Source organism: Falco biarmicus, chromosome 1 (genome assembly GCF_023638135.1).
Source record: "Falco biarmicus isolate bFalBia1 chromosome 1, bFalBia1.pri, whole genome shotgun sequence".
NCBI lineage: Eukaryota > Metazoa > Chordata > Aves > Falconiformes > Falconidae > Falco > Falco biarmicus.
In genome coordinates, this window is record NC_079288.1 from 4,880,104 (window position 1) to 5,167,599 (window position 287,496).

The 287,496-nt window shown below is 44.4% G+C and overlaps 7 protein-coding genes, 2 long non-coding RNA genes and 1 other non-coding gene across 19 annotated transcripts; 4 read left to right on the forward strand and 6 right to left on the reverse strand.

Moving 5' to 3' along the window:
- The first annotated feature begins 4,084 nt into the window (after window positions 1-4,084).
- On the forward strand, window positions 4,085-25,427 carry LOC130147351 (uncharacterized). Of its 2 annotated transcripts, XR_008821207.1 has the most exons (4): window positions 4,085-4,523; window positions 7,350-7,434; window positions 8,162-8,324; window positions 23,226-25,427. It is a non-coding gene; the product is annotated as an uncharacterized LOC130147351 (long non-coding RNA). The 2 variants fall into 2 exon arrangements; XR_008821208.1 differs by lacking the exons at window positions 8,162-8,324; window positions 23,226-25,427 and adding an exon at window positions 7,950-8,075.
- Window positions 7,036-23,311, reverse strand: LOC130147346 (uncharacterized). Its single transcript, XR_008821197.1, has 2 exons — window positions 13,598-23,311; window positions 7,036-10,234 (listed from the first exon to the last, which is right to left on the reverse strand). It is a non-coding gene; the product is annotated as an uncharacterized LOC130147346 (long non-coding RNA).
- Window positions 25,428-48,528: 23,101 nt separating the features above from the next.
- On the reverse strand, window positions 48,529-48,600 carry TRNAT-CGU (transfer RNA threonine (anticodon CGU)). The gene has a single exon. It is a non-coding gene; the product is annotated as a tRNA-Thr (tRNA).
- A 6,413-nt stretch (window positions 48,601-55,013) lies between these two features.
- Window positions 55,014-185,393, reverse strand: RAB11FIP4 (RAB11 family interacting protein 4). Of its 4 annotated transcripts, XM_056339492.1 has the most exons (15): window positions 185,069-185,393; window positions 141,698-141,785; window positions 131,906-131,994; window positions 74,811-75,034; window positions 70,947-71,138; window positions 69,304-69,438; window positions 67,779-67,814; window positions 66,769-66,868; window positions 66,250-66,353; window positions 65,598-65,738; window positions 64,968-65,049; window positions 64,563-64,700; window positions 63,891-64,049; window positions 63,406-63,549; window positions 55,014-61,660 (listed from the first exon to the last, which is right to left on the reverse strand). In XM_056339492.1, exons 1-15 carry the CDS (start codon window positions 185,210-185,212, stop codon window positions 61,544-61,546), a joined length of 1,893 nt encoding a protein of 630 aa, XP_056195467.1. In that variant the 5' UTR covers window positions 185,213-185,393; the 3' UTR covers window positions 55,014-61,543. The 4 variants fall into 4 exon arrangements, with proteins under 4 accessions (XP_056195467.1, XP_056195475.1, XP_056195482.1 ...); XM_056339500.1 differs by lacking the exon at window positions 70,947-71,138 and having other exon boundaries at window positions 185,069-185,392; XM_056339507.1 differs by lacking the exons at window positions 131,906-131,994; window positions 141,698-141,785; window positions 185,069-185,393 and adding an exon at window positions 86,433-86,528.
- A 9,403-nt stretch (window positions 185,394-194,796) lies between these two features.
- Window positions 194,797-206,700, reverse strand: SCPEP1 (serine carboxypeptidase 1). Its single transcript, XM_056349447.1, has 13 exons — window positions 206,580-206,700; window positions 205,392-205,537; window positions 204,372-204,461; window positions 203,320-203,475; window positions 202,779-202,853; window positions 202,498-202,570; window positions 201,409-201,446; window positions 201,094-201,222; window positions 199,524-199,608; window positions 198,610-198,720; window positions 197,834-197,971; window positions 196,328-196,491; window positions 194,797-196,213 (listed from the first exon to the last, which is right to left on the reverse strand). Exons 1-13 carry the CDS (start codon window positions 206,635-206,637, stop codon window positions 196,148-196,150), a joined length of 1,329 nt encoding a protein of 442 aa, XP_056205422.1. The 5' UTR covers window positions 206,638-206,700; the 3' UTR covers window positions 194,797-196,147.
- A 74-nt stretch (window positions 206,701-206,774) lies between these two features.
- On the forward strand, window positions 206,775-212,994 carry COIL (coilin). Of its 3 annotated transcripts, none has more exons than XM_056332580.1 (8): window positions 206,775-207,053; window positions 207,334-208,525; window positions 208,840-208,926; window positions 209,972-210,019; window positions 210,633-210,708; window positions 211,412-211,500; window positions 211,998-212,106; window positions 212,842-212,994. In XM_056332580.1, the coding sequence occupies exons 1-7, from the start codon at window positions 206,803-206,805 to the stop codon at window positions 212,082-212,084; spliced, it is 1,830 nt and encodes a 609-aa protein (XP_056188555.1). In that variant the 5' UTR covers window positions 206,775-206,802; the 3' UTR covers window positions 212,085-212,106; window positions 212,842-212,994. The 3 variants fall into 3 exon arrangements, with proteins under 3 accessions (XP_056188555.1, XP_056188560.1, XP_056188547.1); XM_056332585.1 differs by lacking the exon at window positions 212,842-212,994 and adding an exon at window positions 212,596-212,825; XM_056332572.1 differs by lacking the exon at window positions 212,842-212,994 and having other exon boundaries at window positions 211,998-212,228.
- Window positions 212,995-213,187: 193 nt separating this feature from the next.
- LOC130146460 (meteorin-like protein) lies at window positions 213,188-239,071 on the reverse strand. Of its 3 annotated transcripts, XM_056332604.1 has the most exons (5): window positions 238,971-239,071; window positions 236,955-237,364; window positions 235,268-235,327; window positions 219,548-219,639; window positions 213,188-214,760 (listed from the first exon to the last, which is right to left on the reverse strand). In XM_056332604.1, the coding sequence occupies exons 1-5, from the start codon at window positions 239,057-239,059 to the stop codon at window positions 214,623-214,625; spliced, it is 789 nt and encodes a 262-aa protein (XP_056188579.1). In that variant the 5' UTR covers window positions 239,060-239,071; the 3' UTR covers window positions 213,188-214,622. The 3 variants fall into 3 exon arrangements, with proteins under 3 accessions (XP_056188579.1, XP_056188571.1, XP_056188588.1); XM_056332596.1 differs by lacking the exons at window positions 213,188-214,760; window positions 219,548-219,639 and adding an exon at window positions 231,070-232,743; XM_056332613.1 differs by lacking the exons at window positions 213,188-214,760; window positions 219,548-219,639 and adding an exon at window positions 231,070-232,743 and having other exon boundaries at window positions 236,955-237,409; window positions 238,971-239,065.
- LOC130146431 (E3 ubiquitin/ISG15 ligase TRIM25-like) lies at window positions 214,985-225,751 on the forward strand. The gene is made up of 9 exons (XM_056332559.1): window positions 214,985-215,652; window positions 216,677-216,772; window positions 218,211-218,444; window positions 218,942-219,098; window positions 219,727-219,810; window positions 220,220-220,285; window positions 220,981-221,007; window positions 221,371-221,466; window positions 222,206-225,751. Exons 1-9 carry the CDS (start codon window positions 215,029-215,031, stop codon window positions 222,736-222,738), a joined length of 1,917 nt encoding a protein of 638 aa, XP_056188534.1. The 5' UTR covers window positions 214,985-215,028; the 3' UTR covers window positions 222,739-225,751.
- A 2,243-nt stretch (window positions 239,072-241,314) lies between the features above and the next one.
- Window positions 241,315-258,751, reverse strand: DGKE (diacylglycerol kinase epsilon). Of its 2 annotated transcripts, XM_056339029.1 has the most exons (11): window positions 257,742-258,750; window positions 255,906-256,065; window positions 255,315-255,434; window positions 254,278-254,421; window positions 252,191-252,348; window positions 251,846-251,897; window positions 251,583-251,696; window positions 251,030-251,101; window positions 250,341-250,468; window positions 249,309-249,420; window positions 241,315-249,000 (listed from the first exon to the last, which is right to left on the reverse strand). In XM_056339029.1, the coding sequence occupies exons 1-11, from the start codon at window positions 258,197-258,199 to the stop codon at window positions 248,809-248,811; spliced, it is 1,710 nt and encodes a 569-aa protein (XP_056195004.1). In that variant the 5' UTR covers window positions 258,200-258,750; the 3' UTR covers window positions 241,315-248,808. The 2 variants fall into 2 exon arrangements, with proteins under 2 accessions (XP_056195004.1, XP_056195012.1); XM_056339037.1 differs by lacking the exon at window positions 254,278-254,421 and having other exon boundaries at window positions 257,742-258,751.
- Window positions 258,752-260,281: 1,530 nt separating this feature from the next.
- On the forward strand, window positions 260,282-267,012 carry C1H17orf67 (chromosome 1 C17orf67 homolog). Its single transcript, XM_056348545.1, has 4 exons — window positions 260,282-260,416; window positions 261,099-261,199; window positions 264,801-264,940; window positions 266,475-267,012. Exons 1-3 carry the CDS (start codon window positions 260,362-260,364, stop codon window positions 264,915-264,917), a joined length of 273 nt encoding a protein of 90 aa, XP_056204520.1. The 5' UTR covers window positions 260,282-260,361; the 3' UTR covers window positions 264,918-264,940; window positions 266,475-267,012.
- Window positions 267,013-287,496: the final 20,484 nt, after the last annotated feature.

Below are 287,496 nucleotides of genomic sequence, written 5' to 3' on the forward strand. Positions count from 1 at the left end.
TGAGCTGGAGTTTGCCAACAGGAGCACAGAGAAGAGCTGATTCTTGCAGGAACCTCCAGATGCTATTGTAGTGTGTAGGGATGAAAATAATAATATAATGAATCGTCTCACTCCATGAAAAATGCCAGCACAGCCAGGACTCAGGCTGAGACACTAGCAAGTCAGTAGCCGGATTAGAATGTGCTGGTGTTCTGATTTCCAGAACCGCAGTTTATCCAGCTTGAAAACAGGCGTGATGTTTTCTGTTGTCATTAACCACTGAGACAGGAACCTGTGGCTCCTGCCCTGTCTGCTTCTCTGCTGCTTCGTGTCCTTCCCTCCATCACTGCAAGGCGTCTGCTCCAGAGTCCTCGCTGGAGTCTTTGCACAGCTGCACAAAATGTAGTGCACGATCTGATTCTCAATGTGGGCTTTACTCATATGTTCAATGCCAGCTGGAGGGCCCTGCCGAGTTTTTGCTGATGCATCAGAAATATATTTTTAGGAAGGTTTCTCTATAATTATTACATTATAGCTACTGCTGGATTGTTCAGAGTGTAGTAAACAATTGCTATACTTGTTAGAGGTCATGAATAGAGAAAAACATTCCTCTGTGTGAGGTCTGCTGTTAAATAATAACTTGTCATTTCATGGTGTAGGGGGAGTGAATGCCCTCAAAGGGACGTGCTGACATTGTTCAAGCCAGTGATCCAGTTCCTGTAATTAACACCACTTTCTTAAGGCTGCTTCTCCTAGCAGGAACAATGGCTGCGCTGAGGGACAGCTGTTGCCCCACTGCAGCTCTCGTCATCTTGTGTCTTGATCCTCTCGCCGTTTTCTCGGTTACCCGTTCTGCAGCGGCACTGAGGTACCCTTATCGCCACAGATCCAGGCCTCAGGGTGATGGGCAGGTGATGAGGAACGCTGTTCACTAACAGCTCTGTGGGGCCCGGCTCCAGGCAGGAGAAGGTGATCAGGCACGCCGAGGTTATTAATGAGTAATTTCATGATGTGCTGGTCTAATGAACAGTGTTCACCTTGTGGCATCTCTGCTGTCTGATGTGGAGGGAGCACTCACTGCTGCCTTTTCCTGGGGGGATACTAAAGGTGTCTGTATCCTCCATCTGTCATCTCCAGTGCACCTCTGGGAGCTTCAGAGCTTTGAGAAATCCTTTTCTCTGTCTCGCTGAAATTGTCTGGTATGTTCAAGAACTACTCTCTCTCTCGCTCTCACACACACACACTGTGATGACATGTAAAGCTTTGTTTGCTCAGGACATCTAGGCTTTGCAATAACCACCTTGCCATCCGCCCAGACCTAATGTGCAGTTGTGGTTTTCATGGTGCAGAAGAAATGCAAGGATACAGCTGTGGCTCAAATCAGTTAACAAAACGGGCAAAGGAATGATCCCACGGCCTCAGGAGTCCTATCTCAAGGCCAAAGCAGAAACCAAGAAATCTGTCTGAGCTGCAAAAAGCGAGGGTAGAGCAGCGAGCCAGGGCCTGGGCAGGTGACAGATGTGTCATTTCTGACATCTCTCAGTCCCTCCCTGTGGTGGTGGGGATCTGCCCATTATTACATGGTGAGAAGAAAATGATGTCTTGGCGAAAACATGGCAAGCGTAAGAATTCAGCCTGGAAGGAGCTCAGCAGGGACACGTAGGAGCTGATCGCACCGTTTCAGAGCCTTTCTAGAACCACTAGCTGGGGGGAAAGAGGAGCAGACATCTCCCACGTTTCTGCATGCAACAACTCAGCGGCTCTGGTGGTCTTTGGTAGACACCACTAAAAGCGTGGCCAGGCTGTATGTGGTCAGCCAAAGACAGTCAAAACTCTGCCCTGTCGTCTGACTTACGTGGGGAGGTATCTCGAGGCAACAAGTATTGCTCCCCAGCGGAGCTGGCCGCGAGGCCCCTGGGCACTGCCCCCAGAGCCATGTGGTGAACCCAGATGCTTTAAGACTGCGCAGTTGACGGGTGGGCAGCTGAGGCATGCAGCTGTTCGGGGTGAGACTGGCTGCAAGTTGAGGAAATTGTGTGAAGCGGGCCTCAAGGTTTGCAAAGAACTGCGGAGATGGAGGGCTGTCTTTTGCAGAAGAAGCCCTGAGTGAGCAGTGGAAGAGCCGAAAGGCATCTAATGAACTGTAGCAGTGTATGAAGCGTGGCTGAGGTGAATTAGGATTTGAAAATGACCAGTTAAGTTCAACATCTGTGACAGTCCAGTCAATATGTGCAGCCTGGGAGGCTGCCACAAGTCCCAGCTGCTGCCAGTGGAGTGGCAGAGCCTCTGTTGCTGGTGTTTGCTCCCTGTGCATGGCTCTGCGTCCTTCTCTGCAGCTGCTGCGACTCTTGGGGTTGGTGGCAGATGGCAGACGATCCGCCAGCCTGGAGAAGAAGAACACTTTGGGTGCACAGCGGAGCACAGACTTCTCTTTAATGACGGTTTATGTAGCTTGGAGGGAGACAGGCTGAGGATGGACACTTGTTGCCTGTGGGAAGATTGCACTGAAGCAAAACTGGGACAGAGCCTTTGGTTTTGAGAGCTCACTGCTTCTGAATTGTCAGCTTGCATCAGAGCTAAATATCTGCCCCTACTTCTGACTTCAGCAGCCACCCTGGCATTGGGGGAAGGAGCCAACCTCGGGTACAGGTCTGACACTTCCCAGACACGTGGTGACCACTCCAAACAGCCCTGTAACACTCCCCATATTCACATGGAAGAGGGTGACTGAAGGAGGGAATGGCAGTCTCCATACTCAGCCCTCTTGCTTTTTTTGGTCTGCATTGCATGCTCCATGTTGTTTTAATGTAGTTCCTAGTATTTAATGTGCTTTTATTGCTTTCTCTAATAACACCGACTGAGCACTAAGAGCCAAATTAAACAAGCCATGCCAATAAGCCAAACATTTAACTTCAACCAGCAAAGCGGATGCCTCTTACCCCTACTCACGCTTAGATATGTAAATCAGGGACCTCACTGCTCATCAGGGAAAGCGGAGCAAATGGCTGCTGTGGTGCAGGTAGGGTAGAGCTGGGGCACTGTCCCTGGCGTGGGTGCAGAGGCTGCTGTGTGCCCCCTCCCCACACGTGCTGGTCTTACCACCCTGGGTCTTGAGGTGGAAGTTGGACAAGGTGAAAGGCTGGTTGTTCTCCAGGTTGTAACGTGGCATCTTGTCTCATGGGCTTTATCAAGCTGGGTCTTGTTTTTCTGTGGCTGGAGGCACCTGTAAATCCCTTTGACTTCAGTGGAAGCTGGAGTTCATATTCTGCGTCGCTGAAAGCCTTTCCATGCAATTAAAAAACAACCCCAAACCTCCTCCCCTGGTGCTGATCAGTGGTGTGGTGTTGACGTAAGTGTACTGGAGTTTCGCTTGCAGCAGCTGGGTAGCTGGCACTTTTATAGGGCTTTTTTTTTTTATTCTCTCTCTCTGTCTTTTGCACAATATTCCTGAAGGTTTTTTTCTCTGTTTGCTTTTCCCCAACAAGCCCCAGCCTTCATCTCTGTCCTCTTAGCACTGCTTCCTGTTGTTCTCTGTGATCTCCCTTGTTCCATCTTTCTTCTCTTCTCTGGTTTCCTCCCTTTCATTTTAGCTCTTTTTTGTTGAGACTGGCTCAGCCCATCCTCCCAAAGGGGAAGCGTATGTTTCATCCCCCTGGCTCTGTTTCCCTCCCAGCCCCACAGCTGTTCCCTCTTTCCCGTTCCTACAGGCCCCTCTCCTGCTCACAGCACCATCCACTGCCTTCTCTTTTTCCTCTCCACGTCCAGCCCCTTTCCTCCATCACTGGAGGTCAACAACAGAGAAAATGAGCCAGGAGGGGGATGTTACAGCTAAGAACGATTGTGCCTGCGAGATGCTAAGTGTTGTCTCACCAGCATTGGTCTGGGCTGCTTTCATCTGGCTGGATGAGTCGAACCCGCCAGCTCAAGCACTGACATAGGTTTTGGTGTTTCATGCCACACAATCTGCCATTACACCTGAGAAATTTTAGCCTTTTGCTCTGCCCAAGCCTGACAGCCGTAAGCTCTGCGGCGGGGATGTGGTGGGGTGGGAAGGTACGCTTCACTTCTGACTTCCTTTCCCCCCGCCCCCCGCCGTGCGCTGCACTTTACCAGCTGAGCACCAGGCGTCTGTAGCTGCAGATCTCTGTGCTTTGGTCCATGCAATTATGTGTTTTCCAGTTGCACTCAGTTGAAAGTAATCATGGAGCTGCAATCTCAGCTGGGACAGAAAATCATCTAACAAGTTGGCTCCTGTGCGATTACAGAAGATACATTCTGCCACTAATTTGTTCTGCCACTGTTTCACCCTCCTAAGTGGAATGAACTGGGGAAGCAAATGCACACTTGAGTGCTGCTGGTCTGTGCCTGGGGTGAATTAGACATATTGCTTCAAGGTGCAAAGAACTTTCCACTCTAGAGGAGCTGGGCGGCAGTGTGTGCGTCTGCCTCAGAACCCATCTGACCCCTGCCTCGGGCAGCTTTTTACAGATTTAGGAAATGATCAGATCTGGAAGGAGAGCCTGCATGGGCTGATCTGTCAGCAGGTAAGCAAAAACCTAATACATCCCACAGCCACCCTGCGCGCAGCCCAGAAAGTGGACCGAGACCCCAGAGCTGCTGTTTCACTCGCTCCCCAGCTGCAATTGCATCTCCTGCCTCTTCCCCCTCGCCTCTCCCTGTAATCCCTGACTCGGGCTTTGCCCTCTGCAGCAACAAAGAAAATGTCATCAAAAGCCTCCTTGCACTGATGCAGCAGGAGGCTGTGACAGATACAGTCACGGCTGGGGAATGAGTGCGGAGCAGTGCCGAGCTGCCTGTGCCATTATTGTTCTCTGCTGCAAGCTGGAAGCAACCGAGAGGAGGAGGAGGAGGAGGAGGAGGACGCAGTCGGTCCTTCTGTAACAGCCCCCCCGGGACCTGAACGAACCTTCGGTGTTGCAGGGTATGCACAACAGTCGAGACTGGCAATTTGTTGCATGAAGGTAACAACAAAACCCCTCGTCTGGATTCAGTCCCCGTATCTGGTATTTTGGTAGTGATTACTCAACAGCGATCAACATTTAAACTGAGTTTCAGAAAAAACAAGTAATGAAAGAGGGGAATAAGTGAACTTCCAGGGCAAGTGCAGGGTGTGCTGAAAGGGAGAATGATGTGACGATTGCCCCAGGTCAGCCTTGGTAAGGCCGACCCTCGTGGGGGTAGTTCAGCAACTTCTTGTTGGGGTTTGTTACAGAGTGTTTCCCCTGCGAGCCGTGCTCTGCTCTCGCGGGTTCCCTCCCTGCGCCCTCGGCTCAGAGCAGCAGCCTGGTACCTCGGCACGCGGCACACGCTACAGGTGGCAGCTCCGAAATGGCCATCAGCATTTTCAGGGGCAAGTACATAAGATGAAGAATACTATATTAGCTTATATACTATATACTCGAAGAATACTATTAGCTTGCATCACCCCTTGCTAATGTAGATGATCGAATTAAAGAAAAAAGTTGAGTTATGCCACGCAAACAGTCCATTTCTGAGTATGTCATAATGGCCCCCTGGCAAGCTCCATAGGCCATAAAAATGCCCACTCTGCTTATCGTATTTAATTGTTTTAGCCTTTGATAAATTATCTGTTAAAGCCTGTTGAACATTTTAAAGCGTTTCTTGCTAATGGATTTTCACAATGTGGTTTAAGGGATGTTGTTATTAATAAATGTAACTGCACTGAATGGTAATTTGATAAAGATGAAAGAGGTATTTATGAATTCCGCTTCCCTTTTAGCTGTTGCTAGGAATTTTCACTCCTTCAGAATATACTGAATTTAGTCTTGATTTCTTTTTGTTGAAACTGGGCTATTACGTGCTGATTCTGTAAAGAGAATATTAGTGGAGTTGGACCAGTTGTGAAGTCCCCTGTGGTGGTAAAAACCCAGTTGTTCCCAGCACATCAGAGGGGTTTCCTGGCTATAAGAGGCAGCGAGACTGGCCCTGGGATCCCATACAGTACTGGTAGAAAAGTGTAAAGGCAGTTTGGGATTCGGGTAGGGTTTTTTCCCCCCAAGATGATTAATGGATCTTAATATTGATAGAAACATGAAAAGAAAATAATTTGTCCATGCTAGATAGCCAGGTTTTGCTAATGGGCTGCTCTCCATTACGTTATCATTGCAATGACTGAAGCACTTTGCTGTGTATAAATTAATTAGGAACTTGCATTTCAGTACTGAACAGTGTATGCCTGGCTCCAGTGAAACAGGAAATGTGGAATGTCTAAAGGCTGGTATCTACCACAAAAATGGCTCTGTAAACACTTGTGGCACACAATAATGGGAAGTACTGTGAGTTATGTTGGGACTGCATCATAAAATTATCATAGGGCTAAACAAGGGCAATTGTGAGGAGGAATGTTAGCAGAAAAAATGGAAAACATGTTATTTTCTAAGAAGAGAGCTTTGCTTTATTAGGATTTGATCCATGCAGAGACTGACGTCTTCAACACAGGAGACAGGTATTAATCACGGGAAAGAATCTGTTTGCACTACTAGCAGAAAGCTAGTTCTCTTGACAATAAGAAAAAAATATTTTCTTTTTCTGGACGGGGCTTGTCGTTAAAGATGCATCCATGTGCAGAAACACAAAGGATCAAAAGGCAGCGTGAAGCTGGGGAGGGCTGAAAGACAAGGGATTTGCTCCTGCCTCTCTCAGTTGCCTGCTATGTGGTGTTGTACAGCTACTTCTTTCTGTGGCTCTTCCTTACCTCCCACCCTCTGTGTATTTTCTTTGTTAGCTCTGTTCAAGAGCAGAGAATTTCTCATACCTTGTTTTAATACTGCATGTAACTTCGCCAGATGCTATGGTAATATCATCAAGACTAATAGCTACTCTGCCACCCAGCTCATTCTCTCAACCCATCCTTGTGAACAGGCGGCCAAGAGATTTATATATAAAGCAGAAATACGGATCTGCCTCTGATCTTAAGTATAAATCAGGGTTAAGTTCAATGGAATTCAGCAGGAATAAAATGGGTGTTTGTTACAGAGGAACTGAGACATTCTGTACAAAATACACAAACAGTACTTACAATAAAGTTTATAATTTAAGACAAGAAAATGGTGTGAGATCTTGGCTGCCTGCACCTTGCACTAGACTCCTCCCTTGGGATGACGCTCTTACATTATAATAATCAAGTTGTTCTGGACTACTTTCCTTGCATAGTAGGCTATAAATAATCATTATTGGTATTGCAACAAGGCTGTGGGTTCCTGAGCAACTATGACCAAATTCTTGATTTGTCAGTTACTGATACAATGCATCTGTTTTTCTGATTATTTTAATAATGTTTTATATGCAAAGGAAAGAATACAAAATTACGTCATTTTTTTTCTTTCTAGATTCATGGGCTAATTGGAGGACAGCCTACCTGTGGCTGTCCCTGTGCTTGTAAATCCTGGATCCAGACTAGCGTGATACTCAGGGGTAAGTGTTTTGTCTATACTGTTGAGCAATGGAAGACCCTAGCCCCTAGCTACTCTGTGCAGACAATACCAATGTTACCAGCATCCCATGGGGCACATCTTATTACTGGAGGAAGATTCTCAGCAATGAAAATGCAGTTTTATCCTTCTCAAAGTGCCCCTTGCCAAAATCAGCCAAGCATCTAGAAGCACTTACTCTATTAGAGTGACACATCGTTAATGTTCTGCTAACTTGCTAAGCGTGCAAGGCAGACACAGTCTTTCCTGAGGTTTCCATTTCTATCATGTCCAAGCGTTGCTGCCCCCATTTCCTTTGGCCTAGCCATGCCCTCACGGACGCGCAGGGCCCAACAGCTCTAATTTCGTAGAAGTCAATGGACTTGTAAGATAAGGTGCTGATGTAGGAGGGAGATGAATCAGGCCTGTGGCCAGAGTCCCACTGATTTCAGTGAACAGGGCTGCAGTCACTGTCACATAGGTCTTGAGAGCAGGGTGCTTTAATTAGTTTGTTCTCAGGTGCCAGCTCAGTCATCACGCTACAGGAGGGGAGCACAGCCACCCGATGTGGAATGCTGAGTGCCGACAGGTGCCCCAAAACATATAGCTGTTGCCAAAGTGAGCTGATTGCCTCTTGCGGGTCCAGCCCAAAGAGCTCCTGGTGCAGTCCTGCTCTCCTCTGCCTCTCCCCAAAGGCAGGCAGGTCTTGACCACACACACTGTCACGACAGGACCTTCGCCTTGAACTTTGTGCCTCGGACTTCAGCTTTGTGAGCCCTCAGATGGCCCTTCTGCAGCTGCATCAGGCCACACACAGTTGCAAGTCTCTGCTGGGAGGTGACAGGCATGGAGCTGGCACTGGGTCTGTGAATACTTCTCTGCAAAGTCAAACAGGTGAGTGTAATCCACTGGTAGCGTCAGCGCTTTTGTTTGGCTTAGCGCTAGCCTTGAGCGGGGAAGCAGCGTGCGTGCAGCTGGTACGGGTCTCAGGAGGCAGAGATCACCTGCAACCCCTCCTAAGCTCTTCCAGAAGTGTAAGAAGCCTTGTCGCGAAGCGCCGGCTCTCCAGTAGCCAGAAGGGCTGTGGAGTCAGTGCGGAAGCGGCACAAAAGGGTGTTTTGTTGATTTGGTATCCTTGATAGGTGATGTTGTAAAGTCTGGGATTGCCGAAGTGTTATCCCCACCACAGACAACATACGGCGTTGTGGAACATTGGTGTCTCACTCCCCTGAGCAATCCCAGCTGCAGAGGCTTTCCAGGACGAATGGAAATGTGGCCCCTGGACTTGTTACTACGATTACAAGAAAGCCTCAGGCATCCAGGCTCTGGCCTGTTTGACCAGCTGCTATGTGCTTCTGAGGATGCTCTTGCTGCCTTTTCACTAGAAAGCAAAAGCAGTTTTGTGCCCAGCAGCCGATAGATTTTTCTCTCTTTTTTCCCCCCCTATTGGTCTCCTCCACTGCCTTCCCTTGCAGGGGGGGAGCAAAGGGTGGTGCAGCCCGTGGGTTTAACAGTGCACCATCCCTTTAATGTGGAGTTGTGTTTTTCTTCCAAGGCCAAAAAGAAATGTTAGTGAAGGAATCAACAGATGTGAAAAGACGGCTAGGACACTTGGAAGACAAAAGTGCTTTGTGTTTCCTAAAGCAGAGAGCCTGTTCACAAGGAGGTTACTCTTTTAGAAAAACACGAGTCCTGTGACACTGCCAAGGCCAGTAGGTGCCCAGCGGAGCAGTGGGCATTCAAGGCAGACATGCTCTGGGAGAGGGGCACATCCTTCTCTCACTCCAAGGTATCTTCAAGTATATTAACAGAGAGAAGAGGAAAGGAGAGAAATCGGTTTTGCTCTGCCATTTCGTCCCTTTCTTTGGGTTTGAACACGCACCAGTTTGCCAGTGGAAGATCGCTTCCGTCTGTCTAGGATGGCAACATGGCCTTAGTGCTGTGGTCGTGTCAGTCTTACGCTGTTTTGGGGAGCGAGGGCCATGCTGCTGCCACTCTGCAGCTGAGAAAGCAGGTAAAGCGAGGACGTCTGTCATGGGCAGGATCCCAGGGTGGTTCCCAAGGGAGTGGGGAAGATCCGTCTGCGGGCTGGTGGCCCACTGCGGAGGTCCCAACCCCACCTTCAATACCGCTATGCTACGTGGCAGTAAGGCCCGGACGTGTAAAGGGGCTTAGGTGACTAGTATGGTTTTGCCAAGTGCTTTGGGGGCAGGGCTCCTCTGGTCCGCTGTCGGCTGTGACCTGTCCTGGCTGTGCGTCTGAGAGAAGTCCATCTGCAGCCTGGATGTGTTTGCTCTCTTCAAGAACTGGACAGAATTCAAAGCACAGACACCTAGTTTTCGAGTGAGCAAGGTCAGACTGCTGCAGTGATCTCAGTGGGGTCAGGAAGCTCTGCGGTTCACCTTAGGTGCTTAACTAATTCCTCATACAATGCCGTATCTTCTGAAATGTGATCTTTAGGCTCTTTACGTCTCAGTTGTCCATAAAATGAAAATGCCAGTTAATAGTGAGAAGTGTTTCGGTGATACTGAGCTCACACACACGGAAAGGCAAGTGCAGTTCTGGGAGTCATCCGGAGCCTCTGAAGGCTCTGGTTAAGAAACAGGAGCTTTGAAATGTACCTCATTAGGGTGAATCTCCAGCACTGTCTGTAGTCATACACCAAACACATTCATTTCAAAAAGGGCAAATGTTGAGAAATTAAGGGAACTAATTAGTGGAATCAAATGCACTGAAGAGCCGAGGAGTCGAATGTGGTGGAAACTGGATTCCAAAACTAGCTGGAACATGCAGGAGGACAAACCCTGTAGGGAAACATTCCAAAACGGGTGGGATAAATAACCAGTCCCAAACACATGTTGGGAGTTAACTGAGAGCAGGCAAGGAGTGGGCAGAGGGTCTGATCGGCAAGAGGGCGCTCAGTCCGCATGCGGCCAGGGACTGAAATCAGATGTCTGGAGGGGAACCACTGCAGGGGCGCGCACCTGCTCGGCTCTTTGCTGGAGCCCATCACCCCGACACAGGGGCTGAGTAAGCAGCTGACACAGCAGGTCCTGAGCAGCCGTCGTGCCAGTGATGTGTGCAGTCCAGCCGCTCTGCACCTGCTTCCTGAGCTACCCTGTCATCTTTGCCACAAGGGCGGCATCAGAGAACAGTGGTGGGGCAGATGACCGGAGGCAGGATTTGCCTTAGTCATCCGATTTTAATTTGCTGAGCTCAGGAAATGTAGGGGTAGAATGAGAAATGTCAGAAGTAAAGTTGTGAATCAGGCTTTGAAAAGGAAATTAAACAGATGGCAGAAGGTTTCAGCTAGATAAATAGAGGAGAAAAAGAGAATAAATGTGGTCATTATGGGGTGAGAATGGGGCTGACATTAGGCCAGTCTACATATGGTCTAAAAATGAGTCAAAACCACTTTGCCTACATTTTAAATAGAGATGATCTTGTTGAATAGTGGAGCAAAGATAGGATGTCTAGCAGGAACGTACATAAGGGAACGAAAATTATCACATATAAGACGGAAGGAAAGGCTTAAAGAATTCAGTGTGCTCAGATCAAGGTGCACTGGCAGATTTCCATCCCAGGATTTGGAAAGAACTGGCACATTAAAGGAGCTCAGCTTAACCTCGTATTTCTCTTTGATGACTGGTTGGTGGTTTTTTTTTTCCTAGACAAATGAAATACAGGTGATTTACTCTATCCAGACTTGAGTCAAGAATCTGATATTATAGCACATGGGAAATTACTAGTTGAAGTTGAGAAGATGGGGATTAGTGTGGATAGCAAATGCAGAACTGCTAAAGCAAATGACAGGGAGCTCTGTGGAAAGGAGAAATGCCGGACAGAGGCAGTTAATAACTGGAACTCCTCAAGGGTCAGTCCTGAGCCAGTCTTACTTGTTTTGTTAATGACTTTGGCACAGCTGTAGGAATGTAGTAAAGAAATTTGCTGAGGACCCAGGCTTTGGTAATACAGAGGAGGATCACGACATCAATCAGCAATAACTGAATGGCAGAATTTGTCTGAGATAGAATAGGCGAGGTATAAAAATGCAGTTAAAGTTAGTAACTGGAATATCACATTACTCACTTGAGAATGACAAAAGCAGGGTGGTGGAAAAAAAAACATATAGAGAATTACTTGCTTCGAGGGATAACTGTGAGCCACTGATCTGATACGGAAAGGCAAACACAATCCTAGAAGATACAGGTTCACTCATGTTCAAGGAAGATTAGCAGGTACAGAGAAGGCCATTGAGGAGGATCAGAGGGTTTAGAACAAGAGGAGACTAGAAGAGCTTCATTTGTTTAGTTTCTCAAAACAAAGACTAGAGGAGATAGGATTGTTTTCAGTAAATACATCTGATAGGTAAAGATCAGAGAAAAAAGAGAATTGTTTAAACTAAATTATGATGCTGGCACAAGAACAAATGATATTAAGGCTGGAAATTTAAAATGAAGTGCTGGAATAGCTTGCCAAGAAGTGTGATATGATGTAATTGACTGTAATAGTGGGAGACTGGATCGGTAATCCAGAGCCTTGTGTTCCTAGAGAACTCCACAGGTAGGGAGTCAGCCACGGTGGTGGTTACGTGCAGGGAATTGGAGGGAACGGCCTAGGTTAAGACCACAAATGCATTCCCAGCGATGAAGCAGCGCAGTAACTGAGACTCACACTGCCCCTACCACGTGCTGATCTCTTTCTTGCTGAGAAAGCTACGGCAAAGCGAGTGCTGTGAGGTCTGGTTGCATTACAGAAACAGTTCCTCTAAAACATTTTTCTGTGAGTTTGAGCTTTTGCTTTTTACCCAAAAATGTCATCATCTTTCTCTTCCCAAGCCTGAGTCTACATGATTGAAACCACGTCTTCAGGCAGCACTGTCCTGATGCTGGCAGCATCGCTGCCTTGCCTCCCTGCAGCCTCCCTGGCTCTCGGCTGGGAGCAGGGGACGCGCTCAGCTCCCAGCCCTTTCCTCTTCTGATGCTGGCAGCCAGAACACCCGGCCAAGGGGTAACGCTGTGCCCCCTCAGAGAGAAACGTGCAGCAGACAGGATGTTGGCAAAGCTGGCACTGGCCTCTAACGAGCACTTCGTTAATGAAGTTGGTAGACGGGTACACGACACAGTAATGCTCCTGCGGCGGCAGTTCCTCGGACCCTGGGGCACTGAACTGGGCAATCCCACAGGCCCCTGGGGAGGGCTGGGAGCGACAGCCAGTGCCCCCGGCCAGAGCACTGCTAGGGAGGAGCCCGGGGCTAGGAGCCCTGCGCTGCTTGGGCAAGCGCGAGAAAATACAGCTGGCCAGTCGTCAGGTTTGGAAATAGGGGGGGAGGAAGGCTGATACTAAAGCTTTTATCTCAACAGCTAAAGTGAGGTCCTTCCCTCCTTCTCCCCTTACGGGAACTGGCAAACTGGGCTCTTTAATGGTACAAGCTCATCTCAGCCTTGCCTATAAATAGATAAATGAGATTCCTCCTGTCCCAGTGAGTAATTCTGACATCCTCCTGTTGCCTCGCAGAGAGCTGAGTCACAGGCACTCTGCACTCCAGTCCCTGCATTACTTACATGGTCTCAAAGGAAATTTTAACACATCCAATGAATCATCAGGGATTGGATCATGTTTAAAGTTATTCCATTGGCATTTCCCTTCTATTGTAGCAAGTCTGCCAACACCTAAAACTTTAGCTAATCTGGACTCAAAATGCATTGAGGAAATAGCATGTTGACATATACAGCTACCAATAAAAATAATAAAAAAGGTGCTTTTAATTCTGCATCGGTAAACAAGTGACCCATAGTGGATTCCTTTAGCACTCTGGACCTGCTAATTTTGTCAGACTGCTTCCTTGTTTTGAAGCTGCTTATTTAAAGGAACACCAAGTTTGACATGTTTTAATATTCAGTCGTTAGGCCCCTAATTTAATCTCCTGCAGGTTTCCTGCCAAAATATTATTTGCACTGAGATGAAGCTTGCAGCCCCATGCTCATTCTCTCACAGAGACACACACATTCCTGCTCTTACCCATGATAAAAATAAAATGCCTGCAAAGCAGAGACACAACCAGAGCAGTGTTAAGTACAGAACCCAGGGCAGCGATATGCTGCTCTACAAGGTGCTGAGCTCCAGCCTGAAGCAGTATCTCCTGGTGGGGCATTTTCACTTGTTACCTTGCCTTCTCCCGGGTGGTGCAGTGTGGTCTGGTCAGCTTAGAAGCAACACAACGTTTGAAATCAGTGTGTGTGTCTCTCTCTCTCTGCATCTGCCTCAGAAAACATCTGGAAGAGTGGAAAATTCTCCAGTAGAATTTGGGAGCTGTGAAACAAATATAAAAATATTTCTCTCTGTTGGTTTTCTGGCTTGCCTTTCGTATCTTAGAACTGCTTGGGACATTTCACTCATTATTACCAGACTCTCAGTTTCAATGAGCGAGAAATGCTAATATTTGCTGCTTTGCTGCTGCGGTTTAGTATTCTTAGACCTAAACCCTGGCTTGTTCTTTTGCTAACCCTAGGAAATCTGTGTCTTATTTAAATAACATTTTCCTAGTACCTTTTCATCAGGCAATTTTCCGCCTGTGCATAGACTGTTAACAAGCGTTTGTTCAACACATTCCAGCATGAGCTGCAGTCACTCCATGAGATACTGTGTCTTCTGCTCCAAGGCTCACTGCGTTATTTATCAGCCCAGCCCAGCCCTGGTTGCCAGTTTTCTGCCAGCTGTTAACTATACAATAGCATTGGGGAAAAAATTAATTCTAGCTCTGCCAACAGAATTGGATATAATTCAGCTACCTGTTAACAAATGATGATTTCTTTAACAGCATAAACTATAATATTTTTATAGCTGACAGTTTTCACCCTCCTCTGCAGCTGGAAAAACCTGAGGAATTCCCAGAAGTTCCTCACTTGTGTCCTTTTCAAGTTTTCTTATAGTAATGCCTTGTACTGTTGTTTCTGTGCAGGAAAAGACACCCTTAATGGGCAAGGCTGACCCTTAATGTGTCAGGATGCTGGAATAGGGCAGCTGCATTAACTGGTGTCACTCAGCTCCTTAGCTGGCCTCCTTCCTGCAGCGGGAAACCCCACTGGACGGTCAGGCCCTAGAGATGCTCAAGCACAAGGCAGCGGCCTGAAAAGCAGCCAGTGTTTCTGTAAAGCATTAATCACCCTGTGCAGGGCTGGGGAGCGGGAACGGGGAGAGGGTACGCTCGCTCTCAGCCCGCACATGTTTTCTATCTAAGCTTTGTTTCAGCTGGATCTTTCCCACTAACGCAGCCTTCTTTACACCTTGTACTCATTTATTGCGAGGCTGTTCGGCAGCACAAATCAATTAAGTACTGCAGAAACCCACTGAGACAGACAGAGGTTCCTATCTCTGGTTCACCCAGGGTGGGAGGCACGCCGAGGTTAAGGCTGTAGTCTTTGCCACACAGCGCGTGAGGGTGGAGCGTGGGTTTCAGCCCCCTCCAGCTCACCTCCTGCGTGGGCTTCAGCCTTTCCCAGCGCCCTCGATGCAGCTCTGCCGTGCCGGGCCCTGCCCGCTCGCAGCCGCTGCTGGAGCAGCTGTTCCTCCAGGGCCTGGCTGAGCCGGCCCTGGGGTGCCCGGCTGTGTGTAACGGGGACAGGGGAGAGTCGGGGCCGCTCAAAACTCACCTGCATGCGTCCCGCAGGATTCTCCATCAGGAGATCACCTGCTGCTGCTGAGGAATGTCACTCCTCGGTGGTAGAGCTAGCCCCTGGCCAGAGGGACAGGCAGGGGTCTAGGAAGTAGCACTGTCACAAAATGTGAACAAGAACAGAGTCAGAAAAACTGAGTGGCTTTAACATACTTTTGGGCTGGTCTCAGTCCAACTGCAGCACCAGGCTTAGCGTGCAGGGGTGAGCGCTCACGGTACCATCTCCAGGCTGCCCACCCTCCGGGCAGGCTGGGGGTGGGGAAACACCACTGCTCTCTGGTTCGGGTTGGGTTAGAGCTACTTGTGTACATCACACACGTCAGAAATAGGATCTAATGATTCCAGCCACGTGACAGTTGATCCACAACACGAAGGAAGATAAAGCCTAGCCAACCAATTCCTGCTCATGCCTTTAAAATGGGCTCAGCCAAACTGTACTTCGGGAGTGTCTCTCAGGAGGGCCAGATTCTGTAGGACATGTCTTCAGCTCAGAGGAGACCATTAATCATTAGTGTGCCTCGGTCCCTGGCTATTTTAATCACTGTTGAAATCCCCATGCAGTTCCCACTCCTATAAATGGTATTTGACTCCAATGCACATGATTCCTTTGGCTTCCTTTCCCTAATTAAGAGCAAGCTGTAACTACTTGGAAGTCCACTGGAATCCATAGATTTGCTTGTCATCTATTGTGGAGCAAAAAATTTGGTACTACACGTAGAATAAGATCCGTGCTGCCAGACATAAGAATCAGAAGATACCGTAACCGGTAGTGTGGTATGAATGTGTAATGGCTGTTGTGCCTACAGGCTGGTGGCCAAAACCTGTCCTACATAATGGAGCACTGGAAATGTCATTGGGCTCTACCGTATCATTAGTCCTTGTCTCTTCCACTTTATTATGTAATGATTAAAAATGCCTCTTGTATATGCTGGCACTAATTAGGGGATGTCAGTCTGTTGTGGGAGAAGTAAATGAATCATCTGAAGTGGATGAACTAAGAGTGTATTTGTAAACTATAGGCTGTAGAACCAGTAAGTCTTTTTTTAATTTTTCCTTTAAAAATGCTGAACAAAAGTCACAGGCAGTTTGAGAAAACAAACTGCTCATCCACAGATTCAGGAGTGCAGTGAATTCTTGTACTTCTCAGCTTCTCTCATGAGGCAGATGAGCAGCCTGAGGAGACCGGGGGTGTGCAGAGGAAGCTTCATTGCCTTCCCTTAATTACAGACTAATAAATAAATGCATCATGGCCATCTCCGTGGGCTCACTGGTACCCCGATTTACAAAGAGGATTGCTACGACTCTATAAATTTCTCTGTTTGCATCCTTTGTCTATGAACATGCTGCTACTGAGCTTAAAGAACCAGTCTGAATTTACATGCAGAGAGTAAATGAAGTTTACAGGAATATGAACTTAAAAAGTGGGGAAAGTTTTGCAGGGACACTAGTTGACAAGGATCCCTTCAGTGTCTGTCACACTGTGTCAGGTCACGGGCACCATGACAAACAGTCAAAGAGGACTACTGACAGTTATAATGTGGGATTTAACCCATTACACCTGGCAGCGCTGTTTATCTGGAATACCACAGTCTTTTTTCTTGTATCCTTAACAGTCAGGAAAAAGCATGTACTTTCTTCTTCTTCTTCTTTTTTTTAAAAGCTGCATATAAAGCAGCATCTGCCTCAGTAACAAGCGGACTTTCTATCTGCTGGGCTTTGAGGTTAGGAAGACAAATCCTGCTCCAATGCCCTAACAGAGGTTTCAGACTTGGCGAGACGAAGGCATGCACACAAGTCACACTACCCTAAATCAGCTGATGAGTTTGTGTGCTTAACTTGAGACTTAGGGAAGTCTGTTCACTTTGCCAGGGGTTTGTTTTGGTTTTCCTCTTTAAAAAGTACCAAATATCAACCTTTGAACTCCAGGCAATACAAACTGGGCACCAGAACAGTGTCCAGCTCTTGTGAATGTCGGCCCAGTGATCCCACTGGAGAAGTTGCTACTTGTTTCCCACCAACTCCTACAAATGTTCTCTTAGTTAAACAGAGCTAATTCTGGACCAAAAAGACCAACCTTAACAACAACCTGCTAAATCTTAAAGGTTCCTTGAAAGCTTGGATTCCTTCAGTCTTGCTGAAAATTTAGTGTTTAAATTATGACAAAAGTTTGCCTAAATAACTGTATTTCCTTTGTGATGCAGCTGTTAATCAGAAACTACAGCAAAGTACCAAAGGGCTTCAGTAAAAGCAAGCAACAAATTTGCAGGCAAAATGTATTTCCTGCACTGTTTTTATTCTGTTTACGTGGCTGACATATAATTTCTGTTTGACTGAATGTACCACATCATACTGGACAGGAGTTGTGCACTAAAAGCAGCTGGTAACATTACAGGGCCGTTCAGAAAGTGTCCCCTGCAGTGAGAGACTCCTTGCAGCCTAGAACACTAGTGCTTGAAAGACATTAATAGAATTGCTTGTACTTGAAATTTGATTTTTTTTCTTTTCCCTATTGAGCTCTGACCCTGCACCCTTTGGTCTTTGCTGCTTCGGGTCTGTCTCTAACACAATTACCGATCTAGATGCTGTGCCCCTTCATGGATGTGCAAAGTAGCATGAATGGTGGCTCAAGTTTAGTTCATCTGCTGTTAATACATTTTTCAGGGAAAGAATTGTGTGCATGAGAATACCAGGGCGGTTTATTTCAGTAGCATCTACTTTGATGTTCATACTACTTAGCATACACTAGGGATGGCAGCCTGAAGGAAGTCTGGGGCTGTGCTTATCTGCAGTAGAAAACAAATGACATCACCTGAGACTGAGTCTGAAAAAAACCATGATTGCCTACATATACTTTTCAAAGCACCTTTATTTTAGCTATTTCTGTATTTTTCCAAGCCAAATTGGAGGTGCTAAATGACCCTGAACTTCAAAAAAAAAAACAAACAAACCCACAAAACCAAACCCAACAAAAAACCCAAACCCTAACCAAAACCAGCCAGATTTGTTCTTGAAATCTTAGTGGCTTAGCCTGGGCCCTGAGAAACAGACTCATGGGTCTGTTGAGAATGTCCTAAAGAGAGACCAGCAGAGCTGGATCCCACCTGCAAGATAGCCATGAGGGATCCTGCATATAAGCCCCGGCCACTTACCAAGTGTCCCTACAGACCTCTGCTCCACTTCCCTCCATGCCGACAGGCAGTATGGCAACTGGAGGGGATGTGTGTGACCTGCGTGACTGGGAAAGCTGTTTTGGGAACAGACAGAATAAAAATAACACCAAACCACCCTGCTCTCCTGTTCACCACATGCAGTCACATACATGAAGGGTTTCATCCACAGAGGCTGTACGAGATGCATAAGCAGGAACTTGCAGCTTGCCGTAAGGTACAAGACACAAGGTTATAAAGCACTGTAACAGCTTGTCAGACATTTATATAGGCAGAAATCCCACAGCACATAAGAAAAAGATCCGTTCATCAGGGCTCTGGCTTCAGGATGAATTGCAGGAGTGACTCTGTTTGAGGTTCAGGCTCATCCTTCCGACTCTAAAATCCATGAGTGGGTTCTCTTCATAGTGGCAGAGCTGAGAGAGGAAGAAGCTGGGGAGGTGTATTCCAGCGTTTCAGAGCAAAAATGTATTTATTTTAACATCTAAATATTCTTATTTTGAGTAAGGTGGTGGTGATAAAGATAAAAATTATAACACAGAAACACATTCCAAAAAAGTTACAAACCCTCATTCCTGATCTTCCTGTTTTCAGCACAAAGAATATTCCACTGTAGTAGGCCGTCGCTCTGCAGCCTGTTAGCAGTTGAGGTGACTGGGTCCAGTTGGCTTGGTAGGTACCAGAATCAGAACAGGTTAAAGTAATTCCATCCGCCCATCGTGCCAAGGAAGCACTCAAGCCCTTCCATCCCTCTTCAGTATCAAATGAAGACGGAGTTGCTAGAGGAAGAAATCCTCATGGAGAGGAGCAGAGTCTGGGGCTTCCCACGATGGGGCAGTCTCAGAAATCAAAGGTGTCAAGGCAGGAATCCCCGAAACAAACAGCTCCAGAAGTGGCCCGTTCTGGAATCCGCCTGCAGGGAAGGACACTCCGACAGTCCTGTGGGGCCTTGAGCGCCCCAGTTGCTTTGTTCCCAGCTGGCTGAACAGTGCCCCTCCTGAACTGATAGCAAGGTGCCTTCCTCCTGCCCATTGTCTCGTCTTATCTAGTCACACAGTCACTGGGACAAGGATTGTCTTTTAGGGCTTGCTTACACCGCAGAGCTGGCGATTCCGCAGTAGCTGTGCAGGATGACTCCACAGGAACATACTCATTCCACAGCAGCTGGTACAGCTCCCGTTCATACCATACCTTAACTGGCCTTGCGTCAGCACGGCAGCGTGCCTTACAGAGCTAAGCGAGGCCTGCGACTCGGTTCAGGGTTTCTGGTCATTTCTCGTTTACAAAGAATTCAGCTTTAAGAAAAGCAGTTGAAATGCTCCTGAGAATAACAAATAACAAATTAGTAAATCTTGCTCCAGAGCCATATAACCCAATTAAAGATAGGTAAGTGATGTGTAAAGCAAGTCTGTGTAGTCACTGTGAAAAAAAAAAGCATGCATTTCTAATCCATTGACATATGAAGCAGAATTAATTGATAAGCATATCAATTAATTGATAAACATAATAAAAGCTTTAAACAAAGCCTTTTAAAAAAGGTAATGAGTAAACCAACCAGACAGTGGAAAAGGGACTGTTTCTGTTGCGGGGCCAGATTAATTTGACTATCTGTACCCCAAGGTAGCGTTATTAAAGGATAAAAGCTTTGAACATTGTTGCAGAGTTCAATGAAAATACAAACTTTTGCTTAACATATAGAAGCTCTCAGAAATGCAAATGAAGCATTAGAATGCATAAAGATGGCAAGTAATTGAATATTACGGTTCTGTTTATCCAATTGCTTCTTTGCATGCAATTACTGCATCCTGGTCTGATCTGAAAAATGAGAGTAGAAATAAAGCGCAGAGAAAGGTGCTGCGGGTGAGCGGAGAGCTGCGCAGCGACAGCGCCGTCAGCTGAAGGAGGAGTACAGCAGGGCATCGCGGGGGTGAGGCCGAAGGGTTTGGGTACGGCTCCTTCTCTGGGGCGGGGCTGGGCGTCCCTGCGGGTGCAGTCCTCGCTGCTGGGGGGAAACGCCAGACACACACAGCAGGGAGGGGAAGCGCTTCGGTTTGTTTCGTTTCCCCCACTTGCCCTGAGCTTCACACAAGTACGTACTCGGTACGACTCACAGCACCACATCTCTTCAGCTCCACTCCAACAGAAACGCTTTCTGTTGGGGCCTGAAACACTGCCCCGACTTGCAAGCCAGCCTTCCCCAGGGCAGGCCTGCCCTTCCACGCTTGCCAAGCCCCGAGTGCTAGTGTTTTCCTTCCAGGCCTCCCCGTGCCGGAGGTCACAGTTGACCATTGCAAGAACAATAAGGATTTTTAGGGGCATTATGACTGGGTTAGTAAAACACAGCTGCCCCTGAAAGTCCCTCATTTTTCTTGCTGCCGCTCAGTCCATCCCTAGAAGGGCAGAGGTCTGACAGGGGCCTTTCTCTCCAGCATGGCTCTGCCGTCTTACGCTGGCACACCCGGCTGTGCTGACGTGCCCAGGAGCCGCCCCGAGCCCCGGTGCCCAGCCATGACACGGCCAGTGGAAGGTGTGGAACTGCTTTGTCATCCCTGCAGGCTCCCTCCTCAGCGCACGCCAGGCCAGGCTGCGTTTCAGTGTGACGCCAGATGGCTCGTCTGTTGCTCGGCAGAAACGCCTTCAAACAGAGCCTGGCCCAGCTGCAAGCAGCCCTGGACACCCCAAACCCCTGGGGCAAAAGGCAGGGACACCTTCTGCAAATACACGTGGTATTGGCTGTCAGGTGAGCACTGGCGCTTTGTCCAGGAGCAGAGACCCCAGGGCTGCCCAGCCGCAGCACCCAGCTCCCAGCAAGAACAAGTCACACCCGTCTGCCCAAATGCAGAAGCAGTTGCTTTTAATTTATTAATAAAGACGGGATTTTAATTAGGGAATTACTACTGATTTCTCAAAAACTTTCAGCTTAAGTAATATCTAAAAAAGATCTATAGGTTCCCTCCTAGAAAGGTGCCAAGTCGTTGGCCGGGAATTTTCAACTCTCATTCACAAGTCCTCCTGGAAATCCCAGCCCAGCCCAGCATGTCCTTAGGACAAGGAGCAACACTTTCCCTTTAATTCATCAGTAATTTGAATTTTGATGGAGGTGGACTCAAAAGAAACCATAGGCAGATTCCCACAATTCTGCCCTGTTGTTTCCCCATGACCTCTGTCTGTAGGGTGCTGGGATGGCCCCATCCCCATGGTGGGCTTGCAAGTGTCCCTGCAAGCTATCGCCCTTGAGAGGGACTCTGTGACATGCTCGAGGGCTTCCAGGGTGCTTGTGGCAGAGCAAGGAACCCCTGAGACTCTCAGGGACATTCTTTTTTTTTCTTTTTTCCTCCCCCCTTGCAGTAAAGACATTGTGTCCCTCAGCAAAGGCTCCTTTCCCCGCTTCCCACAGGCTAGGAAGACCACCAGTGGTTGAGCGTCTCTGAGGACCGGGGTGAGCTGTGAGTGGCAGCACAGCCATCTCCCAGGGCACAGCTCCCCTGCTCCCTGCCCAGGCCCGAGCACTCGCTGGCCCCAGCCCGGGTGTTGACATTCAGCTCCAAAATAAAGAGGCCGAGTCGCCACATTCAGCCACACAGAGCAGCATCTTGTTTGGAGCTGCTGCAGTTCAAACATGCCATCTCCAGGGACACGCACGGCAGGCTGGCGCGGCCGCTCTGCATGCAGTGGCAATGCCGAGGCTTGGGGCAGTCACCAGGATCCCAGCCATGTCCAACACAAGACAAAATATCCTCACCCATCCTGACAGAGGATGACACTCCACAGTAGCAGGCAGCCTGGCATCCAAAAAAACCCTGAGATCCTCGCATTACCGTACAAAGCTACACCTTATTTTCATTTAGCATTTCTTCTATGGCTTGCAAGTCAAACGAAAGCAAACCCCATGCCCTGATTTGGTAATAAAACATCAGCCATGATTCTGGTCCAAATATGAGTTGCACTTTTGAAAAAATTACAACAGCAGTATAATAATAATAATAACCAAAAAGAAGCAGCAGCCCTCTGAATGCTAATGACGCTGGTGTCCTAAATGAAGCATAAAAGCCAGAGCCTGCAAGAAGCAAAGCATGAGTCAGAGCGTCAGCAGTCCCACACTGAAAGCAGCACTCATGGCTGCTTCATTCATTTAAGGAATCAATTCCTTTGTAATGAGTATGAAGTAGTTTTTAGGACTAAGATTAAATGAGATGCATGCTGTTATTATTTTCAAAAGTTCTTCTTTTTTTTTTCCTCCCCCCCCTCTTTTTCTTGGATTGACAATAAACAACTCTTTGTAGTTGCAAGGAGCCCCAGGCAAGGACCAGGTCCCTGCGGCACTTGCTGTTGTACCAACACGGAAGAAAATCTGATGAGCCCCTGCCCCAGGGAGACCACAGCCTCCCAGCAGCCAGGATCCCACCACAAGCAGACAGAGCACACCCAGGGTACAGCAAAACAGGGAATCGGCACCATTGCAGATTTCAGCCTGGGTAGCTATCTCGCCCCCGATTTTATTTTACTTGCATCTGGTCGCTGGCAGATTCTAGCGAGGATGTATACGTGCTGTTCCAGGGACCCCCTTTGTGGAGGCTTTACGTGTTCTTTCTCAGACTGCAAAGCCAGTGCGGGACTGTGTGTGCTAGAAGAAAAGGGGAATACTGCCCAGGCTGCTCTCAGCTCCCTGCCGCCCCGGTTCCACTTCTAAATAAAGGACAATCAGATTTTAGTCATCAGAGCACAGATCTCTAGGTTACACTGATGTTATCAGGGTGATTTGGGACTGAAGTCTTTTTGGTGCATTGGATTTGAAACTCAGAAAATGCAAGAACAGCACAAAACCAAACCCAAGGTAGAAAATGATCGCAGTTTCTACAATTCTTCCAGCTTTAGTCATTGAGGGGGATTGTTAGAAAAGGACAAAGGGCTGTTTCCCTTAATTTTTTTTAAGTGTGAATTTTGTCTTGACAGTTTCCTTTCAGAAACAAAAATTGAAAACAAATTGTCCTATACACAAAACAAAGGGACAGATCCCTAGCTGGAATGGACTGGTACTACCAAATGAATAACACCCACTCACAGGAGAGACTCTGGCCCTTTTAACTCCAGCTGCTGATCCTGCTCTTCCCAGACAAGAGCTTGGGCCTGGGGTTTTAGATGGCAGCAGCGCTGGCTCGAGGTAGGTTGAAAAGGATGAAGGGCCGCCTTCAGAGCGGCTGAAAATGCACCAGGGCTCCAAGCACGCCGTGCGCTGTGCACTGCCTAAACCAGGAGCTGACTCCAGGTGAATGAGCCAACGGACATAACAAGAAAATTACTGATACCAACGTGGCTGTGAAATTAATGAGCTGCTTTGGAGAAATGCTGGCAAAGCAGGCTTCCAGAAACCACTTACGTGTGGGGTTTGCTTTCTGAAAAGAGGCTTGTCTTCAGATTTCTCTCTCAAAACCAAGATTGCCATCTTGAAAATGACATGAGAGGTCCCCAAGAAAATACTAACTGTGCAGTGCAGGAGAACGCATGCATGACTAACTGTGATCTATCCCAGCCAGCCCTGCACCCAAGACTGTGGCACAGCACAATTGCAGCCGGCGTTTGGGAAGTGCCGTCAGCCGTGAACAAGTTGCTAAGAGCAGCAGTTACTGGCTTTGGGCCCTGCCAGCACAAACTGTGGCTCTCATCAGGCTGTCCTTTGTGCAGGCCCAAGCGTGCTCCAGAAGTGCCAGTGTTAACTGCGTTCATTAGTTTCCCTCACCCACAAGAAAATAAAAATATACACATTAGGAAAATTCCAGAAGTCTTTCACTTTGCCAAGGAACAGACAGCATCCCCATTGCTGCTGACTCCAGCAGCGAGAGCTGCCCAACCTCTGTGCGGAGCACTGAGCTCCCTGTCCTTACGGCTCCAGCAGTGTCCCTGGGAAGATCCAACGCACAGGACGATGCACCGGGACCCGAAAGCGAAGGAACACTTGAGCACTAATGCAAGAGCACCCATCCTCCAGGACAGGGAAGGGGTGGGTTTGGCCACGTGCCTTTTACACTTCCACTTTCTTTGCAATCCTCAGTTTGGAGCGTCACTTCTCCTCCCTCCCACCCCCAGTATCAGCAGAGGAGCTGGAAAGCCGGAGTTATTTTTAGGAGAGGGTACATTTAGGCTCTGTTAATCTTGACTGGGTCCCTCTGAAAGTGACAGGGTTGGATAATCAAACACATTACGCAGACTTTCCATGGAGGCTGCTTTGAAAACGAGCCTCCCACCATTCAGATACGTAGGAGCCAATAGTTTGGATAGTACCGTTTGATGCTGCACCAACTTGCCTCACTGCAGTGACCTCACTAGCATTTATATGCAGAAGCCTTGGAGAACAAGGAAATTAAAGCAGCTAACTGACTTTAAGTATATAAAATAAAACAATTAGTCATCAAAAAGCCTCCTAGAGGCTGCCACATTACACCTACCCTGAGTGGCAAGAGACCCACTCTCTGGCTCAGGCTCGCAAAGAAGAGGATGGCAGCGCTGCCTGGTCAGATCACACAGCCAAACAAGCACGCTGGCAAAACACACCCAGAGCAGCTCGGAAGGGAGCTTGCTGGTGTGATGACTAACTCATTAAACTGGTTGGCACAAGGAAGGGGACAGGAAGGGAGAAAGCTCGGAGAAAACCACCAGGGAGGAGCTCTGGCTAGAAGAGGCTACAAGACTGCTAGTAAATTAACCAGGGCATGGCCAACCAGCCCAGTCTGGTCACAGCTGTCCTATTAAAGTCTATTAGCCATGAAAAGAAGGGGGGGGGGCGCATGCAGACAGCCTATTGATAACGGTCCCTTGCTCACGCTGACTCTCAGACCATATCCAGGACTGGCTGGAAGAGTCCCAGGCTGAAGTTCTGCCCAGGACCACACTCAGTAACACGGTTACCAGCTGTTGGGCTTACTAGGGCAGCTGTGAGCCCAGGGTACGGCCCCCAGCACAGGGCACGAGCAGGCTGGGGTGTGTATGGGTAGCGAGCAGCGCTGCAGAGCTGCCCGCCGCGTCCCGGAGCGGTGCATTACTGCAGGGCTGCGCCCGGACTGACCACTGCCAGGAAAAGCAGCTGTACTGGTGGCATCAACCTGCCAGCGCTGCCGCCAGTTCTGCATCTACCTAAACTGACCAGCAAGTTCAGAGGGAAGCTGCCAGCCACAGGCTGCCCGGCCTGGGCTTTGGTGAACAGAATCTGGTCTGGTCGGCATTAAGAGAAGCAAAGAGTTATAGGAGAGCAGCAGGAAATTACCAAGCAGAAGCGATTTTAAAATCATTTCACTTTAAACAAAACTAAAGCATTACCATAAAGTAAATGGCCATAGCTTGCTACTTGACGTGGTTCTGCTAACAAGACCAGCTTTTCCATAGCCATTCAAATATAATGAGTCCTGGGTGCCTAACTAACTCTTTTAAGCTCATTTCCAAATTCCAGCCAAAAATCACCTTCTGATTCACCACTTTCTCAGGCACACCAGTATTTAGAGAACGCCTGCAGGCTGCTTCTACACTGTACAAAGTACATAAGTACATGTTTAATTACTCTGTGGACCAGGGATGTGATTAATCATATGCTTAAAGTTAAGCATGCGCTTAAGCATGCTACTGACCTGGAGCTTTAAGTGGATCTATCAGGTACTCTGGTGCTCCCCATTTTCCAGTTCTTTGAGGCTCGATAAGTGGAAAGAATAGAAGAATATTCCCATGGTCATGCACTCCAAAAAATTCGCCCAAAGTCTGGTTTCTGACTTCTTTTTTTTAAATTACAACTTCTGTACCTGTTCTCCCCATGTTCTCATGAATACTGATTATGGGTATTACAATAGTATGTATATTATCAGAATGTATTAGCATTAAAACATGAGCTAATTACTGTGATTCACAAGCTTCTAAAAAGCTTTGGCCTTGGTTTTTACTTTACCTGAATAGGGCTTCAGGTAAGAACTTGCATTCATTTTATTTGCACACCTTCAGGATTAGTTCCCTTATGTCTGAGCAGTGTACATACTCCTAAAAATAAATATGAAGCATATCGTTAAAACTGTTGCCCCTGCTAGCAGTGGACTCATCACATGGAAGAACTCAAGCATAAAATGTGCATCAGCTATGGGTGGTCACGTAAATTCACATTTCATTAGCCACAGCGTACATGATCCTGGGTTTTTGATGGTGGTTGTTGTTTTTTTTTTTTCACTGCGCTTTTCCACCTTTTCAGCAAAGGCTTATTGCTAGTTCATAATAATTTCAGGAAGGTCAAGTTGTATCCATTCCCCAGGGAGAGCAAGCAGAGGAGACTGGGACCTGAAAGCTCCATTTATTTTTTTTAAGACACAACTGCCTCTTTTATGACTAAGGAAATACCCGCTTGGGGAGGCTGGATGGACCAGACAAGAGCTGCCTCTCGAGACAAGCGTGTGACCCATGTGCATTGCCAGCTGGAGCACCGCAAAGTCAGGGAACACCCATGCCCAAGTTCACCCAGTAAAATCATTTAATATTGGAAAGCCAACAGACTTCAATTAGAGCAAAGCATGTACAAATCAATTTTCAACAACCAACTGAGCACACAAGATTTGATTACCAGAGAGGGGGCACGTGTCTCTGAAGGAAACCTTCTTTGAGGAAGAAAACAGATACAATAATTGATAAACATTTTGGCAGCTCCTTCTAACTAATCCCATCACATGCTATTTATTGCCAGTATGTTCATGAAAAGTGCCTATTTTGGATACGAGGGCACAACAGGGAAGAGAAAAAAACCCCACGGTTCCCAGAGAGACAGCTGGCCCAGCCTGCGTGCCCTCACTCTTCTCACACCATTAATATGGTGACATCAAGCGGCTAAACTATGTTGCTTTCTGCTTAAAACGTTGGTCTTTTGTTGCAAGTTTGCAGATTTTTTTTTTGCACAGAACGCAGTAAAATCTTCCACAGAAAAATGAAGTCTGTATTAGTAGGGAACCTAGCCTTAATGCTGTAGGTTTGGGAGAAAAAATTACTTTTTCTCTCATTTCAGACTTACTTCACAGAAATGTTTTTCTAAAGAGATCAGATTGCCAGATAGAGGTTCAGTAGCCACTGGGAATGCCCACTGGTTTTGGATCCAACCCTGTATATCCAGAAATTCCTTACAGCAGTGAAAGTCACAGGACCCCTCCCCTCATTTGCTGAATGTCATTAATTAAACCAGACAGGATTTGGCAAGATGAAGTTGAGCTAGTGTCCTTAAAATTGCTGATAGTTTCAAGCCGTAAGAACAGGTTAGAGAAACCCAATTCACTTGCTGGATAGATTCAAATAAAGGCACAGCAGCATTCATAAAAGCTGACTGGTGTAGGCACGTACTGGTGCCCAGTGCCTGACCACCAGTGACTTGTTACCGCAGCAGCTTCATACCTGCAAGTTGCAGATCTCTGATACCAAAGCCATCGAGCACATCTAAGAGTTAAGCGAAATAGGCGGTTAAAAGCCTTGTCATTTGCCTAAGTGGCTTGGGAAGCCTTAAGTCTTAGCATCTGTGACTAAAAGTTGATTGTACAAACTTCCTGTAATTAGCGGATGAGCGCTGGACTTCAGAGGGTGCCACCTCCTACCCTCAAGTGGCCAACCAGCCCAGTGAGACACACTGACCCTGGAGCCATCACCCCCTTCCCTCTGCCTCAGGAGGGAGCCCAGACCAAGAACCCAGTTTTGAGAGTGATGAAGTTAACTGAATTCTGTCTTAGGTGAAATAGAAATCGTTTTGCTAGATACCTTTTATGAGATACTTCAATGAGAACGAGATGTTGTCAGTTAAAACACTACCAGTGTCCGGGTTCACGACTGCTGTTCACTACTGCATGGGGTGCAGAAGAAATGTTGGGAAAGGGGGAAAGTCTATCCCTTTAAAAATGCTATTCATGAACAAGATGCCTTGCTCCTACCCCTGCTGTGGTTAGTACCATTTTGGTTCATCAGAGCTGGGCTCAGACTACTTTCTGTGGGCATCTAACGGTATTTTTCCTTTGGCCCTAGCAGACTACTGACATTACAGCCTGCAAGCGGCAGGCATGAGGACTGGCTGGCAAGAATATGCTGAGTGTGGAAACCTGGTGCCTTTTCTGCCTGCTTCCTGCTGCCCTTCTCATTTGACACCAGGTCAGCCACCATAACATGTTTTGCTTTACCTGGCTGCCAGGTAATAGCTCAGCAGTGCATTCAAAGCCATGCCTGGAATAGCGAAGTTGTAGCAAATTTCATTTAACAAAACAAAAAAGCATTTGGCCATATCGTTAGTTGCTGTGGAAATCATTCTGGTGGGAGACTATTTCTGGAAGCTGTATTGGGATGTAGTACATAGCTTTCACCTGGACTGAAGTGTTTCCTTCCAGGCATAGATTTACTTAAGGAGGAAAGGAGAGAAGAGGGGAAGAGCTCAGTGACCATGTTGATGCTGTTCATCTCCTGCGCACCGCACAGGCCACACACAGGTAGCGCTCATGCAAGTCCTCCCCCCTGGGTGAGATCCTGGCTGCATGAGCTGGCTCTCTAAAAAACCCCAGCTCCTTATGTTTGTAGCCCATCAGGTCAGGGGGAATAAATCGGTGCGACTCCACTGCAGTCAGCACCCGTGCTCATTTACACCAACTTACAGCACTCGCAACAACCCCATTATATGTATTTTAAGCACTTAAACCTCTGCTTGCTGCCTGCAAGCAACTGACCATAATTCAGCATTAACGTATCACTGATAGCTAGCTAGTTATAAAACAGTTAATTTTGGAAAATGCACTTCGAAGTTAGAAAAGGTTTGAGAGTCACAGAATTTCCAAACATTTATTAACAATGCTGTAAAGTGACGGAAGTGCTCATGGCTGTTCATCCAAAAACATTACCAGTCACCAAAATCAGAGTATGGGACAAATCCTGAGCTGGTGCAGATGAGCAGATCTCCACTGCCTTAGAGGAGATGTTTTATTTAGCAGTGTGCACACTTGCTGTTACTTTGGAGAGCTGTAAATTCATTCTGTGATGTAAACAATATACAAGCCCAATTTATATTTTAAGATCAAACTCCTATCAGATGTTTAGAGATGAAATTACAGTTTATGTTCTTTTTGAAGGCAGTAATACCTTAAAAGTATAAAGACATCCAAAACTTTATGTAACTAGTATTACATAACACCATAAACTGGCTCATAAGCATTTTCCTTACTCTGGATTTATTACATTTTTATTTGGGGCATGTGAAACAACTCGCTATACAAGTGCAGTTACTCACATGGGGCTGGGCTGGGGAGGAAAGAGCTCACTCCAGTGGAAATTCTAAAGTGAGAAGCTTATTACTATGTTTGCAAAGATGTCTGCGAAGAAACACTGTCAGAAGAAAATGTTTCATTGTGTCTCACTGTCCTTAATGGCCATTGATACAGAAATTATATAAAGTCCTGGACGGAGGCTAGAGATAGTTTCAAAGGCGGAATGCATGCAGAACCTCCGACTGCATATAGCATTAATGTCATAAGTGTTTGTGAATGTTCTCATTCAGGCTGCAATTTATTCCCCAAGGAGATGCAGAACTAGCTCAAATATGCTACAAGTGAACCAAACTCTTCCAGTGAAGCGAGTGCAGTATGTGAATCCTACAGCTAAATTTAGGCTGGGACTTGGAGTAACATAATTCAAATCTCGGTGTAGCGCTTTGAGTTGCAGCTAACAAACATTGCAAAACGATTCAGTGAAGTTCTGCTCCTTTGTTATGATCTATTTTGGATGAAGTTTTGGAAGCTCTTTACTAACTCAGATTTAAGAAATTCAGCTTAAGTTACTCAGTTGAATTTTGTTGTTTAGTGCAATTGTTTAAAAAAATAATAAAAGCTGGTTTTAAAATGTAGATTCAAGCCAATTTGGGGGGGCATATGATAATCCATATGAAACAGACACTCAGTATTTGAAAGCTATACGTAAAATACCATTAACTGTACTGCTGAATAATCCACAGCACTAAAAAAATGGATACTGTAAATATCTGATTAAGTTTTTTCACAAATTACATTATTTGTTTGGTTTTACAGTCCAAGGTAAGTTAAAATGGGCAAGCTCCTTTGTGATTAAGCACCTTTCTGTTTGTTCTTTACAACTGTTGTATTTGCATGGGAATGTTCTCCTCCTCCAGAAATATTTCCTTCAAAATTAACAGATGAAGTCACAATTATACCAAATATCTTTGTAGTCAAAGCAGATTTTGTAATAAAAACCATTTAAAATGCAACTGAGGCTTCAAGTCTACTTTTATAGTATCCTTCAGGTGTAAAATACACCCATAGTGCTAGAATTGAGGAAACTTTTATCTTTTATAAAATATCAAAATAACACAGTTTTAAATCGGGCATATTTTAACTGAACTACATTCAAATTCTTCTTTATGAAACAATCTCTCTTTTCATGCAAGATTTTTCATGCATATTCTGGCTCCAAAGCTTCAAATCAGTTTGCCACAACTTGTTTCATTGGAATTCATCAAAAGACTAAAAAGCCAAGTGCCAAGGAGCCGAGCTCCTGGCCCCCACGTAAACTGTCCTACCAACCACCGCAGCCTGGAAAGTCCCAGCTCTCAGAATTACCTGATGTTTTAAACAAGAGATCATAATCAAAATCACAATCCCTGACAAAGTCTCAGTATTTTGCTCTATAAATTCTTAATTCATTTTCCAGCATTTGTAGGTTGCTGCTAGCTCCACCCTCTCAAATATCAGCAATTGCTGCTGCTCTTAAAGAAAATTCCGTTTTGGAGAAATGTGATATTATTCCAGATGTTTCAGCATACGGCAATTCTGTCTAACCCAACCTGATCATCGCTCTGTAACGAAGCTGAGCGTTAAACAGCTTCTGGAATTTATTCTTTAAACTACTGCACTTGCATGTTTGAATTTAACCCTATTGACAGTATCACATTCAAAAGACCTGTTTTTTTGTAAAATAACAGGGCCACTCCTGAAGAGTTTTCTTCCAAAAACATAAAACCATGACTAATTTTAGCAGGCCTTTGGGCCACTTGTAGATCAGTTCCTACAGGCTGCTGACTGAATTAAATGTAAGTGTTTCGAATTGTGTTCCTCACCGTATATTAAAAGTTATCATGCAGAGAGATCTTGCTAAATGAAATCTGCTTTCAAATTTTATAGTTTGAGGAAATTCCATACTTAAAAAAAAAGTAAAATGCATTTAGACATTTAAAGAGATTCAAAACAGCTGTAAAAACCAGTATGTCACTATTTCATTTATAGATGAATTTCACCAGGAAAAGGACAGGAAGGGTCCCTGCCCTACCTCCAGCTATACAGGACTGACCCTTTCACCAGATCGGACAGTTCAGGGTAACATTTGCTACTCAAAATAATGCCTGAAGCAGCGCGCATTCCTCTGTGGTCTGTCATCTGCACTGCAACTGTCTGAGTACTGTAACTGCCTGAGCACGACTCCAAAGCCTTGGTCAGATGGGACGCTTTGTAATTAAAATAGTAATAATGAATAACAACACTAGCAGGCACGATCTAGGAGTCGAGGCTCCAATCCTGGATCTAGAAATGGTGTCACTAACAAATCTGTATTGGGAAAATACTGAAATCCTGCATGATGCCGTGGAATGTGGGCACATCATCCACCCACGTAGACGTTCAGGACACCATGGAGGACTTTCTGCCAAAGGAGAGGAAGAACAAAGGCCTGTTGCTTGCTGCCACAGAAGGGGAAAAATCCTAACAGCCTAACCCTTCTAAACCAACAGGCCACTAAGATCCAAATGAAACCCACGAAGCCGATACAAAATCAAATCTACCAAGCAGCGTCTTGGAAATACTTTGATAATTCAGTGCTAAAGAAACATGCCATGAATCCGTAGTCCGTCAGTTACACAGGGAAGAGGAAGCCATCTCCCGACCAGCATCACCCCGGCTCATTTCCTTCAGTCTGCAGCCATATGATTTCTTTCCCACACTGTTGCTGGCTCACACTAAGGTTCACGCGAATGTGCAGGCTGGCAGTGGGATCCGAAAGGCCTGTTCTGCCCTCAGCAAGGAAGGGTTTCCCTACCGCAGCATCAGACACTCCCCCAGCAGTCGCAGTCCTGCCGTTGGTACCACCACATGCTTACACTCCCCTTCTCGCTCGCTCCCCCAAAGCGATCGAACCCAAGCAGAAAGCAGAAGCCCCTCTACCAAGCAAAGATCATACCCAGCAAAGGGACACAGCTGTGCCTTGTGAAAGTCACACAGATGCCACCACTCTTTCTCGTTTTACAGGGATGTCACTTGGACTACAGGAAGGGGCTGAAGCCTCACAGGGACGTCCTCACCTGCCGGCCAGTGCAAGCCACCCCACAGCCTCTTCTAAGCTCTCCTGCCCTCCTCCTCTCCCCTCTGGGGACCAGAAAGGGACAGATCCCAGGAAGGGAAGTGATGAAATCAGCGGGAGCTGGAAAGATTTTCTCAAGCAGGCCAGCAGCGGGAAGGGAAAAGCACATTCTCTTCCACGTCTGGTTTGCCTGTGTGTGCTTAAAAGCTGGCCTGCAGCGCGAGCTGGCACAGAGCACGCCCCGAGCTCGGGGTTTGCCATCTGTGGACGAGGCCAAGAGTGGAGGGGAAAGCGTCTGCAAGCTGGGTACATGCTGGATGCCTCATGCTTACAAAATTTAGTCCTCACTAAGGGTGCAAGATTCTAACACAAGCATGTCCATGCTTCTGCGAAAGGCCTGTGCGGAACAGAGCTGCTACCAGGCACCGTCTGAATCTAACCTGCCCCTGATTACATATATTTGTAACTCAAACACTGCAAACTCGCTATGCTCCATGCATACTTAAAATACAACCCTGGCTTGAAGGTCTCTTATTTGCAAACATAGAGGAACAGCGGTTCCTAAATTGCAGGCAAACATTTGACTTCACTCAGTGCAATTCAAAGAATATCCTGCATGAACCCCACCCTTCTGCCCAACAACTCAAGCCCTTAATGCCTAGATAGTTTTCTTTCAGACCTTATCACAGATAAAATATGGCCCTTTTTTTGTTGAAGGAGTAGAACCTGCCAAATATTTACCAAGTCTTTCAGAAGGCTGAAAATGTCACTCCTACAGTGTAATAAACTTCCCCAGAAAGGCGCTGATAAATAGAGCGCCTTGCTGTACTGCCCAGAACTAGTTTAGTGTGGCCTGAATATTGCCAAGTCTGACTGATGAAGAAAGCATATTTGTACACACAGAAAGATTAGCAAGAGAGGCATAAAGTTTAGAAGTGAAAATAAAACAAAGCCCCATTATTAACCGGGGAGGGGGGGAATAATTGAGTCTGCACCCCAGAGAGCAAAGGACATTATGAAAGCTTCAGAGCTAAAACAGTAATTTAAGAGCTTGTCCACAACTTGCAGCAGAAGCTTGAACCATCTTCTTTAGCATTTGTAAAGTGCTAAACCATGGCCTACCCCCAATCCAGCCTCAGAGCAATATTATTTAAGAATAAAATAAAATATTTTTACTTTGTAATTTGACCCGCAAAAAGTCATTTGGGGCATGAGGGAATGTTCCCTTTCGGCCTGAACTTTAATTCAGAGAGAATGTTTAAACTCAACAGTGTAAAACAGATGCTGAGAAATACATCTGCGTTGCACTGTATATTCTTTGGGGCACAAACAGAAGTTGGGATGTGCCTGTCAATGCAGTGTGTGCAGCTACGATCTAAATAATTGCTAATAATGTAGATGAATGAAGAAAAAAAAAATACATTCCTAGTACAGCAAGTCTGTCAACAGAGTTCTAGCAGCTATAAACAACTACATCCATGCTAGTTCAAACAGATGAATGTTGCTTGAAAAAATGTGTCCTTTCACCTTGGCAAATGCCATTAAGAAAAAAAAATATCTAAAAGTGACTGGGGAGTTGGAAGCTCGAATGTACACATTCAACAAGTCCCAATGACCATAAAACGCTGAGCACTCACTCCCTACAGAAGCCAAGTTTCGACTGAATCTTGTATGATGCACTCAAATCAGAAGATCATAACTCAAATTATGCTATGTAGTGCTCCAAAATAGGTTTGGGGGGGAAAAAAAACTTGCCAGAGTTAAAGGCAGGAAGAAACCAATTACTGCTGGAAAAAAAATTTCCAGATTATGTTAAACCTGACAAAAACTAAACCCAGCAGTTTACCCAGCTTTACAAAGCAAACCACAATTAAGAAAATCTCCTATGAAAGGGAAAACTTCAGTTTAGCCTAGCAGCTAGTCCAAGAGCCTGAACAGCAACACAAACAACCTCAACAAAAATCTCTGCTTGCCTACAAAGTTGCACAAAAAGTTGGAACATGCTAAAGAGGCACAGAAATCTACTCCCCTTTCCCCCCTTTCACACCATCAGGTTTTAATGTTAATGATACGGCTCCACGTGCTGAAAGCATTTTTTACATTATGCTCGTCATCTTGTAGCTCTGACTTGTTCCAGGGTGGATGATTAGAATCAGATTTCTGTGATTTCACTGCAGATTAATTTCGTTAAGAGCTACAGATCTGCAGGGAGAAAAGGGCTGCAAATAGGCCAGCAGAACGGTCTTTTTAACAGCGTTGTCTCCTAAAAGGGCAACAGTATTTTTTGCCTTTACTCCTTACTTTCACATACTTTTCCTTTTTGTGGCCACTAGACAGTTCCCTGGAAAAATGGGCCTATGGGGAAATGCAGTGTGAAAAAAAATTTGCTTTAAATTTTGGTTTCAGAGAAAGCTCCCAGCCAGTACTTACGAATAGGTTTATAAAGGGAACAGGCCCAAGGCAGGCCTGACCGCGCGTGCTGTCCCCCAAGTCAAACAGGCAACTGCGGGACTGCACACACAAAATAATTCTGATATATCAAGATCCATATGCCCCAAATGCATGTCAGAAGAACAGCTATTAATAAACATTTTAGACGCTGTGCACAAGTGTTTGGATATAGAAGGCTAAAGAAGAAAAAAAGCATGCAGACGTCTGCAACACCATTTGCAAATTCCTCTTAATTGTGAAAAACTAAATAAATATTGTTATTTTTATGGGCAAATGCTACAGAATATAGCACTGAAAACAGTGTTTGCAAAAGTCTCATGGGATCAGAGGATAAAAGTTGTGTGGCGTGTGTAAATGTCTGTGTACACACATGCAGCATGTAGACTCCTGTGATACTACATCAGAGAGAGAATTAAATTCTAAGTGGCTCAAAAAAACACGCAGGAAGATTTTAATTTTCCATTTGCTTTTATAAACCTTAACCATGAGAATACTGTTGCTGCTTGGCCTTTTTCCTTATTCTAGGTCAATTGACTTTACAAGAGAGAAGTAAAAACATACCTACATTTAAAAAAAAATAAAAAATGAGGACCCTCAAAATAATTCTAATTTAAGAATTTAAAATGTGATGTAACATAACACAGAAGGGCACAGGAGATATAAATACGATATAAGCAAAGAGTAACATACAAGAGTGGTATATATACTGTGCCCAAAGAAGGAGCACAAACCAGTGCCTCCAGAAGAACAGTGTACCGAACCCAAACCAAAGACAAATCATAAGGAACATCAGAAGGGGCAGGGGTGGTTAAAGCACTTGGGTGAATAAGAGAATTACCGGGAGCCAGGCCACTTGGTATGTATGGTGACTACATTTATTAAAAAAAAAAAAAAAAAAGAAGAGGGGAAAGAAAAAAGAAAACAGATGTGTTTTCTGAAAGTGAAAGCGGTGACAAGGATGCACATGGCCGTGCAGGAGCGAACCGGGACGCTCGCTGCCTGCCCGGGCACCGCGTTCTGCCAGCGCGGCCGCGCACGTCGGGGCCCGCGGGGATGGCCGCAGCGCCGGTGGACGCGCACGCTGCAGGCCCTTTCCGCGGGGGAAGAAAACAAAATGCACTTACGGTTCGCGGAGAACCAGCTCCGTCCTCTCCCCACAGCCCGCCCGCGGCGAGCCGGGGCCACCCGCCGGGCACAGCGCCGGGGAAGCGGCGGTCCGGGCACAGCGGCGAGGGCCGCCCCAGGGACCGCCGCCTCCCGGCGGGAGCGGCCCCGGCGCCGCCGCGCTCCGTCTTCGCCCGCTGCGAGCCCGGCAGGTCCTGGGAGCCGAGAACTGGGACTTTGTAGGCCAGTTGAAGACACAGAGCTCTCATCTCGCCCGCAAAGACCCAGCCCTCAGCTCGCCCATCAGGCGCGGGCTGCGATTCCTTACGCCTGTTTGTAAACCGCCCTCCTCTCCCCGGCCGGTGCCCACCGCCAGCGCTGAGCCTCGGCCCCCGCCCCGGGGCCACCGGGACCCCGCCGGAGCCGGGCCATCCCCTCGGCGGCAGCCACCGCCCCCGGCCGGGGCAGCCAGCGATCCGCGCCGCCCCCTACCCGAACTTCCGAGCTGGCCCGGCCCGCGGCGGGGCGAGTCGCCCGGCCCCCGGTCCCGGAGCCGCGGACGCCCGCGGGCCAGCTCCGCACCTCGGGCCGGGCCTGCAGCCCCCGGGCCCGCAGCTCCGACGCGCGTCGTGACTCGGCACCGCCGAGCCCGAGCCCGCTCCTGCGGGAACTTCGTACGCGAAGCGAAAACACCCCGTTATGGTTCAGACGGCCAAAAGAGCCCGAGCCCCCCCGTTACCCGCTCCGAGCAAGGAGGGAGCACGGGAACGGGGCTCGGGGATACCCTGCGGCCGCCTCCCCTCCCCGGCGCCGCAGGTCCCCGGGATTACGCACGGGAAGGGCTCGGGCTGAGCTGCAACCGAGCGGGGAGAAGTAGCGGGCGGCTGCGGTCCCCGCTCCTGCCTCCCGCAACCCAGCTGCTCGCAGATGGGTATTTAAACTGGTATCGATCACGTTGGGATTTTTTCCACGCTTCGTCTTTGCCCTTGCAAAAGGCAAAATAAAAAAAAAAAAAAATTCGTTGCCACAAGGGACATTGCAACATTTTTCTCGGCTTTTTCAAAGGCTGCGTTTGCCCCTGCGAGCTTAGGAAGCCCCGACCCAACAAGCAGCAGAGAAGTAGGAGAAAGAGCAAAAAAAAAAAAATCCCAAACACCCAAAAGCAGCAATAAAAAAAAAAAAAAAAAAGCCAAAAACCAACACCCAAAAACCACCAAACCAGAGAGAGGCGAGCTGCTCCGTGCACCCCTAAGGCGCAGTCCTGCTGCGGCGGCGTTTCTGTCCGGCGGCAGGCACACATCCCTCGAAAGTTTGCTCCACGTGTTGCGGCCGCGTCCCGGGAGGGTCGGCGCGGCCCGGCGCACCGGGGCGGTGCGGACCCGCTGCCCCGCTCCCCGCCGCTCCCGCGCCGTTTAAGGAAGCGGCCAGTCCCCACCCCTGCGCCGGGCAGCTCCCGCTGCAGCCCAGCTCGGCGGATCTGGAGGCACTCCCGGGCTGCCCTCCCCACCCCCGGCCCGCCCCGGCGCTCCGCTGGCCCATCCGGCCCCGCACAAGGCAGGGAGTGGGCGCCGAGGCTGCTGCCGGCCGGTGCCCGCCGCCGTCCCGCCGCCGCCGCGCAGCCGGTCGCCTCCCGCCCTTCCCCGCGCTCCTCCCGCCGGCGCCGCCGCCGGGGCAGCCCCGCCGCGCCGACCTGCGCGCCCCGCGGCCCACCGAGGGCGGACAGCGCCCCCTGGCGGTCGCTCGCTGCCGGCCGCGGGCCGCGCCGCGCCGGGGGCTGCCGGCCACCCCGACGAAGCTGCGGCCGCTGGGCTGCGCGGCGGGGCTGCCGGAGCCTCCCTTGCCCGGCGCCGGTACAGGCGCTGGGAGAGCCCCGGCCGCGCCGCGGGGCCCGGCCCCACCGCGGGCAGCGCCCCGGCCGCACCCCCCGCAGGTACGGCCTCTGCCCGCGGCCGGCAGCCCCCGCGCACCCCCCGGCCACGGCCCTGCACGGCCGGCCCTCTCCTGCGGGCCTGCAAGCAGCCACGTAGGCACCTCACCTCCTGCACCACCACCGGGATGTCAGCGGCATGCTGCACCCTCCTGCGTGTCCCGCGCCCCGTCGGTGCCATAGCCATAGGGCCGCGTGGCCGTGTCTGTACGGCCGAGAAAACCTGGGCACTGAGGACGGCCCTGCGATGTACAGTCTGTCAGGGCTTGGTAAAGACCCACGCATTTATACGTACATGCAGTTAAAAAAAGCACTTTAAGAAAATGCCACAAGGCCCTCAGTAATGTGAGGTCAAGTCAGAAGCGACAGCTGAAATGCCATGAAAAAGGGAACTTTCTTTCTTCCTGCTTTTTGCTCTCACATTACCTGCCTCACGTTTTTCAGCTCTCTAGACCTTTTGGAATGAAACTTTTGTGTGCTTTGGATACCAACCCAACGTGTGGGCCCTGCCCACAGGTCATAGGGGTTGGCCAGCTACTGCACCTCCCTTTAATCTTTGCTACAGATCCTTTCAACCGTGGAAAAGGGGACAAAACACACACACCCCACAGACAGCTTCAGTTCTTTGCATGATCATACCCCTGGACAGCTTACTCCAGCATCACAGCAAAGTAGTGACCAGTCCAGCAGCATGCTGAAGCCACCAGAAACATGAGGAATGGCTTGCAACATTTTGTCCTACAAAAAGAGAGGAGCTCACTCACTGTTCCTGCAAGATGTCAGCAACCAAGGTGATGTTCACAGAAAACCACAGCAGGAACACAGCTCCATTGAGCTGAGCAGCAGATCCACAAGAGATGCAGACTAGAATGAGCCTAGGCTATGGGACAAGATTACCAACACATGGAAATGTCTCCACCATATCTTCTGTACCTGGTAGGAAAAACTCTGCTAGCAAGAAGTTCCAAACTGGGCTTCACAAGCTAAAGCTAACAAAAATCAAAGCCAGCATCCAGAGGACTCATCTTTTCAATATTTGGGTTCAGCAGGATGCAAATGCACATCCCTGCTGTGTACACTGGGTATTTTTCCTGTGTCTATACAGAGGCCACATAAGACAGCCAGATGTAAGCAGGTTGCACTAGAAGGCTTTGTGTGCTCAGAGCTGTATGGTATCAGCATCATTGTGGATGCGGCAAGTGACTCTACCTGGTTTGTGCAGATAGAACATAACAGAGAGGACTTGATCTGTCATGTAACTGCTCTTGATCAACACTGCAAAGCCACTCTCTACACAGAAGAACGTGTTCCTTGGCTGGAAGCCTGATGAATATTTAGAGCCAAGGAACATGTCGTTTAAAAATGATAGTAGAACGCAAAGTGAATCACAGACCACGGGCAAAAAGGTTTGAAAGAAGGAAGAAGTTGTATGAGCATTTTGGAAATAAGATGTACTGGCAGAAGATACAGAAATGAAGAAATTCTTGATCATCTGGAATGGTGACACTCAATTTGTTCTGTAGTGACAATGCCCAGTGAGAACTGATAGAAATGAAGACTTCCAAAACCGGTGTAAAAGACACTAAACTTTTCTCTGGTGAAGGGCATGGATGCTGTAGAAATCACTTGCGTTGAACCAGAAAAGTCCTCAACAGCTTTTAGAAACTAAGAGATTTTTACTCTTACAGAGACTGCAAGTTACATCCAGCAACCTCTTATTCCTGGCGTGAGCCAGGGAATGGAGAAGTTTCTTCCAAATTAAGCTGATGGCATACTATTTAGCTGGTGTCCTGACCAACCGTTTAATTTGCTATTTTCAGCAGCCTCATACATGTTGCCTCTTGCTTTCATCTTGCCCCCACTGGTACTGATGTGAAGTGCTTCTTAATTTCCATGAGAGCAAGGCAAGACTTTCACACATTTTTGCCCAGCGGGAGGTCTTACGCAGGGAGCCTAGTCCCACGAGATGTGCTCAGTTGCTGGCAGCCCGCTCCCACACCCACTGACGGCACTGGCAGTCCTGCGGTGGTAACTGGATAAGGCCTGTTTCAGGCATGCCTTCCTGTGGCAGGAGGCACTTCCATACCTGAGAAGGTCAGGCCTCGGGACTTCATCTGCTCTCACAAATACCTGCCGGCTGCTCTCTGTGGTGTGCAGAACCCGTGTGCTGGGAATGCATGACTACAGCCCCTGTCTGGATAGGAGCTGGGCAGAGGATTAACTCTGCATTCAGTTCAGATGTAATCACAAGCATATCAAGTTGTAAAGCATCACAACTTTTACAATTCTAAAAATAAATATAAGCAGTTTGTTTCAAACCGTTTGGCAGCCAAAGGGCTAATATATTAATAACATTAGACCAACAATACCCCAGAACAATAACTATGGAACAATAGATTCTATCACTTCCGAAAATAGCCCTGTTTAGAAAAAAGAAACATTTTAACAAGAGCCATGAACCAGATGTAGTAGCTTCTTTATAGGCTTCACAAAGTGGAAGGCTGGTGTGATACCTCTGAAGTCAGAAGGGAGCTTCTATGGGTGGGAGACTGGACTGCACGTTGCTGACTGGGACATGCTTAGACCCTGCGGGCACAGTTTGGTCTAGTTGAATGCATGCATTATTCTGAGTTTTTCTTTCTTGATCCTGCCCGCGCTTATGCAATACCTTTCTCTGCAAGTAGAGCCATTGATTTGTTAACTTTCCAGTGTGTGGTACTAAGCAGCATGTAAGCAAGCATGGCTTGTAGCCAACAGCTTGGTATTTCAGCATCAGACCTTGTTGACAAAGAGACTGGATTGTCAACGAAGTTAAACTTGAACACAAAGTAGCGAGAGAAATAACTGAAACTCCACTGATGGCACAGGATGAACTTTTCTGGTCTTCACCTGAACATATGGATTCATGCCAGAGACAGTCTCAGATTTTTTTTAATATTTTTTTTTTATCAGAACCATAGGAATATCAAGCTTATGATTAAAAGTTCTGAAATGTGTAAATATGATGTACTGCAGGGAGGTGGCCTGACCCTGTGTACCTCTGCAGGAACACTGAGCAGCCAAGTCCATTAAGGATTTCTAGAAACTGCAGTCCTCCTGAGATCCTTACTACGACCTGGTTGTTCTGCTCTGAGCACCCACATAACACCAGTGAGCTCCAGCCTCCAGTCACAGCGTAGACGTGGTCCAGTGCTCTGCTCACTGGCCAAGGCTCTGCCCATCCAAAGAACCTCTGGCAAATTGTCAGTACAACACGAGTGCCCCACCATAAATAGGGCCTTCATATTTAAAGCAAATATGCTTGTGTGTGTATGGGGGAGAGGAGAAAATCACAGGACTGATGAGCTACGATTACACTCAGAAATAACAGTTTCCTGTTCAAACACAGAGCTATGTCTCTTCTTAGTACAACTACCTCATCCCCAATTGTGTCTATTAAAGACAATTACTGGGGGAGACAGATATGTGTAACCAGATGTGGAAACAACAGTCATGTTATGCACAGTGCCATATGCAGTTTAAATTCTTTGGGGTTGAACAAGTTACATATAAAAAAATAGTGTGTGTGTGTGTGTGTTTGTGCACAGAGGAGCAGCTGTCAATGGGGAAATCCCCTTAGCCCACTTTAATCCTATGTTCCACAATTCCCAGGGATTAAACAAATGCACTAACATTATTTACTGTAATGCTCCCTCCCTGGGGGGCTTCAGTCCATGAAATCCACTCCAGCATTTGCAAGCTCCAGTTGTGAAATAGGCTGCGCACATTCTATATTTGGTAGCTCACAAGCACTCTTTTGCTTGGGCCCAGAGTGATGAAAGGACAGGAGTCAGGAATTCAGCTCCAGCAGAGGCTCACAGGGAGCAGGATCAGGCTCAGAGTGGAAGCTCCTTTCTCACTGCACAGGTCTTACATGGGCACCAAGGCATTACAGTGACTGCTGAGAGGGACAGTGTTCCCAGGGCTATACAAGATGCTTTCTTAAAATCAAAGATGCTGCCACAGTATTATTCCTCCCATCTACACACTGGGAGTATGAAATGAGGCTTTAAACCCAGCTACACCAGTAAAGCCTCACATGCCTTCTGCTTTCCTTTTCCTATGATGAAATACGTTTGAACCTGGGTACAGTCCCTGTGAAATTAGTGACAAGGAATCCATCCACTCAGCTGCACAATCCTCACAGTCGCAATAAGGCTGTGAAGTGCAAACTGCACAATGCCATCAAACTCTTAGGACCATCTGGGTTCAATTGATGACCGCAGTGTCCAGCAGTAACATACAGAAGTTTCAGGCTGGTGTTCCCAAGAACCCTCCAACATATCTGCAATGCTAGCTGACTGCTCCATCTCTTGCTTGAGCTTCCTGTCTAAGTTTATTATAGCTTCTTCGAGGACAGTAAATATTAAATTCTATATTAGGTTGTCCTTGCCTTGAATTCATATACAGTTTAAATACTTTAACTTAGATGATTGCACCAGCTCAGCACTACAATTTGAATTACTGCTGCCACAAATGAGATGGCAAGCCACAGTCACAGGGAGCACACCCTGAAGAAGCCCCGCTGCTGTTAGTGCAGGGGCAGGTTTGACCCTGGGTCTTTCAGGCAGCAGCAAACAGTACTGAGTTCAAAGGCAAAGGAGTTTCAGAGAATCACAGAAAGGTTAAGGTTGGAGGGGACCTCTGGCGGTCACCTGGTCCACCCACTGCTCAAGCAGGGCCACCTAAAGAAGGCTGCTCAGGATTGTGTGCGGATGGCTTTTGAGTGTCTCCAAGGATGGAGACTCCACAGCCTCTGTGGGCAACTTGTTCCAGCTCAGTCACCCTCACTTGAAAAAGTGTTCCTGATGTTCAGTCGGAACCTCCTGTGTCTCACTTTGTGCCCTTTGTCTCTTGTTCTGTTTGTTGTTGATGCTTTTTGCATTGCTGACGTGATGTCTCGGGCTGGAATCTGAAGCCTAGCTTTGTCAACATAATCACCAGGCAGGCGGAGCTGTATTGTGCAGAATGCAAAGGAAATCATTCTCCATAATACGAGATTCATATAAGGACTAATAGTTCAGAAGCTATATAAATCCAATCTGACTCTGCTCCCACGGCACTGCATTTACAAACATATAATTTCATCAGCTCCAATATATTTGTTTTCCAATTTACATCAAGGTCATAACAAAAAGCTATACTCATGTTACTGCCCTTCATCCTGCAACAGCTTGCTTACTGCAGTAAACCACTCAGTGGTGAATGCAAGAGGGTATTCACACGGATAAGGAGAACCCCCATGCAAAACCTTCTAGGCCTGGGCTCTGAGCCTCTGCTTCTTTCACGCAGTTTACAGTCAGGAACATGAATAAGCACCTGAGAGAGAAAGAGGGAGAGGAGCAGGGTGTCTGTGACCAGTAGGCCCCGTGCTGCTGAGGTTAAACATACTGGAGGAGGTGAGATTAGAAATCTCCCATCCATCCATCCATCCCCCTTACTCCTCCTTCCCTGCATAACTGCAGTTCATTTCAGACACTCTGCCTGGAATGTCAGCTGGCATCTTCTGGGCTTCACAGAAGCACTCGCTGCCATTCAGCACCACTTTTTCCATTTAAATTCTGTTTTCACGGGTTCCCTTGGAAAAGCAAGGCACCGAAGACTGCTCTGCACTACAACAGCATGGCAATAAGGACTCCCACTCCCTCTCCTTGCTGCCCACATTGCTCATTCACAAAGTCCCACTGCCACCACTCGTGATGTTACACCTTGCTCTCAGAGGAGCAGCAGCATCAGCATGCTGCGCTGACCTCTTCATTAATCCTGGTCAGGGAGGCATACCTGGACCTTTTCTTTAGGATCTATAGTACCATCCTCAGGACTGGACCTCTACAGGTGTTGTACCAAAGCAAAAATACAACTGGGATCCTCACGGAGGAGCTTCACAACTGCTGCCCTCATCACGTTTCTAGAGAAGGGGACACCAGTAGCTTTGACCCTTGAACACAGAACGAGACAACTCTCTTTGCCTCTCCAACTGATGCCATAAACAGAGTTTTCAAGGGGGAAATTTTTTTATTTCCTGTCTTACTGTCATTTTTTAAATTGCTGAAAACGGCAGGGTTCAATGGATTACTATTCGCAAACACGTACCTGCTCCTCTGGCAGAACAAATCGAGTAATTTCTGTTTCTGCTTGAGCCTTCGGCATGCAGACAAAAACATTTTTTATTCATCAGTGGTAAAAGGCTACAGCCATTTGACTTTAAACACAGACATGCTTCTGGGCTCTCTTCCAGGAAGTCTGTGTCACCCAGGCTTTAGATCGATATGTTTGTCTGCAAAGTCACCCTTTTGATCTGTAATTTTTCATTTTGACACAAGAAATGCCTTTTGGTCAAACTTCAGCAGTCCATTACATTCCAGGCATAATGGAAATGGGAATCACATTGCTGTAGCCATGTGAAGATTTCCACAGTTGAGGTTTATTTACTCATGGGTTAATTTACTCAGCCATATATTTAGGATTCAGACAATACTGCCTATAGTGTTCTCCTGCCTCATCTAAGATCACTGTCTCCTCCTCAATTGTTTGTTGGTGGTCTCGTCAGCACCCGCACTGTTACAAAATATTTGTACACTTAGCTGTCTAATCTGCAGGAAACGTCACTGCAGTTTCGCGTTGCACGCCGAGCATCCTCCCAGCTTGGCCCTGCTATTTACCATGTACAAAGGCAGGGCCCAGCTGCCCCGACACCAGCCCCGCTGCAGAGAGCAAGGGCTCCGCCAGCACATGGCCCAGCTGGCTCAGGCAGCCTGCTCACCCCTGGCACACCACGATCTATTTGCACAACTCGGCACATGTCTTTTCTTTCGAAGTTCAAGGTTTCAGGGCTTGGGTTGTTGGGGTTTTTTTCTCTCTCTCTCTCTTTTTTTTTTTTTTTTTAAAAAAAAAAAGGTGTCAGCCATCCCATGGAGGGATACCCAAAGAGCAAGAGAGGCTGGAATACAATCTAACACGTTATTAATGGGAGAAGAGGGTCTGAAGAGCTTTTGCGGCAATCCCCCTGCCCAGCTCCATACAGCAAGATCTGCGCAAGGCTTTCGAATGATCTCACTACTATTTCTGCACCAGACACACAGCTCCTCCTATGTTGCTAACACACTGGTTTTCAGTTGCTGAAGTTTGACCCTGGGGAGGACGCAACAGACACTCAGGAGAGTTGCAAAGAACTGAAAATGTTATTATAATCCGAACAAAGAACATTATGCTTTTAGTCCCCATTCACATCTTACCTTTCAAAAGCAAGCATTTTCTGTCAGCCTTTCAAAAATACATATAATACACAATTCAGAAATACTGCTGTTAAAATTGAGTCATTTTAACACTTATTTTAAAGGGGTCATGAAGATGTCTGGATTCTGAATAACTGGTTTGTCAAACCAGAAACGTCAGGAAATTCTGTATCTAAATATGGCCAAGATTTCTAGCATTAACACATCTTTTAAGTACAGTCATTGTAATGTGTTTTTATTAGGTAATTAAAAGGGGCCTCATTTAATAACTCCTCATTTAATAGAGGTGTTATATTCAGAGGGAGGCTACTCAGTATTTTCTGGAATAAAATCAAAGATCTTAAAGCAACTCAAATGGGGCACCTAAAATTTTTTATGTTTTTGGTCAGGACTTGTATCCAAAATAAACAGCTCTCCCTCACCCACCAAAAAAACCCAAACCAAAACCATCTCCAGCACAGCTATGATCAGATCATAAGCATCTTGATTAAAGTTCATTGGCACTTCAGGACTTTAGCTATTAAATTAAAGCCAAAATCAAATTTATTGCCTGAATGAGTCAGAAGAGGGGGCCAGGAATCTGGGAGGTGAGAAAACACGTGATCTGCCTCAACACAACCTTGTCATGCTGGGAGCTCCCGCAAAAAGCAAAGGTGCGGAGACACCAAAGAGAGGGGAGAAAGGAGAACCAAAAGGCCCCATTGGTGCCCACACCAGCAACCCAGGAAGGGAGGGAGTAGCAGGACCAGCTCTGCCTAGGTGTGATGGGCAGAAAATTTTATACGGGTTTTATTTTCAGGCTGGATGTTGCTCACACACAGGGTCAGCTGACACAGTCTAATTACCTTGCGCAGCTCTCTGCTAACTCACATCAATTGAGGTCTAGCTGCTGATTTCCAGCTTTGTTAACAAACCATGCAGTGCTCCTGTCCCAAGGAGGCAGGTCATGCACAGCACGCGTGCCAGGTGACAGACACGCGTGGGGCCAGACTTTCACACCCTGAGCTCCTGCTGGAAGTATTCCCCCAGTTATCTTAAGTAACTCGCAGCCTCCACTCTTGCCTCAGCCAGGGCTGTTCATACTTTGTCTCCAGCAGGCTCAGCACAGCACCTTGCCCTGGTGTAAACTTTACATGTGAGCCCCGAAGCACAGCTGCATACCTTCTAACAAGCCAACCAGAACTTTTCAGAGGTGACAAACTCCTCCGAAAGCTTTACCTGTTGAAATGTGGTATTTATAGCAAGGTCCCCGCCCATTCTTTGCTGTACAGGAACACCTCCTTAGCTTTGTCTGGACTTTCTTGACTCCTACAACCAACACACCATTTTTCAGTCACACTTTGAGGGTGAGCAGGGGCCTGTATCGCAGACCAGGACTGTGCTGTGCTGAGCAAAACCAACAGCCAAAAAAAGATGGTCCTGAAGACTGGGAAAAAACACCTCTGCCCTGGGATTAGCTCTTCACAGACACACTGGGGAGCCTTGAAGGCAGAACTACATGTTACAGAACAGAAAGGATCTGGGCAGGTGAGCTTGTTCCAAGAGTGAAGATGTACATCAGTAGTCCTGGTACAGAGCTTTCCTGTGGGCTCCTCTCCAAGGAGCCATATACAGAGTCTGCAAAGGACCTTCCTGACAAGACACCCAGGAGCTAGGAGTGAATATTCCAGTTCTGCAGAGACTGAAGTTAAGCAACTGGTAAGCTGCCTGGATGTGTTATGGCCACAGGGAATGGCAGTGCCAGAGCTTTATTGAAATATCTGGTTCTTGGTCCTGGGTTTGTGGCACACGTTTGGGCAAGACTAAACTGCTCAGGTTTACGGGATGGCAAGCCTGTTTCAGGGAGGACCGTGGTTTCACAATTGGTTTCAACCAGAAACAAACCCACAGAATTCTGAAATTCTCTGCAAAAGCTGCAAGACGGCTTTTGAATCATTAGAAACATTTTGGCTTGACATTCTGATGTGAGATGCTGTAGAAAAATAATAATAATACAAAGTCAAAATAGGGTGTTTCAAAGCTAGAACTTTCGTCCTCAAAGGCCTCCAACAAAGTTGACAGGATTTTGACAGCACTGCATTTTCCAAGTAAAATGGTGTCTACATTTTTCTAAAAAAGTTCTAAACTGCATTTCCTGTTTTTATATCAAAATGTACTGTGGCTTTTTTTGCAGCTCGTTAATAACATACTGTAGAACCGTTTTCCACAAACCTCCCCAAACATCTTACACACACACACTTCCAATGCTTATTTAGAAAGACAAATAGCCTCCTACCCACCCAGTCCCAGGCTAAGTGTGGCACATAAAACAACAAAAGCCGGCTTTTTCTACGCATCGAAGGAAGCAGCTAGTTTTTTGGAACAGGGTCCTCAGCTCTTCCGAGATATCTGGCTATTGCAATTTTGCAATGAAATGACTCTATTCTTTACATATTTTAAGCTGTCTGAAAGCAGCTTAAGTGATGTTATACAGAGCCAGCAGAAATGCCCTTGCACATGTGTGAAACTTGTATTAAGAACCAAGCAATCCAGGCCAATTCTGGTGTAAACAGTACAACTGCACGAAGCTTTTCCTAGCCGTATTTGTTTACTCCAGGATTTGGCCTCCCTCTATCATTTAAGGACTCTCTATGTGAGAACTACACCAATCCTCACACCTACAAAGCAACAGCAAGAGGGATCCATCACTCCCCAGCTCACCCAACACTTCCCCCACAGCAAGGCAGCACAAACATCAGCTTTATTTTAACTATGATTCATTGCAGTGAAGACAACTGTCCTGGAACAAAGCGCGGCGAGATCCCTGCGGCGAGGCGGCGCTTTCCGTGCCCCTTCGCACAGGTGCGGTGCACGGCAGCGGGGCCGCACCGGGGCCGGAGCTCCCCCCCGCGGCCTCCGCCCCGTGGAGCCCCCCCCGCCCCCAGCTCTGTGGCAAAGATCCGCGGGGATCGCGGCCACGGTGGGAATCCACGGGGGCTGGCGACCACGCGGCGGGTCAGTTGCCCCGCTCCGCGGGACCCGCCGCGCCGAGCGCCCCGGCAGCAGAGCGCGGCCCCGGCCCGCAGCTCCCACACCCGCCACCGAAAGCAAAAAGGAGCCGCAAACGAGGCGGCGTCCGCGGCCCCCCCGCGGGGGGGCTGCCAGCGCACCGCGCTGCCTCGGCAGGCACGGACGGGGTTCGAACCCGCGATCTTCGGTTTACGAGACCGACGCCTTACCACTTGGCCACCGCGCCCGACGGGCTAGCAGCACCCCCGCGCCGCCAGTGGAAGCCGGCGAGCCACCCGCCCGCCGCCGGGCCCGGCCGCCCGCCCCGGGGAGCTACCTGCGGCGGGCCGGGCCGGCACCCCCCACCGACCGCCGCCCAGCCCGCGCCCCGCGGGGCAGGGGCCGCGGCACCGCAGCACGCCGCCGGGCCGCCCGCCCGGTTCGCGGCGCTTCCTGCAGCACGTGCGGCGCCGGGGCGGGGCACCGCGACCGGGCGGTGCCGGCCCCGCGGAACCGCCCAGCACGGCGGGGCGGGAGGGCGAGCGGGCCGTGCTGCGGCGCGGGCCCAGCCGGCCCGCGGCCCCCGTGCCCCGAGCGACGCCGCTCAGAAGCCCCCCAAATCCCGCCGGGTTCGGCCGGCAGCACCGGCGCGGGCAGCTCGGGAGAGACCAAGACATATCGGTGAACGTTGGTTTTCCTGCCTCCTAGCCAACAGTCGCTAGTGTTTGTCGCGACAGAGGGGAGCCGCGCATCGCTACGGACACGCCTTGCCGCCTGCGGCACGAACAGCGGCTGTTTGGTATGAAAAAAGCCCGCTGCGGGGCCCGCCTGCCGCCCGGCCGCTCCCGGGGCCCCGCACCCGCTGGGGAGGGCGCGGGGCGCGCCCCGCTTCGGGGGCGGCGAGGGGGCAGGGAGGCCCCCCCGGAGCGCGAGCCGCGGGAGGGCGCGAGCTCTGCGCGCTCCGCACCGCCCCGCACCCTCCGTGCGCCAAGCAACAGCGTTTCCACCCCGTCCCTTGGGACGGCATCGGGCGGCCTGACAGGGGGCTGTGTCGGGAAGTGTTCCCTATATTCAAACTGAATTTTCACGTTTTACTTCAACCCCCTTATTTTCTGTTTACACAGTAAAATCATAATAGCATCAATCATAAATACAATACTACATTATTAATATTTCCTCCTCCGGGTTTCCAGTTACCAAATATTTAGTCTTATGGCTAATGCTTGGTTAAAACCCAAGAAATGAATCAGCTCTCATTTTTATCACCACTAGCTGTAGGGCAGGAGGGAAGAATTTGAAGTTTGTGGTTTTGAACCACTGTTTAGCTTCACATTGAAACTTTTAATTCTGGTTTCTAGTTTTCAGGCATTGCTGGGCAGCAGAAAGTAATCTGGTATTTTTTGGCTCACATACTTCTCCTGAATAACACAAACCAAATTCAGCAAACAAAAAGAAAATTAAAAAATCCAGGCACACTTAGAACCCACTATCGAGCTGACATCTCATAATCCCTCTTTGCACCATATACCTATGAATTTGTAACCAGACATCATTGCCTGTCCCATCAGATCCAAGTTGCACAACCTTTATTGCAAGAACACATACTGCGTTTGCAGTGTGCTCCTTGCACAAATAAATAAAACATGTGAGGTCTGAACAGCTCATGCCAAAGAGGAACAGTTGCTTTCCTAAGGGTAAGTCCCCTTTTTAGGTGTTAACACAAATATTGTGCCAAATATTTCCAAGCTGGTCTCTGATGCTAAGGTTTGCTTTTTTGATGGTACAGTCGCTTGGGAAGCCAGCATCCCTGCGATACCCAGAGGCCAAGAACAGCAGGATGGCAGGAGCCATGGGGGTTGCAGAACTCATGGCTGGTTTTCAGCCACGTCCTGCACCCTCCATGGCTCTAGACTTTTGCGTTTCAGGTGTTTAACCACATCCCTCCACAGCCATCAGCCCTGGCAGCGGTGATGCGAAGAGCCTGGCCCTTCTCTGCTGCGGGGAAGCTCTGCTGTACCCGCTGTCCTGGCCAGCAGCTCACCTGGGGGCTGCTGGGGGGGGGGGGGGGGGGCAACAGAGCTGCATCTTAAATCCATGCTCATACAGTATTTCCACCAGTGAAAGCAAACTCCTCTGCTCCTGCTTTGCTTCAGTGCAACTCTGCAATTCATTGCTTTGCACAGCCAGAGCTCAGCTCCAAAGTCCACCCTTTGATCCGAGAGGCTAAAAGGACAGGTTTGGTCAGGGTTATTTCTCTGTCACACAGGAAAAGTGCTCTGGCAGACCAGAGGATTATTGAAGGGCTGACAGCAACCCTGCCAGGTGACTGTTTGTGTTTTAAATAAAAGCCTGAACACATTAAGAAAAGCCACACAGTGGCCAAGAGAGACAAGTGTTTCATAAACCACAACCTGCTATTTGTTTGCATTATGGTACAACAGGGAGAGCGTGAGTGCAGCCTTTCAGCAGCTAAATTCCATCTACCTCATTTGGTACCACAGCTCAGGTCTTCCTTCTTTTCAGAAACAGTCTTTACTATGAGTTGTAACCTTATGTTATATGCTATTGCATCAAAATATTAACTACCTTGTCTGTTAGCAAGATAAGGTACAAAGATCTCAGTGTGAGGGAATAAGGGTTTAAGCACTGTGCAGAAGACGTGCTGACACGTATCACTGCAAAGTTGCTTTAAAGTCACCACTAACCCAAATAGTTATAGTTCTACATCTGGGACAGTCTTCCATTTACTAGTCATATGCTCTAACCCCTCTATTGCATGCAAAAAGCAGCTGGGTCCAAGGACAAAACTTACCCTGAGTTATGCAAGCTAGGAGAGTCCCTGCTGCATTACATCCATCAAAAAACATTTAGAGTGAAGTGACACATCCCAGACCTCTGCCATCGGAAATCTAGGCAAACAGTGAAACATGGGCCATCAAGAGCAGCAAACAGAGCAAGGGAAAGCATCAAAGTCATGGCTTTGAGATTGCTATGTTCAACAAAATGTGTCTGCCAAGACAACATGAGGAGATCAGAGCCTGCTGCCAGACCAGAGGAGTTGGCTAGTGTACTCACTTGCGCTCACGCGAGGTGTATTTCCTCTTTGTAATGGCTCTCCTTGCCACCATCCAAGTTTTCAGGAGTCAGCTCCTGCCATCTATTTCCTACTTTGCTGCTGCCTTATTTAACCTGTCTGGCTTCAAACTTTTTCCCTTCCTCCCTTCCCCCTCAAAAGATAAGAGCAAGATAAGTCACCTCCCAGGGAGTTCTGAGCTTTAATTCCTGGTTGCAAAATGACCCAAGAGTCTCTGCTCTCCCCAGCCCAGGAGGAACAGCATAATTTGTTAGAAACTATTACAGACTTTGTGATACATGGTGTTGATGTATTCCTATCCCCCGAGTAACAGCTGATTTACTTTCCCAGTGTGTCTTTCTTGCGTACCAGTGAGTAATTGATCTGGAAGTAGGTCAGCAGTACAGCATGTTAGCCTGAGCTGCTGAGAGTTGGGAACAAAACTGCTCCGTGTCTCTCTGGTAAAGCGGTTTAGCATACACAGCAGGGAGCGTTCTTTGAGCCTGCTGTTATAAATCTGAATATCCAACATCTCATTGCCATGAGGAATCTGGGAATGGGGAAGCCTGAGAACATAACACACAGGTATGTTGCTCAAAAGATTATTCATACGCTGTCTTTGCTCTGATTCCCCAAATATCTGTACCGACTGGGAGAAAAGCTGCCCAGCAACCACATGGGATGATCCTGTAAAAGACATATACCGGGCTTAGAAATTACTGACAGCCAAATCAAAGGAGTCTGCAGGCTACGATCACTTGAAGATCATAAAAATGCTTTTTAAAGGAAAACATTTGCCCTGCAACTCTTGCACTGATCAGTGAAGTCTTTCAAAAATTCCCTTCCCCCATTCCTTGCTTTGAGCCCAGGTGGAGGCAGAGAGCATGTCATGTTAGCCTCCACCTCAGACCTTAAATAATACCCCACAGGCCTGGTTCTCTGGCTTTACATCCTTCAATGTCATTCCCATGGGTGCAAAACAGTCACATTCTTTTACATCAAGGGTGCAAATGACACCTGACAAAGAAGCAGGCTGGGGGTGGCAGCGGTAGCTTTTCAAGAGGCAAACTTTAAACCCACTGAAGCCTCCTGTGGGAGGACAGCCATGAGCCATCTGCACCCTGCGGCTACGTCAGCATGGACTTTGCTGGCATTTCCAGGCTAACCCTGATGGTTTCCCTCTGGCACGCTGCTGGGCAGGTAGGATGGGGCGGTGACCTGCACAGGGCTATTTGAAGAGACGCTTCACCCTGGGAGTCTTCCCACCACACCACAGAAAGGCGCCATTTTTCCCAGTCAGAAGCACCCAGCACCTCTGTAGGCTAGCTGCGGCTGCCCCTCTGTCAGCAGCATTTTCTCAGACTAACAGGTCCCTCTTTTCAGTAATGGCGCCCACAGACACCAGCCCCTGGGCCAGTGCCCCTGAGGTGACCACGCCATGGTGCCCTCCCCTCACTCCACCACACAGGCCTGCAAAAAGTAGCCTTGAACCTAAACAGCTAGCCACTGAGATTGGTTTTTTTTTCCACTCTAGCAGTTAAAATAAAGACCAGAGAAGAGGCCGGTAGGTCTGGCAGCTCAAACAGGAGAAGATTAAAAAAAAAATTACCTCAGTGCTGGTCAAGGCCTGCAGCCACTGGCATGTCCTCCGCCTTCCTGCCTCATGCACAGCTCGCCTCGCTGGGTATGGTGGCAGGGGTGTCCCAGCCTGAGCCCACACCAGAGCGAAGGTCTCTGCTTGTCCCCACCGGCTCCACACACCACACCACCAACAGGCCCCAGCTCCCACCACCACCATGGCCCCTCACGGCCATCTTTGCTTTCCCGCTCCCAGCAGGCCTCACCCAGGCACACCTGGGAGCGCAGCTGCCCCGGGGGCCTGGCAACGGGCAGAGCTCACCGTGGGGCCTCCCCCCAGCGCAGGTGAGAGCTGTTGCCATCAGTCTGGCCGTGACCCCCCCTCCCCAGTGCCCCGTGGGCCCGCCAGGGCGGGCAGCACCGGCCAGGCACAGGCCATCCCCACCCCAGGACATGGCTTCAGGCTGCACCCTCCTGCCGCTGCTCCCCAGGAAAGGAGTCAGAGCACATGCTCATTAGCCACATGGGTCAGTAAATAATTACATGTAAGTCAGATTAAAAAGCTGGCTCCGGACCCTGCCAACAGCTCACAGCTGGAGCTCCCATCAGCTGCGCAGGAGAGCACTGTGGGTGGAGAGATTAACAGGTCAGTCCCGGGAAGCTTCAGCACTGTGTGACCCACAAAGCTCACATTGTGGTGGCTGTCGGATAAGGCACGTACCGAGACAAACTCATTCCCTGGTGACATCCGTGTACCTCAGGCGAAGCTGGCCTTCGGGCAGGCAAGGGCAGAACCGCGCAGTCCTGCCTCCACCGAGCACAGGGGCAGAGGAGGGTGCCCGCCACGCCCAGGGATGCGGGGCGAGCAGGGATGGCCAGGCACCCACTCCAGACAAGGCTTTAGTCATGCAGGGAACGCAAATAATTTATTTACATGTCTGATTGTACATTACAGCTACCTGAAAGGATCCACACGAGCAAGGACCTCTTTATTGTCCCCAGAGAGTATTTCAAGAAAATACAGAGAATATAGTGTAATGGCACATTGCAACAGTACTAATGTCACTTCACTCGTGTCATAAATTACAGAACGAGATTAAAAATAGTTATATGACACTTTTGCTGCCTGCTTTTTTCAGTTTTTTTCAGTAACAATGGAGTGAGTAGACTTTGCTCATTTTCAACCAAGCAGTCTCTGAAGTAAAAAACAAACCCACCTCCTTGTTTCTAAGGCAGCTTTATAACCTGTCAAGCAGGTGCCAAATTCACTTTAAAGAATTCTGCTTCATGAGAATGGAACATATTATTTTACAGATTAAAACTTTGTGTTTTGGGAGATTTAGGGGATATTGATGATTTCTTTCTTGTGACTTACCACGGTTTATTGTCTCCCTGCATCCAGGGGCTGGTGCGTGGGGTATCCATAAACCACAAGGTGTGAGGGAGGGAACAATTCAAGCATCTCACCAGATGAGGGGGTCAACGCTCAAGAAACGAAAGCACCGGCTCAAGAAGGGGTTGGTGGGATGGAAGGACACTTGTAGGACCCGGTCCCCGATTGCCAGTTACAGATGGCCCATCATAACACATCTGTTTAGCTTCCCAAATGTTGCAGGAGAGTGCAGTGCTACAAACCCCAAGGGAAGGAGCTTATTCTACAGCTGCCAAGTTGTGAAAAGCCAGACACCCCATTTCTCACAGCCACAAGAGGAAGATCTCCAGTCATACAGGACTCCTGTCCTCAGGAAAAGCTGCCACAGAAGCCAGGGAGGTAACAGATGTAAAGCATTTTACCCTCTCCAAGGATAGTCTATGAACAGGTAATGCTATTTCTCTTTCCATTTCAATGGGTAAAGTAAATCACTTGCCTACTCCCACAAAAATAATCCCAGAACTGAAGTTAACCTGAAATGGGCAACGTGTTCAAATGAGATTTTGACCTGGTGTCCATTTCAAGTATAACACAAAACAAATTGGCTTTAGTGTGAATAAAAACTATAATCACCAAGTTAGGACTGTAACTTTTAGTTAGCTGTTTTATTGTTTTGAATTAAGCAAAACCAACAAGTGGATGGAAATCGTCTCATAACAACACTTGAACAAGAAATCTGGGGAGTGTGTGTGTGTGACATTCATTGCCTTACAAAAGAGACCAGCCATCTGACACAACATTTCTAAAAGAAGACAAAGAACTGCTAATTATGTAAAATTTCATTTGCTACGTAATTTAGACCATGACCTAGTGCTTCTAAAAAAACCTGTACAAAATGAGTATTTTTTACATCTCATAGGCACATGAATACAAATCTGATCTATTTTATATATACACATGTACATTACATGAAAACCAGAGATGAAGATCAAATGAAAAGGTGTATATAAAAAGTGCCCCAAACGGGAGATAAAATGTGAAAATAAAATGTATTCTTCACAACAGAGAAGTGAAAGGCACAAGTACTAAAATATGTAACCATGCAAAAAATATAAGTACAGCAACAAAGCAAAACAAATGGCTCCCACAACTGATTTTACAGTAATTCTCAAAATATCTCAGTATTTAAACATACATCAGTGCAAAATTTACTGCCCTGTAGCACACTAGTGTTCACATTGTATGATATTCTTTGTTCCCCTTCTGACTTCCTTTCTCCAAAGCCAGAATAATTCAGCTACAGATAAGGTATTTAATAAAACGGGGCCGATGCTGGGTAGTGTAAGAAGATCAGTGCTCTGTCTGGGTGGAAGAGTAACTGCAGCCCTCCTGCACCCCCTACCATCTGCATATTGAACGTGTGCCTGCCAGAACAATCACCTCTGTGCCCTTCACCAGGGCACAACGGGCTTTACGGAGGCTTGCCAGGGTGAGTATCACTGCTGAGAATGGTGATGCAAAAGCTGACAGCTCAGATATCACAGTTGTACCACTAAGAACACCTACATAAAAGAGAGATACAGGTTCTAGGGGTAGGTATCCAAACTATACCACAGAAGTCCATGTTTGTTAATATATGTTCTCATTAGGTTTAAAGTTTAAGTAAAAAGTAACCTCGCTCTCATTATATGTTTGGATAGGTACTACTCTCGCAGTTGAACAAAAGTTGGAGACTTAAGCCAGTAAGCTAAAAAAAAAAAAAAAAAGTTTAAGAACACAATGTAGCCTGTTAGCTGGCTCCACACTGTGGCAAACTATGGTACAGTGACCCTAGCTGCAGATGTTTCTGTCATTATCTGTAAGGTATGCTGACTAGGCTGAGCTAGTAGGGCTGTGCCTTGCAGTGTCCAAGCACAGCATGCAAGTGGATAGCTACAGAGAATCAAGGCAAAACTTATGGGGACATCCCAATGATCCCTTACCTGGATGGACTTCAGGATTATTCACCCCATGTGCTTCCACACAGTGAGATTCGGCTACAACATTTTGCCACATAGATGGGACACCAATTGTTTTCAGAACCACACAAAACGCACAGACAGAACTGGCCTGGTATAAAGACAGGGCTAAAATTCTTTGCTGCAGTAGCTAAAGCCAAACTTAAGCAAACTGATCCTCCCATCTGCTCAAAGTGGCTGCTCCAAGGTACACAGACACTCTGATAGTGGGCACAGTGGCTGGGGACAAGACCGAGGATGCAAATGTCAGCAAACATATACTGGGGAAGAATCCCACAAAGAAACAACTCTCTTGCACATGAGAGCAACTCCCAGTGCATTAGGCAGGATCACAGGATTCAGACCAAACACCTACAGCAATCCTTATCAAACTCTAAAGGTACATGCAGAATTTCATTAAATAAGAAACCCAGACATGCCACATGCTTCAACAGCAAACTGCTCCTAGGATCGATATTTTGAGTTGAAAAATAGTGAGAAAACAACTCAGAGGATGCTGCAAAGGAACCAAATGCCAGCAACTGTTGAACTATATGCTTTGAAATCAGCTGTGTTACATCACCTGTCATGCCTTTTTGACAATGTTCCTCGATAACAAATGACATAACGAGAATACAAGCATTGCTACTTATAACAGAACCAATTCAGGAACTACTCAGTTAAAGTTTAAGTCAAATTTTCACTTAAATCAATATAAGCCAAGCCACTGATTTGGCAAGTGTTTGATCAGCTGCTACTTCCTTCCTTCCTTGGAAAAAATCCCTCAGAGCACACCATACAGTATTTGTTTTAAGAGAAAACCACTGTATATTCACTGCCATTAAAGAAGAAAAAAAAAGTATTCATTTATTTGTAAATTCTAGTTCTTCGATTCATCACATGTCACTAGCACTATGATGCAGAGACCGCTGAACAATGACTGATGTAGCAGGCCACAATGTATGTTTATATATTAGCTTCCAAGCCCTCAATTGCTAACCAGATTAGGGAGCCTAAATACCATAGGCCAAAATCCTTTCTGGAGAGTAATGCAGTTCTACTGAAGTAAATGGAGCACTGCTGCCTTCAGACAGCAAAATATTTGTTGATACACGTATCTTTCAGAATTGATAACGCTGTGTTCAACTCCCTACAGAGCTGGCTGAGAAACATCTGAGTTTCTCCCAAGACTGTAACAGGAAAGTTGGCAGCAAAAGTGTATTGGATTATTTATTTTTAGACTTGCTACAAATTTGCATATTAAAACCTCTTTAAAAATAGATGGGATGGTTACAATTTGCATTTGCCACTGTTGCACTTCAAAACATGACAAAAAACTCAACAGCTTGAGTCTTTAATAGAAGTTATTAAAAAAATCTGAAAAGTACTCCTTGGATGTCAAGGTAGTTTTGAATCAGCATCACACTCCAAAACCAGAACTAGGCAGCAGCTGAAGGTTCATGTCTGGAGGGAAGCAGCCAACATTAGAAAAATCTTGAGACTACATTTCAGGTACTCTTAAGTGCAGGTTCTGAAAGAGGTATTTTTTCTGCAGCAGGTTGTATGTGGGATTAGCCTGATGGACAGCTTCTAGCCAGAAGCAAGTAATTTTTTTTTTCACTGTACAAAAATACCTGCAGTGGTTTGCAGCTGGTTTGACTGTAATACCACTTAGCTTTTCATAATCTACAGTAGAATGAACTAAGGAGCAGGTCAAGATACAGTACCTTGGATTGTGTTTGCACCCCTAAGGGTTAAATGAGAAGCACAGGTTTGACACAACAATGTTCACTGCGTTTGAGTATTGCTAGAATGCGATGATACCACATTTCTGTGTTTGATGTTATTTACCCAGAGAAGCGAAGCCATTGTTCCACCAACAGTAACAGACACAGCCTGCAGTTCCCCAGCTGGCTGTGAGCACAAAGGAAACCCACAGTAAAGTAGTAAGAAATTTACCAGAGGACACTAAAACTGGTGCCTCCCTATCTCCCACATCTCCTGTCCACTCTGCCAATGTGTCTGACACTTGATCAAAACATACACTCTCCGCAGCGTCGATATCAGATTACTCTTCTCTCTTCCCCAATGACCCATCAAGTGATCCCTTATTACTGAGTTACCTGGCATGTCATAAAACGTGACAACTCTTCTGGGATGGAAGGGTTCTCCAAGGCTTAGACTGCAAGACAAATTGGTCTAGTATTTGTAGTTACTCAGTCTAAGAATGCGATTGCTAATTAGTATTTTTAGTAGGTAGATATAGAGAGAAGAAAATGTATCTGCCAGTGAAATGCCTCTCTCACCTCCAACTCATAGCAAGTACCTGGATATGTATTTGAACAATAACAGAAAGCAGCACTACACCAAGGGCACCACAGGAGCAGAAGTATAACTCCTTTATGCAATAAAACAAAGCTACAAACACCACCAACATGGTGGTAAGGCAACTCTTCAAATGCAAACACTGGAGCAAGGAAGAGCTTCTAAATGCTAAAAGCGGATGGGTACACAGGTAAACAAGAAGTCCGGCAAGTCTTAGAAAATCCACTGCTGGATAACCTTGGCTAGAATACCGCTTTCAGCCAGATTTAATGACTATTTGTCACTATTTGTGACTGTTCACCTCTTACATATAATTACCTGCACAGAAACTTGGCTATCGCTACAGTCCTGTCTTCTGTTCATGTCCACGGGCTCTGTGGTCTCAGTGAAATAAGCCAGGCTCTCTGCTTCCCAAGTGCTCAGCATAACTCTCAGTGAAACAGTCCTCAACATTTGCTGATGTTCTACCTAATGGGAATGGGGCTTAGATTATTAACATTTTGAAGCCAAGTCCAGTTTACTTAAAAATATTTAGGGGAAAACATTCAGTTACCAGTCTGACCTGCAACAGCTTCACTCACATGCACCATGCAGAGGGACACGCCATCACTAAAGTGCAGGTGAAGAGTCCTGTAGGCAGCGTACTGTAAGTAGCACCACGCTGGCTTAACTGTTCCTCTCCTACCTTCTGGGCAGCACATCCAGAAGCAGCTACAGGTGGGAAAGGCGCATGCATGCGGTGTCCATGGTGTTCCACTGCTTCTCCACAAACAGAAGCTGCTGCAGTTTAGCACAGGACATTTTACACCAGCCCCAGGTGACAAAGGAGTAGTTTTTAAATCCCTTCCTCCAGATTATCCTAGAGCCTCAGGAAACCAGCCCCGAGACATCACTGTTTGAACAAGACTGTACCATCTCTCCCAGAGCACTTAAGTCTCAGAGACATCTTTGTGTGCTGGGGTGTTGTGTCCAATAATTATTCCTCTGGTCCTTTTCACTTTCCAGTTACTTCACACCGGCCTAATGCAGACCATAGAAACAAACTGGTTTTATTTTCTTGCCTTCAAGAAAGCCTGATTTCAGTACTTCTCCGCTTCCCATGACTCCAGTAACACATCACTGAAGGCAAGAGCACAGAGATTGCAGAAAAAAAAAATATATATTTACATTCATAATGAATACGTGTTTATGTATTCAAATTCAGGAAAAATGCATCACATGTACACACCAAGATACATCAAGAGAATACGAGGGGCAAAAGACAGCAAGAAACACACAGAAAAGCACAGTCATTCTACTGTAACGTTCTTCTGGGGAGTGTATTCAATAGAGGAAACATCTCTATGCACTGGGGAAAGCCAGATAATTGGGCCTATTTTTCTGTGCCAGTTGGTGTGAATTAAAAGTGTCAAATTTTTACTTTAAAAAAAGTGCATGGAATAAAAGGGTTTTTTTAGCATTCAACTAGCCAAACAATTCCATAAGCTCCTTATATAAGCTACATTATTAATTAAAAAGGTCCTAGCCCTACAGTACACAGATCCTACTCAGGAGAACACAGGACATGTTGAAGTCCACCCCTATTTAAGGCAGCATTTAAGCATTCACTCAACTTTAAAGCTTATGTCCTGTCCCACTGACTTCTATGAGCAGTCACAGTACACATTTAAAGTTAAGCACCTGCACAACTGCTCATCTAAATCAGGATGTTCCCTATTCAGAGTTTTAGGTATGCATGTGTGTACTCAGTCTAGACTGGCAACATCTGCAAGACTAAGCTCTTTTTCTTTTTACTGCCCTATAGGTAAAAGTCACTCCACATCAGACTTCTCTCCACCACTGTGTTAGGACCCAGCCAGTCCTCTCCATAGCTTGCCCATAAAATGTCTATCTCGGGTGGGAAAGCAACTCAAGACATAATTTCAAGGGCTGCTCGTCCCACTAAAGTGAGTTTTTTTTTTTTTTTTTTTTTTTTTTTGTAAGAACTGGAATGTCTTCCTTCAGTGAAATTGTTAAAACTAAGGGTGAGGGGAAGGGGAAGGATCTCAGAATTCACCTTAATGGCCCACAATAAACCCCTGAAAATAGGGGAACAGATTTGAAGAGCTTCTTAGCCTCATTGCTACAGGAACCCTGACGTAAGAAACACACATGCGCATACACGCTGAAGAGCGGGCTGGCTCAGAGCATCCCAAAGCAGGCCTCAAAGTGATCTCGCATAAAAAGCACTTTGTGCTGACAGTGGCAAACAAGTGGAGGGTGATTTTTCACAAACAGCAACAGTTCTACAATATCTTCCTCTTCTTCCCTTTTACTTGGTGTCCTTCCTTTTCCCCAAAGTTTGTTTTTATCATCTTATATGTGGTTTCAGTACTAAAACTAAATCAGATAGGAAATTACACAGTCAGCACCAGTCAGGAACTGAACCTGGGTATGCTAATTGGTTTGTGGTACCCAAATTCCTGGAAGAACGAAAGAACAATTCTTGCTCCTAAAGTTAGGGCCACATCCATATGTTTCCATTGTCTTTTTTACCTTTACAACTAGAGGTAGAGTCATTTTGTCCAGTATCTAAACCAGCATGATCCAGTTATATTGTTATTACATTAATATACAGTATCCATCTTATCACAAGTATTGAAAGTGCATGGAAAAAGTCTAACCAAGCCAATCCAATGACAAATAACAGTGTACCAAACATCATATAAACACACCCGCGCACCCACACTCACACGTAGTGTATATATATATTTATAGATTAATTTACAGTATCAGAGTGTTGTTTAGATCCAGTGGCATGTGCAGAAATATCAGGCAGTTGCTGCTTTTTCTTCTCACATTCTCTTCAGTTCTTTATTTCCAAGATAGATGGGTTGTGGTCCAGGATTGCCAAAATGATCTTGTCCATATACTGTCGCAATCTGTAGTTTATCTCTTCCTGTTCTTTAAGGGCTTCCATGAGCTGAAACGTAACATTTTGAAGTTACTCTTGAAATATTCTCACTAGTTTACATAATAGCATGAAATTCAGACAGGTGAGAGACCAGTGCCTGCTTGGGATCACCAAGTCCTTCTGTGATAGGTATTCTACCTCCAGCTCCTCCCTGTATCTGTATTGGAAACAATCTGTATGTTAAAGACCTTTACTGTTACAGAAGGATCTTTTTGGCAGGTTGTTTGAAATAAATTCCTCATCAACCTCCTGCATCCACACCGTGCGCTGAGATGAGGGAGCTCATTCAAGAGCTTCATGACAACTTTTTTTCCTATCTACTGAAATCTGAAGTACATTGCATGAAAGGCTGAACAGAACAAGGATTTCAGTATTTTGCACTGGAAACAATATGGGCTCCCTCTGTACCATGTGCATACTCTCTCAAAAAACTCCCAAACAACACAGCTACATACTCCTCAAGAACAACCCAGTGAATATTCTATGTTCTATATTAAATACATGTGTTTCACTAAACCTTTGAGCTGTGAAAGGCCCCTCAGACTCTCCAAAGACGAAGACTGCTTGCTTTTATACTCTGCATGCTTAATGCCAAACTGAAAAAACTGCCCAGGACTGCCAGAACCCCAGATTCTTCTAAAGCTGATGTGATTTAGGTGTCCATTTTCATTAGCCTTCATAGAAGTCCCACCCTGAATCTGCAGTTTCTTACCTTCATTTTGATTATACAGGACAAATGGCACAATAGGAAAAGTCTGTGCCGGTCTGTGAGGTTTACTATGCCTGGGCCACAGCTGTACAGCACTCCTTCAGAGGAGTGCTGAGCATTCCTTGCATGAGCCGGAGTCATGAGATTCAGAAGGAGAAATAAAGATTTTTCTTGACAATAGCAAAAGCCCAATTTGCTTTCACCCGATTAGAGTTCGACAATTAAACAGCCTTCCTTCACAGTGCTCTGGTTCAGGCAGAAACTCAAGCACACACTTCAGGTCAAGGGACTGCACAGGACCTAAGGCTAAAAGGGTCATTCAGGTACAGGCTGGGTAAAACAGTCTGGCTCAGGACCCCTCTTGAAGAAGAAATGGGAAGTTCTGTCCAGAAGTAGTAAAGCATAAAAGGCAAACAATTATTTTCATCTCCTTTATCACTAACCTGTCTTTTTCCCCTGGGAGCTCTTACATGGCCTGATCTCACGATCTGTCCTAGAGCTTAAAGGAAGCTATACCAGCTTGACTCAGCCCATATACAAATGGGTCTCTGATAATATCTTCCAAAGCATTATCAGACTATTATTTGCACACCACCTATTTTTGCCAAGAATTCAGCTCTGCTACAGGGAATATATAGGTCAAATTTAGATCTAAGTGCAAGTTTGTTACTGAAGGAACTTAGAACTAAATCTAGAACACAAAGTATAAACTTAAATGACTAGCTATGGTAATTTCTGTATGAAATTAATGTCATAATATCACAATACCCTGTAAGATAGAAGATGTTAAAATAAAACCATTATAAAGCACTTCACCAAGATTCTAATAATGCCAGTATTTTGAGACACACAAATGGAAGAGCTATATTAAAAGCAGCATCCAAAACCACTTAGATTTAAGGCAATCTTCTAACACACTTGATCTGCAAAGCAGATTTTTTCTGTTGTTCATTTGTCAGCTTCAGATAGTTCAACCTTGACAGTTAATTACACCGAAAAATGCATATTTTTGGATGCAGTACTTGATTTAAGAAAAGCGTATTACCTCATCTCTTGATGCAGAATCAATTTCAGCAGCCAGTGACTGGGCTTTTGTTTGCGTTGCAAAGAGATTTTTAGCTTCATAAAGACTAAGACTTAGGATCTGTCCATTAAGATCATCATTTTGGTCACGAAGTTTCTGATTCTCCTATTTAAGGATGAAGAGACATTGCTTTTAAGTTCTTCCTAGCAGGCTTCATTAAAAAAATAAATTTTTAAAATCACAGGTAGCTTGGATGGCATACGGTAAGGCTGCAAGTTTGCAAGCTAACAGCAACTCTCCTATCAGCACTGACCAGTCCTCCTTGCCTGAATCATAGATGTCTCCTATGTGCACAATTTACATCACCTGCAAAGAAGTCCTTGTCAGATGCAATGCAGGTCTTGTGCTTATGTGAGAATCTAAACACAGTGCGCTAGAGGTTGCAGGTATAGACATTTTTCAAAACAGTCCTGTATACATGGATCAAGAGGCCCTTCCCTGCTCACCTGCTTCAGCCGTTTTATTTCGTGCTCCATTTCCACCTCTCTGGTTTTGGCATTGAATTCGCTCACGCTGGATGAAGAGCTTCTCCCACGTCCAGGACGCTCACATTCCAGCTTGTACAGCTGCAAGTGCTCCAGTTCCTTCCGCAAGTCTTCAATGAGCTGTGGGCATGCAAGCAGGCCATGTCTCTCCAGCCCCTGCACAACCAGACCTCCCTGTACGCACCCATCTCTGTGCTGCACCTCTGTACTCTGACACAAGCTCTCTGTGAGCCTGGTTGAGGCCGGACAGTCCTACAATACAGCCACATGCTCTTCTACGGAAGCCCAGTTCACTTAAACCTCTTGAAAGCTGAAAGTGGCTCTGGTTTCTAAGCTTCATGTCTGAGCGGTATAATTCCCCTTGCAAACATAGTAAAGGAAATGCTAGGGCACACATTCAAGGCTGCAAGTTCTCAAAGAGCTGTAAACCCTTTGGGTCAGGGATTGCCATTTATCAGATATTCTTGCAGCATTCATTGCACTATGGGTACCCCTCCCATAGAAACACAATCCAGTAATACATTCGCTGGATATTGCATTTCCAGTGTTCATTCTGCCTGTCCATTCTTTTCAGATGGGCTTCCATGCAGATGAGATGCCATTGCCTGGTCTTACACCACTCCTGACACCTACCTCCTGTGTGGCTTCCCTCTCCTTGTTAAATTCCAGTCTGTTCTGCCGCAGCTTGTCCATCATTCTCTTGTACAAATCCATCTCATCCTTCAGTCGCAGACTAGTGTCTTCCAACCTATCTGACATGCGTTGCCTTTCCTAGAACAAATGGGGAACTTCATAGCTAGCTCGTAAGTGCATGAGCCATCTTCAGTTTTACAACACAAATCTACAGACACAGCTGGTCCTAAGGCTGGCATGTGTCTCAGGGCATTCCTGCCACTAAAGGTAACCAAAGTTCCAATTCCATTAGTCACCTCGTTTAGGGAAGGCAAACTAAAGAAGATGGGTCAACCACTATATGAGTTTGCTCTTACACAAATCAAGGTACTGTTAAATTGGTCAAGCACACAGGAGTTTTGTTACCTCATCTAATCTCTCAGTTTGCGATTTCAGTCGTGTGACAGTGCTTTTCAGCTCACCATTTTCTTCTTCCAGTTGCTGAACCCTGCGTCAACAACAAAAATCCTACAGCAAATGCCTCTTCAAGAATGCAGACACACAAAACAGCATGCTTTAAAAAGTCATTTCACTTGCACTTGATAAAGAGACCAGACAAGACAGTCCTTCTAATCTTAGTATTTTTTAATCACAAGCTACTGTGTGCTTTTTGTTTGTTTTTAGGGCCAAAAATGCTAGACTGACCCTCAGACTGTTATGCTTCTAACAACAGGTATCTAAAAAGAATTAAGTATGAAGAAACAATTGCAGACACAAGTGTTTGCTACAGCTGGTCACAATTCCCTCCTTGAATCCATGCCAAATACCCAGCTAAGCTGTCTCCATGGGCCACGTGGATTAAAGCATTAATGTAAAGCATCCTCCAAGCTTTTGGGCATTAGACATGCAACTGCACAGCTACTCTACCGAACTACTAACCTGTAACCATCTGTGCACTGTCTGGTTGTGAACAGCCTACATTTCCATGCAAAGTAAAATGAAGAAAAGAAGAATTTTTACTCTGTTCTGACTGGGTGGCACCAAGATGTTAGTTACCTTGTATTTAGCAGTTCAATTTCAGTGCCCTTCTCTTTTTCATACTTGCTATATGCTTCTCTATGTCTCTTTATCTCTTCTTCCAGGGTCTGTTCTGCTGATGTTTCTTGGTCTTTCAATAGTTCTTCCAGCTCATGAACTCTAAGGAAACCAGATCTCATTAACAGCTTTACAAGTACTTTAAAAAAACAAAAGCATGCAGCTTCACTGCTTCTCCCTTTCCTCCCCATTCCTTTATGTCATTCTACTTCACCACCTTTGCTAGCATTTAACCTCCTCTAATATCTCTCATTTAGAATTAAGTAGTATCAGTTCATCTATTATTCTTTCATTCTCTGTCTCAAGAAGCTGGGACTATGACCCAGCCTTCTGTCTTGCTATGTGCAAGAAAAACAAACCAGGGGCAACCTGTCTTGTAAGAGACAAGTTTCCTCTGTACAAGTCAGTAACATCTCTGTACTAAGAAACTTGCTTGTAAGGCCTCTGCTCGCTGAAAATAATCCACTTGGATTTCTCTGATAAAGCCTTCTTTTACCCGTCAGCACTGAGGCAGAAGAATTGGTCATAGTCTACAGGTACAGCTGCTCCTTCCCTACAACTCTGTTCTTGCTTTGCTCTGACATGGCAGAGACCTGGCTCCGTGCTTTATTACCTGTGAACTAGCTGTGTGTTCTCTTGTTTCAGCTTGCTCTTCAGGTCACCATTTGTCAGGCTATCATTCTCCAGTTCTGTCACCTTTTTTTCTAGGTATGTTACCTGGAAGGGGGCATGGAAAAGAATTGAGAGTTTGAATCTAACTTTAATACATCCTTTCACTGTTCCTAACTGGCATCTAGCTACGCTACCCTTTTTAAGGGGAGCATATTTCCCTGCAAATTCACCCAGTGATGAAATCAAGCTCCGAAACTTTGAGTTGCCCAGACCCTGCATTTTCCTTGAAGGCTATCAATGTAAATATACAGTAAAGAAGTAACACAATGCCTAGGTGTGTACTTGCACAGTTATTGCATTTTTGTGAAGCGAAGTCACAATATTAATGAAATATTAAGGATGTTTTCAATGAGCTACTTCAGATCACTGGCAACTGTGAGCAAGAGAGCTTTGTCAGTTGATGCATGTCTCCAGCAGGATTCTGCTGGGTACAGTAACCTTAGTGCACACAGCTCCTCACCTTTTCAGTGATATCGTTATCACAGGAGTCTATACTGTCTCTGAACAGGTCTTCTGTGCTGCCATTACTGCTGCTGAAGTTACTGTTGTGGAAGAGTTGTCTGAAAGATCAGAAGGGTAGTTATTTTACTTGATGAGGATGAAGGAGAAAGCCTGGGCACTGTCTTATAGCCTGGCTTTGCACTTTGAATGTCTGATGCTAAAATCTGTGTAATCATTTCAGTGACAATTACAATTGTTGAAGTCTTACAAGGGACTGGTAACTAAATGAAGTCATACTGAGCACAATAAATGACGTTAGTTCTAGGGTTCTTTGTTGCTTTTGATAGAATCTGCCACCAGCATTAACATAGTTTAAAAATTACTCAGCCTTATTCACACTGCGTAACTGAGTTGTATTTGCCTTATTAGAAACTTAAAATAAGGCCACCACTGCACACTGGTTGGTACAGTTAATCTAGAAGATTTCACACAGTAAAAACTTATTTAAGAAACAGAAAAAAGGAAGTATCAAGCAGTTACCACTATAGATTTGTGTCAAATACACAACACTGGAGTTCATCTAAAATATTCTTGAAACTTAAAGCCCTCCCCAGCCCAGGGCTGGTTCATGCAAAGGAAGATTACAGTTCTCTAAGTCCTTTTTAAAGGGATGCTCTTGCTTTCCTTTGCATTTTGGCAACAATAACAAAAAGGGCCACATTATGAGGGTGAAAGAAGCAATAGCTGGACTGGTGGAATAGCAGTATAAACGGAAGAAAGCTGGCAGACAAGAAAGCAACTATCTGTGTTCTGAACAGAGCTCTTTCCAGTTCAGGGGCCTGCTTCAAGACTAGCAGTGACTTCAGTACTCTGTAACATCTCTATCCAAATACAGGCCCCTTCCCTGAGAACTTGTCTTGGTATATTTTTGTTTTCTGAAACTTATTCCTCCTCTCCCTTCCCACCCCCACTTATGGAATTGTTACAGCTGATTCCACATGTATTCATAAAAAAGTTGAAGACTCTTACCTTCCAAAAGCTGTGCTTGATATTTTCCTGTTAGGGCTACATGGATACAGAGGGAATGATACAGGAATTAAACACTTATTTGAGTGTTGGATTCAATCTTAAACTTCGGCTGAATTGCACAATGAAACATAGTATTGACTTTTTTAGCAGAGTAAGAAAATGATTCCGTGAACAGTACTATTAGGCAACTTAATCAAAAGCTGCAGTTACCAACAACATTAAGATGAGTGGAGCCACAAATTACTGTGATCATTAATGAGTCAATTTGCAAATACTGTTATATTTAGCAGAGATTTGTCAGTGTAAATCAGAGTGAAACTAACATTAGAAACACCACAAAGGGACACTGAGTTAGTGATGGACATTTATTCTGGATGCCCAGGTTTTAGATTATTTTATAAACAGTTTATCCTTCCTCATAATGCTTCCCAGTTCAGCACAGGAACTGAGACGCTTCCTTTCCATTTTTACAGTTCCCTTTTGCAGCCACAGGCCGGTATTACCTAAATGAAGGACTAGACCTCAGACAAAAGCACTCAAACCAAATCAAAATATCCAGCTGCATATCTTGATAAGAGAATGTCTCATCTCTGTGTGCAGCACACAGACCCACAGCTCTTTGTCAGAGCATTGCTCTCTTTCAGCCAGGTACGTATAGCCTCACTCATAAAATTACCAATGCTCCAGCTGGTCACGGTCTGGGTGTTAGCAGACTCCTTGCTAGGGCAGGAACATTGTTCATATCAAATACTATGCTGCTGTGTCATCAAGAGAAGAAGCAGTGCAGTGCGCTCTGTGCCAAGGACTATGAAGACAGGCAGGATTTACATTCAGTTTCTAGGGGGAGCTAGAAGCCCACCAAAATAATTCCATCAAAAACCTTAGATGATTGTTGTAAGCACTGGATTCTTTCCAAGTGCTCAGTACAGTTTAGAAGTGGATGAAGTGGCAGAGATAGAAGTGTCAGGAAAAAGCTGAAATTGCACAGAACCCCAAAAGTAACTTCTGCCATAGGACTCATTGTTTTTCCAAGTTCCCTTGAGGACAAAAAAATTCCTACAGGAATGAAGTACCTCTGCTGACCAACAGCTTTAGGAGAGGCCTATGTAAGGTTGCATGCATTAGCTAAGGATCTGCCAGGTCACTCCTTCCCACCCGGAGAAGAGTAGCTAACTGTAGATCTGCACTAAGCTGCACAGCAGACCCCAATTCCTGAGAAAAAAATCCTGGAAATAGCACTCTCACTCTGCAATCAGGAGTCCATTGCTTAAAATATTTGAGTTTATTAATGCTATCTGCACCTTAAGTCGGAAAAATACTTACTAGGTAATGAATACCAGCATTTTGGTTCAGGCTAAATGTCAAGGTCTGAATTTCTTACTGTTTTGTAAGAACACCACATATGTAAGACAGAATGGGAGAATGGGACACAGGGAAGGAAAGGACTTTTGCTTCCTCTCCTCCTGCCACTAGCTAGTCCCATTTCAAGGAGGCATTGCTAAAAGCAGTGCAATAGGCTGCTTACCTGTTTGCTTTCAAGTTTTTCAGCCTGGCTTCCAAATCGTTGAGTAGATTTATCTTTTTGCAGCACTGTGAGCAGTAAACATCCAGTAACTCGCTGTTATAAACATGCCTCATTTTTCGGGGTGTTTGGCCAGCGCTGTTTGCAGGAAAGGAGAGATGTTACTGGCTATAGTAACCAACTCACAACAGGTTTTCCTCTTGACTGCATGTCTGTGTGTCAGAATTGCAGATGAAGGACTTGGGGAGCCACCTCTAACCACAGCTCATCTAACACAGAGCTGTTGATGGAGAATGCTAGTCTTAGGGCAAGTCTACCCGAGTTGAGGCTTTACAGGACATGTTCTGGGTGTCGGTGAAAAGAATCAGTTTGGGTGACTAGAAGAACAGCTAAAGGTATACAGAGTCCATGCGATGCATGTAGCAAAAGCAGCTACGTGAGTATGTCCCACCTCAGCAATGTTCCCCCCTAAATCTGTCCACCTTCTGACTAGAGCCTGGCATGCAACCTGAAGAATCTTTTCTCCAAGGGAAAGAGAGGAAGATGAAAAACAGAGTGGTCTGGTAAGAAGTAGTCACACAAACCCCCTCAGATGGTAGGACGGAAGGAACCCTAGAATGAGGGAGGGAGGGAGAAGTGCACATAGGTCTAAAGAGGAGATAGCAGTAGCTTTTGGCATGATAAAGAGAAAATAAACTCAAATAAAAAGACAGCAATCATGGCATGAAGTGCACAGAACCCCAGGAATGAGAATGGAAAGGGCTGCATAGACCTGAGGAAACAGGGGATGAAGGACACAAGCCATCATCATGAAGGGTCTCTGGAGAGGGGTGCTGGCTCTGCATGCACGACAGAGGTGGCAAGGCTGGATTGCAGAAGTGCTTGAAACAGAGGGTAGCACATGGGGGTTGCATGCGGAACACAGGGATGCGGTGAGCTTGTCCTGTGTTGGCAATGAAGCACAAGACCTTCACGGTTATCGATCCAAGCAGACAAATCCTAGAGCATCTTCACACTTGGCTCTTCCCCAACCCTATCCACCCATTCCCTTGCTTGGGAATCAGCCACTGACTTGGCCACAGGATGTAAAAGCTAACAGAGACTGAGGTCACATGCAGGAATCTGGTGGACTGTAGTGGCATTTCCAGCTCCTAATAGACAGCAGCTACTTGCTTATGTTTTCCAAGACATTCAAAGTCAATATGGATGCTTATTTCAAATAACCCCCTGTCCATACACAGCACTTCACCTTACAGGTTAGTGCAAGGGATCTGTAGTATCAGAACACTAAAGAGAAGCAGCTCTCTCACAGATCTTCCCTCCACTGTATCAGGGCTGGTGGATAGCATTCAGTTGGTTTCCAGTTTGCAGCAGATAACTGTGAAACCCACAGTTTGCAATAGAAAAATCTCTACAAGCAAAACAGCCCAGTTATTTCAACAGAATCCAACAGAGGTTACCAGAAACAACATATTTACTATATCTCTTATTAATAAATGTAGCCTGTCAGTTGGAGGGCAGAAAATGAATGGATAACATTTTGCTTTTAAGATGAGTCTATGTAACCAGTGTAAACTCTGGTATGGTCACCCATGCTCAGAGAAGGACAAAACTGAAAAACTGTTTGTTAATGAATAAGGAGCAACCTGGAAGATACAGATGAGCCAAGGTCAGAGTAGGCGTTGGTTCTGGTCTCATCATCAGGACATGGGCTACTGGGAGTAAAATCCACATCATCTCCTTCCCCATAGTCTTCAAACTGTTCTTCATTACTGATCAGAGAGGCGGTGGAATAAGTTGAGAGGTCAGATGCTGCAGAAGGGTTGTGAGGACTTGACCTGAAACAAGAGGTCAAAACGTCTCGAAGGCAGACTTTGATAGCATCTCACCTCACACGGAATCTTCCGCCTTTACAGCTTGTCTCCTCGTTTGAGGTTATAACCCACTTAGTGTTAAAAAACTATAGAGCCCTAAATACATCTGATGTGTATTTGACATTGCCTTGAAAGACAAGAGCATGAGAATCTATGAACAAACTACCTGTGAGACAGGTTTGGATCAACACAAACCATTTCACTTTAAAGAGCACACCTCAACAATCCTCAGTCACCATGTCCATGTCGTGGTGAAGATCGCTGCTTATGGGACTTCTGATCTGAATGCAGGAACTGTTCAGATAAGTCTGAAATGCACGGGGTAGCGAAAAGAACAGGTACAAGACAAAGGCTGTCACTCTATTCCACAATCAGAGTTTCCCAGTAATCCCCATAAACCCTCTCCCACACCCCATGAGTTCCAGCCACACTCTCTTTTGTGTGGTCAGAAACAAACTTCAGCTCACTGCATGCCAGAGTCACCTACTGATGTGACCTAACGGAGACTGGGTTCCCACCCTTCCTTCCATCATGACAAAACGTGTCTTTCAGAGGAGATACGGGCCACAGGAAAAGGCTGCTTTACTGTCAGAGAAGTACCTAAAATAATGCCAAACCCACAGGGAATGGCAGAACCCTGTGACCTCAGAGAGAGAGGGCATACAGGTATAGATCAGCAGAGCCAGGCACCATAGGAAAGCACCTGGCAGAGCAGTTTTGAGCACATCACATCTAATACAACAGAGTAAGTTTGCTGCAGAGGGTGCATGGTGATTCTCCTGCCCAGAGTCCAGACCACCCTGCAGTCATGCAGCATGCTATCTTGCAGAGGCAGATATTTTACACAGATTTGCTCAGCTCCCACCTCAGTAAGGCATTCCGACAGACAATCCAATAAATTTGCATACAAGTTCTTATAAACAAACTTCTCCCTACAGAAAATGCAAGTCTAAGACCTGAAACACACACTCCACTTCAGAAGCCCTGGAGCTGCCCAACACATTACTGTGCCCCTACTACAAAACAGAATCCAGTGCCTCAATACAGTACAGTCTGCCGACTCAGTCCGCTGACACTGTGCGGATTGGGTTAAATTTTTCACCCCCTCTGCTTCAGTGCACAGTGCCTGCATCTTCAACTCCACTAGCTGAGCCACAGGACAGTAGCTCCCAGCTGATGTTCTCCAGCAGCTCAACAGTATTGCCTCCTAGGTTTCTTCTGGATCTGCCTAGAGCCTCTTAACCATACCCTGCACTTCTGCAAACAGGGAGATTCCTCTTCCCGTAATACTACATTTGTGAACTGTAAACAAGAGATGCAACAGTGTTCCTCTGGCCTATGGTGCAAGCATTATTTGCATACCCCTTCCTCCAAAAGCAATTAGTAGAAGAGGAAGCCTGCCAACTTTTCAGATGTATGCTCTTTTGTTTCTCCTGTTTTGATGAGATCCATTTATAACCTGCAATTCATTTATCTAATTCACATTAACAGAAATTGGGGCAAGTCAAGCCTGGCACACTATTAAAGGATGAAGACAGGAATACTCATGCTAGAAATAGATCGAACTTACCAAGGCTTCTTGGCTGGGAGATATATTATTGAGAAGCTCAACACATCACACAAACATCTATTCTTAAAGAGCTGCTGTGCCACGGACATACTGTGTATTGCTAAGATCTGGGTAACTCCAACTGCTGTTTGCATCTCTCCATGTTGTTACGCCAACTCAGTTTAGGAAGAAGCTCCTCATAACACTTCCACCACAGACAGAGGTGAGTTACCATCCCAGCTGAGGCCTGATCACACATACTTGTCCATAAAATCCACTTTCCAGCATAACAGCCCTGGAACATCACCACTTGCCAACAGACTGGAACAGTAGCCCATTATCCCTCATGCATTGCCTGGCTAAATTTCTTTTACGGCAGCTACACAAACAGTCACCACTGCTGGATCCGCCTGGTAATGCTGCTTAGAACTTTTAATTTGTAGTTATTCCTAAACTTTGCCAAACTTTATATAAGTCCATGCTCACGGTAGATCCTGAACTCATAACCAGCCACAGGCTGAAATTGTCTAGGAATTGCACAGTCATTTTCAAGGGAGCTGCTAAAAGCAGCCAGTTTTCTCCATTTTAATACTTTCTGATTTTAGAAATGCTTTCAGGTTTGTTTTTTTCTAAAGCTGTTTTTCCCCATTCTAACACTGTCTGATTGCAAAAATGCTTTTCAGGTTTGTTTCTTTTAAAAGCTCTTTCCTGTTCTTCAGAGCAGGGCTTCACAGGGCTGACACACCTGATACACAGCCCACCTGCTTCTTCAACAAGCAGCTATCACAGTTTGGCCAAGGTAAAAATCTCTATTGTCTTTTAACATAAAAGCCTGAAGCTTCCCAAGCGTTTTCCCACAGATTTACCAAAGCTGAGGGGGCCTCAGAGGACAAACCAAGATCTATCAGTAGTAGCACAATAGCTCTTAGTAGTTCCTGCCCTCAGTAGAAGGAGAGTACAGGATGCACAATGCCTCCCCCACCCCCTTCACCAGAGCCTGAACAGCACAGCTGGGAGGAAAGATCCTAATTTCAAACACAGTATGGGTAAAAGTCAGTCACCGCAAGGATTGGTACTTTGAAGAACTGGGCACCACAAGGCAAGGAGACAGGATTGATAAAGAGCAGATGAAAACAGGAATTATCTTGATAAAGTCTCTGGGATTGCTTGGGCAAATGGGAGAAGGCCAGATCTCAGCTAGCTGGGAAATTTGGGAGGAGGGTAGGAATGAGGCTGCACAGAGAGCATCTGAGGAGTCCCAGGAGAAAGAAGGAGGACTGTCTTAGCAGTGAAAGAAGCTCAAGAGGCACAAATCAAGACAAGCAAAAATAGGGAAGACAGGGCAGAGGCTTACAAAGCAAGCCCAGCTGAGCTCCGTCCTGTGGTACTGCATTAACTCAGTTCAAAGCAGGATTAAATCAAGTTGGGTCCTTTCCCTGCCCCCAGTCAGCTTTCAGCAACAGCCCCAGGTACACACCTGGGAAGAGTCAAGTTAGGATTACAGAGACATCTTGTGTTAACAGCAAGCTATGGTTACACACACACATGCCAGGACACCCCGTGTTAAACACAATTTACTGTTGCACACTAAAGGTTATGGAAAATTAGAAACACAGAATTAACTTGGTACATAAAGCTGCAAAGCAAATCTGCAGAGCCCACGTTTTCGGATAACTAGATTACAAAAGACTAAAGTAGCACTGCCCATATTGCACTCCTTTGCAGGAAGTATTTGTTTTAATTCAGCATATAAAGGTTTTGGGAACACAGAAGATCCCAAGTTTTGGGGCATGCTAATGAAGCGATCCATTCTGGAGAGACCCAACACTTCCACTTCAACACACAACATGCAAGTCCCATGAGTGCTCGCAGAACATGCCAGAAGGAGCCAGGACTGAATTATCTAAGCCACTTAGGGGACCTAGACATCCATCTCCCTTACACTGTAAATTGATATTAAGTTTCTAAATCCTTCAGGCATCCTCAGCCTCCCACAGTATGGTTTAGTCACATGAAGATTCCTTCCTCCCTGGTCCTTTTGCACATGCCTCAAAACAGGGGTGCCATGAGGCAAAACCACCACTCACTTGTCACCAGGCAGAAACAGGCCACCAAGCACACTGTCCTTCTCCTCGCTCCGGCACACGTCGGAGGCCTCCGAGCTCTGGGCGCTCTCAATAGCGCTGTCCATGTCAGATTCATGGTGAACTTCTTGCTGTGCTAGAGTCATCGCGTCGTCATCAGGGAAGAGCTCCGACTCACTGTAGGCGCTTTCACTGTCCAAGTAGGTGCAGTCCTGGATTTCGCTACCCTGGCAAAAGAAGAATCGGGAGTCAATTCAGATCATCCTTCAAGGCAGTTAGACGGATACAGGAGAAGCAATAAACCACTCTGGATGCCCTGGTAAGCAAGAGTAACACTAGATAAAAGCCACAAACCAAAAAGGCTGACGTGCTTTACAAAGCCAGTTCTTTAAGCCCCTGAGGAACCTGGCACCTTCCAGAAAGGCTCAAATACCATCTCTGACTCTTCTATAGCAGAGGGACACAACACCCAGGTATAAAAGGCAGTCAGCTTTGCCCTATTTTACTACCAAAACGCACTTGAAATAATAAATATCCTCAAAGTTTGCTTTATAAAAGAGGCATCCTTTGAAAGAATACATAAAGTCACTAAGAGTTGTTCTGTGATTAATGTTATCAATTAAACAAAAGCAAGCCCGAAAAGTCTAACAGTTTACTCTGTCTTCGAGGATGGGCAAAAATATACAGTGAAAAAAAAGCTGGCAGGTGTTAAAACATTTATGGTAAGTCTTGGTGACAATCAAAGATATAAGAGAGCAGGGAAAAAAAACAAAGCCAAAGCCATCTGTTCCTGCTTCCTGGAGCTGCAAGTCTTGATTAAGTATCAACTAAAATAAGACATCATTCTCATTACTGCAACACTTTGCTCTAGCTGTTTGTCTCCTCCCTCCCCTTCTTGCCCCATGAACACTCACAATAGCCAAGATAAGCTGTTCTCTATTTGCTTCTCCCTGAGGGACAAATAAAAATTCTTAACTGAAAAAAATACAGTCTTAAGATTTTACTCTATCCTTCGATACATAACAACACAATACTGCTTTGACAATTCCCATTCAGCGTGACACAAATGACTCCAGAGTAAGTCCTGCAAATGCTCTGACTCAGAGCTCCGCTGCAAAGCTCACCTGTAAACTCCACAGGCAGCTATACCACTGAACTATTGCCAGCAAGTTAAGACAATCATGCAATTAAGGCTTAGTTAACTAGTGCAAGTAACGAAGCATTTCTTTCATGGATACACCTCATATTTAGGTCCAGCTGTCATCCTGTCCAGCTCCTTCCCCAGGAAGCCCACGGTGCTGGCAGCCTGGCACCACTGCAAACACCAGCTGCCCTTCTGGCAAGCACGTTCACTGGGACACGTTTACAGTGGCATTGCTTGCAGCAGAGTAGCTTCAAGTCAACCCCTGTAGCCTCTGGACGCTCCTATGCTAGAACCACGGTGGCTAAAATCCCCTTTTGCAGAACTAGCGATGTTCTATGCTGATGACACCAATTTTTCTCAGTGCCTTTTTCACCTCAACATGAGAGGAGTCAGCCAGACGGTGCAGGTTTTTAAGATTTGCAAAAACTGCTACTAGAAATGGTTGCTGCTAGAAGGTATCACTTTCCATTTTTCCTGAAATACCAATTTATGTGACTGTGAAAACTCCTAGCGTATGGAGGTTTAAGAAATTCAAAACCATCCCACCTGCTCAAACCTAGTTAACTAATGAACACCCAAGCAGTGAAAAGGTCAGCTTCACCTGCAGTGTGAATCTCTAGGTACATACTCAGAGCAGATACCTGGATGCTTTTCTAGGTGAGCTTTCAACAGGTCTTCCAGGTACACAAGTAATTCCAGTAAGTCACTTCAGCACCATACAATAATAAGCACACGTGTGTGCACATGCCTTCTCCCACTTTTCTGCATCAGCCTTACTAAACCTGAAACTTTCCCTAGGTACTGCTCCAAGAGGTGTCCAAAAGGATTTATTCTTGGTCTATGCCATGTAGTATTTATTGAAGCAATGCTGCCTCATGCAATCAAATTGATAGCTCTGAGCCGCTGCACCTTCAGCACGGCCACTATCCCTTGTCTGCAAGAAGCTGGTGGTTTGCCAGGTCCGACACCAGCCATGGAGTCTGCCCTGGCCCTGCTATAGCCCCAGGTTCTTCAGCACTGTCTTCTGACCTGCACCTCGCATCCTCACACGCAAGCAGGGATAATGACACCATTGCTCTTTGCAAAGTACCTTGGGATCCACAAATACACAGCACAAGCAATAAGACCTTTTCAGTAGGTGTCAAAAAAGTAGAGCTCATTAAGAGCAATTAAGAAGTTTCAGAAGTATCCACGAGTCTTTCTTTATCTAACATTTCCCCAAAGTTTTCTCCTGCACACTAAGCCCCACAGGCACAGAGCTCCTGTTTCTCTTAAAAAGTTTAATGCAATAAAGCCCTGGCTGCTGTTATGGAATTGCACCAGCTGGTAAAAGTCTGATCCAGGAGGGAAAGAGAGAGGCACAGAGCACACAGTGGAGCACTGAAGTAGGAGTATGCAAATCACGGGAGGAAAGGAAGAAACAGCTCTTGCTCAGCCCTACCTCGCCATTAGCATGCCTTCTTCAGAGGTCTTGGAGAACTCTCTGCTTAAGCAAGTTTTTACAGCAGGAAAAATCTCACTGGCATTAAACAAATTAACACAAGAAAGTAAAGGTCAAGAAAACCATGACAGACTCCCTTTTTGTTCCCTGCAGGTAACACCACACATTTGCTATTTCTAATAATAGGAGCCTAGATGCTCTTTAAAAGAAGTCCATTAGCAATTAAATGTGCAGTGTCATCTATAAAGGCTAAGGGCTCACTTTTCTTTCCTGTCACTTTCTGGTAACCTAACCTTCACATATTTACTTGTATTAGAGTGCTGATCTATAGGTACAGTGCAGACAGTACCCATGCTGGTCAGTACCATTTATTAATTTTAAAAAGCGTAATTACTCTGCTCCTAAACTTTCACTTCTAAGCCCCACAAAAAAAAAAAAAAAACCAAACAAAAAAAAGAAAGAAATGAGCTTTTGGAGGCAATGACCCATCATAAGCCTGAACACCTGCTTTACAGCTTCTGAAATGCCTCTCTGCAAGACTTGGAACTCCTCCTGGAAGCTGGTCCTCCCTTCTGCTGGTCCCATCGGCCTGTGGGGAGCTCAGGGACTGACAGGGACTGGATAAACGCAGAACATGGGTCAGCCAAGCTCCTTTGAGAAGCTCCCCCTCAGCTGCCCTCCGCTGCTCCCTCACAGCAAGGAAAGCAGACACCACGCAGCACACCACAGCAGCCCCCCTCTCCTCCACAGACCTGCACAAACCAAGTGGGTGTTTAGGAGGCACATCTCAGCTGCTCTTCTGAGTACCTGGCAGCCAAATCACACACTGAAGACCCCAGCTCTTTCAAAGCAAGCAGCTTGATGAGCAATCCTGCCAGGGAGGCTCAGCTCCAGCAGCTGCATCAGCTGCTTATTCATGCTTTTAAGTGCTGAAGGTCCACCTACAATCAGTGCTGAAGATCGCTGCTCCAGCAAGATGTACAGAAACTAGGACCAGTGACAGCCACCGTGCTGAAGCCTGCATGACAGCTTTCTGTGGGCAGGAATTATGTGCTTAGCTATTAAGTTTTAAGAGCTTAGGGGTGGGGAATCACTACACCCCTAATAATGCAGCATTTCTAGGCACAAAGAATAGCTCTGATGTGCAGCGCAGAAATCCTGTAAAGCATGGGTCTTGGATAACACCACCAAGGTGTCTCTTCAGCTCCCTTGATGAAATCAGCCTTCAGTTACACATTTAACAAAAAGTTTTCCTTCTCTCGCCTAAGTAACCAGTAGAAGGAAACAAAGCACTTTTAAAACAACTAATACAGGTTAAGAAAGCTCCTCCAAGAAGTCATAATTGGGGCACATTGCTAGTAAAGAATATAAAGGCATCCACACCTTACTGACTAAAGCTGTAAGATATTTGAAGCTGTAATTGTTCAGTGATCACAGTTTCGCACAGGACCATACTTTCAATGATGCCATCTAGCACAAGCTGCTTACAGACCACACCTAAGAAAACAAAACTTCTGAAAGAAAAAAAACCCCACAAAAAGAAAAGGCTGATTGCACATCTTAAACTCTCTAATTATTCCTTCAGTTTAGGCATCTACAGTACTTCATGTATCAAATTAGAGGTTAGCAAGAACAGGTGTTATTCAGGTAGCCTTGAAAGAGCTAACTTGAGTTTAAACAGTATGTTAAAGACTAGGCGACACTTCTGTCCTGAGTCATTTGTTTCCAGTGTACATGCCATTAGCTGAAACCAGTAAGACAATGAGGTTCTGACAACCTGAATATGAATCACGGTGTTTCTCATCCTGCTAGGCAGTTCCCTTCATTGTTGGCTGAGTCAAAAGAGGTAAGTTGCTGCTTATGATCTTGCAAGATTCACATAAAACCAAAACCAATCGTACATTAAAATATCACCAACACAACATAGCTGCAGGTAGCTTTAAAGCAGTAAGTACTTTGTGCTTTATCTAATCGGATGCTCAAGATAACTCCCAAGTGCTTCACAGGCAGTCGGCCAGACGCTTGTATAGCAACTGTTGAATATTCAGCAACAGTTTGCTCTATAGAAGCACCTGCTGCCCAAAGATCCAAGGCCACTTCACAGAAACTAATGAATTCCCTTCTTCGAAAGAGGCAATTGTGTGGCTGCATTGAAGCCAGATGAGTAAGCACAGCCTGCCTTTGCACAGCCACCCCAAACAGAAGCAGGAGCCAGAAGACAGGGATTCCCATAGATTCCTTCAGATCCTTGTGGGGCAGGAAAGCGGCGTCAGCATTAGGTGGGTATGGGAAAACAGCTCTGCCTTGCCCTGCGGTGACCTAGTTGGGCTTTCCCAGGTTGGAAGCAATCCCTAAAATATGCACATAAAGCAGCTGAATCCTAGTAACTTGGCTGACAGACAGGCTACATGACATGCCTACATCAATACATTCATGCTGAAGAGCAAGACTAGTTAAAATTCACTCCCATCGCAGCCAAATCACCAGCACCCCTGACATTTAGACAGCCTCCCAGTATTCCAGAGAAGACAGGGAAGAAAAGCAGATCCAAGTCTCCCATCACTGGGCAATCTGATTAGCGAGAGCTGGAACCCTCACGTGCAACCAGAAACAAGAAATGCCACATGCACGTCAGCCATGGCATGTCCCTCACCAGGATCACACCCCTGACCTGCACCCATCCGACAAGCTGAATCTGCTCGCTGTGGGGGAGATGCAAGTCTGAGTCTCTGCACCCCCACCATCCAGGTTTTTTCCCCAGCAAGAGTGCAGGAAAAGTCTCCTCACTGCAACTGGAAGAGGTGCCACGTGGAGGTGTGCCAGGCTTGGTGGTCTCAGATGAAATGTTAGTTACTGCTGCACATCCATCACAGAGAAAATCCAGGCTCTCTCACCTTTATTTAAGCAGCCACTGCATCGGAAGGCAAGCATTCTCTTAATTCCTGGGTAACAAAGAAGGGCGTGAAGCATTTCTCACCAGTGTGTGTTTAGAAATGCCACTCCTCTACAAACATTTGCATATTTACACCAAGTGGGCTATGAACTTCTTTTAAAGCACAGATTCTCCCCCAACATATTTCCTTTCCTCTTCAGTTGTCAGGCAGGTGGGAAGATGCTGATCTACCCTTTGATCTGACTGGGAGCAGGAGAAACTTACGTAAGTGGAAAATGCAGAAGCACTAAGTAAGACCACACTTGTGCATCTGCGCCCATGAGGAAGCCGAGCAAACCACTGCCGGCTCTCACCCACACAGCTGCAGCCAAGCACAAGGCGCAGCAGTGGCTGCCATGCGCAGCGGCGTGGCTTGCAGGTAGGCTGACGGGGGAGGGAGGAAGTCATAGAAACTGCTTCCATCTCCTGCTGCAGCATGGAAGAGCACCCAGTCTCCCCACAGAGCTGGGAGTTCAAAATCTCTCAAGAGTTCCTATCAGCGTGCAGATCATGGTTATTTCACTAAGCTGCTCAAATAAGCAGCTATTCTAGGGCTACAAGTCAGTTTGCTCAACAGAACATCTTCCTCTGACTGACTGGTTACCCAAATCTATTATTTGAAGCTCAGTTTAAGGCAAAGGTTCACACACAAAGCTGCTGTGGGTATTGGAAAGGACTTCTAGGAGGAAGTTTATTTCTAAAATCCAAATATAGGATCGAGTGCTGGACAGCATGCTGGAAAGCTGGCAGAGTCCCCAGATGAGAGCAAGCCATGCCTGTGCTGCAGCGCACTGCCAGCCTCCTGCTTCCTTTGCAAGATAACATCTGTATCTCATACAATCGTGCAAGTCAAGGACAACAGGTTTTGACTGAAAGACCAAGCCTCAGCTTCTGGGCTGTTGATGCTGAACCACACGAGTGGAGGGCACAGAGGTTTTGAAAGACTGCTTTGTGCTCTGGATAGGAAGTTCAAACTGACATGCCTTTTCCAAGGCAGAGGAGAAAGGCAGTGTGCAGCCTGGAGCCAGCCAGGGAACGGCAGGAGTCAGGAGTGTTTACACTGCTACCTGTCACTTTAATTGGCCATAATAGAGACGCCAGACCTCATCACGCACAGGGTCTAGATCCAAGCACTCCTTTTCACAGGTCATTGTTCATGCTCTGAAAGTTTTAACATTAAAAGACTTTAGCAGGCTGCTAATTTGATTCTCTAAAGAGAAGAGGGGGCAGGGGGGAAGGCTCTTTCCCATTACTTTGAAGTTGCTCCCCATCACTCCCTGGGCTGCTTCCCACTACTAGACAGCCATACACTCATCAGCCATCACCAGGGGCTCAAAGCAAGGAGCATCCCTTTGCAAAAGAAAAAACATCCTAGACTGCTGTGTTAGGAAGAAAAGTGCATCCCCTTCACCTTCAGCACGGCCAGGGCCAGCACATCAACCACAGTTCAGAATAAAACCCACCAGACTGTTTGGCATCTTGTTCCAACATTGATTAGGGCACTTTCAGCTCTGAGCTGCAAGACAGTTTCCATTCTCTCTCACATACCTAGAAAAAGAGGTGCGAAGTGGCACAATGCTGGTATACCATGAGGATGTCACTCAGGAATCCCTAAGGTGCTGTGCAAGCTGCCAGACTTCGGCAGACTGGTGGCACAGCCCTTCCCATGCAGGGAACTGCTAGGACATACCACAGCAGATACCTGCCTGCCACCCCCTCCTCCAGAGCACGGCACCAAAGTTCAGCAACCGCCGCTGAAGTGAGCCATGGTCAACATTGCATCGCATGCGTAGGGGTGCTGCAGCCCTTGGTTTAAAAAAGCTGGTATACAACTAAACTAAGAAATAATTATTCACGATACTTGCCTAAAAAGATCTACGCAGCAGATAATAAACATGACATGATTAACCCTCTTGAGAAGCCTTTGCCTTGAGATGAGACAATCTCTTTCTATTTTTAAAGTCAGAACAGCACTAACAGGGAGGGAAGACAGAAAATATCAAACTCTTACCAAGGCCCGTTTCCTAGGACTGACGCGCAGGCCTGCCCCTGTTAAACCTGCCCCTGGGGGCAGTGGGGCCAGCCAAGGTGGCACATCTCAGGCAGCAGTGGTCACCATTATGTTGACACGTACAGTGTGTGACAAAACTACGCAGACCATGTCTGGGGTCCATGGAGCCAACCGCAGGCAGGACGTCACAGCGCTGCCCGTGCACAGGAAGCGCAGAGCTGCAGTTCACAGCAAAAGGCACGCGAAAAACATCCCAGCGTAGACCAGCCTTCAAAACCAAGGGCCAGAGGTAAAGGTCAGCTTATGGTATTTTGAAGCAATACTACAAATGAACACCTCTACCATGTCGAAGAGAGCTGGAGGCTGCTTGCAAAGAAATGTCTTTATTTTAAGCCTGAAGCACAGTCCAGTGCTTGCTTCTCAGTTCAGTTCCTTAATTAACCGAGTCTGTAAGTTACAAGATGCTCTTTGCAAATGGTGTTTGCTGCTCAGGAGACAGCTGAGCTCACACGCTAACTTGTTTTCCTTGACAAGCCTCAAGGTCACCCAGTCGGGCACTCAGTAAATAGCAAAAAAAACCCTTGCATCATACTCGCCCACAGGTGCTGCAGGCACATGGGTGAAGAGCTCTTTGAGCAGACTTAGCGCTGCTCCACACCTGGGCGAGGAGGAGGGTACTCCGAGTGTCCCCAAGAGTACTGCTAGGTACAAACAGTGTGAAGAACAGGCAGACGCTGTCCCAGGCAGGCACAATTCTGCCTATGTCTAAGCTAATTATTTACAGGAGCCCTGATCAAATTCCCTTCCCCCAAAGAAACTGGAAACTATAATATTTGCATTTCTTTTGTATAATACTGCAGAAGTTTGGCCTCCAGCAAACACAAGGAAATAAAGGCATTTAAAGAAAAACAAAGAAAACAGGACTTTTTGCCTCACAAATCGTATTTCTGTCTTCCCACCCACCCGGGCTAGATTACACTGCAGTCTCCAGAGGGGAGGAATGACTGGGGAATGGGAGAAACTTCAGACCCCAAGAGGTAGAGAAACATCTCGAGTTTCCCCAGCGCCATAAGAAATCCAGCCATGCTTGATGATGAATAGTTTACGTTGGCAAGCAGAGGGAAATCATTAAGGATGTGGCTTTGCTCTAGTTTATAGAGAAACACTTCCCAGAGCTCATTGGTCAGTGTGAATGCAGACAAGCCTAAAAACTAATTTACTTCATGTTTAAGAAATACTGAAGTAGCTCTGAAGAGCTCTTCATTAGGAGGAGGAAGGAGCTCCAGGACCTTGGCTGCTCTTCAGCTGGTGGCTGGGCAAACCGCAGGTTAAGGCGTCTCTGCTGCAGGAATAACTGGAATTGCAGCCTTTATCCAGCAAAGTTTGCAAGCACTGCTTTTTTTTAAAAAAATCAGTTTCCCCATCTATTTATAAAAGTAATTTTATTTATTTTTAAAGAAAGGCTCTCACGTACCTGCTTTTTTAGTTTCTTACAGTGAAGTGAAAGCACTGAATTGTATTGTAGAAGGGCTGCCAAGCACATCATACCACTCGACAAATGACAAACACAAATGAAGAACCCAGTGATCATAAACTCTGGCACAGTCAACAAACTGTTTTTTCACTTATATGGTAAAATACAAAACATGGCTTATTTTAGAGTTTACAGCTATGTGTAGGCAGGAGGTAGTTCTACCCTTGAACCTGCACAGACAAAACAGATGGCAATCAAGTAAAAAACATTTGTAGCAACATTAGTTTACACACTGAAAACAGGGTTCAAAGCAGAGCCATACCCAGAGACCCCTACTACTAACCAGTGGTGTTAGCTGCAACACAGTGCCCAAAGCATGGTTTTGTGTTCAGTACAGCTATCAACCTAAATGACTATAGTAAGATCAAAAGGAATTACGTTGTGCTGCAATTCAGAATTTAAGGGCTCAGCTAACCAAATATGGGAAGCATTTGAGAATATTAATGTTTGAATAACGGTTAATTCAACAGCAACACATGATTAGTTTTATAACCATTTAAAATCTTTCACTAGGACGCTGTATTCAAAAGACTGAAAGAATTAAGCTCAAGGTGTGCTTAACATGTGACAGGACTGGTTAATCAATAACTGAAGCAAAGCTATTTCATTCCCCTTCCCATCTTGGCATGGAAAGTGTTCTGTTTTGCAGCCTTTGCACATGGCTAAGATCCCCCAACCACCATGGTGGCAAGAGCCGTGACAAGGCAACCACAGCTGAGAAACATCTGTATGTCAGGTGGCTTCTGGGAGACTTGCTGCTGTTTGCAGTAATTCTTCAAACAACAAGTTAAAAGAAGCCCAAATAAAAGAAGTTTTAAAGCTGCTTGAAGGTTACCACATCGAGCATCGGGAACAGCTCAAGCTCCTTTCGGTTGGGGCAGATGTTGCCAAACAACCAGAAGAAAATCCACTGTCCCCTTCTGTACCCAGTTGTGTGAATAATATTCCACACTACTGAACTCACCCGGTGGGGACACCATGTTATTCCCCTCTCCTCAAAAGTCAGAAGGGCCACAGGCAGAAAAATCTCTCGCATCACCAACACCACCGCTTCACTTCTTACTGAGAACCAAGAAATGATTAGGGACAGCAGTCTAGTCCCATCACTGGGGTGCAACCCCACATTCAGCACACCACCTGACTGGAGTAAGATCATTTTGAATGGGAACAGCTGTGACAGCATATCAAAAGGGATTGAAAGAGTCACAAATTATACTGGTATAAGGGCTTGAATACAGGTGCCATGAAGTCCACGTTCAGGGAACGTATTTTGAACCTATTTCAGTAGTGTTCTCTCAACTGTCCCTCCTCCTTAACATAAGTAGTTAAATCAGCCAAATAACATGAGGATAAATTATCTGTGCCCCCAAAGCCACTAACTATAGATCTGCCAAAACGAAAGAAGAATATTGCTACTAGCAAAGCAGTAACATTAGACTGCCACCCAAAAATCAGCACTAGCATGGCACAGAGCAGGGATGGCATTTGCCTGCCCCGGCATCTCTGCCACATGCCACTTCTGCATAACAGAAAAGCACAACTGCCCGCCTGCGTTTCAGAGAGACACAAGCAACTCCACACCAAGATACCTCCTATGCTCCCACCGCTGAAAGCATCAGAGGAAGAGCTCTGCCGTGAACCGCTCGCTGATGCTGCCGAGCACATACACAGGCCTGACCCCACTCAGTTCAGCAGGGGCAGGACCACCTCACCCACCACGTTAGGGTAATGCGGGTCCCGCATGAGGGCTATTTACGAGACCCCGTAGTTACAGACCAGACTGTGTGACAGCCACATACTAACCGTGCATCATTTTTTCCCGACTATGTCACCAGCATCCCAGAGCCAGCAAATGCATTCAGAACCACAGTTGGGTGTTAAAAAATATTTAACAATAAGTAACGGCAATCCAAACACATCACCAGTGCCACAGAAAACAATTACACAACAAGCCCCTTGCTTGCGTTTACCCTTAAAAAGTACTCGTTTCTTCTCTTTTTTAAAGATTTTAAAGCCCAGATACTGGGTGATCTCCAGGTGAGAGCCCCGAGCAGCGCGTGAGGCTCAGCTACGCAGGAAGAGCCCCCCTTCTTCCCCGACACCCCGTTTCACCACGCACGGCTGGCCAAGACATGGGTTTGCATTTCTCCCCAGCGTTAAGAGTACTGCCAGAGCTCTCCCGGACCTGCTCACTTCTCCCACTGCCCGCCCAACCTTTCTTTCAGCAGACGTGGCCCTGGAGGGACAAACCCCTCCCTAGGCAAACAGGAGAAAAAAAACAACAAACCCCAAACACAACCCGGCACGGTTGCGCTGTACCTGCCCGCTTCCCCGCTTGCAAAACGCTCCGGGCAACCACAAACCCGCCGGTACTGCAGGCAGAGCTCGCCGAGATGCTCTTCCCCCTCCTGCCCACAGCAAACCCCGCGGGTCCGGGGGAATTCCGCAACCCGCGTCCAGCCGCGACCACCGGCGGGTGCCGCCGCACGGGTCTCCCCCCGCATCCCTCGCGCCGGTGCCACGGCGTGGAAACCCCCAGCACCACCGCGAAGCTGCCCCTCACCCCGCGCCGAAGACACCGGCCGCCTCCCGCCTTGCGCCGCCGGGCTGCCCGCGCCTGGCCCGGCGCCGGGAGGTCGGTGCCGTCCCCACGGCCCGGCCCCGCCCCGCTGAGGGGGCGGAGCGACCCGCCCCGCGGTTGCTAGGCAACGCGGGGGGCGGGGGGGGGCGGTGTGTGTATCCCTGGTGTAGGCGCGGTACCGGGGCGCCGTGACGCCGCTGCGCGGGGGGTTTGGCCTTCAGCCGCAACAATCGGGCGGGCAGTGACAAGCCCATCGGTTCATGCTTCATGCAAATCCATCTACCAGCTTAATGTCGCACGTCCCAGGTGCTGCCTGAGCCCGCGCTCATCATCATCGCAGCCAGCGACTCCTAAGTGCAAACCAACAATCCCCAACGGGTTGGTTTGCGGATGGTTTGCGGGGGGCTGCGCCTGGGAGGCCGGGTTCGTGGCGGGAGTCGCCCGCACCCTGCTGGGGGTGGTGGTGCCGTAATTCTTCAGTTTGGCTCAAAATTATCCGTGATCATGGTTAGAAAAGGAAGCTGCCTTCCCTAGAAATGAAATGTGGCTTAAAACCCGCCTAATTCTAAATATATATATATATACATACATATATATATGTGTGTGTGTGTATGTATTATGTATATATATGCATATCCCTGTGCTCAAACCTCGGGCAGCAGAGACCTGTTTGGCCCGGCGCAGTGGGAAGGGGTCCCAGGGCTGCCCTAGGTGAGGGTGGGTGATGCATCGCCTGCGCCCCGGGCTGCTGCACCCACCGGCTTCTCCTCCCCGGCGTCGGGGGCCAGCAGCCCGCCAACGGAGGAATTTTTACTGACCGATTTTCAGGTAAAGTGAAGGGGCTGCCCTGGAGGGCAGAGCCCCCAAGGGCAGTGGGGATGCCAGGTCCCCAGAGGGGGACAGCCTCAGGGAACACTGGGGTTCACTGCAGATGACCTCGCCTGCCTGGTGTGACACAACACAGGTACAGCCTCCCCGTGATGGTGGTGCCAACGTAAAACACCCTCAGTGTGCTACTAAGCAAAACAGATCCTAGTAGGAAGTGATGTCTGTTCTGTCCCTGATTTTAATCCTTTTAGCTACAAGATAAAGAAAAGCAAAACAAAAGGCTGAGAACATGCACACTGACTTGGTTATTTTAAATTCACTTCTTAGAAGTTGTGTAACTTCCTTTTTAGCAACACCTCCTAAGAATTGTCCTGCCTGTGCTGTCTGTGCTAATAAAGAAAAAATTAAAGAAATAAAATCTGTTTCAGTGGCTTTGCAGTAGAGGACTCAAAGGCAGTGGGGTGGTATTCCAACAACCATTTTCTGCAATACTGCTGTCCTGGAGCCAAACCCCACCCTTACCCCCTGTCACCGTTTTCACCAGAGTATTACACACGGAAGGAAACACAGTCCTGAAGGTTGAGCACAGTGAGCACCTCCCTGCCAGCCTAATGGCACTGAAAGACTCTGAAAAGCAAAGAATCCCCAGTCGTTACCCTCCCACTGGATCCTGCCACATTCCAAATCCTATTTTTAAAGGTAGCTTTGAGTATTTCAAAAGAGTTACACAAAGCTGTTTGCGCTGTACTTTAGTAACAGTGCTCATATACAGAGTTACAGAGATGCTGTAGATGTAAATGATTGAAAGGTCATTTAAATACTTTATACTTCTATACTCAAATCTTTTGGACTTCATAGTGTTCAAAGACAGGGCATTTTCTGGGGAGGAGAAAGGCGCAGGAGTCACTTGGAGCAGAAGATAAGGAAATTGTAAGAAAACAGACCAAAGCGGGCAGTGACAAGCCCATCGGTTCATGCTTCATTCAAATCCATCTACCAGCTTAATGTCGCATGTCCCAGGTGTTGCCTGAGCCCGCGCTCATCATCATCGCAGCCAGCGACTTCTAAGTGCAAAATATTGTCGTTAAAAAAGCAAAAGCAAAAGAAATTCATTAGCCTCTATTCTTACACATAAAGCTTAAAGCAATTCACTGAACTTGACCCTTTATCCAGTTCATCAAAAGAAAATGAATTCTGTCTCTGCTGAACAGAGAAGCTTTGGAAGGGCAGGGGACGCCTTAGGTTTAGTGTAATAAAGTGTAACAGCAACAGCTGAAAGCAAAGTGCACCTCCAGCCAACACACACGGCCACCCTCACGTGTCCGAGGAGGTCCCTCGGCCTCAGCAAGGTCCCCGCACACCAGGGCCAGCAGACCCTGGGCTCCCTGCAGCGGCAGCAGGCTCCGGAGCCCTCCTGTTTGGGAGCTCTCCAGGGAAGCTGAGCAAAAGCTGATAATGAACAGTGTACCAGGGATCAAAAACACCTCCCAGACATCCTTCTATTCATTAATCTAAATTAACAGGAAAGCAATTTTTACAAGACAGATCTGGGGACAGACAACTTCACTGCTTACTAAATAGGACACTTCTAAAATCTGCTTTTCCTTTCATTTTGAAAGACAGTTGTATGTCAGGGGTTCATTGCCGAATAAATAACAATCATAAATAAAATAATTACTTGCACAGTATGTTTTTTAATGGTTTCCTGAAAGACGCAAATAAGAAGTGTTTCTATTGTTACACTGCTCAGGCAGTACTATGACACATCGTGAAACAGTTCCTGATACTTACAGAATGATTTCCCAATACAGCTATCCTTTCAATAGCTTGTGAGGAGGAAAACGTAAAATAAATCTTCAACAGGTCAAGCAGCTACTGTTAAAACCAGTATTCTAATAGAGATGTTAAGAACATACGCACAACTGTTTGGTACACCTGCTGGATGTATTACTCAGTATGCTACCCAGGGCTTTGCCATTTATTACATAGTAAAAATTGAGAAGGCATAAATGTCTCATTGATAGAAGTGCTCCTCAGTAAAATCCCAGAAAACGTACACATTTTAGACAACCAGCTCTTATTAAGGAATGACTGTATAAAGACTTTATTAATAACCATAGCTATAATATAGGTCCATTTCTCATTTCACTAAAGCTAAGCCTGATTAAGCAGAGATTGTTATAGGCTGGCTTTGATCTCCATTGAGACAAACCCCTTACTCTTTACATATTTCATGGTAAAGTGATAGTTTTCTGTTTACGAACGCTTATGATTTGTTTCCTACAAAGGGAAAACCAGAGCACATTGTCACGGCTGAGGGAGGGAAGGTGGCTATCACTGCCTTTCTTGGAGGAATGAGAACTACATCGGGAGTGACACAGACCTTGAACTGCTTCCTGCCTGAGAGCAGCCAGGGTGAGGAGGAAGGGCTGCACGGCTGCACGAAATGCCCAGGATAGCAGCTTCTGCTTAGTAAGACTGGCAGCTGCAACTCAATGAGTCAGTGCCAGAGAAGGAGATGTTGCATGATACGTTTTTCCCATCTGAGACTCTGGAGGTCTATTCCCTTGCTGTGATTTCAGGCAGCTGAAGAATCTGTGCACGTTAGTAACAGCTCAGATGACCACAGACATTGAAAGATACCCCAGGCTTCGTGAGCAGTTCACATGAATAGGATCTGCCCACTGAGACCCTCATGAACATGGTATTTTCTGACTCCATCAATGGCAGCCTTTCCACTTTTCAAAGGAAAGCTGTACAATGGCAGACATGCTCCTCCAGTACATAACAGCTGGCCCCTGGAAATGGTAGGGCATATCTTCACACTCAGTTTCCATCTTAATTCATCTTAGTTAATTCATCTTAGTTTTTCCTAAATCTCATCTGCCGTATGCCTACTTGTACATGGTGGCATTGGCAAAGTATGAGTACTCTTCATTCCTGTCCAGGGTTGAGGTTAGGATGGTGACAACCACCTTTCTGTTAGTGGAGAGTAGACTTTTATCCCCATTACCACAGAAAAGAAGAAGAGAGATGGTTACACTGGCAAAAGGATGCTTGGTACTGCCAGATTAATAATGCTAAGTATCCTGGAAAAAAGGCGCTTGCAGAAGCATGCCAGAGGAAATTTGGGCAAAATACTCATATTTGAGTGCTTAGAGGAAGATTACTAAATACAGAGCTGAGTGCCTAAATCACAATCACTACTCACTCTTCCCTGTGAGGGTGCTGAGGCTCTGGCATGGGTTGCCCAGAGCAGCTGTGGGTGCCCCATCCCTGGCAATGTCCAAGGCCAGGCTGGACGGGGCTTGGAGCACCCAGGGCAGGGAGGTTGGAACTAGATGATCTTTAAGGTCCCTTCCGACCCAAACCATTTTATGATTTCCAGTAGAGGCAGCCAGAGTGCCTGCTGAAACCAGGGGCTCCTGGCCAGGAAATGCCAGGCAAGGGGCGTTGTTGAAAGTGTTTACGGCAGGGACACCTCCTGATCTTGTACAAAGCCCTGCAATTTCTTCTGGAGCAGTTCTGAACAAAGGCTGGCACCTCCTCTACTGTTCCAGAGGCAAAAATCCTTCCTCTGAATCTACTAACGCATTGCTTATAGGCTAGTCACCCTAATGACAAGAAACTGGAGCTGAAATGTGAAGAACAGAGACTAATTAATAATGAAGATAATGAGATCACCAGAATGTATATACCAAACCCGCATCTTAATTATCTCATGAAAACTGGCAACTCCAATCATGCTTCAAGGGCCTTTAATCATGCTCTCTCTGATGAATATTTGTGGCTATTTCACACAGATACTTATGTAAAAATACCTTTTGTGTGGGTTTTTCCCCTACAATAATAGCCGGCCAAGTTACTACTGCACGTAACTGCTCTGCTTCAAAATGAGATATCGCAGACTAGTAATTACAGCTGGTCTGATCTCCATCTCATCTACTCTCATCTTATTTTGGAGCGTCTCCTTTGAAGCAAACGCAATGAGACTGGTGTGAATTACTGCAGTGTTACTATGAATCCCTTTTATTATGACAGAACAAACCAAGAATGATCCCTAATTAAGCTCGTTTCTGCAGAAACACAGGGAGCGTACAGTCCCTGCCGCAAAGATCTTACAATCAGAAAAGGCAAAGACAGACTTTCAGGTAGGGAAGAGGGGACAGAGGGAGTGCAGAGTGAACTCTCTCCCAACTACAGTTTGTTCCCATGACTTCTCTGAAGGGGAAGCCAGGAGGAGGCTAAGATAGCATGAAAGCAGGAAAAGCATGGAGCTGCTGAGCTGCAGACTGTAGAGAGAGCAGCAGCAGGCTACATTTACAGCAGCTAGAGCCTCTTCAGAGCATTCTGCAGTATCCCCTTTGCCCTCCCCATCCCTGCACCCCAGGACAGGGTGAGGAGGTCAGCTCCAAACTACAGCTGCATGGGAACATTGCTCCGGGTGGGAGCAGGCTCAGCTCAACCCCTGCTCCCACTCCCAAAAAACAAGACCCCTCTGCAGAGAGGCTTATTTTAGCAAGCAGGGAAGCAGGTCTCCAGACTCCACGCCATGGGACGGGCCATGGGGGTCTGCTCTCCCTATGATCCCGTTAAACATTAACAAAAGCAGAGTGTGTGCTTGTATACTATCCTCAGGAATAGGGCAGGCAGCCTGGCAGATCAAACAGCATGGGTCAAACGAAGGGCTCGCAAATGAAGGTCTCTGCACAGACAAGAGCAATGTAGTTGGACCTACTTCTGTGGCATGCAATTACAGCACAAAGACGTTTCAGGAGACTTACCCATTGCTCTCTAGAGATGAGCTACTTGCAACCTCTTTGCCCTCAGTAGGTTACACTTTGGTGGCATAATGAGGCTGCATTTGGAAAAAATTTCTGTGTTCCTCTCCAAAGCCTGAGGGACAGTAAGTCAAGAACTGCAAATCCAAAGGCCTGACAGTGAAACAGGATATGCACCCCCTTCTTTAAAGCAGTTTATTTTTTGCTCATCACTGCAACTGTATAATTTTTTCATAACAGGCTCTGAAGGTATCTCCTAATAGTAGCTGTGAATTCACAATTAAAGTGCCTTTGTCAAAAGCATTACAAAAACATGCCCGGCACAAAACCTGTTCTACTTAGCCTTCGTCAAAATGCCCAATAATACAAGATTAAAATAAAACAACAGGTTTCATGAGCAAATCTAAATGAAAAATATGTAGCCTGTCCTTTAGGAATGGGCTGGGAGGACTGTGCAGGCTGAGGGCATAGACACATTCAATTCGCAGACAAGAGAACAGAAGACGGCAAGGGAAGTGTGAGCATCCCTCAACCAACTTAAAGCTTAAGCCAAGGTGGTGCCAAGCAGCTCCACGTTGCACCAAAAATACACACACACATATACTCAGCTGTCTCTACTGTGGCAAATAAACTCCTCTGTTTAATAAATAATTTTATTTATTATTTTTCTATAATATTTTTATAATTTTATAATAAATAATTTAAAAATAAACTCTGTGGCTGCAGTGACAGTAGGCTTTATTGGCTGATTTTCCCGAGCAAGCAACTGGCCAGGAGTTAGGTGAGCCTGGAGATGTGGACAGAGCAGAGGGTTCTGACAGCCCCTCTGACGGATGTGTAGCTCTGCTGGATTCTGCTTTGCATGGTCTGTAAAAAACAGGCTGCTGGCTGAAGAACAGACCTTTTGGTAGTTTCAGCTCTGTGCATGTTTTCATTACATGGTTTTAAACTTTTAGCTCCTACTCTGTATAATATAACTGGTTAGCAGAGGAAAGGAAAAGAAAAAGAATAAGCTGTCCTGGCCAGGACAAGAATAATTCATGCTCACCAGGGGCTAATATTTCTCACATGACACGTGGCTGCAGAACAGAGCATCCTGAAGGAATGAAAACCCTGTACTGAACTCACAATTGCAACTTTACTTTAGTCTTATTGCTTGCTTGCATTAACATATCTCTTTCATCACACAATCACCCACTATTTTCCACTGGTCTGTATTTGTTTAGGACATAGGCTGGATGGTGCTCAGTTTATCAGCAACTGTTCAATATCTGCTTTAGTCTCCTTGATCAAAGTGTTGCTTCATGTCTTATTTACGGCTACTACTAACAGCCTGCTCCATAGACAGAACTATTTATTTTCCCCCAAGCTTTTCTGTGGTGTTCATCACTCTGACATCTGAGTGCTTTGCAAAGATTAATTTATCTTCATAAAGCCTCTTCAAAATGAGAGAAGATGGTATTCCCATTTTATAGATCAGGAGCTGTTGCATAGACAGATTGAGGTCAAACATTTCCTTTCATGATAGGTACTAATAGGAAATGTCTCAGATCTAAATTATTTTAGATATCTTCAAATATAATGCCAAAACAAAAATCTTCTGGTTTGCTCTGGTAGAGCTGTACCTGGCTCCTTACAAAGTCAGGTATTACAAGAACAGGAGAGGATTAAGAACTGTAAATGCCAGTTACCAGAAATAAGAACGAAAGCTTTCCAACTGCCACTCTCAGGAATATGAAAACCAATATAGGTAACCCATGTGAATATAAAACACATCATGAGCCTTCAATGAAGCAGCAAAATATAGCTTGAAAAACTATACACATAAGAATTTTTCTCTGCAGTTTACAACACAGGACCAAATCCTGAGAGCACAGTTTAAGGTAGGAGGAATTGCAGGTTCTCTCCACTTCTTGGGGTCTGGCCCATTAAGCATGGACAAAACCAGAGAGCTTTGTAGTGTAGAAGACCACCCTGGGAAGGAAAGCTTTTGTTTTATTAGTATGTTAAAAGCATCTGTGGATCAAATGTGCCAGTATCACTTTACAGCATGAAAATGCCGCCCAGGGGACTCTCAAGACTCATCTTTTCAAACGCTGATACCTCTTTGTCAGTTTTAATAAAAGGCAGCTACAAAAACAAAGTGGGCCATGTGGTCTCAATAAAGCAGAGACCATGGCAATCAATAACAGAAACAAGCTGCACTTACTTGCTGGGAGAATTTGCTTTTAGCAGCAACATCTATATAACAAGACATCACTCAAGACCTCCCTTCGATTTTTCTTGGGACAATGAGCCCACTGTGCCCAAAGCACATCTATGCTTATGGAGACTTGCAAATCCAGGACAGTGTTTAGATTGATAATGTGACCACATGTAACGTATGATGATGGATCAGAGCTTGCAGGATGTTTGATCCTCCCTCTTCTGTCCTAAAATGGACTCTTTTCTATCTCAAAAGAAAACTTATCTGATAAAAATGTTGATTTTTTAATGCAACATAGACATTCTTTTCTGCTACAGTTCACGATCTCTTTCACAGAAAGCCATCGCTTAGCACACGGGTTTGCCTAATACAAGCTCCTGCCTCCAACCCTGGCTTTTAGCAATAAATGAGGTAGGCATACAGTTAGGAAAGGCAATGAAACTTGGAGAGAAAGGGACACGGAAACTAAAAGAAAGCCTTTTTCACTTGTTATCCCTGAAAGACACCAAACAGTGCCACTGCAAATGCTTTTCAATTGAGAGTCCTGATTCTTACACCAAACTGTACATGATGTAGATAATTTAAATTACAACTCACATTAGTTTTATTTGTTTGGAAAATTGCCGCTGAGGCCATTAACCTTCTCTGCCTTATCAATCCAGTGCCATCTCCAGTGAGTGGGGCTCCTTAAATAGAGCTGGTCATCTAGACAAATGCCACCAACACCACGAACTGGCTGCCACCAGGGAAGACACACCCATCAGGAATAAGGTGGCCTTGACTCACTCCATCAAGGCTAAGTAGGGAGCTGCTTGACAGAGGGATGAGAAGGTTATAAAGTGCAGGAGCTGAACTGTTTGCTGTGTTTGACTGTTTTCACAAGATTAATTTGGTGCGGATCTGCCTGCATCAGGGGCTCTGGGACTCTGCTGCCTTACAGTGATCTGCAAGCTCTCACAGCACTGGCGCTTAGTCCCATCTTCCACTGTCACCTGTGGCTGCATGGTGACAGCACTGCTGACAGACCCCAACATCCCAGCCTCTTACAGTCCCTAGGTCACCATGGATACAAGAGAGACAGGAACTGGCCCATTCCCGTGACTCTGCACACTGGTGATGCCGTGGCACTCAGCTGCTGTGCTCCTTATCTTTCACTTTTTGGCAGACTCCTGGCTCTTTCCTTCACCAAAGGAGGAACCAGATGTTTTCAGTTCCTTCTGACTGAGAGACACTGCAACATTTTTGAGCAGAGGAGCTGACTTGTCAGGTTAAGTATGTTTCGGTAACTGATATTAAGAAAATCATTTCAGTCTAAATTGCAGCTGCTGCAAATTTGCATATGCCTGGTTCAGGACTACTTTTGGGTTTAGAATCTTGGGTCTGTCCCGGTTTCGGCTGGGATGGAGTTAACTTTCTTCTTAGTAGCTAGTACAGTGTTGTGTTTTGGCTGTGATGTGAGAACAATCACCCCAGGTTGGTAGCCAAAAAGGACTGTTGGGGGTTTAACTCCGGCTGGCAACCAAGCACCACACAGCCGCTTGCTCGCTTCCCCCCACCTGGAGGGGTGGGGAGGAGAACTGGAAAGGAATGTAAAACTCGAGGGTCGAGGTAAGAACAATGTAATAATTTAAACAGAATAAAAAGGTAGAAACAACAACAACAACAATAATAACAATAATGATGTTATAATGGAAAGGTGGGAAAAGTATAAAATCCAAAGGAAAAGGGAGAAAGGAAGACAAGTGACGCACAGTACAGCTGCTCACCACCCTCTGACCGATGCCCAGCCAGTCCCCGAACAATGATCCCCCCCGCCCCAGCTAACCCCCCAAGTTTCTATACATGCCGTCCTATGGTATGGAATACCTCTTTGGCTAGTTTGGGTCACCTGTCCTGGCTGTGTCCCCTTCCAATTTCCCGTGTCCCTCCAGCCCTCTGGCTGGCAGGGCCCAAGGAACCAAAAAGTCCTTGACTTTGTATAAACATTGCCCAGCAACAACTAAAACCACCAGTGCCTTATCAACATTGTTCTCACATCAGAGCCAAAACACAGCACTGTACTAGCTACTAAGAAGAAAGTTAACTCCATCCCAGCTGAAACCAGGACAGGTCATACAGAAAGTCAGGAATGGGCTCAACCATTAGTTCTATTCAGAAACAGGATTTTCATTCTTGACTATGGCTAAAAAATAGCAACCACCAAAATATTAACATATGGATGGAAAACCACCACTACTTACTGTAAGTAATGCCTACAAAGCATTTCAGAGGCATGGTTGAGTATCACAGAGGGAAGTCCAATCTCAGTAAGAAACACACAGATTTTAATTGAAAAGCCACAAATGGATGGTCTTACCAGCTGACACATGAATCGCATTCTAGCGTTTATGACTCATTATAGATATGAAGCAGATACAATTTCCAACCTGGACCATCCCTAGCACATTCCTTTGCCTCTGTGATTCATGGTTCCTACTCACCATGCTTTTGCATTCATATTGAAACCTAGCAAGTCAGGTACTTCCATCAGCTCTGCACCGCAGCAGGAACATACAGCAAGTCAATTTTCTGTAGCACCTGAGAATGACAGCTCAATACTTTCCACGACATTTCATCTTGGTGGACTTGAATCTTGTCCCTAAGAGACAGGAACTGCCACCCACTGCTGGTCTGGGTTTTTTTGCAACTCACAGATGCAGAATATGGAGAGGATCAGTAGAAATAAATACATACATACATACATACATACATACATACAAGATTTTTACATAGTGGAAGTGGTGCTTTGGAAAGCAACCTTTCAAACCTCTAGCAAGACAAAAACAGAGAATAAAAGAGAAAAGATATAAGCAGAAAACTTTTTCGCGGAACCTTGCAATCAGAATTCCACCTTCCTCCTCCACGGCACCCTTGCCCAGTCATCAGATCCCTTTCTCAGTATTTTGTTCTGGTATAGGCCAAGACCCAAATTCAAGGCTTTCCAGGGCCGTAGCTCCGTACTGCAGTAAGTCAGCTGCATGAAAACCAGCTCAGTCAACAGAGTTCAATGAACATCAACAGAGTGAGCAGCAAGGGAGATTTACTTAGTAATGGAGAATCTATGAACAACCAGTTGTTCATAAGGTCTAATGGACTTGCCTTGCTCCCCAGGTATTTCCACTCCAAAGGTATATAAAAAGGCTTAGAAAACTCTGTCTTGATACTACAGCAAACAGCTCTACAAGGGCTATGGCAAACTAACCACGAAATGCAGAGATGAAAAAGCAACAGGGATTTTTCTCATACAGTCATTTCATGTTCTGCCCTTTGCTCTGGCCCAGCCAACTAGAGACAGAGCCTCTCAGGACACAAAAAGCCCAAGATCCCAGACCACAAGACATAAAAACATTTCAGTGCACCGATTGCCTCCTCACAATAACCTCATTATCACAGCTGTCAATCAACAGGACAAACCAGTCGCTAGCATGGGAACTACTGATAAGAGATGCTCACCCTCAAATGCATTCGCTGCCTGGAACAACACAAGTGATGGCAGCTTTAATACCGCAACAGGCTCCTCAAAGCCAGAGTGGCAGTCTGTGTCTTGTCTCTTTACTGCAAGAGCCTGGATGGGTCACACGAAGAGATTCCCTTTGGCTCTGTGTCACGCTACCAGAGCTGCAGCGTACAGCCCCTTCAATTCCGCACCAAACTATCACTCGTATGGAGATAATTGTTTAACAACCAGATGCACACACTGTCATTTAGATTTATGTCCCACAACAGTGATGTCTTGTGATCAGGTGGAAAATCTAAGGGCCTTTTTCCTTATAGATCTCCCAGCACATAAATCCACTTGCTATCCCCTATCATAAGTGGCTATCCAAAACCTGATAATCTCACTGTTTTATGCACATTCTTTGTTTACTGGTAAAAGGGTGGCTGTATTCCTAACCATACTAATATAAGGTTGGATTCACCACTTGTGTCCAGCTCTGATCACAGGACTCCTCAGACACTGTTCAAGACAGTGGGTAACAGTGAGAATTTGGTCCTGATTTATTGACCTGAACAAGTGAAGTGTTCTTAACAGATTTCGGAAAAATTCTGTCATCATTTAAAAGCAGCTAAAAAAAATCTTTCCCAAGGCGGAGATGTTTAAAACCTGCCAAATACCCTGAATATTCAGCGCCTGAATCTGAAACTGTAACAGATGGACTCAGAGGACTTTTTTAATATTGGCTATTAATAAGTGCAAATGTTCATAATGACAAATGGAATGTATTTTTAGTCTGTACTGGGATATTAGCCTGGCCTTCATCAGCACTTTTTCTCAAACTTCCCACTTTGATATAAAACCACTATACTCCAGCTATGAGGCTAGTGTCTTTCTAAATACGCAGACATGCACATCACAAGCTCTTTCCAGCCTCACGTTCCTGTTTCAGAGTAAGGTCTGTAAGCATTTGTGCTGGTCTGACTACCTGCAAAGTGTGTTTGTCCGTACACCTTGCCTGATTTCTCTCTCAGCACCCAAGGATATTCTTGTAACTGGGATTGTTCAATGATTGCAGCTTAGTTAACCTGGGATTACTCTCATGTAAACTCAGAATCAGGCTTTGCTCTTGAAATGAATGGATTAACTCATGATACAGTTAAGTAGCAAGACCTGGCTCTGACCTATAAACATTACAAATGCAAGTGTCTTTAGTGAAGTCAAGTCTCTCCTGCCAAAGTAACAAGCAATAGGTGAAGAGCAAATGGCCTCAGATTGTGCCAGGGGAGCTTTAGGTTGGATAATAGGAAAATTTTCTTCATCACAAGGGTTGTCAAACATTAGAACAGGCTGCCCAGGGAAGTGGGTGAGTCACCTTCCCTGCGGGTATTTAGAAGAGTGTAGATGTGGCACTTGGGGACATGGTTTAGTGCTGGACTTGGCAGTGCTGGGTTAACAGTTGAACTTGATAATCTTAAAGGTCTTTTCCACCTAAGTGATTCTATGATTCTGTGTCTTTGTGGTTATTTTTCAGAGAGTAAAAACTGGGCAGCAAGGAGGGAAGATGGGGCTGTGTGCAACCCAGCCTCAGCAGCACGGATCAGAACGTGCACGGCATCCCAGCCACCGTCTGTCTCTGCCGTGTCTTTACGTCCCAGCTCAATACGTCTAGCACAGCTACTCCAGCACCTCTAAAAGCCCAACACAGTGAAATGACCTTGTCATGCTGTGAACCTTGGCTGTAAGCAATGCAAATATTTTGAATCTGATTCTTGTGGCCATTTCCCTAAGTTACACATGCAATCTTCATGGTTCCCAAAAGAACACTGTGATAAACATAAACTGTGATAACAGCTTGACAAATGCTAGCTGACAAAAAATGGACCTATTGTTTGTGTTTAACTGGAAGCAGTCAAGATTTCACTTCTATAGTTTGTGGTTTCTTCTGGGATTGTTGGAATTGTTTCTACGTATCACAAGTTTATTCCAATAGCAGCTCATTTTTAGATGGAGAGCATGAGAAAGGACATGGGGAAACCTGGGGTTATTGCCCAAGGAGCCTGCACAGGTGGCTCTGTGCTGCTCACCTGCAACGCTGCTGTTTTGTGAACAAACATCTGCACTGATATCCCCAAATTGCCCCAGGAGAAGCTTTGCTCAGTAGCTGGCCCTTTGGAGGTGCTGTCTGGAGCTACAGGGCAAACACAGGAGAACAAAGGAGGAGTTCGAGGGCAACACAGCTCAGATACTATCAATGTAATTTCATAATACTTGCATGAAAAGAAAGAGTGGCTACTGCCATTTCACTGGAAAGTAATCTGACAGAGACAGGCTGTGGCTTTTAAAGGTGTTCAGACACCTACTTCCTAACCTTTAATTGCTTCTGTTCCATATTTGTACAATAAAAGCTCAAAGAAACACTTAAAGGCTTTGCTAAACAGCAGGAATACAGCCCAGATGGTCTCTAGCCCTAAAACTACTTTCGAGTGACTTCTCCAAGCTCAGACAGAAAAACCATGAAAAAATTAGGACTTGGATGCTCATTCCCCCATTCTTGCAATGCCACCCCCAGGACTCTGATGAAGTACCTTGCTAGAATGGATGCTGCACAGGTCTAAAATTATCCTCATCTGGAAAATATTTTCCTCACAAATTTGGCTTCACTCCTTCCCTCCTCCCTGAGCAACGGGCAGCTACAGGGGGAGAATATTTCACACAATTTATTTTCTGCTATGGCAGAGAGGATGCGTTTCCTTCTACATCTGTGTTTTTGTTCACTAGTGCTCAGACAAATGACTAAGCCGTGGGCAGCGATCTGGAGTGACAGCAGCGCTCTGGCTCCCGAGCACACAGCACAGCAGTTATTTGTGAGGGTGGCTGGCTGGACCAATTGTCTTTCCTTCCCAAGTGATATTAGCATTTTATCATTAAATCACAGTTAACATCAAAACTGGAAGTCTCCCCAAGGCCTGAGTAAAGTACATCAGAGAGCTCCTCAGCTGAAACTAATTTTTCATCTGCTGCTCCTGGGAAAAGAAATGATTTTTTGACATCCGAGTATGTTAAAGCAAGTTGGCTACCAGATACAGGCAGCCCACAATGAACCAGTGAGTACCAGCACTTCTGCCAAAACCTGGTCTAAAAGTTACTGACATCAGTAGCAATGTTCCTTTCATTAAAGACACATTTTGCATTAGCCTCAAGGCTCTCATTCTCTTATCTTTGCACGTGTTGAGCCCCAGCATAAGTCCCTTCATGAACGTTTCCATTGGTTTGAACTGGTTTCCCTGTTAGGTGCTGTTGCTGCCTCCCTGGGGACAGTGCTGACCATGTGAGCGATGGCTCCTTCAGCCAGGCTGAATGTCTCCCCAAGGCTGGGAGATGGGGTTGGAAACTTCTGGTACCTTCCCTTCCACCAAGCTTAAAGGGGAATGGAAAGTGTGTCCTACAGACCACTTTGCTGCTACAACTCTCTGAAAGCCACTAGCCCCGTCTTGCCAGGAATAATTTTTTACCTTTTAAGCTCACAGAGGGCAAGTGCTCTTTCTGTCTTTTGGCAGCTTTTTGCAGTTGTGAATAGCAACAGATACAGAGCAAATGCTTCAGATAGATGGCTGAGTGGCAGCTCTGCCAGAAGAGTTTGCATTGGTACCTGTCCTGCAGACACAACTGCTCTGCCTGGAAACAACATGGGAACTGCAAGTCTGGTGTAAGGCCTGATGGATGCCCTTCACTCCAGAAAGAAACCCGCCCTCCCTCTCTTCCACGCTCTTTGCAGACCTGGCTCTGAGGATGCTCAGACCAGCCTTACTTACATGTCTGTCTTCCACACCTTTTCACCTCTCCCATGTTTTAATTGCTTCTATTTTACATTTGGGTGACCAAACCTCAGGATAAACAAGTTCAAAGGCTTTCTCAAATTGTAGCGTAACAGTAGGTGGTCCCCGTCCCCCCATGGCAATCATGCATCTTACAATCAGACAAAAGGAAAATGAAGGAAATAATTGCAGTGTCCCCATAGGGCCCCTGCTGTCAATTATCCCTGATGTGGGGTGTCTGCTCTGCTTCCTTCCTGGTGGCTCAGCCCCAGGCAGGCACAGGCAGCACTGACAACCCAAGGACGGATCAGCATCATCAGTTACCTATCTGATGGCCAGCATGACTGGACTGGCTTCAGCTACCTGGATGCAGACACCTAATGCCACTCTAAAGCTCTAAGCGAGGCATTCACACAGATGTGGCACAGCCCCTGCAGGAGACCACGTCCACACAGCAGCACCACACTATTGGCACAGGCGCCCAGGAGACAAGAGGCTACAGGTGAGAAGAGGCACAGCCTCCACGGGTGCTGCAGCACAGGGCCCCTCTTGGCAACTGGCTCCACAGGCTCAGGTCAAGATGTGAACACCAATTCACTACCCAGCTGGGCTTGTTAGGATGCTTGTGTAGCTGGAGCTAAAGGTGCCCAGTCAGAGCTGTCACCCTTTTAAATAACCTGAGCATGCTCTGAGCTGTGTAATCCATTCTTCCCTCAGCCCTTCTGGGAAGTGCAATTTAAGTGAAACAGCAACAACTAAGTTCCTCCACCTGAAACCCAGAGGAATGCACAAGACCCAGGGGACGCTTCTTTAAGGCTGCAGACACTGCCGTCACCTGGGAATTCTCCCCATGGCTACACAGGCTCCTCTTAAGACAGTTATTGGATTACTACTTCGGGCTCAGTGCTTTAGGCTCTGTCAGACCTGTTTAATCAGCTGGTAATGTGACACTTCCTTCTATAGAGACCTGAGATCTACTTCCCTGGCAGCATGCCTTTCCCTCCAGGAGGTCAGCCTGGATCCCTGATTTCTGATGTGCGGCTGGCAGCAGGGACATGAAGCAATGAAAAAAAAAAAATCAGGACAGTTGTTATTTCCATGTAAACCTGACAAGATGTCCTGCTCGAAAAGGATATCTCAATGAGCTCCTGCAGCCTGACAGCAGGAGAGAGCGAGCTCAAAACTCTTGACTTCCTCCAAATCCCCACTGAGTTTAAGTGCTTGAGGTGATTAAGGAATGAGAAATGCATCTCTAAAAAAATCAGAGGTGGCACAACAAACCCCAAATGGAAATTTGAGAAAAAATGCACCACAAAAGAAATGTCATCTAGTAGTCCAGAAAGTTTACTGGGTGACCTACCTAAGATTTCTTGAGACAGGAATGGTGCTCAGATCTGGGACATCCTAACTGCACTGAAAAACTGCCCCCCGTTCTTATTTCCCTTACATGTAGCTTTCTTGTCTCCCTCATTCATTTCTCATCTTCCAGTATCTTTCCATTCTTTTACTAAGTCACATTTAGTAAGCAATGTAAAAAACTATCACATGAAAACAGCCAGCCAAGGTAGTCCCTCCATAGCCATGTGTTATCTTCACTTTGAAAAGTGTTACAAAACATCCCAGGTAAAATATTTACTAAGGCTAAGAACTTAGATACAACCATCTCACCTGGATGGACTGGTACCTTCCTTGGTGAAGAACCTGGAAGCACCTCCTGCCCCTCTTTTATACAGCAGACTCCAGGATGAAAATTTCTGGACAGTCTCTTATGCAGCATGTGACCAGGCAAAGCCAGTCTTGTTATTTCCAGCATGCAAACCCTGTTGCCACTGATTGAAATAGCAGCTTTAGTTGGGCACGAATGAAAGGCAATGACTAAAACGTTGTATGAAATTGATTTAATAAGGTTCAATGATTGAAACAGGAAAGATTTCCCTTAACAATTTGTTACAGGCCAGATTCAGCCACTGTGACCAGCTCTCTCCTGGTCAGCCTAATTGAAATTTGTGCAGTGAGTGGGTGTAACAGTCTTTGCTCTCAATTAACTCTGAAGAAAAGTTGAAATCTTTTCAACTGTTCTGAATTATCAGCCCTTCTTTCAACTGATTTTTTAAAAGGTCTAGATATTTATACAGTTATTAAGAATATTCAGAGGTACCATAATTCACAACCATAATTTGGGACCATGTATTAAACTGCATGTTTCAAAGCTAGGATTAGAGAACAGGAGACAATTTGTATTTTGTTCCAAGGGGAGCAGGTAGGAGTCTCCCACAAATACCCACTGCAAGGTCTGCATTTAGTCCAAGCCCATCCTGTCACAGACTTCTGGCTGCTGATTGAATCTGATGTATCTGGCCTTTCCTAGATTTTGATTACAGATACAAAACCCCCCATTCTACCATTCTTGCTTATACTGACCAGCACCTCCTTTGGAATTATTCCTTATGGCTTAATTGAACTTGTTTGTAGGGAAAAATAATACCTTATGGTGGCTAAGTGAGACCTTTGAGTCAGTAAAATTTGGAGCCAACCAGACCTGCTATTAAGTCTGCTTCATGTGATCTAAAGGCCATATTCCCAGGTCTGGACACGTGCTGCTGACCCCTCACTTGGCTGGTCTCGCCCTGAAAGCAGCAATGTGTGTGTTGTTACCCAGATGTGGTTCCCAACAGCCTGTGCAAGCAAGAGGCAGCGATGGGGCTCCAGGGAGGAGCCGCAGCTGGAACTGCAGAAGGCTTCATGTAAGAGTCTTCTTCTCATGAAAATATCCCTATTAATAAAACAGTAGGGAATGCAGAAAAGCAGATTAATCTGAGTGAAATGTTTCTCTGGGAGCTCCCTGAGGAGTCAGTAGCAGCTTGTTATGGAGCTAACATGTCTTTTACTGCTGCAGCCGTATGAATAAGAAATATTTCAGTGTTGGGAGCAGTTAAGAGAGGCACAAAGCAGGAAGGCTGGGCAAGCAGAACAAGTGGCTTTGAGTAACAACCCACAGCTACTGGAAAACCTCCTGAAAGGTTTTGAGTTTGAAACAATCCATGACCTAATTAGGTGGCACTGTTATACTGGAGAATAGGAGAAGGAACAGAAAGAAAGGAAGGGGAAGATAAAGGCGGGTGAGACAGAGAGGCCTAAATACTCAGCAGATGAGTCCAAGCTAAAGCTGACCAATGCTGACGCTTTATTTAACATGCATGAGCACACTCAGTGAGGGATGAGGGAGGCAGAGATGAAAGGGGACTTGCTCCATGCTTGTAGACAGTCTCCTCGTGGAGCATGTTTTACACACTGAGATGAATGAGGGAAACAGACGTGAAACATCGCATTTTGTGGGGATCTGGAGTGAACAAGTAATATCCATGCTGGTTGCTGTTACTGAAATACCACGTTTTTCTCTAAGGGGAAAAAACAGGTTAGGAATCCCTAAGCAGCCTTGTAGGAAACAAGTATTACAGTGACTTGGGGCAAGGCATGATAAAGATGTGATCTATTCTGCATCTTTCCCAGAATGATCCCCCATCAGTCACGGCAGAAGCACAGTTCAGAGGCAACTGGCACCTCTGAGCACAGGTTACTTGGGTGATGACACACAGCAGTGCTCTGTGGCAACAGGCCCAGTGACTCAACACCAAGCAATAGTATACTCCTGAGGTCATCACAAGAGGCTGCAAGGGAGTCAGCAGGAATATCCACAGGGGTACTGCCATGGAATGCCCAGTGTTTCTCCAAGGCAGGAGACCCAGGAAAGCCCAAACCATCTAATCAGTAACACACTACACACAAGGAGTTCTGCATACACCACCTGAACCACCCTCTGCCCGAGGGAGCAAAGGGACACACCTCTAACCCGCCATGGCTGTTACATTCTTTCTTGAACAAGGACAAGCTAGACTCTGAACTACCTTGTATCACCCCAGCTCTGACTTCAGTGAACTCTGCTGATTTAAACGGCAAGATTCTGGTCTGACATCTCCCAAATGATACTGCATGTGGAGAAGAGCTGGGCCAGCCAAATCCTTGTTACTTTTCTGCCAGCAAGGTCACAGACTGAGCCACAGCTGGCTTCCCGCAGACGCTCTGCTGTGAGCAGTTCTGGACAGCAGGAGAGCTGATGAGGTGCAGCAGTCTCATCTGGCCACCATTCAAGTACGACAGCCTTTACTTGAACTACACATTCATTCAAACAAGCAACCAAAGCTGCAGGGATCTGGCCCGACCGTCAGATGTGTGAAGCCTTTGAACTAAGTTTCTTTAAACTCAGAGTCCTCCCCAACAAAAAGCATTTGTACGATTGCCCGATCAAAGAGCATCGATAAATCGAGTCCTGACTTCTCTTCCTCCCACGGCAGCGTTCACTATTCCCAAAGGAGCCGATCTGAATTCTTCACTCACTGTACCCTGTGACTAATCTCCTTCATCCCTACAAAAGGAGCTGCTGAGAAGTGCTGCCATTTCAGGATGGGTGGCACAGAGCGGTCCCTGCCCCTCACTGAATGACAAGCAGATACACTTATCTCGCAGGCAGCTGCATGAGTCATCGCCCCGCACCGAAGCTGCACCGGCTCTCCTCTCCGCAATGCTGCAAGCTGTCTTCCTGGGGGTACAGTTTTAGGGAACTGAGCTGTGAAAGAAGCGCAGATGAGGGAGCCATGCCGCTGCCCTGGCCTTTCCCTAGAGGACCACAAGTAGCCCCGGCAGGCAGCGCAGCCAGCCCAGAACTCTGCTGTGCCTGTGAGTCCCTCAGCTCTACACTAACATGTACTTCATACAAACATGCTTCTTCACAGGATGTGCCACTGCCTGTGCACGGCTCTGCCCTGAAACGTCCTGAAACCCAGGAGCGCAGCCATACCTGCAGTGATCGCTGTTTGCATCCAAGGCAGGGGAGGAGTTGCCATGAGCACCGAACCAGCCAGTCATGCCCACCCACCCCACCTCCAACCCACGCAGGCACGACACATGCCAGGGAGAGAAGGCTGTGTGTGGGCCCGCTTCAACAGCGGCAGCTACAGCGCACAGGGAGATTAGCTCTTTCCCTGAGGTCACACTGAAAAGCTGTGACAGGCTGGAGATGAGTTCAGACACTCCTGTCCTAAACCAGTCACACAACCACAACTGCGCCCTCTCCTCTGGTTTGGGATACCTCCCCAGGGCCTGTATTTCTACCATCACTTTTTACTCCATTAAAAGCAAACACAATTCAGAAAGCGGAAAGGGAACAAGGAGTTCAACGTGCATTCTAGTTCTGCATAAGAAAACAGACAGAAAATACAGTCCAACCCAGCTGAAGTTCTCATCTTCAAAACGACACCGCTTTATCACAGTGTCTGTCTTTGGTGCCTAAGGAGTGGAAATGGCTTGCTGTCCCCTGCACGGCCAGGCTACCCTGTTGCGTCAGCAGTGCAGGACAAGATCTGCAGAGCCCACAAAAGGCATGCAGGACTCCGGGGAGGCTGTCCCGGTTCCCTCAGCTCAGGCAGACAGCTTTGCTGTAGGTAGCACTGCACACACAATGCAACGAGCTCACTCCTGAAAAGAAAAAGCTGACAAAAGGGGGAAGGGTCAGGCTCTGCTTTCCCAATCTGTAAGGTTTTTCTAAGACTCATCTCCTTCAAATGCATACCATTCAGTTAATGGCTAGTTAGAGCAGTTTCACACTAATTGGAAGCAGACTTCTGGATATTTTAACTGTGGCTTTTAGCCTGATTTACATCCCCGATCTATGGCACACTTAACAAAAGATGACTTCTGGGGGAAGAAAATTTATCGTTTCTTAATTTGAAATTATACTTACTAAGAATAGCTGTGGATGCCTCTATAGGGAACTGCAGGGTCTCTAAGCCGTCTTAGTAGCAGCTACGTTTTCTCTCTTGCCTTCGCACAAGTGGGATGTGAAGCCAGACCTGGGACACACTCTGTCTGTGCTGATGAGGGCTCTCAACTGTGTATCGTTGCCAAGACACGCGGGGCAGACTCCAAAGCCTCCAGATCTCGCCCTGGCTAAGGCATTCCTAATCAAATGCTCCTTTCAACTGGAGCTTCCAGCATGGCCACGGGCACGACACAGAGCTGCACACAGCATCATTTTCTTTTGATTCAGGTAAAGCTAAACTTCCATGCAGTGCTTTCACCAATTTGAAATATTGCTTATTAACAAAACATTTTCTACCTGGAATTGTAACAAGTTCTCTACATTAGTCTTGCTTTGGTCACCCCTCTGCTTTGAGCTGCTCAGAGGAGATCACAGAAACGATGGCAGGATGAAAGTCTGCCTTCAGGTTTGATGCTGAAGCCTGCAGTGGAATCAGTTATTTCTAAACAGCTATAAGAATCTGGTATGCCAATATTTTACGACCTGCATTTGCAAGATTCTTGACACCTGGAAACACAGGGAACTCATAAAATCAGCTGCTGCAGTAACACACATGACTAAACTTTTGCTTTATGGCAACAGATCCTAGACAGTCAGGTCTCATGATACCAGATGCCAGTACAAATTCACAAGGTCTATCCCAAAGATCTCACAGTCCAAATACAAGATGTACAAAGCTGCAGAGAGCAAAAAATCACCAGATAAAAGGAAAACATAAGTCTGAAGGGCAGAGTAAATCAAACTGCCTATCTGAAAAAATACCACCTACCTGCTACCTCTCAAACTAGTATAATAGGTGACATTTTGGGCTCTTACCCTTTTCAATTTGTTGCCCCTTTCATAACAGGTTAATTTTGTTAATGGCTATTCTATTTTAAGATGGAAAAGGTTCACAGAGCTCATGGAAGCCTGTGTAAAGCCAGAGATGAATAGGCATTTAAGAATCGCATTTTCCATTGGTCCTGTGTTACAGTCGATCCTGAATGCTTCCTCATTCAACATTCATCTTTGTTTCTACAGGTAGCTTGATTACAATGAAAGGACTTACATTTTGGAAGTCACATGAAAGCATTTAAAAATTATCAGTATGACTGATCTGACAGATTGTTTTTATATTTTTTTTTCTATATGGATCGCAAACAGTTCTGAAAATGACTTCTTTTCTTAATACAGGCAACATTATTCAGTATCTTTCAATCTTTAATGGTATAGAAAAAACATTTCCTGCCTTTTCCTATTAGTTAATCATAAACTAGATGAACATTCAGATTTCTGCAACAACTGAAATTTATGAACCCTTAATTTTGCTAATGAGGGTTGCTCAAAGTGGGAAGAGTCAAACACATAAAAGATTAGAGTTTTCAGGGAGGATATACTTTAATCCTCTTCTTTCCTTCTACAGTTACCATTACGTGTGTGTAAGTAACTTAAAATGAACTCCTTGTACAAGACCACGTGTAGCGTTGCTGAACTAAACCAGTTAAATATACCTTCCCAGTACACCCTCAGTTCCTGATTTCAAATAACAGTGTTGTAAAGGAGGGTGTGAAGCAAAAGCAGGCAATAAGGTCAAGGAAGTACAGAGGGAAGATAACTCTGGTTTTGCATATGATTTTTCACACTTTATACTTCCAGAGGCAGTACATTTTGGAATTGCTCTTCTGCCTGCTCCTGGCACTACATTCGCATTGAGCCCTGGGTGTGCAGCCTTCAACTAGCTTCATCATTCAGCCCCAAAGAGATTAAGTGTGAATAGTTTTGCAAAAAAGATGATTGTCTGTTAATAACACTAGTTATGGACACCCCAGGGAGTGAGACACCTGAGACAATTCATGTTCTTTACATACAGATGCTGAAGGCACATCACTCTCAAGCAGCCAAGGCTCAGCTTTCTAGGTCAAATCACTGCATAGTTGGGCCTGATGTAGCATCCTCTCCATAAAATTTAGGACTATAGTAAGTGTCTATAGCTTCTTAATTCGGTGGCTCTCCATTTGGAGTTTGCCTGGAAATATCCCACCATAAACAAATTTTACTCCTTATTTGCCAGCCCCACTGCAGGCTGAGCTTGCTCGGCTCTGCAGCAAGGCTGCCATCAGAGCGTCCCTGCAGCCCAGACCAGGAGCAGCGATGGAGCTCGTTGCAGCTCAGGGCCCTTCTCCTAAGAGCCAGGGGCTACAGGGCAGGGGATGAAGCCAGTTCTCCCACAGCATTAGGATGTGCCTGGGGTGCACAGTGCAAACAGGGAAGAGCTCCACACTCCACAGCAGACTGGCAAAGATTACAATTAAATAAGCTGAGGACGATTAAAAATGTATCTCTCTCATTCACAATTTCCGTTAATCTTCCAGAAGGTCTAAATCTGAGAAGGTAAATTAACTCCTTATCTGTTCACACTTCAGGCTTTTTAAAAAGCAGGCCTGAAGTCTGGAATAAATTCAGCAGGCAGCAATCTTTTAGCCTTACATGGGAAAATTTGCCTAATAAAACACTATGATTTTATCAGACTCTTTCCTTCTGTTTCCTTTCTGGTGGGTAATGGCAGTTACACCCACTACTTAGTTTTGACATGTGTAACCCAGAAAAGCCTCAGTTCACTGTAAAAATGCCAAGTGATACGTTTCTTTGTTAGAAGACGTCTTGCGGCTCTTGTCGCATTCTTCTAAACACGTCAGGAAAAAATAAATGCATTGTTAACAGCTAGTAGAAAAGCACTGCGCATTAGCCATTCTTCTTCTGAATGGAAAAGAACAATTTCTGATGAAATATGGTTCCTGTTATATTCCTAGATTGCTTTACTGGATAGCTGCCCTGTCTTTCACCAGCCTCAGGCTGAAAATAGGAATTCTGAAAGAGAAATTCTGATACTCTCAAAAAGAATTAAAGGACAATGTGGAAGTTCTCACTAAAATAATTTTTTAAAGAACTGGGGTCAATCAGTTTCTTAAAATGTTTCTTAAATGTTTATGTGATTAAACAGATTTGTTAAAAATCTAGTCAAAATGAAACTGAAACTCTCCATTCTGAAAGTTGTCAAAATTAGATACTCTGAAATGTAGACATAATTGCTTTCTCTTAAGCCAAAACGTTGTCAAAATCAGTATTTTATGAACGTTTTGACTTTGACAGAAAACAGCTTTACCATTGGACTTGGCACTCTATCCAGTGTCTCAGCTAGAAATGCCATCACAAGAAAGAGAAGCTGAAAGATACCCAGAAAAAAAAACCACAAAACACACCAAGCTGGACTGCAGAGGCGCGGGACTGGTGGCAGCAGGGTCTGAAGGTCCAGGCTTCCTCCCGCAGACGTGAGACAGGTCAGGACCTGCTCCTGGCACAGCAGCGCAGCTGTGGAACCACATCTCCTCCCATCACTTCTTGGGGCAGCTGTGCATGACGTGTGCTGCTCTGGAAAGCCAACGCTGCCCCGCATGCTATGGGATGCATCTGCGATCAGCTACTCCCGCCTAGCAAGGGCTGCTGGCCCTAATGCTGCTTTTGTAGCCCAGCATTGTATAGCAGAAAGGCTTCAATCTGCCTCCTCAATGCCTGTCAGAACGCACTAAAGCTGTACTATAGCTGAAGTTTCTCCTTGTGCTAAAGCAAAACTACAGCTATTTATAAGCTATCTTATTTCCAGATCGCACTTCTTCCTAGTAGGAGGCACAAAGACATGTATAAATGGCAATTAAATAAACCGCAATAGATTGTGTTAACCACTGGTAACTAAGAAGCCACCTTGATCCCATTCTGCATCTAAGATATTCACCGCATGACACTGAGGCCTCAGCTCACAAAGACTTTTCAATTTCGGATTAAACATGTTGCATTGGAAATAGCTCTGGTAACCCACAGCAGCAGATTATAGCAGGCAAAAAGGGAAGAATGAATGGCAAAAAGGGAAGACAGGAGTGGATAAGCATTTGCACTGGGAGAAGGGGTGCAAAGGAAAACCACCGTTTTTAAAAAGGTTTTACCACCTTGCCGTGTTTCTGGGACCTGGGAGCTGCCTGACCATCGAGGAAAAGAAAAATTACATGGACTTGTTATTCTTGCAAAGCCTGATTCCACTCGCTGGAGCTCCAGTTCTTGCAACAATCAAAATCTGGAAAAAAAAATCCTATTCTGAGAAAGACTTGATTGAAAACTGCACTAGTACGAATGAGACTGAGCCCCAGCGTAACTGCAGAAGGTAGACCTGGGGAAGGGTATGAAGCCTCCCCAACAGCACATGTTGGAGGTGGCAGTTTTTCATAGGAAGACTTTATTTGCTTCCAGCTTGCACCATTGCTTCTGAAAACATGGCTTTCTCCTTTCAGGATTTTTTTGCAGAAACTTTTGCTAGTTACTCTCCAGATGATTTACATTTTGCCTTACAGACTATTTTTAGCTGCTTTTATTTCAGCACATGTTCTTGGAGAGTTCCTGCTATTTATGTAGTCCCCATTTCCCTCCTCTTGGCTTCTCTGGGGAGAAGCTCCATGATGCCAGCTATTGAGAGCAGAGCTTGCACATCATTCCTCCCTTTATGTCTTCCACACAGCAAACCTGTCACAGCACTTCTGAGGTCAACAGCAGAAGTCTTTATCACCATGAAGATAGATAACGGAAAGAAAACAAGCCAAGGAAAATCAAACACACACCAGTTTCTCAGAGTGTTTGCAAGGCCATCCTGAGGCTGGGTTGGCCAAAGGTCTGATGATCTGGACACATGAATAGAAATTCAAAACTGAAGGCGTAATCATGCAGCAAATACATACAGAAGCAGATGGATGCAACTGAGCACTAAAAAGCATGAGAAAATTACTGCAATTCGTCTGGGGTAAATTTGACCTGACATGAAATTACCTCTTTGTTAGGGTCACACAGCTTTAAAAAATAGGAGATTAACTCATTGGCATGTCCATGACCAACATCATGGTAGGTGTATGTATGCTGTTTGAGCTGGACTCTGTCTTAAGGATTAATTTTATAACTTTGACACAGATAGTGTGGGACATAGCTAACAACAACCCCAATCACATGCACCTAATAATGTTACCAGTCCAAGAGGTGGCTCTGCAAGTGGGAAAGTGCCTTGTATCAGCCTATATTGATTTATTTCACATATAGGAATAGCGTCAATGTATTAAATCATTTTTACACTAGTAAAGTCACATGAATGCAGACCTGTCTTGCTTTAACTATACCCATACAAAAGCCTATTTTTATGAAACATAAGAGTTTAATACTGTTGAGGTTCCTGCCTCTCTTCCAAATGTGGCTAAAATTTTGGAAGGAGTCTACACTTTTTGATGGAAAGAAGTGGGACTCATGCATGCATACACACACACACACTCAAGACATCACAAACATTGGGAAGCCTAACTAAACCAGACGTGAATCATCTGGAGGTAGGGACAAAAACACTCTCAAGGTATGAATGTTAATTAAGCTTTGACTGTAGATCACAATTTTTATCTTTGTGGTCTTCCCTGGCTTACAAGTAAATCTCTCCTCTACCACAGAGGCATTCAGCATGCTCTAATATATGACCTCACCTTTTAAGAGCATCTTGTATATTGATCCCAAAAGTATGGCTCAAGCTCATTAGCTTATAATCTGCTAGGTTAGCAAGAGCTCATATGGAGCCAACATATGGATGTAATTCTGAGCACATTAACAGCTGTAGTATAGCAGCTAAGCCCATTACACTGAGCAATGGAGTTGGTCATACTCTTTTCTTGTTGCCAATATGGCAATAATTAGGGTTGCTGGGTGGTTCAGTAGGCTAAAGGAACTGGTGGATCAAATCAATCCCAGAAGTAATTCAAGGAAGACAGAGGAGTTACACCAGGAGTCATGGCCCACTGTGTTCCTCTCCTTTAAACCTTTGCTTGAAAGTGTTAGTTATTTGCAGGCTGAAGTCTGGGCTACTAAATGGTAATCAGACAGCAACATGGGAAATAATTACCTGATTATGAGATGATTAATTGGTATGCTGTCAAGATACGATTATCCTGACATCTAGGGAATACACTGCATTTCTTCTTTGCTCCTTACAAGATGATGATGGCAGTTAAAGCACTTCTGCCCTAAGTCCCTACAGAAATGAACAGCAAAAGAGCACAGACAGTAGCACTCAGTACCCAGGGACTTAACAAAGCCAGAAATATGCAGGGCAGATTGACCCAGCCCAGTCCTGTCACAGCAGGACAAAAGTAGAAAAGGAAATAGCTTCACAGAGTCCAAGAACCAAGTAAGATCCTACCTGCACCATCCCTCAAATACAGTGAATGCACCACTCCTGACGACAAGCACGCAGCCTTACAGTGGGATAGAAGCAATTTTGTGCCACTTGTGTACGCCAGCGTGGGCACCACACTTCACGACCATCAGCTCCGAATCAAGCCTTGCAAATTTTTATAGATGCCTTCAGGGATTGGAGAGTAACAGCACACACACCTCTGGCCCGAGACACCAGGAAAAGGCAGGAAGGCTGATATGATAGGGAGAGGCAAGATTTCCCACACTAGCTCCTTCCAGCAGAATACCTAATTACTGACCTAATTACTTAGAACATGCTTGTTTGTACAAGGGTGCAGCAAACTTATAATGCCACCCTTGACTATTTTTATAAAGCAGATTTGACAATACTAATCTTGCTAGGCTAGTAGCTTCATAACTAGTGCAGGTAAGCAAGAAAGGCATATGCCTTAAGCACCATCACACCAGAGCTTTGATCTTCTCCCTGGCTGAGTCAAGGGAGCCCTGCTTTGCACTCCACCTTTCATTTGGGCAGGCTCTGCAGACAGAGGAACAAGGAAAAACATTCTGGAAAATTATTAACCCATGAAATTCAGTATCCAATTCCACCTACATGTGCAGAAGTACTGTTGAATGTTATACATGCTCCGATCTAAAAGCTGGGCTAGCAGACAGGGCACCAGCTGAGACGTAGGCACAGGCTCCCACTTGGTGATGGAGATCTGTGACCTCAGTGGTATGTAGTTGCCTGGCTCTTCTAGAAACCAATCTGACTCTGCCACCTACCTGGGCCTTATCACTGAACAGCTCAATTGATCTTCAAACTTGGGATGAAAAACAATTTCCTAGCTCCCAGAGAAGCTGTGACATGAATTCAGTAGAGCCTATGAAGTACTTTGATAGTATAATAATGGAATAAGTATTGTAGATAGTTTTTATGCTAATTCCTTCATCTACATATCTGTGGCTGCCGCCTCCAGGAATTTAACAGATACACGGTATGCAGAATAAATCTCTCAGAAGTAACAAGTCTCCTTACAGAGTTTGCAGATCACTTTCACACCTCCCCACCCTTGTAGGGCCACCCTACACTTGTCCCTCCAGGATAACTGAGAGCAGCCTACTGTAAGATGATGGTGAGTGACTGCCTCAGTGCACAGAGCCTGTGAACTATGCTGCTTTGCACATCTTTTGCACCAGCCTTAGGGGGAAGCAACCAGGGTGGCAACCCCTTTAAAAATCCCCTAATGACAAAGGCCATGCTCACCCCTTAATGACAAAGGCCACACTCACCCAGCTCTCTGGGACAGAGATGTGTGGGCAGCCTTTCCTGGCTGATCCATTGTTCCAACTAGTGTTTTCCTGCTTGGAATGTAAATGCTATTAGTGCATCTCACAGTCAAACCCTTCTGTTGGGTTTATCCTTAATTCCAGATAAATCAAAGCACCTGGGCGACCAGTCCCTTTGGAAACCACAGAAATCAAGTCCCTGTGCATACTGGTGACACAAAACCTCCCGGGTCTCCTGGCCATTGCCTCCCTGGGAACGCTCAGCATTGCAACCCAGGCGCCAAGCACACTGTGTTGAACTTTGCCTCTGTGTTACCCCTTAGCTAGACAGCTCCCAATTAACAACTTTGTGTGAGCCCACCAGCTCTAGACAGTATTTTCAAATGTGACCACTGTGAAAGGAAAAAAAAAATAGGTCAAGAGGATTATACAGGGTGACTAATGATTGCTGCATGCTGGGCTGAGATGTGAAGTCTGGCTGTGTTTTCAAAGGTGCATAATAATATGTCCTTGTCTGACCTGTGGTGCTGTTGACACTTTTTCTGAGTTGATGCCTTCTCACAAATCCCCATTAGGCTGGAAGCTTGAACGGCCACCATGAATGATGCCAGCGGAGTGGAAGGGCTATCAAACTTTGCAGAACTCTCATTTAAGTTTCACTTCATTTCTTAAAAGGCAGGCAGCAGAGGCAATTACTTAACTGTCAAGCCCTTCTGCAGTTGTTGGCTGAGGGACATGGCTGCTGTTCTCAGGCTGTGGGGTACAACGTGTTAATTCACCAACAGTTCCCTGGAGCTAGTCAACAAGTAAGGGGCTATTCTGCCGAGCACAGCCTGCAGGTAGTCAGGGAATGCACTCTGCTAGCCAGCTTGCCATTCAAATAGGCAGAACTACTGATTTTATCCTTATTTTGCTGATAGGGAGGACAACACAATATGATGGAGGGCATGGTTCAGCTGCCCTGCCCAAAAATCACAGGAGGTTTGTAGCAACAGAAAAATGAATTCAGCTTTTTTCTCTCTTGGTCCTGTGTTTATAGCATTAATCCTTCCTTTCATTAACAGGAAAGTCAGAATTAATTTTTCTTATCTGACAAATGTTCATTAGCCAAGTATTTGTATCACTCTCTCCATCCTGGTCACAGAATTATGTCCCTTTCTAGCTACAGAAATTGGAAGAGAAGGCAACATAGCTATAGTTGAACGAAACCTATAGTTTCCCATAGGAACTCTGAAGCAACAAGTGATCCAGCAGCCTCAGAGAGTGACAGAAAACAGCCTTTTGTTTCTATTACCATTCCTTCACGGATAAGAGTAAAAATGTAACTGTAGAGAAGATTCCTCAACAAACACAGACATATCAGGAAAAACATAACCTCTGGTTCAGCTTAACTGTGAGGAAGATCTGAAAGACATTCCACCTCAGACAGCAGAGGCCAGCCCTTGCATATGGGCTGTTGGCAGCCTAGCAAAAGACGGGTGTGATGATGCTAGGCTAGATGATGCTGGGCCCTAGACATGGAGCAGGGAACAGCAGGTGCAGATCGGTCGTAGGAGGCAGGATACCTTCTTTGATTCACGTAACACTTCTTCAGAATGCTGCAGGGAAAACTCTCAGCTCAGGAGAAACATACAGCAGTCCAATAAAGCTCATGAGTGTGGGCAAAGTTTTGACAATATTAGCACTATCAAGACCTTTCTGAGGTGCCATCACATTAATTTTCTACTGCTTTTCAGCAATGTTCACATTTATACAAGGAATAGAGGAGCGCAGTATCTATGTACATCCCATAGTTTCCTTTAAAGATCAGGTTTTTTTTCTTGAAGACCAGTTTTAATTCCCAGGAAATTCTACACTGGCAAAAGAGCAGAAATTCTTAGTTATAGCAAGAGCAGTCCTCTGCGACTGAAAAGGTACAGCCCAGGCAGGGCCTTTCAGCAGGGTCCCACTAAGGCATTGTGAACTCCAGGCTCAGAGAGGGCCTGGGCTCCCTACCTCAGCCCCCAAGGTACCGCACAGAATTTAACAGAGATCAATTTCTGCTCCATTGTTAGGTCTCTGCAATCACAGGCTGAGAAGAATAGTTTTGCACAAGCTCCTTGATTCAGATGAACCCAAAAGTGGCAAGAATACTTTCCTTGCTTTTTAAAGAAAAGCCTGTCGGAGGCAACAGACTGATTGTTCCATAAATCAATTTCTTTTCCAAGTGTAAAAGCTCCAATTGCTCATCCCCTGTCTTTCATCCTAATTAAATTGTGATATGAAGTAATCAGCAGTATTGTCGGTGGCCCTGGTGCTGCACAGATACTTCTGAATATACAATATTAGAAGGAAACGAACCCAATGCAGAAGATTCCTGCCCAGCAGCTGCACCAAGACTAGCAGTGCAGGCTGGAAACAGCCATGCAAGACCGAGACACTCCGTGGCCGCAGGGAGAGAGAGCCCAGCTAGGGCCCTGCAGTGCCCCATGTCCTGTGAAGAACAGGTCATGGAAGGGCTCCTGCCTATGCTAAATGTGATGTGGCTTTCTCCACCATTTCAGCAGGGAGTAAACTACCTCCAGTTACCTTTCACATTCTGTTTCCATAATCTGGTCAAATTAAAATACTGAACTACTCTTAAACAGTGATCCCTGCCCTTGACACTCACCTCTCCCTTCTAATTAATCACATTCAATATGGAAGTGTTTAGATACCATGAGAAAAGAGGTCCTGTGAGGCAGTGAGTTGTCAGCCGGGGGGAAGCTTTGGGACCCCACATCATCTAAGAAACAGTTACAGATGGTGAATTACCTCAGGAAACAGAAACGCGTGTGGTCCATGTGGCTCTTGTTACCCACCGGTTCTCGTAGAAGCAGCAGGAGTGTGAAGGCAGCCCCAGCCTGCTGGAAAAAAGCAGGAGCTGCGGAAAGGATGTTGTGCCTCTCCAAGTGGACCTGCACAAGCCAGTCCCAGGGAGCTGTGCTAACAGAGATGAGCTGTGAGCAGATAAGGGAGGATGTCCTAATGCAGATTTTGCTCCTGGGAGCTGATTCAGAAGAATCCTTCTCTCGAGTATCAGTTCCCTCATAAGAAAGAAGATATTGCATATAAAGGTAAGTCTATACATAATGCAAGCATCTAAGTCAAACAAAATATGAACATTTGGTACAGTAAATATTGATGTACCCTAAGAGTACTGGTTTCTTCCCTTTCTCATCTCTTCCGTCTAAAATGAAGTGGCCCTGTCTTCCCAGGGGAGAGAGAAAGGAAGAGCTCCACATGACAGGCACTACAAAATACAATCAAGACAGACTGTTTCTTCCTGTAAAGGTTTTTGATCTAATGAGACTATACACAAGCTAAAGGAAAAGCACGTCACTCAGCAGCACAGCAAGTAATGACCTGGCTCTAAGTCAAGAAACATCTGACAATTTTGTTAATGAGGAAAAATAGTAATTTTCAATCACTGCAGAGAAAGTGCTCCTGGACTATCCCCGGCCCTAGGATTTTGCTTCATGAAGCACATGGGTCAGTGTTATTCAGTACATTTCACTGCTAAAACTTTTTATTATAGACCAGCAGGATATCAGTTACTCTTGGCAGCGCATCTTCTATGGTATCTGAGTACAAACCCTTTCCCCTTCGATTTGAGTACCACGACATGACACAGGATGTCTCCTGATAGCAAAGTTTTGTCATGGTGCAGTAATTGGAGAAGTCTTACTCGGTTTCTTTATAGGCAAGGAATTGTACTAGGCAACAGGTGAAAACTCTGAATTTATTGCACAAAACTCCCTTCTATAATTCCCCTGTAACATCACACTGTTGGCTTGGCAATGAGACAAACAGAAAGATTTTAAGTGCAGTTTCAAAATACAGTGGAAATAGAAAGCCATAGAAAGCCAGTGATTACTCTTTCACTGAACTGACAGCTTCTCAGATGAGAAACCTGTGACAGCTCCTGCAGCTAGATAACCCTGCAAAGAGAGATTCATAAAGGGATGGCTGTTGATCCTTGTGCTGAAGAGTTCAGAAGCAGAAAAATATTTATGAAAGGCAATATTTATCTATTAGTCTCACAAAATACTGTGTGTTACTGATTTCCATAAAAATCAGATCTCAGAGACACAGTGAAATACTGACTTCATTCATTATTTAGGTCTCCCTCGTCAGTTTTCCACAGGGAAAATAGCAACTTATGAATCTCTCCCTGGTAACATCTGTGCAAGCTCATTTAAAAAAGCCAAGAATTTAATAAAGCAAAGACTGTTGGTTTATGCTAAGATTTCCACAAACTCTTAAAGCCCAAATACCATGTCGAGGTAGGGTACATTGCTTACCAGTCTAGAGCCCTCAGGTTTTTGCAGTACATATGCATGTAGCAAATGTCCTGCTGGAAAGGGAGGGAGAACACCAAACAGATTCTCAGCATCTCTTCTTCAAGAGACACACTCTGTGCTCCCAGAAAAAAAAAAGGCAAAGCTATAGCAAGCAGGTAGAAAATGCATGGATCCAGTTTTAAAATGTGTGTAGAACTGCACAGACACACAGATAGGAAAGGCCTCCTCCCCCATTCCAGAAAAGATTTGCATTATTTTATGGGCAGGACTGATGTCATTTGGACAAGGCCTAAACACCTCAGAACAATGGACTCAGCATCCTCAGAATTTAACATTTTTGGGTTGTTGCTGATAAGGTGATCACAAAAAGGATGCAAATTACCCACGACAGTATTGGTTTCTATGATTGAGGTGGTGGTGAGGGGGGTGGGAGTGGTGAGAAACAAAGAGGGAACACTTATTTTTCACTTTAGACACAGGCTTCATATATGTCAGACCAAATTGTGAAATTCCTCCTCCAAGTTTACTGATTGCAATTTAACCAGAGTAAAGACTTCTAGTTCAATTAAGATTGTGAGATTTGGTCTAGAGGTTGCACGGTGCATGGGATCCTTTAGGACAACTGGGGGTACTAGATAAAGTTAACTATTTGCAGAACATCCATTCTCCATAAGTAGCAGGTGAACAAGAGAAACTATTCTAATTACAGTTCAGACTTCCCAATTGCTTTTGCTTTAATCTCCCAAACTTTAACTTCCTTTTTGTGGCCTTAGCTTTAGTCTCATCTGATTCTTGAGAATTCATCTCCCCCTCCCTTTTTCCTGCATTCTTCGTTGCAGTCATTCTGCGTATACATTTTCGGTAAGTTCTCTTTGCATACCCATCTCCTCAGCGCACAGAGCTCAGTTCTGCACACGCACTCTGCTCAGAGACAGTTCTGCACTGTGAATGGATGAAGGGAAAGTAGGACATGAGTTCTTCATTCAGTCTCGATGTGAGCTCTCTTGTACAATGCACTGAGAGAAAATTCTGTTGAACACAGTGAAATAATAACTGGTCTATCAAATATTGCAAAGAGTGTAACAAGAAGCCAGTGGAGCAAAGATCCCAAGAAATGTGCTAGTCTAAAATGTTGAGATTTATGGCAGAGACCTTTTAGAAATCTAAATATGACAAGCCATTTTAAGTTCTGAAACTCTGAAAGACAAAAGAGAACCCTGGAGAAGAAGCTGTAAGAGTTGAAAGGAGGCATATATATGGGAAAAGTTCCTACAGTAACAGTCCTAAAAGCTTACAAGGTGGGGAAAAAACAACTCAGCAGGAACACAGGCTAATTTCTTTCATGTTCTTAGGTTGATTTTCATCATCTAAGAATCTGACCAAGAGTTCTTAGTGGTTCCTGAACACCCCTCCCTGTCTGGACAGGTTCCCATCCTCCATGCACATGCACTAAACTTTTCCATAAGCATGCCTTAGAGCATTGTAACCATATGGTCCATCTCCTGATGAAAGACATATGCCCCAGTTACCCCCAACAAATCTTGCTCAATGACATTAGCCTTCAAGGACACAGTAATGGAAAACTCACTGGAGCAACAAACAGCAATAATCTTTTTTGGAACATACACATACCAGTAATAAATGCAGAACAGTTACCAATATAGGAAACGTCTTGTGGAGAATATGTAAAAATACTTGAGGTTCTGCCTATTGTTCTGTCTGTGACCAAACAAAGCTAAACATGTCCTATCTGCTGCTGGAAGAAGGTGGTAGCATATTCGGTGTGTGTGAGTTGAGAAATTCCCCCCATTTTAAATGAGGTCAGGCTTTGTATACGGTGTTACGAACATATTGCTACCATGGGCAAGAAAATTTCTTTGAGTACTGCACTATTCCATAAAAGTGGCTGGCCAAAGCTCTACAATATATTTACACCATATTTATGTAGTTGGGATGTATCTGTCAAAGGGTGCAAACCTGCAAAATTTCTCTCCTCCAGTCATTATCCAGCTTTGGCTCTACGTGGTGCTGTACAAACACATACTGAGAAAACCTTTGCCCCAAACAATATGCCGAGTTACCAGAGACTTACGTAGAAAGGCAACAAATGAACAGGATTCACATGAGGGATGTCTCCTTGCAGGCTCTCAGGCTCCACAGCTAAGAACAAATCAAAGCCTCTTGCAGCAAAGCCAAATTGTTTGTTATCACAGTCCTATTTACACAGGCTGGCTCCAAGGAATCATCCTTTTTGATACGCCTTTTTTTACCTTACCGTGTCTACTTTTTATGCATTCCCTTCCCGAACACTTCCTAGTCATGCTGGTTTGAGACTAGGCTGCCAGGTTCACACTGTCAGCCCAAAATGCTCATCAGCATTTGCATCAACTCTGTATCAATATTGCCATGGCTACATTATTATTCCAACTTAACCTTCCTTCTAGCTTATCATAATGCCAAGTACCAAAACAAGCCTGGGATCCAGTGTACACATCCACCTAAACAGGTTACTCTATCTCACGGCTTATTCCCCAACTGGTATTAAGAGTCAACTGGGTAATTACAGTAATAGTCTGGGTAAAAAGGTGAGCCAAATAGCAAAACTCCTAATTAACAAGACCTCTCAGGGGCCTAATTAATCTTGCCTGGGTTTCTGTAAACTTAGAAAACGTAACAAATGACAGTTTCTTTCCTATTTCTCATCTGTTTAGACTGTAGCTCTTGGAGCAAGGACTGTTTCACTCTACTACTAGACAGTGCCTGGCAGGCAGCAGTCCCCACACCTGGTGGCACTCCCCACCAGCCCACACACCACTCTGAAACCGGTCCAGGCTCTGCAAGGACCCTGTCAAATGGAAAGAAACGATCTCTCTGTTCCACTGAGCTTAGCATGAACTTCAGCAGCCTCTCCTCGGCATGCAATTGCTCAACAGAAGCTGCATTTCTCTGCATCCTTAATCTAGACAGGGCCTCCGTGTCCCTGATTGAAAGAAGGTCAAACAGCCCATATCTCTCCTCAACTTTTAATCGCAATTTCATGCTGTTATTTCAGCTGCTGGGGGCGGTGTAGCACAAATCCCTCAGGAGTAATTCCTAGATACTGTCTTGTAGGCTGGCCTACTTTTTCTTCCTGTTCAGTTACAAATTGCTTATCACAGCCCAGATGTGTGACAGTCCTGGAAAAGCTTGCCTCTACACAGACAAATACATTCTCCACTGCAGATTGTAAAAAAAATAATAAATAAATAATACAAAAAAATAACATTTTGATTCTTTTCCACCTTCTAAAAATAGACAAGATAATCAAGATCTAATTTTTAGCTCTATGAGCCCAGCTGAGTATAATGGTTTAATTTTAAACAGTTCCATTGCCTCTGATCGAGGACAGTGGCACAGTCCCCCCGGCAGCACCTCGTTGGGGTAGTGTCCCACAGCAGGAGGCAGGGCTCAGCAGGGCTCAGAAAACCAAGCAGGGGGAGACACTTGAAGTGGCAGGCCAAAGTCCACGCAGTTTTGTGGGGATTTTTGGACACTGCAAGAGCTGAGTGTGAAATAAGAGAAGAAGTAAGTGGGAACGGTGTCTTAGAGCTTTCATAACTAAGAAATGTGTTGGGCAATGTCATGAACGGCATGGGTCACTTTGGTGGCTATTCTCAAGGCTACTGAAATCACATATTTGAACACTAAAATATTGTGGGTAGTATAGCAACAGCTGCATGACAGAAAGTATTCCTGTAAGATTTCACCTATGGAGGACTTTTTTGATGTGAGTAGGAAAATTCCTAGCAGTACGTGCAGCTCTTTTGTTTTGAAAAATGAGAGAAGCTGCCTCCAAAAAAATACACTGCTCTCAGTTTGGTCAGAGAGGCTAGAAGGCAGAAAAGAAGCTTTGTTTGCTTGTGCAGTGAGGGATTTCACTGGTTTTGTTTAGCTAGAACATCTCTTTGTGGCTGACTTTCTCTCTACAGTTTCATAATAACCTGGAATCTTGGCTTTATCAACCAGCTTTTACAGGTCTATACAGAACTTTCTTCTTCTAACAAAAAAGAAAAAAAAGAAAAAAAAGAAAAAAAAGATAAACTTACTTAACCCAGTCCTTTTTACTAAACAATTTTACTACATTTCAATTTTACAGCCTTCCCACTGCAAATATTCCAAGAACACTTTATGTCCCAAAATCTTCTATAAATGCTGCACAGATTTCTCCAAGCAGCAAGGAGAAAAGATATGAAGCAGAAACAAACAAACAGAAAAAAAAAAAAAAGAAAAAATAGCCAGTTTCAAGTTTATGAACTGGAGAGCAAAGATACCTTCATCTTGTCACACAAGTGTCAAGAAACCCACCAAACGCTACATGTACTGCCTCTTACGTAGCTACTTTTATTACAGTTATTTTGGTAGTCACCAAAGGCCATATATCAGAGTCAAGACTTGCTCACCACCCTCTGCCCAAACAGTTTTATTTCTTCCACAGCAGTACAGTACACAGTGAGTGCTGTCACAATATTTCTTTTGCTGATGTTGTTAAGAATGCTGTATTCAAGACACACTACAAATTAAAGTGGACAGATTTTCAGTACAGCAAACAAAAGGCAAGAAGGACTAAACCACAAAGCCATACTTACCTGAAGGATTAAATCAATAGGGATGTAACTTCCTTGACTGAAAGAGACCAACTTTTAGCTTTCAGTCATTTCATAGCCCCTACCCAAAGACTGAGCCACAGCCTAAATTGGTTTATCCATGGAAAGACAAGGACAGGAGGAATATTTTGCCATGGCAACTGTCAATTCCATAAAAACCACCCGCAAAACTGTGCTCAATCAGAAAATCAGCAGATGAAAAGCTTGAAGATAATGCCTCAGAAAGAAAAATAGGGATGAGACAGAAAATGTCTATTAAACAAAGGTTCTGACAAAGAGATAGGTGACACACTTTAAAATGGTAAAGCTTTTGAATGCTATACAAAATCCCACCTGGGCCACTGAATAGAAATAAATACTCTAAGAAGAGTCATAGATAACAATAAGTGCATGAGGTGACTTTCCTACAGATGCTGGAAGCACACTACAGTTAGAACTTCAACTCTGTCACCAAGTCACAGCAAGGATGGGTGAACCAGGCAATCACCCTTCCACCTGTTTCAAACCACTCAGCCAAATATAGTCCTAAGAAATGGTAAATTTTGACTCAGACAAGTCCCTGTCTGAGACAGGGAAGTGAATGTTTGGACCTTCATTGATTTAAGCTTCTATTACAGGAGGCCAGTAGTTCACCTGAAAGAGCAGGTGCTTAAAATTTAAGCCAGCTAACTGGCAGAATTTGTGAAAAAACACTGACTTACAGAAATTCTGCCCAGCTTCCCAACCCCAGAAAGATGGCAGTATCTGAATAAATACTACTGCACTGAGATACTCCCTTCTGAGGACTACGGAAACTCAAGCAACCTCACTACCAGGTCACCCCCAGCCCTGGGCAGTGTCCTGCTGGCCTCAGACAGTGGGATTGCTTTGGAGGCGTTGGGGCAACAACTGGGTGGGAAAACATTTCTCCCAGCCTGGGAGCTTTTAGATTTCAAAGTATTTTCTTGGCCCAGGTCAGGATGAGAAGGTCAAAACCTTGGATTTTTCTCAAAAGAAAATCCAAAACACATTTTTAGAAAGGGAAGAAATATTTTTTCACTGGGCCAGAGCATTTCACTTCTTTTGTATCATTTTATGTGTGTTTTATACAAAAACCGAGCAAAAAAACCAAGTCAGAGGAAAAGTAATTTCCCCCTTAAAAATGTCAGTGTGTGATGTTCCACCAAATCAAAAATTCAGACTGGTTTTGAAAAAGAAAATAATCCTCAATCTCTTTTATGGCTGTTTTTGGAGGAGTCAGCATCTATTTTGTTGAAAGATACCTACCTTGCCCTGAGTGCAAAACTGCTCATTCTCTATACAGCAGTTCTTCAGGGCAGCTTGAGCAGCCGGAGAGGCAGATTATTTTTATGCAGGTGTTCTGTACCAAGGACACTTATTTTTGCATGTATGCACAAACCCAAAAAATATAATTCAGAATACTGTCAGGTGAAAGCAGGCAATTTCCATGTAAATTAGTCCCAAATGGGGGCATGCTGTGCTTTTCATTGCTCTTGGTAATCGTTCACTGGGGGTTCCTCAGCAGTTGTAGTTAAAGTTGCTTTCTGATGCTTGGAAAAAAATAGGAAAAAAATGAATTCCTGAGAGTGTTGCCCTTAGAGGTTACAATAAACTTCTCATCGGTGCAGACAGTGTGTTGCCTGTGTATAATCCTGCCTAGTTCTACCTAGGAACATGGACTTTTTAATGTCTGTAACTGCAAGGCTGTGCTTTATCAAGCTTTTCTCTCCCCTCACCCCACAGTGAGGGATTCAGGCAACAACCATCTCAGAAACAACCCAAGGTGTTGACCTAGCTCCTGCTAGGGTCCAAGAAGTCTTTCTACTGATTTCAGCAGGGGCTGGGATCAATCCTTGGGCTGGGCCTCCCAAACAGCTATCCCTGAAGATGTTGAGCATACTTATTTCACAGGGGATGCAGCAGAAGCTGAGGGGAAGGACAATCTGGCAGATTTAGGAGCACCAAATATAAAACCAGGGAACCTTCTGTTTCCCTTAGCACACCCAAAAGAGAGGCCTGAGCCAGGACGTTCCCCAGCTGAAGTACTGAGGAACATGTATGGCCCAGGTTTTGGCTACTGCAGGAATTAAGATGCAGCCTCTCTTCCAGCTTCTTGTTGAAAAACATTAGGATGAGCTGCTCATAACCACAGTGTGGGTCCTACAGCGACAGCAGGACAGAAAAGCCCACCAGCAGCTTGGTAAGGGAAGCGAGTTGCAAACATGCGCTGTGCTGATCACCGTGTAACATAAACACCCCAAGAGTCTCAAGCACAGGGAGGGAAGTCTTCACATACAAAGCAGACATCCAGCATCTGCAGGGCTGAAAACACCATGGGAGCCAAGAATGGTTGAGTATGGGTGGTGGAGAAAACTGCAGGCTGATAAGAAACAGAAAAAAAAAAGAGCTTCATTTGCTGTGTTTAATACTGCTTCTGCTTACCTCACAGGCTGTTATTTCCCCTTTGCTATCAGTTGGAAAGGATTTCCAACTTAGTAACTTCTTAGCTGCTTTGCCTCTGCTAAGACAGGAGCGTCTCTGCTAATGCTACTGCAGAAGGCAGTAGGAACGATGCATTTTGCATTGTTAGGCAACACCTAGGTTTAATGTTAGGAAAAACAGTCTCAAGAAAACCCTCCTGACAAGTAAAGTCAATCATTTTGCCCCAGAACACTGGCAACTTGATGGTCTAGGTGGAGTCATTGCTTCAAAACACAGCATATATGAGATGAAAACAAAAAAAAAAATTCTGGTTATGGACTCTGCAAAGTTTCCCCACTAGATCTGACATCCTTCACATGACTTTGCTACAGCTTCCAGAAGGAAGAGTGAGCTCAGTACAGCAAGGGTGCACAGACCCAGAGCAAACTACGTGGGAAGACATTTTTTTGGAGGCTCAGCACTGCTAGGTCTGCACCAATGATAAAAATACATCAACAGTCAAGCTCTGAGGAATGTGTGGTGCTATCTTTAGTGAAGATCTGCATTAACTTGTGGTGGCAGGTTAGTACAATCCCTTGACTGTCACTGTCTTCCTGGTGGACACCCCCCAAACTAGGCAGAACAGGCTTCTGGGCAACTAGAAGTGACAGGGCAGATGTTTCTTGGGGTCAGGTAGGATTTGATGTCTTTACTTGCTCCGCAATCCAGAGGAATTTTTTCACTAGCAAATTAGCATTGCTGCAGCTGCTAGCATGCCTGGTGAAAGGGTTGTCCTTAGTAGAGAATTAAAAAAAGGAAAGCTTTATTTAAGATGGGAACAAGAAGAAGAAGAGAACTGCAGGTTTGAATTCAATAAAATAGTCAATGCTTTCCTGGGCTTGCTTTTCAATAAATAGCAAGAGACAGCACAATCAGAGATGATAACTGCAATCCCAGGCTGACAAAGGCAAATGGCCCTTCACCTTTCCTCAGTCCAGCTGTGTCTTGACTGCTACATTCTTCCACAGCCTAATGAAAACCCCATTTGGATCAGAGTCTTTTTCCAGTGCAGGAAGACCCCCTCTGTTCTGACACAGGTGTTAGCAGATACTCTCAAGCAGCTAGTGGGGAAAAACTTTTTTCAGAAGCCAGTGGGGGACACCTAATTGCTACTGAAAATATGTTCACAGCAGCTGATCAGCTAGTAGACCCAGCTCCATCCCAGAGGCAAACACAATTTATTTGTCATGTTTCAACAATTTTTCTGCTGTTCATACAGTGTACTTAATCACTTGGCAGGCAGGCAAACACACACAGGACTGAAAAGGCAGCTCCATCTTTGACATCCAGCAATCATCCTGTACCTTGTTAAGAGGCAGATTCACTCTCTTATTAACAGGTGAGAGCAGCAAAAAAAAAAAGGAAATTGGCAACTCAATACAGCAATAATTAAGAAGAAAGGAACAGCCTTGTTTAAAACAAGGACCCTGTTATTATTATATCTTGCAACATGCTCTTCCACTGCGTTTGCACGTATGGCATTTGGACATTGATTTCAGATGAAAAGGTAATTACATGTAAAAATACATAGTCTGCTCCCTCACAAGCAGTTACTCAAATAGGTACCCTGCTACCTAGTGGTGAGAGGCTCTAAGATTTGTCATTCAGCCTCTTCTGTCATCTACTTGGGTGATCTAGATTCAGGCTCCCTTCAAATCTGAACAGCCAAAATACACCAGGTGAAGAGCTGAAAAAGCCAGCTCCTGTCGCCAACACCCTTTTCCCTAAACTTAGATGCTCAGACAGAAGAGCACCTAGACCCAGGTCATCTCTTTTCAGGGCCTGCAATTCACATCTTGGCCAGGAAGCTGAAGACGCCGCCAGCCTAATTACCTCTGAGTCCTGTGGCTAGCACTCCTAGCTGGCTAGATGCCCAGGAAGGCCCAGAGCCAGCCATTTGGAAATACTAGACACAGGCACTTTGCTTTGTTTGAGCTGGCTGAATCTGGGTCTGGGTTTTCACACACATCCTTCAGCTGTGGACTTTTGGTTGGTTACCATCTCCAAAAGGCTATCCAAGAGCTCTGAAGTGCTACCAGATGCTTGCCACAAAGCAAATCCTGCATGCTGGCCTAGGGAGACTTTTGTCTCCCTTCAAACTGGAGCCAAAACAAGACTTGAGGCCATAGCAGCAAACACTGTGAAAGGAATTCAAGATCAATAAATTGGCTTCTGGCAAATTCAAACATTTCTATTATCTCTCTAAAGGCTGTAAGAGACAGGAATTATACTAATAAACAGCACTTGACTGAAGCAGTGCCTCAAATGGAGCACAATTACAGACCTTAACCAAATCAACTGACTCCGAATTCATAGACAGAAGGGGCAGGTTTATACATAGGTCCCGGAGTTGAGGAGCTCTACAACTGCTAAATCCTAACTGCAATCCCATCCTCCTAAGTTTGGACCAGCTTCCTCTGGTCTGTCTAAAAAGAAAACGTACTGTTTGCAACCTGAATCAATGCTGATGGAAGTCAGTGGGAGATTTCCCACTGATCTGAGAGTCCTGTAGCAAGCAAGTGCTGCTTTTTGCTTTCTGTGTATCACACCTTAACAGACTTGAGCTCAAAGGAAGAGCTCTCCATTCACATGAAGTATCACTGACACAGCCTCTCCCTATAGACCATTAGAAAGCTTCCATGGAATGGTCTTTGCATTTCAAATTGCATATACAACAGGATTTTTTTCTCTTTTTGAACAGTGTTTTCTCTTTTTAGAGTTAAAAGCTTGTTGCCTTTTGTTCTTGTTTACACTGAAGGAAAATAAAAATTAAAAGCAGATCATTTAGAAAATGTCAAACAAAATGCCCCAAGCTCCTGGTATCAAGGGATTTTATGTATCAATTTAAATTAATTGCATCCAGTTGATAGCAATTAAAGGCTGGAGGGTTGGCAGTTTCTTCGTCCCCATTTGACTCAACATACATAAACAGCTGGATCAGGTCAGCACCTTACCACAGCTCCTGCCACTTCATCCCACTGCTTAGCACTACCTTTACCTCTTCAGGTTTCTGCCTTTGGGCTCCAGAAAGCTACAATACAGGAGTGGGCACTTGGGAGGGGAAGCAAAAGTGAAAACAGGAGATATAACATGGCACAAGGATAAATCTCCTCTTCCTCTGAAATCACACTGTGAATACAAAGACAGCATAATAATGAACCAGCTCAGTACCTGCCTTTGTGCAAGTATGACCCTCTGGGTGGAATAAAAAAGATGCATTCCCTTTTAAAATATCTATTAGTGCCATCACAACAGACGTATCCTGCTGCTGCCTGAGATTTTGATTACACCTGAGAATTAAACAGACATGCAAAAGGTATACTGGGATGAAAATCAGATTAGACAGGCAACTACCATTTGTGCCGTTGGGAGCTGCCCATAAACTTCACTACATCACCAGGAATTCACACTCAGTAAGGTCTGGGAGATGCAAGGATAGCCTGTACGTTTTCAGTATGTGCTTCCTTGGGAATGGGGAACAATTTCATCAACAGTGATAACCCTGAATCCACCCGGGCCTCAGGTCTCTGTTTCATCAGATTGAAAACTCCAACCTTCTGCCACAGCAGAGGATCTTTGCCAGTGCAGGCTGCTCACAGCCTTTCCCCAGTCTCTAACTGACATCTAGCGAAGAGTTGCTAAACTGCACCTGAAAGACCTGGAGGTTGTAGATGGAACGATCCCCGTGGAGGGCTGCTGTGCAGAGGAGCTGTGGGATGAGCATGGGGTGTACGACAATGTGCACTGTTTCCCGTCCTCTCCCCACCACAATAGCTCATCTGCCCCGTAGGCAGGTGGGGAAGAACCTGGTTCTGCTCAGAGGCTACAGAAGTACTGCCTTGGCCCAATTAAAGTGGGCAAACACAGCTAATGGACTCGGCTGCAATGGTGCTGCCCACTGTAGGGACCATACAGGGTGGCTGGTGGTGTCCTCAAGTCCTACCTAGGCGTTATCAGCAAGGCTTCCACCACAGCACTGCCAGATCGACTCTCTGAAGAGGAAGGGTCACCCTCTTCCCCCTTCCTTTCCCAGAGGCACAAATCTAGAACTCAGACAGGAAACTCATCTGCTGCTATCAGGATTAGCAACTGCAACTCCCACCGTCAGGCTCTCCTGGAGGACAGGTGGCAGGAGAGGTGCAGTCTGCGGCCATCTCACAGTTTGTCTTCAAGCACTCTCCACAGCACATCTCTGAGTGACAGCAGATGTGAAATCCTTGAGGAATGAAGACCCAACAACCATGCTGCCTGCCTTCAAAGAGTGTCAGAACCAGCCCCCAATGTCTGCATAGCAATGGGGAACATTTAGTGTTTGCAGAGAGCCTGCTTTCCATTTTATAGCCTCCATCATCTACTGCAGAACGGAGTTTAGTTTATGATCTCTATTAAGGTAACCAAGCAACAGCATGGTGGTATCTATGTCAACAGTTACAATAAAAATAAAGTTTTAGAAACAAGCAGAGTGATGGTGGTGTCAGCCTGCCACAGCCCAGGTACTAAAACCAGCCTGTCATTTTCATCAAGCAAAAAGAGCCAATAAGCTCAGACAACTCTTCCTTACGAAGAAAGTTTATGACCAAATTCTGTCCTCCTGTTTCCAGTCATGGAGTGCTCCTTCTGTCTTGTGACAGACATCGTCTGCACTGAGGTGAAGGAATGTCTCTGTACTTTCTGTATGAACAGTGGAAACCATTTTGTATAGTAACACCATGAAGTGTAACACCAGCATGCTTATCATGTCTTTCCTCAATGCACAAGTATTGTTCTCACACTTCACATGGGAAGGTAGAACGCCTTCTCTATTGATTTCAGGGTCACTTGCAGTCTCATAACAGCATTGACATGCAATCCATATCTGAACATACAATGCTAACTTTAATCTTAAGAATTTACATGGGTGGAGATGATTAAAACCAAAGCAAAACGAAGGAGAGACAAAGATGTTTAAAGGAAAACTTAACATTGCCCTGCTTGTTAGACTGAGCGGACACTACCAAATCAGAGGATACAAATGAAGACCTTTAATGGTTTGAAAATATGCAATACCCACCAGCCAAAATACTATCAAGGTTACCAAAGGTGCATTGCTTCTGCTTCCCAACAGCTGTCGTGTCCCTGTTTATTTTCTGCAGAAGGTCTCTTGAGGACTTGTTCACCTACAAAGTTTGACCGATTTAATTAGATACAAACCAGTGTTCTCTGCTTGTGTGGTGCCAGTGAGCTTGTATGTGGTATCTCCCTTCACAGCCACGCGAATACTGAGGCTTGCAAGAGGAACGCTATCCAAGTCCTAAATACTCTCGCACTAGACAACAGGCCACCTTGTGTTAAATGCAGCTTAAACGAGCATGGAAGGCTTGCTAGCAGTCATGATTATAGGAAGGGTCAATAGGCCAAGTAAAAAAACAGCATTTGCAATGACCCAACTACACATCCCTCCAGGGGCTTCCTCAGCCCGCTAACACAAGACAAGATTAGCGCTTCTCTTACCTGGTAATAGTAATCAACGTACTGTGGCTCGTAGTGTCGAGGCCCAGAGTTTTCAGGAGACAGGACATCTTTTAGTAACTCTTCACAGCCTGGCAAAGAGAAACAAGAGCAAATGGTCAGGCTAAGAGTTTGTATCCCCACAGATTGCATGGACAATGGAAGAAGCAACACAGGTTTGTAGCTAATCTGTATGCACAAACCCTTGAAAGCTAGCTCTGGAATATGTTTAAATAACTGTAACGAAGTCCTGCCTTCAGAGTTCTGCACAGCACATATTCATCATGTGGCATGTACATAGGTGCAATCACACTAATGCTGACTCTCGGCGTGGATATGCTACATTGCAATGAAAGCTGAATACCGCTTGGCAAACTATCCTGTGGGATAGAAACCCACCCCTGACCAACCCAAAACTCTGAAGTCAAACACTGGATTTGCAGGCTTGGCATAAGCCAGTTGCTATTGCACATTAGTGTCGGTGGAGCTGCTTCTGATTTTCTCTGGTCTAAGCTACAAAGGGGCCATACCTAAATGTCACAAATTCCCCTTCAAAAAGAGCTGGGTCCCAGAGCATACAGTGTTTGGCAAGCAAACATCTATGCACCACAACTGGAGATTTTCAGCTTCTGTGTTTGCTTTTGTTAACAAGCACATTAACAGCTGGAAAAATCAATGTCTGTGTTTCCCTCAGTCCTCTCATCTGAAAACCTGAGACAAATATAGAAACACTGAAATCACCAAATGCCTCATTCCCCATTAATTACCAATTACCGCACTTGGCATCTTGAGCTGCAGAAGGCACTAGTATCAGGCCAGGTTATTTTAGAACAACCAGCTTACAGCCTTGGGCCTAAACTGTGTGAAACCTTCTCAGCATGTGTTGTACACTATCCTACTTGGAAGCTGCAACTATCCAGCTCTATTTCTTTCTTCCTTCCCATAACTAGTGCAATACATTTGGCTGTGACATTACACCACTGATACAAGGCAGGTAAACCAGGAGAAACAGTGTGAATGCACAGGTTTATACTGTTAGCTGATCTTATCTCTTGTTTTTAAAATAAATTAATAACATCTGTAGGGGTGAAGTTACCTTGTGGTTATGGAAGGGAGCCCCTTACAAAGGAAAGGAGTACTTAAAAGAAAGCCTAATATGGTGAATCAATATGCTGTCCCTGTCTCTCACACACATGCGTATGTCAGAGGCAGTACATGGTGAATGAAGCAACTATTACGATCTCAGGAGTGTCACATGGACAACAGGCAGCAGGACTTTTTTTCCCTTTTCCAGCTTCTACAGCAAAGCGAGATTCTCAAGTGGCACAGAGCAGAGAATAAATTAAGCTATTAATTGCATACTTCTGTGCATTGTTTGCTCTGCTGGAGAAGTCAGTGGGCAAGAATGGTGTGTTAGGGTCACTTCCTAAAGCGGAGTTCACCTGGGAATAACAATTCAAAAAAATAATTTACTGGCTGATAGAGGCAAGGTGTTAAACTTGTTTGCCGAGAGAAGGCATCTTTCTACATAACTTGCCCTGCCTGTGACTCTCGCATTTCCCACCCAGCCACAATCCTTTTCTTTCTCTTGGTTTTATCATTGTGTCAGAGCCTGTGCTAGACTGAGGTCATTCTCTAGTCCTCTTACAGAGCAGAATTCAATCTACTGTTTGTACCTTTTGACGTTAATAACCAAAGCTTATTACTCAAACTGCATTATGCCAGCACCCACTGTGACAGTCTTTACATGTATGAACTGCTTACTTTGCTAAAAGGCTTTGCATGATAAGGAGTACCTACTCAATAAAATGAGTTATTTCCAGCAAAAAAGAAAATAAATGCCAAGTGCTATACAGCAATGGATGCAGATTAGTGTAATGAAGGAGACCTGTTTACACAGTTCTAAAAATTCCCAACAATGATATCTTCAGCCATAATTTCAAGCCTTGTTTTCCTAATTCAGTGTTACTAACAACAGTGCTTCTAGCTAAAGACCTCTAACAGTCAATCTTCATGTAAGCCTATTTGGTGAGAAATTATCACCTTCCCCAACTTTTTTCTTTGGTGGGGAAAAGTCACAAAGGCTGTGGGTCTTCAAAGAAGAATTTAACTGCCCAAAACAAGGGCAGTCAGAAACCTTTCTGCCTTGCCTTCTTTTGAAATGCCAGCAAGACTGATCTGTTAGAGTTGGAGTCACAAATGGTTCCTACATCTCCAGGGTCTGAAATCTAGCATTTGGCTGCAAGGTCTTGTGTCCCCTCTTTGCTGTTCAATTCTTACCTAAGATTATTCCTGTTTACATTCTTTAATTTTCCTTATTCATTAAGGCATACCCCTTCATGACAGCCCCTGGACATTTAAATTCAAGCCTATCATTTATTCAGTAAAAACACTGGGGAGAAAAGCATTGTCTCCTTTGTACCTAACCTACTCGGGGCAGCCCTTAGATCTTCATGAAAACAACCTGGCACAGGCTTTTATGTTCTGATCCAGAACCACAGAAGCTTATCAAGCATCTGACCCATTTCCAGAACATCACCAGGCATTTAATCCAATTTGTTTACCTAGCTGCACAGCTTAAAATGGCAAATGAAGCCAAATTTTGTGTTTATTGAAGTCATAGACCAAGTTTCCATTGGCACTGACAGACTCGGGATGTAGTTTCATCTGAGACTATCTCCTCCTGCAGAAGTGACTTTTTGGTGGGAAGATGTTTGAATGTGCAGCAACCAGAGGTTTGTCTAGCATGCAAACTGGCGTGACAGCCTGGAAGTCTTCATCCTGCAGGGAAGATCTGCATGTTATTATACTCCATAAAAAGGGAAGGAGAGAAGGAAATGCTGAGAAGCCATTTTCCTCTAAGATTACTAAAACACATCATTGCTACCTTGTGGACATCTGAACCTGTTCCAACATCCATCACATCAATGGAAAGACAGCCACTGGCTTCAAGAATCTTAGGATTGTGCCACTGGTTTTAGTTCTGTTAAGAACTGTTTAAAGAGTAAATTCTCTATCGCTTTTTTTCCCTGTGAAGACACAAATCAGAATCTCATACCTCTGGGGGACTGTGATGCTGGTCTTTTCTTTGGGCCATCCCTTATCACCAGGAAGGTGGGGTTTGGCACACTGCTGGAAAATGCAGCAGCTTTCTTGGTGCTTTTCTGCAACCTTTCGCTCCCCTTATCTAAATGATAATTTGGATTTTCCAAGTACTCCATGAGTACATGAGGGGAATAATATAAAGAAGGACACTGGAAGGTCTCAAATACTGTGCATATGTCTGTTTATTACCAGAATATATGTTGGCTTGCAGCCTGGGAAATGCCAGTGAGCTAAATTAGCATGTCACAGTTCAGACAGAAAATAACGAAAAATCAAAGTTTATTCTGGCAAATCTTAGTATGGAAATATGAAGGTACCAAACAACAATTTGTACAGGGAGCAGTCTAGTCTGGCACACAGGGTATTCTCTGCTACCAGTACGCCTCTTGAGAAGAAACATTCTTGCCTAGGCTTGCAGAACTGCCATGATGGATATTTCACGCTGTGCAGCAGTATGCACCCAAGGCTAGAATCTGTCCATAAATAACCCATTGCAAATAAGCAAAGGAATACTTCCTGGCTACTTTAAGGACCTTCTGCACTAAGATGTCCCATTATTGCTATAACTTCATTTTCCAGGAAATGGTAAAACCAAAAGCTACTTACATGGCTGATTAGAGTTATTTCATTTGGATGTCTACTTTTATCATAAGATATTAATGCGCTCAATGTTCCCTCTTCCCTTGCTAGGGTTGGAAAAATTTCCTCATCTAGATTTTTGGGCAGCACTTGCCAAGGAGACTTAGCTGCACTGCAATCATTGTGAGGCAGCAGATAGAAGCTAAGAGCTAACCCAGGAATTGTTTCAAGTCCTTGTCTATTTACTGCTGCAGTTCTGCAAAATTAAAAAAAAAAAAAGAAAAAGAAAAAGAAAAAAAAATCTTCCTTTTTGGAGGAACGCTCTGCTAAAAGGCTGTACATTATATAAATCACTGTGCAGGGTAACACAGATCAGGAACAACCTTATATCTGGAGAAAGAACTTAACTATGAGATTATGAAATGAGAGTGGCCAGAAGCTGCTGAATTCTCTTCTCCGGCTGAAGACATCTGATGAGCCAGCACCGAGGCAGTTAGTTTGTGCCACTCAGAAGACTGACACATCGATGTGTATGAGTACTTACCTGATAAAACGCTAAATCACTCTCTAGTCTGGTCTGTCAAAATTATCCGAGTTAAAACCTATTTATCCTAATATTAAAAATGCATAAGTAAACACAGTTCATTCGGCCAGAACTGGGTTAGGAAGTAGCATATGAACTTGGAATTATTTGCATTTTGCAGGACAAAGTAAAGTAAAATGACAAGTGACCTGTCCCTGGTCAGAAGTCTGCTGCAGAAGAAGAATTCTAAGTGGCACCAAAATCAGTGGGTCACGTACCCCTTCTCTTTGTGAAAAGAGCCAGCTAAAATACTTCCTTTCTTGAAAACACCTGCCTAAGACTCGTAAACTCTCGAAACGGTGCTGGCTGTCCAGAGGCAGGACAGGATCACCTTTAGTCCTCAGCAAAGGCAATGAAAGTGTTTTACGAAAAAGTTACTGAAGGAGAAGACATGAACCTTTAACTTGTTTCAATTCACTCATGATGCCAGACATGACTTATGAGATCATTTTACAAATTTACCTTCAGTTACATTTTTAAAAAATTGGTTGTCACACCCTAACAAACCCTGAATTTGCAGACAGACATTCTGGCCACATACAAACACAACTGTATCAAAGCTATTTCCTGCAAATGCTCCAAGGAGGAGATTTAACCCCTACTGCGTCAGGCAATTTTCACAGGCAATTAAGCAATTTTAATACTATAGGAAATCAAACCTAGGTACCTAATTGAATGTAGTTGGTTCCTGGCACTTTTCCTAAGAGTAATAGCTTTTTACTTTTATCTACCCTTGGATCATTAATGGTGTATTAGACTCATTTATGGTTTCAGGCTGTATTTAGTAAAATCTAGTCGAGTCTTACAAAACTCTGAAGTACTTTTAAGTGTAACCAACTTCAGTTCATTAAACAGCTAGAGTGTAATTTACAACAGGAGAGCTCAGCTCTTCACATTTACATGACAGTCCTTGTCCTTGGAACCATCCCAAGTACCACTCCTATCAGTAAGTTATTCTTGCAAGAATGGATAGATTCATCCACTCATCTCCAGTTATGGTGTACTGTGAAGTCTGAGATCTATAGGTACGAGCCTAAATGGATATATCAAGACTCTTGAGCTTTTCTGCAGTGCTTTACTGAAATTCCTGTGCTAGTGCAGCTACCCTGGTCTTAGGTATTGGTATATATTGCAAATATTGGTGTCCAGATAACTTGTCACAATCTGAGCTACCAGAACAGCCAACTTCCCTTTTTCAACATTTCTTTAAAGGTCTGGGAAAATCTGTATTCTTGGAATTTTCATCAAAATTGCTAGGAATTCATGGAGAAACTTATCTACTTTTTTAACTTTTATCTGCTCACATGAAGACTGCTTCTAGAAGCTTTCCAGCCAACTACAGTTATTAGATGCCAAAAGATCCAGGAAAGCACAGAGATGGATTTTTGAAGGCACACAATGGTCTGTGTCATTATTTTGAAGATTCAAAGTTTGCCATTGCTACAGGTGGGGAAGCGTATAAATTCACAGCCATGCTTCTTCCAAACCATTAATAAATATGAAAGAGCTCCTGTAACTTTCCATTTTCAAATATTGTAACAGAGCATAACTTAAATGTCCTTAAGCTTCTACAAGATGAGGAAAAGACCCTCTTGCTCCAGGAGAAAAACAGGCTGTGTGATTTCATCTGAAAAACCAGTAATTCTTCTAGAGCACAAAGATTCACTGTTGCAGAAATGCTCTGTGCTAACATGGCTCCGTCTCCCCATTATGAAAGCCATTACCCTCCAATCAGTACACAGTGGTCAGTGGTGTTTTCAAGGTTAAAATATTCTATAAAGTCAGAACACATTTGCCTTTATCTTTTAATTCTGTATTAATTTGTATCTGCTATACCCTCTCATCTCTGTGGGCTGCAACACCAAGGTCACTAGGGGGAGCTCATCCCTTATTTGTCAGGATTTGGGTTTTTTTAGTGGAATATCAAACCAGAGAGGCTATCGGAAAGACAACAGAAATCTTAAAATAGAAGGAACAGGTCAGACTTAATTAGAGCCTGCTAAACATACCAGGAGCCTGGTCCTGCAAACATGTCTGGCTGTGGAACCTACCAGCCTGCACAGCACATTAGAAGTAACAGTTCCACTCAAACCTTTAAGTATTACAACTGGCAGAAAATATTTATTGGATTAGTACAATAAATTCAGCACAGCAAAACCAGTTATTGGCTCTACTGAGCAAACAGTAATGGATCCCACGCTGACCCTGCTGAAATCAATGGGAATTCAGCCTTTGAGTGATGTTCTGGCTGCTCTCAAAGTCTCTAAGCAGTGCCACTTAGGCTACACTGGTTTTTGACACAGCTGCTAGGTAAGAGGGTACAGGTGTTATTTCATGGCAATTGCTCTCCAGACACAGTTATTAGAAATAAAGCCAAAGCCATGCAGTGAGTAGATAGAGAGGGCAGCTTCAGCAGGACTAAAACCTTCATATTCTGGCATTCCAATTAAATTGCTGCAAAGCTTTAAGTTTGATGGCAAGCCTGTCCCTGGTTCTGGCAGAGCCTAATTGCTTGGGGAAAGCAGCAGGGGCTCAGCACAGATGCTGAGGCAAAGTCTTTTAATCCACAAAGGACCAGCAAAAAGCAGCAGAGCTTTCCATAAACAGAAAGCACCCTGCCTGTCTAGTATTCCACCCCAGAGACACAGTGGGAGAGTTCCTCCAGCACACTTTTCCCCTCTAGCATAGATACCGCTGCTTGAAAAAGTCCCCTTTATCACTTCCAAAGGTGCCAGCTGTTAATAAGACTCCTCAGCACATCCTTCCCCACAGTTCCTGCTACTCAGCAGTTGAAGAAGATTAATTGTCTTTTCCACCCGATAGTCCCAGCAGCTGGTGTGCAGGTACATGACTCATGTGTCATGAGGTTTATCCAGCTCAGAAGCACTAAGGAGGAGGCAAGGCTTGATGTCCACTTACAAAGGAACACAACACTTCATTTGTACCATGCAAGAGTGAACAATGCCCTGGTTTATGGAGGACAGAGGCCAAGCCAGAGATTTTAGATCCAGGGTTTAGAGTTTCTCCTTGCAGCAAGAGCTGCAACCAACCAGTTACAGAGCAGACACTGAACACTAATGTTTGGGATTTTTTCAGGTTCTAAAATTTAGGGGTTTGCTAAGATCCATACCTGGATCTAAAATGTTCAAATCAATGTCATCAGAGGTCAGTTCTTTACCACTGAGATCTGAATCTTTTGTCTAGATGCTTCAAACCTCATGGTTTAAACAAATTCAAGGCACTAAACTACAAAAAACCCCACCACCTTGGCACTACATCATCTCTGTGCGGCAAAAAATTTCTTCAGCATACTATAAAGGCAAGCATCTATGAGACAAATTAATCTGAAGTCTCATAAATAAATAAGGCAAGGCATTAGGATAGTAAAGCTTGAATTTAAATATTTGGCTTCCAGTGCTAAGAATAACTCAGCTTCATATGCCATTACTGAAAAAAACCCACTGGATTTATAGTAGGATCTCATTTTGCTCTATTAATCTGATTGCCCCAAGTAATTGCAATAGGCTGAGATGTCAAAGTATCATATTTATAATCTGTTGCTGCCAAGACAAATTACTTTCATTTGATAACAAGCCTGCTGCTACCCCTGGAATGTGACTGCACTGAAGTGAGAGGTAACAACATGGTGGAGGCTTTCCATTGTGAAAGGTAGACATACCTGTTCTGAACTTTCATGTGACCCAATTTAATTTTTAAGAAAAATATGGCTGGTAGCTAAAGACCAATAAAGCTTCCATGCTGTGAGATGAGCAACAGAATCAGCTTTTCTAAAGAAATGCTGTGAAAGCATGCATAATAACGTCTTATCAGAAACAGATACAACTGCTCCTGCGATTATACACGCTTGGCACTGACACTATGTAAGTGTCGACAATGCTAATGATGTGCTGAGAGCTCTAGGTGATGCTGCAGAATTGGATGTTTTCTCTGTAACTGTTCACATATACATACAAATAACCATCAAGCATATGATTTGGACCCTACCTATAATATACTCCACATAAGGGCTTTAAGCTATTCATAAACTTGGAGTACAAGGTATTTCAAAAAAGTTTGATTTGGTCACATCTTTGCAGGACTAGACCTTAGGATATGAATACATCAAACAGTTCCCACAAGGTGAGCAAGGATGAAAGCTCCCAAGGCATCATCACCCCCCAATGTGTCAATAAGCACATGCTGCACATCACAGTAAAGGAAATGCAGCTGCCCACTCCTTCACTGAGGGTACTGCCCACTACGAACAATGTAGAGAGCACAGTTATTAGAGATGTTCTTCTGGGTCACATCTACCCTTTCCTGATGCATTTGTGCACATCTTTAGACTGTGAATTACAGAGGACTACCAGGTGACTTACAGAGCTTGTGTCTTACTTAACCCAGAATCCAGTTTGCTACAGCATTTCCTGGACAAGGAAAACCTCTAGTACAGACTTAAGTGTCCACACACTAATGTATTAACTTTCCTTCTGGGCTTTCTATTGCCTTCTTTTTAAACACATCAGTGCCACCTTGGAAGGTGTCTCCATGAACATGGACTAAGAACAGCTTCTCACTGTTTTATTTTACATAATTATACACTGTCCTCGGCTGCCATAAGCTTTAATGAAAATTGCTGTGGTGTTATGTTCTTGCATCATTATGGCTTCGTAATAATCTCATTGTAGCAGACTCTCCAGAGACTTCTCCTGGAATCACACTATGATCACTTTGACATTCATCCCATCTCTGAAGTGAAGCCTCTGGGCTGTGACAGTACTCTGGCACTTTACTAAGGACATACTACGTGTCTGGAAAAGGACAGGCTGGATTATTTTGCTATGAGAAGCTAGAAAACTAATCAGCAGCAAAACAGCTAAAGTCCCTTTTCACTGTTTGCTTCACTGCCCTTTGGCTAAGCTATAAAGCATAATAATGTCTATGTTTTCTGTCAAGGACTGTGTTTCCTTGCAAAGGAGATTGTTTGATCCACCTGGTTTCTACCTTCAGAGCTTGCATGGCCAACCTGTAATTAACACTTTTCATTCCAATACATTCCCCAAGTACTTTGAAAACATGAATTAACTATACCTTGCAGACATCTCAAGAGTATAATAGGCTGAAATTTCCTAGTAGAGAAACTAAAGCCCAAGGGCTCCCTAACTTCCTTGGGTAAATCAACAGCAAAACCAGATGAGAACCTGGAAGTACCAGACTTGGGTACTGCCTGCTAACCACAAAGCTACTCTTCTGCTACTTTTGTCTTTAAAACACATCACCTCTGTTCTGAAAAACTAACAGTAAACCAATACACACGCATCTGCAGATGCAGGAACACCAGCACTGCTCACCACTGATAAACAAGACGCACAAAAAGGAAAAATACACTTGTTCTGTTCCCAGGGTTATCCTACTGTCACTACAAATAACCAGTCAAAAGAGATGATGTCTTTGCTGATTACATTTTCTGCAACCAGAGAAACATTAGTGGAACTGAAGTGGATTATTTTTAAGAAATATGCACATACCTTTGATAGCAAAAACACCATGACAGAAGTCCTTAAAATTGATTCTTCCCAAATCATTTGGGTCCAAGCACTTTGCCAGTTTTTCCACCTAGAAGAAAAGATCATAAAATACGTGTTGAGCTTGGTGCATCATCTGTTGCTCAGTTGGTTTATATCTTCTACAGAAGACCCCAAGTGGAAGAATACCTGTAACATTCACTTGAATCAGCCAATAGATCGATCTGCAAGGAGAAATTAGATCTTATAGTTAGATTATTTGGTACTAAGGCACATGCTCTTACCAAAACTTCTGCAGCTGGGACATGCTAATACCCTCCTATGTAGATCTCAAGAGCTTAAGCTCTTATTAATAAGGGATGAAACTGTGACCTAGCCTTTCATCTTAGAGCAGGGTGCTAACAGAATCTCCCTCCCTTGGAGCTCTTGCTGTATATGCAGCTCATAAGAACTTAAAACCTTTCTGGTCTCCATGCCTCTTATCAAAAGTTATCAGGGAAGGAGAAAGATCAGACAAAGATGTATGCAACCCACAGTAGCCTCATTCCCTGAAGAATACAGACTCTAAGAGAGAAAATTCATTTGGCACTTGGAATCACACAAAACTTCCTTGCCGCAGCAGAGAATGTAAGTTTTGTACAGGAAAATGGAAGTATATTAACAGCACAGAAAGATTCTTGTGATAAGACACAGAACAGTTCTTTTCTGTACAGTATGCAAACAAGCAATGTACTTACTGCTTATAATCTCAGCTTCACAGTTTAGCTTTTCTGATCACTACTCATCATAAAATGAGATTACATTGAATTTAAACACACTCACCAAACTGGCATTTGCCCCAAAGAAGGTCTGGCATATTTTTCAGGAGGGTTTTGGGGAAGAGGGAGAAAAGCAGTCTAGACTGGAGAGGCTGTTGTGTGTTGTGCTGTCTAGAATAAAGAGAAACAAAACAGCTGAAGAAGAATAAGCAGAGAGGCAGAACAGTCCAGGGAGGTGGGCACAGTGCTCTGACACCCCAGATAGCTGTTCTCCTTGGTGATAAATATGTTGGATGACATTGTATAAGTCCACTCACATCCCTGTGCTTTTGCCTGTTGTACCCAGCTGGTACCCTCACTGAAGCCGAGGCAGCCACTTGCTGCTCGTAAGCAAGCTCACAGTCAGCTACAGCACAACTCTGACCTTGATCTGGGCCCTCCAGACACCCTGGAGTATGAACAAGGTGAGTGTAGGAGGCAAGGACAGCAGGCACGTAGGATGCTGCACAATCCTGGCGACTACAGTGTGAGCTCAGATATGTCAGTCTGAGCAGCAACAAAAGCCCAGCTGGAAAGATATGCAGCAAATGAATCCAGATGACCCAGTTTCTCAGTTTTCTGGTGTGTTTTTTTTTTTTTTTAAACACGCTAGCAAAACCCTAGCAGTTTCTTAAAGCCCTGCAGATAATGCACTAATGTGTGCGCATGACACTTCTTTCTTCAGATTCCCTCAGTGCTTACAAATTACCCCTGTGCCAATAAATGCCATGATCAGCCAAAGGCCTCATTTAGAACAAGCAAGTCTGAATGAGAAAATGATACAAATTTTACCCACATATAAATCCTGTGTTGACTGAGAAAGAAACAATTTGATCCTTACATCAAATCCTCTCCCCTCTCCTTTTCTGAGAAAAAAAAAACCAGCTCATGTAGGCAGGGAAAATAAGGAACAGTATGATGAGTTCAGAGCCCGTGACAAGTTAAGAGATCTTCTTAAAACTTTCTTATTTCAGAAGGCTTCAACAACTCCAGTCCTGCCAGCCAGGCAGCAGAACCCAGCTGCCAGCTATCATGCAACTCATGATCGGATTCCTACATCTAGTATCACAAGCGATTACTGTAGACCCACTAATTTGTAGCAGGAGAAGACCTGTATCTGTGTCCAAAACAGCCACTTCACCAGAAACTGTAGTGTGTGTTTAGTGCATACAGCACTAACTCAAAATCCTTACTGAAATCAATTAAGTAGAGGCATGCTTGACACAGGAAAGCTGGGTCAGTGTTACCCCTGCTCACCTTCACAAACAATATAGATGCTATAAAAAGATGAAGCAGTGGCAGAAATTCCTTTCTTCGAACTATTTTTGGGTGCATTCAAAGCAGTATAATCAAACAGGCCGTTGATGCTGGGAGCAGCAAGATTTTACTGCTGAAAATCTTCCTGACCACTGTAGTAGCTTACAGTATGTGGCAGATGCGTCAGCTGGTGTAACTCAGCCTGGCTCCAGAGGCTTTGATGGAGACCCTGGTGTGGCCAATGTCCCCTCACAGATACAGCAATAAAATCTAACCAGACACCAGTCTTCTAGGTTACAGTATCAGCCTGTAACTCTCTTTGACAAAGGGCAAGCTCCCATCATCATAAGTAAATACTATTCAGATACTTGCACGGTTGCTTTAGAGAATCCTGTTTCCTGTAGGTCTCTTGCTAAGAGGCAACAAATAGTGTTTTAGGTTTTAATGTACAGATTGATGCAGCCAGCTGGGAAGCCTCTACACTATTTAATATTGTGCTACAACACAGCAGTGTCACTGGGTGTTCCCAGTGAATCTGGCACATTCAGTTTATTTCTCAAAGTTGATCCAATTATTTTAGTCAACCAGTTGTTCAGCCATAAAAAAAATCACATTTTAAAAATAAAATTAAGTAAGATGTTATATGCCTGGGTGTGTGTACTATGGAAGAACAGAGAATATGTTCACATCTAGGTCTAAGCAATGCCTTAAAAGTAAATTAAATTATCACCTGAGCAAAGTGCTTCAGTTTCCCTGAAATCTAATTTTGCAGGTTTTCAATTAGGTTTTATAATGCAAATAACTGAATTCTGTGCAAGAGATGATGAAGAATTTACAGAACAGCCTGATGGAACTAATGCCACCAGTGCTCACATCTTCAGCCAGCACTAATCAACACAGCTCTCAGCACAGGTCAGGGGCTACAAGGATTTCTATCAACTGGGTTACATTTAGATGGATACTTGCATAGAGTTTGTGCATTATCATACACACGTGTATTGTACATAAATCCCTGCATATTTGCACAGACTTTTGAGCCTGTAGTGCACTTGAGCATGCAGTTCTACCAGTAGCTTTCTGAGATAAGGCAAGAAGCTCTTCCTAGTTAATTCCAGACTGAAGGCATTACTTAGAATTAAGCTCAATTTCAAGCTGTGGCCAAATAGACTATTCCATCACAGCTACCCCTAAATCTTCTCTGCTGTCTATACCGTGTCAACCATCTTTCTGCTTTACTTTGTAGAGAAATAATGTCCTACCCTCCTCCTTCTCAGAAAGGGTTGGCTTCCAGCAATTAATCAGTAGTCGTAATGCTTATTTATTGCCTCAGGAAACACTAAAGGCTTGTCAGCCTAACTACCAGGCTGCATGACATCGAAGCCTTTTTTTTTTTGCAGTCAACAACCCCCTGGGCTTACAGCTATGGCTAGCAAAAAAGGATGCAGCAGCCTTTCAGCCCAGTTAATGGAATAGGCAATGCAGCCCGTTTTTGTACATGTGGAATACACGGGCTACACCAGTCCTGGGCACAGCCAGATTCTGGAGCCCCCGGCATCGCCAGGCACTGCTGGGCTCTGCCTCCTCTGCTGATCCCGTTGCAAGGGACACGGCACTGCAAAACCAACTGATGGCAAAATTCAGTGCTGAAATGAGCATGTGATTGTTGTGATACCTGCAGGCAGCATAAGGAATACCAAGTGCTCCAGAGCTTAACATCATAAGCCATCACAATGAGCTAGAGACAGTGTTTTGGGCTAGGGACAGCCGCTTTTCTCTGCATTGCTACACAAAGCAGTCCCCCACCATGTGGGACAGCACAAACAAGGTCTGGATTGCAAACTAGTTCTTCATTGTAGGATGAGGACAAGGACAGAAAATATTAGCTGCAGGCTCAATAATCCAGCCAGTTCTTTTGGCAGCTGCAAGGATCTCTCTAATGAACCCTTCAGCAGATATCCAATAGTCTCAGAGAGAAGACATAAATCATTTTTGCTTTGGGAAACAATCAGAGAAAACCAAACTCTCTGTCCCTATTGTTTAAATTGCTTGGATGAATGAATGAATTATCCTTTCAATGCAGACATATTTCCCCATTGTAATAACAGGTCACTTCAGCCTGTTATTACACAGCACATTTGCCTCCTCTCTGTTGGGTTCCCCAGCTACACTGACTGCTGCAGAGACGTGTTTGCCCCCTGCTGCTTTCAGACACATAAGAGTAGGACAGGAGCATTTTTAAAGAGTCTCTACAATGAAAATAAAGGGACAAGTTCAGTGTGAAGAAACCATTTTGAAATCAAAACTCACCAAGGCAAAGATGCATATTAATGAGGAGGAATTAGTAGTACAAAGCAGCAGACATTATTAAAGCGAAGCAGAATATTCTTCCACCAGAGAGCCTCTGGTTTGAAATAGATATTCTAGATGCAACATGGAGGTGAACGGCTGAGGCTTTGTGGCACACGCTGTAGGTAAGCAGGCTGGCTTAGGTCAGGAACCAGGAAGGGCTGGTTTCTCAGCTCCAAGGCTACGAGTAAATGATTTACAACCCAGCTCTGTATAGAGACTGAACACAGCAGACAGGCTCAGTAGGAAATCTGTCATACTAAACCCTACCCAGGAAAGGAGAGAGAGAGGAACTGAGTCGAAAGGCTTAACACTTAGACACCTAGGCTGCTGCAGAACCAGCTGGTTGCCAGAAGTGATAACATGGCTGAGTCCAGACACAGGAGGAGAGGTGAAATCCTGGCAGCAGCGAAGCCAAGGCAGAAACCCACAGTCAGTCCTAGGGTCGCTCAAAAATTTACCTGCAAGGGTTTTAAATCCAGCATGCACTGAGGTATTTTTGTGCCTGCAGATACAGTCAGCTGTGCTCTCCTTTGCTCATTTCCTTCAACGGGCATTTCAGACGGTGTCCTGCCACACAACCCTGAAGTCTGAAGTTTTCCGAAGACCTAGTGTTTGTACTGAATTCAAAGTGTCCTAAAAATTACAAGGGAAGAAGGGCATTTTTCTCTGAACTTCATCTAGTCATTTTGTTTTAACTCATAAAAAAAAAACGAGGGAAGCAGGCAAAGGCAATGAGCTTGCGGAAATATTATAATCTTTTTGATTTTGGTGCCATCTGGGTTATGAAGAAAAGATTTCAGTTTTGCCAAAACCACCTAACGCATCAACTAGGAAATGCATTTCCTCAGTTTCTTCTGCCCAAAGTTTCTCGCTATGTTAGCTAGAGGCACGCCTAACTATCTTGGGGGCAGCTTTGAATTTACTGTAGAAGAGAACTTTCCATTTCCCAGCTGTGCTCCAGCGAAGGCGAGAAAAATTCCCTCCTATCTCCTACATGCACACCAGAGCACCAGCTATGGGGGAAAGAAAGGAAATCCAGAGTGCCTTGTAAAGAGTCCTCTGTAGCCATACCACCTGGGCCAAAATTCACATCCAAACTGAAAGCACCCGCCATCCCACCAAGGATGCAAAAGAGGAACCTGTCACTAACTCAGACACCGCCTGAAACAGAGCAAGGATCCAGTCACAGGCACATACCAAGGTGTACAGGGGAGCACAGTCACTGCAATCTACTGCTCGAACTAGAGGCAAGGGGAATGTTTGTTACCCTTGGCTCAAGTTAATTCCCTTCCCAGCAGCACTGAGCATGCCTGCTGTCCCAGGTCTCGCAGTACCTCGGAGTATGACCACATGCTCTACGTGACCAGGTATCTGATTGACTGTTACGACAAGAAGGGAAAGGATTTTTGTATCAGATGGAGTGGAGGAAGAGGACGGAAGAGGAGAGGTCACTGACATACTTCGGAAGAGATTTATTGAAACTGATCTTCCCTTGCAAGTGAGTTCAATACAGAGGTACCACCCAGCCAAGGAACCCTCTCAGGACCCCTTGCCAGCTCTCGTACTGATGCTGCCAAAACAGCTAGGGGTCTGTTTCTTTTTCAGCAAAGATTTTCTGGCTGGAAATGAATCCTGCTTCCATTTCCAGGCAAGAAGAAACTCAGACCCCTGCTGACCTCACTTAATTTTCTTCAAAAACTGACCAGCACAGAAGAGATTTTGTTAACACAAAGAAAATTTGTTAGATTTAGATGTAATTGAGTTCTAAGGGACCCCACACTGGCTCCATCCACTGAAATCTTACAGCAGGATCCAAGTCACAGCCAGAAGATGCCATTTGAAATAAACAACTCATCTCAGCAGTTCACCTTCATACTGCAGGAGTTTGTGAGCACGTCTCACCCTGAAGAGCAAGCAGGGAACACCTGGGAGCTGTGAGAATGGCAAGACAAGCACTTGCAGGAAAGGTCAGGCTGTGCTGCAGCAGCGACATTTGGGCATGATCTCCTGAAGCAGAAGCATTTATGAGAAACCTCAAAAAGCAGCAAAAGGAGATTAAATATGCAAATGCTGCAGGGTAGAATTAGAGAATTCACACATGATTTATAGAGAGAGCAGCAGAACTGCACTCACCCTGATTTTAACAGACTGGCCTTTTCCACATCTGCGGAAGGGGTGTCAGCTTACACCTTCATGGTACGAAATGCAAAGGCAGGACTTCTGCCAGCTGAGCTGTGCCAGGCAATGTGGCCACCACTTGTGCTGAGACCCACCCACAGCTCTTTAGCCAGCCCCTGGGTTCCCTGTGGTGCAGGATGTTAGAGCTCTTCAGTCAGGGTCCTCCTCAGTAAGTCACCCTGGCTGTTGCACCTGGCTGCTGTTTTGTCCCTGATCCCAGTCTAGAGCCTTGAGTAACAAAGCAAGGGGACTTTTGCTGCTGTGGGTCAGTAATTACTCGCCACTCAAAATTTGCCACCCTCCTCCCTCCCAGCCTGCCTTCCCCTTGCTCTGCAGGTCCTGGTCTTCCACTACTTCACTCTGCAGCTGGCCACAGCCATCTAGACACCAGCAATCTTTCACCTTGAGTCCTTACAGGCAACCCTAGATACAGACTTTGCTGTTCCCTTGCTTACATATACATCCTAAATGATGAATCTAGCTATTCATTAGTTCCCTCTAAAGGGCTACTACTAAAAACAAACCTGCCGTATCAGAGATGCACAGGCTAATGGGTGCTCAAGAGCCCCATTAGTGCAGGATATCCGTGTCTGTACTGGGATTTAGTAGGATTGGTCCTCCTCTGAAACTATTTGGTGTTTGCATCCACAGACTGGAAGTAAATATAAAACGACGATGATGAAATTTTCAGATGACAGGCTGATAAATAACAACAATGCAGACAGTCTCACACTCCCCTGGATACCTTCATAAGTGAAGCCCATACACACAGAGTATGTTTTAAGCACTGCCAGGCAAGGTCACAAAACAGAAAATAATAAAGAGAGAAGGAAAAGGAGTAACGCATCTACTGAGATGAGGACTGTCTTTTAATGAGCTGGGATTTATAGATACAGAGGAGAGGAATTAAGCTTCTCTGTGATATTCTGGCAATTCTGGGAAGCAGAACAAGATGAGAGAAATTATTTAACACTGCATTGGAGAAACCAATACTAACACAGTTGTGGTACCCACTTCCATAAGACATGCTGAAAACCCAGACAAGTTGCAGAGAACTGACATAACATTCAAGTGCTGTGGGAACACCTTATGCAACCAAATTTAAAGAGAGTTTTCCCTGTTTAATTTGGCAAAAGGAAGACAAAGTGGTGATTTGTTACTAGGTATAAAGACTTCTGCAAGCAGGAATTTTCAGGTTCTGAAGGACTCCCTAGTCTAGCAGAGGAAAGACATAAAGAACCATTACCTGCAAATTAAAACTGAACAAACTCAAATTAAAAACAAAGCACAATTTTTTATCAGCATGGTTGTTTACCCATAAGAACTATAAAATGGGACTGGTCTTGAACTATCAATAGGGAGCAGACTCCCTCATCTGAGGCGTTTTGAGAAGACAATGAGACCTGACAGATTTACCTAGCCTAGAATAAGTGGGTTAAAAACTGTGCTGTCACCATTTCAAGAATGACACTAGATGACCTGATGCTCTCCCTGAACCTCACCCTAAAGCACATGAAGGACTAAATTCCTAGTCACGTATGCAAGGCATGGAAGACCAATATTTAGGAAACTCGAGTCCAACAAACAGCCTGCCCTTGCCATTCAGTTCTGGCAGACTGTGTATTGTAAATAATTCATACCACTGCAAACAGCATTATGAATTTCCATCAGCTGCTGTCTGATCCCAAAACATGAAGGTACATACATCATTGCTGGAAACAATGCCTTTGATTTTGCTTTGAATTTTGATTTCAAGCATCAATCATTGCCCCTTGGTACTTCATCAGCAGGCTTCAAGCCTGAAAGTTGGCTTGTCTGTAGGTTTTCTGTAAACAGAAACAATTGTTTCAGTTTCTGCTGTAACTGAGGACTCCCAATTTACCAGCTAGGAGGCAGATTTTGGGACTGTATCCTAAATGACATAAGCAAATTTGTTGAACAGTCTTCATCTTGACTTTGAGCAAAATCCTAAATCTGTCAAATCCATAACCTACTAATGTCTCCAATGCAAATTATCTGATCGAATTCAAGGTAATCCATTCACCAGCTTTCACGGCTTTAGCATCTACACATGGAATTGCTTCTTCTTCCAAATATGAACTGGGTACATGGGGCCTTGGTCCAATGGGAGAAACACATTCACCAGTTACCCAGACGGAGAAACCATCCATGATGCGTCATTTTGCTGAGTGTGTGAAATCTATCAGTGAATTACAAAGCCACAGAAAGAAAGAGGTAGTTTCAGAGGCATTGCAGGTGTTGAATGCATTCAAAGCAAAAAGGGAAGCTTCTAGTGTTCATGTGTTATTAATGCCCTGTGTAAGCATCACCTCGACTCAGGTGGGCAACAGATGGTGAATGCAGTTGAACTACTGAAACAGGAACGGCAGAGCACTGCAGATCTGCAGCACACACACAGGGGGTCAGCTGCTTTCCTTCAAAAATGCAAGGACAGCATGTGCTCTGCATCTGCTGTGCCACACCTGCTCACGTCTGGTGCAGAAGCTTTGGAGCACTTTACAGAAGTGACAAACAGGAGAGGAGAGCAGTTAAATGCTGCTTCACAGCTCATGGGAGTGATGAGGGCAGGAGCTATAGGATTCATGTCCTGGCCTCCACGACAGGATGGTTTAACTGTCTAGACTTGGAGACCCATGCTGCTGGGGAAAGAGGTATCCAGAGACCATGGGACTATGGCACGGGGGTCAGAGCTGCAAGTCTACCAGTAACTTGCTGTTACCAGCAAATGACTTTATCTGCTTTGGCTTCCCCTTCTTCAAAATGTCTATGCAATACCTAAACCACATTAAAAGGGCACTATAAAGCTGATGATACTGCAGACAGCAATGAAATCTGCACCAAGCTGGTCCACACTGTAGGTTGGTGGGTTTTTTACCCTCACTTGCCCGCTATAGTCTGCCTTTTAATTTCTCAGTACTACAGACTGGTGTCTGTCACCTCCTTAATACATCTGCTTGACTCTACATGGAACACCAAACACGCTAATGATTTGGCCTGATACAACACCACACAGGTATTACTGAACTCCACTGTGTTGCAATGAAACTTGCCCACTGGCCAGACCCTTACCATTGTCTCGTTTTCTTATTCTGTCAAATATAATTTTATTATCTTCTGACAGTAAAAGATTGAGCCATACAGTACTGCACAGAGAGAACACGTTAGGGATGGGTTTGTTTAAAACATTCTAATATGCAAATAAGCTATTAAAAGAACATAACACTCCATGAACCTCAATGAATGTGTATGTAACAGGAATCCAGGCAGTGCCAGGAAAATTGACGCTATGATTCCTGTTCTCTGTTGAGAAATTACTTGCATACTTTAATGCACATTATGACACAAACCTAAGCTGTGATAACAACAAATACAATTCTTGTGATATTACATTCCCAGATTTTGTAGTTAACGTCCTTACAGTTAGGATTTCTAACCATAGCTGACACCCATAAGTTATTACACCTAAGGAATCCCTTCTCTTACACCATATACTTCACTGGCTAAGCTCTGTACTTACAGAACAAACATTTTATGACCACACAGATTCACCAATAAACTTTGAAAAAGAGTGCACATGAATAGCTCTGAATCCAACCACACCCAAGAAAGGATCATTGCCTGGAATTACAAAGTTTTCAGAACTTCCTCAGAGTACACATACCAAAGAGACTGTTCACAACTACAGAAACTACTTTCTCCCATCCTATCTGCAAGCCAGAGACCAACAAAATCCTGGGGAGCTCTTCCTCTGCCATCTAACACCTTTGGATGCATCAATTGCTCATACAGACAATACCACTAGAATAGTATTTCTCATTTATTTTGTCCCTCCTAACGTAACAGAGCAGCTGACAATGAGCAAGCACCAGAATCCTAAGACCACATCTCTCCACAGACTCCCCCACCATCCATGATCCCATATGTGAGAACCTCTCATTTAAGGTTACTTAAACAGAGATGATTTGAACAGGATTCCATTTCCCTCCTTCCCTCTGATGCTGTGTTGCAAAACAAGACATTTGGCTGGACCCACCAATCTTACAACAGTCTATGGGGAATCCCACACAGTCTGGAATACCATGGGAACAGAGAGCAAGGCTAAAAATATGCCAGAGCCATCTGTTCACTCTACAGTGATTTTTTTTTTTTTGTGTTGCTCCGGAAACAAATGGGTTAATGTGTTGAACTGTTTTCCTAAAACCACTGATTCACTCACTTGCTAAAATAAGTAGGGATGCATTAACACCTTCTTCTCCACTGCTACCAGAACTGAAACCAAGGCTTCCTGGAAAACAAAGCTGTTAGCAGAAGTCGTAACAAGCTGAAAGGAAGCACAGCCCATTATTCTCATTCATTAGCGCAAGTCAAATATAGCATGAAATTGTCAGATCTCAGTGCAGCACACTTTGCCTTTAAACAATGCAGAGTAAAATATTTGGGTTATCTACAAGTGATACAGCATGGATTTATTTTCAGAGAAAATATTCCTTCTCTCTCTCTGCAGCTTGTGGTGTGATCGTTCTCACCAGCACATAAAGGGGACTTATGCAGAATAATGGTTTTCATGGCTTCCAGTTGTGAGACATCAGCCAAATGGGATCTACTCCACAAATAATCACCATTTTTCGATGTAAAACTAGGGAGAGAAGTGGGGCACACAGTGCAAGCTCATCAGCCAACACTTTCTCAGCACCTTCCTTGCTGACACATCTGCAGTCACATTTTAATTGAGAAGTTATCATGCGCAAAGAACAAACAAACCACCAAAGACTAGGAGGAAGAGGCTGGAGAGGGTGGGGAGCACAGAGCAAGCCTGAACCATGACTGGCAGGTAGGTCACTGCATACAGCTCAGACATTCTTTATTCCAGTGAAAACAAAGCACCTAAAGCCAAACAGAAGCTGTAGAAAATTCACCAAACCAGAGCATAAAGCTAGTGCCACTGCTACAAGTGTGCTGCAGGATTGTGCTGCAATCTAAGTAGTGACTCCAGACTGCACAGCTTACGCAAAATCAGAACAAGACACTTTTCTGCCAGCCATATGATGGTGCTTCATTTGTTCATCTCTGATTCACAGGTCAAAACCACAGCTAAGTGCAATAACAGGTTCCTGAGACATGGTATCACCCCCTTTTGTCAGCAGCATCCTTATGGGTTGTATTTCTAGCCTCAAAGATACAAAGCAAGTATTACACTTAAGACAGTCACTTCTCTTGACTGTTTTCATTGTTACTTTCTCTGCTTAACACATAAAAGTAACCCAACCACATGCAACCAGAACACAGTGCTCTGTTTCACACACAACATCTACTTTCAAAAACAATTTAGATTGTGGTCTGAGTGCCAGCCAGAGACCTGCCCAGGGGCCTGCTCAGGGCAGCACAATTTGGGCATCTTCAGCTCTCCAAGCCTTATCTCATGAAATCACTTTTGAACCCAGCTGTTAAAAGGGAATGTGGTCAGCTTTTGAGATGCTCACAGATAGGGAGGATGAAATGTAGGTCTAGAGATCCGATCTCAAATGTAAATGCCTGAGCAGCAGTCCTGAAATTAAACTGAATGAAAGAAATTTCATGGCAAATTAATGCTTTGACACAAATCTTGGGAGGAATGAGTATTGGATGAATCCAGCACAGGGACACACAATTAGTTAAGATGACAAACATCAGGCAGAAAGGTATGATTAAAGGAGCAATCTTCCCCTTAGTTGAAAAGAAAGATGCTTAACCTTTCTGAAAAGTGTTGCTGGGAGATAACATCGGACCCAAAGAAACAGAGGAGGAAATGTGCAGTAAGCACCACTCGCTATGGTGGGATAATTACCAAGTCTGAAATGAGGTTGACAGGTTTGAACAGCAGCTGACTCCACTGACGTCAAGACAAGGGAAGCACAGATAAGCAGACTGTGACACAGCATGAGTCAGAACAGCTAATGCTAAGGGCGGATAGCAACAAACCCACCAAGAGCAAAGCCACCAGGTGCTGAGGGAAAGAGGGAGTCCTTGCTGCATCAGCTTGCACAAGTAGGCAGATTCCTGACCATAGCACTCACACAGCCGGCAGTGTTAATCTTTCCTAATTCCCCTGTGTCTTGTTGCAACTACCAGCTCCAGGCAATGTAACAGCCCAGAAGCCCCCTTCATACCTCCCGTTCCCATGTCATGAGCATACAGAATATGAATCATTCAAACTGCAAAGGAGGAAATTTTCACTGTATAAAATCACATGTAGAAATCCACACTGGTCTTTCATCTACACTGGGAAAGACATTAGAAGGAATGATAATTAGCCAGCATTTTTGTGTAGAAAGGAATAGATGAAAGACAAAGCCTGTGCGCATAGAAAACGCATGCTCTTTCTAGCCTTAGAAGCTGTACAAGGCTGCTTCATGTTACAGTATTTCCTATACTCTGCATCCTCATTACAGTCTGGATGATGGCTAGAAAGCTGAACGGAAGAAAGGTCCAAAGCCTAATACAAAGAAAAAGGAAATAGAAGTGCACAGCTACTTTTGTGTTTCAGAAGTGTGCCCAATTCAACTGTTATCAGTTAGTACTGGTATTGAAAGAATCTCAGTGAGGGACTGGACCCAGTATACTCCACTCACTGTACACACTATTGAAAAGATAGTATCTGACACAAAGGTAACTGTCTCTGCTGGCATATGATTTTACTGTTTCTTACCCAGAAACAGATGGACTGTGAAGAGTGCTGAGCCCAGGGTCTGAGTAGAAACAGAAGATTCTGAAACAGAGATTTGGCTAATGGAAAACCCCTGCTCTCCTGAGCAGAAATATGAGCTGGACTGTGGCACTACTGCTTGTGGAATCAGGCATGTGTGTGCGTGTTTGCCCCTGTCGATGTGCTGTGCACCTCCAGAGTCCCAATCAGTGAAAAAGACCTGCTTGGAAAGCAAAACCAACTAACCCTTTCATTGTAAAAACAGAATAGGCACTGTTTACAGTGAATCGGGAGAGTTTCTCCTGAGATGGACCCCCAGAAATAAAGAATTGGTCACTGGAGCTCAAATTATCAACTCCAGTGTATAACATCTGCTACCCACTGCCGATCAGACTACGCATAGTTCTGCTTTGGAGCATCTACAAAAGAGGAGATTGGACTAGTTAATCCTTTCCACCACACCATACCCCAATTCCAGGTATAACACATACAGTAAACTATTATTTCTAAAGTAGCTGAGTCCCTTTAAAAGTCAGAGTAGGTGCTTACACACCCTTCTTGGCCTTTCAGTTCACAGGCTTTTCTTCACTTCGCAGTTTAAATGTTCTTGGCAATTTATTGATCCCCTGTGAAATACCTAAATAGGCAAAACCTGATTGTTGTGTATTTGCCAGACGTTCCACATTTCTCTCAAATGCTTGGAGCTGCTGCTGCCTCCTTTCAACCTGCCAAAACTGTGCTTGTATCTGTTTTCCTCCAACATAAAGATATCTTGTAGGAGTTACAATCAAGAGGTGAGAGAATGCAGAAATCACAATAGATTTATACTGCAAGGTCCTCGCCCTACTGCATTTCGCTGCAGTGTTGCATCTGAGGAGCCAGTCCACTGCTAATAGCTATATATGTACCAGCCACAACAAACCACAGGTTACTCCTCATGCATTTCCAGGAGCACAATTTCTGATGTGTGTTATCTGCAAGTGCTCAGCAGATACCTGTTACTGTAACAGGGACGTAATTTACCCTTCAGTGATAAGGCTCAGTGAAGCCCTGTAGCAAAGGTAGATGTATGAAGCATGAGGTGGTATGCTGAGAGCTTGAAAGAACAAAAGGAGCCTTCCGAGAACATCTTTCACTGGACCAGTTCAATAAAGGAATCCTCACTGGGCAGCGTATCGTCAGTTTCCTCACCATGGAGTAAAGTAGATAGTTACAAAGCATGAAACTGTCTTGTAACGCATAGCAATGGCAGTGTCTACCTGACACTGCTGACTGTGGCCTGGCATATGAGGGCTCTCCACAGAGACAGCTGATGGACTGATTCTGCCTAACATGTTCATGGACACGGTGCCTTTTTTGTACATATTTTCTTAAAATCTCTGTATGAAGACACTGACTCCGTGAGGTGCTGAATCTCAGGGCTGCAGCTTGGTCAATATATAAAGAGAAACACCAAAGGAAAAATATGCTGGTGCCTCCCTAACTGCAGGGAGGCACTCCTAGCCCCACTGCAGTACCTCGCCCTGCAGACCGACCTGCTGAATAGCCAGCAGCTGCCATAGCTCTCCGTTGTACCGGTTTGGACAGGATCTGTGCACTTTTTGTAGAAGTAGGAATAACAACCTCACAAGCAAGGTGTACAGATACTACAAAGACGGGCATCCTGCCAGTGCTGACTCTTGGATGGACGAGAGGCAAACACAATGTCCTGGACAAACTGCACCATGTCTCCCACCAGCTGGGCGGCTCTGCAGTTCTCTGCCTAACTGAGATGGGCTGGAGCTGCACAGTCTGCCAAACGTGGGAAATGGGGAAGTGGTCCTGGAGATGCTTCACGGTGTTCTGGGAGCAGTTTGGATGAAGGTGATCTAGACAAGGGCAACTGACATTCAAGTACGTTGAGTCACAATGGAGCGTTGCACCTGATGACAGCTCAGCCTTGCTGTTCTTTCTAGACGTGAATTCAGATTTCTCACAAATAAAAATTGATACATTTTTATTAAATGACCAAGTGCTGCCCAGGTAGGGAAGCAGTGAGGACGGTATACAGGTAGTGAGGCAGCCATAGAGCCATCGCATCATTAAAGATTCCCATCATGCCAGACAGAGTTAACAAGGGGAGGGAAGTAGACAGGAGGGGTAGACAGCTCCACCTGACCTTGAACAAAGCCATAAGCAATGGACTTGAACTTAATGGCCATAAAATCTATAAATCATCAAAACCACATGGATGTATTTAACTCTGAAAAGTGCTTTTGCAATAAATTTCTAAACCTTGGCAAACAACACTTAGCCTCTTATTTGAGAGATGCTGGAAGGCATCATTATGATGTGGGACTTAAATCAAACTGGTCTCATACTAGGACTTTAACCCTCTCCAGATGGATATCACTTTCCACTGGCCGCTATCATTCAGATACGGTCCAGCAGTCAGGCCTCCCCGTATTACAGGACATACTCCACCTTCATTGGTCCAGAATGAATCTCGACAGCCAGGTTTGTCAAAGCCTCATTGGGCAGGACCAGTACAATAGTAAAGTGCTGAGAATTACAAATAGGCACCTGTTTTGAACCTTCATACTGGCTGTTCTCAGCAGCTGTGTGTTTTTACCCAGTAAACTCTTGGGTTTGGACTGTCTTATCATCCTAGAGTCCAGAAATACCAGTACAGACTGTTGTTCCCAGCCTCCACACAAAGGGTATCTTTCCACACACCTTACGAAACAGGAGTTCATCACCTCCATTGTTTTTCAGACTTAGATGGGATGAAAAGCCACAGAACAGGACACATCACTTCTTGCACAGAGTTTATGAAATGGTTTTGCTCTTCACTCTAATAGGAATCCCTCTTTAAAGGGACTGTCAGGAAAGTCTTGCAAATGCCTCTCAAAACAGCCACCAAACGAAAGCCTGCCCAATATATAACTCTGTGCAGGTATCTTTGGTCTCCTGCTGAACCCTGCATAGAGGGAGGCTCCATGTCTCTCTGGAACAGCATCAGTACAGCTCTTTCATGTAGCTTGTGTCCAGCAATGACATCAGGGGACGCACCAAGGCTCTGCAAAAAGGAATATTTTGTCAGAGGATAAAAAAGGGCATCATCTATCTCGCCAGCAGTCAGAAAGCCATGAGCTGGCAAAGGAGACAATTCCCCAGCTCCAGGGTGGTTTGTATCTTGATGACAAACTCTTGTGGCTAAATCACTTCTGGCTCCCATCATATGTCTCACTGCTCCCTGTTTACTTACACTGTTGCACTGGTGAGAATTATGGAAAGGTGCAATAACTGAATTATTGCCACACTTGCAGATAATGTCAGCAAGGCTTTTTAAAGGCTGCTGCACTAGCACAAGTCTTGTCTGGGATAAAAATGAACAAATAATTATTTAACAGAAGAAGAATCTCAGAGCATAGTGAACACTGAATCGTGCACTACTGAACACTAGCATCAACACCAGCCTGAGATCAATCTTCGTACCAAAAACCTGAAGGTAACATTCGGAAGAAATATTAGAAGGTAATGTTTGTGTCCTTGTTACTATCAATTTTATGGAATGTGTGTGAACAAAGGACTAGGGAAGACGAATGGCAAGCGCTGAGCTCAAGGGAAGCTGTGGAGTTTTAATCCAAAAGCATTCTACCAACGAACCTCAGCCTAAAGCTGCACAAAACCAAAGGCTCATTGTAGGTCTGCTTGCTGGGGTGGATGCCATGGGTTGGGAGCTAAGCAAGTGCTACCCACCTCACCAGTGCCTTAGGTTTCAGCACCAGAGGAAGATTGCCAAACCTCTTATGGGTTAAGAGATCCCCCCCCAAGCCTTGGCTATCCTGCTGGGGGGCACTACAAGAGACAGGCCATATTCCAGGGACAATCATGAGTCCTGAGACAGTGAGAGACAAACAGCCAGGACAGATGTACAGTAATGCAAGTGTAACCCTGCACAGGCCAGCTGTGGTGCAGGGCCAAAGCTCAAAGAAGTGAATAGGAACCTTTCCACTGACCTAAATATCTTCTGGTCAGTGTGCAGGATCAGCAGTGAGGATAAGCCAATTAATAGCAAGGCCTTTTCACCCTTGGTCAAGCTCCTCACAAGCAGCACTCAGCAGTAGAAGTGAGACTTACCAAGGGATTTGACAGAGATCAGCAGCTTCATGGAGCTCTGCCAGAAGTTTTGCCATCTATCAGGAAGAAGCTGCAAACTGCACTCACTTTTTCAGTGTCAGACTCCTGAAAAACTGCTTCTCTGTTCTTGATTTTCTATTGTTTCTCTCGGCAATGGAGAAAACTTTCCCTATAAAATGGGATGCTCCGCTTCTAGGACAGCTCCTTCCTGCACTAGCTCTCTAAGTAAGTTTTACATTCTTGTAGAGGTGACCTTTCAGAGTAAACTCTAGCCTTTCTCATCAGTTTTCACGTTTTTCCTGTGCCTGTATTCCAGGATCAATACACAGCTGATTCAAACAGAAAAGCCTACGCTTGCTCAAAAAGACACTTGCTGTGTGGGCTATTAATATCTTACTGGACATTTAATATAGATATAAATTCAGTGCTAATACAGCATGCTGAATTAAAGCCTTGCAGACCAAAGCCTTAAACGCATTTGTGAATCAGGTGCAGGCAACAGACTTTCAAGGGTTTCTCATCCTGGCCATTCAAACCTAACACAGCACTTCTAAAATGTGGTCTGATGGTTCATTTTATGCTTGGATACACCACATACTGACAGCAAAGGGAATCTGTGGCAACCACAGCTAGAGCCAAGTCGCAGGCCAGTGCCTCAGACAGACTAGACAATCTGTCACTCCTTGAATAAATTATCTGCTCAGAGAAGAATATAATACGATGCTATCCTTAAAAAAAAAAAAAATAGCACTCTTCCTGTTGTCCTTTCATGGTAGTTTAAGCTGCATACACTGACTGCTCATCTGTGGAAGTTTGCAAACGTTGCTGAGGCATTTACTGCCCCAGGGTCTTCCTTCTTTATCATTCAAAACTGCAGCAACACCAGCAACTTCCTTCAGAAGAGACAAGGAACATCACTCAAGTCTATAATGCCAGGAAACTGCCCCTGGAGGGAAGGTGAGACTCTGAAGCTTTAAGAGCAAAAGGATGGGAAATAAAAGTAGGAAGGGGAGGGAGATTTCTTTTCCTAAAAGGCACAGCAACACTAAATGCAGTCAGATCTCATCTGCACTCGCACTGCCTCTGTCTGCATCAAGCAAGCATCCATACTTCAGGATGCTCCAAGCTTCTTGCATCTGTGACGCTGGAAAAACGTCTCCAGAGAGTAAGTTTTCGAAACAATTCCTGATATATTTTTCTCTAGTTCCTGCTATACAGAAACAGACTTCCCCCCCCCTCCCCCCCCCAGATGCTGCTCTTGTCCTCACTGAAGCAAAACTCTCAAAGTGCATACAAAACATCTAATGGCAAGGATGGAAAAAATCTGTGCCTTGTCTAAAAGGCCACGGTGTAGCCTGGGTAGGAGCTACTGGCCCTACTCCAGAGTAAGCATAACTAGTATAAAGGGAATTCTGCCCGAATAAAGAGCTGCAGACTGAATTCTGAGAGAAAGCCAACTCAGACTGTTTGAATACATTAAAGGAGGTAAAATGTTAAGTAAATACTCAATTAAGGAAGAAGGGCAAGCAATTAGTAAGGCTAATTCTGTGATGAAATGGTCTGGATGGTGCACACATACACACACACTCATCCCAGCGCCTCCTTCCATACAAAATAAGCCCCAGTTCTTGAAAGAGTAGCTCAGCTTTCAGCAGATGTGTGTTAAATTACCAACTCTGCCACAGACTCAGTAGTGTGTTTATCATGGACAAGTCATTAGTTCTGTTGCATGTCCACTCCCCAAACCCCCAGAACAGTGAAACCAAGTACGTACTGACTGAGATGCTTAGACACTACAGCAATTAATCCAAATCTGTGGGCATACATAGGTTTGTACACATCAGAGTAACTTCTTCCAGCAATTACAGCACTCCAAGAACTTCTAAGAGGTCAAGCAAATGCTTCTCTGTCCCCAGATCTATTCTTAGAATAGGTCCTGTGTGAAGGAGTCTCATTACTGAAAAATAAAATGTTATTCCACTTCAGGCACTGGAACAATACTAGAGTAGGTAGTTAGCATGTATCACAGACATATGAAAAGAAGCAAATGCCTTATGCAGTGTTATATAAAACCCATCAGAAACACCAAGCCTGGCTGGTTTGAACCTATTTGGCCTGTGCTGTCATCTGCTGCAAAACAGTTCTCACAACCAACATACAGGGGTGGAGAGATTCTAAAAATAACCAGTGCAGGGAAAGGGAGAGAGGGATGAGGAAGAAAATGTTTCTTTGGCCTGGCCGACAGATTGGGCAGCAGCTTCACAATGCCCAAGGAGCAACTGGTTCCAGTCCTGTTCTGTTAGCAGCTCTGCACTTCCTAATGTCTTGGTGGCAAGACCATTTATGGAAACTTAACATGGCCTAAATGCATATGTAAGACATGCAAGAAGGGATTTTTCCAGTCTGAGGACAGACCAGAAACAGTCACAATTCAGCCAAAAGAGAGCTTTGACACAAGACAAAATCTAGCTGTCAGTGAACTGATTTAGGACATCACCCTGACGCTGTCAAATATACATAGCTGCTAATTCAGTAACAGGAATCTAGTCCCTAGCCTGTTTAGATAGAGGTCTCTTCTATGAGCTGTCAGATTGGATTTAATAATAATAATAATAATAATAAAAAAAAAAAATAAAATCACACTCATATGTTGCCCTCTGCTTCTGGGCAACACTCTGGAGAAGCCAATGCAAACCCATATTCTTGTGTGCAAGCTTTCCTCCTCTGCTGGACTGTTACCCAGGGCTCAGATCTGAGTCACAGGGTCCTGTCACAAGCTTATGGCAAGCTGGGACAAATATTGTTCTTCCTCCCTTCCCAGTCCCATTCTCATTTAACTACAGCATATTCCAATTCTTGCACAATTGGTGCTGCATAAGTGAAAAAGGCTTCCTGTCAAGTACTCAGAAAAGTGATGAAAGCAATTTAATTGGTCTATGTAGATTAATGGTCATGGAATCACGGAATGGTTGGGGTTGAAAGGGACCTCTGGAGATCATCTAATGCACCCCCCTACTAAATCAGGTTCACCTACAGCAGCTTGTGCAGGATTGCATCCAGGTGGGTTTTTAATATCTCCAAAGAACGAGACTCACAATCTCTCTAGGCAGTCTGTTCTAGTACCCTGTCACACTCAAAGTAAAGAAGTTTTTCCTCATGTTCAGATGGAACTCCCCGTGTTTCAGATTGTGTGCTGCCCCTTGCCCCTGCTCCCAGAGTATACAGCACATTTTATACTGTCACAAAGATAAGTTTATACAGTACCTGGGAAAAATTTGCAAGCAGATGTAACACCCAGATGTCATCTAACATTTTCAACTACCTTGTATTTTATCACTGACATTGACTGCAGGTTACTGCTGAGAGATGGGCAGATATGGTGACAGCAGATTAGGCATGAGATACCACTAAAGCCAGCAGAGAGATGTACTGCATCGCAAATCCTGCCCCTGCAAACTGAGTACGTTCTGACTGAGCAAGAAACACAGAAGTCTGGCTAGATGTGCAGATCTCTTCCAGCTACCCACTAGAGTAAGTAAGACCTGAAACACAATAGCAACACTCCCAACACTGTGCAATTTGTATCAGATGCAAGATTTAACATTTGGCTAGTTAGGATAAAAGCAAGCAATGACAACAAATTTTACATCCTTCCCTATAATCAAAGGTTTTCTCACACTCCTTGTACTATTTTTCCCCTAGTGAAGCATTGAGAGCTATGCTGGAGTAATAGAGGATAGACAGCCTGTAGCTTTCACATAATTATCAGTTGTCACCTCATCTGAAAGACAACCCAGAAAGGCTCCTGCCGCGTCAGATGTACAATTAACTTGCTCTTCTCTAGCAAGGGCACTGCATGATTGAAATGATTTGTAGGCTCTTCTTTCTCCCAACAAAACACATGACAAAGCTGTGCTCTCAGTTCAAACCTGGGAACAGCTCTAACTGTTTTTACCTTGGTCTCAGTCCTTCAACGTTACTGTCATTGATTTGTACAGAAAATCAGTTGTTACCCTACAGCCTTAGACTATGGTTCATGCTGCAGCTCTAAGTGTCCTGCTCTGTGGATGGCATTTACACATACTTCAACCAAGGACACGGGTAGACTGTACAGGGTAAACTGCGCTGTGCTTCTCCTAATGAACAGTACATGGATGGTCCACTCAGATTGACAGGTCCTTGCAGTACTCCGTTCACAAGCACACATGTTCAAACACACATGGAAGCTTCAAATCATGCAGTCAGAAATGCTGGCATTACACAATTTGATTTCATTTCATCTCACCATGGCATACAATAAACAGTTTGGCTTACATGATATAGCAAACACTACTTCCACTCTTGCAGCTGATCGGATCTGTGCTGTCATTTCACAGGCTTCTGGAAAATCTCTGTGGGTTTTGATCTCACTGAGTGTGCAACAGTGTCTCTCCAGAGTTATCACGCTGCAGATTAATGCCCTATACTTACCCAAAACACCCGACCAACATCCACAGGCAGCACCTGGCCTGTCCAAGTGCAAGCTATATGCCCTGTATATGGGCTCAGCACTGATGTGGATTTTGCGCTTTACAGCTTTTGGAAATAAGACAGGGAAGCAGAGGCACAGGATATTGCAAACTCACAGCCTGTTCAGAGCAAATAGTGAAGGGTGAAGTGTAAGAACCTGAGGACAATGGACTATTCAGAGGGTCAGGTGGCAGCAATAAAACATCACAGTTTGTATTGCTATCTGATAAATTGTTCTGTTCAATAATCTTAGTAAATTGTAATGCTGGTTCCACTCCCCCACCTCAGAAATAAACTTTTGTTACATACCAATTGCTGAGCAGATAGGTAACTACAGCCAGTGCAGCCCAGTGACAAAGCTACCATACATCAACTACTCCTGGTCTTCAAAAGGGCAAATTTTACACATTAGACAATGTCAAGATAAAGCACTGAATAAATAAAAGAGAAAGTCACTGCAAATTCTGCTTAGCATTTTTCACTTCATAAAGAGAATGGAACAAACTCAGGATCTGCCAAGAGAAGAAAGGAAATATGCCAAAGAAATCACCACCTAGCACATAGCATACAGTCAGCAAAGTTTAAATTCTGACAGCAAAAAAAACCCAGTAGCAGCAAATCCTGTGCAAATAACTCACCAGTAAAGACTTGGAACGAGGGAAAGACTTCAAGCATAGGCCATTGAAGCTGAGCACAAACAGGGATCAGTGACACTAAAATCATGGAACTCATGTAAAATATTTACTTTCAGAAGTGGAAAAAAATTACACACAGAGCTTTTAAAGTGCTGTATATTTCTAAAGCACTGGGCTACTGATGCAGTCTGAATATTGGGTGAGCATGGGCAGACCATACCTGTCTGTCACAGTACCTTAACCGGGTGTTACTGCTCCCACTTATCCACCAGAAGGACTGATCACACCAGTGCTCCCACTCTCCACTGCAGAACAGAGAAGCATATTATGATTTTTAAGTCGAGAAGTCTGTGGACAGCTGGTGAGCTGCAATGTGCACAGAAAAGCTCTTCCAGAAGCAATGCTAGTCTGGCAGTTCATTTGCCTTCCACCCTTCCACCCTGGAGTCCAAATGCCATGTTTAGCAGGGGTTGTGTGGAGTTCACAAAGAATGGGAGGAAGCACTCTGGGCATACCTGGGAAGATGCTCCCTGGAGCTCCTCTCCTTTGGCTCTGCTACTTTCATACATGGCCAGAAAAGCAAGAGTGTGAATGAAGTGAAGCTCTGGACCCACAGTTAGGGAGGAGGTAGACCAGGATGTGACCAAAATGGTACTGATTACTAAAGGTTTCCTAAGGATGGCTGACACACACTGCTTTCTCCTGTGCAGGGGGGCTGAGAGGCTGGAGCCAGCTGCTTAAGGACTTGTGCACAGCACAGCAGCTCTCAGCTGAGCTGGCATCCACCCCTTTGACTGTCTCCTGCGCACTAAAAGAGGGCAATTCCTGGTCGGACAAAGAGCTTGAGCAGTTTTTCCACAACAGCTGTTCATACCTGCATCTCTAGGAAGCAAGACAGAGACCTGTAAATATTTAAACCAGATTTTATTAATTTTTTCCGTTGTTCCTTCTGTATAAATGTTATATAACTGCTCTGGGAACAGGGCTCCTGAATTTTAAGCATTAACTGGTACAGCTCCTTATACTCTAACAGAACCATTACAGGCCCTACTCCAATCTCAGAGTGGCATCAATCAGAATGTCATTAAAGCTCAGTTACATCAGCGCTAGAGTAATGGAGAACGGAGCTAGACCTTCAAGTGTCCTTTAATCTAAGGGAATAAAAATCCTAAACAGAATTTGCTTACCTAATAACATGCAAAGAGAAATTCTGAATTTTTCCAGGTGCTTTTCCATGAGGTCTCTAAACCCTCTGATTTATTTTGTTTATGTTCCAGTGTTTTCAAGACTATCAAAGGACAGACACATTTTCCCTGTTGTTATCTCTTTTATGCCAATAAAAAACAGAATATGAAACTCCTGGGATTTTCTGCAGTAAAGACCAAAGACAGTCAGTCTAAGATGAAACATCTTTACTTTTGTTTGAAAAGATCAGTGAAATCTTACCACAAGGACAAAGACACTGAAAAAATTTAAACAAGTGCTCAGTTTGCATTTAAAAGTTTTAATGCAGAGCTCACAGGCATTTTGGTCCAAGTTTGGCTGAGTCCAGGCAAAATTGTGAATCTTGCATAGAATCAGAACTGTAGCTTCCTTCACTGTCACAGACACATCTATTCTTTCTGTAAAGATACAGGCTTGAGCTAATAATTATTATTATATATAATAAGTTCTTATTCTTCCTGAGCAAGAAATTAAAGCAGGAACAAGATCTGCATTTAAGCAGTTGGTAGAGGTTGCAAATCACAGTTGTCATGAATAAGAAAAAGTGAACACTGCAGAAGGACATCTACAATAAATGCAGTGGTCACATGTGTGTTCAGCCACTGGTCATTAGCTTTTGCATTTAGTACTGCAGAGAAATCTGCTGATACCCTTTGAGACAGTATTTCCATTCTTCTCCCTTCTATGTTCACTGCAACTCATCCATTAGCATTTCTAAGTGCCCTTCAGCTGATTTGAAAGTGTCAGGACTGATTGTTTGCCGAGTCTGTCCCATAACTTTAAAATCCAAGTCAATTTTAAGCATACTGAACAGACATCAGGAAAGGTATCTTACTCTATTCTGCTCTATTCCAGTGATTCTGAGGCATGTTAATTTTCTTTGCATCTATTTTTAACTCAGTTCAAACCACCATGGCCCTTGGTAAAGGATGCTCTTCTAAAGACATGGCCGATCCTCTTCCCCTCCTCTTCAAGGTACTTGTAGCAAGTAAGCTAGGCTTAGATCCGGCCAACCTCTGTGGACACGGAAAGCCCTCCTATAGTCAAGGGAGCTCCGCAAAGGTGCAAAAGAATGCAGGGCTTTGCAATTTCATTGTTATTTTCATTTGTCTGAGGAAATTTCCTACTGGTCACCTCAACAGACTAGCAGACATTTCCAGCATTCAGAGAGGAGCCCATGCAGAAGAAGCCAACACTCAGGCACATATGAACTTCACCACCTGAGTTACATGTGCAGATGGACTAGATACTCAGCCACATTCATACACGCTCAGTCTTTCCATGGAAAGCAAACATGACCCTGAACTGCAGCGTAGGGTATGGTCTCACTCCACGTAACAGTTGGGTTTGCTCTTTTTGGCATGAGCAACATATTCATGAAGAGCAATAGGGAAGATTGTGGCAGATGACCACACCATCTTTTTCTAACATTACAGGCTGGTTTCCAGTCAATCAGTCCTGCTCTGTTCATAAACACTCAGACCAGACAATGACATGGAGAAGAAGCTTTATGTCCACTTCAGCAAGGTATGTTCAGTCTTTCTATAACAGGAGAAAATGAGATGCCACGTCTCAGGCTTTAGCTTCTGACAACACCCCGCCTATGATTTAGGAAGAAGATGGGACGGGGAAAATGCATAAAAGAAAAAGCTATTTAAAGACAGCAAGATTCATGAGAGTTACAGGTAATTTGGCCAATTTCCTGCCAGATACGTATGATACTTTCACATAACAAGCTGCTGTGCTGACTACTGCAACAAACAGTCAAAATATGTTGACAGACCTTCATATAGTGAATAGGAACCTGTTTGTTTTATTGTTAATCCTCCCACTGTAATTCAACTTGATGGAACTGCTTATGTCCTTTTGTTCCCAATGCACAGATTATCCAACATGCAGGTACGGTCTCAATTCGAGGATGCTGTCTAGATGGTGGAGGTGTTCTTTTAGGTCTGGATAAATAAAGCTGTTCATACTTTTGAACGCCAGGGTCTCGGCTCCCACAGAAGATGGGAACTTCACTAAGAGTTCTAAACCTACACTAGCTAGGAAAGATTTAAGGACAGAAAGGTGTACAACAACAGTCACCAGAAAGACTGCTGTCCCTGCAAGACAGAGAGAATATAAATCCTGCAAAGGGCCTGAAGGTAGGGCTAGAGGTAGCAAAAGAAAAAGAAGAGACGACACAGAAATAGGAACCAGGCGAGGAAACAAAACATGAAGAAAAAAAATCAGCAACATGTTTGGCATGGGCTTTTCACGAAAAGTCGCACACACACACTAAGATTGTTCAGTGTCTCAGGTCTCTGCCCTTAAAGTCTGCAAGACTACTACAAAAGCAGCACAAGCAAGCTGTACACTTGGATGAGCTAGTGGAGAATTTCCTGCATATAATTTCCTTTTTCTCAGTTATTTTGATTAACCTGATTGCTCTTTACTGCAAAGAGCAGAGCTCTCAGGAAACCAGGAAGTATGTATGAAGTTCATCTTGGGTGTTACGTATTCAAGCACCTTTTCTGCACCTGGGTTATTTTAAAAGGTCAGATATAATTGCAAACTGTAGATGGAGGGTACCTGTATCAAAGATCTTCTCTTACACATTTTATTTCATGGCATGTGTATGTGAGCTTCCTCACAGCTGTCTGCGATTCAGGTGGGTCTCAGACACCCTTACTAAAGCTACAGTGCAGTTTAATTTTCCAAACAAAAAGATGCTTCCTGTCTCTCACTTGAATTTATTTAATTTAAATATTTGAATGTTTTATGCCAAACAAGAGGAGTCAACGGCTTGAGTCACAGCGGCTAGCACTGGGTTGTTGGCAGCTAGAGCCCCCAGTTTAATCAGAAATCACTGCCAAAGAACGGAGTTTCCAGACCAAGTAGGTTGTCAGAATATTTTGTGTTACCATTTAGCCTGACAGCATTATCTCCAAGTGCTGACTCAGACCTGCCTTGAAGATATACTTTGGAACATCTTGATCAGCGAGCCGATTTCCTACCCAGCCCTGCTCTGCTATTCAGAATCTCACCTTGCAGGAACGCTGAGCAGCTTAGCCCCAATTCAGCACAACTGCAAAGCATGTGCTTCAAAGGAAGAATGCAGCATGCTCACAGGGTGTTTGTGCCTATTCCCCAGTCCCTAACAGGACACAAATAGTCCTGTTGAAGTCAGGGCTACTCATGCACATAGCCAAGCTTGCACTTGGTTCAAAATTTTGCAGGTTCAAATCCTCTTTGTCTATCAACACAAGTTTCTGGTTCTCTATTTTCTGTTTCCTAGCCTTATTCCCTTATCAAAGAGGTAGCCCATGGCTCATCAGGAACGTTATGCTATGGCTTGGGAAGACTGATTTAATAATATCTCAGCATTCCTGGCAGGCGTCTAGCCTAGCTCTAAATATCTTAAGAATTTTACAACTACTTTCAGCAACTTCTTCCACTGCTTAGCTCTCCTTACAGATGATAAAACACAATCAAACAATACATTAACCTCCCTTCTGGAAAAACCCTGTAGCAGTTAATGGAAATGATAGATTTCTACTCTGCTTGTAGAATCTGATAATGAAATGTACTTTTGCTGTGGAATTCTATAGCATGGTCAAAAACTTAGAAAGCTGTCAGGTTTACATCCCTTGTGCTTTCAGATTAATTTCCAGAGAATCCTGTTAAAATGGATGCCCCCAATTATACAGGACTTCTTAAGGGGAAAAAAATAAGGTGTAAGTTCAACAAATCACTGCTATATGCATTCAACTTGAACCTTTTACTCAACTCCATTCCTGTTCAACAGAAATAATCAGTGCTTTTGTCTTCATACACCCAGACCCTGCTAACATCACTGGGATCAAAGCACATACCCAAGCGCTTGGCACAACTAAAGCATATGTTTTTTCCTCGCATTCATTGCCTTTATCAATGGTATAAATTCTGCCACACATACCAGGCTACCCATCAGTGTCTGGCTATATTTATGCAGAGGAGGAGGAGCAGTTGTGCAGGCTGTAATAGACCTCCCTGCAACAATGCTGTTGTTAAAGGGATCTTCCCCTGCCTTTTAGAAACCTAACACCTTTTTTTTTTCTTTTTTGCTGGGTTTTTTTTTCTTTTTCTTTGTATTGGTGGATTTTTAGCACAAGTAATGGAGCTTCTTACCAAGCTTGTCAGCATCATGAACTTTGGAACTGCAGCACTGTACTATCAGTGAAACATCAGAAGCTCCCAGTTGCACATGGATCATCAGCTCAACTTTCATAACAATGTGTTTCTCATTTTTCCCTACTTTAGGAAGCGTTACCCATCAGCAGCAGTCCTGGTGTTGGTAATAAAGTTGCTGTGGCAGGCTAATGCATGTTACACTTCATCCAGACATATTCCATATCAGCCCTGTCACCTCTTTGACTTCATCAGCTGTAAGTCTTGGCACAAGCAAAAGCAGTGAAAGGCTGTACCAAGGAGAACTCTACTGAGGTGCTGCGTAGACCCTTTTTGATTAAAGATTTTCACAGTGCTGTCAAATCTTTATTTTTATTTTTATCCAGCTACCTTGAATTCAATTTTCAAATTAATTCCACAGACAGCTTTGGCAAGAAATCTCTATTGCAAGCAAAAATATCAAAACACTTCACAGCCATGTTGTAGGCTATTCTTAACCTGGGTAACTTTGAACCAGCACCTTTATTTCCCTTCCCCACCACTCTTGTGAACAGTATTTCAAACAGCAACAAATTAGGAATTATTACAGGATGCTGAGTCACTCAGCAGAGCCCAGGAAAGTCTGATGCATTTCTTGACTGGTTCCTGCACGAGCATGAGCTCTACTGTGCAAATCAATGTCATGACTCTCACTGACACAGGTTTTTACCACCTTGAAGCTTGTATCTGATCATGGGAACACAGGGGTGCTGTCTTCTTTGGCATGAGTTTAGTTGGTAAGTGTTCCACTAAATACTTCTTGTTACTGAGCAGATTTCAGGATTGATGAACCACCTTGCAATTAATCAGAATCAAAGATAATCTCTTTTGCAACAAAGCAAATACACATTTGCTGGGAGATAGTTTCCCCAGAAACAATGTGGGCTTATTGTTTATTATCTGCCTAGTGTTTGTGCCAAAAGTTCTAGAGTACAGTCCACCCCAGGCTGTACAAATTAAGAACAAAATTCCTCTCACCTTGAAGAGCCCATAACCCAACACATATACAGAAGACTATACCCAAGAGGAGACAAAATCCTGAGTTTACTGATTTTCTCAGGAGCCGCTTGCAATTCTGGGTATGCTGAACAAGATTTAAGAAAAATGAGTTTCAGGATTGCTGAGCATTTCATCCTAAAAGAAAAACAGAGTCTGGTGCTGCCTCTCTGCCTGCAGGGCTAGGGCGAGTAATTGCTCCCAGATTCTCCCAGTGGCTGTAAGCCATGAGAGATTTCAAATGCCCTTCTCTGACACATGTGCAACTCCATCTGATGTCTACAAATACTGCTAAGAGGACAACATGCTCTGCGCATTAATACAGCATGATAAAACCTGTCTTCTGGAGCCACCAGTTAGCGTATAGCACTGTTGCATTCCTATTAGCAACAGCAAAGAGGGGAAAAAAACCCAGGGATCAGAGCAGCAGGATCTACCACTCCAAGACACTCTTTTTTGTATCAACACTTGCTAAGTGAGAGCCAAGGCTGTAGGAATCTTAAGCCTTTGTTTTAGATCTCCTACCATGTGGCAGACCCTGAATATTCATTACTTATTAAAAGCTTTGAAAGTGTAAATTCATCCCACAATAAAGTGAACTGGTTTATTCACACAGCTGAGTCACATTCACTTACAGCCTGTGACCTAAATCTATTAATCCCGCACAGACCAATTTTAAAAAAAAAAAAAAAAAGTCTTTTTAATTTTGGTAATATTAGTTGAACAAAGGTGAATATTTTAAAATTGTGTGTGGTGTTTCTTTCAAGCAGTGGCTGACACACAGATAAAGCACTGTACTAAGCCTGCCTTTCTTGCTGGTCCCAAGAAGTGGTGCAGATGCTGCTTATGTTATCTGGCATGTGGTGACCCATTTAACAGAGCCTTCACAAAATCTTCATGGGAATCACATCAGCTCTTTAATAAGATCTCAGAAGCGCCAAGCAGCAGATATCATGGAAACCTCACCTAAAGAGAACAGTAACTCCCTCATTAATAACAGAAAGCACAACAGCCAGTTTTGACAGTGGGGAAAATTGCTCTGTTGAGAACAACATGTTATTGAGTCTAGCACCTCCCAGGTGCTAGAAGCTTTTTCCTAGGGCCACATTAAAATTTCACTAAGCCTGTCTCTACTTGGGGAAATAAAAATCACATTTTCAAAAATGACTGGAGCTTTTTGGAGTCACTGACTTTCAGCAGAATTAGAGAGGCAGTTTGGGGGGGTTACATTTAAAATGCCATCAAAATGTAATCTTTTAATAGCTTCTCCTTTCCTCCCCATCTGATAACCTATAACATTCCCTGAGTTCATTGCTGATATCATAAATAGCCCCATGAGCTCCTGTAGGACGAATGAGTTTTTGAAAGGTTAAAGTTCAGTCCTGTGCTGAAACTGCCATCACAATCTAATTACAGTGTGCACTGAGCACACATTTTGTGTCTTAAAATCAATTTCCACTCCAAGCTGGCAGCTTACTCCTAGAAATTAGTTCTTGCATGTGGGTATTAAGACATACACACACAAACATACTTAAATAATGTAAACATTGATACCCTGTTTTACAGCCTCATGCATTTCACCTGTATTTCCTTTGTATTCATTCACTGCTGTCCATCTGTTTGCAATCTAACTGTTTGAGAACATCCTTCTTTCCCCTTCCCACTGGGATCCTTCTGCCCAGATCATTGAGAAACCACAGGTTTGTGTTGCTGGTGGTACAAATCAGCATTATTGACAGCAGGTTCACCAAAATTAAGCAGGAATAATGACTAACACTGATTGTAAAATGGGTAAGTTCCTATCAGTAGCAAACATGGGAGAGAAAGTATCGAAAAAAGAGAAATAACGGTATTCGGTTAATTAGAGAAATGCCTTCTGTGACGGGCATACTTGCTAGTCAGTGAATGACACAAGCTCCTAAAACACTGTGAATTTTGAAGTAGTTAATTACACAGTGTAAGAAGGGAAAGAAAGGTACCAGCTCAATGAGGTCAGATCACACAGGCACCTTCAAAGCACACCAGGAACGCTCTTCTGGTGTCTCACTTCTTCATACCAAATCCTCAGAATAAAAGGCCAGTTCTGCACCTTTGCCTCTGCAGGCACTCCAGAGGATGCTCAGCTTGGTGTCATTGGCTCAGGACCATCTCTGATGAAGCCAACCACAGTGAATCCAAGAGTCCCTTCAGCCATTCTGTGCCATACAGGAGTCTGGAAGATGAACCTGATGCTCATATCTCATCACAGAACAAAGTGAAGGGGGGGGGGGGGCGATGTGGGCGGGCGCAAAATCAGACCCAGTGTTTCACAAATCCATGGCAACTCTTCCTCCTGTTAAAAAGGTATTTGAAATGTGTCTCTTCACACTTCTTCCACAAAATAGAGACACTAGCAATTTCTTGCTATGAGAGGAGAGTCTACACTCCTACTCTCTTCATCCTGTACTGTAAATCCAGGGAATTAGTGCTACAGAATAGTGCAACATCTACAAAATGCAAGCAATGGCAAGTACTGAATTAGGAGAAGTGCCATCGAACAGAACATATTGCTAAAGAACTGCTGCAGCAGCCAACTGCAATAAACCCAAAGGTGATTTATAGCCACATTATTCCACCAACTCAATCAAGCAAGCTTTTCACCTGAAATGTTGTGTAAATCATTTGTGCTTATTACCACTTAGACCAACTCCTCCAAAGCTCCATTCCCTTCCAAACAGGTGCTGATATGCTGTAACATTGCTAGAGCTAACTGAACACCACCAGTTAAACAGGAGACACCCACCAAAAAACACAAGCAGTGACAAGTCCAAAACTGAAGCTGACCCGGAAGAAGGAAGGAATACACTGGGAGAGTAACACAGCGGGGCCAGAACGTCATGCATTACTTCAAATAGTCCCCACCAAAACACAGCATCCAGACAGAGCTGTGATGCTGTGGAATAACAGTGGTGATTACAGTCCGTTCATTATGCATTCCCTTGAGGCATCATTGATTCTCACCCATTAAATATCCCTGCTGCATGGTGCCCTCCTCCTCCTCCTGTTCTGTGGCCCCAGGCACCAGACCGAGAGCAGTGATTTGGCCCAGCATGTGCCAATGTGCGGAATATTCAGTGCCCACCCTAAAAGAACAGCTGATACAGAAGATCACCAACCTCTACCAGCTGCTGCACCTGCTCAGGGAGCAGCGTGGTTCATTCACACCAAGAATAAATCAGAAGTACCAAGAGGATGCTTCCACACAGCAGGATTGTCAAGTTTCTGAAAATGTATTTAGAATGCCATGGAGGAAAGAAAACTATTGCTGGGGGAAAAAAAAATGTAGTTCACAATAGTTATACCAGGTTTAAAAGAAAAACACAGTAAGAGAAATCACATGGCCAATGTACAAAGAAAAAGCAATATGTGCCTTGTAGTTCTGGCAAAATGAAAGTAGTTTGTGAATTTTTTACCTTTTCCTGAGGTTACCTGGGTGACTACCTAAATCAAGAAACAAATTATTTGCATCTGCCAGCATTTGCACCAGGACAGTAACTTGACCTATGCCAAACTCACTGTACATAGCAAATTATCTTTTCATCCATTGGAAAGACATCATGAGCTTGATTAGAGCCAAAGCTTCCAATCTGGCTGATAGATATCCAGAAATCCTCCACATTACCAGGAGAGTCGTCCAGCGAGGTGACTACTAGGACAGTTGTGAGGTGGTAGATTATTAACAGAGAGAGCAATCTGTCACCACCAAAGCAACCCTGGCATACAGATGTATTCACCTACAAATTTAGACTTTCCCAAATGATAATTGTCAACAGCAGACTGTTGAAACCAGTTTCATTCTCTAAACAAGACACATTGGACTGTCTGATTGGGAGCAAATATCACAGCACTTTCCAGTAAATGTGTTTAACTGTGAAAAGAGCTTGCATTGGGTAAGGGGCACACAATTCCCAGGTGAGAAGGAAAGATGCAGTTTTCCTCTGTGGAAACTTCCATGCCTTGTAATTGCTTAGTAAGAAAGCAAAACTGACATTATCAAAGCTCCTTTGAAGATGTATCCCAAAACATTCCTCAATTCCTTATTTTCAAACAATCCCAAAGAAAACTGAGGAATGAAACATACAATTCACTCTTTACACTGGAGGCTAAAATTCACAAATTTCACCAATGTCTGGCTGCAGTAAATTAAGTCAGACTTCATTTGCTCAAGACCAGGGAATGATCAGGCAACTGTGATCATGAGCTATGAAAACCAATAGCCAAATAAACAATTAATGAGCCAAAATCCTACGCTGTCTTGTACCACACTTTTATCCTGCTTCCTGCACAGATGCACAGATGTTCTTTTCCTAGAGTTTACATTCTTCTAGGCTTTTACATAGCTTGGCATTATCAATGGTTTTGCTTTACCTGTTGCTTTATTTTCCCCACAGCTCTGGATAACCGCAGGCTGAACATAACTCAAATTAGGCAGAGGAGAGATGTACTGAATAGTAGATTTTCTCTTCCTCCTACATCCACAAAGTCTCCGCACTTACTCAATACATAACTTGCTAAATAATTGATTTTTCAGCTTTCTCTCCAAGTAACTGAAATCAAAACGTATTTTTTCATGTTTCTCAGAAGAAAACAGAAAAAAAAATGCTTTATGTTGAGCAAAATCTTATGTTTCAGAGCATTTTCACTTGTTGTTTGCCAAATATTTCAATTTAAATTTTGTCAATAAAAAGCTAACTTCAAATGGATACAAACAAGATATCATACTTTTAAAAAATCCAAAAGGAGACGTTAATTACATTCCGTCCTTTTTAAGGCAAAAACAATTTGCTAAACATCTGAAATTTTAGGATTTTTTTTTCCCCACTCTTCACACAAAAACCAGACTCAGGGTCTATATGTTATTTGCCAAAAGAAGAGAGGAAGAAAACATCAGCATCAGCTGATACACTGTTAGATGGTTCTGTATTGCTGAGATGCTGACATGCTCCAAATGAGCCAACACTTTAAGTTCCTCAGCACTGAATAAATGCATAATTAATTGTATACATCCTACCATAATAATTTTATGTTGTCAACACATATGTCTGTTGTCAGATCTGTCTGACATCAGGAGGGAACACACAGGTTTGAAGTGAGTTGCCAGCCTCTATAGAGTAAGCCTGTGGCAGAGTTAGGATACTCCTGATTTGGAACAGCTTTGCCTGCATTGTTTTTTTCATCATGAAAAAGAATTACCTGATGGAAAAAAAACCCTAAAGACACCCACTCAGAAAAGCAGAAACATTATTCAACATTCCAGTTCTTGTTAGACCAAAGCAAACACACAGCTTCAGAGCACTCTCATCAAGGTGTTATCTTTAGCCCTCCCAGCAGCATTAGGTTCCTCCAAAAAAGTCAATAGGCCAGTGCAGCAGTTCTTTGGCACTGTTTTTCCCTGAGATTCCCCTTTAACAACAAATGCAAAACACTTTCCCTTCTGTTCTACAAAGCTATCCAGTCTGCTGGCTCTGCTAACAAATGTCAATTTACTGCATCATGACAACATCTGTATTTACCTAAAGTTGCTGCACGCATACCTGAAGAATAGTTTTAAGTTCAGGATCCAGTTGTTACTACACACATGCCTCAGACTAAATCCTCAAATCAATGCCCTCACTCTGTACAGCACTGCAATCTGCCTCTGACGTTGAAGGTCCTACCTCAAAGCTGCTGCTCGGGGCTGTCCCTCCACTCACTGAGCGCAGCTCTCCTGTGGACAGATCCAGTCTATCGAATTAGCACTCTTTGCCCAGGCACAACTGGATGCGGTGGTGCATGGATCCAGAGGAAAGCACAAGGTTATACAGCAGTTGTTACGGAGGCTGCATAAAGCCTGAAATAGTACTGTGTAAAAATTACGCTCCCATGAAATACACTTTTATGCGATACAAGATGGCTTTGCTCCCATTCCAACATATCTCCTCTCATGACCCTCCCAGTTCAAATAGGCTGGCCCAGCAGCCAACACGAGGCCATCCCAGCTTGACAAGGCTGTCGGCTAGCTCATGGCCACATTACATGCCCAGATGCACCGCTGAACACAACAGCTGCCATGCTGGCCAACCAACACAGCAATTCAACCAGGGCGCTCAAGAGCACAATGTTCTTAAAATGGGAATGAAAGCAGCCACGACACCTAGACAGGGTAACTACAGGCTCCCATCTTCTCCAGGCTGGATGCAAAGGGGGTCTGTTCCATACCACTGGCCACAAGCTAGTGCTTTGTCTGTTGTATGATGAACATCAAAACCACAGAATAAACCAGCAACAGAAACAGCAACAAAGCTAGTCCTTACTACCTGGCTGCAAATGCTAGTCAGTCACATTCGCTTACGCCACACAATGGTCACACTGCTGAATTCAATGAAACGACCAATTCCCTGGGTCAAAATGCCAAACCTGCTCTCACTGATGCTTGGGAAGAACCGCAGAATCTCTCTCTTACTAGATCCCTTTTCCTTTCATTAACACCCCACATCCCTAGGAGCCCTCCATGGCTGCCTTTAGCCCTCTTCCCAGCAGTCTCTATTGTATTTTGACACACCACCACACCAATCCAGCACACAAGAGACTCCTGCAACAAAATTTTTCTAATGAGAGTCCTACAGCTTTCTACTGTTCCCAGCAGCTAACAACACCAAGAAAGGCGGCTTTCACACCATTACCAGAGGATTCTGTACCACTTTATGGTGACAGAATATACTGTTGCACAGGGACAAAAGGGTAAGTGCCAACAATTACAAATGGTCTCTGTGTTGACATCTCTGTGCCATTTCACTTTCTGTATTGCCATTAGCTACTGTATCTAACATATACATCACATGGTTTAATTGGGTATAATACCTTTATAGCAACTTGCCACAAAAACAGTGAAATCACCAATATTTTAGGACAGTTTCTCAACTCTATTAATACTTGCAAACATATGGACAAAGCTGTTGTATCTGCACATTCGTTTGGATTTTTTATCGCAACAACAGAAGCGTCATTGGAAAAGAATATCCCATGTTCCAAAATCCATCTGAATCCCATTGGGAAGGGTCAGTTTATCCAGAAGGGATGGAACCACACCAGAATGTCTTCACTGTCCCATTGCAAACCTTCACAATAAGCCAGGCACTGAGGATGTCCAGAATGACCCACATGCAGGGAAAAATATGAAGCATGCTTTATCAGCAAATTTGCAGCAGGTACACCAGGAATGTGCACCAGTTTGGAACATCACAGAACACTGCCACAGGCTGAATATCTGCTATAGAAAATGACTCCTTGCAAGCTTCCTATCCAAGGACTGCTTGCAGGAGTGCTGTACCAGGACTCGGCTTCTCTGTTGGAGGCCAGTGTGACACAGGCTGCTGCAGGGCAGCAGGGAATGGCTCTGTTCTCTAAGGAAAGCCCTGAACTGAGAGTGGAAAAAAAGAAGTTTGACAATGCAAGTGTACGTGTGATGTTATGGAACACTTGAGAAGACACATACTTGTGCATCAAAATGTAGAAAATTTAAAACTGCCACCACTCTAGAGGAACAAGTAGGTTTGGTTGACACCTCTCATTCCACCAAGCCAACAGCCTCTCCACTCCATAACAGACAATTCAGTACCTTTCCTTCTAATTTTAGAAAACTTAACAGAGAAAAGTCTCTAGCATTTCTAAGCTTTTCACTTGACCTAAAACCGTAACACTATACCCAAACTAAATTCTCAAAGGAGCTTTAAAATCTAAAGAGTATATTGTAATTTTTCCAGGTCTCTGCCCTGTGCATTGACCCTGTCTCCCTTGCAGTATTTTGACCCCACAGTTCACTCCTGTCACTCACTCTGGGGCCAAACATACCACAGGACCGAACTGGACACAAGGCTTAGGAAGGAGGAGCCCTACTATTTTTGGTTTTAACTGCACAAAATATGTGAAAACACTTGCATTCCCTCCAAGCAAGACCCTTCAGTTACATCTTCAGTAAAAAGGAACCGAGATGAATTACACAGTGCTTTGTTTACACTCACATTGCTGTTGTAAAACCATATGTTATAGTACTAGTGATTGTGTCTGACGCTCTCTTTTATCATTCATGTACTCAATCACACCCTGCACTGAGTTAACTACATTCACCACATGGATGGGTATTTATTCAGAAGCCTATGCAAGTATCTAGGTCTGAGATCACGTGTGTCTCCTGAAATACTGTGTATTTTAAGAACTGTTAGAACTTCAACTCTAGCTCCTGAGCAGACTGTCTGATTCAAAAATCAAATCCGGGATTTTAAAATGTTTGTGAATATTAGCATTAAAATCAAATAAAATTAATAGGAAACTATATTGTCAACTACACAGAGAATTAAAACAATCACATTTACTTATCTAAACATTGATTTTTTCCACTTTGTTGCTATAAAACCACTGCTGCTGAGCATGAGTCAATTGTGCTAAATTGTAGGTTAACAATGCAATTTAGAAACCAAGGAAAATTCTGTATTGGGGATCACCCCCACAAATACTATATGGCAATGGCTTGTTTGCAGCAATTTTGTACAAGTCACTTCTCAAAGCTTAACTCATATTAAAGAAATAAAATCGGTATGTGATGGAAATCTGAAACCCTCCCTAGGATTTGCAAGACCAAATTTCTGGAGAACAAGCAGACATGCAACAGACAAAGAATATAAATTTCACAACAGCATGGATTGAATCAGGCATGGAAAAGGGGGAAAGGGAGAAGACTTTACATAAATATCTGGTCTTGCTAGGCCACTGAATCTTTTAACTTCACCAGTTACATATGGTACCTTCCATACTGTACACAAAAGATGCAGTACTCTCTTCTATGTTTGATCCATATGCTAACTTTTTTCTTTACTTTCGTGTTTAATAAGACAACACAGTATCACTGTACCTGTAGTAAATGCAAACACAGTAGTTATAAACCACAGTCATTTAAATATCAAGAATTGCTATCAAAATTGTTTGCCTTTCTGTCAGGCATTAAGAATTTACTATTTCAGATCACTGACTTGTATGGCAAACACAGCCACAATCAATTCTTAACTATACATATAACCCCCTCAGAGCTCTTACCTCTGAAATACAAACATATTACATAATGTATTAAACTCCTGAATGCACAGCAAACCTACCGCTTCTCTCTTCATAACAGTGTTTCAGAAAATGTTTGATTAACAGTAAGTACTAAGCTTGCTTTATGTCAGCTGTTTAGAAATACATGCTTAGTTTCAGGATATACCAAAAGGTTATTTTAAACATTTTGCTGCTAGTTTGTATTGAATTAGGAAGGCTACAGTGACTGTACCTTGACTAATCCATGAACTAAGTATCCCACTATGCCATTTCAGAACTGCATTTTTTCCAAGTCACTGTAAATGATATGAAATATCTGGGTCATTAGCAAACACAGTTTTAAGGAGCCTAAACGTGTGGCAGCCTTGCTGCTACCTAGAGAACACCATCACACTGGAGTGCTCATTGCATCCTCACTACATCTAGGCAAATATTTTATTTTTTCTTTCAGTAATTATTTCCAGGAAAAGCAAAGAAGAAAGAAGTCATAACTCTCTTCTGCCTCCATTATGAGAATGGCAGTTATCACTTGGTAACACCCTAATATTTTCATTTAAATGTCTCAGTGCCAAATTCTCCTTTTCTCATGGCTGGTAATAAGTCCAGAGCACACTGCACATTATCAAGAAAGTATGAATTAGCCTCTGTCATCATGCACATTGATGTAAATTTGCAGTGATTCCATTAATTTCTGGGTGCAACTCTGAACTGCAACACTACAATTAGGAGCCTGAAATTCACCCAGACCATTCAGATAGACTCCATGTTGTCATGCAGTGAAATTACACTCCTGCTGTTTACAGGACAAGCTAGTATGGGGTCGCTACAGTAGAAGGGCTGTGTTTAGAGCGTGACTCCATCAGGTGTCCCTGGGAGACATCTGAGAACAGGCCAAAATGGACCATCAGGAGCGTCATTAAACTCAGCCAGCAGCCACAATCTACTACCTAGGCTACTAGATACCTACTTGAGGCTGTCGTCTTTAATTTCTGCCCAGAATGGGGATGAATGGAAGCGACTAAAATTAGCAACAAACATCTCCCTATTTCAGTCGTTTCTTTTGGCCAGAAAGTTTCATTTGTTCACGTGAAATATGTGAACTTGTTTTCAGCTACTTCTGTTCTACCACTAGTAAACCATCGATGGACTTCAAGTGAATTACTGTCCACTCACAAGGATAGCTGATATTGGCCTACCAATTTTATTAGCTGCTCAAGTTTCCTCTCAGGTGGGACACTGCTTCAAGTTAATCTCACTGCGACAAAGACTACTGTCTATGCACCTGTATAGTTTGCACACCCCCAAGAGGTGATTACATACCTCAAAAAGGAGTCATCAACATGTTCAGCATGTTTCACTTGTTGCTGAAAACTGAATGTAGAGTTTAAATAGAATCTGGCATAATGAAACATCAACTGGCACTATCCTGAAATACACATTCGCACAATCTGGTGCCAGAACTGGGGCTTGCTGAACATGTCACTCACAATGCTCCTAGACACTTGGCTGTTAGCGCAACTATCTTCCCAGTGAAAGGGAACCAGATGGTGAGTGACTCTTGGCATTTTTCAATGTTATGTGAAGTGTTTCTTCAGCTAGTGAGTACATGCCATCCAGTCAAGTCGCTTTGGCAACAGCTCTTCACATCTTTCTTCAGATTTCTCCACAAACGACAAACAGACCATTCAACAGGAAAGCAAGGCCCAAGCCTGCTGTTTTTAAGCACTGAACCAAAAGTCTCAGCTAGGCGTTTCTGTTGTCAGTGGAGACAAAGAAGCACATCTAAGGCTTTATTTCATCCCTGGGTCCTGCTACACCCTCCAAGCGTTCAATTGCTCATCAATGACCATGGAGGAAGATTAGTTTAGACAACTCTGTTAAATGCCCTCAATCAAGATGGGATAAACAGAGGCCAAAATGCCAAAGTGCTTAAAAGCACAGGCAAGCAGTGCTCAACAGCTAGCCTGGTCTGCTATTAATTCAGGCAACACAGCAGGAATTGAGAGACATGATTCTGCTCCTGGCTTGCCAAAATAACATGGCCAAGTCATTTCTTCCTCTAGTGGAACCACATGCCTGGTAGGGCAAAGCAAAGGTTCGCAAGCAAACTTGCTAGAAGTGCTTCTGCAGCCAAAACACCTTACCTAAACAGCTGCGCTCAGGCACTCGGTGTTCTGCTGCAGTGGACTCTCCATGACCACATGGCAAGAAGAGGATTTCAGTGTGCATGGGAAAGGCAGAACGGAATGAGTTACAGTAGGGATGGTGCAGTCTTAAAGAAGAATAGCATCAAGCTACTAAAAGCAGAGGCCTCAAAAGTCCACTAAAAGTAAAACAGTGAAAAATTTTATCCGAAATGTTAAAGTTTATTTCACTGTGCAGGTAAGGACTGCTTTGTTTGAACAGAAAGCTGCTGCCTTGCTGCAACATTTTGCCTTGGGGCAGTTTTCAGACAGTTGTTATCCTTCAGGAATGATAAATTTCAGCATGGTGACTACACACACAACACACAAAGAAGAAAGAAAAAGGAAATGCACAGAAAAACTAGAAAAAGCTAAATGCCAGACACAAGAATTTACAGACTCCAAACTCTGGATGGCAGTGGCCCCAAGGAGGTACAGAAGAGGTGGAAAGCTGCATGTATCAGGTATTATCATTTCATAAACGTGACCCAGGGCTACTGTTGGTAAGAGTCAGAATTATTCAGGCCACAATGCTACAAAATAGGATCCTTCCTGTGGCCAGATGAATTACATAAACAGAGGGAGCATATAACTTACACAGGAGGGCAAAGCAATCTTTCACCAATGCCAGTGGAAAGATTTCTTTTGAATGTAAAGGGAGCTGAGGTGGATAAGTATCAAGAAGTATAGCATGTTCAAATTATACTTAATTTTCAATGACAGTAAGTATGTTCTAGTGTGCTAAAGGGAACTCCTCTCTAGTAGTGTCTCCTCACTTTAATTTCATGAGATGCGTTCCTGCACAGAGCTTATTAGGTTCCTGCAGATGCAAGGTTGAAAGCACCATGCTATGTGGGAGAATAGATTCTCACCGTCTCCAAACATCAACTGATTCATCACACATAAAGTTCATTTTTAACATGACTTAAAACCAAACTAGCTCACCTACAGTGGTTGTTCTACAGTAAATCTGCACTTGGAAAACTGATTCTGTATTTCCCTAGCAAGCCTCTTTTGGTGATTTACAAATCCCATTTAATGAGTTGACATATGCTCCTTTGAAGTCAAGGAACTGCTAGCCAATGACTACAATACACACAGGGAAGCAAACCAGAACAAGTTTATTATAACCCTGATAGATATATAGATAAGACTTCTTTGTCACAGTTTTGAAAACATCTTATTGAACACTACCAGTTACAACTGAGCAAAACACAAAGGATGCATTTCTCATCACTGGTAATCTCTCCTGTGCCTGCCCAGTAAGCCATCACATCCTGAAACCTGGCTACTACCACCGAGGAGTGGTACTTTTTCTACTGCCGTCATTGTTGAGATTTCCAGTTTTCTCTTTCTTTCCATCGCATTATTTTCCAACTAATACGCTCCAATTCACTCTAAGCTTATGAGATCACCACCTGAACCCTCCTTTGCATCAACCTGCTCCTCTCTCCCAACCTTAGAGATTTCTAAGACAGAAGGAGGACTGTTACACTCATCAATGCCATCCTGCTGCAAAACAGGCAGTAGAACTGCACCAGTCTTCCTCAGTGCTGCAAGAGAAAGCCACTGATCTGCCTCTGAATAAATGCAGCAGTGCAAAAAGCAATTCTGATGCAGTGTATCTGGCAGTAAGGATTTAAAAATACTTCTGTTAGTTTATATAGAATTACAAAACTTACCAGGAGACAAATAAAATCAGAAGTCAATAAAGCTATCTACTGTTACTCATTTCTCCTCCTCATTTTTCTTGTTAAAAAAAGTAACTCCATCATCTCATTAAGAAAATGTTTAACAGACCTGTGCCTATCTGCAAGCAATAAGCCTTCTGTCTCCTGGTCTTCTGCTTTCATTCACAAGCTGTGTTTCATTACCAGCAGTAGGTCAAAAATAAGTAATCTGCTCCAACAATTACTGTGAATTCACTCTGGTTTTGCTGCCTTTCTGGCAACCCTTTATAAACTACCACTTTATCAGCTCCTCACATTAATTTGTTTTATTGTACTTTAAAAGGTCAGCTGACACGGGTTTTCTGAATCCTGTCGTAGTCCCAATGCCCCTCCGCCTGCCCAGCACCCAAAACTGCTGGGACATATTGTGAAGCATTGAACAGTTAAGTGCAATATCCTGGGAGTTCTCCTAGGAAAAGCAAGCATTTCTTGCTGGTTAATCTTCTTGGAGCTGCAGCCTCCAATTGAATCACTTAAGGGAACTGTTTCAAACCCAATGCATGTTACTACCCTCATAGACACTGGCCTGAATCCTGCTCTCATTTACACTGATGTCACGGCTCTACAGTGGTCCCACTGACGCAACGGCTCCACTGAGACCAGTGGCGCGACTCCAGATTTACGCTGTGTCACTGAAGGGCTGGATGGAGTCCTCGCTTCCAGCCCATCACCTGGAGGTTTCAGGGTTCACCTGGGCTGGTGCTTCCCTCACTGCCGTACTCCACCAGCTGGCGGGCAGGCCGGGCAGCCCCCGCTGCGGCTCCCTCAGCCCGGGGCTTTGCTCCCAGTACCCCACCAAGCCTGGGACCCCAGTAAGGACACAGTCCAGCCAGGGCGGAGAAAACCCATGCTGCCCATGCTGTCACCAGAATAAATACACCTCCCCGAAAGGCACTGAGACCCCGAGCACCCCTGGCACCTGGACGGCCCGGGGGAGCAGGATCGGCCCCTCCACCCCAGGGGACCGGGAGCCAGGTCAGCCCGGGGGATCTGGGCCGCCCTGAGGGACGGGGGAGGCTCCGGGCCCCCCTGAGGGAAGGAGGGCTCTGGGCCGTCTTCAGGGAGGACTGCGGGAATGGGGGAGGACGGCTGGGTGGCCCTGAGGGAAAGCGGCTCCAGGCCGCCATGGGGACAGCTCTGGGACCCCCTGAGGGGCCGGGGGAGTCCAAGCCGCCCTGCCAGGAGAGGGTCTGGGCCGCTCTGAGGGGCGGAGGCGGGTGGGTCCCAAAGGGACGGGGGGAATCCGGGCCGCCATGAGGGAAGGTGGGTGACGGGGCGCCCCGGGTGGTCCCGGCGGGGCCTGGCCAGGCAGAGCCGGGGCCGCGGCCCGCGGGGCGGGCGCAGCAGGTGAAAGTTGCGCGGCTGCAGGGGCGGGACCGGGGGGCCACTCACCTCATCCCCTTGGCCGAACTGCAGCCCCAGGGCGACGAAGTGCTCCACCCGGATGAAGCCGTCCGCATCCTCGTCGCACACGTCGAAAACCTCCTTGAGCTTCCGCAGGAATCGCAGCAGGCTCGCCGGCTCCATCGCGGGCATTAGCTGGAGGCCGGCGGCACGGCCGCGGCCGCAGCAGCCATGATCACCCGCGCCTTCAGCGGGTGCGTGACATCAGCTCTGGGGAGCGGGAGGGACGGCGAGAAGGAGGGAGGGATGGAGGAGAGCGGAGGGAGGACGCGAGCCGCGGGCGGAGGGAGGGAGCGAGGGAAGGGAGAACAATAGGGCAGAGCTGGAGGATGGGGAGGGGGAGGGAGGGGTGGTGGGATCCGCGCTCGGCAGGGGCGGGGCCGCCGCCAGGGGGCGCCGCCGCGAGGGGAGAGGCGCCGCCGGGGCCGGGCGGGAGGCGGCGGGAAGCGGCCGCGCAGCCCGGCGGGGCGAGGTGCGAGAGCGACCACCCTGCAGGGGGGCGAGGAGCGACGGTTTGGGGGCAGCACCGGTGCGGAGTTCCCCTGGGATGCAGAATCGCCCCAGGGAGGGAATGGGGGAGGGGCAGCGAGGGAGGCAGGATGAAGACACCAGGGACAGCGGGCCTGGCACCCCTGGGTTCCTTCCCTGGCTGTGACAGAGCCATTCGCGGTCCCTTCGCTGCCCCGCTCCTCAGCCCTCCTCCCCACCACCTCAAATAAAACACCAGTCACATTATAAATTTCCCTGAAAAAGCCATTGATCCTGGTGTGAAAAGGTCCAGGCTAGCGGGAGAAAAACAGAGCGTGAAGAGTTAAGGGGCAATTAAGGAAAAGGAGGACAAGCAGAGCTTCACCTGCTTCACTGAGCTCAAGTGACCAGGCAGAGGCACCCCTGTGGCTGGAGCTGGCTCAGAACAGGCACTGTTCACCCGGGCTTTAATGAGACACGGCTGATAACCAAGGGATGTCCCTGCCTGTGCAGGATTCCGCATTAAAGCCTTCTGCAACTGCTGTGCTCCATAGCTGGGTTTTAATTTGATCTCTGCTCTGTCCCCCTTTTCCAGTCTTTTGGACTGCTTTTTAAGCCCATAGCCAGGAGCTGCCAGAGGGAAGACCAGGAATGGTTCTCGTTCCTGCATTGTGCCTCAGATCAGGAATGCTGGGACACCGCCCTGGGGAGGAAGGAGCACTGGCCAAGTCAGGCTCAGGTACTTACTGCCTCTGCCAGCACGTGCCCACTGTGGCTGCTGAGCACAGGTGACCATCCATCACTGAGTGGTGTTCTGCAGGTGATTGATATAGCTGTCCATCTTAAATGACCATGAAAGTGCAGCAGGTTTTGAACTGAGACAGTATCCATTCATTTGCTTCTTGCAGTAAGAGAGGTCCACATGGCCCTTAGCAACCTGAAAATCCCATGATTACAGCAAGCTTGGCAAATTAATCTCTTTTCTCGGAACCAATAGGGGTGCTCTCCTCAGGAAGTTTTGTTTCTCTGAGCACATGTCTCATGTGCAAATTCAGGGTTTGGGAAGAAGCTGACTTGACAGCCCTGTAGGTTGTAAGTCAGCTGTCAATCAACAACAGAGTGACAGCACACACTGCACTAGCAATACAGCTCCCCACATATCAGCCCTCCGACACAGAGATAAGGAGCTGGTCCCAGAGCTTCTGCCACCTTGAACTTCCTTTAGTTTTACAACAAATATGGAGGAGTTCTCCTTTTGCCTCACTGATGTACAAAAGGGCCTTTCCAGACTGGAAAAACACCAAAGTGTGGAGATCACATACGAGCCTTGGGAAGCAAAGAATTTATGAAGAAATGTGAGGAAATCTGAAAGAGAAAAGGGTAGCAAAATATTTGATCAGCAAACTTCTCTGAAGTTACCTAGTTAAACCAGGATTCTTAGGACATGGGGACATTTAGCTTTTATCTCGGGACCCGTCAACTCATCTTCATGTTACGTGGGGACCGAGCTTAGCACACCAATCAGGGGCACCTACTCAAAGTATTCAAAAATCTGTGAGCTGATACCCCTCAAAGTTGTGGAAAGCACACGTGTGGAATCAGCTGCTGTTAGTCTAACTGCTCTAAAGTGGAGTTCAGCCTCTTCAAAGCTTCAGAGCACATCTGTGTCACTGTTCCACCTTGATTGCTGAAATTGCCTCAGTGCCTCCTCACAGCCTCCAGCTCACCTCTCTGTGTGCAGGTGGGCAGTGGTAGTCTCAGACAGAGAAGTGGAGTCACACCAAGTATTATGGGGAGAGGAAAAAAAAAAAAAAAAAAAGGAATACTTATTCACATTTGCCATGACCAGAGGAAGAATTTCCACACTGCAGAGGGATAATGCTCTGTCTTGTGGATTCCAGTTAATTTCCACTGGTTCTACTTCATCTTCTAGTGGAGGAAGAAGGAGCATCATTTAGATACACAAGTAAGTGGCAACATAGATTTAAACAAAACCTGTCTGCATTAAAATCTGTGTAATTCTTGCATTAATCTGTAAGGGTGGGGGTTGCGGGAGAAGAGAAAAAAAGCTCCAAGTATAGACACTACAGTTTGGGGAAGTTAGTACTTAAGCCTGAGGACTGCCACAGACAGCCTGAGTGCCAGAAAGCTCTGGAATCAAGCCGACAGGAGAGCTGAAGAGGCTATAGAAGCTGTCATTGTAGACAGCTGAATATTTTGAGCAAAAATCTGACAGCTGGGAGATGATTTGACAGCACTGAACACAGGAGAATTGGGATCTGAGATGCTGTCAGTAAAGGTCCAGGGTCTGAAAACTAGCGGTGCCCTGAGTGTGCTGAAGTCAGGACACTGAGCTGTGCACCATGTGCAAACGTGCCACACACTTGCTGGGCAACTGCACTGGCAAGGTACAGTTTGTAAAGTCGAATCAAGGAGGTCAATTTTTATTGCCAGTGGATGTAGCTGGCATTACTCCTTGCTGATCTCTGCTTCTCCAGGTCTATGTAGAACGTGTCTGCTAATAACAGTGGGCTATTTTTCCTTACTGGTATTATATCAAAATACTTGTTTAATCGGAGATCTTTGGCAACTTCTTCATTTGACACATGCACTATGTGGAAAAAATATTTTACATTCTGCAAATCTAGTTTTCTGGACTTGAAATATGACTAGTGGTGGTGCTACCATATTTGCCTGTTAAAAATAAATCGTTCAAGAGGAAACATTTCATTGACTATCACAGGCCATGGCTGTCATTTGCAGGACTTCTTTAAAATCAGCTGCTTTTCCATCAGTGTCACTTCCACTTACATAGCAAATTCTAATCCAGTGCCAGAAACAGCATTTAAGGAGTGCATTCCCCAAGGCTGATGACCTCATCTACAATTCTGGTTGTGTTCCAGCATATTGGAGCAATATCGAGACCCAGCTTCTCAGAACAGCTTCATAGCACAATTTCTCTTTATAGTATACACAATGTAACCCTCTGTCCTGGTTTTGGCTGGGATAGTTAATTTTCTTCTTAGTAGCTGGTACAGGTACAATACTATGTTTTGGATTTAGTATGAGCATAACTGTAACACACAGATGTTTTAGTTGTTGCCAAATAGTGCTTACGCCAAGGCAAGGACTTTTCACTTTGCCATGCTCTGCCAATGAGGAGGTGCACAAGAAGCAGGGAGAAGCAAAGCCAGGACAGCTGACCTGAACTGGCCAGGATATTCCATACCATAGAAAGTCATGCTCAGTATATAAACTGGGGGGAGTTGGCCAGGGGCCACTGATCACTGCGCAACAACTGCCTGGGCATTGTTCAGCAGGTGATGAGCAATTGTATCATGCATCACTTTTTTTTTTTTTTCCTTGGGTTCAATTTCCCTCTCTTTCTCCTTTTCATTATAATTGTTATTATTATTATATTTTACTTTATTTCAATTACTAAGTTGTTCTTATCTCAACCCTCAAGTTTTACTACCTTTTTCCAAATCTCCTCCCCATCCCAATAGGGACTGGAGGGTGCACGAGTGGCTGCATGATACTTAGCTACCAGCTGGGATTAAACCAGGATACCCTCATTGAATGTCTGGCTTGCAATAGTCTTCCTGTGTTTTGAATCAAATCCTGTTTCCCATTGAATTCTGTAGCTCCGATTAGCAGCATAAAAGAGAATATCCAACTGAAAAAGCATATCTGTTAAGTGTTATAAAGAACAAGTAACAGGCAGCAAGAACTAGCCCTGCCTGAAAACTTAAAAAACATTACTTGAGGTAATGTAGTTTTCTCAGGCTAGCTTAATTAAATATGGCACAAAAGCAAGATACTTGATTCTTTTACTGCCATTTTCTTTAATCTTTTTTCTGTGATATGAACACAAGAAACCTTACAAATTTTGAGGAAACGTTTCAACAAGCAAGAATCTTCCTTTCAAATGTTCTAGTTGCTAATGGACCTCACCTTGTAAAAGTTTTAGTGGTTTAATTTTACATAGTATGAAAATTCGTGCTTGATTTTACCAGCACCCTTACCAGATTATGAATTAAGTACGTGCATAACTGCTAGATGAGCCTAGCTGGACAGCTAACTGCAGTTACCTCAGCAAACACACCACTGCCTTGTTTCTTCTTACAACATGCTACTACCCTCAGAGACGTTGATCAGAAAGTTCTAGGGATAGGCAGGGAATATACCACTTGCAAAAGTGCCTGCGTAAGTACAAACCACAATATCAAATGGTACGTTCTGCTTAAAGCAGGCTAATTTAGCTGCCTTGTTGTAACTTGGATTGTGCTCCCAAAGACCAAAATACCTGTTGTTATGAAGTTATTGCTAAAATTAAGTAATCCTCTTTACTGGTTCACATAAACCATTTCCACTGTGAATTCATAGGATCAAACTCGTGTTCCCAAGTGGTGGCCAGGTTTCCAGGGCCAGCACCAGGAGCGCGGCTGCAGACGCCAGCGTGTCCCCACGGTCTCCTTACGCCACCCAGTGGCCAGCTATTTCACTGCACGTTTGTCCTCAGCCAAGAGAACGGCCACCTTGCGTGGGGCAGCAAGATGAGGCTACTGTGGCTGGTAAGAAAAATATTACGTAAAACAAGGTGAATGAGTAGTATGAGATAAAGCAAGTTTTCTTCCAGTTCCAAGAAGTCCCACAGTCCTCCAAATGCCCTGGGACCAAACCTCTTTTTGGTACGTTCCAGAAGCCTCCCTGCTGCCTTCTCCTAGGGAAAGACAGTACCTGTCAACTTTCCTCTGATGAGCTCTAAGTAGTTGGGTAGACTTACATTTGCCTCAGATTACAATGTGCAATGGCACTGGCAACCTCCTGAAAGCATTAATGATGCTAGAAAGCATCCAGCAGCTGCCAGGCTACCAGGTCATTTCTGTCCCTTAGTGCTTCAGGAAGAGATCTTCACTCCTTCACAAGAGATTCTCAGTACAATGAAATGTTTAAGACTCCAAGACAATCATGTAAATAGGACACCTAGTGTAGTAGTTACAGTCGTTATTTTCAACTTATACCCCCAAAAGAGCTGTCAAGAGACACACAAACATCCCTCTCTGGCTCTAACAAGCAAACAACATTAACAGACCTAAGCCCCAGATTCTTGAAGGGAAACTTTTTTTCCTTTCCTCCGTCAATTTATTAAAAAATAAAATAAAATAATCTAGCAGCTGTTAAAGACTAAGGATGCACCAGCCAGTGTATTCTCTTTAAGTTAACTCACCCATAACACAGTATATGAACTGTTCAGTAAGTTATCCCTTACTGCTTCAAATAAAGTTTCTAAAATTTTACTTATTTTGTCCTATCCAAGATGGACTGTACATCTGAATAAATATCTTCCATCTGCAATTTTATTACAGCTGACTACAGGAATGTAATTCCCAGATATTGCTGTATTTAGCAAGATCTGGGACAAAACAATAAAATTAGAACATAATACACCATACTGATGCTAAAGCCAAACAGTGATTACTTGTTGTGTCTTGAAACAGATTGTGTGAGACGAGTCTAAGTTGGCTGACTAATGGGAGGTAAAGGGCAGAACAAAAATACTTATGCAAGAGAATGTAGGTGCAGCATCATTACTGCTGTGACCATCAATGGACCAACCTGGCTGTGGGGCTAAAGGTGATAAGCACAGTCTCGCTGTTTCGAAGACACACTGCAACCAGCTTGCTTGTAACAAACAGTGCTGAAAAGGACATTTTTAGGAACAGAGAAGCAATTAGAAAAGCAGCTTAACCAGGCTGGTTCTAGCAGCCTTTAATTACCTTCAAAAATGATTGTGGTAGGCATTATCAAATTACTGATTACAGCTTGCAGATGGAATTATTCCAGCTGTCTCACGCTTAGACAATTCACAGCATTTTAAAATTGATACAACCCTATTCATCACAGTATCTACCTATAAATTTTGGTAATTAAATGGAGGATAAAAATTAGGGGAGAACAGAAATGAACTCCTGGATTTGAATCAGCTTCAATAAAAGTATGATTTTTGCCTCCCTGCCATACAGTCACTCTGGCCTTATTTGTGCAAGTCCCCTCTGAGTTTGCAGCTGCTTTTGCCAACATGACATCCAAGTGAATGTTTTGGATGAGCAAGTTCTACATCCTAAACCCCTGCCTCACCACAGGGTACTTTGGGTTCGGATTTGTGCAAGGTATTAGATGGAAATACCGAACAGCAGAGCCACAGAGACATTTGCTGGAAGTGGGAATTATTTGGATGTTTTTGGTTTTCTGAGATGCCCCAGCCTCCTCCCTGCAGTATTGTAGCACAGAATAAACAGAAAACCAAAGCTCTGGACCACAAAAGTACTGAAGTGGAAAGCCCCCTTTCCGAGCTGAGACCTGATACACTAATCTCAAGGCAGATTGTCTGCAGTGCTTGCCCAGTCCCTGGAACAGTGGGCATGGAGGGATTATTGGCTGGCTGACTGTTCCAGAGGTCCCTGTCATAGGGCAAATCTTTTTGTAGTCCATCTCTTGCTTTCCAGTTTGTGGGAGCACCCAACACCGACAGCTAGCTATGATAAATTAGCACAATGCCATGCCCCTTTAGTGCCTTCCCCCCCCCCCCCCCCCCGCCCCCCAACATCTAGTAGGTTACTGGGAGAAGGGGCTGGGAGGGGCGGAGAGGAGAAAAGAAAAAGGCGAAGTATGCTTTAGACTATGTCCTGAAGACTAACTTTTTAGGGCTATTTCAGACCAAGGCTGGAAATTCTGAAGTCCCCTATGGGACTTGGCCTGCCAGTATTCCCATCTGTTTTAGACCATTGGTATGGTTAGTGCATTAATTCTGCAAATACTTTGCTAATGCTAGCTGCTGAATTATATCACTTATCAGATACAAGGGAAGAGTAATGGTCAGTATATGAAAATTGTAAGGATGCTTTGCTTTCCTTGGAAATATTTTAGGTGAGGGGTTTGTAAACTGAGATCGGTTGGAAACCACTGCATTAGGCCATTCACGCTAACACACCTCTACTCCCACAGATAAACATCAAGCATAGTTCCCTATTACTTCAATCACCAGCCACAGTTGGGAGAAAGAAAAAAAATATCCCCCTGAAACAGTGACAAAATGGTACATTTGTTCCTCCACAAGAGCTAAAGCTATTCCATAACTACCACATCTATTACAGAGCAAATGCCAAAACCAGTTTTCAGAGAAACCTTGTGAGGGTGAACTGTGCTCTAAATTCTTACTATTCCTTCATCACTGTCTGTAGGTCAGATAAATTACTACTCCCTTCCTGAATCCCTTCTGGAAAAACACAAATATACCCCAGAGTTCAGAAGTGACACACACAAATTGTGCTGCCATACAGCAGAACGTTTACAGGATAACAGACATAACATGACAATGAGGAAGTGCTCCAAGATCTCCATCCCGCCTCAGTACACAGATGTGTTGTGGCTTTGAATCCTCAGATAAGCAGATGTTATAACATTTAAAAATGTTCATCTTCTGAAAAAAGATAAACACACAGCTACATGCCCACCATTAAGCCTCAAACTTCAAAAACATAAAATTGATGAGCGTTATGTGCCAAATTCGCTTTAGAAATAGCTTGTTATGCACTTTTCCTGCGGCAAATATATTCTATGCCAGGTTAGTTCCATTAGACACAAATATGTGCCTGCACAGATACCCTATGGTGGCAAACGGAGCAGGTCTCTTGGCCCCTGCGTTCATCTGTCCACAACAGTCTCAACCTCTACTGCATAGGAACAGCTGTAAAGGCCAGACCAAAGGTCCATCTGTCCTGTATCGTCTGTGCACCTCTGACTATGAGGCACTGGTATTACACTGTGGATGCACAGTGGATGCATCAAGTGAGCCTTCCCCATTATATCCTCCCAGATCCGGCAAAATAGAAAGGAAAAAAACAGAGACACCTGTTTATCAGAATGGATAACTTTTAGGTTTGTCTAGTTTAGAAAACGTAGTTATAGAAAGCCAAAATTGTTTGTGCTGAGTTACTGATTTTTAACACAGTTAGACTTGTTTCTATGAAAATGGATGATTCAACTGATGGAGCAAAACAAGTCAGTGGCTCTCTGGACATCTACACAATCAAAGCCTGCAGCTGCAGAGGACGAAGTTTTCTTTTGACTGATCCAGCACCTGTAAAAAATCTTACTATTATCTAGAATGATTCATTCTAATGGATTTGCCAAGCAAGAGCCCTTATCTGGAAATGGCATACTACATGAAATCAAAAGGGATAAAGTATGCCACTACTAATCAGATACACAGCAGAACCTGAACTCCTTTTAAAGCAACTGATTTCTTACAGCATCTGCTGGACAGCTGACCTACCTTTCTGATGATCTAGGGCTGCGAGATGCCAGCTACAAGGCATTTAGTGAAATAAAGGGAAGGAATCTTCCCTGATATTAAAGGATTGCTGCTTTTTTTTTTGTTGTTTGCATTTAAATGGATGCTATTTAAAAGCCTGTCTTCATGGGCAAGTATTTTTATTCTAACATGTTTAGATTTGGCATAGCCCCCAAAACCAACAAATCATTACCACTAGCCTTCTTGAAACCATTCTTTTTCCTCATAAGCCATCTCTCTGCCAACAGAAAAACCTGTAGAACTAAAACAAAGCAGGAGAAGAAACAGATGTCTCGGGCCTATCACTAAGCACAGGCTCTAGGCAACGTGAATGAATGTCCCATTTGATAAAGAAGCGTAAGAACAGCAGCAAATGCTGCTTTCTGGAGATATCATCTTCTCATTTTTTTCCCTCTGTCAAGCCCTATAGTATTAGTTGTTCAGGCATAATACAAAGTATTGTACATAACAGGGTTCAGGACTACAAGCCAACCCAAACTGTCCAGGCTCAGACACTTACTTGCTTGGCAAGTTATTTGAAGATACTCAAAAGGATGCAGATTTACACATCTCTAGGACCCTCCTCTCATTCATCTAATGTTCAACAAGAAAGAGAATAGAAACAATTGCTGGTTTGATTCTGCCTAGCCGTTCGGGGTTGCCCTTCATGCTCTAAAGGAGTGCATTTTGTGGAAAGGGTGAGAGGGGGTGCAGTTCCCAGTGCATGTGCTCCTTACCATGCAATGCAGTCATGGGGAAGAGCACACATCTGTACACTTCCCTCTCAAGCGTGGCTTTATCTGCTCCCATTGGCAGGGGCTTTACACTGAAAAGCCAAAACAGAAAAGATGTGATTTTCAAGCAGTGAAATCGATTTGATGCTGAAGAAAGATGAATTAGACCTACTGCATTTATTGAAAAAACATGTTCTAAAAAAAAATAATCTGTATTTGCGTTGCTGAACTTCTCAAGAATACAGTTCAAGCAAAGAACACAAAGCAGCAATTATTAGACGCCAATACTCCAGCTGCTAGGTGAGTGCATGTGTTTACATAGCATTGTGTCTGTCCTTGCTAAGCCAACACTATCAGACATTTCATGACAGTTTCAGTTGCTGGAGTAATTGAGGTGTTGCTATTTATTTAGGATTCTGACAACTGGAACAAGCTCTTGTGCCTCCTATCAGACACCAATAAGCAACCATCACTTTGTGCTCCATAGCAGAAGTCAAATGATGCCTGACCAAGTCTCCTCTTGACTGTGTACTATATAAACCAAATGTTTCAAAAGAACAGGTCTTTGCAAGACTTAAAAAAAGCATGGATCAAGGTATTTGTTCTAGCTTGTATATCCTTCTTTTAAACACTGCTATTATCTTTCAGAATTACGCTGTTATTGCTCAGATAATGCTCTCCTTTTCCACTCTCCAGGCTGAGCTCAGAAGGTTTTAAGAGGCTTCTGTCCATTAGGACTCTCTTCGGTACAAGAGGGTATTAACAGGGCTCCTGCTTCAGCATACAGGAAAGCAGGAATTCCTACTGGATGTGCTTCAGGCAAAGTTTGAGTAATGGTCACTGAAGACAAAATAAGAAACTAACGATCAGATGAGAAAAATCAAATCCTCCTCTGTGCATGCGTGTGTCTGTGTTTTTCTCTCTCCATAGCACAGAATCTTGGATCCTAACTCAGGCAGCTCAGTAAGATGAGATGGACTGTAACTGCTCTAGGGCAGGTCCTCTATCTTAGCATCTCCATGTCTTCAGCTTGTAATCCAGCCAGGTGACTCAAGCAGAGGCCTGAGGACAAAGGAAGGAACGCTCCATGGCCTCATGAAACAGCTCTCGGAGAGGAACGAACAGATCTATCAGGATTCAAATCAGTTTTAGCCTTGGTGTGTGAACAGGCAAAAGAGCATTCAGGGAAGGGCAGCTTTTTTTACAAAAGCACAAAATCCTTCCAAGTCAAAGGCAAAGGCTAGTTGTTTATGACAGTGGACTTCCCTCTGGAGGAGTCATTATGAACAGTGCTAAGGCAGCAAATCACAGCTTACAAATTCAAAAGCAAAAACTCATTCAAGGAAAAAAAAATGCCTTTTCATACATGCTTGTGCATGTTATCAGCAAAAACAGAGAGGCTATGGGTCCAAATAGTTGTTGTTCCTCCTGCGGCTTGTTACTCTGGACTCACATTCTGCAAGAGCACTGACATTCAGCAGGAAGCGAGGCCAGCTGGCCTCCCCTTCCCTACTGCTGCTGTTGCGTCACCATCCTGACCATTTTCAGCGCCATCTCTCCTTGATCAGATGGTACCTAGCACAGAGATAAGAGCACAAGGTAAGCAGCTGCCATAAGGAAGCAGAGAGCAAGCATATATGCATCTTCACTTTTCTTGCTGATAACGGTGCATCCCACTCCATTATTTACCATGTGCCCAGCCTTAAGAATCCAGAAGAAAGCGAAGTTCTCATAGGCCTTATGGAAAGCAGCTGTCTCAGTGGATTCTGGAGACACATAGAGTGCCTTCCACCTCTGCTGGCTGAACTGGTTCAAATTCGGCCATTTCAGTTTCCGGATCCAAGCCTCCTGGCCTGTTAGAGAGAAGAGAGATGCTTGATTACACCAATACTGACATAGCAACTTGGGAGTCCCAGTTCAGCTGGATGGCCACTGTACCAGATACCAATACAGCAGAGTCAGTGGGAAGTCTCTGTATGCTCAGATTCTAAAAATAATTTTGCTATGTCTACAGAAACAACCAAGGCTATGTTCAGGACAAGCTGAAACAAACCAATGGAGGGAGAAGGGAAAAAGCAAACAGTGAAGATTTAAGTGAAATGCACTTATGATTGCACAAGTTGAACATGTGCCTCAGAGGTTCTGCAGCTCCCACATTTCTGACATGTTTTGCTTTACTCCTTAATCACCTTGAATGTCCTGCTATGGAGAAGGATCGGCCACACCAAGTCCCCTTCTTAGAGATCTGAAGAGACACTGCTTCTCTATTTATTAGTCAGTCATACGGAGAGACTGGAAATTTTTCTGTTTTCAGGTGCTGGCTAGAAAAGGTGGAGGTCAAGACAGGAAAAAGCCCCAATTCCAAGGACAATTCCAAGGGGGACAAAGCTTTAGCTTACCTCTGAACTACTGGAAGAATTTACATGTTAACTGCAACTCAATTTTAGCTCAGTCTGTGACTGCAGATTATTTAAATCAGTAAGAAAAGGTGAATGGAAGAGAGCGTGGCAGTCTTGCAACATAAAGCATTTCAGCAACCTTTGGCCTGGCTCCCAAACTGCCACTTGATCAAGCCTGTCCCTTGCTGCTTGCAAGATGCAAACAAAGTCCTTGAGTGGCCAAGTCGTGCAGGAGCCTACAGGTTACTGAGCAGCAGGTGTGACCGCTCTTCAGCTGTGCCCTCCCTGATTAACTACCAACACCCTTGTTCCACCTCAGCTGGCACCATGCTCTGCTGCAGGCCACTAGGTTGTGTTGTGCACAAATCTACAGCAAGGCATGACCTCTGCCCCAGAGAACAGGATCTTCAAGGCACAGCAGGAGAGAGGATAATCGCCATGTATTTATTCATCTATCCTCATTCTTCATTTATGAATGAGCATACATATATATGTGTCTACCCAGAAGAACTACGTGAATTATTAGCTACCTACTTACTTACAGGCTTCAGTAAAACAAGCAATTAGTGATGTTGCAGATCTGTTTCCCAACAGTATAATGGAGGTAAAGGGATCACCTCTGAGAGAGATGTAAACAAAACATCCTAACAGCTGCTAATTTGTGACTACTATTTAAGTGTTGCCAGTAAGATAAGAGATTTCCACAGAAGACTGCAGAGATCCCGGTACCAATATTACCGGCAACTTCACATTCTACTCGTCACCTGTTCCCAACCCCAGTCAAGAAGTCCCTTACCCATGGTGTCAACAATGAGATCCAGCTGCCCGTTATACACCGTAACATTGACATTGGCTGCCAAAAGCTGATCAACAATATCAATGACAGGTTTCATGAAGTCCTCAGCCATGTTCTGAAAGACTTCTATGGACTGACCTGGTTGGAACCAAAAAGATGACAAATTTTAACTGATGAAGAATGCCATCCCCAAGCTGGGACAGAAGCAGCTGGCTAAGGGTTCTAAAGTGCAGTTCACAGCTGCACAGAAACCAGTTGTAGCCCAAAGGGGCAGCCACTGGTTTATCCATCTGAGGAACTAAAGAGGACCAGAAAGCAGCCACGCTCCCGCTGGAGCTCACGGACAGCACTGCAGCTTCTGCCTCCTGTTACGCACATACAGGGTGCTGGCAGCAGGCTTTAAGCCTTCCTTCCTGTTTTACACCCTCCCCTCCCCACCATGCAGCATTACATGATACCAGATTTCTGGCAGAGAAACCAACAGGGATTTTAGAGTGCACGAAAGACAAACCAGCTGCTGAGATACAGAGGATCTTCTTCCTCCCCCTGTATTTTTAGCTGCTTCACTAGACATAGATACAGAATCAGAACCACATCTGCTGCCATGGGCCTGCCTCATTACGTGTTATTTCTGAGAATAAGACCTCTTCTTAGGCCCAAGGGTAATGACAATTGAATGTGATTGCTTACTACAGTAACGTATCTTCCTACAGACTGTGATATTGTGAACAGCAATAACAGACTCATTAGATGCACACTAGCAGGCAGGAAAGTACCTCCCCATTTCACACAGTCAGGAATAATTTTTAGCTTCTTTCTGATGGGTCCATTCATCAATTCATTTAGGCTGTCCTTATGCATATTTCTGACATGGCGTTGGTAAAGTCCTATTGAAAAAGAGAGAACACACTGATTATCAGCACATTTAAGACAGTCATCCTGCGTAGGTAACAATTTTCAGTGTTACAGTCACAGCCAACTCTTTTCTAATGAAAATACAACATCAGAGAGAGATTTGCTTGTTTCTACTAGAAACCACTGAAGTCACCCCTTATGTAGGTCAGGGGATGATATGGGAAAAACCCAACCACCCATTTCTGCTTTTGGCTAACACAGCACTTTTTCAGGGGATCAGCTTCTGCTTTAGACACGGCTTCTTCTCAACAGAGCAGTTATTTTTGAGCTGCAGTGCTTTAGTTTTGGGAGGTAACTGTGCCACTCACCTTCCCTGCTGAAGCCAACAAAAAGAGATAAAGAGTTTGGAAGAAATTCTATACATGTGTTTTTCACATTGATGCATAAACGTCATGGAACAAAAGAGTCAATCAGACTATCTATATTGATGAGATGTTTTTGTGTCCTAGCTTGAAGACAGAAATGAGAGACATTAAGAGGAAGTAACTTAAAGGTCATAAGACTATGCTGCAATTATACTGACTGCTTCCTTTGCATAATTTGTGCAGGATGAATAGGTGGAGGTGTAATCTATAGAAAGGTTGTTCCACATTCCTATTTAACCCTATTTATGCAAGAGCAAACAAGTTCTGCTCAGGAGAGTATCAGTATTGTTCGGATCTGAAGGCCCCATTTTAAGGATGTGCTAAATTGAGGCTGTTCCCACTGTCAGAGCTGGAGGTATATAAATGCAAACACAGGGCCTCAGAAGCTCAAGTACTTAAGTACAACTTACTGAGATGGAGATTTCCTTGTTCATTTGATTTCACTTCTGGAACCTCCTTAGTCATGATGTTATAAAAGTTCACATTGTCTGTGTTCTGAAAACACAAGATAATTTCAGTAACACTGTAAAAAAACATTTCTCAGATATGAGGAACAGACTATTCTGAAAAAAAGAGGGGTAAGTAAATACTAAATAAAGGACCCTGTGATGTGGCATTTCACCTACATGTCAGGAAGATACTTATGGAAAAAACTTTGGTTCTACGTGTGCTTTGAGAAGTAGGGAAGAGGTTTCTCAAGTCTTTATTGTTCGCACATGGGTTGTGCCAGAGATGCTGTTTACTTCTCTGAAGCGGACGTGAAGCTACAGGAAGCCTGACACCCTGCAGATTCTCATTACTCATGGAGGGAGCTGCAATGCCAGATGATGCTTTGACATGGTCTCTTCTGCCAGATCTAGTCTCACCTGATGCTGCCTGTTGCTCAACATCCTCCCAACCTACAACCCTTCAAAACCCAAATTGCTTCCTCAAGAACATGGTGATAGGCATCAGCCACCCCTCTTTGGAAATGCTGACATCTGGATGCAACCAAGAATTGAAGAATAGCAGCTCTGATGCACATACCAGGCTGCCTGCATAAAAAGGACAAGTATGATCAGTGCTGCCATAACAGTAAGTTACTCAAGATCCCTGAAGCCTGGCTTTATTCAATTTTTGAATTTTTAAAAGCTCTGATGCACAGAAAACAGCAACCCTAAAAGAAATGAAGTGCTTGTACCCTGACAGCAATACCACAACTGGGAAGATAAGATAAACAGACTTAAGAAAGGCAAAATAGGAACCATAAGTTCCTTCCAAACAGTAAGTGAAACCAACTATTTGCAAGGCATCGTTAAAAAAAAAAAAAAAAAAAAAAGAGAGAGAGCAACAAAAGGAAGCAGATCCAGATTCATCTTTCTGAGGAAGCCAGAGCTTTACTTGTACTAAAACAACAGAAGAAAGAATGAGATTTTTGAGCAACACTTCAACGGGAAAAATGAGTAAAACTTTACCTATCTTTTAAGCTGGAACGTGCTAAGTAACAAGATGCAGTAACCCACAGTAACAGAATGTAACTTGAGGTTCCTTTCCATCCTGTGCACCTACTATGGTTCTTTAAACAGAGATCTATGCTTAACCTGAAATTTGTGTCTTGCTTCATAGTTTTCAATATCCAAAACAAAGCTTTCAAGGAGACACAGCTCATTTAAGTTGAAACTGAGTTCTACAGAAATCAATGGGACTAACTGCACGCTAAAAATTAAGGATCTACTTAAGTGATGTGCCAGGTTGAAGCCTTGATGCAATACTGCAAGCCCGTATGGGTTGCCCTACCCACTTCCTCTTAAAATCGCACAGTGGTGCGCTGCAAACAAACAGCTCTTTTACATCAGCACTGTGATAAAACAAACACTTCCAAAAATTACTAGATGGGGTGCTGGAGAATTCATGTCAGCCCAGTGCTCACAGAAAGGATAACCTGAAGTTCTGTGCCTCCCCAGGCACCAGTTAGATACTAATGCTGGTCAAAGATCTCACCTCTTCAATGATATCTTCAGCCTTGCCCCAGAGCTCAGTGGCCAGCCCATACTGATTTTTATTTATTGCATCCATTATTTCTTTGGCAACACCAGTCACTTCTGCTAGACCTTTATCATCAAGGAGAGACTTAAAGACAAACACAAAGGAGGACAGCTTTAATTGTAATTTCACATTCATTCCTCACTAACAGTTTCCATGCTTTCAAGGTGTTATTCCAGCTAAGAGCTAACCTTAAAAATCACTATACTATCCATTTATACTGCATGGCAGTACAAGTAGTCAGGTGAGGACTGAGGTTAAGAAGGTACTTACAGTGCTGTAAAGGTAGGGCCCCCAAGACAGCACAGAGTCTAAAGAAACAGAACAGATTTCAAACATTGCTTTTGGTTTTGACATATGTTTTCCTATACTGTAGCAAGAATGATTGTAACCATATATGGAGACGAACTAATCAGTAAAGAGGTACTGTCAGCTCAGTTTAGCCCGAAGGTTACGTACCACAGAGCAGGTTCTTTACAAGTCCTGAGAACAAATAAAAGCATTGCAATGTCATTCAGCCCCTAAACATTAATCAGTGAAATTTATTTAAAGCAACAGACATGTTCTTACCAAAATGTTCTCAACCCAACACTGCAGCACATTGCCAGAACATGAGGAGAGATCTGACAAGTGAACGGGCTTTGTCTAAACTGATCTGTTTGCAAAAGTTATAGTGGAAATAAACTTAGATATAAAACAGATTTGTTTTATAACAAGTTTGTTTACAAGGTCTCAGGGATCAGCTGATAGGAGACAGACAGGTGTTTGCTTGATACTGTCCCATGCTGCAAAGAATTGTGAAGCCTGCCCTTGCTAATCTTGTTGAAGGATCAAGAGTCCTTTAATTTGTTTCTTGTCCTCCACCAGACACACACTGTCTCTCTTCCAAGTCTGAGAGCACATCAGTTCCTCAGCACAAGGTCTTCTTGTGAAAAGAAAGAGAAAACCTCAGTTGAGGTTTTGTCAATCATTCGGTGGCCACATTTTAAGTGCAGTACTCTTACCAAAACACCTCAGAGGCTGTAGAGATGTACAGGGACATTTCACCACCACCCCTCTTCAAACGCAAGTATACTCCTCGCTGACTTTTTTTATTTTTTACTCTCTGACTTTTCATAATCTAGGTACATTCTAAAGGCAGATTCTTCAATCACAGCTTGCAGTGTTGAAGTATTTCTTTTTGATTTACCAGACTCACTAGAGATTTAATTCAGTTAAGGCAGTACTGGCATTTTTGACTCTAGGTATCCATGGAATTATTAAAAACCAACACAACAACCACCTACCCACGGTATCCATGGAACGATTTAAAACCAACACAACAACAAATACCCACCCACAGTCCGAGGATTTTAAACGTACCCAAAGGAGAAATCCACGAGTCTCCAAGAGCAGCCCCCATAAAATTGCACTTTATGGTCCCTTTTTGAACAGCCTTGGTGAGCAAGAAGGAAAACAAAACCAAACAAAAATAATCAACTTTTAGTTAAATATTCGTGACTCTAGAACCAGTTTCCTTTAAGTGAAAAAAAGAAGTAGCAGGCTGAATTAGGCAACAGGGACAGTGTATTTCAGGAAATATAAGTACTTGCAGACCACCACACTTTAAAGTAAAAAGTGAGCTACATCTTCCAACTGCTCACCTCATGCAGCTCTAAAGCGATGCCAGCAGCCATTTTACCTCCATAAGACTCGGAAAATATGTAGAATGGGATGGTCTGGAGAGAGAGAAACCACACAATGAACCTGTTGGGCAGAGGACAGAAGATACCTCCAACCATCTCCTACATCCCACAGAGCCCAGGCACTGGCTGCTCACCTCTCACTAACAATTACTGGGTATTTTTCTGATTCTAAGCTGCAGATAAGATTTCTGTAACGTCCTGGTGTAATCACCAGGGTAAATTTTGAAGCAGGCACTTCAGTATTTGGAAGTAGAAACAGCAGTGATTCTTTATGCTCCTCTGATCACACGACAGACAATAATCCACGCCATTGCTTATCTAGCATCAGATTCAAGATACAACTTCTGAACTGTGAGAAGTAAGAGGCAGTGGTTATACCTGCACTAACTCCCACCAACTGCATGCTACCTAGTAGCAAAACCTGTTCACCAATTGTTTTTGAGACCTGTTTAAAAGCAAAGAAAAGATATGATTCTAACCAAGAATTCAATTCACTTACCTGGAATTCTGTTCTATGTGTGAAGAATTCTCCAAGAAAAACCATCATATCAGAAACTACCGTGGTAAGGTTTTTGGCAAACAAGCTGCAATCATCCACATAACTGAATCCAGTTCCCACAGGATTATCCACAAACAAGATACTGGCTGCCTGCAACTGTACAAGCAGAAAGAAGGTTTGTATGAAAACTCAGTTCAGCACCAGCAAAAAACTTAGTTTTGATGGTACAAATAATTCACTGAGCCACCAAATCTCTGGCCCAGAAAGAACTTGCCAAAAAATTAGGTGCAAGTCCAAAGAGAGAATGGTAAAGGTGAGACTTGTCATCAGAATGTAAAATAAGAGGGTTTTCTTTTTGGGGGTTTTGTGAAATCACTACAGTAAATGCTACAGTTGTACAGTTGCAAGTGTACAAATAAGATCAGCAGATCAGCACACAGCTAGCATGGCTCAAAGCAGTAAGGCTCACAAATAAAGAGGTACAACATAAGGTCTTTCACTTTGCTCAGCCTGCAACAAGAAAGGCACCCAAAAAATCCCAGTGATCCAAAGGCAGATCACCCATACGATCTAGGGAACTCCAAAGGAGTTAGACCACTGGTAGCTCAGAAGACAAATAGATTTCATTAAATAAACTTCCACCCTCGTAGGCAGCTGCAATTTGTTTTCCCTTGAAGGCCATACTGGAAATGTAATTATGAGCCATTGGTTATATGTTGCCAGCCATCCAGAAAAACCGCTATGACTGTAGGCAATGAAGCTATGACCTGAAATAACATCTTTCTAGAATTTCCTTGCTCTCAGTTTCCCAGACATCTGCAATTCACAAGTCCATGGAACCCCAGAGATACTCCATCAAATCAAAATAATAGGTCTGTTCTTCATTTCTTAACAATGCTATTCCTCTAAGCCAATTTATTAGCCATGCTATTTTAAGATGAAATCTTAAGAGTTCTGTTGAACTTTAAATGAAAACTGTTCTTTGCATTTTTGCATAGCAATCATGTGCTTGCACAAGCAACAAACATCTGCAATCAGTAATTATACTATACCCAGGTTGTATTTCTTCGTTTCATTTCTTTGTCTAACGGACCAATTTCTTCAAAGTTCCCAAACCCACAGCCTGAAGCTCCTGGACCTCCCTGTGGGGAAATACCAAGTGACAAATAAGTTAAAAGGCAGCATGGTATAGATATGACAGACAGGACAAAAATATAAGCAAACCAGTTAAGTAGAATGACAAGATTATAAATTTTTAAAAATGGCTTTTGCACTACATTTTAATTTGCAAAGCAGGCTTTGTTCCTCATCATCTTTCATTTATGTGTACACATGCCATTTCTGAAAGCAAGAATTAACAGAGAAGTAATTGCCCACTTGTGAAAGCATCTAATGAGTTGCATGCTGTATGAGTGCAGTTTGAAAACCCTTCCCCTTATTCCCTTAATACCAAATTTAGAAGTCAGCTACCTACAGAGGTTTGCAAGTCATTAGTTTTATCAGCACGTACAGCGCATGCATTTCGCTCTGAAGAAATAACCAAGAAAGAAAAAGACCAAGTCATCAAGTGATTATATTCAACATTATCTTCTGAAATGTCACGCTGGAGGTGAACGTGGAGCACACGCCACTGCCTTTTAATCAAGCTGTGACTGAATGCAACCAATCTCTAAACAATCAGAGTCTCTCTTGTTTCCACATAGAAATCTTTCTAAATCTCTGATTATTGTATCGATTCTCTCTCTCTAAACCTTGTCTAGACTGTAAGCTCTTCAGGAAAGGAGCTGTGACGCTACAACGTACTTGTAGTGTCTGGCACAGAAAGCACTACTGTAAAGATAAGAACAACTTCTATTTCTGCAATTTAGCTTGGTGGAAGGGGAGCAGTTGAGGACACCCTGCAACTGCAGAATGATATTTTCATTATTTCTTCCTAACCTGAATACCTCACTCACAAGGTGAATCATTTAGAATCAGACGATTTTGAGTCCTGTTTCTGTAGAGAAGCAATATATCTACCAGACTGAACTGGAAAGAATTACCGGTTTTAAGCATCTTTCACCAAACCTTACCTGAAGCCACAAGATGAGAGGCAGCTCTGTGAAGTCTTTGGTTGGGTTATCTGCATAGTAGAGCCACCAGAACATGTGGGCCTTACTTCGCACTTGCACGTATCCCCATAGCTCTTTGGGTTCTTGGGATTGCCTCAAAACTACACCTTGTGGGGGAAATAAAAATCAAAATCAGCTGGTTAAAAAGGCTCTGCTTTGGACTGCCCACCAGATTTGTTCTAAAATGTTACATTTCCATCTTGGGTGTGATAATTAGAACTACTTCCATTACAAAAAATTACTGTAAGAAACCTGCCTATACTTACACCCACACACAGAGCTGAGTTATCATCAATGAATGAAGTTAAGCGTGTAATTAAGTGCTTACTTATCAGCGCCTGACCTTACAGCTGCTGCCGAAATGGCAGCCTGACAGCTCGGATAGTTGGTGGTTTTTTTCTATCGGGGAAACATCTGAAGTTTTTTTCAAGGCCTGGGCTGAAAGCACAGCCCCACCAGGCACGATGGGGTAACTCACACCAGTTTCAGGATCACCAGTGGTGCTCCTTCAGGGGTCCGACACTCTGATCTTAGTCCCTGGGAGGATCAAATCATTTCCCAGCCCCCAGGGGAGCGCTGGGCACACAGCGAGGCCGCTGCTAAATGAACCCAGGAGCCAGCACCAAACTCAGGTCGGTAGAGTCTCGTCGACTTGAGCAGCCAGCCTCCTCCGTCCGGGCCACGGCCGCTTCCCCGGAACAGATCCCTGATCTCCCGGACCGTGCCCGCAGGGAGCAGCCCCCGGGGAAGCAGCAGAAGCTGCCCCCGTCCGACCCTCGGGGCGCGGGCACGGCCACGGCCACGCTGGCTGCCCAGCGGGGACCCCGGCGGGGGGGGCTGCCCCGCTGGAACCCGAGCTCCCACGTTCCTGCTCCAACAGGGCTCGCCGGGGCTGCGGGGAGCGCGGACCCCGGTCAGCCGGGGCGGGAGGGGGCGGCTGCCCAGGCCGCGGGACCCCCGGCACAGCACGGGCCCGCCCCGAGCCCGCCCTGCCGCCGCCGGGCCCGCACCCCCTTCGCCGCTCCCGCCCGGCAGCGCCCCCGGCGCGGCTGGGGACCCCCGGCGGCTCAGCCCGGGCCCGAGGCCGCCGCTCCGGCACCGCCCGAGGCACGGCCGCGGGGCAGAGCCCCCCGCCCCCCAGCCCCGTACCTGCGGCCAGCAGCGGCAGCACCAGCAGCAGCGGCAGCACCGGCGGCGGCGGCCCCATCCCGCCAACAGCTCGCGGCGCCCGCGGCGTCACGTGCGCGGGGCGCGGCCCAGCCCGGCCTCGCCCCGCCCCTCGGGGGCGCGGCCACAGCTCGCGCGCCTCCCGCCCTTTTTGTCCCGCGCGCGGCGCCATCGCCCGCCGGTGCCACCGCGCTCCCCCCCAAAGATGGCGGCGGCCGGCGGCGGCCCGTTACGGCTGCGGCTGCTCTTCGACTACCCGCCGCCGGGCAGCCCGGGCTGCGCGCTGTGCTGGCTGCTGCTGGAGCCCGGCCAGGTGCGCCTCGTCACCGACCTCGTCAGCCTCATCCGCCACCGCTTCGGCTTCAGCCGGCGGGCCCGCCTCAGCCTCTTCCTGGAGGGCGCGCTGCTGCCCCCGACCGAGAGCGCCCGCCTCGTGCGGGACAACGACTCGCTCCGGTACGGCGCCGGGGGGGGGGCTGCCGGGGCGGGGGGTGTCCCCTCGGCGGCTTGAACCGCGGGGAGCGGGGCGTGCGGGCCCCGGCGCTCCCCATCGCCTCAGGGGCGGCAGGAGCGCGCTGCCGCCGGCCCGCGCGGGCCTCAGGGGGATCCCCGCGCCGTCCTCTGGCGGGCGGCGCATCCCCAGTATCCCGCGTCCCTGAGTGTGCTGACGTGTAGGAAAATGGTGTTAATTACCCTTAATAGCGGCTTTGGTTTCTTGGTGTTTTTTCTTTGACAGAGTCAAACTGGAAGAGATAGTTGCAGAGGATTACAAAGAGACAGATGATGGCTTCTCTTACCTGCCAAAAGACAAAAAAAGGCGAAGGCAAAAGGAGGAGGAGGAAGAAGAATTATCTATAAATGAAGATGATGGGCATAAAAGGGAAAAGAAAAAGAATAAACATAATCCTGAGCATTCCTCTTGTAGGGAAGAGGCCTCTGTAGATATTTGGGAGTCTCAAAAAAGGTACAAGAAAAGAAAAAAAAAGGAAGAAGTTAGTGGAAGAAATAAACTCACAGGAGGTAAGGAAGAGAGCTCTACTGACCAATCTAAAAAGCTTAACAAAAGGGAGAGGGAGAAACAGTTGCCAACAAAAAAGAAGGATGAAAAGCAGACACAGGCAGCTGCAGCAAAGATGGCTTTAGAACAGGCAAATAAGAGCTTGTCTCTAAATTCTAGTGACAGTAACACAAAAAAAACCACAACACAGTGCAGAAAAAAGAGGGTGGGAACTTCAGATTCCTCCAGCACATCAACTGACAGTGACAACAGTGAATTAAACGTAAAGCAAAATAAATTTTCTTGTAAACCTGTAGTGGCAACGCTTCCCAAAGACAAATTCCAAGCTGCTGCAAATTCTAATGTGAAAACTGTTGCTTCTAATAAAGTGACTGTAAAGTCTAACGCTGGAAACTGCACTAAGACTGCACTTAGTAAAAATGCTCAAAAATCCCAGTCCTCGAGTTCAGATTCTGACTCGAGTACAGAAGATGAGAAAGTGGCAACAGCACAAGACAGTACTGCGAAGAAGTCACCGCCTAACAACGTGGCAGCTGTAAAAACCAGTACCACCAAGGCTCCCAAAGCAAAGACCTCCTCTTCAGAGTCTGATAGTTCAGATTCAGAAACACTTGTTATTAAAAAATCCACAGCAAATGCTGGACTGAGTAATTCCATAGTAAGAAACTCTATTAAACAGTCCCCAACCAGTATTCAAGGACCACTTGCCAGCCCAGGCCGTGGAAAGGGGCGTGGAACAGGAGAGGATAACTTCTGGAGAGGACCTAGGGGCCGTGGGTTTCGTGGGATGATGAGGGGCCAAGGCCATGGGAGAGGAGCACACCCCAACTTCTTCTATAACTACAGCAGTGAAGGCCAGAAACAGAGGCAGTTAAATGAAACTGCGACAAACACTTCTGTTCTTGTCCAGGTGAGTGACTTGCGTAGTCATAGGTCACCTTTCTCTTGCAGCTGTAACTACGAAAAATGTATAGGATGAGAGTAATTCCTAAAACCAGAAATAGATTAGTAGGATAAAGGTTGATCTTAACTTAGTAAATCTGATACTGTATCTCCATTTAGCAGTGTGAGGAAGTGATTGTATTATATATCTCATAACAAAGCACTCTTAATATGTACCTTACTCTTCTCAGAACTGCTTACAGTCCATACAGCATAAACATTGCCTCTTGTTTTTATTAATACCGTAACTAAAAATCAACGGCTTTACTGTTTCTTTCACAGAATCCTGTGGAGGTCCCCAAGAGAAACTATAGTGTGTTACCTCTTCTAGCTGCTCCGCCACAAGTGGGAGAAAGAATTGCCTTTAAGGTAAAGAACTCGTGGAATAGTGAATGTTGGTGGGCTAAAGTTGTTTCATTTGGGCCACTGCAAGTTTTGCAGGACATGCTACTAATAGCATAGTCCTTACAGCTAAAAGCTTACACTGAACTTAATCTTACATTGTTCTGGGACCGTTATCCTAGAAGCGTAAGAGTTAGGAAGTGGTCTTCATCCCACTGAATTGTTCTTGTAAAAAATTTTGTCTTAAGCAGTTCAGCACATGCCTTGTGTCAGATGTTTGTAGGCATCTCTGAAAGCATTCACAGCTCTTTTGCTGTCTGTCTAACCTAATAGTTGCCCATACAACAGAAACTGTTAACAGTTTTTGTTGTTGGCTTTAAAAAATTCTCTTGTTGTAAAGCCTGACTTTGATTTTTAGGAAGGTTTGGAGGAGGTGCGTAAGCTCAGTGCATTTCTTTAGACTTCTTGTATTTGTGTAACAGAAAGAAATGTTTTCTCCAGTTATTTCAGTGTGCGTTTCCACGTACATTTGTACAGTGACTCTTTTAGCTAGCACACAGGTCAGTTCACAAATAACAGAATTTTTTGGTTCACCTTCACAAAGTCTCTCTCTAATGTGGGCATATTTTCAAGGTTTACATTTAAACAGGAATGTCAGAAAGAAGCGTCTTGCCCCTCTCTTCCCAACACGCAAGGAAAGTCAGCATTAAAATGAGATGCTATAAAAAGGAAAAACCAAAAAATCTCGATGTTTTTTCTCTCTGTAGCATTTCTGCAATGCTATTGCAAATCTTACTGTACAAATAATTACATTTCACTGTCAAATAAAAGATAACTGCAGTTGAGGAGACTGGGATCCATCTCCTTCATCTCCTCTCACAGGCTGACCTGAACGTAGGTCAGTGGAGCAGTGAGTCCTAGAAGACAACCTGGGACTGTGACCGGCATTGGGATCCGGGAGCGGGAGACTTTGTTCTTGCACTTTCCCCTTGCTGAGGAAATCATGTCTGGGTATAGGTGGCATCATCGAGGGTCAGGAGAAGCTGTAATTTATTTGCATTTCTTTTGACAGCGCTTGGAACTAACGGCAAATTACAGTCCTGAAGTTTCAGACTATAAGGTACTGTTGTTCTTTCCTCCCTTAATTCACTTACAAAACTATTATAGGTCAGGTAAGGCTTAAATATTTTGAGGTTATGCAGTGTTTTTCTTCTCACCCAGTTGACTCCACTGGCTATTCCTGGTACAGGAGTAAAAATGAAAACTCTAGAACCCAAAACTAACTGAAGATTTGAAAGGTGTAGCAGTTGATTAAAAAAAACAACACAGGCGTCCTTAATGATCATTAATATTTTAGAGATGACAAACAAATGCCGCCCTTCAACCAGAAAAACGCAGCTGTGTTCAAGTCTGCTGCTGTTTGAAGTCAAGGCAAATTCTTGAAACTGGTACAAGTAAAATTTTCTAGCTATTTCAGATAACTTAGTTTCTGGATAAATACTGACTTAAACTACCAAGACAGTGACAATGAATAACTTCGGTTTATTGATGCCAGTAACTGCAGATTGCTGAGCATTAATACTCTGTCAGATTTTCCTATCTCTGTGTATAAACTCTGCAGACGGTTGTGCTTCCTCTAACTGTGATCAAGTACCGCGGCGGTTGTAAGTACGGGATAGTTACCCAGTACTGAAGTGTATCTTACCTGATTCTTTTCTTGTTGTTTTATGAAGGAGGGAAAAATAATCAGTTGGAATGCTGATAAAAAACAGATTGAGCTTGAGATCCTTTCGTCATCACCAGCACAATGTATGTACCCTGGGACACCAAATGCTTGTGGGCATGTACATCACTTGGAAAACAGCTAGTCCAAGGCACGCTTATGTTTCAGGAGTATTTCAAATTTCCTCCAGTTCGTTCTCAAAACATCCTTCCCAAGAAAGTATTTAAATGGAGATGTTCTAACACTTGCTAGTTATTTTAAAGATGCTTGTAGGTATTTACAAAATGAAATTTGTCCAGCCAATATGAAAACGTTAAAATCTTCATATGGAATTACACAGAGAAATTTTGATCATAATGCCATTCCTTGCAGGGTCAGGGAAGCCACTGTCTTCAGTGGATGTGAAACTGGGTCCCTGCGATGAGACAGTGCACTTCAGAGACCTGAAACTATCAATGTTTCTGAAATTGTGTGTGTGTGTGTATATAATTATACACACACTCCTATTGCCATTTAAGCCAGAATTCATGAATCATCACCATATGAGCATTTTTCTCAAATGTCGGCAGCATATTGTTGTTTAACTTTTTCATGCATATAGTCAGATAATTACCTGAATGTTGGTGTGTAGTAGTCGGTTCTGCCTCAGAATTTTTTGTTACAATTAGGAATGCAAACACTCAGCTAAGAAAACCAGCTGGTTTTCGTTAGCTTTCTAAAGATGGTAAACATTTAAACTCTTTTTTTTTTTCTTTATAGTCAATGGGGTCTGTTTGTTTGTTTTTTAAGTTGCTAAAGAGCCAGGGAAATTTGATCTGGTTTACCAGTCTGCGGATGGAGCGGAACTGATAGAGTATGCTGTTCCTCAGGATACAAAGGTACGTGCTTGTCCTGCTTTGAGCCTGTTACAGGTTTTCGGTAGCTGACACATGCCTGCTTTATGACTCCGTTCATCTCAGTGAGATTCTCTTCATAATAATGCATCTGATTAAAATAAATGGAAGCAAAACCAACTCTTCTTTCTAGCAAGAATGTTAACTGTTACAAAAGAATCACTTTCTTGCATGTTCAAAGTTATCAAACTGTGTAACGCTTTGTTTTGGCTAATAAAATAGACAGTATCATGTGTAGATAGAGTATTGGTTCATATCAGGTTATTAATTTCACACACTTGGTTTTTTTAAACCTGCATTTTTCCTCACCCAGGAAGGATATCAGCCAGGTTGAGGTTCATCAAGACTGATGCATCACAGGAAGGATCTGTGATCTTTGTTCACTGGTGCTGTTCTGAGTCTAGACAAAGCGTAATGTAGGAGAAATTGCATCTGCCGTTATAGCCGGTGCATGCTAAGTCTTGCCTGTGTTTTGTTTTCAGATAACTGAAAGTTGGGATGCACTGATAGAGCCAAGGCTGATTGTTGAGCCCCCAGTGAATGGATCCAGCATTGAAAATGAACACTGAACAATGTACGATGTGAAAAAATGTAAATAGTTGTATGGACTTGTTTTGTGAAATGCTGCCTTCTAGTTCTGAGGGCAGCAGATGCACTGGTGGATATTTTTAATAAATGGTTTAAAAAAGAAACTATGCCAAAAGAAAAAGAAACATTTTTTTTCTAGGATATGTTTTTATGTAATACAGGAATACTGTTTATTATGAGAACTCTTTAATATAGGTCTGCTGAGGTTTTTTCCTTAATAGAAGCTTAATACCAATTTTTATATCCTACTGCTGCAAGCTGTAAAACTGGAATGGTGTGATCAAAAAGATAAAAATACGACCTTGTATGGGCAGTAATGCCATTTAAATGCCTGGGTTTGGCTAGAGCCATGCAACTGCCATAGGTAGTTTGCTGTAGGGGTAATTAAACCCAGCGTTTAAAAATTAAATATAAATATTGTTGATGTGCATATCACTTCCTCTGCAGCTGCAGAGCATGATACAAATGTCATGACCTTGTGGTTATTTACAGGGTTTACCTGAACGTGTCAAGAAAAGCCTGTGGATTTCAAGCTTCTGTAATTTTGGGAGGCAGAGAAATAGTACTAGGAACTGTCAACTTCACCTAGAGCCCGTGGAATATAACATGAATTCCTGGCAAAAGTGTGTCCCAGTGTGTTAATCTGTGTAGGCTCTAAAAACCCGTTTGTTGGTTTGTTTTAAAGCAAACCTTTTTGCCCTTTTAAGTGCTGAAAGTTTCTTCTTTCTTTCTCAATAGCAGAATGGCTCGCCAGGTTCTGCGCTTCACCAGAGCACTGCGCTTCAGTGACATCTCTGCTAGTTACCAGCATTGAGGCAGCACCTCGTACCCATGAAGTACTTGCATCTTGGCAAGTCTTAAAATTTTAGATACTCCCTGTCCTGGGTAGTTGACTCTTAAACAGGAGACATGGAAAAAAGCCCCTAGATACAAACACATACCTGACAAACTGTATGTCATGGTTTAGCTAACATGTAGTCGTGACAAGGGCGTGACTACATTAAAATGCTGCACACCTTTGCATTACCTCTATTAAAATGTCTTGTTTGCAAAGGAATCATTTTTATATGAGTAAAACTAATCTGTGTATTGTGGTTCTCTTCAGTTGCCATTGTTTCATGCTAGTGCTTGTTTTTTAGAGAAAGGGATGGTTAGATTCATGTATCTATATTCTTGCAAACTGGGTAAAAAGAAAATTCCAGAGCTTCTAGCACAGTTGTGCTGAGCCAGTTGGGGTTAATGGAAAGACTTTTTTCTAAAGGAAATCATTAATTTTGGATTCTTAAGAAATTGCAGAAACAAAATGCAAGTATTTCACAGCATTTTAGAGCAGGATTCGCCTCTTGTTCCTTTGCCTACTGTGTGTTTGGGCTATAAATTAAATGGATACAGAATCCCTCTGGCTGTGACTTAACATGATGGTTGAAAAGAAACATACCTCAGAGAGAGGATGTTTTGAAGATACAATCTTGAGTTTTATTTATCCATTGTTACCAAGTTTGGGTGAAACTGCAGGTTTCAATGCACAATTTCAACCAAATCAAGTAAACACGGGGTGAGGGAGCTGGCTGGCTGCCCCTCCTGTCACACCACCCACCTCTCGACAGCCACACACAGGTTCCTCATACCTGGGGAGCCAGGGCAGGGCCCAGGCGCTGCATGGTGAGAAATGTGGAACGTGCGTGTGAATCCCAGAAGCAGCTGGTGATGCTCTGAACAAACCCCCGTCTGTTGTGAGCCCCTTTGCTGGGGCAGCCCCACTGTCAGTCACGGGGGCTCCTTGCCACCCTCCTCTATGCAATTTAGCATTATGGGTTTGTTTAAAAAGCTTGTTAAAAGTTTTTGACGAGTTCTAGCCTCACGACTCAAAACGAGGATGTGTTTGAGCTGCGAGCCACAGGCCCAGCAGCACAACGTGCCACAGGCCCACAGCTGAGCCCCGGCAGGAGGCTGAAGCCAGAGCTGCTGAGCTGATCTTAGATCTGAAAGTTTGCTGCTGTGACTACAGACCTTGCAACTATACATACTGCTTGCTCTCTACGAATTTGGGGTAATTTATAATTCTGATAGGCAAATCATACCTACTTAAACCACTTTGAATATTAAATCCAAAAAAGGCAAAGATTACTGGAACAGCTGTCTCGATGTTTGTGCAGCCACATGTACATGAACCATTGATTCTGCTGTGCTTCTAACTTCCTGCTCTGACTGAGCAGCACTTTGAATCCGCACTCTCTGGGCAAAGGGATAGATTTAGCTCAGAACCACATGGAGAAGTTCTCAAGTAATTGCAAGGAAGCAAAGGGAGTAGGAACCTCAGCAGCTATTTAAATGGTAAAATTCTTCAGTAATTTTTAATATTAAACATTATGGGTTTTTAGACAACAGGAGAGGTCGAGCTTACTCAAAACAGAATTTCAAGCCCTCTTTGACAATGCAGAACATAAATTGCTCACCTGAGCTCTAAACATTCCATCTTCTGCTCCAGAAGCAAAAGCTGTAGTTGTGAGGGTGTGTATTTACCCTTTACATCTGCATACCTTTGTCTGCACGGGTGGACACCAGGTGAGTGCTGAGAAAATACAGTGCGGCTGCGAGCCTCTGAAAGATGACGGTGCCTTGCCCCAGGTAAGCCCAGGGAGAAGTGCTTTGTTCACCTACAGAAAAATAAAAAAATGTAAACATCAACAGGTGCTCTTTGGGCCCTTCTCTGGTGACACACGAGACAGCTCAGCACGACGTAGCACGACGTTCCCCGGCGGTCCCCGCCAGCCGCCCGCTCAGGCAGAGGCGGCCCCGGGGGGTCGGGCCGCCGGGGGGCGGGTGCCGGGCCCCTCCCGCCGGGGCGGGTCCGGGCCACGCAAATTCCCGGAAAGCGCCACCGCCGCTTTCGTTTCTGGCGCCGCGGGGCCGGGCAGCCGCGCCATGGCCCGCTCGCCGCCGGAGCCGGGCCTGGCGGTGCTGGAGGAGGAGCTGACCTGCTCCATCTGCCTCAGCCTCTTCAGCAGCCCCGTGACCGTGCCCTGCGGGCACAACTTCTGCGGCTCCTGCCTGGAGAGCGCCTGGGCCGGGCCGGCGGCGGACTTCAGCTGCCCGCAGTGCCGCGCCACCTTCGCGGGCCGCCCGCAGCTGCAGAAGAACACGGTGCTGTGCCGGGTGGTGGAGCAGCTCCGGGGCTGCGCGGGGGCCGGGGAGCGGGATGGGGAGGGGGAGCGGGAGGGGGAGGCGGGGAGCGCGGCCGGGGACGCCCCCGGGGACCTCCCGGTCCGCTGCGACAGCTGCCTGCGGGCGCCGGCGGCGCGGACCTGCCTGACCTGCACCGCCTCCTTCTGCGCCGAGCACCTGCGGCCGCACCAGGACAGCCCGGCCTTCCGCGACCACCAGCTCTGCGCCCCCCTGCGCGACCTCCAGCGGCGCAAGTGCCCGCAGCACAACAAGCTCCTCGAGTTCTTCTGCCGGCAGCACGGCTGCTGCATCTGCTCCCTCTGCCTCCTCGGGCACAAGCTGTGCGACACCAGCCCCCTGCAGCTGGCCAAAGCCAACGCCGAGGTGAGCGGTGCGTGCTCCGGGGGGGCTGCAGCGCCCTGCGAGGGGCACCCCGGGGCTCCCCCGGGGCCCTGGGTGTGCCAGGGGGAGGCTGGACAAGACGCGGAGGGCACACCTCACTCCTGGCCTTGGCAGCACATTATGGGCCCTCCAGAGCCCGCTCGGCCTCAGCAGGGTCGTTCCTTGCGCTTCCCTCCTCTCCCCACGCCGGGGGGGCGGGGGTCTACGGCACTGGCAGCCCCCGGCCCGGCCAGGGGGCCTCCGCGGGCGTCACCTGTGTCCCGGGGCCCCCGCTGTCAGCCGTTTGAGGGACCTTAGGCAGGCGCTGCTCTGTGTACGTCCTTAAGAAGCGATGATGTGTCAGAGCAGCCCAGGGGCTCACTAGCAGGTGGAGAAGAGGCAGGAGGAGGTTGGCAGGAGTGGCAGGAAGGGAGGCTAGCCTTCCTCTCCTACAGCCCAGCTCAAAGTCAGAGGGTGGATGAGTAAGGTGTGCTTGAAAAGCTTAGGTGGCCAGTCTCCCATCTGTTTGGCAAGTGTGTGTCCTTCTTATGCTCAGAAGTCCTCCCTGATTTAGCTTGGCAGCATATTGAACTAAAGGGATAGGTAACTCCCATCTGAGTGATAAAATTCTCAATTAAAACAAGTGGGGTGAACAGTCATGTCAACCCAGTGCCCAAAGTCCAACCTGAGAGCCAACAGAAAGTTTATTCTTGGCACTGGGAAACCCTGGGCTGATGAGAACACCCAGGCTGTATCGTACAGAGACTGAATCAACAGCTGCTCCTGCTGCTGGGAGGTGGAGCTGCGGGGAAGGCACCTGCTGCACGAGTCGAACACACGTGGGAGAGGGCTTCTGCGTCCCCCAAGGCTTAAGGCGCAGTAGATTTTAAACCAATAGTGCTAAATGATTACAATGGTTATTTAAAACGTCCTGTAAATATGATTCTTGCTGCAGTATGTGTGCCCTGACTGAGAGCAGGCATGGCAACTGCTGCGCTGAACGACCTTCTGATCTCTCCTGTTGCAGTCAGCGCTGAAGAAGAGACTTGTGGAGCTGCATAATCAGTGTGAAAAAGCTGCTCAGGCAATGAAGGCTGTGAAAATACATCAAAGCCAAACTACTGTAAGTGGCCGTTCAAAATGCTGTCGGGTTGCTTGGCATACACTGCCACTGTGTGTCACTGAGGGTCACACTCTTGTGGCAACGGCTGTAGTACTGAGATAGCACTGGCAGGAGAAGATGTGGTTGGGAAGGAACAGAAAAGGCGTTTTGGCAGAGCCAGGCAGCTCCGTGGGAGACGGGAGTAAACCAGCCACCGTGCAAGGGGTTTATAGCCACATGTGCTGACACACCCGGCCCGTAACGGGGCTCAAACCCCTCCTTCCCTGTCGTACCAGAAAGTGTGTGTCCGTGCAGCCCAAGCTAAAGGATTAGTGAGCTGTAATGGCTGCACCGGTGCAGAAATCTGTGATGGTTCTGCCCCATAAATGACCACAGCTAATCCTTGCTCTTAGCTGACGATTGGGGCTGCTGTTTGTACTGATGGTACATCAGTGGTACGTGTCACTTGCACCGTCCTTTCTGAACCGAGTGGTAGAGACCAAGAAACTGTTAGTAGTTTTGTGCTCCTCTGGAACATCTCTTGGAGAATCAGGAATAACTTTGTATGAACCAGAGATGTCGCATCTCCGAGGCAGAAATGGCTACAGCTGTCCAAGTGGGTGTGTGGCTGTCAGGGTTTAACCCCAGCCAGTAACTCGGCACCACACAGCCGCCAGCTCACTCCTCCCTTGCCCAAAGGGGTTGGGAGGAGAATCAGAAAGGAATGTAAGGGTTGAGAGAAGAACAATTTAACAGGTAAAGCAAAAGCCACGCCTGCAAGCAAAGCAAAACGAGGAGTTCATCACTGCTGTCCACTGGCAGGCAGGTGTTCAGCCATCCCCAGGACAGCAAGGCTCCATCACACCTATTGGTTTCTTGGGAAGCCAAATGCCATAATGTCAGATGTTGTCCCCCTCCTTCCTTCTTCTTCTTCTCCCAGTTTATATGCTCAGCATGATGTCATATGGCATGGAATACCCCTTCGGCTAGTTTGGGTCACTTGCCCTGGCTGTGTCCCCTCCCAGTTTTCCGTGTCCCTCCAGCCCTCTCGCTGGCAGGGCCCAAGGAACCTTGACTTTAGTATAAACATTACCCAGCAACAACGGTACTAAACACAGCACTATACTAGCTACTAAGAAGAAAGGTAACTCCATCCCAGCCGAACCTAGGACAGCAGTGTGCCAGTGGTGGCATGGCCCTGTCCCAGTGCCAGTGCCCCCTAGATGGCCCGGCCTCTGCCCGCAGCCGGGATCTGGAGACCAAGAAGTGTCCTCATTCCTTGGGAGTAAATGCGTTTTCTTTCCTAATGACACAGAAATACACAGCTTTTCTATGGCCTGTTTCAAGTAATTCAAGCCTACATGTTCCTCAAAGGCTTTCTTGTAGTAGTAGTAAGCAGTACTTTGTCCACAGACTGTTCTTTTGAAGCCAGTGTCTGTCTGTTCTTCATGTGTTCCAGGAGACAGCTTCCAGAAAGATCAATTTGATCAGAAATGAGTTTTCAGAAATTAAAGCTTTAATTGAAGAAAGAGAAAATCAGATTTTGAAAGTAATTGCAGATGAAGAAAAAAGAGTTTGGAAAAAGTTTGATTATATTTATGGTGTTCTGGGAAATAAGAAGAATGACATTCAGTCTCTGAGAGATCAGATTGAGGTGGCACTGACTGAACAGGATGACGTTCTGTTTTTGAAGGTAATATATCCTTTAAATGCAAATCCAATTCTTCTTATTTCGAGAATGTGGAATCACAAAAACCTGCTGTGGTAGTCCTGCTCTCCAGACACTTTCAGTCGAATGGTAATGCAGGCGTGTGCAAAAGTCTGCTACAAAAGGATATCCTGATAAGTACATAAATACCAATGAAAGAGAGATGCAATGGTGTCTGGTAACTCGCCCCAAGTCAGCTACTACCTCTACAGCCCGCAGAGGGGCCAGTGGGTGAGAGAGCTCATCCCCGTGAGGTGTTGCAGCTCTGTGCTGTGATGCTGTCTGGTGGATCCTTCTCGCTTGTGAATCGTGTGTGGGTTGCTGCTGAAGTTTTGCCATGGGTCATTGTCTGACTGTAGCCTTTGCTGCTTTAAATTTGAAATAAATGTACAAAACCCACCCTGTTTATAATAATTTGGTTGTATTTTTCTCTCTCTGCTACATAAGGTGGTCTGTACAAGATCTTCCATTTGCCTTTTCAGAAAGCAGCAGCACTGCAACGAACACCAACAAAAAACGCTTTCATTCCTGAAGTTGAAATGGACCAAAACCTGATACATTCCACTTGCCAGTCTGCCATTAACCTTAAAGACACTGTGAAACTTGCAGTGACTCAGTGTAGGGAGGAAAGAGTGGAAGGTAACGTATTGCTGGGAGAACTGGCATTTTCTGCCTTGCCTTTGAGCACAAATGAGGGATCTTCCCCTCCAATCCAAGTATCATTGGAAAAAAAAATAGTGCAGCACATACAGTTGGCTAAAATAAATTGTGTCTTCCAGCTCCTGCAGTCCTGCATTTCCACACAAAAATGCTACAGTCTGGGCTAAACTAGGAGAAAAAAATTGCATCAGTGTCTCTTCGCTTTTATCTCTGCTTGGATAAGCTGACAAGTACAATACCAAGCCCTGCTGGCACACCTCAGCCTTTACTCCCTACAGTAATCTATGTTTTTATTCTGTAGCAGGGCTGGATGCAGTTAGGATGTGGATTTCAGGGAAGTCATAAAATGCTTTAGAGTGACAGGACTATGGCTACCCAGCTGTGAAGGTGCTGGTTGTGTAAGTGGTGTAGAACAAAGCTCTACTTACCGGGTTAAGCAAAAGTGTCTTCTGGACTGGGGTATGGGTGTCTTCTGTGCTGTTACCATCTCTGCTGTGTGTCACATAAGTTCTTCCCATAACTGAAAAATAAGATTAGAAAATGTCCTTGCTAATGCATTAATGTTCCTGGCAATACAAACCGTAATGTAAAAATATCACCATTGCAGCAAAACTAACACCTAGGAAAACCAAAGCCCCTCCACTAGCTTCTCCAAACAGAACCTTTGTTGGAAGACAGACACTGGGACCATGTAAGTATTAAAGAATATCATCCTCTCCTAATTAAATAAGAATTCAAGCAGTTACCCAAGAGCCCTTTGCTATAGGAGTGATGCAGTGACTACCTGTAGCGAGTGCTCTGGCATGGGAAAGGGAGGGAGGGTGGCTTGGGCTATTTAGTACTGGATGCCTTGTGAGCTGTAAAGCAGCAAACTGCACGGATACGATGGCGCATTAGCCTCCGTGTGCACCTGCAGCGGTATCAGCAGGCTGTAAAGCAAAGCAGAGCCTCCCAGCCCTCGGGTTCTTGCAGACTTTTTTTCATTTGCACTAAACGTCTGTTGGCACGTTTGATGGATTTGTATGTCTTGAATCCTGCTTACAAGCTGTTCCATGTTCTCGTTGTTTGGTTTTTGTTTTTTTCTTTCCCCCCCTCCCAAGATCATGCCTCCAAAGAGAAGAACTTTCCCCAGACTCCAGCCGCTTCACAGGTCGAGGCAGATACCAGTAAGTGGTGATGAACAGCAGCCCCTTACTCAAACGTTTTGCTGGCCACATCTTGCCTACAGTCTAAGGCTGGGGTGATGCAGACAGTCTGTGGCAGGTTATACGAGGGCCTCAGTGTTTTCTGTCCAGATACTAGTATTAATGTGGCACTCTAGCCTGTTCGGAAGATCTTCCATACTGTCTTGAAATAAATCCAAGTGTTAAACACGCCCTTCTACTGAGCCCTTGACACCTGGTCCTTTCCATTCGCGAGTCCCGGGTGTGGAGCACTCGGCGGGGTCTGTGGGGGATGCTGGAGTTGAATGGACTTTTGGCTCCTGTTGCTGCACCAGAAGTTCCATTGTAAAAAGAAAAGGAACAGGTCTGGGTACCTCATGGGAAGAGGCTTATTGCCACTTGCCTGAACACGCTGCATCCTGGAGTGGAGATGAAGCTCGTTCTGGGCTTGTGACCCTGTGAAACGGAGAGAACAGGAGGTTGTGCTTCACGTGCAGCTTCCCGGTATGGGTGTATTTGTATGTGGCTTCAGTGTGCTGCACTGTCAGCTTCATATGCTGCTGCAGCTTCAGAAGAGCCATGACGATGGTGTCAGAGCTGGCAGAGTCTATCAGTGGCTTTTCAGTCTCAGTAGAGCTCACAGGTCACCTTTTTCTCTTTTTTTTTTTTTTTTTTTTTTTTTCTTCCCCCCCCTCCAGAGGAGAAAAAGAAACCTGGTAAAATTGGTGAGTCCAAACTTTCCGCATACTTATTCTAATTTTCATTGACTGCTCTTAAAATGATAAGTAGATGGTCACTAGTGTTGGTACATTAAGCAAAGGTTCAACTCTTGCTCTGAGAAGGCTCTTACTAGTTACTCTGAGAGCGATCAGGCGCCCAGAGGTTGCCCAGAGACAACAGGGTGTTTTCAAAACTTGGCAAGACAGTGAGCAACCTGAGCTAATATTGAAGTTAACCCTGTGTGGAGCATGAAGCTAAACCAGGTAACTTCTAGAGGTCCACTTCACACCATCACAGACGCGCTCAGGTTGTTAAGCATGCAGGGTTTCTTCCCAACTTCCCAACTCTCTCTTCTTCTGCCGACACAGCACCAGACGTGGGAACACCGAATGCTGCAGCTGCCGTTTCAACCAAGGAGCTTATTGACAGCTTTCTGAAGAAATCCAGAGAGGAGCTTTTGCAGTGTAAGACACCCAACTTAAAGATGAGTTTACTAATTAAAAGTTACATTACTTAAAGATGAGGGTTTGGCACTTACTGCCCTGGTGGTATATTCCCTCTGTAGTTATCTGCAAAAAGACTTCTGAGGGGGTTTAGTTAGCTTAGTAGGTTATCAATTGGTTGCTACAAATGAAGGAAATTTTTGGAGGAAAAGTGGGCAGGAGGTTTCTAAGTGTTTCTTTTGCCAGACGAATCAAATTTATCTTTGGTATGCATGTATCTTTACAAAGGGAGATGAAGTTTTCTCAGTAATGGCTTTGGTTTCCCCCAACATGACTGCATTAAGGTAGCCCAGAAACAGGATGTGTAACACAACTGGGTTTCTCTTTGAAATGACATGTAGGCTTTTATGCAAGGCCATGATGGCTTGCTTAAGATGCTGTCCAAGATGGCATACGATACGGTGTACCTTTTGCTGCCAGATCAACAATCCCCTTCTTCTCCCAGCACATATATATATACGTGGTGAAGGAATCCCATGGGGATGCAGGGAGGAAGGAAACTTGCCTTCCATTTGCCTGAGGTGTAACACAGAGCTGCAGTTGAACCCAACAGCTGTTCTTGTGGCCCGAAGAATTGCCTGCAGTGTGGAGGAGAGCAGAGAAGGGAGATAAACATGTCTAGGAACAAGTGCCTAGGTGGGACAGTACAAATAAAAGTGCTTTGCTCTTCAGTAAATTCAAACAATTCACGTCATTGCAGATGCTGTTAACGTCATGCTGGATTGCAACACCGCTCATAACAAAGTGATTCTGTCTGACGGATACACCAGGATGTCTGTCTCAGACACCTCCCTGAATTATAATAACAGCCCTCAGCGCTTCACCGATTGTTTCCAAGTTCTGGGGTTGCAGTGCTTCAAGAAGGGCATCCACTACTGGGAAGTGGAACTGCAACAGAGTAACTTCTGTGGCATTGGCATCTGCTACGGCAGCATGGACCGGCAGGGGCCCGAGAGTCGCCTGGGGAGGAACAGCAGCTCTTGGTGTATTGAGTGGTTTAATTCCAAAATATCATCCTGGCATAATGATGTTGAGAAGTGTTTGCCTGCTGTGCACACTACCAAGATCGGTGTGCTGCTCCACTGTGAGGGAGGGTTTGTGATTTTCATGGCTGTTGGAAAGAAGCACAACTTGATCTATAAATTCAAAGCTGAGTTCACTGAAGCCCTGTACCCTGCCTTCTGGTTATTTTCCAGTGGCACTGTTCTCTCTCTATGCCAAATGAAACAGTAAGGACTGTCCTTATTTATTTCACCTAAGTGCTTACATGCAGGTAATCAGTCCTGCAGCAACTCTTTGTATGTTTTAGTCTAAGAAGTCTCGAAGATTGTTCGAGACTAAAATTATTAGCTCTTTTCAGCAGCTTGGGAAATCTGCTGGTTCTTTGGTCTGAATCGCTAAAGCCTTTAGATATAGTGATTCAGTAAAATGTTGATGATAGTAAAAACTATAATGATGAAAGGTTTAGCGAAGACTTTGATTGTCCTTCTGAAAGCAAAGTTACGATACAAACTGTTAAACGTCTTCAGTGCCTTCTGTGGCTTGCTGTAAAGAATCTCCAGAATTAATTTTCAGGTCTAGATGTGTTTCACAGGTAGCAGTAACCCCTTTAGCAAGGAATTCTTCCTTGCTAAATTCAGGTTCCAGGCTTTGTGGTAGGTCTCAGTGTTGCCTTTTTCTCTGTACGCAGACTGGTCATAGTCAGGATCTGCAATGTACACGTTGCCAGTGTACGACTCCATGAGATGGTACAGAGTGAACTATTAAAATCACTAAGTTCAGGTTTTATGATGCTAAGTTATAAAAGCTAGTATGTCAAATCTGATCAGAATGGAAATGCAGAGACTTCTAGAGTTGATGGATAAGAAATGGTGTCAGAATCACCAGGAAATATATGGCATTGACTCAGAGACTGGGAGTACGCCAGTCTTCAGGAAGACAGCCTGCAAAGCAGTAGTGTGCTCCCTGTAATACAGTTTGTGGGATGAAGCATTCTGTCTCATGTTGTGACCCAGAACCTGCTTCACATCTTCACACCGAAGGCTCTTTGTGTGCTGAGTTCAGGGAGTGCTTTTTTTGGCTTGTGTAGGGAGCATAAAGGTGCTGTTTGCTTAAAGCAGGGTCTCCTGTTGTAAAGCTTTTCCTCTTTGGGAGGCAGGATATTCTCTGTTGGTGCATCTGTAGTAGTTTGGGTGGCAGACACTGGATTTCCTACGTGTTCCTGGCACTCTGATTTGAGGAGTCTCAAGACAGTATGCACAGTGCCTAGAAAATGCTGTTTCATCTCTGTTCGAAGCCTGTAGGCAGAGAGCTGAATCTCTCGAAACGTACAGGGAATTAGCACAAAGGAGAGTATATGTCCATTCCCACGAGGATGTATTTTTAATTCTCCTGGTGTCCTTTTCTTTGGGTTGTGGTGTCTTCAGAAGTCCTCGCTCTGTACAGGGGGATCTGTATTTTTGCATTTCTTACAACTTTAAAACAACCAGTAGGGAATCAAGGTATTTGGATCTCATAGTAACTGGGCCTGTAACTTGTTAATGCCTCTGGAATCACTGTGCTAGCTCTGATTTCTTGTAGGAGCCCATGAAGAACAGGGGAGCTCGCTTGAGAGACTTCCTGGGCTTTGATTTGCAAAACTCCCCCTTACGGGACTGGGTGACATAAACCAGCGGCTGCTGGCAGTGTGGAAGGGAGTTGTCGGAAGGCTCAGAAGAACCTCTGGGACAACATTTCACATTCGCCAAAGTGCTTTAGAGGGAGACTTGCAGGAATTCAGGCTTGGCATCTCTGTTTTTACTTGGTTTGTAAACTCTTAGTACTTTGTCAAGGATAGTGTAAGTCTAGTAAGAGGCTTCCAGTTCCTTGGGCAGAACAGGATACGGAATCGGTGGTGGACCTCAGCGTGCCAGGGCTGTCCTGTCTCAAGGGTCTCAGCATCCCAAAGCACAGCCAGCACTAAAACTACCAAACTAAGCAGAAGACTCCAGAAGGTGCAGGAAGGAGGATGTGTCCTGCTAGGAGCAACAATGAACACAAGGCTTTTCCTCCTGCACCTCCAGTTTTTCAGCAGCGAGGGACAAGAGCAGTTTCCTCTGGGAAATCCTGGCCCTTTAGCCGCTTGGCTGTGCCGCAGGGCTGCAGATCCCCTTGGCAGGCTGCAGAAGGAGTAGCTGCCCCCTTGTTCACGGGGGGGGAAAAAGTGCTCTGGCAGTTTGTGCAGTGGAGAAAGTCCACATTTCCTATTGCTTGCTTCTTGACTTTCAGGCGGGATTAATACCAACCTCTAAGACTATGGGCTTCTTTAGCTACAGTCTGGAGTGATACTCAAGCAGAGTAAAGGAGAGGGGTTTTATTCTGCCACACTGGACAAGGTGGGATGCTTTACCTGTGACACTGGTGTATGACCAACACTGTAAAACATTTAAGGTGTGTGGGATTACCACAGGCAGTGGTACAAGCCTGCTGCTGTATTCCTGGTTCTCTTTTTTGTTTGTTTTGTGCTATGAACGACTAGAAATGCTAGAATGAGGTTCTTTTAAATTGGAATTCAATGAGAAACGCGTAACTGAATTACGCTCCTGAAAACTGTTATTTTCATTAGCTTCAGATATCTTTGGATATATTGAAACATCAGGGTGACAAAACATTAGAAAAAAAAAATACCAGTTACAGCACGACAAATAATGGTGCAAAAGCCTTTTCAACACAACTGAAGTGTTTTACTCAGCCAGTAACTAGCAAAGCTGTACTGGTTTTAAACAAAATGTAGATACGAGCATGTGTTTTAATTATACTTATTTTTTTTAACAGTATGAAGTATCCAACTTATCCAGTCTAGAAAAAGAACCAATTCTGGTGTTAATAAAACCATGAAGATGTGGAATGATTTGCATATTAATGAACAACTGAGAATAAACAGAGAAACGTTTTCCCACTGAAAATACACTATCTGTTTAAATTTAATCTTTTCTTCAATAAAACCCATCAGTAAAATACAGAAAAATAAATGCTTATGTAATAATAAACCTGTTGATGGTTCTGCTATATCAGCCATGTACTTCATGTTATTTCATATATATTTATCAGCTAGACATCCTTGTCAGGGCAGTAGACGTAGATTTTACGCCATCTGTTTTATGTGTGTGCTTGTACCTGTTCTAGAAGTTGACTGTTGATCTTTTCAGCTAGAAAGTGAATGAACGATGACGTTCTGAATTCAATAAATATTCATGGTAAACCCTAACTCTGAGTATTTTGTTCCGTGCTCAAAGTTGAAGCAAGCAGTAAGGAAGGCAGAAATAAAGACACTACAGCGTACAAACAACAGGTCTTTCACTGCATAACTCGCTGAGTTACACGAGAACTGGGGAAGAGAGAAAAGGGAGACAGCTGTGGTATCCTCTGGACTGTCAAATGCTGTCCTAAACTATCTCCTTCACCTGAGCTATGCACCCTTTACCAGTAACGCTGCATCCTAGCTAGTAACCAAAACTGGGACCTTTTCAGGTAAGCAAAATCATGGTCAATAGCTGGAGGAAGGTGAATGACTAGGGGCTCAGTATGTGCAGTGGGATTGCTTAAAAAAAAGCCTTAGGTGACGTCCAGCATCTGCCAGCTTAAGTTAGCTCTAGAAGCAGCAATAGGTGACGATTCCTTACACTGCTCAGTGAAATCAAGCTAAAGCATTTCTGGTTTGCAAGCTGCTGCCTCTCCATGTGGCCAGCGGAAAGCAGCTCAACAGGGAGCTGTTCTGGTGGCTCAACAGGCTTTTAAAGACTAGCCAAAACAAAGGGACCCACAAAACAAATTAAAAATTGACTTTTCCACTTAAAAGTTCTCCAAGTGACTTAGGCTGATGAGGGTTTTGGAATAAACTCCAAAGAGTTCCCAGTCAGACAACAGTATTGCTCGATCAGTGTGGCAGGTGGTAAAAAAACAAAAAAATCCAAGAAAAACAACCCAGCCTCCTCTTCACTGCTTCTCCCATGACGTCCCTGGGATTAAGAGGTCAATTAGGTCTGCCAGAGTTTGGCATTATTTTTCAAAGAAAGACAAATAGATATTTTGAGCCTGTGTAAACTTGACGGTGACTACAGCCTGGGTCTTGAGCAGGTACTGAAACCTCAGAAGTCAGCATGCTCGTCACTCGTACGAGGTCTGTTTCCTTACTTACTAATGTAACTCCCTCGTGATTTAGCTTTGGGAGCACTTTTTCACAGCAAAAGGTACAACAGACTTGGACTCCAAAGAGTCTCTGGGAACATACGTGAAAGTGTTATCAGAAAGAAACCTAATACTTGTTTCTCTTCCGAAAACAAAATTGCATTTGGCTAATGTTTACCAAAGTGTGTTTCTATGGCCAGTTTTCTGACTCCTTTCCATCTCTTCTCTTCGCTTCCCTTCCAGCTGAGTGGCTGCTACTTCTCAAATCATCGATATGTCAGTTAAAAACGTGTCACGGTGTGGTCATTGTGTGACTCCTATTCAAAGCCCATGTCATTTAGACTTTCATTGGCAGCTATTCTGTCCCATTAAAAAGTTCAAGACAGCAATTTGTGAATCTTGCTCAGTCAAGTAGAACTGTGGAAAAAAAGGAGTTATTTCAAAAGTCAATTAATTGTGGCCTGTCAGAGTGCTCCTCATTCAGTTTTCTCCTAGGCCTTGTCATGGGCTCACATCTGTCAGCCCCCTGTTTCGCAGGCTGCTATCAGATGCTGTTACATTGAAAATAATGGGTTTATTCACACCATTTGTTGGACTTTGTGTGGTAGACACATTTGTATACCATTTTACGGTGTAACAATTCCATTTACATAAAATATAGGCAATTATGTGAGTCTGGCCAAAGCAATAAGGGAGGTGGGAGGAGCCACCATTAAAATAATAAAAGGTAACTGAAAAGAGGCAGATAATTTAGCTGAAAATACCATCGTGAGCAATTCTAGATCCTAAATGAGTTCAACAGAACTTTAAGGAAGTGAGTTACTTGTATTTTGTCTGTGTTTGTATTAAAGTCATTAATGTTTTTTAATGTAAAAAAAGAATTTGTACAGCACCTTTTTTACAGCACCTATGTTCCATTTTAAAAATCAAGTAGTTCTTGGTGGGGGAAGGAAGGGGTTTTTTTTTTGCTTTATGGTTAGGTTTTTCCCCAGATTTAGAGAGAGTTTCCAGATCTGTCTGTAGAGGAATGTTGTGCCTTAGAAGCCTGATCCTGCAAATCCTACTTTTGACGGTAACAAGGTAATTTGTGTATAGGTCCATTTATATGAAGTCAAACCCAAAAACTTTAGATGAAATTATCAGCAGCACTTTTCAATGAAGTGTAACAATTTTTCTTTTGGAGCCAGGAATACCATTCCTGCAAAAGTAAATCCCCTAGGATTCAAGTCAAGCATTCATTTTGCGTGAAACTGATCGACAAGCAGTTCGGCTATCCTTAATCTTGGCATAGGTAATGTAATAGGTAAGGACATGGGAATTTTGCTGTAACTTCTCGAGCCCACAGCACAGAGGGCTGCTGCTTTGTGGCACGCTGACGGCATCCCTGGAGCCCCTGTATTCCCTGTTAGCCCCCGATTCGTTTCAGGTACTTGCCTACAGATGACAGTGAGAGTATTCCTTTAGCTAGTGAGACAGCCACTGCTCTACCTTCAGGGAAATAGTTTTTCAAACATTACTAGGATTATATCCTAAGACAAAATTATAAATATGTTAAATATTACAGGAGCATGAATTATCTCTAAGTTATCACTGTGGCATACTGAAACCAAAACTCACCACTTTGAAATGAAGAAAACCATTTAGAAAAACTACAAATATTCTTCATTGACTCTCCATGATTACTTTGGAAGCCTTGCTAGATTTCAACAGAATGAGATCAAGACCATTAAAAAGGGAGAAAAAGATGGATTCTTGGTCAAGGACAGAGAAAGAAAAAAAAATTATTCCTCCTCACTCGCTGAAGTTAAGATTACAAATCTTAATGCAGAATGAGCTCCTAGAAGAGGTATTAAAGCATGGGCTTTCTCACTGATGGCAGAAGGTATTAAGTACTTGATTCAGTGGCAAAGCTCAGCATAAACCCCTGATTTCAAGACTTTGGCACGCAGCTCCTGTGCCTTCCCGCTAGAACTGTCAAGGTCTCTGAAAGCCATGACTTTGCCATTTCATACAGTGACAGAAGACTTACCCTACTTTGTTATGCAAACACAGTTCTTATCCTTTTGTTTGACACAAAAGTTGAGCTTATATTGCAGCAAAAACTATTGAAACATTTACCTTAAAAACAGTCATAAATTGGAGAAAGAGAGTGAATGAGTCAAACCTCTAACAAAGGGAATAAGCCTGTATTCGTGTAATTAATTTCCTACAGAATGACATGTTGAAAATTCAGTGCCTCTGAAACTGCACAGAAGAGGCAAGGTAGACACGAGGAGAAGGCCAGCTGCATTCAAAAAGGGCCAAATCCACTCTGGTGTAAGCAGGCGAAACCTCATTCAAATCAGTCAAGAAGACTTAACCCACGGTGTCTATTCACAAACCTTCACTTCACGGTGTTGGTCCAGTCATTCAAAGACTTCGCAGAGATTCTTGCGGCTCTTTTGTCTTTCAACGAACAGGGGAAACGTCCTGTCCCTCCTTCGATTCTCTATCTACACATCAGGCACAAGCCTGGCAAAGAACAAATGATTGAGTGTGTAAAGAGCCCTGCTGCTTTATGAAATATTACACATCAGAAGGATTATGGAAAAGGCTTTGCTTCCTTCCTGGAAGAGGCTGAAAGACCTAAGCTTGCAGTGCTGAAGGGAAAAATGTTCTACATGCTTTCCTGGGTAAAGATAATTCATTGGGTCAAATTCAACCACAGTTAAGAAAGATCACTTGGTTGTTTGCAGGTGTTCACAAATGTGTTTTGACTGTAACTTAGGTCCTCCCCTTCCCCATACGAGGTTTATCTCAATTCTTAAAGTTGGCACTAATGAGAGCCGGCACCCAAATTCCTCCAAGAATTGTTTTTCATCACCTCAGCTCTCCGTATGTGAAACCATTCTGGCCCCATCTGCCTGTATGCAGAGTTGAAGAAATTGATCCCCAAAGACTGGGGGGGGGGGGGGGGGGGCGGAACAAACAGCCCATGAAGATGAACATGAAGATGCTTTTGGCATCCTTACTTTGTTTAGGTACCCATTCCCTGAATACGTGAATCACTGTGCTTTTGTAAGGCTGCCTGGCCCTATTTATCCATCTTGAAAGGAGCAAAATCCACAGAATTTTTGAGAAACAACTGAACAAAGAGTTTGTCTGGTGTCATAAAAGACGCTTTCTCTTCTATATGGCTGCTGAACACAGAATGACAAGCTCCTGGGATGTGGGACTTCCTGTAATAGATCTCTGGAACGGTAGATTATATCTCCTTTAGGACGTCTAGGACTTTTTTGAAAGGTTTTAATCATCTATGGAGAGAGCAAGCAACAGAACAAATCTTACATGGCAGACTGCTGCTTTATGGAAGATGCCTACTCTAACCATTAAGCAAAAATTATGGTCAGTTGCAGCTTGAACTCCTTGTTGCTGTTCTTCACCACTCTTGCTCCCAGTCCACGTTTCTGTCTTTATAAGTTTTGATTTGCATTGGTTTGAATGCTTCATGCCCTCAATACAGTTGGTCTCTGCCTGTTCTTTTGCAAGGGGGCCACCAAACAGAGCAGTGCGGGTGAACTTGGGATACATCCAATGACACACACAATGAAGCAGTGGGCATTACAAACTGCTTGCCTCACGTGTTTTGTCTCTGTTCAACCTCTTGTTGTCTGAGAAGACTAAAATGAGTACCTAAATGCAACTGTTGGCTCCTATTATACATAAACTAACACGGCCAGTGCAAGGAAGATTATTCCCCTTTAGCTTTTATTCTACTATGGCTGAAGAAAGGACTCCACAGTTCAGTTAGGAACCATGGGAGGTAAAATGCCAGAGCAAGAAACATTGCTTGCTGCCCTCAAAACTAAGTACTTAGGCTGACAGAGCTTAAAACACCGAAAGATGAAATTAAAATGCCTTGATGTAATCACAGTTCCTTGCTGCGATAATGGCTGTCCACCCTGTCACGCTGATGGAGTCAGTGAAGTTAAAGAGTGTATGGCCTGATCGTATGTTACTCTTAACCATTTTACTGCTCTTCCACTGATTCAAATTTTTCATCTTATCCCAGTGGAAACACTGGCTGCTTTGCCCCACTGTTACTCGTGTTTGTATCTGAACACCCTCCGACTTGATGTTGCGAGAAATTTGGACCAAACGTGAACAGCAGTAGCACTACTGATGTTAGCACAGCAGAAATTTTTTTGAGTGTAGGCACTCTATACATTACACGTTTTCCCCAGAAAAGTCAGAATATTTGTTTAAAACCTGAAACAAATGAAAACAAAAGGATTTTCTACAGAAAAGCTTTTTACCCCACCACATGGAAACATCAGGTACCTCTACTAGTTACTGATACTGTGATAGTTATCTCAAATCTATGCGGTATAGGGAGATTACAGTCAAATAGAATGAACATATACAACATCCACGGTCTTTAATAAGCTTTTCATTATTCTCACCAGCTGCAAGGATTTCAGGTTGCTCATTGCAAGGCTGATGAATCCACAAGGCTGCGGATTAAATTACCAGATCACAGGCATTTCTAAGTATGTTGTTTCACTTCACACTGGGTTGTTTTAGTTTTTCAACAGCTCATTAACTACACTAGTTACATGCTTTAAAAAGAACACATTACTTCAAAGGCATGATGCTCTATGAAAGCAAGTATTATGACATTAACGCTATAGGAAATGGCTAAGGCCCCTTTAAAAGGCAAAACCCCACAGAAGTTTGACATAGACAAATATATAAAACGACAAAGAAATGCAGTACCTCCCATCTACACTAAAAGAAAACATTTTATCTCATATTTTCAGTGCAAATACCAACCAAAGAAGAGTACTCCATTTAAAATCTGAAATGTAGCATTGACCTCCAGCTCTCAAAACCCAAGTACTCTGATACCCCATCCATCCTCCAACTTTACAACGACCAGTTCACTTAGATCTCTCCTGTTGTTCCCTAAACAGGAACCAGAGGTAGTTGTGGGCCCAGTACCATCAATACCGAACATTACATTCTCACACAGCCAATGCTACAACCAAGACCTCCGACTATTTCAATGTGTTTCCCAAACACCTTTTCTCATGTGGTAGCGATGAGATACAGTGTTAGTGTTCATATTAGCTAAAGTGCTGTATCCCTCCTTGGCCTGTTTGTGTGAGGAGCAAAAATAAGATGCTGTCAGCTGTGCAGAAACCAGAACTACACCAGCTGTGATTTTGCCCCAGAGGGTTAATCTCTCTGCTAACACACAGAAGGCAAAAAAACTGGCAAACCCGCCAATTGTCTGAAGGGTTAGTAACTATGGCTAAGACTATAGTTAGCAGTCATCTAACAAACAAACAAACAAACAAACAAACAAACAAACAAAGGAGCTATTCAGAAGGGAAATCAAGTAGAGATGGGGGAGGAGAGAAAAAAAGTCTAGAGAAAAAGCACACAGTATGTACACAGAGCAGATGATGTTGGAAAGAATTCTGTAACACTGAGCCCAAGCTGCTTTCTAACCACAAAAAAAAGACTTTTTCAAAATTCAGAGTTATTTTGTGAGGCAAAGAAGATGCGAAGGAGAAAATAATGCAACCAATGCAAATGTGGATTAAAAGTCAGAGTTTACATGGCTCACAGAGCCATTATCTTCAGGAAAGTCTCCAGGTCCCAGTTTTGGTGAAATTGTTAGCTTTAGCCCTTGGTTTTAACTCTACTTCAAGACTCAGCATCCAAAAGCTGGGCTGAAAGTTTTCCACTCTCAACTCCAGTGTCACTCCTGTCAGTTGAGCTGAAACTCACATGGGTTGGCTCCTCTTTCTCTGGCAGCCTGGTAAATGAACATGAAGTCTTTAAACCGAGGAGCACAGCCCAGCCAAGCTTCACCAAAATGTTCATTTCCAGTGAAAAGGAAATCTCCACCTCCCTTCTTCACCTTGCACTGCAGCAGGGTTTGGATGGGGCCTCGCCATTCACCACTTGCTTCATCCTGCTGGAAAATTCTGTTTTTCTGTCTGTAGACTTTCTGGACGCTGATATCAACCTGTGACATGTGGTTCTCTGAATCGTGGGAAACATTTCGGATAGATCCTTTCACCACTAGATGTGAACAAGACAGGAGTTGGTTATGGAGCAGCAGGTAAGCAGTTCAGGTACTAGGAGCTCACTGAATGAAATAACTGGAGAAGCAGATTTGTTGTGCAGTCTGGACACCTACCACCCACAGGTGGGCACATTTCTGAGCACACACTGCATCCTTTACACGGAGGATCCCTACGCACACAGTGCTATGTGCTTGGAAGCATGCTTTATGACTACTCAAATCAGCTGCATCTGAGGAAAAAGCATATAACTTGCTTGATACTTCCAAGTAGCAGTAAAGGATAAAAAAGCACATGAAATGAGGTCAGCCCAGGAATTTGGTTTTTTCAGTCTATATTCCATGACAATGACTGTCACAGACAACCTCCTTCCTGTCTCCAGGGGGCTCTGAAGCTTTTCCTTTGACAGCAGTAACAGAGGTTGATCCAAGAAGAATCAGAATATGGCTTGGTTGGAAAAAATAAGAGCTTGTTAAACATTTTTTCATTTAAAGGTTTGGCATTTTTTTTCCCCTCAAAAGAAAACGTCATCCATCCACGAAAAGACACTTTAGGGAGATGATAAACAACAAGCAGAACTCTTAACGTGACTTTATTTGAAGCCTTATTTAAAAAAAAAAACACATAGCATACACATACTCCCTTCTCCCACAATGATCCTAGCTGTCTTCTGGGAATGAAAGCATAACAAGCCAGAGACTTTTTGATGGAAAGCACCCTTTGCATCAACTGTATGGAGAATGAAACGTCCCATCTGACAGGTGTTTGCTGTCCTGAAGCCATCTCTCTTATTCTCACCACCCCCATTTTTCAAAGCAATGAATTATTCTTCTACTAACTAAACTAATTTCAATCCCATATCCAGAGAAGGCTTGAAACATGCCACCGTCTGAGCCAACAGCTCTTGAGCAAACGAGGGGTTATGAATGCAAGGGGAACACCACCACGCTTCTGCCACAAAGCTCTTTCATGCAGGGACAGAGAACTCCACAAGTCAAGAGGCAGAAAAGGCTTATTTCTGAAGTTCCCAAGAACTTCCTCATTTAATGGCACTTCCAGTGGAATCCAGAACTCTGCGTAACAGATGTCTCTGCTCTCTGTCTGCCTCTCCGTGTGATCATTTTTAATCAGATGCAGTCAAGTCTATTGACAAGCTATAATGCACTTGCTCCTGGTGCTCCCAGTTGCTCCAGCACTGCTCAGGGCCTAGTGACTGAAGACCTCCACCTTCAGAATAACTATAAAGCCCCTATTCACTCCCAGTGCCATTTACACTTTCATTAGCAGCTATTTTCTCTAATCAAAAACGTTGATGATGGCAATTTGTGAGCTTAGGGCAGGGAAGTCAGGCCATAAATAGAGTCAGTTCAAAGGGCCATTTCTTCTGGTCTGTTGCTGCTGTAAGTGTAAGTGCCCCCATTGTGTGCCTGGGCCTCCACATCTGTCATCTCTGGGCTTTCAGGCAGTGCGAGGGGAGAGTGCCTGGGAACTGATAACTTCACGAAGTAGAAACAACGAGCTGGACTGCACCAATTAATTTAGAAGAAGAAGGAAAATTACCAGCTAAGGAGCACTCTAAGGGAAGCATGCTCCACACGCTGTTTTTCTATCAGCACAAAGATCTTGGTGTTTGATTTTATCAGTAGCCTTGAAGTATGGCAACCTCTAGTAGGAAAGCAGTAATTTGGTGGATTTTTTTAAACGCTGAATAGGGTTAAATATAGCTCATAATTTTATTTCTTTATGTAGGTATATTTACGGCAATATAATTGTGGCCACGTGGCAGCTCTACCACTTTAGCTACTGGACATAATCAAAGAGGTACAAATCTCCACGTGCAAAACTATGGGAATAAAGTGAATGAATCACGATCGAGAGAAAAAGGAAAAAAATACCTTGCATTATTAAGTAGAGAAAATGGAAAAAGCTTTTAATGTACCATCGGATTTCTTATAATTTCTTCCCTTAGGGAATATTCAACTCTGTTTTCTCATAAGGCATGAAACCTAACCAGTAATCACTGGAAGAAGTTTGAATCACCTGAAATCCTTAGCTAGGTCACAAACAACTTACTACCTCTGTACAGATAGAACTGGGAAGTACGCAGATTGTGAGGGAAGAGAGAGAACATATTAATCACTGGGGAAAAAACTCACCAAAACAAAAAAACAAGGATGAAGGAAATAAAAAGGAACACACCAAGCATGTATAACCTGTGTGTACGCATGTCCACAGGCGTGTGACTTGTTCTGTGTGAGAGCCAGCAGCACACTGGTGAGAATTACTTCCAGTTCGTTTTTAGACCATAACCCTTCTGCCTGCAGGAAACAAGTGCCTTGAAAGAAAGCTTCTTCCTTCTAGGTTTCATTTCCCCCTCCCCAGTCTGAATTATTTTCCACACAGATAACTTCTTTCTCAGATCAAAGAGCAGAGTCATGCTGTTATTTTAAGAAAAGAAGCAAATAAATCCAAATAATCAATGCATAATTAAAGGCAAAATGACTTCTCTTTAGTCAGCTTACCAAAATCACTGCTGCAAATGGCCATAAGCAGTTCCACATTGTCACAAGGCCGGCACATAGCTAGAAAAAACCAGAACAGTTATTTTAATACTATAGTGTGTCTCATTGCTGAAGGACTGGTGAATTATGAGGGGAAATGGGGTAGAACTACTAGCCTAGAGAACATCATGATCAGGTGCAAACCAGAATTCTTGTTATGCAAATACAACCGAAGCAAAGAAACAAGCACAGATGATTTGTAAGAGTCACTGAGCGACAACAGGGCCTGGCAGCACACAATACCTCTACCAGCTGACGAAGCATGCAAAACCTATAGCAGAAAACACAGCACCTGGCACACAGTTATCCTCCATCTTTTTTCAACCTTTTCAAATTTGGTTCTGTTTTGGCAGAAAGAGGGGAAGAACCTCCTATATTACTTCTAGGTTACGAAAGATAAGAATAAAGAGAAGCATCTATGTGTGTGCTGGGAGCTACAACAACTTCAGTCAATGTGCAGCCCCACAGCCAGGGAACGCTCCAGTATTGTCTACTGAAATACCAGCAATCCAGCGTGGACGTGGCCGAATTTTCTTTCAAGTGTGAGGTAGCAGCTTAAGTCATTCAATATATTAGCGATAAAAGAAAACACTGCACGCCACACCTGAAGCTTTCATGAGTCTAACACCAGGTTGTAGGGTTCATTGAATCAATCAGGCTCTGTTCCCCCATAAACGTCATTTGTTATCCACACACTTGGTATATACCACGTTTGTTACCAAAAGCTCCTGCCTTGAGTACTGGGCCATCAGGCCGGTGATGCTATTGAGCACTTCCTAAAATAAGCATGTTCCCCCAGTTAATGCCATGAAGCTCCAGCAAACAGCAAAGCAGCACCTTGGGCAGGTTAACAAAGAGGGGAGGAGAGATGACAACCCAAACGCACTATAGTTGCTCTTTTTATTTAAACCCTCCGTTTTAAGGGCAGCTTCTTGTCATTGCAACACGGCTTGAATACTCCCCTTTTTTAACAGCAGGTTTAGCCAGGGTATTCTTTATTTCAGCAGCAGGGATATAACGGCAGCAGTAGGTGGGTCTTGATTTTTAATAACCAGGATGAAAAAGAGCCCCTTCATCCTCAGTGCTCCTTGGATACATAAAGCAGGGGGAGTATATAAGCTTTATTAGGTGCAGGATTGCGTTGGTGTGAGAATAGGAAAGAACGGTAAATGAAGTTTCAAGCAATTTAGCCAGCTAATCCCATTTTCAAACTCTCATTCTAATTTTCAGCAACTGTCTTGAGACCTTGGGACCTGATTAATTTAAATCCCTTCTGAACATAGGATTTAGGCTCCTAAAACCTAATAAACCTCCTAAGGCACTCAGTTGTCCTCAGTGATGGTACCGCCAGGGGCTGGGGACACCCATGTTCACAGTGCATATATCCAGGACCAAGCTGGCTGCTAATGGAAAGGCAGAGCTGCTTTTTACATTGCAGTGTTCCCTCCTGTGCCTACGTGATGCCCCCCACGGTAGAAATCTGACTATATACTGCACCAAGCAGTCAGCGAGCAGGAGAAGGACCTCCCTTGCAATGACAAACCCCTCAGGGCTGTCACTAGGGCCACACAGGCAAGGTCAGTGGATAACCAATGCCACCGTGGATCTGCCCCAGTGGGGGAGCCCTGAGGTCTGGCCCTGCTCTTACCTTCGACCAGTGCCATCTTTTTGAAGTCGGAGCCAGTAGTGCTCTGGTTGCTCAGCAGCTCATACTGGAAGCTGGCTGTCCGGCGGCTGATGTCCCTCTGTGGGCTGGCCTGCAGGAAGAGGGCCACTCGTTGCGGTGCGTGGGCACTGAAGCAAGACACGTGGTGAGGTCGAGCTCCTCCTGCCTCGCTTACCACCAGATGCAGCTGCCCAGCATGTTCCACGTAGATGCTGGCACCCTGAAAGTCGCTGGCGGGCTTGATGCAGACGGTGGTGTGCCGGGCGCTGGCGAGGTTGGGCTCCAGGAGGACACGCAGGGCTCGTGCTGGGTACATCCACTCCAGGGAGCCCTCGGTGCAGCGCAGATGGACCTGCTCCACCGCGCGGGATCGGGGCTCCCAGCTCAGACCGCTGCCAAGGCAATGGAATCACAGAACCACTCAGGCTGGAAAAGACCTTCAGGATCATCAAGTCTTAACTGTTAATCCAGCACCGCCAAACCCACTGTTACAGATCTGCTAATAAGTTAGAATTTTTATTTGATTTTATAAAATCATTTGGAATAAGAAATATATTTTAATGAAACTTGTAGTTGCACAGCAAAAGCTGCTATGAAATCCTCTGCACAGCCCTGTAGCAAGGCCAAAAGAATAGGTCAGAATCACCTAGTAGGAATGATTAGAACTTAGATAACAGACTTAATATTCAAGATGATTGAAGATAATTGGATACAGTATTTACAGGTAGACTGGGGAGAGATTTCTTTGTATTTGACTAGTCTTCTGTATGTAGAAAGTGTATTGAAATGTCAGAATATAGAATTAATGGGAACTGGGGAGAGTCGACTGGAACAACTTGTGGTTACCTGCCAAGAAACCGTGAACTTTAGTAAAAAGTAATTCTGGCAGGGGGAGATCGCGACCACCGACTCATATACCACCTACCCAAATCGTACCCAGACCCATTTCTAGACTTTTCTAACCTTTACTGCGCAGAATCGGATTTGGGAGGAGGATATGTTAATGATTTTCAGGAAATATTATGATTATGCATGAATATTTAATGAATATGTATGAATAAGTTCTATATGAGGTGTATGATATTGAAGTTTGGTGTGCGTTGATCGTGAGAAGACTCACTCACACACCCAGCCGTCAATAAAGAAGTGTCTGCTTATCTGCATCACATTGGCGTCGGTAAATTCTTCATTCCGAGATTTCGGTAACACCACCACTAAACCACTTTCCAAGCACCTACGTGCTTTTTTAACACCTCCAGTAGTGGTGACCCCACCGCCTCCCTGGGCAGCCTGCTCCACCGCTGGGCCACCCTTCCAGGGAAGGAATGTTTCCAACATCCAACCTGAACCTCCCGCTGCAGCCTGAGCCCGTTCCCCCTTGTCCTGTCGCTTGTTACTTGGGAGAAGGGACCGACCCCCCCCCCACCTACAGCCCGTGTCAGGCAGCTGTGGGGAGCGGTATTGTCCCCCCTGAGCCCCCTCCTCTCCAGACTAACCCCCCCCATCAGACCTGTGCGCCAGCCCCGTACCCATCCATCACTGAGGACCCCGAGACACGGCCCCCAGCTCCCACTCGACCCCAGCAGCCCGCACACAGGCTCCCCCGGCCGCAGCGGCGGTGCCTGGGGCGGGCAGGGCCCCGCTCGGCTCGGGACAAGCGGCCCCGGCCCCCTCCCCGCCTCAGGCACCCCGGGCCGGTCCCGCCGCCGGCGGGCTGGGGCAGCTGCACGGCGAGCGCTGCTGTAACGCCTGGAAAGTTGGGTTTAATAAACCGCAATTTCTAAAATTATTATTGACGTTTCCCGTCAGAATTCACAGAGACAGCGTTCCTAACCGGCGCGGCCCCGGCCCCACCGCCCTCGGCGCCCACCGCGCCCGAGGGACCCAGCCCGGGCCCGCCAAGGCACCAGCGCGGCGAGGGCAGGGCCGCCCGCCCCCCGGCCGAGCCACCGCCGCCCCCCAACCGCCCGGCCGTACCCCCCGGCGGCCCCCGCCTACCTGCCCCGCCAGCTGCAGCGGTCGGCGCCCGCCAGCAGCAGCAGCCGCAGCAGGGCCAGGAGGCAGCGCGGGCCCCGCGCCGCGGCCATGCCCCGGCCACCCCGCCGCTGAGGGGCGGCCGCCGCGGGCCGCGATATAAGCGCGGGCGGAGGGAGGGGGCGGCCGGGCTGGGCCGGCCTCCGCCCCCGGGCCGCCCCCCCGGCGCCCCCGGCACCCCCGGGCCGCCCCCCCGGCCCCCCCGGGCCGCCCCCGAGCGGGGAAGCCCCGCGCAGGCTCCCGCGCTCGGGCTGAGGAGCAGCCGCACGCGGCGCCAGCACAAGCCCGGTCCGCGGGGCGGCCGGTGCACGGCCCAGCGTTTAACCCCGCCTGCACCATTGTTAGAGTTGAATTGAAATAACTAGAGTCCGAAATAAATTCACTAGGTGTTTATTAAGGCAGGAAAGCAAAACCAGCGCGCTGGGTGGCCGGGGAGTCGCAGCTCCATCCAGGCTCGCAAATTCCGACAAGTAACACAGCCCTTTTATCCTCAGCTTCAAGGCCGGTTTAAGCAAACAGTTATGCTTTCAGTCCCATAGCAAGAAGCTGTATATTAAAAACTAATCTATTTTTACACTAAGGTCTAAACAAAGACAAAAGTTGTCATAGTAACACGAGATTATGGTTTAACATTTGCCTTGAGAAAGTACATCGTGCAACCTCATGGTTAAGTCTTTTCTCGCCAGACAGAACATTCTCAAATCTGTTGCAGCAAGAACATTCCTTTTGTTAAAACCCCATTTGATCAGCAAATTACCCTTAGTTACTTATTACACCATCACCTCTCCCGCCCGTGCACCAGAAAGCACCAGGGCCGCGATTATCATGCTAACAGCCAGGCTGTGCTGCCAATAATTAGATTTCTATATGCATTCACCTTTCCATATTTTCAATGAACAGCATAGGGAGCTGCTCTTTTGCAGGTTGGCGGGAGCCAGGCGCTTTTCTGCAGCCCTTGAGCGTGGAATCGGGATTTTGCAGCCGGCCGGGACAACGGCGGCTGTGCTGCTGGGTGGCACATGCAGGGCCCCGCCGCTTTGTTCACCACTGGCCACGATGCGCTCGGGCCCTCCGGCCATCTGTTACCTTGTGGGCGGCAGCGTGTTCTCGCATGGCCTGCAGCCGCGTGGGGAACGAAGCGGGGTTTGTCGGCGGTGCTTCTGCAACCAGGGATTTTTCTGTAAAAGGAAAATACGTTTGCTAGAGGAGATAGCACAAAAGCAGAGTTTTAGTCCTCAGATACACTGAACTCCTTGAATCTTATTTGGATCCCCGTACAACTACTTTTACTTTTCATTCATCAAATATTTTATTTTTACTTTTACTATCAAAAGGCAGAAATAGAATTTCAGTCTTGCGCGTTTCCAGGACCCCATGTTCCTCCCCACACGTACCTGCAACGTGACTTTTCTCACACAACTTTAGGCTCAAGCTGGTGCCGGGCACGGTTCACTCCAAGAGTTCTACAAACATTTATGATGTTTATAATACAAACCCACGCATAATATTTATAAAAATGCATTAAACCTGTATCTTGTACTAACATTAGTGCCAGTGACCCTCAAAGCTCTGTGAAACTATTGTCTTACCCGTATAAGAAAAAGCCTGCTGAATATCTATGCTCTGACCCCATCTTGAACGGAAACCACCACACAAATAATCTTTAAAAGGTTTGACTGCAGCATAATGTAGGAGCTGTGGCCAGAGCCCGTTCCCTCTTTTATGCAAATGAGATTGGGGAACAGCACAGAGGGCTCAGGGAAGGAGCTGCCACTATGATGAAGTGGCCCCACAGGAGGATTTATTCACTTCCAAAAGCCCAAACTAACCCATCTGCTGCCATCAGGAGCAAGCGTTGCGCCACTTATCTCTGGACGTCGTCCAGCAGCGGTTCCGCTTGCTGGGGAAAGCCCCGTCTGTGTTTTGCTGACCTGTGCCCAGCAGCCCTCCCGCGTTTCCCTTACAGTAGCACCACATAACGCCAAAACATCCGCTAAAACTCTTACTCAGAAATTGCTCTTTACAGGTAAGAAATCCGTATGCCTGTTTCCCCCTTAGACTAAATAGCGTGCATCACAAACTGTTAAGATCCCAAATCAGTGCCAAGGACAATCTCGACAGTTCACCTTACTATTGAAGCCTGGGGTTTTCAAACCATTTTAAACACATCCATTATAAAGCTGTACAAACTCGGCTCTTCCCCAGGTGCGAACATCTCAAGAAGGTTGAATCAGAAGCAGGCAAGTGGCTGCCGAGCCATCTTTGTCGGTTACCAAACAGTATTAACTTTGCCTCTGAATGACATTACCGTGTTGTCTAGAAATTCTCACGTATCTGAGGTTTGAAACGCCTGGACTTTGCGGCGGGGATCTCAGGCAGGAGCACGGTTGCAGCATTCAACGGAACGCAACTTCGTTCTCAAAATGACGAAGTTCATCACGCTGCAGCCCTCGGCGGGCCCGGCAGTCGCTATCCTCACTAGGTTATTGCAGAGCTGAAAACTCACGTTTGCGGTTACGCACAGTGGGGAACAGGAAAAACTGAGCTGAAATACTTTAATCCACACACTTTAATCTACAGAGAAATACAGTACAAATAACAAGACAACAAAAATACGTGTTAGGAAAATTCAGTAACAGAGCCAGCACTGTGAAGAATCTGTATTTACAAACTTCTAAGAATAATATGGAGCAGATGTTTCTCAAAAGAGCCTTCTGGAAGCCCAGGTCACAACAGGCAGGCCATGACACAACTGACTGAAGACAAAAGGTTTCTTCAGTCCCACTTGTGTTAATGGTGAGACCACCACAGAACCAGGGGCAGTGCTGGGACTTCACTGAGGCTGCAGCTTCTGACAGACAGAACCTGGCCCAGCTCCTCAACTAAGACACCACCGCGTGTAACGGCTGGAGCAAACATCACAGTTATAGGGGGCCATAATATTGTTACCCTCCTCCGAAACACTGGATGAAGCCGATGAGAACGCAAACAAAGCAGACTTCTACGAGACGCTCCACACGCACACACCCTGTGCCTACAGGGTAAATAAAGAACACTCTTCCCAGCTTTTATGACCAAGAGTTTTACAGCAGTACCTCCTTACCCTCTCACTTCAACCTGCCTTCTTTAAAAAAAAACACAAAGGAAAAACAATTTGGGTTTGAAAGCATCATGATGTCAAGAAAAAATTAGCAAATTTTGACTTTAAACATTTATATTGGAGGTTCAGTGTTATGTCAGTTAGTTATTTCCTTGCAAGTGAGATCTCATATACTTTATAGCTGTGAGCAGACAGGTTTGCACTGAGGTTTTGTTTTCTGAGAGGCAGGAATGGTGCAGACAGCTTTTGCTTATGTTTGGGCACTAAATAATACATCTCTTAAACTGCACCATAAAAAAAACAACTGTTCTGTCAAGAGTACACTGATCACTCCTTCCTTACTCTTTTGTGGGAAAACAAAAGAAAAAAAAAAACCCGAATCCCAAATGTCACCTTTCTCAGTTGAAAAAACAAAAACAAATCCCAACGTTATAAATTCTACTTTTTGATCTATTACTTGCATTTTAAGCTCATTTTTTCCCTATTTAGTGCAACTTCAGAATATATGCATGAACACGTTTAATACAAATCCCAAGTCACAGCATCACAGTATTTCCAAGCTAAAGAGTAACTTTTCTTTTTCTAAACTGTTAACATGCTGGTATTTTCTTGTAATTAGTTATTACTAATTTAAAGTTACCGCTCTTAAAAGTAACATTTTTACAGTATTCTAATCACTAATTACTAAATAGAAATAACTACTATACATATTGAAGTTACAAGCTACAAAAATAAAAATCCATTCTGTTTAACTATAAAAATCCTAGAAAGAGAAGATGGCTGGAGGTACTCTATGGATTACAACAGCTGGTAGCAGACAAAATGGCTTTTGAGGGATGTAAACTCTGAAGATACAGAACGCAATAAACTCACAATGGAAGTTCCCACTTGTAAAATTATTTTTATGCTGAAATCTACAAACAAGTTGCAAATGCAACAAGAAATTAATTACATACAGCAATAAAGGTATACAACACAGTAAACAGGGCAGTATTAACAAGAAACAAAGTAAAAATTTGAATACATTCACACTTTTGAACAGTTAAGGGCCGGAACCTCAACTAATGTAAGTTCGCATAACATCACTAGGTTTAGTCAAGGCATGTGGCTTTACTCCAGCTAGAAGTCTCTCCCTGAGATGCCCAAAACCTGAACTGGGTATTCAGCACTGCTAGTGAGACAAAGACATGTCGTGCTTTTAGAACTGTGACCTAAACAAAGTTGAAATAGACAATGCATAAATTCTCTCAATATACTTAATTGCTAAATGAACAACTGATCTCTGTTGTCTCATTCCTGTGTTCAAGCAGCAAGCTATCATTTCTCAGAAAAAAAGTCAGAGCATTTTAAATAAATGGTTCACATTCAACAGGATCAGTTATATGCTGCTATTTTTAAATCTGAAAATATCCTAGTTTACTCCTAACTGAAGGGTCAAATCCTCCTTCTTTTCCAAAAGGAAGAAAACTGCCAGTAGTTGGTATGAAATACAGACAAAAAAGGATTTTCAGTTAGAACACATGCAAAGATTCCCAAGTGTCCTACTCTTACCTACAGATTAACTAACTTGGTTACAGTGGTGCTCTACCAAAAAGCATTTGTTGCCAAGTGAAAAAGAGTAACTATCGTAACATTGATGCCATTATGCCGTTCACAGCTAAAGTACAGTGCTTTCAGGTTTTTTTTTTATAAACCAGTGAGATACAATAGCATACACCATAAAAGTTGTGAGCTTCTGTGCAACATAATGCAGAACCAGAAGGAACTGGCCAAACTCAAGCCAGAACCTTTAACTACCAGTTCTGAGAACCTGTGGAGAATGGGGAGGTTCCTCTCCAGCAGCAAAGAGCAAAAACTGTACATTGAAAATAGGTCAGGGAGACCAGGAACCTTCGGAGTCTTTCCTAGTTACCTTCCAGGTGTGATTATGGTGACTGAAAAAGCCAAACAGTGGGGAATACTGGGCTAGGAATAAACTGTGTGAAGCCATTCCGATTTTGTTTTCTGACAAGCTAGCTGGCATGGATAAAATGGACAGATGCCAGGTTCACTATCCTGGCTTCAGCAGAGCTTTTGATACTGTCCCAAATGATGTTTTTAGCTGAAAGTAGTGAGACAGCATGAAATGAGTAATTAAATGACTGAGGGAAAGCAGTATTTACTGAATAGTTGTAAACATCAGCAAGACAAAACGTATAGGGGAACAAATTCTCAACCTGAGTCAGCTGAAGTTATACAGAAGAAACTTCTAACTTACTCTTGCTACAAGCATTGTCTCAACAAGATTATTTTCCCCAAGTGTGTGCAAACATGGCAGCACTTTATTCTGCAACCAGGAGAAACTCAAGTCTGTTTTCCAAGAGCAAGTACTTCAAGCTTCTAACTAAAGTAAATGGCATTTCAAGTTCCTTAGTGCCTATGAAAAGCAAGACCTAGGAAAAAAAACACCCTATGAAGGGGCAACATCGAAAGTGAACATATAAAAAGAGTAGCAAATCTATAAATTATGCTATACGGTCTTCATATTATGAACAAGAAATGCAATTCATAACAGTGCTAGCTGGGAGAAATGTTCAAATTTGAGCATAATTCCAAATTAATTTGAAACAGAAATATTGCCATTGCAGTAGAAAACCCACAAGACTATGTTCTGTAATAACTGCAATAATTCCAAATTGTTGCTAAAAGTACACTCTAAATACTACCTTAACCTGCTTTAAATACCAGGCACAACAGACATACTTAAAAAAAAATATATGCAAGTGAATGCTGCTCACCTCAGCTGTTTTTGAAGACAAAGAATGCAAGTTTGGGCTTCAGATACCTTTTTAAAAAAGTCCAGACATGGAGAAAGATCCAAAACGCAGGTGATATTTGAAGCTGTTTAACCCTGCTATGAATTGCTGAAGTGAAAACACAAAGTAAAACAAAGCCTATGACAAGAAATTCTACACACATCAAAATATGCATACACATCCTCTCAACAGGCGTGAAAACAAGCGAGGTTTGAGCAAGGCAGCAAGCTGACTCACAGGCTCTCCGTACAAGTTCGAGTTTTTCCTATTACATGTCACAGGACTGAGAACCTACAGTAAAGCTATCTGAATCGGACCGAACTTCAGTTAAGCTAGCATATACAGCAATAAAACTTAAAACTTTGTGAATTTACTTTTGAACACTTGACAACTGATGTTATTATTCACCCTGTACATTTTACACAAAGGTATACCGTATCAAAACTGCCAGAAGAAATTATTCATTATCCGTCTTTTTGAAACATCGCTTTCACTCTTTTTCCAAATGTTAATCGTTTACAGGGTAAAGGAAAATTCTTCAGTGCAGGACGTGAGCTCCAGCTGCAGAGTACCCTCTTCCGGACAGAGAATGTACAGCAGTATTCTCAGGTTTCCAATCTGTTTTCAAAGAGCTACAGAGTAGCTATTTGCACTGGTTGGTGCTTTATGCACCTACAACATTAAAAAAAGCATGTAACAGCTTTACAGTCACAACACACACATGACAACATTAAGCAACTACAGCTATATTACAAATTAGGAAAGTTCATTTATGCTAGCATTAGAAACTGGGAGCCCATTGCTGACATTTACTGTCTGCAGTTGGACTAAAACTTAAAACAGTTCCATAAAAGTAACTCAAACCAACTTTAATGCAATTTGCAACATAGTGGAAAGGAGGATTCATTGAAATCAAAGGACAGCATGTTGAAAATAGCAAGACTTCCCAACAGACTCTAGTGCTAACACTGTACGCTTAAAAATAACTTTTTTTTTGGTCATGCATATGACAGCTATATAGTTACAATAGAAGGATGACCCCATGTCTGATTGGGACTGGGCACTTCAATCTTACAGAATATTCTCCATACCATAAATACAATTTTACAAGAGGCTTCCCCATGCTTACAATGGCTACATTTGCTATGGATCGTTTGTGCTGCAATCACCAACAGTGAATTTGTGAAACAAACTTCTTAACGTCCACCTGCAACAAGGGGATGATCGGTCCAATACAAACAAGACCATTACTGAGGGTCCCCCCAAACAAGAGCCCCATTAGATGCTACTTTCACTTCTAATTCTCCTACGCTTCCCCAAAAGGAATGATGGATTCAGTTCCCAAAGAGGATTTCACGCATTTAGGACAGAACTTGACTCCTAGTAAGCCACAGTAAGGGGGAGGATCTTGCTGGCACAAACACAGTACAACGTCACTGGCACCCACTCAGGCAAAGCACGAGTGAAGAAGCCAGCTCACCTACTGTAAAAAAGGGAGACTTTCAAAGTCTTGCATCGATTATTTTTTTTCTAGATGTCAGGAGTTCACAGTGAAGCTTTTGAATAGTTAAAGGTTCTTAGGCTATAAATCTATCAACTTCAGATAACTCTTTAAACTGTTTTATGAATAGTTTAGATTAAGTAGCCAGTGGTGTCATTTCTCTGAGAAAATACTGCCTTTCATAGCACATACCCTGCTTTTCCAGAGACTTGTAATTTGTTTGTAAACAACAGTTACACAACCATAGCACAGAACTATTTTTAGGATACTGTTACAAGTTATTAAAAAAATATTAATAACTAGTAAGATTTTTGAAGCTAATATAAATTGAACCTTGTAACTAAAAAAAAAGGTAGTGTACTATACTATACATAGTATACTATAATAGTATAGATATTTTTACATAGATTTAACTATTAATTTGTTCTCTATATTTACATACAATAAACTAAGATGATGTGTATAAGGCTAATGAATATGGAATTTACAAATGGCTTCTGCTTTACAGTTCATTACACTCTAATCACATTTTCGGACAGCTGTAAATTCACTGATAATCAGTAGTACTTAAGATCTAGTACATACAATTTCTACAACAAACACCATCAAGTTAAAAAAATGCTCTCCAAAGAGGATTACAATTGAAGGTTTTAAAAATACTGACTTTGCCAAGGTTTCAATAAATTATTTTAAAATATAAATAGTTCATTCACCGTTAATGCAAATGTCATTTTATAGACAGCTGAAAAACAGTTTCATTTTACAAAACCTAGAAACATTGCCTACTTTACCCAATGGTATCACTTTCAGTTAGCATAAAAAAAACAAACACCAAAACCAGAAACACCAGAAGAAGAAAAAAAAAAAAAAAAAAAAAAAAGAAAAGAAAAAGATTGGGGGAGTTCTGACAAAAGCAGCAACATTCAAAGTTCAGACCAAAGCTCTCAAGTTTTCTTATGATCTTAGCTTATGCAGTATACATTTAGCATAAATTCTCTCCCTACCTGGAAGATCACCTTCAGTAACTCAACTGGACTCAACTAAATGAATGACAGATTTTAAACCTCAACTCATAGCTCTCAACTGCTGCGGGCTTAAAATACCTGCAACAGAAAAGAAAAAAGGAAGCAGATTTTTACTTCTAGTAACCATGAAGATGTTTTCACCTGAGAAGCTTTTAACCTGAGAAGCTTCAGATAAGTCAAACTGACAGTTTCTGTGTATTGTTGTATGTGTTCTTAACCTTTACTATCAGCATGGGCCACTAATCTTTTTCTTGCCCTATATTCATATAGGAAATGAAGTTTCAGGTCCAACAAGGTATCTTTGTCCCCCTAAGAGCCAGTTGGAAAACAAATGCTTCCATGTTTTTTTGAGAAATTATACATGTGAATGCCAGAACCTGCTAACCTCTGCAAACTTAGCTCTCAGCCTCCACACTTAAAATTGCAATAGTTAACAGACTGACTTACTGTTGATCATTTTTGGGTAATTATGAAGCAAGATCTTTAACAAGCTTTCAAAAAAACCCCCACATTTGCCAATCATCATTTTTTCTTTAAAATCCTCCTCTAAACAGCCCCTAAAAAGCCTCCTCAAGAACTACAATGCTGCTATGTACAAAAACTAGAATTAGTTTCTCACTGAACAGAAGCAGAGCCACAGGATCATTCAGTACAAGTCACGGTACAATTATTCGGAAGTTGTATCTTGGGTACTTGGGACCTCAGTAGTACTCTACGTATGGCTTACAAAGCCAATGAAAAAGGTCATTTGCTAACAGAACATTTCCAGAAACCTATGTCCAAAATCATCTTTCTTGCTAACCACCTTCCCAAGAGCTCCCAGATCCTCTGCTCTCTCCATCAAGCCTATGAGATAGGCACTGCGCCGGCAGGTGCACAGAAGAGTACTTGTCTTGTTCCCAAGAAGAGACGGCAGCCAGGAGCGGGCCTGTTGTCAGAACGCCAGCCCACATCCTGCTTGGTCTGGTTTTCTGTTCTGGGACTGTTCTGGGGAACAGAGCAGGGGGAAACAGGCCAAACTGCCAGCTGTTCCCCCTTTCCAAGGGTATCAAACATTTTGCATTCTATACTGTGTATGTGCAGAAGATCCGACTCCACAGCAAAGAAGGGCTGCAATATGCGTCTCTTTCTGGCCATTGGAGTAATAAATAACTGCTCCACCTAGAAAGGGCGGGCATCCCCCACCAATCAAAAAGGCAAGAAACAGTTCACGGTAATTTAGCTGTGAAAGTTTTCATGGACGTAAAAGCATGGCTTTTTCCTCAGTTCTAGTTCATTCACAAGTATGAACCTTAGGGCATAAACCTTCATCTGAGGTTAGGTGCTTTCAGTGTTTTAGTGAGCTGAAGTTCATCATTGCACTATGTTAATTCCATGACATCTATACGTCTTCATCCGTCTGTTCTCTAATGTGGTCTTGCTCAGACACACTGGAAGCGTCGTCATCTGTTTGTTCACCCGAGTGATACAACATCAGTGCATGTGTCTTGTGAGTTATGGTAACAGTGCAGGGCCCCTGAGCCCACGGCTCTCCATCCACCTGCATCGGCATCTTTGAACTCTTCAAGATCAGCTAGTATTAAACAGAAGAACACACCATCATAGCAGTTCAAAGGAGCTCTGAAGATACCTTTTACAACTACAATATATTGATGCTGCACGTTTTCAGTCTGACCAGGGACAAACTTTGTATGTAATTAGTTGCACTCATAGGCCACCAACCACAGCAAGTACTGTGGATTATCAAGTAATTAATTTTTACTAAGCAAGAGAAACACCTAGCTCAACTGCAACTTCAGATCAGACAGCTGAGTGCTTGAGAGTCTGTAGTGTGTATTATTAAAAAAAATTTAGGGAAACAGGTTGATAAACACCACTTACCCTCACGGTATGTGCCTGCCCCAGGCGAACAGGATTTGCTAGCTTCACCTGAATCTGGGCACAGTGGAAAGAACCATGAACACCAACAACTTCCAGAAGTCCGTCGTCATGTCTATGAATTAAGAAAACAGACTCTTTTAGTGATACTCATGAGCTCTATAATGGCTGTCCAAAGATTACCAAAAAAACCCAGTCCTTTTATGCTATTCCTATAGAGAAGACTAATGTTATTCTACAAATATGTTGAAACTATCTATTTGTGCTGGACAACAAATCACACTGAACAGCAAAAGAAGCCATAAAAAAAGACACAAGCGTAGAGCAATACAGCAGCTGGTATACCCTAGCTGGCTTCTGGAAATTATATGATTTTCCAAGGTTCATTGTGCATATTTAAGGCCCACAGTCGACTTCACTTCCATAAATTTGTACAATATTCCGTCTTTTCACTCAGTTATTAATCTACAGGAAAGCCTTTTCATGGCTTAATTTTTTTAGCTTTTGGTAAATATTCACCCAAGTATTTTTTAGAAATCCAGTATCATAAGCCTTGTAACAGAATTATGAAGTATATTGATATGACCTCTGAGGAAGGAAGTCACAAGAGGGAATAATTAATATACTCACCTGTTCTCTTTAGTATTGCTCCAGCTGACTTACTCAAGCATGAGAGTCAACTTTTTTGCTTGCTTTGTTTTTACTTTATATTTTAACCTCCGTTAAGATGTGCTCTTTTATATTCTGAAGCGGACATATCTTCTGCTTTTTGAAGCCTACCTTTATTTTTAATAGCCTCTTCAACAGTATCACTTAATCATGCCAGACATCATTTTAAAAAAGTCTTAAAAAACCCCTCAATATGTGGGATGCACTTAGTCCAAGTCTCTAACATGAGAAAAATAATCTGAGATAGCCTACTGTCACAAGGAATCTTCTGACTTTCAGACAGGTCTGGCTACATAAGCACAGCCTGCTGCAGGAAATGCTTGCACTACAAGAACTGTTAAAGGAAAAAGAAGATGCACTGTGTACCTTGCCAAGGGGTATGGCTCATCGCCCATTCCTTCCCAGAGCCTACAGCCACCTCCCCAGTATCCAATATTCAGGACAATGATGCCTTCCAAATTGGGCAACTCGATTCTCTCACCATCCAATTCTAGCTTTAAAAGACAAACACAAGTTAATTACTGTGGATCAAATTCAGTAATTCAATATTAGCTAGTTATTCTCTTTATGCATTTAATAGACTTCCACTTGAAGAAAAATTGGCCCTGTATAAATAGAACATGTTTTCCTTTCATACTTTTAAAAAATGACTTCTGGTTTCACAAGACATCCTAAGCTGTAATAAATTTCTGTTAATAAAGCAAAAAAGGAACCTCACTTATGTAAGTATTTGGTGCTAAGGCAAATTTTATTTGAATATCAGTACTTGAACTTACAGAACTGAGTCAAGGCCAAAATTTAGGACTTTTCAGTAAGCTCAAAGACATTAATTCCATGAAGTAAGCTGAAGACCGCAAAAGGAACATCAAAAATACTTAAAGTCCAGAGCCATCCTATACAAACATCATATACATGCAAACTGCAAAGCTTTTCCCCTTTTCTTTTGAAAAGAAAAAAACACCGAACAACAAAACCAACAAAAATCCCCAAAACTTTTGTATGTTTTTATACTCCACTGATTATCCAAAGAATAAGCAAGTTAAAAAAAAACTTACCTCAACCTTTTTGTTAAGATCTTTACATTCTTGTACTAAGCAGTCTTTGGTTCCATAAAAAAAATAAACAGCCTATACAAAAAAGAAAAACCAAACAGGGAGAACAGAAAACACTGTAAGAGAAAGACAATACATATGAAGACTATTTGAAATATTCATGTATAGTTACTGTTCTGCAAACCCCTTCTAGAATTCATACACAACGTATTTGCACGCCTTCAACTAAGCTTTCTTCGTGAGATAGGCTACAATTTGCACTTTAAAAGGAAACAGGCAATGTCCTCAAATCATTATGTTTCAAAGAAAATGAGACATTCTAAACAAAAAACTGACCAAACAGCCACACTCTATAAGCAAGCAAGAAAAGGCAAGGAAGAACACTTGTGCGTGGGCTGGAAACATGTTTTACTTATGGAATCTGTTTCCCAAGAAAAAGGAGTGAACGCTTAAAATGGCATGACAGGAAGTAGGGCAGCGAAGCAACATAAAGCAAAAAATAGCCTTAAATCAAGTCAACAACTACAAGGAGACAATGTCACTTTACCAAACACACCTTGTTAATAATTCTGCTGGAAAAGAGAGAGGGAGTCTTCTCACGATGAGCATGAAAATTTAAAGCCATGAGAGCATCAGGTCCTATAGAAAAGTAGTTGTTCATTGTGAATACCTGTAAGACAGAACTTCCAGTTATGATCCTATTAAATATCATTATTATGTTTTAAGAGTCACGTGTTTAATGGGAAGTAGGTAACCAGAAAAATAAGTATAAACATACAGGTATTCCATAAAATCCATATTTATACTTGAAAACGATACCTTTGGTTTCCTTAAGTTGTAGTATCCTTTGTTTGTCACTTGAACCTTCCACCTGAAAAAAAAAACAGCCACTACTTAGACTCATAACAGACTGTTCTCACTTAGTATCAAAGTTGTAGTTAGGAAGCTCTTATATGTGTTGGCATCAAGTCAAGAGATTCATATAAATTATGAAAGAGTTAAGCTTTACAGACCAACTAAATAAAGACTAGTTTTTTACCTCAGTATTTTTGTAGTTCCCTTCAGCAATAGCTGTATTTCTTTACATACACTGATCCAACTGGACATCAGTAGAGCTATAGTAGTATTTGGTTGTACAGATTTTATCTTTTCACTGTTACTTACCTGTCTAGTTTGATTCCATCTGCCTCCATGACATTTCGTAAGATCTGCTCTACAGGGACTTCTCCAGCATAACCTGCACCCCAGCCCAGTGTATTAGACAGGTCATTACCTGTTCCCAGAGGTAAAATTGCAACTTGTGGAATATAACGTTCTTGCCCCTACAACACAAAAGCACTGTGTATTAGCTCCTTCTCCAGCACTCATTTTCCCCGTTTTACCCCCAATGTTCAGGTTAGAAAAGTATCATTAGCCTTCACAGCAGCCTGTTACCCAGTGCAGAGCAATAGAGCTGGCAGCGTTAGTACAGCAGATGGCACATCTGAGTACTTACTGCAGGGATAACGCAAAGGAAGGAAATTGTGAGAAGGAAAGAACACAAACACAATATGGAAACAATGCATTATTAATACCAAACAGAGTATTCCTTCAAGAGAAGGACGCTTTGGATCTAGAAGTCAAAGCCTGAACTTCTCATCTGATTTCCTGATTATATACTGCTGACTTGCTGCAGCGGTGGTAAGTTACTCACCCCGATACTGCACATACCTCTGGAAAGCGGTATGGACACCGAGATGTAACACACAAGGCTGTGAACCATAACAAGACACCAAAATGCTCTGAACAGACTGAAGTGAGGTTAGGTCTAAAACAACAGATGCACGTAATAGTAGAGTATTCAACCACAGACAGAAATTCACATAGTCAAAGGAGGAAAGTCAGTACCTAAGCTTCAGAGCTGCCACATACACACGCTGATCCAGCTGTCATAGACAGATGGAGCAGATGATAATCACCTGTGCAGATCACAGAGCAACAGCAGCAGACACTGAAAACTGGCCACCTTAGCAAAGGTCTTTGTTCTCTTTACCACAGAAGGGTGAGCAGTTATTTCAGATGTGCCACAGCCTTTGAAATTCAGCTGTGAAAAGTACTTGCAGTAAGTGGCATTATGGTTACTATTTTTTCAAGAAGAGTTATCAGCCAGGTAACCTGTATTTGAGAGTCAAGATAAATGAAGGGAGCAAATAACCTACTGCTGATAATAAAAAGGTTTTGCTGATAAACTCAACAGTATGTATCTAACTCCAATGTGTTGTGTGTCATGTGACTCAATCTGAATACTTGGAAACAAAGAATCCAGATTTCATCAAACTATATTGGTTCTGAGGGACAATATATCAACTGTCCAAGACCAAGTAACCACGTACTTATCTTCATTAACCTCTACAGTTAAACTTGGTTGCATTTCTACTTCATCGGTACATAAAAATTCTCAAAGAAGCTCAGTTTGACTATGCATGAAGTTGTAATAATGGTCTTCAACCACAGCATTTCAGTTATTAACAAGAAAGTCACAGGAAAAAAAAGCAAAACACATCAATATGAGAGTAACTTTCTTCCTTATATCACTAGAGAAAAAGTTTACTACATAAAGCACTAAAGCCCTAGTAATTGTTCTTAATTTTTAACTTTCTCAGGAGTTCTTAGTAGTACCCTGTAAATGGGAATATCTTCCATTTCAAATCAAGAGTAAACATACAGCTTATTTTTTCCTTCTCTACTTGCTGTTAATAGGTAAGGCTGCAGACTGGTAAGATTCTTTAGAACATACTGTAAGGAGCAGATGCAAATTATGGCACTCATTTACATACTAGTGATATAACCAGTACAGCCAGCAAAATTATGAGGTTATTATAAAAGACTGAGCATGCTGGGAGAAATAAGAACTCAGAGCACATTAGCCATTATTAGCAATGCCTTTTACGACAAAGTAAATCTGTTTAGACAAAGAGGAAAGAACAACGCATAAAATATTCTGCAGTTTCTCTTCTTGTTTTATAGAAAAGAACGACTTTAAATATAATTTAAAATCTAAAGCTTTCATATTTTTCCTGAACTACAGGGACTCATAACAAGATGCGTTTCCCCCTACTCCCAAACACAAATAAGCAATTCCACCAGCATTTCTCTGCAGGCTTACTCAGGAAGATGAAAACAACAAATGCAGGTAAGAGATTAGGTGTATTGCTTCTGTAGCTCCAAAACTCATTTTGCCATCAGACATCTTTTAATTTAAAACACAATACCTTTATCTTCATTTCATCAATTGCATCCAGGACCCAGCCTACTGTGCCATCCCCACCACAGACAAGAACCCTGACAGCATTGCAAGGCAGCAAGGTACAAAGTTGGAGTGCTTTAGCAGGTGCAATTTTGCTTAGATCAAATACCTAGAAGAAAGGAAAATAAGTTCACAGAACATGGCTCAGGATTTGCCTCACAGACGAACAACTTCAAGAAGCTCATTCTAATGCAAAACAAAGACTCTCCATTTACAATATTACATTAGCAACTGAGCCGATGTGGCTTTTACAAGCAGGATTTGGTTTCCCAAATTCACAGTAGAGCTCCAGCTGCTTCACTAGGAATAAATGCCACCAAGAAACCAAGCTAACACTGTCCTAAGAAAAGTCTGTATCTAGAGGCATTATGATGAATTCTGTACACATGGAAGACTTAAAAGCTATTTTTAAATAGCATACAAAGAGGTTTATTCTTTAAAGCCTTATTGGGATGCATTCAAAACAAAACGCATAGTGGTTTCTATTAGGCTGTAGTCTAAGGCTGGCTTTTGAACTTCAAAGGAAAGGTATTGAGGTGCAGCCAGGAAATCCAAGAAGCTAACTGCCTTACATCAACATCCTGTACCATCCCAGTGGATTTTAAGGGGAAAGCAGCAACACAAAGCAGCAACTGTAAACACTGACGTTTTCACAAGTGAAGTGAGGATTTAAACAAACACAGGTCTCAAATTAAGATCTCAGTATTTCATTTTCTAAAAATTGTACACGGTTTCAAGAGCCAGATACCCATCTTTAACAGAATTACTGCCATGTATTAACATAAATTAAAAAAAAAAAAATGTACCAGTATTAGAACCGTAACAAACATGGGAGTAGGAGGACCTTCTGCACTTTTGACCTCTCTAAATAAAGCTATTCTTTCTTAACGAATAAAACGCATGAGTGTTTCCTTTGTGATCCTACTGCCACTGTGTAAACAAAGTTACATTTATCCTAATTTAAACTTTTATTTTATTATAGTGGCTTTTCACCATAAATACCTGAACGGGGTTCAGCAGAATTTTAAATTCTCCTAGTAAAGTTTCACCCATGTTGTTTCCACTACGAGTATTAGCCAGTATGATTACTGGCATCCAGTGTTTTCTGCAGTAAGGTACTACCTGGAAAAAGGTAAAAGTCAGTCAGTCACACAAGCACTGCACTTTTGAAAGTGGTTAAAGCCTTGCTCCAAAACCTGTCCCCTCTAAGTGCTGAAATGAGGAAACTACCGATTAGCCTGAAGCATTCAAACAAGAAACAAATACTTCTGACACACCGAATTGAAGATTTCCATTCTACAGTGCCTAGGATGATAAATACTGCAGTATTATGAACACAGCAGCAGAGAAATCACAAAACATTCAAGGAAGGTACCCAAATCTCAGTGTTTTGGAGTAACAAAATGCAAATCTTTGCTCATGCTGCGACTACGATGTTAAGAACATGACAAACACCTCTGAATTAACACTCCAAGTACTTCATGTACATTGAGACATTTACCTGACAGTTATTAACCTGACAAGGTACTGAGTTTAATGTGTGGGGTGGTTTTTTTTAATATATTAAAAAAACAAGAAGCAGTAGGCAATTACCTTTTCATAATTTGTTCTTTTGTCTTTACGCATCTGGTTGATTGTAGACATATAGTATGGTGGGATAATTAAGTCTCTGAATTCTCCAAATGTACACTCCTCAGTCTTTAAACAATCCATCATGCATTCATCATGTACAGTGTACTGACACCACACACATCTGGAAAAAGACAAAAATACATGAAAAAAAGTCCTCAAACAACAGGCACATCGATTTTGCTCATTTATTTTAGACAGGTTAACCTTCTGCAAAGTATTTATGTTCACATGCACATTATAAGTAACATTTTAAGCACAAGAAGGAGAAAACCATGCATTACTCGGAAGTTTACATGACTACGTATTGGCTACGGAAAATTACATAACCAGGTCATGGACTTGCAAGTCTAGAAAAGCATTTGAATTCTGTGGAAAAAAACCCAACAGTTTTAAAGTAATTCTATTCTTTTTAATTCCCAGACCAGGTGCTATAAATACCCTCCTGCATTATTTGCAATATTAGGTTACACTGGAAGTTTGTATGAGAAACTCCCCCTCACCCTTGAAGAGCACACTTAAAACGCTAGAGTTCAATTTATTGAAGTGTTACTAGTAACATTAATTAATGTATCTCTTAAGAATGCAAACATCCCTTTAAGTCTGAAACCTAAAAGGTTATGCAGTACTGCACAAGGCTGATGGGATTTTGTTATGCAAAACTGCTCAGCTTTTTGACCTATTCCAAAAGCTGTCCTGGAAAACAGATCGGAACAAGAGGAAAGACTGCAATATGCACTGCCAGCCCCTGCAGAATGTTAATCCTCATTTGCTACGTCCAAACCCTCGGTTTAAGCAGCTGTGCAAGCTATTTTTGGAGTCTTTCTGACTAATCCAGCACACAACTAGAGTGGCACTGATATCTGCCATGTACTGTGACTTCCTTTTCCTCTTCTTCTCCCTTTGCCTCCAAAACCCTCTCCTTCCCTCCTCTCCCACACCCACTCTCTCTCAAGGTTTTGTTTCTGATAGTATGCTCATTTACACAGTAATTCTGCTTACTTACCAAGAAGTTTGACAGTATCACACAGAAGCCAAGCAAAAGCTAGTAGCATATACGCTGGGAAGATGACATCCTTTGAGAAGGCTGAAGTAACACACAGACACCTAGGACCTGGGCCATTAGCACTGTATTTTGGCATAATGTGCTACCATGTGTCACGCTGACAACTTTGCAAGCAGCCTTACTGATGAAAGTGCAAGCCCTTTCAATGGTCCCTTGAATTTTTTGAACACTCTTACCACCTGTCTAACCTATAAACAATAGATTATATTACAGTAGCTTTTAAAAGTTCCCATTAGCTTTGAGTACCCCCAGAAATGAACTTAAAACAGCTATAGGATGGTTGTTTGTTCTAGATAACACTGAGCAGATGCCAATTTTGCAGAGACACACATTTTGGTGCTCTGAAGTGGGAGCTGTGCCACCCAAATTGCTCAGGCTACCCACTGTAGGAATGGCAAATGTGTTAGAACCTTCCCAATGTCATCCCCTAAAAAATAAGCTCTCTTGGACACAGAGAGCCTTTCATATGTAATTATGCAGGAGCTAGTGCATCATGCAATTAAGAGAACAAGCGGACTTGAGATGCAACGACACAATCTATGACTCCAATTACCCACCAGCATCAATTTTAATTTAATCAATTTCATTCTTGAAGTTGTAATTTTAACAGAGTTTCATGTTTTGACTACAGCAGGCTCTTCTTTGGGGTAATGCATTCCAATAACCCTGTGGGAAATACCATACTGATTTGGCATCATACTTTCCTCATATACAGTCAAATTCCCGTGCAGTACCTGTAGTCGCAGAGCTTGGGCTGTGTGCCACACTGTTGTTTGCATATCATACAGCAGCAGCAGAGCGGGACATTGCCTCTGATCCAGTGGTGTGGCATTGAGCTGTGGGCTCCACCATCGCTCCTCATCATGATTTCCTTGCAGAGGAAGAGCTGGTCAGCCTTCTTGAGGCAGCCTTCGCTGACACGCAGCCCACAGCCCGTGCAGAAGGCACCCTGAAGGATGTGCTGGGCACACACGCAGCAGTAGGAGGGCTGCCCGAAGAGGTCCGTGTAGTGCCAGTCATGCTTGCTCTTGCGAAAGATGTCCCGTATCAGCACCTGCCGCCGGGACCGCTGGAAGCTGCACCACAAGGTGATCAGCACCGGCAGGATCACGGAGCAGAGAGTCCAGAACACCAAGCTCCAGTCCGCCACGGCCGAGGAGGAAGCGCCACCACTGCCCGCCGCCCCTGCCATTCCTCAGCAGCTCGGCCGCGTCAGCCTAGCCCCTCGCACAGCCCCTCACGCCGGCCTGGCCCCCCGACACCTGGCTCCTCACCCCTACCCCCTCAGGCCCGCCTAGCGCCCCTCACGCCGCCCGGGCGGGCAGCGGGCCGAGCCCGGGAACGGCCCCCTAGTTCAAGGGGCCGCTGCGCAGCTTCGTTAAGCATCTTTTAATCCCTTATTAGGGCTAAGCGCCTCCTTGCCCCGCACCCGGCCTACCGGCGGCAGGTTTCAGCGCCGGCCAGGTGCGGGGGGCTGCTCCGCTGCCCGCCCGGGTCAAGCGCAAGGCCGGGCCCGGCCCCCCGCGCCAGGAGGGAGCCGCCGCGCCGCCCCCGGCCGCCCCGCTCCCACCCAGGCCCCGCCGCGGGGGCGGGGGGCGGCCCCTCACGCCCCCTCCCCTCGGGCCACCGCCCGCACTCGCCCGCTGCCCGCCCCGCAGCGGCGGGGCTCCCCGGGCCGCGGCCGCCTGCGCTGGGCCGAGGGGGGAGCGCCGGCCGCCGGGGATGCGCGGGGCGGCGGAAGCGGAAGCGGCCGGTTGCCAAGCGCTGGGCGCCGCCCCGAAACGGGCGGGGGGCTCGACGGCGCTTTATCGCGACTGGGGGTTGACCGGCTGTCGCGACAGTACACGCAGAGCGGCCCGGCCTCGGCGGCGGCTGGCTGTGCCCGGGGCCGCGTGGTCACACCGTCTCGCCCTCCCGCCCCGGCCGTAACCGCTTGCCCCCGCCGCAGGTCGAAAAATAAACAGTTGCTGCTTCTAGAAGGCGCAGGGCCTTGCACCTTCGGAACGTGCCTTGAACAGCTCCGTACCGCCACGCCGTCCGCGCGGCATTGCCTGGGATTTGGGCTGTCGGTATCTCAAAGCCTGCGCTGAAGGGCACCCCCCCCGCAGCCTGGGGTGCCTCAGGCCCCCGAGGGAGGGGGCTCAGGGAGGCCAGAGCGGGGCACGGCCCAGCCCCAGCGGCCCCTCCATGGCCCCCGACCCCCCAGCCCTCCCCGCTGTGCCCATGGGGCTCGGAGCTGGCAGTAACGCGCCAGCCGGTGCAAGGCAGGAGACGTGGGCCCGGGCCAAGGCAGCCGCCCGCTGCAGCGCCAGGCCTCCCGCTGGCCTCGTGCTCCCGTTTCTGGAACCTTCCTGAATCAGAACACTGGTGAGCCCTGTGGCCCTGTGCTACGTCCCACCGCTCCATTTGCCCTGTGCGGGTACAGCGGCACCGGCGGGATGAACGCTGCTCTGTTAGGAGACGGGCAGGGAGGAGGGGGCGGCTGGCAGCCAGGCCGGCAAGCGGCGGGCCAGCCCCCATGTGCTGGGCAATGCGGGCGGCTGCGCGGTCCCCTCCTAGGGCAAGTGCCAGTGGCACACGTCCCTTGGGCGAGAGCTGCCGATCGTGCTGGGTGCCCGTTTCATACGCTGTTCTCAAAGGGACACATTTCTTCTCCTGCACATGGTGGTGCCAGTGGTGCTCAAAACCAAAACAAGCTGTTGGCAACGACACTGGTTAACCTGTGTTCTTACTTCACACTGTGCTTATTAGTAAGGACATTTATAATCCTGTTTCCTACTAACTTGTCTTGAAAATAGAAGAACCGTATGAGTTTTCATTTGTAACATTCTATTAATTTGATAAAAAATATCTCTGCTGTGTTTTTCAGCAGTGGTAATCTGGCTCTGCTAGAGTAAAACCACATTAATACCTACTTCTGTGCTGTAGAAGAGACAATTTTTGCAAAAGGGGCCCCTTTGCAGCCACCTTTGAGATTAACGGTCAGTAACGAGCAATTGGTTCTTTTCAAAAACAATCGTTTACCTGAGGCACCCGAAACTCTTGCTTGCTACGCTAAAGTAAGGTGATCTGTTCTGTTTTCACAAATTTTAAATACCCAGTGTAACTCTGAAGCCTGAAGTGGAAAAAAGGTCTGCTATTTTCTTTCCCTCAGGAACAGAGTTATGCTGAGAATGTGTGAGCAGATAATAGCCTAATTCAAAGCTTCAGGCCAGATGTCTTCAAAATCATACTATCGCTCAAATTAGTTAAAGCATAAACAAACATTTGTGACTGACGTAGCTACGTCAAATAAGCTAATGCCTCAGTCAGCGTTACGCATTTTGGAACAGACTGAGAGAAAGCAGAATCAAAATGAAGACATTTCTTGTGTTTGTCTCCTTTTTGGTCCTGATGACCACTTTTACAGGTAGGAGTTTACATAAAACAAACCTGTGTACGTATGTAGAGCTGCAGAGCATATTATAATACTATTAGTTTGTCAGCCTTGTATTTTAGTATCTTCCTGTTTAATTTTTGATACTTAACTATTTTTGCATTGCATGCTTTCCATGATTTGATTTTTAACAATCATGCTATTGTATTCCGTATTTCACTCTCTGCATTACCACACTGTAGTCATTTATTGTAAAATCAAAAAGTTTAATTTTACTACCTTACTATTTTAATATTATTTTACCAAGGTCCTGCAAGCTAAGTGTTCAATGCAATCTGTCCTTTGCAACAAAAGTCTAACTCATTACTTTGAAAAATAATCCTAAGTAAAGCAACACAGAAAAGAACAAATAATTGGAAGAGTTACTAATGTCAGTGGTTAGATGGTGCTGTTATATTTCCTCATTTTAGAGAGTAACATGAATATGTAGGGTTTGCTTCATACTGGTAGAACTAGAGAAAGCACAAGTATAAAAATGGTTTAAAATTCCACTCATATCTCCTGGAATGCAGTATCCCCTGGGAAGGGGCTGTAATGAAAGAACACTTTGTATATAGACAAAAATCAGGTTTGGAGACATTTCATTTTACAACTGACAGATCAAATATTAACTTTTTGGTAATTTCAGAACTGATTTCTGCTTTTCTGTCTTTAGACACTTCACCAATTTTGACTGAAAAAGATGCCAAACAGATTCTGAGAACTCGTCGTGAAGACAGACCGAGAAAAGCTGGTTTCCCTGATGAGCCAATGAGGGTGATGATGATACTTATTTTTAAATTACATTAACTTAAAAAAACCCCAAACAAACAAAATCTCCAAAACATTTGTGCTTAGTATTAAATTTCTATAGATTTAATTCCAAGCAATATGTTATGATTATCACCCTTTTAAGCAGCTGAGTTCTTCTTCTGTAAAATATTAAAAAAGCTTTTTTACATTCTTTCAATTACTGTTAAGTAGCATTCTGTAAGTGCTGAATATTGCTCAGGAAACGTACGCTTGCAGAATGTGGAAATTATTTATCATGGTTTAAAAATGCCGATTAAATTATTGAGAAGAAAGTAGCTTTTCATTTATAGAAATGTGGATTTCATCAGGTTGTTCCTGAAAAACTAAATAACAGGAAATGTCTTCTGCTTACAGTACATTCTGCACTCAAGGCAGAAAGGAGATGTAGGTGTCAGTGGTCAGTGTGGAGATTGAGGTAGTTCTCGACTAGCTTTCAAAATCACTTACTTTCATTCATTTATTTATGAATGCTACAGATAGGATGATTTGTTATGATAGTGTACAAGTTTTTAGTTGCTAGCTTTAGTGCAACTAAATTGTTTTTGCATGCAATAATTACATTTATTTATTTCTAAATCATATTATAACAAAAGAAGAATTAAAGAGCTTTCTGTTTTACTTGCTTTGACAAGATGTAACATATAATTCTGCACTTCTCAAGAGGTGCTTAAGGTATTTTAAAATTACTGCCTATTTCTTTCCAAAGTAAATAAGCTGTGCTAAAATTACATGGTTCTGAAGAGCCAAAACCCACAGAAGCTAGAAAGCACACAATAGATTGTGCATGTGTGATGAATACGAGGTGCTCAGCTCGGCAAGGTGCTGAACACTTCTGAGCTCCATGGGACACGGAGTGCTATGTGCCTGGCAGGATTGAGCTCACTGTGTGCCAGGATTGTGGACATAGCTCATGGTTTTCCAGTGGTTATTGTACATCAGCCAAAAAGAACCCACCAGGCCACACAGCACTCTCGATGCACACGTTTCTCTGTTGAGTGTGAAGGCCACAACAAATCAAAGCCGTCACAAGGATACTGCACCATGCTTGCTAACCACCTTGCACCGTGAAGACTGTACGACAGAGCCAAAACCCAGAGGCACGGGCTTCACTGCTGCCCACAGCATTCGGGACTGGGTTGGTTTCTAAGCTGCTGTTAAATGAGCCTTGTTTTTGCAAACTAGAATCATAGAATCTTGTAGGTTGGGAAAGACTTTTAAGATCATCAATTCCAACTGTTAACCCAGAACTGCCAAGGCCCTGACTGAACCGTGTCCCTAAGCACCACATCTATGTGCTTTGACTCCCTGGGCAGCCTGCTCCACCGCTGGGCCACCCTTCCAGGGAAGGAATGTTTCCAACATCCAACCTGAACCTCCTGCTGCAGCCTGAGCCCGTTCCCCCTTGTCCTGTTGCTTGTTACTCGGGAGAAGGGACCGACCCCCCCCCACCTACAGCCCGTGTCAGGCAGCTGTGGGGAGCGGTATTGTCCCCCCTGAGCCCCCTCCTCTCCAGACTAAACACCCCCAGTTCCCCCAGCTGCTCCCCATCAGACTCATGCCCCAGCCCCACTGCCTGTCTCTGGACACGCTCCAGCCCCTCTGCGTCCCCCTTGGAGTGAGGGGCCCAAAGCTGAACCCAGGATTCGAGGTGTGACCTCACCAGTGGCCGAGTGCAGGGGGAGGGTCGCTGCCCCGGTCCTGCTGGCCACGCTGTTTTGGACACAAGCCAGGATGCTGTTTGCCGCCTTGGCCACCTGGGTAAGAAATTAGAAATCAGCAGGAATACAGCTCCCATCTATGCTTATGTTTAATATACCACCACAATTATATAACATCCTATATAGTAAATATAACATGTATTAAATACAAAATAAATAGAACAGTAGAGAAGTTGGATTGAATTATATCCTGTACTGCGAGAAGTTACATGTGTACATACAACGCAGCCTATGGTTTAGTTTTAGGTAGCCCTGTGAGGAGCAGGGAGTTGGACCAGATGATCCTTATGGGTCTTCCAAGCTGAGATAGGTGATGATTCTAGATGGAGAGTAGAGGGAGTTAGGGCTAGAGGTGTGTCTGATGGCTGATTTCTGTGGCTCTGTCCTTGCCACTTCCCATCCTAACGTGATTAGTAGCAAACACTTGAGGAATTCCAACCTTCTTTTTTTTTTCCTTTTTTCTATACAGCAATGTTGGTTTTCTGTAAGAAACCTCAAACGTAAGAGTATTTGTTTTTCTCACTAAATGTCGAGGTTTTCTGTAGAAAAGGAACCACCTTTCAATAAAAAAACTATCCCCTTCTGCCTTGTGGAACATGAAGACTTTCCCTGTAATGAAGGTGCATGGCTGCTGTACCCCTGTGCACAGTTCTACTGCTGTCTGCAGGAGAAAAACTGATTTTGTATGGGTTCTTTGTAGCAGAATGAAATGCTGGGATGAACCCACCTTCGTTCATCTATTTTAAGCAAAAGCTTTTTGTACTAGGCCAGATCATGCTGAGCTGGGGAATTTAATTTGCAATTCTTTGTGACATTTTTTGACTTCTACAGTGTTGTTTCAGTCAAAAAGCCTGTTCAGTTACAGACAGCAAGATCTGCCATCTCTGATTATTTTAAAAATATCATTTATGTTATCAGCATGTTTTAATCTTACTTTGACTGAGACCCTGTTTTTTATCATGTCGCATCTTCTCAGTCATATAGTTCTGTTCTCCGTAAGTTCATAATGCAGTCTCACGGGGGACTCGAGCCAAGTCGCCCTGTGCCGCAAGGAGAGAAAGCACAGTAAAAGGCAGGATACCAATGCTTCCTGCTGGCACCCAGTCACCCTCTGCTCAGCACAAAGAGCAGAGAACTGGATGACAGCGGGAATTCTTGGCCAGTACAAAGGGTTTATGCTACAGCTTCCATTCCTACGGCGCCTACTGTGCAAAGCAGTGGGGGGGTTATTTTGCAAAATCTAGTTTCCACAAAGCTTACCAGCCCACATGCGCTGGGACGTAACATTTTAAAAGTCCTGTGAAGGTCAAGTTTTTGGTACACGGCCCACTTTAGTTCAATAACTTGTTGCTTACACCAAGCCTCCTATAAAGGAGTATGGGAAATTCACATTATTTTATGTATCACAGAAAGCACAATCAGCGCTCATGCATGCTACTTATTAGAAGCCTTCAGAGTACTGCCACATGATCCTATAAGGGGTTAATGTTTTTTAATCAGCAGGAATCAATTTTCAAAAGAGGCTACAACAGACCTGTCTAAGAATCCTTCTGTGCCCTCAGCACCAAGAAAGGCTTCTGTGTGGAAATGCAAATGTGTATGAAGAATTCCTTATTTATAAATATTGTTGTGAAATTCTGGTGCAACACCTTTAATGATCTGGGTGATATCATTCACTACATATTGCTAGGTTGAGCAAGCTGACTAGCAACACCATTTCACTATATTTGATAATTTTAAGGGGTAAATTAATTGCTCTTATGTAAGCTGTAAAATTCTCCTAGTTCATTGGCCTGACATTAGACTTAAATGTCATAATGAAATTACTTTTTCTTTTCTTTAAATAGGAGTATATGCTTTACCTCCAGCGCTTGGAGCAGAGATCAGAAGAGCAATTCCTTGAACACTGGTTAAACCCACATTGCTACCCACACTGCAACAGGGATTTAGTGCATCCGATCTAATGGTTTTGTCTACCTTTCAATTGGTATATATATATATATTTTTTTTTTTTTTATGGTGCATATTTCTTTCTCCATAACAGGCAGAGCCACAAACTGGAAGAGGAGCAAATAACTAATGGCTGGAGCAAGTACCTTGTGCTGAAAGGTGCCTGGCAACAGAGCACTGGCAGGGAACACAAGTGCCCTAGGATCAGCTGTGTCAGTGTAGTTCTATTTGTGTTAATAAGACATTTGGTTATGCATTTCTCTGCTATATGGATGTAAGCTGGTGACTGCACAACATTCTTATTAATGTTTCTTTCCTGTCTGCTTGTCCTCCTTTTCCAACTCATCTATTTAAGTTTTGTACTTGTTCACTTAACTCTTAGTAGGACCATGGCAGGATTAATCTTGTCATCCTTGAGATACTTAAGATGCAGTCTGACCTGCTAGGAGTTGAGCCTGTTCTGCAGTATCACAGCTATAGTAATTTGCTAGCTGCTGATTTTTTAAATGGATTTCATTATTTAGTACACATGCTGGTAAACATTAACATAGAACATTTTCACAGAAGTTGCACAGATTATTAGTTCTGTTTATGATTTCCAACATCAGTGTAACAGGCAGCATCATTTGCTTTATTGCCTCTGTTTATCATATGCATCACAGAATTCAATTGGAAAATAGACTCCAAAGCACAGCTCAGAAACCAGGCACTACTCACAAGCCAATCAGTGACAAAATGACACATCCCAGTAGTACCCCATGCACGTTAGGTTTGTGATATGGTCATGCTTTTTTTTTTCCTTCTGTGTTTTTTGCACGCACTATCAACTTACCGCTACATTAAAAAAAATGATGTATTGAGGTAAGGAGCATATAGGATTGTAAACGATAAGTATTAATCATAAACTCTTCCAATTACCCAACAGCTGTTTGTGATGCCAAAAAAAGAAGATACACCTACATCTGTGTATTTTTATCACAGGATAAGCCTTCCTGCTTGCATTCTTTAAGCAGACATGAAATTTGTCAACTGGGATAAATTTGAATCATCAACATAACAGTGATGCTCTATCACTCACAGTTAACTTTTTAATGTAAAAGTTGCAAATTTAGCTCTGTACTTTCAAAAGAATTTAAGCAGTGGAATACAGAGACGGTGTCTGACAGGGATGATCTGTTTCAAGAGGCAGAAAGTTTGCTTAAAATTCTGCTATCTACTTGTACCTGTACATATCTAAATACCTTTGAAGATCTGGATGTTGTGGTAGACTTTGATGGAGCTATGTTAATTCAAAATAAGACAAAGGTCTGAAACTTATTTAAAACGAAAACCATAAAATTCCCAGACCTTAGCCCTGGGAGGTAAGTTGGCAGTTTTAAAAAAATCTTCTAGCTGAGACACAGTTGAAAGCTGGCTCACTTAGCTGTTGCATTTCTTCACAATAACTGCTTACAGGCAATTGTGAAGAATTAATGTTAGAAAAGTGCTTAAATGGTTTGAAGCCCTTTATACATTATTAGTATGGCCAATGTCAGCATTTTTTTTAATTATATTTTCTTTTTTTCCTGCAGATCTTTTCATGGGTGCTGAAGAGGATATATATTACGGTTGTGTTAAAGAGGACAAGATCATTCCTGCGTTGGCTGCATGCTCATTGTAGAGCCGAACCTCTTTGCAATACAGTGATACAGCAAAACTTCCAACTATAAATGGCTAGATATGTTATAGACCACCATATATTTGCTACCAGTAATGATTGCATGCATGAATAAATCAACCAAGGGTTTCCACAGTTTCTGAGGTATGGACAAGAATAAATCACTGATTAGTCCTACAGTATGCTTTTTAAGGGTACAGGTTTAGACTGCCTGAAGCAAAAGGAACTTGGAGGGAGAGATCCATAGGAAATTGGAGAATATAAGCATGAAGAGAAGACCAGCTTTCTGGACTTTGGAGGAATCCTTAATTACAGTTTCCTAGGTTAAAAACAACATTGTATGAAGACATAACATTTATGCAACACTAATCTACGTTTAATTGCCTGATGAGTATTTCATGTATTGTTTCATAATAAAAGCTTGATTCAAATCCATTTTCAGATGGCCTTTGCCTCCCATAATATACGCTGACAAAAATCACTGGAAGCAAGGCTTGGTGTTGTGAAGTCCTAAGGAAATGTCAGAGGACTTCCCAGGATCATCAGCTGGGAAGCACTGCAGTGTAGTCTAATCATTTTGTAGTTTCTCTGCACTACTTTTCCCTTTCCTTTATGATTCTGCCAGATCAGGCACATGTATCCAGCCATCCCTTTTCTGCCTGTATGCCTTGGTAACTTATGTCTTAGCATAGAATATCTTGTAAAGTCAGGTGGTAAACATGTGACATCTGCAAAACAGCATGAATGTCTTGATGGCTCTTGTATGATCCGTAATGGCAATAGAATTAGTTATGAATGGACCAAAGTAACTTTCAGAGTTCCTCACTGCAGTCACACTGAGAGCCTGAGGACTGCTAGCAAAATAAACCACAGTTTTATGAAGATGCATAAGGTAATTATTGCTGCAAAGGGCATTTGATAAGCTGAAATAGATCAACAGTCCTTTTAGTATACTTTCCTTCCAGTAAGAGGTTTCCTAGATGACTCAAGGAAATAATTTAAATCTCAAAGCATCAAAGGCTTGCTTTCCCCTACTGTCAAAATGAAATCAGAGATTAAATCTGGGAGTGTAAAAATGTATAATCAGGCTGCTATTGTGTGCCTCGCTCATACTACTCTCAATACATAGATATCAATTTGCATATCTCTATTGAAGTTAAAGTCATTAGGTGAAATCCTGTCTCTGTTTTTTCTTGTGCAGTGAAAAATTCATGCCAATGCCAACTGTGCCAACTTCCACCCAGTGAAAACTGATTTAAGTACTTATCTGAAATAAAAGAACTCCCACCTAGTTATATTCAGTCATGAGTTAGATAACTAGTAAGGCTAAATAGTAGCTTCTAGGTCCACCTCAGTAACACTGAGCTAATCCTAAAGCAAACATGTGGAATAGAGATTGTTTATTAGTTCTAAATTTGTTTTTCTGCATTAGGGCTGAAGGATCTCATATAGGTAGCTCCAGAGAAAAGTATTATTAAGTCTAATTTACAGGGAGAAAAGTAGAAACATAGAAAGGTCAAGTACTTCCAGGTCCTTGTTCCATGTTCCCTCCCACTTCATAAGAGGAAAAATTTTGGTGTAGTCTTAATAGTCTTTAGCCCACATTTGTGCCAGGCCAATGCAATTTGTGTCACAGTTTGTGTCAGGCGAAAGGAGCCAACTTGTATCTGCACTCAGATTCAAATAACAACACTACCAGTGTTTCTAGAATTCCAGCACTTCGGCTTCTTTACAAAAGTAAACTCTCTTAAAAGTATCTGCACTTCTGTTCTGCAGTAGAACTGACCATTGAAGTACCTCCTGGTACATCAAGACCAGAAAAACAGCAGATATCACACAGGAAAGTTTGAAACACAGAGAATAAAACGAGAAAAAAGTGTAAAGAAAAAGAGAGAGAACAGAAAATTATGAGGGAAAAGAAGAAAAATCTAGTCTGAAGCCTATCAGTGCCTCTGTAATCTTGTGATCATGAAGAATGTAGCCAAGATACTGCTTTTTAAGACATCCACTTCTTCTGCTAGATTTAAGCAGCCAAGTTCTCCATCCATACAAATTAAATTGGGCCCTGTAAGTAAACAGAGAAACACCCTTCAACCTATCTGAGAGACAGCCAAGGGAGAGACAGCACAGAAGACTTTAAGTTTGCTCAGCACTGGCAAACAGTGAAGTATAAAGACAGAGGGAAGGCATGAGTGTGACTACTTTAAACTCCTGCCACGGATGCTGCAGCCCCTTACCCTGCTTATTATACATTTCTGTAGGTCCATATAATATATACAAGTTTTACATGTAATCCAGCAGACTAATAAAAGAGCAGGATCTTAGGGTCAGGTATAAATAAACTAACTCAAACATTTATTATGACTCAGCAGTGAAAAAACTCATACTAATTAGCATAAAAAGTTAACACTGCATAAACATTATATTTAGTTATAGCTACAGAAATTATGTAATCAAGCTCTTTTCAGAGCCCTTAGTGTGGCTGCTCTGCTGCGTTTTTATTCTCTTCCTTTACACAGATCCTTCCTTCAAAGCCATGTTGTGCTTGAAATCATCCAAAGTTGAACTAGACCAAGTGTGTTCAAGGACTACTTGGAGGTTTATTTTTCTCCATGTCACATCTTGGGGGAAAATGCTAGACTTGTGCACATGCACACAAACCATTAGCTTTCTTACTGGGTGAAGATTTATGACAGTCTATATGACATTAAGTAATTAGAATTTGCAAGCAAAAGCCATGGGAGCGCTTAATATAATGAAAATAGGAAGAACAAGTGTTGTGGAAGTTGTATACTGAAGATGGGAAAAGAGGCAAAATAGTTTGTTTCCAAATGCTTTTGCAGAAAAGAATTACAACAGACTTGGGAAAATCTTTCATCTGTGAAAGAGATAAACGTATCACTGGCTTTAATCGCTCACTTGTTTTATATTTCAGTGCCTGCTGTCTTTTCTCATCTGAAAAACAGCCCACTAGATGCCACTGTTTCTGCGTATAAACGGCATCAGAGCCCCCAACGGCCGTTTGATTCCAAACGCTGCATCCCCCCTTCTCCCCTCTTGGGTTTTTACTTCTTCTCCTAAAATGTTCAGCTCAGATGATTGAAATAAGAAGTCACCTCTGAACCGTACAAGAAAAAAAAAAAAGACCTTTAGCAAATGGCTGATTTTTTTCCCCCTTTGGATCCAAGACTGCTGTGGATGTTAGTGTGGGATCTGCCTGGTTATGTGAGTACGCTTAATTAATGCCATAGAAAGAAATGGTTGAAGATTTCTGCACAGTACATTGTAGTGGCTTGTGACTTTTTACTGCCTGCCATGCAAACACAGATCCTAAGAAAGAATTTTGTGTGTTTGCAGGAGCTCTTCCCTCTCAGAGTAGGTCCCATTTGATCTACCTTCAGTAAGCCCAAAATGTAATCTGCAGACATTTTACTATATGGTAAAAACATCACTTTTCACAGCATGACATTAGCTTACTACATTTATTATCTTTAGGAGCTTGAAGGACTGTGTTAGGTGCTGTACAAACCCAAACTGAAAAAGCATACTGTGCCCAGGGCCTGAAATGTAGTACACCTCTATAAAGAGTAGATAAATAATATCAAGTGTAATTTCAATACACAACTGTTCAGGGCAAAGAGACAAAGGCTGGAATTTTTGAAAGCATCAACTTCTTCAGCAAGGCCAAGGCTAGAAGATTTTATCACAGTCAGACAAACGGTGTATTAAGCAGTTCTACTATTGCCACTAAGCAATGCAGCAGTTCAACTACTGGGCTACTTCAACCAGACCAGTTTACTGTTCAGGAGAACATGTACTAGAAGTACTGTTCACCTTACTTACTAAGGCTGGAATTTCCAGAAATTTCACTCAAAGCAAGTTAATCACTTGCTTTATTTGAAATGCACTTCTACAGTGGTGAAGGTAATGGTAAATGCAAAATTAAACTCACCAGTTCATATTTTAGATGATAGAGCATTTGCTTGCTTCTCATGGAGGCCAAGCAAGTGAGTGTCCCCCTCTGCCCATGACAACAGTACTGCTTCTCTGGAGCATTTCTGAAAGTGAACCTGAAAGACAGAGACAAAGCAAATGCCTATAACACTCCAAAATGAAATAACAGAAATGTTTTCCTGCAGTGCTTTGGGGCTTTTTTTGCAATAGTTACAGCCTTGGTTTGAATGTTAGAATCTTGTTTTGAATGAAGACTTGTTACTCTGTCTTAGTGAATGAATGAATGCATAAATAACTTCTGAAGCTGTGGGGTGAAACTGGATTTGTGATCACTGCAGTAGGAAACTAGCTTAAATTCTCAGTAAAAACTTAATTTTAATGACTAAAGAGATCAGAGTGGACTTCAGAAGGGTATCCGAGCCTTTTATGGTCTATAAAGAGTAGAAAATCTTGTGAGAACTGTGTCTTGAGATTCCTGGTATGTGATTAGAAATGCTGAGTGATCTGTCTCCTTTCTGGCATTTTAATCCTTTTTCAGGTCTGGGGGTAAAGATGTGTACTAAAATGAAAAAACAGTAAAAAGCAGAAAAGGTTCAATGAACTTTGAGCTAATACAACTGTCTATTCTATCAAATAGGCATGTCCAGCCTAGTGTAGGCTCAACATGAAACCAAAAGTTTGAAGTACTGGTATTGCTGCAAATCTCAAGCTCATCTTGGTACTTCCCATCTTCCTCGCCCCCCCCCCTCCCCCCCCTCCCCCCCCCCCCGGATATTTCAGTGATGATCAGTTGAAGTACTTTTTTTTTCCAAATCTGGGGGGATTTGGATCCCAGGATTCATTTGGGCATTTCTGTCTTGCACAATGTATGCAACATAAGCATCATACACATGCCTTTATTAAACTGAGTAAGCCAACCTTAAATACAGGAGATCTTAGACCAAGGAAAAAGTGGGGCAGACTACTGCTTCATTTTACATTTTTCAGAGAAGAGCAAGTATTGACTGGCTTTAAAAAATCAGTTGAGCAAAATGCTCCAAATGCTCACAACGTATTCAGCTTAGAGACTGGCTCTTGAACTCTTTTGGTGTAATTGAATATATGCCTATAGTGCCTATGGAACAGAGACCAGAATCCAGCCCACAAAATGCCTGAATTATCAGATCCACAGCACTTCTACTGTCCAGACACCAACAGAGCCCAACATTCCACTTAATGCGATCAGGATGTACTTCTATATACCTCCCATACACTGTATAGGATTAGTTCCAATGTCAGTAATAAACTTCAAGCAGATCAGAAAAATTATTCACATACATAATTATTTGCAGAGTAAGAGCTTGTCCTAGTTATTTAAGATATGCAGTTCTAGCACACAGATTTACCCAGTTCAACCAGCAGATTGCTCGTGTGTTGGTGGGCCAGTTTTACTTTTGGCCAAAACCAGCCCTAACAGACAAATCTACTCCTTTGAGTGTTGTCGCAGCCTCTACCGATCCGTAAGAGGCACAGCTTAAACTAAGCCCTGCAGAACGATGGGTTTGCCCCTCTCTGGTTGGGAGACACTGGGCCAAGCAAGGTCCATAAGATGACTATAGTAGAGCTCACCTACCTCACAGGGATCTGAGGAGCAATCAGTCGTGGGTGATTTAAATAAACAGGGTTTGCTGCATTCCTGCATAGAAAACGCACCGAACATAAAAGCAAGCCTTAGCAGCAATAGGAACGGATCACATGTAAATAAGGCATTCTTAAATTAATAATGAACAAAGGTGGGATTTATCTGCTCCTCCTAGGTCATGATTCCTTTAATTCTAAAGTAGATTCTCAGAATAGGCATTCTACTAGTGTCCATTTATTTTTGTTGGTTATGGAGGTACCCAAAATCTACAAAAATTGTAACTTTTTGAGCTTTCTCAAAATCTGATCCTCGGTAATTATGCAGAAACAACCGCTGTGCAGCACTGGCATGGCTATTTTTATGCTCAGACACCTGTGCTTGTGATACTTTGAACATTTTTCTCCTGGGGCTGAAAACCATTCAACACTTGTCAAGTTCTGAATTCCACGTGGCAGCATCTTTGTCCATAGCTATCCAAAGAGCCTGGCAGGTGCCTGTGGAACATTTGGGAGGGAGAATCCTCACCCCCCCACCCCACCCCCAACCACAGAGCAATATATAAAATATTAAATAAATATTTAATAAAAATAAAACCCCAAACATTTTCCTGTGCAAGCAAATCTCGCCCAGGATGTGGCAGATCCTCACAGCACGTGGTTTGGCCTTACCTTGCCTGGCATAAGGACAGAGCTCTCCTCCTTCTCCCAGCTCTTCCACCTGCTCTTTGCACTGCTCAGGGATTGCTCCATAAGTGCAGCGCCGTGCAAGAAGTCTCCTGTGCAAAGCACAACACTGATCCATTCCCCCAGGAGACCCTTTGCAACCACGGGCAAGATCTGACATTCAGAGTATCCTGAGGAGGGGTAAGGCATGTAAACCCACAGGATTTTAAGCAAAATAGGTAGCAGTTTTACCTCTGACACAGACAAATCTGAAGTCTGAAATTAATCCAGGCTAATAGTATGGCCTTCAGCCCCATTCCTCTGAATCAGCTTGTGCTTGGAATATTGGTGACCTACCGTGATTCATAATGGGAGAAAGATTTCCATCCTACTCCTACACTTCTGTTATCAAAACATGGCTCATAAGCCTATAAGTAATGAGCAGAGCACTTTTTTTTTTTTTTTTTTTTTTTCTGGCAAAGGCTGATCAATGTTCTGGGAAAAAAAAACCCAGTAAAAAAGAAAGACTAACACTCAGTGGCAGCCACAGGATGAGCTGCAAAAAGGGTTTTATGCTCAATTTATTGGTGCCATGGTACACACAGGAACAGCACTGGACTCTCGTTATCTGTAGGGAATGGAACACTCCATCAAAGCAGGGTCAGGCTGTTTCTGTAGTCATGGAAGAATACCAGTATGACAAATTTATAGGTCCAATGGAAGACTCTTTAATTTACTGGGAAACGACAAAGCATCTGTGGCCAACTTGTAGAAAATTTACTCCTTTATACCTTAGTTATGTGCCATTGAGTATTTACTCTGAGTCTGCGGATGTATTTATTATTCATGCAGCATCCCAACCCATCAAGGAGCCCTGCTCAGTCGGATGTGTTGGATTCCTCGCCTTTCTACAAATGAAACTGCAATGACTTAAAAACCAAAAATCTTTTCAAATGTTATGTTCAAAAAGTAAAATCTTCCTGGAAGCAACTGTCAGGTATTTAGGGTTAAATAAGATTTCTGCACAGCAAATGAAGTGTATCAGGAGACATGCCCTTTCATTCGAACACCAGCTAGACCTGTGGCCCACAACCATACATACGTATAGGGAATTGTTCGTAGCAATACTGTGCAGCTGTAGGTTTGCTTCGTTTCTAGTCTATATTAGGTTATTCCACGCTGTCCTCACTGTGTTATCCTGCATTATCTACCGCTACTATTTTACACTACAGCGATACTGTATTATCGCGAGTCACATTTCAAATAGGTCACTGCAGAAGTCTCAGACTGCACAACAGCCAAATACCCTGATCCACAAGAATCAGAAGCCTTGAGCCTGAAAAAGAAATAATTTAGAAGTATAATTAAAAAATAAATAATCAGGATCTGGTTCTGTAAAATACGAGTAACTCTTGTCCCTGGAAGTCCAACCTTCCACAGGAATAAAGATGCTATGGGACATGGTACTCAACCTTTTTCTTTTTTCTGTTACCAAATACAATTCCGGTAACTCCTAAATATACTCATTTCCTTACTAACACAGAAGAGGCCAACAGGCTGGTATTAAGATCTGTCTGACATGGACAAGGCTGAACTACTACTGGTCATTATCTCCTAGAGCCACATGAAGAAACCAGAATCTCTCATTTAGAACACATGGTTCTAGCCCCCATGGACACAAAGAAAAGCTTGAAATACGAATTGCACACAGCAGATCCTGCCTGTGTCTTTAGGGAGGGAGCAGTTCCAAGATATGTGACATACCTTGTTCTTTCCAATTCTGAAATTTATTGGCAATTCTGAAGAGGGCCAGGTTAAAGTCTGAGGGCAAGAGGCAGCATGGGACACCATGGCAGGTCATAGCTTGCTGTCAGCCTGGCCAACCATGCATGCACATTTATTAATTTTCCAGTTGCAAACCCCACAATTTTAGGCTCACAGGCAACAAACTTCAGTTCAAAGCAAAAATCAAAACAAATAAATGTAGGAGATTTGTGTCTATATTTATTTTTATATATGTATGTATTTACATATATTTGAATGTACTCTAAACTACAGACATTAAGCTTAAGTTTCAACAGTTGGTGGTTCTGAATTGCATTTCAGCATTCCAGCTGCAGAAATGAAGGTTTTCAAGAACATTTTCTGCCCAGAGTAATTTTTTTTTTTTAAAGTCATCAATATCTGAGGGCATTTCAGTGATACACAAAGTTTTGCTAACGTCAGATCTATAGCACTGGAGGAGGTTTGGGGGGGTGGGGTGTTAATATCTGTTTTTTATATAAGAGCCATAGCAGAAAAAAAAGATTTCTCTTTTTTTTCCCCTTCTTCTCTGTTTACCATTTGATGCTTTAGAGCTGCTCAGGGAAAGAGAGAAAAATGTCTTCTATTTCACATTGCACAGCTGTTGCACTGCTTGAGAAAAACATTTTAAATATTAATACTGCTTTGGGGCTAAAAGCATTTCTTAAGAGACACTTCAATGCAATGAATTTCGGCAAAGTGAACAATCACAAAAATAGAGTAAGACCAAAATCCCTACAGCTGACAGTAAGCCAATTTATTTGTTTTTTGGTGCATGCCTACAGAACTCATTATGTGTGATTGTATCACAGCTTTCCAGTTCAACCTCAGTAAAGAATTACTTACAGATGCAATAGATTATGAGCTCTGCAGTCAGACTTGTCTTCGTTTTCTCACCTCAAGCTTTAAGCATGCAGCGCACTATCCCAGTGCTTTCTTCCACACCAGCTTTAGTGAACTGGGAAACTTCCCTGCTGTTTAAGGGTGCTTTTATCAGCTGCACAGCTTCCTCCACTGGGGAAATTCTGCAGCTGTGGTTAAACTGCCCAGGGAGGTTAAAGCTTTCTTACCCATTACTAGTAACGTGTCCAAGAGTGCATGCTGTGGTTGTCTCGTTTAGCTCAGCCACCGGCCATCCTGTGTAATAATCACGCCAGCTGCACCTAGGGGCAACTCACCCCAAAGATACTCACAGTGTTTCATCCTACCCAAGGAAGAAAGAAAGAGGGGTTTCTCTCAAAGTAATCTGACAGTAGATTTCAAATGGTGCACTGAACAGAGGGCACTGTTTTAACTTTGGCTGGGATCCACCCCGAGAGGCATGGGGTAGCATGGATGATACACTGCCTGGGTGTGCTAAGGGCTGCAGCATTATTTACGGACTCAGACTGCTGATGCATCTTCAGTTCCACTTTGGAAGGGAATCATCCTGCACGGTCTGAAATTCATGGCTGCCAAGGGGTAGGAGGAGGCTACTTCTATCATCTCAGTTACTCACCTATTTCCTATTTACCAGGGATAACGAATGTGCAAGCCACCTAGGTAATTCATTCGCAAGCTTTTAATTCTGCTCCCCATGCGCCGACAGCTTTGCTGTTGAAACCACAGTCTCTCCAGAGCAGGTCTGAAGCGAACAGCACCTGTGGCACCAGTCTGTCAGCGGCAGGACACACATGTGCCCGGAATGACTTGCCTGAGCAGAAGAAATGGATTACAGCTCTGGGCTACACACAGTAAATCACCAGCACAGAGAGAGAAGCACGAGGACAACAGAAATACCAAAACGTGCTTTTTTAGAGCATGATTCCTTAAATTAAACAAGACAAGAAAATATATGAAATGACAGCAAGGTGACTTTTTCCTTAACTGTTGCTCCAGTTTAAGCACGTGTCCCATTTATTTTCAGCTTTGCTCTTCTGCTATTTCTATCCTATGAGAGATGGTTACAGAGCACTATCAGCAGAGGATGACTACAAAAGATGCTGTGCATTTATTAGCTTATGCTTTTTTTGGAAATTTCCTTTTATTTTTAGAATTCAGTTACGGAAGTGATGTTCCCTGTTAAAACCCAGGTCCTGCTATGGTGCGGTGTACAAACACCTCCCCATATAACGTTGCTATACATTATTTAGACAACTTACTACTTTGGACTGCAATGGCTGCGTTCACCCACGTGGTGACAGAGTTGATTAGATGTTGCAATTATAGTGGTTACTGCCAATCAGGGAGATCAGCATTTACCATAACATTAGCATTCAGACATTGTTCACTTCATTTGCCTCATGACCAGATTTTACTATCTCCAAACCTCACCTTCTGATCTCCTTTGCTATCACAGGAACAATGCATGCCACAGCTCAAATTGATTGTTATTAGGCTGGGGTACTTGGGAACTATAAATACATCACCTCAACTGTCCTAAAATTTTCAGGGTGGAATAATGAACTGCACACCCTGAGCAAACCTGTAAATAAAGTATCTTACTTCTGCTTAAATTAGCACTAAGAGTTTGCATTTAACTAAAAAGCTCTACAATGGTGTATTATTATTAAGAGCCATACTTTCAACAGAACCGTAAGGTAAAACTGAAGATTTAATGCTTCCAAAAACGCAAGCTCACATTAAGAAACTGTGTGCACCACTCAACTACCAGAGAGCCAGCCTCCCCAAACCAGGAATAAGGCAGTCCACATGTATGCAGGCACAGAAAATCGTTCCACCAAAGTTTATACAAGGAAAATAGAATCCACTATTCTAGAAGAAGTGTCATAAAGTTTGATGTGCCTATTTAAAAGTGTTTGGAACAGATATTCCCTGCCTCTGACCAGGCAGAAATGTCTTTGCTCCCAGCTTTAACATGCCAATCCTGGGGGAAGGAATTACACTTTCTGGCATTTTGGAGAACAGGGGACAAAGTTGGAAGGAGCCCAAGCGGGAATAAAGCTGAGGGGGGTGTGACGGGAGGGAGCGAGGGCTGGAAACACAAGGCCTTTGGCTGTATTTTGATTGAATCAGGTGAGGCCAGCAGGGACAAACACTGGGCTGGCTTCTGAGAGCAGAGCCCCTGCCTACGGTCTGTGTGGAAACAGCGTCCCAGCTTTGCTCTTTGATCCTTCAGCTTAATTCAATCCAGGGACAAATCAATAGTGAAACTGGGTGTGTAGGTGCAGGTGTGCACATACGTTGGGGGGGGTGGATGGAAGGATGGAGACAATGGGCAATCAGTGCCGTCCCTCTTCCCAGCACGTTTCATCCCTGTGCTGCCCCAGCCAGCTCCCGTTCCTGTCACACCTTCCCAGGGCCCAGGTCTGACACACAGGGGACCTTTTTTTCAACCCCAAGAGCTTATAGAAGCAGAGTTTTGAATTTTGAGCGCTGATCTTTGGGATGCCCGCTTGCCTTGTGACACTGCCGTTTAACAGGGTGGTTGCAGTGCCGAGGGGCTACACGCTCCCGTCACTCACGGACCTGCTTGCTCTGGGGCTGCCCAGCACAGCCGTCTGCTTGGCCGTCGGCCTGTCTGCCAGTCCATGGCATTGCCTGCTTGCCTCCATGTCAGGTCACTGCATCGAGTGATGGCTGTAACCTTGCCTGGCTTCTGTCACTGCACGAGTCTGAAAAGCCGCGCGGATCTGAGTAAAGATTAGTTTGAACTTACAGATAACCCAAAGAAAGCTTCTGTCACTGCTAAAAGGCCAACCCAAACCTGCTTATGGGACAAAACACTTTGGCAGTGAGACTGTGCCAGAAGCAGAGAAGCCCAAGGCAGCATCAAGTACTTCTTTCTCCCGTGCTCGGAGGCTCTCTTGGCCCGCAGAGGTGGTGCCTCAGGGATTACCGTTGGCACAGCCCTTTCACAGAGCTACTGTCTTGTGCTGACCGAGAAAGATTTGTCCTGTCTCATAAGAGGAAAGTAGATGAATTGGCAGAGCAGGGGCAGTGGATGCCAGCCTGAGGGCACCGAGGGTCTGCCTTCTCACTGTGATTGTGCTTTGGTCACCTACAGGACATACATTATCCCCTCTGCTGAAGCCCCTGAACTATGGTCCATGGGCCTCCAAGAAGTGACCTAAAAAACCAGCTAGTAAATCTCTGTTGTGGTGCATATCATGAAAATGAGAGACCGCCACAGATTCTGTCTAAATAGACATTTCTTTTTTCCATCCCTAAAATGAGTCTCTTGGGATTATATACAAATGCCAACGGGCTGTTGCAAAGAAAACCCAGAATACCCAGTTTGTTGGCCTTTTTTGCCTAATGGAGACATTGACATTGTGTTGCATAGTTTTACAGTTCAATATTGCTTCTACTTCAAGATTCAGGAACTGCACTTAAAAGAAAGTGGCTATTTGAAATTAATTGAATTTCTAACTGTCTCATGTAGCGGTGTCCACTTAGCTTCACTGTCTGCGTGTCTGTCTTTGTGTTTTGATATATGGCAACCATACAGAAATGCTGCATTCTGGGATATGAAGTGGCCCAGTGGAGGAGGATATAAACCAGATGTGTAACATATCCAGTGTGCACTCAGTGTACCTCCTGTGACCTGTCTGGAGATGATACAAATACAATCATTTTTTGAGACAAAGAAATAGAAATTAGCTCCAAGAGCAGGAAGGGAATATAACAGACCAGAGCAGTTCAGAGAATAACAATCATTTCAAGCTACCAAAATTTTTTTTAAAAAAGCAAGAAAGCACATTTTTTTAAAAAAAATTGTCAAGTAAGAAGCTAAGTGTCTTTCTCCTGTGTTTTTATTAAAACCATTAAGATAAATCTCTGCAGGAACATCCAGTATGTATCATAAAATCTTTTGTTAAATTCTGTGTATTATCTGTCTCAGAGCATAGTGACAGTAAAGCTGTAAAACTTACTGTCACCTTAAGTTTTATCCTAATAGTGCAGGTATTTCCCATCGGACCAAATTTTAGTATTATGATAGTACTCTTCATGGCAAGTCCTAACAAGCTGAGTTTGGAGGTTCTATCTGAAAATAAAACCCCGCTTTGGGACTATGTTTTTTCTCCAACAAGGGATTTTAAGTTGAATGGCCAGACCCTCATTTGTTATAAACCTGGGGAGATCACTGACTTCAGGGATATCGAGGCATATTGGCCTTCAACTGTGGCAGGGGAAAAAAAAATAACAAATCCGTGTACCAGTTTGCATCCAAATTCTGCTGCCCTTACTGAATGGGCTGATTTGTGGAATACAGCAGTACTAACTGCTAGCAAGTGTTACAGACTCTCACCTATTACGATCAAAGCAATGGTAGAGGATGAAATTTGTGAAGTTTATTAAGCTGTTCCGCACCAGTCAACTGGATTCAGAAGATGCATCTAACCAGCAATAATTACCATCAGCTCTGTGATAAAACTGAAACAAACAATAACAAATGCAAAACACTGACCTGGAAGATTTGTATCTTTCCAGGATGATCCTGCATTTTTTCTTGTTCTGTTACTGGGTTTGATGCTTCCCTTTGCCAGCGCATTCTGGTCTCAAGCCTCGTGCAAAAATGTGCCACAGACAAGGGCTTTTTACATCACATTAAAGAAAAAGTCACAGATGCTACACAAGTTATTATTGCCATGGGTCTGAACCTGCCCTGTCTGGGTAGCTGGTCTGAGAATATTTGTCTTGTGGTAGAGTTTGGGAGTGGGAGTTTTACCTTCCTTTTACCTTGGCTGCTAGTGCAGCAGGTCCCAGCAGTGGCCCTTCCCCATTCCCACACAGACGGGTGGGGAACGGGTGGGCTGGGAAGGGGGGCTGAAGAATTCTGGTTTGGCACCCCTTGCACACGGAGACAGCCAGGCAGCAAGGAGGGGAACGCAGTCGGAGCCAAGCACAATGCTAACACAGATTGCTTCTTTTGGAAAGGAGGAAACCCAGGAGCCACAACTGAAGCATGGCTTTGCTGTTGGGATAACTCAACTGGATACTGCATGTTGCCCCTAAGCCCAACAGAACTAGGACAATATTTCAGTGGATTGGGAAATGATCACTAGGCTGTGTCTCAGAACTGAAATGCTCATTGTTTAGATAATTTGGAAAAATACCTTGTTTTTCTTTGGTTGACTGGTCTCTGGAAAAGTTTAGGATGGCATGCACATTGTGGTAAAAAGGAGAAAAATGAATACAAACAAGAAATTTGAATTAATTTGACAAGCTCGGGGTAGGACTGCTGGGGGATTGTAGAAATTACAAACTGAAAAAGAAGGCAAGACAGATAACTGTTGACTGCTGAAGAGATGGGCAGAGGATTCCCATGACAGAGTGCCTGAAAACCGTAAGTGTTCAGTGGCTACTGAGAAATGGGAAGGTGCTTATGAGAAAGGAGCATGGAAGCTACCAAGAAACACGAGAAGTTCACAGCCTAGCCTAGATAGTTTCATTTGTGTGGGTTGGATGCTGCTAGTTTAATCAGGCCATCATTCAGTGGCCCTTTGGGCTGCTACTGAAAAAGTGGTTCTTCCATTCCTTCTACCCCTAGACACTCATTTCTGTGCTCTCTTACGCAGCACAAGCATTCATGTGGCTGTACAACCATAAGAAACTAATTAAAAAAAGCATACAATTAATTGAGTTGATATTCAGCTGGATCAGTTCTATGGTCCAACTCGTTGCACAGCCGTATAATCACTGGTGCCAGACAAGATTGGGTGAAAAAAAGTGACTGGGTGCAGTGGAAGAGGGGAGAGGAGTGGAACAACCCTTTTCAGCAGCAGCCAGATTTATGCCAGATTAAAGTAACCGTGTAACCACAACCTCTTTGAGTAGCCCCCTTAATTTCATTTTGGGCATGTGAAGAATCAGCTATTACTCCTACTGAGTTAAGAGCAGCACAAACAGGCTTTTATCATCCGATCGTCTCGCATTTGCTGAACTTGTGATGTGCTTTGCACTCTGCGAGAATTTCTGGGAGGATCTGTGGCAATTACAAGGAAACCCACCTAGGGACAATATCATTCCAGTGTTAAGAAGGCTGGTATGTATGCAGCCACTTTAGCAGCTCCATCTGCTATGAAAGCAAACGAACTCAAGAGCAGACAAGAACTGATATGTGAAGTTAGAGTATAAATCTGACTGCATAAATTAAAAGGACGGGAATGCAATGGATTTTGAATAGGTTCTTTCACATGATAGTGTTCTGCTGGAATCAGAAAGCAGACATTGCAGCAAAAAAGCTTTACAGTGTTCAGAAATAAATATTAGTATTTCTCTTAGCACAGAGGAGTTAAATGAAGTGGCAAATCAAAACACATATGTGTATGCATATACATTAGAGATAGAAAGCATGGACTATAGTGAAAAGGGGTTGATACGGAATATTGACTGATACAGAATATGGACAAAATATTGCCTGCGTGCGCAAGTTTTCCGCTTTCCTTAAGACATCATCTTTCTGGGCTAGAACTGGCAGATACTGTCTGAGTTCCCAACTTGGAATTTCAGCTTTCCTAAGCAATTTCCTGACCATCAGTTTATGGAAAGAGTCATGAAATTGTGGGCCAATGCTTCCCTGAATCAGCTGAGAGCCTGCAATGCAAAGTCCAAGGGAAGAATCAAGCTCTTTAGCCACTCGATTACAAGGTAGACAGTATCTTTGCAGAAAACATAGAAACAGAAAAAATTAGGATGTGTTGAGACCTAAGGACTCCTGCAGGGTCCTTAGAAGAAGCAGTTTCATGTTATTTTAGGCCATTACAATAATGACACCAGTGCCAATGCTGGTAATAGTAATTCCATGGCTGGTCCACAAGTGACTTAGGACTATTTATAAGTTTACTATCCATACGCAGCTATGAAAGTAGCCGTGTCCCAGAGTGTTTATAATGAATGGTATTTTTTGCCATTTTCTTCAATTTTTTATTAGGACTTGTATAGTTTATCTGCAATTTTAATGAAATTATTTAGCTTTTCTGATAATCTGTTATGATTCCTGTTTTTCATTCTGAAGGTGTTAATTTGGTATTGAGCAACTGAATATTTTAAGCTTCAGTTGTCTTATACTAGTATAATTTCAGTGATAGCTCTTCTCAGATTTGTTCTTTCACATTTATGGATTTCAACAGATTAACAAAAGAGTTCTGAACTGTTTTCCTTTCAAAAACAGCAGACACCAAAAGCATTGAAAAATCCAGCAAAATTTTATTTTCTTGTTAAAAATGAACTAAGGAAACATACTCACCGAAGTAGTACCTCTAGTTCCCTACAAGCTCAATGTTTATTATGACATTGCGAAAAGGATATTTCTGGTGCTAATAGGGGTTGATTACAGCTTTTCCCCCCCCCCTTTTTTTTTTTTTTTACTTCTGAAGCATTAAAAATTTCCTCTGGGAAGCTGTCCTCTCTCAGCTGGCCAGTTCTCTTACTTGCCTGGTCCAAAGCCTGCTGAGGTTGATCTCTAGTCCTTTGACTCAGACCCACTATCCATGTCTCCCGATCTTCCATGACACTTGAAATTATTCATCCTCTAACCGTCTTACTAAATTTCAGCTGGCCTTGGCTACTGGCCTGCTCTAAGGGTTGCCTTGTCAGGATGCTTATTTATCTTCACCAAAACACCAGAAGTAGTTTAATCTGAAAACATACCAGTCAGGAGTTTCATGCAAAACATTCTAAATGAAAAGAATGATTTAAAAGAAAAATACAGAACTCTACTGCAATTTGGTGTGTCTCTGCCATCAGTGAAGGACACAGCTAGTCATTTCATTCAAAACAAAACATGCAGTCTTTCTAAATATCCTCCCTGATCAGACCACCAAAGCACTTAGCATCTCTCTCTTGCTCACCAAATATTTTTATGATTTTCCACAAGAAACAGCCAGGCCAAATGCTAATAACCACTCTGAGAGGATGGGAGTACATCAAGTCTCCAGACACCGTGAAAATAAAATAAATCACTAGAGGAACAAAATTTTATATGGCTTGTTTTTTAAATTGTGTTTTGCTGTAAGGAAATTATGAACAGAAGCGTGAACCAAACTAAGGAGCAAATAGCTATTCTCGCCTCTATCTTGGAACACTGTTTTTTTTTAAAAAAAGCCATCTTCAGAAGCAGCCAAAAGGTTTAAAGAGCGCCAGCCATAGTCCTTAGAAACCCTTTCCCTTTAAGATCAGAATCAACATTAGAGACTGTGTCTATATTAATAAATAACATGGACAATTTTAACAATGAGGGCAGTTAATCACTGCGGTATCTTATCTAGGGATGAACAAGATTCCTGTTACTTACAGTCTTTAAATCAAGACTTGGCATATGTCTGTGTGTCACGCTGCGATGTAAAGCAGATACGTGAGAGCCATTTTAAAACCACCTAGCTCACATAGTAACATGAGTCTAGCAGTAGAAAGGCAGAGTTAATACAAGTTAATTAGGCCAATTTATCTAGCTTTTTGGTAGGGTAAACTATCCCATTCTGAGTTCAGCTAGACTGCTCTCTGTCCCCACCAGCTTATTTAAAGTTACCTTATGTATCTTCACTCTTCCCTGCGGTCTCTGGCGTAGATGTAATGTGGCTAACTTTCTAGATGAAGTATGAAAGCTCAGATAGATATGGGCTTCATAGAGAGATCACTGGATGATGCTCGTGGCCTGGTAGACAGTCCCTTTCTAAAGAGTAAGCAGATAAAAACACTTTCAGAGATAAGCCCTGTAGGCTGATAGATCACTCACCGATATGGATAAAAATTTTCCTCCTCTGGACCTAGCTGGCTTTGGCCCTCTGTTGTTTATGAACCAGGCTACGTGGGGAGTGAAGTATCAGGACCTTCCTAGTTTGCACCGTTTTCAAGATTCACACAGAAGCAGCTTTCTTCAAAACTAGTGAGAAACTAACGTGTTTGATGCCTTACCGCACTTCCATCCTAACCAGAGTGTCAGCCGTCAGCCACTACCTGAGAAGATTCCTTCTACCCATCTTCCCTCCCCACAAGGCAGAATAAACTCCTGTACCAGTATCTGTTTCTGTTATCAGACTCTGGCTATTCCCCCCCAGCATTCTCTGTCTCCTAATGTTTGTCCTTGGCTGCCCTTACAAACCTGCATGGCAGAAGCTTCTGCCTGCACTGCGAGGGGCTGAGCCCCAGAACCGTGCCGCGCTGGCACGGCAGGCGCTTCACTGGTGGCAACGTTTCAATCCCACTTTATGCTTTGCCACCAGAAAGACAGGCACACACGCTGAAATGCTGCCCGTGCATTACCGCAGTGTCTTCTATAAGAAAACATGGATTTCTGCCACTAGACAGACACAGAAACTAGTAAGCTATTCCCTGCATTCTTCTATCCCCCTGGGCACCCTGTGTAAGGGAAGCCATTGATGCTTGCCATCAGATAGACACACAGGCTAGTAATAAAATACCCATGATTCACTGCATTTTTATTCCTTAGGGTGCTTCTGAAGAGGGAGCTACTGATTTCTTACTTATGTTTAAATGATTTGTGAAGGGAAAAAAAAAATTCTGTTTTATAGCCCATGCCTTTAGCCATAGGGGAAACTGTTTTCTGTGAGTTCTGTATTTTGTTTGATAGATAGCTTTCCTCTAATTACTTATCTTTACTTTGGTTGTTTTTTAGGGAGCTAAAGTTTTCCCTAATCTTGTGATTTTAATCAGTGAAAAGTTGCTACCTATCGGGTAAAACATCAAAGCTCTCCCAGTTTCTGCATTTACTCATTTCAGCATGAGATTTTCCAGCTTGAAGAACATGATCTTTCATGCCTCATCATTTATAACACAGTAGCCCCCTCCAGTACATATGATTATATGACCGTGCCCTATCCTAAGGATCATGTAAAAGGCAAAGAAGATGAAGAGAAACAGACATGCTAAGTAGTTTTCCCAGAGTCACAGAGAAAATCCGGCAGACCCAGACAGAAACCAAGTTGTCCAGATCTCTGGTCCAGCGCCCTGGTCACTTGACACTGTGCCTCTTAGACCTTCTCTAGGGCCTGGCCATAGCAAGCTCCAGCATGTGTGCATATTAATTGTCCGGGGGAAGAGCAGCCAGCATCTCTGGGCTAGGGGAGTCCACAATGGTCCTCCTTATTCTTTGGAAGCAGGACTTGCAGGTTCTGCCTTCAGCCAGCGATGGGTTTGGACACCACAGAGATAGGCATAGCACAGCAACCTAAAGAAAGGTTGAGGTCTCCACATTCAGCCAGCAAGGGGAATCCTATCCCCAAGACAGACCGGAGCCACCATTGCCTTAGTGCTCTAGAAAGCACAACATCCCCTGGAACTCCCACAGCAGGGGTGTGAATATGGCCCTTCTTCACCATTTCCTTTCCACATTAGTCACATTTAGTCTTGCTCCACTTTCTGCCTCTGGAAGCCTAGCATAAGCACTGCGTCTGGTCAGGGGAGAAAGCAAGCATAGCATTTTCTGTAGGCAAGCATCCACAGCTCAAAACCACCTAATAACATGTCTCAGTTCTTCCTGACTTGGTGGTGTCTGCATTGGAGAGGCCAAAGGTAGCAAGAGAAGGAATTGGCCAGGACAAAAGTGCGTTGGCAGAGCTCTGGGAGGCACTCATGCAAATCCTGCCCACACAACACCTGGATCCATCCAGGGCTTTCATGATCGCTGGATTCGCCAATCTTTTTTTTAAAAGCAAACAATCAATAAAAGTAGAGAAAAAAATAATCAAGTAACTGCTTGGCCTGAAACTTGTTGCTACTCAAGAACTTCCCACATTGTGCTAAGTGAAAGCAAAGTGGGAAGCGTACTCTTTTGGGGTCCAATTTGCACCCAAGTTCTGGGCCTCAGCAACATTTGTTCTTCCAGTTCTGGTTGGGCCAAACAAGCAGAGTTCAGGGCTGAGCTGGCCGACAGGCTGGCTGATTCTGTGCATTTCTCAGGGAGAGATTTCTGAGAGTCCTTCAGGAACCCGAGATGGAAAGTAAAGCTGTTGCTCACGTGGGGAAGTCCTTCTGCACACCAGCTGCAGCAGTGTGGCAGCCTGCAATCCAGCAAGGGGAATGCCTCCACCCGGAGCTGCACATGTGGAACCGGCTTTCCACTTACGACACCCACTGCGGCCACCGCAGAGGGGCACAGCGGCGCTGAAATCAGCATCTGCAACAGCACGCGTAAGGAGGAAGTTTACGGGAACACTATGGCTGTTCTTCCTGCATCTCTCCCTCACCTGCACAGGCAACAAACATCTAGATTCCAGTTCTGCCAGTCTGCCTTTACCAACCTTTACATCATCTTTATTTGACTGAATTAACCCAAAGATTAATTTATGAACCACCTCTGTCATCCTAGCCTTTTCCTGTCATCTAGAAGGCAGGACTTTGTGTTTCTTCCTCTATCTGGAGAAGACAGCCTGAATCTTCACCCGAGTTATTTGCACACAGAGAGACCTTACTCAGAAGACCAGCTTCTAGGACTGAGACATACAAGCAGAAACAGTAACTGGTGTATCAGGCTTCCTGGTGAAGGTGAAGATACAACATTGTGGGACAAGAAAATCAACATCACCAAATCTGTCAAATATCAGAAATATTTCTTCCACAACAAAATACTGCCTGCGCTTGATCATTACTGCCAACCGCTTACTATCATTTAACTTCAGTGGGAGCAGCCTTATTTGCATGAGGCATAATTGCTTTGTCTTTATGGGAACTCGACATCACAATAAGCAATCTTCTAAAGACCCTTAAGTGCAAATTATTAATTCAAGGTAAAGATCTAGAACCATCCAAGAGACACAGAGACTGCTGAAGCAGAGGTACAGGTTCTGGAAGGAGCAGCTAAACACCTCATTAACTGAGCTTCATGCCGTTTAGTCTGAGTGACTGAATATTTCCAACACAATTGAAACTGTGGTTCTCTGAATTAATGTTATTTTTAATAAAAGGAGGCGTTAAGTTGCCTTCTTTGGTGAGCA

What these genes read in the sequence shown, in the direction of transcription:
- RAB11FIP4 (XM_056339492.1), bottom strand. Translation starts at nt 185,212, where the DNA reads ATGCCCGCGATGGAGCCGGCGAGCCTGCTGCGATTCCTGCGGAAGCTC. An exon ending in AAAAACTTGAAAGCAAACAG is followed by an intron (nt 67,815 to 69,303) that starts GTAAGCAGCCTA and finishes GTATCCATGTAG; the next exon opens with CCCTAACAGGAAAATATCAA. An exon ending in ATAACGATATCACTGAAAAG is followed by an intron (nt 66,354 to 66,768) that starts GTGAGGAGCTGT and finishes GCCCCCTTCCAG; the next exon opens with GTAACATACCTAGAAAAAAA.
- SCPEP1 (XM_056349447.1), bottom strand. Translation starts at nt 206,637, where the DNA reads ATGGGGCCGCCGCCGCCGGTGCTGCCGCTGCTGCTGGTGCTGCCGCTG. An exon ending in TCGCTTTAGAGCTGCATGAG is followed by an intron (nt 202,571 to 202,778) that starts GTGAGCAGTTGG and finishes TTGCTCACCAAG; the next exon opens with GCTGTTCAAAAAGGGACCAT. An exon ending in GGCCCTACCTTTACAGCACT is followed by an intron (nt 201,223 to 201,408) that starts GTAAGTACCTTC and finishes TTTGTCTTTAAG; the next exon opens with TCTCTCCTTGATGATAAAGG.
- COIL (XM_056332580.1), top strand. Translation starts at nt 206,803, where the DNA reads ATGGCGGCGGCCGGCGGCGGCCCGTTACGGCTGCGGCTGCTCTTCGAC. An exon ending in CGGGACAACGACTCGCTCCG is followed by an intron (nt 207,054 to 207,333) that starts GTACGGCGCCGG and finishes TTTCTTTGACAG; the next exon opens with AGTCAAACTGGAAGAGATAG. An exon ending in CTGTTCCTCAGGATACAAAG is followed by an intron (nt 211,501 to 211,997) that starts GTACGTGCTTGT and finishes TTTTGTTTTCAG; the next exon opens with ATAACTGAAAGTTGGGATGC.
- LOC130146431 (XM_056332559.1), top strand. Translation starts at nt 215,029, where the DNA reads ATGGCCCGCTCGCCGCCGGAGCCGGGCCTGGCGGTGCTGGAGGAGGAG. An exon ending in TAGGGAGGAAAGAGTGGAAG is followed by an intron (nt 219,099 to 219,726) that starts GTAACGTATTGC and finishes TCACCATTGCAG; the next exon opens with CAAAACTAACACCTAGGAAA. An exon ending in CAGAGAGGAGCTTTTGCAGT is followed by an intron (nt 221,467 to 222,205) that starts GTAAGACACCCA and finishes ACGTCATTGCAG; the next exon opens with ATGCTGTTAACGTCATGCTG.
- LOC130146460 (XM_056332596.1), bottom strand. Translation starts at nt 239,059, where the DNA reads ATGGCCGCGGCGCGGGGCCCGCGCTGCCTCCTGGCCCTGCTGCGGCTG. An exon ending in AAAGATGGCACTGGTCGAAG is followed by an intron (nt 235,328 to 236,954) that starts GTAAGAGCAGGG and finishes GGTTTTTTCTAG; the next exon opens with CTATGTGCCGGCCTTGTGAC. An exon ending in CATTTGCAGCAGTGATTTTG is followed by an intron (nt 232,744 to 235,267) that starts GTAAGCTGACTA and finishes GTTCACATCTAG; the next exon opens with TGGTGAAAGGATCTATCCGA.
- DGKE (XM_056339029.1), bottom strand. Translation starts at nt 258,199, where the DNA reads ATGGCAGGGGCGGCGGGCAGTGGTGGCGCTTCCTCCTCGGCCGTGGCG. An exon ending in TTCTGCTGAACCCCGTTCAG is followed by an intron (nt 254,422 to 255,314) that starts GTATTTATGGTG and finishes CCTTTCTTCTAG; the next exon opens with GTATTTGATCTAAGCAAAAT. An exon ending in TTGATGAAATGAAGATAAAG is followed by an intron (nt 252,349 to 254,277) that starts GTATTGTGTTTT and finishes TTTGTGTTGTAG; the next exon opens with GGGCAAGAACGTTATATTCC.
- C1H17orf67 (XM_056348545.1), top strand. Translation starts at nt 260,362, where the DNA reads ATGAAGACATTTCTTGTGTTTGTCTCCTTTTTGGTCCTGATGACCACT. An exon ending in CCTGATGACCACTTTTACAG is followed by an intron (nt 260,417 to 261,098) that starts GTAGGAGTTTAC and finishes TTCTGTCTTTAG; the next exon opens with ACACTTCACCAATTTTGACT. An exon ending in TCCCTGATGAGCCAATGAGG is followed by an intron (nt 261,200 to 264,800) that starts GTGATGATGATA and finishes TTCTTTAAATAG; the next exon opens with GAGTATATGCTTTACCTCCA.